Consider the following 288,358-nt stretch of genomic DNA (forward strand, 5'->3'; position numbering starts at 1 on the left):
GTTATCTGTGAACCAATAAGAACTGTGATCATTTTGTTGTGTTCTGTTCTGTTATTAAACAGGCATGTTCTCAGTATTGTTGTATCTGTAGCCTTGTTAATAGTGATCCACTATTGTTGTTACTTTTTGTGGTCAGAGTATATTTTGTGTATATGTTGTCCAGTAAAGTGTATTATTAAATAACACATGTATTTAATTTGTATGTTGTTTACAAAACTTGTGCTACCCTATCAGACATTTTATTTATTAAATGTTGTAATATCAAGTTATTCTGTTTTACAAAAAGGGTTATTTTTCTATCAGATCTTGAAAGAAAGTCAAGATTCACTTTAATGAATTATGAAAATCAATGAGGATATGAGGGACTACAACTTACAATAGGAGATTAAAGATACACTGTTGCTCTTACTGCTCCATAATGTCTCTATAATTCTTGTGGTCATTTTGTTTTGTGTTTTCCTAATTAGCTGTCTAAAGAATGAAATGAATTGCTTTCTCCTCATGCGCATTACTGGTTCCATTTGATTCATTGTAAGCTAGTCTACAAGGTCAGTTTTCTGATGCACTTTTTTATTATACTTCTTTCTGTCTCCAGTTTTCTCTTAGTTGTTTTGAAAGTGATTTCATTCCGACATATTACTTCTCGTTCTGTAAATGTTTTAATTTTGTAGCTATTAGAGACCTTTCCTGTTGTATATGTTCTCAATGACAGATTGTGCTTTAGTCAATGTGTTTATTTTCTATAATATCACATGTACAAAAGTTAAAAATATTATGGAATAGGAAATTGATGGAGAAACTGTTGAAATAATAGGGAAAGGAAATAGCCATCCAGTATTACCTCCAGGAGATAAAATTCCTAATACAGCCTATATAAAACAGTTAAAGCAGAAAATACTAAACCTATCTCTTTGGGCTGTAATGTGTTCCTTCCCTCGGAAAGCAGTCCCTCACAGTATGGGATCCTGAGTGAACCACCACTTCTTTCAAACTTTCTCAAACTCAAACCTCATTCCTGAAAGCTGGGTGTAGTTTTCTCTACACCTTGTAAATGGATCTGTCAGCAGTACTTGGAGTTTTGCCTCCTGAAGGTAAGTATTGTCCAGCCATTCTGGCTGCTTGTAATTTTTAATAGTTTTCCCAACTGAATTTTCCCTTTGATACAAATAAACATGAAGGTCCGAAATCAAGGACCAATCATTTCCACTTTAAGTGTTTTTGCCAGCAGTACTATGAATTTTCTCTCTCTGTGTCAATTTCTGCCTAGCTGGTGTCTCTCTGCAGTTAAAAAGTATTACTGTGTTAATAATTTAAGCACATATATGGAATTCCAGTTACAAGAACAGTTCAAATGAATGTTTTTAAAATGATACATGTGGACCTTACTGATTATTTTGGATTTAGTTGTGTCTGTGAACAAAGAAAGATTTCAGGTTAGAAGTTTAATTTGGATATTTTCTAATGAGAGTGGAGTTCCTCAGATGTACAGTGAAGCTACTGTACTGTTTCCTCCATTGTGTCCTCAGGCAAAACAGACTTCATATTAGCACTTTCTCTCTGTTACCTGGTTGAAAAAACAATTAGCACACTCCCAAAACAAGGAAATGTACTTAGTTTTTTTAAAGCGTCTCCTAAGTGAATTGGTCATTCTTGTCATTCCAGTTAATAATGTCCCTCCTCCGACGGAGTATGTAATTATTGAAACACTTGCCCAATTTCACTGTTTGTTGACCTCTGTTTAAATGACAGCGAATAAATTCAAAATATCATCGCTAGAGAATAATTCTTAATGAAAATTTCACCAAAACATGCTGACTGTAAAGATAAAATCATGAAAAGGATAGATTATAACAATGAAACCAATTTTTGACAGTTTAATTTAATTGGATAGATAAAAAATATGCTCATCAAGTGGTGGCAGAACACACACGTAAGAGAAGGTGGTCATAGGCAAGCTTTTAGAGCCAGTGGCTCTTTCTTCAGGCAGAAGGGTTGAAGTGGAACAAAGAGGGGTGAAGGAAAAGGACTGCAGAGGTGTAGGAAAAGTGGTAGGTTTTGGAAAAGTCACTCGGAACCGTATGTCATGGGAGACTTACTGGATGGGATGAGGAGGAAAGACTGACTGTTGGGGACTGCAACGCAAGAGATATGTAAACCTGAGAGCTTGGAGGTGAAAGAAAGGGTGATATGAAACACAGATATTACTGCTAAAACATTGTGTGTGAGTTAATAAGAGTGAAAAGCTAATAATGTTGTATGTAACAGAGGTGGGAGGGGATGGCGAAAAATAGACAGGTAAGAAAAAAAGATGCTGAAAACTAAAACGAAGTGAGTAAAGGAGTAGTCACTGTGAAGAAATGCTGAGACGGAAGAAATCAATGTAAATTAGGCCTGGTGGGTGGTAAAAACCAAGGACACGTTGTAATGCTAGTTCCCACCTGCAGAGTTCTGAGAAACTGGTATCTGGAGGAAGAATCCAGATGGTAAACATTGGCTCTAAAGACCTTAAGAGCTGTGAGCACGTGTACTGAAAATGAGATGTGTTATACAGTGCTTGTAGCTCTTAAGGTATGCATTTTAGAGCCCATAATTTACTAGACCTTTTTGCTTTGAATGATCTGGAAGCTATGTAGAACAGATACCAAGGAACCCACTCACAATAAAAATATATTGAATCTAATGGCATCAGACAGACCTGGCCGCTTTGAGGACATCCGCATTGAAATTACTATCAGTGACCACGGTGCAATTGTGGCAATAATGATTGCCGCAGTACAAAGGACAATTAAAACAAGCAGAAAGATATATACTTTGTGTAAAGTAGATAAAAAATTGACAGTGTCATATCTCAGTGAGTAACTTGAAACTTTCAGCAAAAGGCAGGAGCGTGTAAAGGAATTATGGCTCAAGTTTAAAAGAAAAGTTGACCATGCACTGGATGGATACGTACCCAGTAGAAAAGTCCATAGTGGGAGGGAACCTCCGTAGTATACAGTCACTGTGAAGAAACGGAGATAACTGCATAACAGATGTAAAACAAAGTATAGGACTATAGTTACAGAGATGCTGAATGAAACACATTTGGCTGTCAAGAGGGCAATGTGTGATGCCTTCAATGACTACTGTAGCCGAATGTTGTCAAATGATATTTCACAAAACCCTAAAAAATCCTGCCTGCATATAAAGGCTGTTAGTGGCACCAAAGTCCCTAGTGAACGAGACACGAAATGAAACTGAGGGTAACAGAGTAAAAGCTGAAATGCTTAACTCAGTTTTCAAATATTCCTTTACAAAGCAAAACACAGTAGAATTGAGAATTGCCCCAATTTAACCCTCGAACCACTGAAAAGATGACTGAAATAAGGATTAGTGCCAGTGGTGTTGAGAAACAACCGAAATTGTTAAAACTGAAAAAGCTCCAGGGCCTGATGGAATCCCTGTCAGATTCTGTACTGAATTTGCACCTGAGTTAGCCCCACTTTGAACCATAATTTATCATAGATCCCTCACTTTTTGGAAAAAAGCACAAGTAACACCCCTCTACAAGAAGTGTAGTAGAAGTGATCCATAAAACTACTGTTCAATATCCCTGACATCAATTTGCTGTAGAACCTTAGGACGTATTCTGAGCTCCAATGTAATGAGGTATCTTGAACAGAATAACCTCCTCCTCAATACCAACCAGTATGGATTTCAAAAACATCGATCGTATGAAACTCAACTCGCACTTTTCTCGTATAACATACTGAAAGTTTTGGATCAAGTCAGTCAGGTAGATACAGTGTTTCTTGATTTCCAAAAAGCATTTGACTCAGTATCACACCTATGCTTACTGCCAAAAGTATGAACATATGGGTTGTCAAGTGAAATTGGTGACTGGATTGAGGACTTTTTGTTAGGGAGGGCACAGTATGTCATCTTGGACGGAGGGTCATCATCAGATGTAGAAGTAACTTCAGGCATGCCCCAGGGAAGTGTGATGGGACACTTTTTGTGTATTATGACCTTGCAGACAATATTAAAAGTAAAGTCAATTTTTTTGCAGATGATGCAGTAATCTTTGATGGAGCACTGTCTGAAAGGAGCTGCATAAATATTAAGTCAGATTGTGATAATATTTGAAAGTTGTGCGAAGACTGACAACTTGCTTTAAATGTTCAGAAATATAAAATTGCGCACTTCACAAAACTAAAAAAAAATGTAGAATCCTGTGACTGTAATATCAGTGTGTCACTGGGCAGCTTATACAAATACCTGGATGTAACACTTTGCAGGTATGTGAAATGGAATGATCACATAGGTTTAGTCGTGAGTAAAGCAGGTGTTAGACTTCAGTTTGTTGATAGAATACTGGGGAAGTGCAATCGGTCTACAGAGGAGATTGCTTACAAATCAATCATGTGACCTGTTCTAGAGTGTGCTCAGGTGTGTGGGACGCGTACCAAATAGGACTAACAGGGGACATTGAAAGTACACAGAGAAGAGCAGCACAAATGGTCACAAGTTTGTTTAATCTGTGGGACAGTGTCACAGAGATACTGAACTGGAAGACTCTTGAAGGTAGACTTAATCAATATTGAGTAAGTCTATCAACAATGTTTCAAAAACCGGCTTTAAATGATTACTATAGGAATACACTATGACCCTTTACGTATCACTCAAATAGGGATTTTGAGGATAACGTTAGAATAATTATTGCATTGAAATGGTCATTCTTCCCCTGCCCCATACGTGAACGGAACAGGGAAAAACTCTTAATAAATGGTACAATGGTATGTAGCCTGTACCATGCCTTTCATGGTGGTTTGCAGACTGTAGATGTAGAGCCTTCTAGTCATGTGTCTGAACACTGACCATATCTCCTGGGACTCCCTTTGTACCCTGTCTAATCAAAAGTATCCAAACTCCACCATGTAATGTGGGATTGAGCCGACCAGTAGGGAGGCTTGGAGGCGGTCAGGTGGAGGTGGAACCGCAGCCAGCTGCTGGGAGCAGAGACGTGTTCGCTCTCTTCTGCTGGCAGCTTCTAAACTAATCAGAACCCTCCTCTCTTTCGCCTCCCTTTCGTGGTAGCCCATTCAGTCTCGGTGGCTTCTGTAAACCTGCCTTTCCCTTTTATGGCATTGAAACATCATACAGTTAAAACTATGTTTGATTTTTCATCTCAACGGGTGCCTACTGCTTTCCCCTCCTGGCTTTAACAGCTTACTTGCTGTCTGCATAGGTTCCAGGACCATATGTCTCTCGCATCCTGTTATTCTCACGCTCCGAGACCATCTGTCATGTGAAATTACACATATACTTCTTGCTACTGCACAGCGACTTGTACTGAATGTTACAATATAGCAATAAAATTGTAATGAAATGTCGACAGAATTATGGCATGAACACCACATATCCCCTCAGCAAAAATGTTTACAATTTTTGAACTTTGTTAAAATTTATAAAAATGACACAAACACAAACCTTACTAAGGTCTTAACTGCACTGTTACAAGATATTTTTCCCACTATTCTGCTTTCAGCATCTCAAAATTACCTTAAATCTTAAGGTGCTTCCCCCTACTGTCAAAATACACTAATGTATGCACATAATTAATTATGTGAAAAATCTGGCTCCAATAAAATATTGTTACAATTGATTAAGAATTCTCCTTGTTCTTTCATTGCTTTTAAATGCATCTAAATAACAAATTTCATAGTCAACACTAATGACACCTCCACAACATCTGCATTTGCTTATTTTGTGTAGCTACTTGCTGAGTCATTTGTTGATTCACACATTGCTCATGTTGTCGGCATCCATTCTCCACTCCTCTCGATCCTGTTGGTACGTGCAACATACGTTCAATAATACAAACGTTAGAAACATACAATCTCACCATCCTCCTGAAAGAAAGACAAAAGTACAATAATATTAATTACATAAATCATTAATAATTTCAACATAATCCATTCTACAGGCCCGCTAGATGCCTGGTTTGTTTGTAAACATTAAATGACCTCTTACAACTTGTCACATGCCACATAATGGTGTGTCACCTGCATTCTGCTCTGTCGAGTGCCCTTGCAGCAGCCTTGTTGCGTCAGCTTGTGGCTGGTAGTTTGTTACCCCATACATCATTGGCCACGTCTCCAGAACTGCTACTGTCTGCTCAACTGAATTTAGCAGTCCACGTGGTGTGCAGTCATTGTATGAAACCTCTGTCTTACTTTAAACATACCATACACACACAGTTTGCGGTCAATGCCACACCATATTAGTAATATATTATAATGAACTTAACGTTACATCACACTAATATTTACACAAGATTTTTCTTTTTAGTTCTGTCTTGAATCATAAAGTAATTAATCTCTCAGTGTGATAATAACAATTGATGATTTATTTACAAAAGTGTTTCATATCTACCACACTGTAAACAATTTTTGACACATTTGCTACAGGTGTTGCTAGTTCCATTGCATTGGCATGAACTGCACAAATAATCATGTGTGGACCCTCATATCTCTTGTAGAACTTCATTATTTCATTGTCTACCTTCGAATATTTTGCCCTTGCCCCAACAACACAATATTTCCCACCATAAATATTCTGGCCATTTTTCCTAGGTTATGTCTTTCCTGTCTCCGCTGCTTTCTCTTGTGATCCATCCAGCGTTAGTTTCCTGATCTTATCCAATGACATCCTCATCGTAGGTGGAAATATGTGTCAGATGTTACTTCATCAGGTGACAGTTCAGTGGTTGAATGTGGCAGTTCATTCATTATCTGCTGGAAATTTTTTACATACTTTCCCCAGGTTGAATGTCGTTTAAGCCCTAAATAACTTAGCTATCTACCTCTCCGACATATTTGATGGTGGGTGGTATTTTTAAAAATATATAGACTGAGGCCCATTACTGTAAAAGATGTTTTGTGGCTTTCCAACATTTTTAAAGTAATTCTTTCTCTTGACACTTGCTATGTCCTTTACCATACTTTTCCGTAAGGAGAAGAATTTTTTTTCATCGGTAGCACATCCAAAGCTACCAACACATAAGTATATATTATGTAAATTGAAGGTGGAGGTGGGAGAAAGGGAAGGGAAGGGATTATTGTCATCAGCTGCATCAGGACTTTCTGCGGCGTCAGTGGCAGCAAGTGAAAATGTTTGCTGGACCAGGGTTTGAACCTGGGATCTCCTGCTTACTAGTCAGTTGCATTAACCACTGCACCTCCTGGACACAGTTGTTTATTGAAACTGTGCAGACTGTGTTGAAACACCTCTCGGCCGACCCACATTCTCACCTAGCACCACCTGTTCGCAGTCTTATGTCCGTGTCCTTCATGCTTGCTACTTAGAGATTTCTGCAGGAGGCTGGACGTCATTGTGCATCCGCACTGATATGGTGGATCTATTAGCCATAGAGGTGAATCAATTATATGAAATTGTGGTGTTTGTTCTTTTGGACATCACAGATTCACGTAAGCATATCCTCTCACAGTTGATAGAAGACACTATATTGTGTTAGGTAATAATATAATGATGTGACTGAGATCAGAAAATTATACATATGTTTAAAAAATCATTACCGTTAATCCCTAAGTCAATTTTGGAATCTACATTTTTCATTAAAGGTCTTTTGAAGTTTCTTGTATAATTTTTTTTTTTACCAAGCTCTTGTGCCGTGATACTACTCTCTTGCACGAGGAAAATTCTTCTGAAGTCTTTTTATAGCCACAATGGTGTACCCCCTTCTTTATTGACAATGTCACTTAGATTTTAAAATAATGAACTTTCCCTCCTAGCGCTGCTTAGCGAGAAGGACCAAACTTAATTTTCCTTCATTTGCAACTGTATTCTTGCTATAAGTACAGCTGTGTTACATTACAGTTGACGTGTTTATCACCTCCATGATGTAATAACTTTTGTTTATTATTCAGAAATGACTTTTGGTGTAGGAACATCCTGTTGTTCTGGGAAAAAGCTGAAGCAATGCAATGTAGAGTTTATGAGACTTAATGTAAGAAGATGTCTTTAATGTACAACAGTGTATGTGATGTGTGTTCTCTCACAATAATTATTCCTTGACATGGAATGTTTATGCTCAATGCACTTGCAGCATACTTTATAAAATATTCTTATTTGGTTTTCTTTCTCATTTGACAGCACTTTTAGCACTTACTAGGATGAATTCCATGATTTTAAACATCAGCCTACAGCAAGATTTGAACACTTAAGCAATACATTATATTTGCCCCCTGTCTACTGTAAAAAATATTAGTGTTCTTATTAATAATGGCATACAGCAGGTATGTCTGGTACATATGTATATTTCACAAAGATTTTAAACAATTGCATTTTTTGCTTTATTGTACATAATTTACTTATATCTAAAATTTTCTTTTATCATTTGGTCCAGGGATAGGGACCATTTCTTTGAAGGTTCGTGTCTGTTAAAAAAAAAAAAAGGCAAATTAACTGACATACTAGAAACAAAGTAAAAAGTAAAAGAAAAAAGTAGGAAAAAACAAACTAAAAGAAAAATGTAGGAAAATGCAGGTATAAAGAATGGTAAATTCAGACATATGATACTGTTCACTGAAATTTTTGGGCATTTCAAAGTTTAAATATCCATGTCATACAGTTTACAGTGTTTCTAATACAATGTTTGTTTCTTGCAAGTCTCTGTATTTTCATTCTCAAAAGCACTTTTTGGATTATTGTTGTTTGCACTGCTTTCGCAGCTCTCATTGTCGAGTGCAGTCTCTCCGCTCTCGGTGTCAGTTGCCTCAGCAATGCAAATGGCCACTAACAGTGAACAGTTTATACAGATAGGTGCCTTGTCAGCATCAGGTGGAAATATTCCATCCTAAGACATATGGTGACTTGCGTGGAGTTATATCGTCGGAGAGTACCCATCCCACAATGAACCAGCCGCGAGATTCTATGTTGTAAGTATCCATATCACCCTCTTCTTTTTTAATCATTGTCTTCTGTGTTCAGGAAACTCCATAGAATGTGCGTTCATTTGCTGTGTACACTGAACAGTACTGTGACAGAACCACAGGTACTTGTTTTGTATTACATTTTAATCAACCCCATGAAATGTAAAGCAATTGAGGAAATCGTTCACAATGTGTATACAAGCTGTATTGCCTTGTGCCGCTGTGATTTTAGGGAATATTCAGCTTCCCACATCAACGGGCACAACAGCAGTGATTAAATTTAAAATGTGATGTGATGCGATGCCATTCCAGTTCTCACACATGGCAACACTCAACAGTGCTGTCCCAGGAAGTACGGGACCTTATCTCAATGAGAAACTGTCTCGGCAGATAATGGCAGTGCACAAGGAAACCATTGTATAAACTGCACTTTAACAGGCCCCAGGGTATCATATGGCCAAAAATACGAACTTTGAAAAATACTCAATGGGGCCAAAAACTTGCTGAGCTGGACACCACACGGCCAGGAGTGTGGAATCTAGCTCAACATTTAACCAGTGTGTGGCACTAGACATCCCCTCTACATAGACCGGACAGGCCAGCTTACTCTGCAGAGGAGAAGGCAGAAGCAATGCCAGAACTCTAGCAACATCTTTGACACTGGTTTCCTCAGACCCATTATTAACACTACAAATGTTCCACAAGGTTATGCGACTTATAGCCTAGTCCACGCGCAATGAAACTGAACGTGCTAGCTCTGTAAAGTACTCCTGAGCTAGGAAAGCTCCTGGTACCAACGGCTTTCAAAACTGTTTCCTCAAGGAGTTTACAGATAAAGCCATAGAATGCTTAACACAAATGATTAACGGCAACCTACAACACCAACACTTCCCCACCTTTTGGAAGGCAGTCAAGGTGCTGATGTTCAGGAAGCCAGGAAGAGACCACTCCTTCACATCAGCTTGTTGAGCTCACTCACTAAGTGTTGAAAAGATGATTCTAAAATGACTTCATATGCACTGATGCTGGATATTTTTCCGTGGTTAGGTATTTCTTGTCTCTTTTCCACTTTCTTTTTTGATCTGTCTAGTGCTACATTCCTGATCACATCCCGTGACACCTGTGTCTTGGGTGGAAATGTGATATATTTGAAGAAATTATTTGACAGTTTCTCGCCAGATGTTACCTCGCGAGGTAATGGTTGAATGTGGCAGTTCATTCATTATGTGCTTGAAATATTTTATATACTTGGCCCAGCCAGTGTGTTCCTTAGCACAATAAGCCCTATATGACCTGGCCATCACCCTCTCAGCCATATTTGATGATGGGTGGTTGTTGTTGTAGTCTTCGGTCCAGAAACTGGTTTGATGCAGCCCTCCATGCTACTCTATGCTGCACTAGCTTCATCTTTGACTAGGTACTGCAACCTACAACCTCCACGATTTTTATCCTCCATGCTTTTCTGCAATACTAAATTGGTGATCCCTTGATACCTCAGAATACGGCCTACCAACTGATCCCTTCTTCTAGTCAAGTTGTGCCACAAATTGCTCGTCTCCCCAATTCTACTCAGTACCACCTCATTAGTTATACGATCTACCCATCTAATCTTCAGCATTCTCCTGTAGCACCATATTTTGAAAGCTTCTGTTCTCGTCTCCTCTAAACTGTTTATCGTCCATGTTTCACTTCCATATGTGGCTAACTCCGTACAAATACTTTCAGAAAAGAATTCCAGACACTTAAATCTATACTCGATGTTAACAAATTTCTCTTCTTCAGAAACACTTTCCTTGCCATAGCCAGTGTACATTTTATATCCTCTTTAATTCGACCATCATCAGTTATTTTGCTTCCCAAATAGCAAAACTCATCTACTGCTTTAAGTGTCTCATTTCCTAATCTAATTCTCTCAGGATCACGTGATTTAATTTCACTACATTCCATTATCCTCATGGTGGTATTATGAAATATATATACACAGTTGTTTTCTATTCTTCCCTAAACATATCCTGCCAAACTGAGGCCCATTCTCACTGAGGATGTTTTATGGCTTTCCAACATTTTTAAATTAATGCTTTCTAATGACAGTTGCTGTGGTCTTTCCTATACTTCCTCTTAAAGGAGGGGGTTTTTATGTACTTTAATACCACATCCAAAGCCACTGACCCATAAGTATGCTCTCCCTTAGTTGATGGGAGGGACATATCCAAGTCAGCAGCAACTATTTCTAGTAAGAGGTCATAATAATAATATATACAAGCCCTTTTATCTGTTGATTAAGTGCTTTGGTTTTCTGGCACAATTCACACTTTGCTGACACTTCCCATGGCCTCTCTTCTACATAGTTAAAGGTGCATGTTTCTTTGTTTGTGCACTTTTTGTCACTATAGTGACCGTGTGCAAAGTGTACGTACTTGTATGAAATTCTCCTTTACCTGTTCTGGTAGACAAATCTTCCAGACTAGCCTTACAGAACAAAACTCCATCTCTAACTACATCACATTTGTGTAGCTTAACTTTGTTTTTATTGCCCCATTTTTCTTTAAATCATTTTTAAAATATCGTCATTCTGTTCTCTTCTCGTATCTTTTAATACTCATTCCACGTAACTTTCAGATGGGACATTTTTCATTAGCAGTATTTTGACATCTTTACCACTGTTATCTTTGAAGCGACACTATTCACACCAGTTGGTAACTGAGATAGAGCATCTGCCAAAATGTTTTTCTTTTCTTGTTGATATCTTATTTCAAAATTATAAAGAGTGGCACAGTTAAAAGTAGCTCACCTCCCCCTTCAATGCGAATGCAAGATTTTGACATCCAAAATAGAGTAAACAGGTACAGCAGTGGACAGTTTTATACAATAATTGATTGTTAGCATTCTTCTGTCAGCATTTCAGTTTATTTAATCAGTGAAGTTAGATGTTTCTCTCTCTGGTATGCAAAAAAACATTCTAAATGGAAGAAAGAATTGGAACTATGGAAGCATTTGATTGAGGAAACTTGCTAAATTTTTGGGGTCAAGTATCCAGATAGAGGACTACCAGCAAAGAGAGCAGTACAGAGTCTGAATAAAAATTGGCACACCTACGGATCTGTGTAGAAGGTAAAATGACAAGGAATCCCTTCAATTCGCACACCGTAAATTATTGCAGACATTCGATGAAGAATTATTCAAAACGCGAAAAAGTGTACATGTAAATTGGCCCAATAGGTGCACGTAAGTAGACGGAGTTGCCAGCGAATATTGAAAAGTCTTAATCTGAAGCCATATCATGTGACACTTGTGAAGTGATTATGGGAGGATTGTTGTTGTTGTTGTGGTCTTCAGTCCTGAGACTGGTTTGATGCAGCTCTCCATGCTACTCTATCCTGTGCAAGCTTCTTCATCTCCCAGTACTTACTGCAACCTACATCTTTCTGAATCTGCTTAGTGTATTCATCTCTTGGTCTCCCCCTACGATTTTTACCCTCCACGCTGCCCTCCAATACTAAATTGGTGATCCCTTGATGCCTCAGAACATGTCCTACCAACCGATCCCTTCTTCTGGTCAAGTTGTGCCACAAACTTCTCTTCTCCCCAATCCTATTCAATACTTCCTCATTAGTTATGTGATCTACCCATCTAATCTTCAACATTCTTCTGTAGCACCACATTTCGAAAGCTTCTATTCTCTTCTTGTCCAAACTATTTACCGTCCATGTTTCACTTCCATACATGGCTACACTCCATACAAATACTTTCAGAAATGACTTCCTGACACTTAAATCTATACTCGATGTTAACAAATTTCTCTTCTTCAGAAACGTTTTCCTTGCCATTGCCAGTCTGCATTTTATATCCTCTCTACTTCGACCATCATCAGTTATTTTGCTCCCCAAATAGCAAAACTCCTTTACTACTTTAAGTGTCTCATTTCCTAATCTAATACCCTCAACATCACCCGACTTAATTCGACTACATTCCATTATCCCTGTTTTGCTTTTGTTGATGTTCATCTTATATCCTCCCTTCAAGACACTATCCATTCCGTTCAACTGCCCTTCCAAGTCCTTTGCCGTCTCTGACAGAATTACAATGTCATCTGCGAACCTCAACGTTTTTATTTCTTCTCCATGGATTTTAATACCTACTCCGAATTTTTCTTTTGTTTCCTTTACTGCTTGCTCAATATACAGATTGAATAGCATCGGGGAGAGGCTACAACCCTGTCTTACTCCCTTCCCAACCACTGCTTCTCTTTCTTGCCCCTCGACTCTTATAACTGCCATCTGGTTTCTATACAAATTGTAAATAGCCTTTTGCTCCCAGTATTTTACCCCTGCCACCTTTAGAATTTGAAAGAGAGTATTCCAGTCAACATTGTCAAAAGCTTTCTCTAAGTCTACAAATGCTAGGAACGTAGGTTTGCCTTTCCTTAATCTTTCTTCTAAAATAAGTCGTAAGGTCAGTATTGCCTCACGTGTTCCAACATTTCTACGGAATCCAAACTGATCTTCCCCGAGGTCGGCTTCTACTAGTTTTTCCATTCGTCTGTAAAGAATTCGTGTTAGTATTTTGCAGCTGTGGCTTATTAAACTGATTGTTCGGTAATTTTCACATCTGTCCACACCTGCTTTCTTTGGGATTGGAATTATTATATTCTTCTTGAAGTCTGAGGGTATTTCGCCTGTTTCATACATCTTGCTCACCAGATGGTAGAGTTTTGTCAGGACTGGCTCTCCCAAGGCCGTCAGTAGTTCCAATGGAATGTTGTCTACTCCGGGGGCCTTGTTTCAACTCAGGTCTTTCAGTGCTCTGTCAAACTCTTCACGCAGTATCGTATCTCCCATTTCATCTTCGTCTACATCCTCTTCCATTTCCATAATATTGTCCTCAAGTGCATCGCTCTTGTATAGACCCTCTATATACTCCTTCCACCTTTCTGCTTTCAATTCTTTGCTTAGAACTGGGTTTCCATCTGATCTCTTGATGTTCATACAAGTGGTTCTCTTATCTCCAAAGGTCTCTTTAATTTTCCTGTAGGCAGTATCTATCTTACCCCTAGTGAGATAAGCCTCCACATCCTTACATTTGTCCTCTAGCCATGCCTGCTTAGCCATTTTGCACTTCCTGTCGATCTCATTTTTGAGACGTTTGTATTCCTTTTTGCCTGCTTCACTTACTGCATTTTTATATTTTCTCCTTTCATCAATTAAATTCAATATTTCTTCTGTTACCCAAGGATTTCTACCAGCCCTCTTCTTTTTACCTACTTGATCCTCTGCTGCCTTCACTACTTCATCCCTCAAAGCTACCCATTCTTCTTCTACTGTATTTCTTTCCCCCATTCCTGTCAATTGTTCCCTTATGCTCTCCCTGAAACTCTGTACAACCTCTGGTTCTTTCAGTTTATCCAGGTCCCATCTCCTTAAATTCCCACCTTTTTGCAGTTTCTTCAGTTTTAATCTACACTTCATAACCAATAGATTGTGGTCAGAGTCCACATCTGCCCCTGGAAATGTCTTACAATTTAAAACCTGGTTCCTAAATCTCTGTCTTACCATTATATAATCTATCTGAGACCTTTTAGTATCTCCAGGGTTCTTCCATGTATACAACCTTCTATCATGATTCTTAAACCAAGTGTTAGCTATGTTTAAGTTGTGCTCTGTGCAAAATTCTACCAGGCGGCTTCCTCTTTCATTTCTTAGCCCCAATCCATATTCAACTACTACGTTTCCTTCTCTCCCTTTTCCTACACTCGAATTCCAGTCACCGATGACTATTAAATTTTCGTCTCCCTTCACTATCTGAATAATTTCTTTTATTTCATCATACATTTCTTCAATTTCTTCGTCATCTGCAGAGCTAGTTGGCATATAAACTTGTACTACTGTAGTAGGTGTGGGCTTCGTATCTATCTTGGCCACAATAATGCGTTCACTATGCTGTTTGTAGTAGCTTACCCGCATTCCTATTTTCCTATTCATTATTAAACCTACTCCTGCATTACCCCTATTTGACTTTGTGTTTATAACCCTGTAGTCACCTGACCAGAAGTCTTGTTCCTCCTGCCACCGAGCTTCACTAACTCCCACTATATCTAACTTTAACCTATCCATTTCCCTTTTTAAATTTTCTAACCTACCTGCCCGATTAAGGGATCTGACATTCCACGCTCCGATCCGTAGAACGCCAGTTTTCTTTCTCCTGAAAACGACATCCTCTTGAGTAGTCCCCGCCCGGAGATCCGAATGGGGGACTATTTTACCTCCGGAATATTTTACCCAAGAGGACGCCATCATCATTTAATCATACAGTAAAGCTGCATGCCCTCGGGAAAAATTACGGCCATAGTTTCCCCTTGCTTTCAGCCGTTCGCAGTACCAGCACAGCAAGGCCGTTTTGGTTAATGTTACAAGGCCAGATCAGTCAATCATCCAGACTGTTGCCCTTGCAACTACTGAAAAGGCTGCTGCCCCTGTTCAGGAACCACACGTTTGTCTGGCCTCTCAACAGATACCCCTCCGTTGTGGTTGTACCTACGGTACGGCTATCTGTATCGCTGAGGCACACAAGCCTCCCCACCAACGGCAAGGTCCATGGTTCATGGGGGGGGTATGGGAGGATGACAGTCAAAAATCTGAAGATTACTGCACGTGGCTTTGTGGCTTTTGAATAACATCCATGATTAGTGAAGCATTGTTTCATCCTTCTTGTATGAATTCACAGAACACAAGGTACTGGGCAGTGGAGAACCCTAACATTGTGTGTCAACAACCATTCTGTGACGAAAAAGTTGGTGTTTGGCACAGTATAATGGAAACGTGTGTCATTGGACCGATATTTTTTTACACTAGCCTCAACTCAGTTGTGTATATGGAAATTTTTGATAAATTTTGTGCTCAACTCGCTTAATATGAGAGACAATACAGCTTCTTGCAGCAAGTTGGGTCATCGTGCCACACATGTAAGGTATCCGTGGAACGAGTCCATGATTTCTTCACTGAGGAATGAACTGTCAGCAGACATTAATGGCCACCATGTGATTTTTTTTTTCCTGTGGGGACCCTTGAAGAAACAAATCCACACACAATACAGGACATTAAAGACATCAGCCATGAAGCTGCCCCGATTGATATCCAAACTGTACACCGGGTGTATCAGAATATGCTTAGACATGTGCAGCTGTTTATCAAAGTTGCAGGGTGTCAGTTTCAGCATCTTCTATAAATGTGTTTTTCACCTTTTTTTCTTTGAAAATAAGTGGCAAGTCCATTTCAGCTCTTCATTTCTGTAATTTCACTGCATTTCCTTTATACTTGCATGGGTTACTTTTATCTGTGCCACCCGTTCTCCTGTACTGATAAAGCCCATCTGGTGAGCCTACCATGAGTCAATCTACAGCCCTGTAACAATGATAAAGCTTTATGTCCATGAAAACTATAACCTTTCTATCAAGCAAATAGTTTTTAAACTTGCCAAAACCCCACACAGTGGCTAGAGCCTCTTTTTGTATCATGGGGTACTCCGTTCCCATTTGTTCAACATTCAATTTGAAAAACTAGTTGTCTTTCATTCACTTCCTTCTTGGGTTCTCATTATTTGGAATATTTTTGCTTTGAACTGCCCTTGGCAACAGAAATCTGGGTGATGTAGGTTTAGTGTTTCACAAAAGTCTCCTTTATTTTCTGAAATTCTTGTATACATTGTTCAGACCAAATCCATGGGGTATTTTTTTTCTAGTTCATTCCAGTAGTGCTGGAGCATTCATGGCCTGATTATTCTCAAATTTTCTATAAAAAGGATAACCAGAGAAAGCTCTTAATTCATTTTTTATTTCTGGGTTCCAGTGCTTCCTGTACTGTCCACACCTGTTCTGGATTTGGCCTAATGCCATGTGCCGAAATAACACATTCCAAAAATTTAATCGCTTTTCATCCAAATTCCGATTTCATATTAACTTTGACAGCATTATCAGACAAAGAACTGAATATTTTGTGTAAGACTTCATTATGTTCTTTCCAATGATTGGCCAGAATCAGTGCATCATTTACAGAAAACATCACACACCGCTTTTGACAGCAATTTCTCTCACAGCACACCATCCAACATTCAAATAAATGCTGACATGGAAATATTTAGTCCAAATGGCAGTACATCAAAATAAGAACATCGACCCATGTAAACAAATGCTGTGTACCTACTATATTCCTTTGATAGTAGAATCTGCCTGTAATTGGCCATCAAATCAATAGTAGTCATAATCTGAGTATTATTGAATTTTTGAATCAGTTCTACTAATATTTCTGGTCTATCCATTTTTGGAATTATTATTTCATTTATTGCTCTCACATTCAGGTCTATTCTGACAGATTCCTCTTTCCTTAAGACCAGTACAAACTGACGCAATACTGACACTGTGACCTCTCAATGATATTCGATTCTAACATATGTTGAATCTTTTTGTCGGTGAATTCCTGTTTTTCCATCGGGATAACAAACAGCCACTACTTAAATAGTCTGTGCTCTTTCTCCTCTAAACAGTAGATAAAGTCCTTCCTTATGTCATGTATATCCGAAAACACTTTTACATGTTTCCTCAAGAACCTCTTTACTGATTTCTTTTTGTCATATAAGATAGCTTCCACTTGACCTACTTTATCACCAACATTTTCTCAAGATGCAATTAATTTTAACACGAATCAGCATATTTCAAGCTCAGTCGCCTTCTACATTTTTCTGTAACATATCTTCCTTGCCATACATACTTGTATTATAAGTCATCTCATCTCTACACTCTGTGTTTGTGCTACTTGTAATTCCCATTAATCCACTGCAACTTTCATCAGACACGGTAATCATTAATTTTATCCTTTAATATGCACTTCATTCTGTTTCTTCTTTGGGATTGCACCTCCCGTAAACAACAGCTCAGCTTTGTATTCACCCATACTTATCTGAACATCTCTTGCAAAATCCACATCACAACTTACTATTAACAATCTGATTCCAATAACTAATTCCACACACAATACAGGAGTTATTACATTTACATTAAATCTCCAACCTTGAATCTCAGTTTACGACATTGCTCGGTTCAGTATTAACTTACTCAGCATGGCTCCAGTAATTCTTGCCTCTTCCACTGGCAATTCTGGAATATCATTTCACTCTTTTTATTTAATTTGGATATATAAAAAAATCTACTCACCAAGAGGCAGCAGAACACAAACATAAAAGGCTGTTGCAAAAGGCAACTTCTGGAGCCAGTGGCTCTCCTTCAGGCAGAAGGGTTGAAGGGTGAAGGAAAAGGACCGGAGAGCTCTAGGAAAAGGACTGGATTCTGGGAAAGTCACCCAGAACTGCAGGTCAGGGGAGACGTGCTGTACAGGATGAGAAGGAAAGACTGATTGCTGGGTACTGCATCGGATGAGTTTTGAAAACCTGAGTGCTTGCAGATGGAAGACAGGATAATATGCAAGATAGAGATTACTACATAAACATCACTCTCATTAACTCGTGCGCAATGTTTTAGTAGTAATTTTTGTCTTGCATATTACCCTGTCTTCCACCTTTAAGCTCTCAGGTTTTCAAATCTTGTCTGATGCAGTCCCCAACAATCAGTCTTTCCTTCTCAACCTGTACAGTAAGTCTCCTCTGACCCGCAGTTCAGGGTGACTTTCCCAGAATGTACCCCTTTTCCCAGATCTCTGCAGTCCTTTTCCTTTGCTCTTCAACCCTTCTGCCTGAAGGAGGAGTCACTGGCTCCAAAAGCTTGTGTATCACAACAATCCTTTATGTGTGTGTTCTGTTGCCACTTGTTAAGTAGATTTTTTTTTTATCTACCCAATTAACATAATTTTATCAATAATCGATTGATTTCACTTTTTCAGCTTGTCATGAAGCTCGTCATTAATGGCACAAATACCACTTCTTGAATCTAGAACAGCTAATACTTGTGTACCACATAATCACCTTCAATGTGGACTGATTGCTTTTATTAATTTCCTTTTCCTTCTCAGATACAAAGTATTCCTTAATAGCATCCCTCTCACCATATCCTAAATAATTAACACTGACTGGTCCTTGTTAAGATTCACTTCTCAACTGGACCTCATCAGAGCTCCTAATTATGAGGAACATTCAAAAGAAAAGGTACAAAAAAACACTGTTGATATAATTGAAGTGTTTACTTTTGTATAATCACCAAAGGCCTGGAGCACAACTATCCCACTGTTTCATGAGCCAAAGGATTCACTATTCCCAGAATTCCTGTGGCTGTGACAAGAGCCAGTCCTCCACTGTGTCCTTCAATCCACTGTCCAAGTTGAGGCACTTCCCTTAGAGATATTTCTTTAGCAGAAAAAACACGTGGTGGTGGCAGGGTAACATGTCCAAGCTGTAGGGCGTATGCTTAAGCTTCTCCCACCTGAACTTGGCCATTACACTTTTTGTGGTCTTGGAGACTTTGGATGTGTTATTGTGGAGCAGAATCAATCACTCTGTGAGCAGCAAAAGCTGTTTGCTCTTGATGGACTTGGGTAGGCTGTAGAGAGTCTGTGATTAACATGTTTGCCTGGCCTGGTCTCAGGTCATCACTCAGACACTCCTGGCCTTCATGGAAATGGGCACCCCAGTTGGTCACTGACTTGTTGGACACACAGGCAGTCTCCCCCAACATAAGGCCAGCAATCAGTGATGAATACCAGCCGGTTTAACCTCTTCCACAGTCATAAATCTGATGTCATCTCGCTGCTACGTAGTTGTCCAATTTTGCAATGTGAACATCATGATGTCTTCACATGCACTGCCACATCAAACTGACAGAACATACAACTGCCTGCTTCTCTCTTTAATCGTGTGCCCGTGCCTCTGCATACTACGTGACTCTCTCTTTTTTCATTTTGTAATAGTTCTTGCAACCTGTGTCCTCAGTTATTTGCTTGATGTATTCCAATATCTGTCCTGTCTACAGTTCTTACCCTCTACAGCTCCATCTAGTGCCATCGAAGTTATTCCCTGATATAGATGTCCTATCATCCAGTCCCTTCTTTTTGTCAGTGTTTTCCATCTATTCCTTTCCTTGTCAATTCTGCAGAGAATCCCTTCATTTCTTACCTTATCAGTCCACCTTATTTTCAATGTTCTTTTGTAGCACCACATCTCAAACTCCTCAATTCTCTTCTGTTCTGGTTTTCCCCCATCCATGTCTCACAACCATACAATGCTGTGCTCCAGCCATACATTGTCAAAAATTTCATCTTCAAGTTAAGACCTACGGTATGTTTGATACTAGTCCTCTTCTCTTGGCCAGTAATACCATTTTTGTCAGTGCCAGTCTGCTTTATATGTCCTCCTTCCTTCCTCCATCCATCATCAGTTATTTTGCTGCCTAGGTAGCAGATTTTCATAACGTTGTGTACTTTGTGATCCCCAATTCTGATGTAGTTTCTCGCTGTTCTTGTTTTAGCTATTTCTCATTGCTTTCACCTTTCTTCGGTTTACTCTGTATCTGTATTCAGTAATCATTGGATTGTTCATTCCATTCAACAGGTTCTGTAATCCTTCATCACTTTCAGTGAGGCTAGCAATCTCATTTGTCATTGATATCCTTTCATCTTGAATTTTAATCCCACTGTTGAACCTCAGTAAGTTATCCCAAAGTGGCATTTGCAAATCTCAACCAGGATGGTTGTTACAATGTTTTGTACTTTTTTATAATTTTCTGCTGCAGTCAGTCCATTTCCCTCATCTTATTTATTTCATCTGGTCTCATTCTTTCCTCCTCATCTCTCACCTCTCTTTGCTTATGTCCATAGTTACTATGAAAACCTCCACAATTCACTTCACTTCTACCTATAGTAGGTGGTCCCCAAAATATCCTTACAATTATCTCTTCATCTCTCCCTCATCCCTGTTACCTTGTCTCCACCCTTCTCTATGTTGATGTATGCCAGGCAATGAATCCAGCTGTGCAGGAATGTGCAAAATGCTGTCAACACTGTGTTCAAAATTCCCAGTAATTTTATTTTTTCTTGCACACTTAAAGGTAATTTTAATACTACAATTGAAATTTGATGCCTTCCTTTTAAAGGACTGTTTAAGTAAAAATTTCGTTCCCAGTAATTTTGAAAGAATCCTTTGTAACAGTGACACTCACCGTCAACAAAATTTCTCTCCGTGAAAATGTCACTACGCACACTGTTTTATCCAGTGTTTGACCAATTCTGACTGACAAAAACATTAACAAATTTGTCATGTTTTAAAAGAAGAACCCATTCTCAAACCCCATGACAGTGTTTCACCTTCCAATCTACTTATGGCAAACCCAATTTTCTTCCTATCATACCACGATTTAGGTAATGCATTCTCAAATTGTTTCACAGATGTGACAGGGTGGACTGAACTTACTGTAAAAAATTAATGGAACTTCAGCACATACAAAAAGCTGTGATCAATTGTGTCACAATTACCTGCAAGATTCAAATTCTTTCCTGTAAATACAAATCTTCTGGCCTTTCTTTAATGCTATTTCAAACTTAAGCATTATAGTCAATCAATTTCTGCTTACTAACGTCAATATTTTAAGCTGTAGATTATTCAGTTTATTTTATTTTTACAAATATTTTACTTGTCTTATTATGAGAATGACTTTTGGCATTACCTACTTTTTGGATTGCTTAAGTAATTTTGGAATAAAATTTTGTGATTATAGCATAACCCAGAAGTTTTATCTGATTTAGTTACTACTTTCTCAACATTAGATTTTAGTTCAGTAATTTGGTCATCGTTTTCCTGGATTTTATTTTCATTAGTGCTAATTCCCCTTCCATTTTCTCCAGCAATTTATTCAGCTGATCAGTCTCTCTCTATTTTCTTTTTCAAACATGTTCTTTACACCTGTCATTTCAGACTGTTACAACCTGGAGTTTCCAACATTTGATTCAAAACTTACATTTAGACAAATTGAGTATAAATTCATCATAATATTTGATCAGCTTGCTCATTAGCTTTATCAATATTATTGTTAGTTTGCTTTCATCCTTTATTAATTTGTCTTAACTCATTACTGCAGTATCATGTCAGGAAGTAGCTAACATCATACGATCCCTAAAAAATCTTAAACCTGTGGGCTGGGATGAAATTCCAACAAATATCATAAAGGTAGGAAGTGACAGCATTGCACCTCAACTCTTTAAAACAATAAACCAATCATTTGATGAGGGCTGCTTTCCAGACAGACTGAAATCTGTCCAATCTACAAAAGGGGAAAACAAGATGATTTAGTAAATTTCCACCCAGTGTCTATACTCCCAGTTTTCTCTAAAATAGTTGAACGAATAGAATAGAATTAGAAAAGTACAATAAAGAAGGTAATATTATTCTCAATAACCAGTATGGGTTTAGGAAGGGACAAAAAACTTTACAAGCTGTAAATGAACTAATCTCTAAAGTAAATAAATGCCTTGACAACAAACAAAGTTTATCTGGTATTTTTTGTGGCCTCTCAAAGGCGTTTGACACAGTAAACCATAAGCTACTGTACCAAAAATTGGGTACCTGTGGCTTCCATGGAAAATCTATAACAACTTAGGTTAAAGACTGACAAGTCACCAGTGTTCTCAATCGAATGATTTTTATGCGACAATAAAGTATTGTATCTTATCTTTATTAGGCTGTTCACTGGTTGCTTTCAGTTCCTTATGAAATTCTTTTGACAACTCATTTTTATTTAGATTGGTCATTCTACAGAAATTCTCTGATATTTGTCTCATTTCATGTAATAATACCCTAAAATCACAGTCTTTGGAGTTCCAACAGTAAGCTCATCATCACTTCTCGATAATTCTGTCGATTCAGCATGACTTACAGTATCATTAAGATCTTTTTCCCCATCTACATTAACATTTTCCACATTATTATCCCGTTTGACTGGTGATGTAATCACCATTAATATAACTCATCCTGCCTTACTTGTTATGGCAGTAATTCACAGAACACAAAATTTTAAGTCCTAAAATGGCAAGATTAGTTTTCTAAATATATGAAAAACATTATTTTCTGTATTCAGAATGTAAGCACAACTTACATAATCACTGCAAAGTCAGGCACTGCCTCTACACTGTCACAAAGTTGGAGCCATATGCATTGAGCTGCTGACTCAGCCAGACCCCCGTCGACTGTCGGTGGTGTACCCGTACTGACTTCTGCACTTAAAGCCTCGCTCGCACCCCCGCCACACACTGGTGATTTTGCCAAGTCAAAGCTGTTTCTGGCTGCCTGCCTCCACCTGCTGGTACCGCATCTCCACTGTTGCAACACTCTAAATTGCTCATGTCATCAGCTGACTGCATAACCTTCTCTCATCCAACTCCACTTGCAGTTTACATCCACCATCAGATTAATCTTGTGGCAATAAACATCCATGCAAAGTATCTTACAACTGCAATATTCCACAACAAATGTCATAATATGTTCTTTTGTGAAATCACAGCTCAAAAATAATGTTATCTGCTAATGTCCAATGTGTATAACAGATAATATCACGCATTTACTCTGATTAAAATTACTTTGTGATTGACAGATTGTGCATGCAGCTAGCCACACTACAAGAGGAACTGCATGTTCCCATGGAACTGCACACACATTGAGCATTGTCTTTCGAAGTTCATGCACCGTTTCCACTTCACAGTGTACATCATTCAAGATAACTTCTTGCCACGTTTATTACACACAATGCACTGCTAACGGTCGTGAGGGTAATGCTAAGTGCAATAATTAATGCCTCAATGTTCTTCCTATCAGCAGACTAACGTTAAACTCAGATTTTAACCTTCATATACTCCACAATGGGTTCCTGAATATAACAATTCCCACAAAAAGGATGTGTGCCAGGATCAATAAACATGGTAGACTTAAATAATTAATGTCTGTGCTCACTTCCCTACCTTCCGTACCTACTGCCTTGTAATGATGTCTCAATGTCATAGTCGTGATTTGTTTCTTCTCTGCAGCCACATGCTTCAACATTCTGGCAAATGAGAAAGAATTCAAAGCTGTTAAAAAATTAAATGACAGAATATTGGGATGCTACTTGATGTGTATATCTGTTTACAGAACCATAAAATCAAGAAAATGAGACTTCTTTAATAATTTTACTAGTAATCACACTCGACAAATTTAAGTATGTGTTGCCTCTCTGGGGACTGATTGTAGGCTCCTATTGAGTTGTTGTAACATTTTGGTGCGTGCTTGCCGAGTGCAAGCATGTGATTGTTCCATAGTTTTCACCAATTGATATCAACAATAATTATGATTTGTATTTAAACAATGGAAAATCCAGGATGGAATAGTGATGATAGCATGAAAATGATAGATTGCTACTCTCCAGATAGTAGAGATGTTGAATTACAGATGGGCAGAACAAAAAGACTACTAAACAAGCCTCGGCAGCCAAAGACAGTGGTTACGTGTGTGTGTGTGGGGGGGGGGGGGGGGGGCGGCGTGCGTGCTTACTTACGTTAATGCGCATATGTATGTAGTCAAAGATGTCGATAGACACACAAACATACACACAAAATTCTAGCTTTCACAACCAACGGTTGGTTCGTCAGGAAAGAGGGAAGGAGAGGGAAAGATGAAAGGATTTGGGTTTTAAGGGAGAGGGTATGGAGTCATTCCAATCCCGGGAGCGGAAAGACTTACCTTAGGGGGAAGAAAGGACGGGTATACACTCGCACACATACACATATCCATCCACACATATACAGACACAAGCCGACATATACAGAGGCAAAGAGTTTGGGCAGAGATGTCAGTCGAGGCGGAAGTACAGAGGCAAAGATGTTGTTGAAAGACAGGTGAGGTATGAGCGGTGGCAAATTGAAATTAGAAATTAGCGAAGATTGAGGCCTGGCGGATAGCGAGAAGAGAGGATATGCTGAAGGGCAAGTTCCCATCTCCGGAGTTCTGACAGGTTGGTGTTAGTGGGAAGTATCCAGATAACCCGGACGGTGTAACACTGTGCCAAGATGTGCTGGCCGTGCACCAAGGCATGTTTAGCCACAGGGTGATCCTCATTATCAACAAACACTGTCTGCCTGTGTCCATTCATTCGAATGGACAGTTTGTTGCTGGTCATTCCCACATAGAAAGCTTCACAGTGTAGGCAGGTCAGTTGGTAAATCACGTGGATGCTTTCACACGTGGCTCTGCCTTTCATCGTGTACGCCTTCCGGGTCACAGGACTGGAGTAGGTGGTGGTGGGAGGGTGCATGGGACAGGTTTTACACCGGGGGCGGTTACAAGGGAAGGTGGTTTGGGGATTTCATAGGGATGAACTAAGAGGTTACGAAGGTTAGGTGGACGGCGGAAAGACACTCTTGGTGGAGTGGGGAGGATTTCATGAAGTGTCTTTCCGCCGTCCACCTAACCTTCGTAACCTCTTAATTCATCCCTATGAAATCCCCAAACCACCTTCCCTACCCTCTGGCTCCTACCCTTGTAACCGCCCCCGGTGTAAACCCTGTCCCATGCACCCTCCCACCACCACCTACTCCAGTCCTGTAACCTGGAAGGTGTACACGATCAAAGGCAGAGCCATGTGTGAAAGCACCCACGCGATCTACCAACTGACCTGCCTACACTGTGACGCATTCTATGTGGGAATGACCAGCAACAAACTGTCCATTCGCATGAATGGACACAGGCAGACAGTGTTTGTTGGTAATGAGGATCACCCTGTGGCTAAACATGCCTTGGTGCACGGCCAGCACATCTTGGCACAGTGTTACACCGTCCGGGTTATCTGGATACTCCCACTAACACCAACCTATCCGAACTCCGGAGATGGGAACTTGCTCTTCAATATATCCTCTCTTCCCGTTATCCACCAGGCCTCAATCTCTGCTAATTTCAAGTTGCCACCACTCATACCTCACCTGTCATTCAACAACATCTTTGCCTCTGCACTTCCACCTCGACTGACATCTCTGCCCAAACTCTTTGCCTCTGTATATGTCTGCTTGTGTCTGTATATGTGTATGTGTGCACGAGTGTATACCCGTCCTCTTTTCCCCCTAAGGTAAGTCTTTCCGCTCCTGGAATTGGAATGACTCCTTACCCTCTCCCTTAAAACGCAAATCCTTTCTGTGACTACGTAGGCTTTCCCGGCGTAATAAGTCTTGAAAGTCTCTTCGGGTTTGCTGCCGGACCCTAAAATCAACTTGACTCGATATTTCGGCGATCCAACTGTTCGCTATCTTCAGGAAATGGTGCTTCTGCTGATGAGTCCCGCTGAGAACTGGCGCAAGATTGCAATTCGACGTCCTATATACGCCACCGTTCAGTACACGGCGCATGTGCCGCCCGTCACGGTTTCTGGCTTCCAAAACAGAGAGGTGGCGCCGCCCTTAGTGAAACACTGCTGGCAACGATATATCGCAATCAAGGCCGCATCGAAGAACGTTCAGTTTTGATGCGAGATAATACAGGATTCCACGTTTTGCTACGAGGAAACCCATTGTCCCTGTTGATTAAATTATCAGCCAACCTAATTTCAATCGCCTCTTTATACACACTATTCCAAAAACCGGAAATGTTGGCAATTACAACAGTTTCCTCAAATTTCATTTTGTGTCCCTCATTTAGGCAGTGTTCTGCTACGGCCGATTTTTCCGGCTGTTGTAGCCTCGTGTGACGGCGATGTTCCACACACCTGTCATTCACTGTGCGAATAGAACGGCCAACGTAAGCTTTCCCACATTGACACGGGATTTTGTACACTCCGGGTTTCCTAAGTCCCAAATCATCCTTCACAGAGCCGAGCAGAGCCCTAATCTTAGAGGGTGGACGGAACACACTCTTGACGTTAAAACTCCTTAAAATTCGTCCAATCTTAAACGATAAGCCTCCAGCATAAGGAAGAAAGGCCACAGATCTATGTTCCTCTTCGAACACCTCCGGAGACGGTCCAAATTCCATAGCCCGACGAATCTGTTTCTCGGTGTATCCATTTTCCTTAAAAACAGTCATCAAATGCTCAAGTTCTTGGGTTAAGCTGTCTGTGTCGGAAATGGCGTATGCTCTCCGTACCAAGGTCCTAAGGACGCCACTACGTTGGTGTGGTGGATGACAACTCTGAGGGTGCAGGTACAAATCTGTGTGTGTCGGCTTTCGGTGAACACTGTGTCCCAAAGTTCCATCTGGTTTTTTATAAACCATTACGTCTAAAAATGGAAGCATCCCATCATTTTCAACCTCCATAGTAAATTTGATACGGGGATGAAGACAGTTGAAGTGGTCCAAAAACCTGTTAAGAGCATCACGTCCATGCGGCCATACGAAGAAGGTATCGTCCACGTATCTCCAGAAGCACGTTGGTTGCAAAGCTGAAGTCCTCAGTGCCGTAGCCTCGAAGTCCTCCATAAATAAATTGGCGACTATGGGTGACAAAGGACTACCCATAGCCACTCCGTCATTCTGTTCAAAAATGTTACCGTTTTTTTTTTTCTTTTTTTTTTTTTATTATTATTTAACGTTGAAAATGATGGGATGCTTCCAGTTGGATCGCCGAAATATCGAGTCAAGTTGATTTTAGGATCCGGCAGCAAACCCGAAGAGACTTTCAAGGCAAATCCTTTCGTCTTTCCCTCTCCTTCCCTCTTTCCTGACGAGGCCACCGTTGGTTGCGAAAGCTAGAATTTTGTGTGTGTATCGACGTGCCGGCGCTTTCGTTTGGTAAGTCACATCATCTTTGTTTTTAGATATATTTTTCCCACGTGGAATGTTTCCCTCTATCATATTCATATGTATGTAGTCAGGTATTTTAGAAGGCATTCTGGCTGAAAATGTAAGTGTTCAGTAGTCTTTTTGTTGTGCTGTCTGAGTCTCAACATCTCTGCTGTATGGTGACTAGCAATCTATCCTTTTCATAATATTGAGGTTTGTATTTAGTTTTTCTGTGTGGATCAAAAGTTATTGAAATTATTATCAAGAAGTTATCAGTGCAAGTAAAGCATGGTTGGAGATGAATATTAATATTTAAAAAGTAAATTTAAATGATGGAAGTCACGCTCCTTCGCGTCAAGCGTCACAGGAGAATTCCTGGTGTCTGTACAGATTCCAGCACCACACAGCTCTGCGACCATCTGTCATGTGGTGTGACTTATACACTTCTCACCACCCTACAGGGACATGAATCTTCCTGTGATGAACGTTAAAATGTAGCACTAAAATGGTGCTGAAATGTAGATGGAGATGTGGCATAAAGCATAAATGCCAGAATGAGAACTGAAACTGAAAAAAAAAAACCCACATATTTTAGCTCTACTTAAAAACTTTGTTCAGACACTTTTGCACACCCGGTGAGCACTCACCTTGAAGAGCCATGAATCAGTAAACTAGTATGCTTATTTTCACTGAGTACTGTCATGTGGAATTGTATTCTTCTGTAACTCATCCTTAAGAAAGGAAGCCTTTGTTGCACACGAGCATGCCAGGACAATAGTTTGTAAATACGCGTAGATCTGTAGGTCACCTGGCTAGGATGCATAAAATGTTGTACAGTGGATGAATAATGACTTTAGTGATCAGAAAGTGTGCGTGACGTGTTTTGGATTTATTTCCAGATCTCCCATGCCATTCCCCCTCACACCCCCAAGAACCAGCCACAAAGGAGTGTCTCTTCATCTTCCAGTACCACCCCAGACTGAAACAACTGAACCACATCCTTCGCCAGGGTTTCGATTACCTATCATTGTCCCCTGAAATGAGGGACATGCTACTTAAAATAAATCCATCCCCTCGTAAAGTGGGGTTCTGTTGTCCAACCTCTACAATGTCCTAATCCACCCCTGTGCCACTTCCAATCCCAACCTCTTGCCACAGGGATCATACCCCTGTTGAGGATGCAGGTGCAAAACCTTCCCAATCCACCACCCAGAACTTCCTATTCCAGTCCTGTCCCGGTCTGTCCTACCTCACCAGGAGCCAGGCCACCTTTGAAAGCAGCCACGTCATTTACTGGCTCTGCTGCAATCATTGCACAACTTTTTATATTGGTGTGACTAGCAACCAGCTGTCCAACAGAATGAATGGCCACAACCAAACTGTGGCCAAAAGAAAAGTAGACCACTTTGTACCACAACATGCAGCTGAACATAACACACTTTATTTTAATGGCTGCTTCACTATCCAAGCCATCTGGATCCTTCCCTCCACAACCAGCTTTTTTGAATTGCACAGTAGGGAGTTATCTTCACTACATATTCTGTGCTCCCGTAATTATCCCAGCCTCAACTTATGATAACATACTGTCCCCACATCCTCGACCCAACAGTTTTCAACCCCTCTATCCTATCTTTTCCTCCCCGTTCTTTGTCTCGCACCCACACATCTTTCTCCGCTCCTCTCATTTTTTCCCCACAACCTTCTGACACTGCACCTGAAGGCATTCTAGTCCCTGCACACTTCACCAGACAATGTTTGTCTCCCTCCCCACCCATACACTACAATCCCTTCCCCTTTCCCAGCCACTCCAGATTGCTGTTTGCATCCCACATGATAGTTTCATTCCAGTCTGAGATGCTGTAGTTGGCAGTCAAATGTTCATGAAGCTTGCTCGCTTGTGTGTGGCCGAAAGCTTTATGTAAGGGTCTTTTAATTGTGCCAGTCTGCAACTTTACTTGTTTTTCTGACTGTAAGTAGCAATCTGTCTTTTCCTACATTGTTGATTTTTCTTCCTGGGCTTCAGTTGTTCAACTACAATTATTGTCTGCTGTCTGAGTTACCAGAGAGAACCTGGATAACATAGGCTGCTGGGAGAAAAAAAAATTATGGCTACTCACAGTGGAGGGTTTACTGTTATGAAGATGCAATTTTGTCTGTAGAAAAACACCTGTGTAAGTTTTTTATTTTGTGTAGGAAGTCTGCATCTGACTTCATTGAGGTATTGCATCTATCTATGTTAATATGCAAGAAAATATTAAAAGGAAGTGTATTTTCTTACTTCCCATGTTAGACATTGTATTTGAGTTCTATTGATAGATCATTGGATAGTATCGCATTGGGAGATGTTATATCACAGATATGAGAGGAAGGATAAATTCAGTTTCTTTTTTTGGTGCAGAAACTGAGGGTGCCACATATAACTAGATATTATCTTAATTTTATGAGTAAGCTTAGTTGGGTACAGGAAAGCAGTAGTGTCATTTAGCAACGCACATTCCGGTGTAAAAGTTTTGATAAAATAAATGTACTCATAGTTCAAGAAAATGGATTCCTATTTACACATAGAAAAAGTATTGAATCTTGCCGAAGCAGCAATTTTTTTTTTAAGTCTATGAACATAATTATATAATTAAAGAACATAAAGAAAATTTTTAGATAATGCTTTTTCCAAATGTTTTTCTGGTACAGGTGGCTGCACTGTAACATCGTGGTATTGAAGATAATACTCCTTTTGGTTAGCTAGGTGCACAATAAACAAAAATAAGATGTTCAGAAAAAAAAGTTCTAACAAAAAAAAAAGTTATTCATCATTTCATATTAAATCAGAGCTGTTAAAAATGTTAATGAGTATGTATTGTACTTTGGATACACTGCAATAACAGGTAAATAATAACATAAAACTAGAAATATGTAAGGATTCCTTTAAAACAGTCATAGTGACACACACACACACACACACACACACACACACACACACACACACACACAGAGAGAGAGAGAGAGAGAGAGAGAGAGAGAGAGACTAAACTTCACAGTCTCTTTATGCTAGCAGCTATTAAGATAATTAGGTCTATCATTCTTCACTTCCTAAAACTTGATAATCTATGTTACTTAATGTAGGTAAACAGCAAATTTTCTGATGCTTTGTGTTTTCATTTCATCACATCTCATTTGAAAGACAAATTAGTGTTGTAAAGTGTAGTGTTTGCTGCTGTAGTTGGTAGTGGTGATAGTACAAATGGTGGTGGTGGTGGTGGTGGTGGTGGTGGTGGTGGTGGTTGGGTGTGTGCATGTTCCATGGACGAGAACGCAAGATCAGAATAGAATAAAATAAGAATAGTGGATTGGAGAAGAGTCGGTTGAGTGAATGTAGTGTAGAGATATTGAGAAGTGATAAAAGTAGGAGAGATGAGTGCGAGAAAGAGACAAAAACAGGGTGGTCAACAGAAGTTTAAAGGTAGTATGGAAGAGAAGCAGTTTAAAGGTTAGAGATGTTTTAGAAAATGGATTAGAGTTTTGGAAGGAGTCAAGAAAACATGGCAGGGTGAAAAGGAGAAGGAAAAAATATGGAGAACGGTAGGGTGGGATTGACAAGTTGGGTGCAAAGGGAAGAAGGGAGGAGAGATGTAGGGACCAGGTCAGTACTGTAGGTTCATAAATTTTACCTGTGCCTGAATATCCTATTACATGAATTAGAGTTGATTTATTTTTCTACTTTGATAAAACTGTTAAGTAGAACATGACTGTCTGTTGAACAATTAAACATGGTATCACATCCTGCAGCCCCTTTTTTGATGAAGCCTTTGGAAGAGGTAGGGATGATTGCTTCTTCCAGACAGGGTAGTAAAAAGATACCCTCTTGTCCCACACAAACATATGTCACTGTTTCATTACACTGATATCCATAATAGTTTCAGTTGACAGCCTTTTGGAGGCTGATAAACAAAATTCCCCATTGTTAGATAAAAAGCCCCCCCAATTCTGCAAATGAAACAACATGCTCTTTCACTGGAATGTTTTTACAGCAAATTGCTTGTAGTGTTGTAAGAAACCTACTCTTAGAGGTAGTATGAAAATAATAGTAATTCACTTAGTTTTCTGTAAATGTACATTTATTTGAAGTATAATAAAATGAATGATAGTGAACGGACACAAATTACATCAAAAGTACAGCATATAAATAAATTGGTTTATAATATTAAAAAAATTCTTTTCAGGCCAATGTCAGCTTTATGTTCTCCAGTAGAATCAAATTAATTTTATGGCTAAGCACAACACTGGATAGCTGTGACCCTTCTATCATTGACAATTATATAGCTTTGACCTGCAAGTAAAGCTAAAATTTATGAAGAAATTAACATCATAAAATGTTCTGTTTCTGAAAATTATGGCAAATAAATATGCATCAATTTTTAATCAAATAATATCTAAGACATAAAGAAAAGTTAAAAATTTATGCACTAAAGTGCTTAATGACTGCTATAGCAAACAGGAAATGGTAACCAAAGAGTCATAAACATGTTTTTTTTTTTTTTTACCCTCTATTTTCTGATAAGTATACAGGTGAGAAAATTCTGTTTGTGATGGCAGTGTTGTCATCCTGATGCTTCTCAAACAATTTTTTTATGCCAATATCTGGAGTGTTTCATGACAGCATTATTTTAGCTAAGTGTTTCAGTGTTTTCCTTAGTTTAAACTGAAATTTAGTTTCTGAGTAATAAATTATTGGAAGTTAACATGCAGAAAAATAATACTTCAGATTCACAATGCACTGCTCCTTTACTACTTAGTTATTTTTAATGTTAAAGCTTTCATTTTTTTTAAATTACCAGTACATTTTTAATGGTAGTTAAACCACTGAATGAATTGCTGCCATTGTGTAAATGTTACACACACTGAAAGAATAGTACTTCTGCCATGACATGAATTTCTCATTCTCTACTACATTGTTTGTCCAGTATGGACATAAGGGAATGTTTTGGAACCAAGTTTGTGAGTGAAGTCAGTTTTTATATGATGCTGGAAATCTGTTTAATGCTGAATATTAGCAAATCAAATTAAACACACTACAAGTTTATTGGTAACATGATGACTACATCTAATAAATAATTCTCTGGGCCTTTGGTTACATTGCTTGATCTTAAACTACACCCCCATATCCTTGTATCCATTATTTATATACATATTTGGAAAACAGTTTTTGGAACTCTACGACATATAAAATTATCATACTCAGACAAAGATGAATTTAAGATAATTCTTCCATTTCTCTTTCAAACTCTTATACCACAGTGATGTTCGGTAGTGTTATTTCTGAGTTGCATCCAACAATGTAGACAAAAAAAAAACCTTTGTATTTCACAACTGATGGTGAAGAAAAATAGCTTAAACATTCATAAACAGTGCTACATTATAACTAGAGATATAAACTGAAGATCCTCATTTATCCTGTTTGGAAAGTACTTTCAGAAATACAAGCCAATCACAGTCATCCTGTTACATAGGGAGAAGGCATACGATTATGTCCATGTATCACCTTCAACATTTCACACAAAAAGAAATATCAGATGGAGAGAAGGTAACAGCTACTAAGAAATTTATAGGATGTTAATACTGCATGAATGTAAAAATTGAGTACAACAGGAAAGATGATTTTCTCTTCCTTCTATGGACCATATTACAAATATCATACCTTAGATAAATGATGATAACGGTCATGGGATGGCAAGTATCAGAAACGGAATCCAATAACAAGCCAGATGTCTGGTAAACGATTGCATAGAAAGATTACTGATCATCAGTAGAAGATAAACGGATGGCTTAATAATGAGTGGAAATTATGAAACATTCCATTCAACTGGTGGAAAAAAAAAGGTATACTGGCATACTGAAACGTGTAAGAAGTCTGTTTCTTCAGACAGTAACAAAATACACTACTGACTCAAAGTTAAGGGTGGCCCTCCTGCTTAGTGCCCAGATTATATCATTTTGTAAATGAGGTTAGCCTGTGTCCAGGGCTGTTTGTTTGTTGTAATTATCTGTTACATGTTTTGCGGTTCCAATCTAAAAAAAACTAATCATTTCTTTTAACTGTTTTCAGTGATAATATAGTTGCAAAACAACACAACCAGCAATTGCTGACAAACAAAATGGATCACAAGCATAAAGGTCAGTTGGTCATAGATCTTTGGTAATTGGCTTCTATAAATCATAATATACCCATTTACAATGACTTGAAATATATCTGTATAAAAAAAACAATAATGACTAGAAAATTAGTATATGAGCATTAATACAATTTGTGATATTTCATTTTCACTAACTGATACTGGGAAATTGCTTCCTGTCATGAACTGACCACTTTACTGTATATTTTTATTGCCAATACAAAATTCATTTTCCTATAGACTAATGCAGTGTTTTAATCCACAAGCTTTTGCCAAAGGATTTTTCAGTCTCTTTCCAGTGCTTCCTCTCCATAACATCAAATAAAAAAATATTACTTTCAGCATTTCATTTTTTGATGCCAAGTTGGTGTACATTATTTACCACCTGAAAATAATGAAATTACTACTTTAGTCACAGATTTCTATGGAATTAAATATTTTTGAATCGTACCATCGAAGACTTATTATCACTTTACTAATGTAACTTACTGTTTTTATGAAAAACAATTATATTATTTCTTTTATATACCTGCGTAGTTCAGTACATTTATATTCACACTTATTATGTTTAGTGTTTCCTAAATAGCTAGTTAACTTAAAAAGCTACAAGAGTATTCATAATAGTTGATATAAAACAGTAAATATTCAGAAAATAGCAAAACTGTTTATAACTATGTGAAATCACACAGTTCCCAACTCTTAATAACATACATATTAATGGTGCACCTTCCAAATTGCATGGCACTATCCTGTAAATAAATTTACAGTCTATAGTTACATTCATATTTACAGTGACTTACTAACTGTAACACTGATTAATGTCAATCCTTACACCTATGGAACATCATACATGCAGACTTTTTGTGTCAAATATTTGCAAAACAAACTGCTTTATTACCAGAAACTCTAGAAAAACAAACTGACAAACAAAATATATAAATACAAAATATTAATGACATGTCTTTTTATATGTTTATCTTGAGAAACAGTTGTACATCATCACTGATAAAACTGACTTTGCTTTATACTGTGCTCACATCCTTAGAACAGCATTTTGCAATCTTGCAGTTATATAAAATATGTTACACATTTCTGAGGCAAGTAGGACTTAAAATACATAGTTTAAAAAAGCTAAATGACAATTATTTCAGTTCTTTACAAATGTAATGATGCCAGATTTTGCCTTGTCCTTTGATAGCATTTTCAATTTTCTTTACTTATAAGTAATCATTGGTCTTCTTGGGTAACCCAGTCCACACTTAATATAAAAATAAGAGATTTTACCCTGTTCTAACTACCTTATGCACCTCTGCATACATTTTCCCCAAATTGCACATAATTTTCTTCCGACCATACATTTAGTAATTTTCAAGCAAAGAGATGAGAGCAGGGCAATTCCATAAAGAAACAGAAACCTAAAAATCTAGAGCCTGCACCTGATGATTCAGAACAGCTAACTTTTATGACTGAATACACATCGAGCTACACACTAAGACATTTGTATGAAGAGATATCAACCACAAAATAAGTCATTGATGAAATCATTAATTTCATTGAGATTAAATACTTACTGTAATTATTCTTGGAATGCACCTATGTGGTATGCAGTAATACATGCACATCTTTATTAGTCTGTAAATATTTACCCTTTGAACTTTCACTACAAAATATTAAGAGTGGACATTGGTGATGTTTAATGACGTAGGATGTGATTCACATGCATGTAAAACAGTTGCAGTTTTCACAAAGAAATTTTTACAGATAAAGAACTGTAAAACGCTTATTATAGTCTCAAAAGACACCAGTGATCATGCTGCACTTACACAATGAAACATCTTTATTCATCCACATTAGATATAAACGATGCATTTCAGTGGACAGTCACCATCGCATTCTATGGTAGAAATAGAACAAACTAACACAATTCTTTCTGTACTTGCTTAAACAGCGTATTCACACTTCATTACAGATTATTAGAAAAGAAAGCTGCACAATCTACTAAGAAAAAATAACCAATAAAGAACATGTTGTCAAGTTTTATTGACATATATCATATCCTAATTTTTGCATAGCAATCAAACCAATTTCCTTGTACATTATAATTTGTATATTTTGTCTCCCTGAACATCTGTTCTCTCAGTTAGGAGAGATAAAAGGACCCTAAATGTTTAACGTTTCATTGAGGAGAAGGCCATTAGAGATGAAACACAAGTTGAGACTGGAGAAGGGAATCAGATGTGTCCTTCAAAGGAGCAGTCTCTGCATTCGTCTTAGGACATTTATGGAAATCAAAGAAAAACTTACATGGGGAATCTGTACAATCATTGTCCTCAATGCTGCGCCAATTTATTCAGTCTTTCAAGTACACTTCCATGAGACTGAAACTACAGGTGAACTATTTGGTTTGAAAACATATTTGATCAAATGCTTAAGCTCACTCCAGCTAAGCTTTTTCTCATGTTTTAAAAACAAAATGTTTATTCCAGAATACAGTGATGGTTATATGTGTATTATAGTAATACCAATCTACTGTTGATGAGAGGACACTGAGCATAATTCTGAAAAATGGAAGTGCAATAAAGCGATTTTTTTCATACTGAGATAAAACTACAACAGATAATTCAAACACACTTAAATATCAATTATCTGTATCAGTAAGGGAAATAAACCAATGTGAACACAAAAGCAGTCATCACATCATGACAAAAACTTAAGCACCAACAAATCCTTCCATGTGGTTGTGTATGTTCAGGGAAGTGACTACATTCCAGGTCTGGAAATTGGGTGAACAGTCCACATTTCTTCAATGTGAAACTGCATTTGGCCATTGTCACTTCTGCACGATAAATTTCAGCACAAAATCTAACAGTATTACCTCATTTGGTTATTCTTGGTATGCATTGTTACTTTGCATTCTAATAATATGTGGTGAGCTGTTGGTTCCCTGTTCATGAGAAACTTAATTCTCTTTTGTCGTACATTTCTCACAGAAGCTGATGACAGAGGTTTACTGAATCGCATATACACCACCAGAAAGCTGATACAAATTTCTGCGGCAATTAGGTAGGTTCACCTATTTCGTTACTATCTGGCACACAGTAAAGTTTATTTTGTCATCTAGTCGTGAACAGAGAATTGTGTTGATAAACACAGCCACACCTGATTCCGATTGTCAGACACAGAATTATCTTTTTATATTCTGAAATTAACGATCTGAAGTACCTGGTCTGAAAGAAACAAAAATGTGATAATTTTTGAACAATCGTGTGACGATCTACTTATTGTGCTCCTTCTGTCTTGCGGTGTTATATCCAGCCAAACTGGTAGGGTCCTTGGAATATGAGACATAAAAACTATTTTATGATGATTTCAGTAGATAAATGAGATGATGCACACATGGTTTCACAGTCCCTGCTACATACATGACTGATTGATACACTCACAATCAGTCCATCTCTACCATTTGTGACTGCTGTGCAGAGTATCAACAGTGCAGTAAAACTTGGGAAACGACCAGGTGCTGAGCACAGCGTGACAAATACTGTTCAGTGAAACTGTCTTGTCCATTGCTTACTCATAATGGGATTCTGTCATTAAAAAGGCAGTAGAAATTACAATGTGCCACTACTACTTCAGCTGGGTTAGCAGCTATATACTCTTAGTAGTACATTACAGGGAGCCCTTGATGCGAAGAAACTGGGCAATTTATTTACGCCACTACACGGGTAGTGGCACCACCAGTGCAGGCCTCTACACACAAACTTTGACAGAATGAAAGAATGATGACGTCCACTAACCGATCAGAAGCTGTATACGCGGTATAAGAGGGCACCACAGTAGTCAGCTGCTCCTGTCAAAAGTCATGGAGGTGACGTTCAAAAGCTTGAGTTTCTGCAAGAAAATAAACAACATCGTGTACAAAGACACTGAAGTGAGAGTCGTCATTCCCAACTTTTTGCTGGTGTTACAGTTGATTTACACAAACAAAACTGGATCTGGACAGCTCTTTCATTGTATAACTTGAAAGTGTCCAAGTTACAAAATATGGACAACCGAACATGAAAGCAGAGGTGTTTCTGTCACAGTTTATCACAAAATTTAAGTCCCACAACAGCTCACTGCCCTCAGCTCTCACGGTAGGTTGAGGCATACGACTGAAGAGAAAACTGTACAACACTAACACGAGTGACATGTTCACTGATGACCATTTCTGCTGTTTGGCAGTACATGGAGACCTGTGAGGCGGTCGACACTTGGCACTCCCTCACCCATCACAGAGGACTGACACATCCGCAGTGCCGGCGTCCGAGTTTTGTGTCCGTCGGCCCGTCCCTCACCCACTGCAGGGAGGCCACGCCGACTAAGTCTTGCGCCCACTGCCGCTGCCCGCAGCCGACGCGAGCTCCCTGTGGGGATGGGGGTGGCGCCCCCGTCGCCACCACGGCCTCCGGCGTCACCGTCATGCTCGCTGTGACCCGCAGCGGCCGGCTGTCCCTGCCGCCGCCAGCTCCATCAGGTTGTTGTCCTGCCGCTGCGGCTGCTGTCCTGCCCCCGCCCCAGAACCGCCTCCGCCGGGTGTCGCTCCACCTTCAAAAATGGCGGGCTAATATTTATGAGAGTGGAGGCAGACAGCAGATTTACTGAGGGTTACACTACAAAGCACTTGATAAAACCAAATGGAGGGGAAAGGAATCCCTGTTTTACTGATTCTCTCACTTCTATTTTAAGCTGCACTATCTGTTTCAGTGGTCATTCCATCTCGAAAGAAAAGGATCAAGCTAGGAATGGCACCATAGCTCTTCATTAGAGAACAACAGTGTAGGCCCTATGGACAAGAAAATAGTCACTTTTTACAGGTCTGAAGTTGGGATCATTGCCTCTAACAAAGCTGTAGTTTACATGAGGATGCTTCAAATGAAAACCTTAAAAGTGCAATAAAATTCCTAGAAGCTTTACCATTGATTTTTCTGGGAGTTATCCTCGTAATTCGAAAAATGGCCGACAGGTGGCAACCTGTCGTTGCTTCACAGAATGGGATGCTGTGTCAGTGCAGAGATGGCTGCCCCACTGTCAACTTGTACCGCACTCGAGTTTGACTCATCTTTGAGAATAGTGAAGGTGTTAAACCTGTGGAAGTGCATTGCAGGTTAAAATAACAGTATGGTGATTCATGTGTGTGTCCTTGCAGCAAGTATAGGAGTGGTGCAGAAAGTCTACAAGAGGTATAACTTCCTTTGAAGATGCTCTGCACCTGGGTCAGCAAAGAAAACATTGCTCTGTGCCAAAAAGAAAAATAAGCATTCGACTATTGGCAGTCATGCTAACTCTCTTTGGGAATACAAAAGTGGTAATTGTCACCCATGCATCACCCACATATTTTGTTTACGTTATATTGCTGCTCATACGGTCTGTCCAAAGATGTGACTTTACATTGCATCGATTTCCATTTTAACAGTCAGTATTTCACCATTCTTGTTTGAAGTTGACTGTTGTTGAAAAATAGAAAAATAAGTTTCTTTACATTGTGTTGAAGTGAAACAAACACTGTATTGTGTGTGAGATAAGAGGAGAGCGAGTGTGTCGGGACTAACCCCATTTCACTGCTAGTAGTGCTCTGTCACCTTAATGTGTCTGCACGTAGCATGTAAGTATTGCACCACAATTAACTATAAAATTAAAAGTTAAATTTTATGTTTAAAACTTTATGTTAACATAGTTTACTGTAATAATGTTTCAAATATCAAGTCTTTATGTACATAGACTTGTCAATTTCCGTAAAAATGCAGTTTTCAGAAAAAAAAATAATAAAGTGGCACTAAATAATAAAGCTAGAAAGCCAAAATTTGGTCAGAAGGTGCCTGTGGAGTTCATAAGTAAGTGGTGTAAATTACTAGCAGAATCCACATTTTTAAGAAAAATGGAAGGCATTAAAAACTGGACTTAGAATTGTAAAAATTTGTTTTATGCTTCAGTTCACCTTAAAAATCATAACTTATGAGACCGTGTTAAGCTATCTCTTACAGTTTTTGACTAATTAAGTGAAAACCAATTTTGTAACTGAAATATACCCAATGGTGGTAGATTAAGTGTCTGTAATTTTAACGATAAAAATTTTTTGGTTAAAGCAGATGATAAAACCTACCAAATTTTACAGTTGTAGTATTAATAACAGCTACTGCAAGTTCTAGTAAATGTATGGTTCAGAGGTTCCACTATAAAAATTCTAGAAGGCAAAGTTTTTATTCAGGCAAGCTCAAACTTTTTCCGTGCTTTCAAACAACTTACCTAAATACATGTAAAAATTAAGAAGATTCTGAATTAATTCATGACTATGTTATTGAAGATTATGTGTCTGAGAAAGCAGTCGTTCTGAGGCTGCTGCCATTTGTTAAGACAGTAAACAGATGTTCCCTCAGGCATCTGCTGCGGCACCTATACAAATACAGCCTAAGAGGCAGTAGTAAGGTGCACTTCACACTCAGCGATTGTAAGATCCACATTTGTTAAACATCGGATCGCGCTCTGCCTCGGATGATGTCAGAGACGACTGGACTCGCAAGGTGAAAGAATCTGGTAGGAACGTACTGCAGAGTTCACCTCTGAACTGAAAATATTGTTGTTCCCATTAGAAAATTTACTGTCAATTGAACATAGTGACTTTCAAAGTGTTGTGTGTGAGAGACTTTACTCAATATATGTATGAACTAGAACTTTCATTTTAAATGAAAGTTTGTAGTCCTGATCCCACTAAGTAGGAGGAGAACAGAACATTTATTTCAGTGGACTGGACCAGAATGTGACCATGCAGACTGGAAACTAAGGTCAGTATGTTCTCCATCACTTTGTGGCTGACCACAAAATTAGTCCCACGAGAAAGACGGCAAACTATATAGAACAACCAACCAACCAACATCATACGAAACCGGCCGCCCCACAGTGTTCTCTAGTTGGCAACTGTCACCTTCATATGACTGCTGGTGTTAGCATTTCTGTTTTTACTTTGACAGATAAGTAGAGATATGAAAGTTCCAGTTTGAAAATGCTGTAAAAAATGATCACTGCTTGGAATGATGTCAAATTTGAATACAATATTGTCGAAGAAGGGGAAAATGTTCTGGAAACAAAAATTGTGGCAGAATATGCAAAAATAAAAGATGCGGGATACCTGGCTGCTCCTGAGTTTGTGTGTACATGGCTCATCATGACTCTCAATGCAGGATCACACACTGCTGGTACAGCTCTTGTACAAGAATGGTGTCCCCCGGGAATGTCACGAGCGTAACACCAATGTTTGCGAGGTAGAATGATTATGTGTGTACATGTACATAGTGTTTGCTCAGCAATCTCCGACGTTGTGTAACTGATGTGGAATGAGGGGAGCCAGCCCACATTCACCGAGGCAGATGGAAAACCATCTACAGGCTGGCCGGCACACTGGAGCTCGACACTAATCTGCCGGGCGGATTCGTGCCAGGGACCGGCACGCCTTCCCGCTTGAGAAGCAGTGCGTTAGACCGTACAGCGAGCTGGGCAGGCTGCCTGTGAGCAAGCTGCATAAACTTTCATGAAACATCTGGCATTGCTATCTGCTTTCAGGAGTTACTCCATGCTGATGAGACAGTAAGACACACATTTGCTCTAGAATTTCTTGATCACATGGAAATGGACAGTGAATGGTCATGGAACAGATGAAGCCCATGTACATCTCCAAGGACATATCAACATACTGAATTGTAGAATATGGGCAACAAAAAATTCACACACACACACATCAACCAGTGCCACTTCTTTCTGCAAACATGACTGTACGATGTGGGTTGACGGCATCTTTTTACTGTAGGACCATGCAGATGAATCCTACAAGTTTTGTTACATGTACCATCAGTGCTAAATTCTATGAGAGTCTTCTGCACACAATCATTCCAACCCTTCAACAGCATGGATATGTGGGTAGGATAATTTTTATGCAAGATAGTGCTCCTCCCCACATTGTACAGCCAGTGAAACGGCTGATGCAGAGGCATTTTGGAAATGCTATAATTACCAGCAGCCATTTCCTTATAGCCTGAATCACCTGGTCTTAATCCACGTGACTTCTGGCTTTATGATTACCTGAAAAAGCTGTGTTCAGTGCTCCGATTACAAACACAGCTGAGCTGAAGACGCACATTGCACAATGCATTCTGAAAATGACCCCAATCTGTCGTGGAATATGCTGTTTCTCGATTTCAAATTGTACTAGAAAATGGTTGATAGGATACTGAATATGTCTTTTGCCAGACTCACAGTCATGCCCATTCCATGGTATGCCTAGTTGAATGAACAATTCACATAATAACCACCATATTGCAATTCATCTGTCATTTGCAGCTAAATCCATTTACATTGTGACACTTCACTGCACCATCTTGCGGGAAAATTTTCACTTTCCTCCCCCCCCCTCCCCCCCCCCCCCCGCCTCCCCCCCCCCCCTTCTCCTTGACCATAGCCTGCTCAAATTTGACCTTACTCTGCGCAGCAGTCTCTTCATTTTTTACAATGTTTTGAAGCTGGAACTTTTAATTTTAATCATCCTGTATTATAAACTGTTGATGATGAGAGCTCTATATTGGCCCGTGTTGTTTTGCACAGGACAGCTGCAGCATCAAAATTGCAGTTGATGTTTTCTAACAATGTGCTGACTGAACATTTAAATGATACATATTACATCTGTTCAAGGTGCGCAAAGTCCGAAACATGTTGTTGTGCATGATGCCAATATGTTCCAAAAAACCACACATGAAAATAAAATTTTTTCAGAGGTTCATATCTTGGGCTCTATTTAGCACAGAGATAAGGGGTAATGTGTTTTTGGATGGAATTTGGCTTAGCCATCATTTGTATATATCCATCAGAAGAACGAGCATACTGTAGCTATTGTACAGTACAGCGTCAAAAATTTATAATTAAAAATTACACACTTCCTCCAGCCCAGGCAAACTGATTGGTTCTATCGGTTAGGTGTGGTCTGGGGTGGCCCGTAGATTGCTTATAAAAAAATCTTGAAACCCTGTGATTTTTGGATGGAAAAGCACCAATTGTGGAGATGGCCACTTCTATAATTTTTGTACATGGCAGTTCATCAAAATATCATTATCCATTACCAAGGTCCAGAGGTTCAAAGTTAATGTACTGATGCAGGTAATATCAGGTCTGAGGTGTTAATGTAGTTTTAACTGAGGTAGTGAACAAATGGCAAGGGTTCTGAAGTCACGAAACTAGGTTGTGGTCAGCATTTTTTCACCAATAAAACTTTATGACACAGTCTCTAGGTAACACTTCATGTCTATACAAATATGCTGTACTGCAATGACAAAAGAAAGAGTCTTAACATATTTGAAAAGAAAAGAACTTAATAATTAATAGTCATTTTATCTGAAACTGATAATTCAGTAAAATATTTCTAATACCATATTTACTCTTTCAAGATACAAATCATAAGTTGAGCATTTTCATTTTTAATGAACTGAAATTGATGAGCAAAGTATTTTTAAAAAATGTAAACAAAACACTTTTATTTTAACCTTCTCTTATACGTACTTCTTTATGGTTTGTATGTGTCAAAGTATATAAATGCACTGTCAAAACTAATATCCTACATTATTCAATAATGACAATATTATGAAAAGGGTAGATCACTATTCACCTTATAGCAGAACTGATGAGTCACAGACATGCACAACAGAAAGACTGTAAAATAAGTAGGCTTTCAGCTAGAAGGCCCTCATCAGAATGAGACAAAACACACACACACACACACACACACACACACACACACACACACACACACAGACTGCACAGTGGTTGCAGCGTAGCTGGATCACACTTGGATGGAGGAGCAAACTGACTCAGGCAGAGTGCAACAATGGTCTTTGGTAGAGTTTGTGGTGAAAGGTGAAAAAATGTTTCCACAGTAGGGACCGGGAGAAGGTGAGAACATCTTTAACAAATCCTATATGACTGAATTTGGAAGTGGGGAAAAAGGTGAGGCCTTTGGAAAGGTCTGATACTTCTGTAGGGCTAAGGCTTTTGGAGGAAAGTTTCATGACTGTGTTTTGGGTCTCTATAGGTTCTTGATTATGTATAGTGCTGTTTGTGGCTTTTGAGGGTGGAGTAGGTCTGCAAGGGAGGATTTGTCAGCGATGGGGTAGTGTGTAGGAGATTGTTATAGAGGTGGTGGGTATTGGTAGCCCAAGGTAGGAGTAGGAAGTGAACAGGTTCGAGTGTTTTTTGAGGTGGCATTGTGCATGCTGCTCTAGTTCCTGGAGGGCAAGAGTTGTTTGTGATATGGGATTCAGGAATTTTGGATTGCACAATAGGAGAATTTTATGGATGGAGGGGAGGTACTGCGCCGTGCGGTTTGAGGCGCCGTGTCACTGGCTGCGCAGCCCGTGTGTTTTGTTCTCCTTAGCATAAGTCGTGTGTAAGTCTAGGGACCGATGACCTCAGCACTTTGTTCCGTTGGGAATTCACACACATTTAAACATTTTTGGGAGGTGCTGCAAGGAGGTTTGGGCCTGATTGACATGTTTTGTCTAATTCTGATGAAGGTCTTTTTGGCCAAAAGCTTACTTGTTCAACAGCCTTTTTATTGTACGTATCTGCAACTTGGCATCTCCGCTATATGGTGAGTAGTAATCTGTCATTATCCCATCCTGATTTAACCTATAGTATGCACTTTATATAAGCAGTACACCCAGCTGCAGCAGAGAAAAGAAGGGAAGCAGCTGAAAATTGCCAAGGCACAGAAAGGTGAATAAGCTCCTGTTGCAAAGATGCTGACAAAAAAAGTGGGGAACCAGCTGCCTGAATCCTCATTCTGCTCTGTTGCTTGTGAACATATTCATGCTTTTTTTGTGCTGTAAGAGAGTAGCACAGAACAGTGTCAGTGAAAGAGGAAGGAGACTATGTCAGAGACAAACAGAGAGAGGAAGTGGCACTGAAAGAGAAAATGAGAGGGATGAAGGGAGTAACAGTGGGAATCACAGTGAGAGGAAATCTTGATGGACAGTGGCAGTAAAAGAAAAAGAGAGAGATGGATGGAGAGAGGAGACAGTGGAAGTGAAAAAGAGAAATGAGTTGAGACAATACACAGGCTTTGGTGGGGGACAGCGGAATCTGGCAAACTTCGACACATGGGGTCAAAAAAGTTTCTAGCCTAACAAATAAAGAATGACAGAAATTTCATAATACCAATTTATTTTTCAATATAATACCTGTGTACACTAATACAGTTGCAAGCATGCTCACATAACTTCTGCAAGCCTTTCAAATGAAAGCTCTTCAATTCTGAGTCCAACCAAGCGTTCCCTGCATCATCATTGTCAAATTGTCGTCCTTTGAGCTCTTTTTTTTTTTTTTTCTTTTCCCAAACCTAAAAAAAGTCTGATGGAGTCAGATTTGAAGAACATGGCAGATGATGTAACAATTCCAACCTGTCAAGCAGTGTCCAGTGCTGCAGGCGATTTGGGTGCCGGTGTGTGGTCCTGATGCAAAAGAACTCCACACCTTTTTGTCTTTCTCTCTTCTCCGAAACAGTGAAATAGTATGATGCCTTTATAGTTACACCCTTTTGCAAGAATCCACCATAATTACCCCTTTTGCATCCAGAAGACCAATGCCATCACCTTACTGGCTGATTTTTGCACCCCAAATTTTGTTGGGGTATGGGATGAAGGATGTTGCCATTGTCGTGACTGTTGTTTTGTCTCAGGATCAAAGTGGTGAACCCATGTTTCATCCATTGTCCCATACCTTGCAAAAAGCCATCTTCAGATTGGCAGACGATTTCTTCACAACACTGCCCACACTCCCATCTCTGATGTGCATTCAAGCCTTTTGGGACCCACTGAGATGAAATGTTCTACATTCCCACAATATCCACAACAAAGTCATTTGCGCACCCAGAGGAGATTCTAGATGTGGTTTTGTGTTGTTCAATGATCCTGCAAAATCGTGCTGTGAATTGCAGTCACTGTTTCGTCAGCGGCAACAGTGACAGGTATTCCACTTCTTGGCACACATTCTTCCATATTTGAAGTCAGACACCCAGTTTTTCACTGTTGCATAAGACTGAGTGTTTGTGCGAGACGTTATGGGAACTATCTGGAGTCAGAAACTTTTTGACTGCCCTTCATATAGGGAAGGGTGTATTTTAGACCGACATTTCAAACACGCAAGTATAGGGGAAAGAATAAGTTGGTCCCCCCCCCCCCCCCCCCCCCTCCAGAATTTTTGAGTTGCTGAGGTATTGTGTAGATTGGGGGCAGTGAGAAAGGAGGGGGAGACAGTGGCAGTGAGATATATACTGTAAATCAGTGGGAGAAAAAGGATGCAGTGGTAGTGAGAGGGAGATGTTGAGTGTGAAGGCTATACTACAAAGAGAGACTGGGTAAAAGGATTTTGTTTGAATGTTTGGTGTTAAATGAGCATGAATATGTTTGCATGCTACCAGATTTTTAACGAGGAAGGTGACACAAGGTTTCAAGAAGTTGGTTTCCCCTCTTTCATGTAAAAGTCTTGAAAAGAGATGCTTATTTGCCTTTTTTTTACACTCCAAAAGGATAATTTTTCAGCTGGTTGGGTTCACTCAAAATACTCATTTTTACATGTTATTTGACTCCTTTACAGTCACAGTAACTGGTAATATTCGAAAAGTTTGTACCAAATAAAACCAGGAAAGTTGACAACTAGAGAGTCAACAACAGCTCAGTGACAATTATTCAGGTACGGGTATCAGAGGAATGATGGAGGGGGAGGGGAATGGTGGGGCAGGTATATTTGCTAAAGAGGATACAAGATTCACAAAAACTGGTATTAGCACACAATGTTCTGAAGTGGATTAATAATGAAAAATTGGTTAAAATCTAAAACAAAAATTACTATCTGTCGGGACTTAGATATCAGAATGGGAAATGAGAGTCAGCAAGTCATTTTTCTACCTCCTCATAATGTTCAATCTATATTGTAGCAATACAAAGGCCATACGTGACAAAGCATGTGTAGCTAACATCATTATTAGCTTTGAAAGGAATTTCTACACTATCAGTATTGCTGGTGGGAGATTTACACATTTTAGGCTAAACCAAAACAAAATTGAAGGACTCCCCTCAAAAGTAGGGGTAGAGGGGCCGTATTTACATTTGTGGCATACTTGTTCTGCTCTTATAAAAATCAGCTATAGAAGCAAACCTATACAGAAGGACATTTAAGTGGTACAAAGATGAACTTACCAATGCTATAGACAAAATATCTTATATTTGCACCATATGTAGAAAACTACTTCTGAAAATGGAACTAAGCAGAAAGACAAATTTTTTTACAATTCATATTGAAAGTAAGATGTCCTTGAGAACTAAGCTTAGAATGGCAAAAAGAACAGCATACAAAAGGTAAATTGAAGGTGTTCAGCTGCACAAGGGCATAGCATGTATCATGAGCACAACATATGTACAGGTTAAGACAAGTACTAATGCAGCTGATCTACTTAAGCAACACCAACATGGGGACAATCACACCCATTGAGATTACAACATTAGTGGCAACACTCTCAAACTCCAAAAGCGTGGACTACTCTCGGTTGTTAGAGTTGAATCCCGGATACATGATAACATAGTTGATCCTTTAATCTGCAAGTAAGTTGGCTGTTGGGCTGCATTGAGATGAGGGTATCTAACTCAGTCACTGTTTCTTTCTTTTCCCACTCTCATTTCATGATTTTACTTCAGCACCACTCTTGAAAAAGTAAGAGGGAAAATTAGAGGACCCATTGAATGGAACAAACAGTCTAATGAAAACTGAAAATCATTCCACAACCGCAATACTAGATCGGATACATCTAGCATCTTGGCTGTACCTTTACATAACACAAAATCTTTCTCTGTGTCATTCTCCATCTCAGCCATACGACTATGGAACGCGCTCCCCTGTGATCTGCGTCTTATCCAGAACCACTTAACATTCAAGAGGGAACTCAAGACTTACATATTAGGGACGGTATAGCCACCATTGTCGTGCCCCTCTCATCTTTTTCTTTCTCCTCTCCATCATAGCTTCGAATTTTACCATTCTATTTCTCCTCCTCTAACTTATCTACCTTTTCTATATCTCTTTCATCCCATTCTATCGTCTTATGTCTCTGCTTGATGAGAATAACTCACAAGCTGCAAGAATATAACGAGAAAATTCCCAACTAGCAATAGGACTGACATTCATAAAAGAAAAAATATGTTCACTTTCCTATACATAGTCATTACTATTATTATTATTCTTGATTATTATAATTACTTTTTGATTGTTATAATTATCATTGTAGTACTTTTATAATCTCTAATTTTTTCTGTAACATTAATACTGTATAACATGTTATATGTCCTTAATGTTCTGTAGAAACTGAAATTTGTTGAATCTGAGTATGCCTGGTTAGGTGTAAGAGAGGGCCTGAAGGCCCTAATCTTGCCAGGTAAAATAAATGCATAAATAAATAAATAAAATGACTTACCGTAATCAAGAGGAGCAGAAATGTGATTATCGATAAACTTAAAATTGGAGGCCCCTTAGTAGATGAAGAGAAGTAACTCTACTGCCTCAGGAGAAAAATAACATACAGAGGATGAGGCAAGAACGACATGGAAAGCAGAGAAGCGCAGGAAAAGAGGGCATTCCGGGCCAAAAGAAGTCTATTAGTATCAAACACGGGCTTTATTTGGAGAAATAAATTTCTGAGAAAGTACATCTATAGCACAGAATTGAATCACAGACTGCAGTAAAACCAAAAAGAGAATAGAATCAAAGCATATGAGATGTGGAACTATAAAGGGAAACTGAAAATTGAGTGCACTGATAAGACAAGAACCTTCTCCAGTGAATCAAAGAGAAAATAATATGTCAGAAACACTAAATGCAAAATGTGGCTGTTCACTTTGTTAAGGGTAATGGAGCTCAAAGCCTTGCTCCAATAGGAGCAGAGACATGGGAAAACGTGTTTCTTCTCCAACGCCTGGTGTCTAGGCTGCCCTGCCTGACCAACAGACATGTTGGGTGGGAACAGTTTTTTTGGGTCATCGGTCTTCTGAATGGTTTGACGTGCCCACCACAAATTCCTCTCCTGTGCCAATCCCTTCATCTCACAGAAGCACTTGCAACTTACATCCTCAATTATTTGATGGATGTATTCCAGTCTCTGTCTTCCTCTAAAATTTTTGCCTCTACAGCTCCTTCTAGTACCATGGAAGTTATTCCCTGGTGTCTTGCCATCCTGTTCCTTCTTCTTGTCAGTGTTTTCCATATATTCCTTAAATCACTGATTCTGCATCATTCCTTACCATATCAGTCCACCTAATTTTTAAAATTCTTCTGTAGGACCACATCTCAGTCTTTCTTTCCTGGTTTTCCCACAGTCCATGTTGCAATACTGTGCTCTAAATATATATTCTCTGAAATTTCTTCCTCAAATTACGATCTACATTTCATACAAGCAGACTTCTCTCGGCCAGGAATGCCCTTTTTGCTTCTTGCTGTGTCGGCCATGGGTTATGTTGCTGTCTAGATAAGAGAAATCCTTAATTTTATCCATGTTGTGACCAACAACCCTGTTTTCATTTCTATTACTTTCATCAATTCACTCTCCATCCATATTCTGTTCATTACATTCAGCAGATCCTGTAATTCTTCTTCACTTTCACTGAGGATAGCAATGTCATCAGTGAATCTTATCATTGATATCCTTTCACCTTGAATTTTAATTCCTCTCCTGAACCTTTCTTTTATTTCCATCATAGCTTCTCTGATGTATACAGTCAACGGTATGGGCGAAAGAATATGTCCCTGCCTTAGATCCTTTTTTAATCCGACCACTTCGTTCTTGGTCTTCCCCCTCTTGACTCTTGTATATGTTGTACATTACCCATCTCTCCGTATAACTTACTCCTGTTTTCCTCAGAATTCTGAACATCTTGCACCATTTGACACTGTTGAACAGCTTTCCCAAGTCAACAGATCCTATGAACATGTCCTGAGTTTTCTTTGGTCTTGCTTCTATTATCAACTGTGATGTCACAATTGCCGCTCTGGTGCCTTTATTTCTCCTCAAGCTGAACTGATCGTCTACCGTAACATCAATTCTCTTTCCCATTATTTTGTACACTACTGATGTCAGCAACTTGGATACATGAGCTTCAAACTGATTGCGCAACAATTCTCGCACTTCTCAGTTCTTGCAGTCTTTGGAATTGTGTGGACAATAGTTTTCCGAAAGTCAGATGGTATATCGCCACAGTCATACACTCTACACCCCAATGTGAATAGTCATTTTGTTGCCACTGCCCCCAATGATTTTAGGAATTCTGATAGTATGTTATCTATTCCTTCTGCCTTATTTGATCTTTAGTCCTCCAAAGCTATTTGAAATTCTGATTCAGGTACTGGATCCCCTATCTTTTCTAAATCGACTCTTGTTTCATCTTCTATCATGTCGTCAGACAAGTCTTCTCCCTCATAGAGGCCTTCAATGTATTATTTCCACCTATTCACTCTCTCCTCTGCATTTTTATCAGTGGAATTTCCGTTGCACTGTTAATGTTATTGCGCTTGCTTTTAGTTTCAGCAAAGGTTGTTTTGACTTTCCTACATGCTGAGTCCGTTCTGACAATCATTTCGTTTTTGATTTCCTCACATTTTTCATGTAGCCATTTCGCCTTAGCTTCCCTGCAATTCCTATTTATTTCATTCTTAACTGACTTGTATGTTTATATTCCTGAATTTTCTTTGAACATTTTTGTACTTCCTTCTTTCATCCATCAACTGAAGTATTTCTTCTGTTAGCCCTCGTTACTTTGTATTTATCTTTTCTTTCTAGCTTCCATGATTGCACTTTTTAGAGGTGAATGGACATCTTCAGCTGAACTGCCTACAGCCTCAGAGAACTTCAAGTATACCTCCTCATTCCTTAGTAGTTCTTTGCATATTGATTCTTCCTGACTAATCTCTCAAACTTCAGCCTACTCTTCATCACTACTACATTGTGATCTGAGTCCACGTCCACTCCTGGCTATGTCTTAAGATCCAATATCTGATTTTGGAATTACTGTCTGACCATGGTGTAATCTAACGGATATCTTCCTGTGTCTCCCGGCCGTTTCCAAGTATACCATTTCCTCTTGTGGTTTCTTATCAATGTATTTGCCATTACTAACTAAAATTTATTACAGAGTTCAATTAGTCTTTCTCCTCTCTCATTCCTTGTCCCAAGCCCATATTCTCCTGTAACCTTTTCTTCTACAACTGCTTTCCAGTCCCCACATGACTTTTAGATTTTCATTACCCATTCAATATCCTCACATACTTTCTCTGTCTCTCTATTGTCAGACTGTGACGTCGCATGTTTACCTGAACTATCGTTGTTGGTGTTGGTTTGCTGTAAATTCTGGTTAGAACAACTATATCTCTGAACTGTTCACAGTAATATATTTTTTGTCCTACCTTCCTATTTGTAACAAATCCTACTCCCATTATACCATTTTCTGCTGCTGTCCATACATCCTATACTCGTGCGACAAGAAATCTTTGTCTTCTTTCCATGTCACTTCACTGACCCACTATATGTAGATTGAGACTTTGCATTTCCCTTTTCAGATTTCATAGGTTCCCTACCATGTTCAGCCTTCTGACATTCCACACTCCAACTTGTACAATCTTACCCTTTTGTTGTTTATTCAACATTCTTCTCATGGTCACCTCCTCTTGGCAGTCCCCTCCTGGGCATCTGAATGGGGGACTACCGCAGAATATTTTGACAATGGAGAGATCATCATGACACTTTTTCAATTACAGGCCTTGTCTTGTGAATACACGTCATATGTGGTTTCCATTGCCTTCTACATCCTCATGCTGTTGATTGTTGCTAATTCTTCCACCTTTTGGGGCAATTTTCCACTCCAAAGGCAAGAGAGTGTACTGAACCTCTGTCTGCCCATCCAGCCTCTTCCACAAGGCCACTGACTGAATGAGGGGCAACGTCTTACACTGGAAGTCTGCAGCTGCCAATACTAATGATTTTGACTCTAAATTTAAACAGTGTTGGGGTTCAAACCCAGGACCAAGGATGTTTTGATTACTAATCAAAGACAATACCTCCTAGGCAATTGGTTTATGGGGAATGGTATCAACCTGTTTTGTGGGGCAAAAAACAGTTCTCTGGGCCCTAACAAGTAGGCTCCCCTGATGAAAGGCATGTTTTGCCTACTGTATTGCGGGGGATACACTTGCCAATGAGTAAGGTGTGGGGATACTGAGACTGATATAGGAGGGGAGGGCGAGGAGATGGATGAGGCAGATGGAAGAGAATGATATGGACAAAGAGAGGGGAGGTGAAGATACAGATAGAGGTGAGAGGTTGAGTTTGACAGGCACAGGGAAGAAGAGATGCCACAGAGAGGGTGAAATGGACATGTGTACAGTACATGTGCTGAAAGCACACACAAGCAAAGTCTCCAATAATAAGGGTTGCCACAAGTTTCCCCATCTGAAATTTCCTGATTTTTCAGACAAGTTTTAGCAATTTTCCTGACAAATTTTGAGATCTCAAGGGTAAATAAAGACAGAACTTGTCAAGAAATTCTGTATTTCTAAATGTGTGAGCAAAAAATCTTAAGTACTGACATCTTTTGCAATTGTGAATGTGTGCTTTCCTGCCATATACAGCTGGTGAAGAGTTCTTGGGCTTCTAGCCAGGTAACAGAGTCTTCAAACTGTGACATTTCAACGAGTGACATGCTCATAATCTTCTGGCGAAGTGCTGAGACTCTGCAGATGGTGGTCCCTTTATACCTGCGGTGTGCCCCCCCCCCCCCCCCCCCCCCCACCACCTGGCCGCGAGAGGCTGAATAATCCAGAGGAGCCGGTGGACAGGGATGCGGGTGTGCCGTTCGTGTCTCCGTCAGAGCATTCCGGTCACGTCTCGTGAGCTGGACAGTTCTTGGTGCATTCACAGCGTATTGCAGCAGCTAATGCTGGATTCCAGACTGCACTATGTCGACAACCTTAAACCCTGTTCACAAGATTCTCATGGACCCATATTTATATCGATTCTTTGATGATGCTGTCCTAATAGCTCCCGGCTCAGCACAGCACCCTGGTGTTCTTGAAATAAAAGGTGTGGTTTTCTTTGATAATATGTTCAGCTGTAGCAGATTTCTCTGTTTGTCCAAGTCGGACATCTCTGATGTGTCCCTCGCACCTTTTTGAGATGCAGTGCTGTGTTTGTCCAATGTACTGTACACCACATTCACAGGCAGTGCTATATTTGCCAGGTGTGTTGAGTTTGAGTGGGTCTTCAGCTGACGCCAGCAGCTCTGTCATCTTCGGTGGTGGTCGGAAGAAGGTATGTATGTTTGATTTTCTCAGTAGCTTCCCGATTTTGGCTGACAGGGGCCCCAAATATGGCAGAAAGGCGAGTCTCTTGTTATCTTCCTCTTCCAGAAATTTGTCAGTCTGTCTCCCCTTCAAGGCTCTACCAATCTGTGTTTCACTGTAACCCCAAAATACCTCTCTTACGTAGTGTAATTAATCTGAGAGGCTGTCTTTGTCACAAATGATGCACACCCTATGTACCAAGGTGGTCGGTACTGACTGACATTGTGCTGGATGGTGGCAGCTGGTTGTGTGGAGGTACAGGTCTGTATGCGTCTTCTTTCTAAACACTGAATGACCCAGCATGCCATCCACCTTCTTCCTTATCAGTATGTCCAGGAATGGAATACAGCCATTCTCCTCTAATTCCATCGTGAAGATGATATTCTCATGTATGCTGTTTAGGTGGTCCGTAAACTCCTCCAGTGCCTTACTGCCAGAGCACGAAAGTACCGTCGACATAGCGGAAGAAGTGCCTGGGTTTATGGTGAGCAGTTTGTAGAACCACCTCCTCGAAGTGTTCCAAATAAAGAATTGCGATCCCTGGAGCAAGGGGAAATCCCATGGCCACTGCATCCGCTTGAAGTAGGTGGTCATAAGTGCATATTCAAACAGCTTCACTGTTTCAGGCTCAAAGTGCTGATTAAGGAGTGCCGAGACGTCACCTCCTTGTTCACTAAAGTACCTCTGCAAGATGCCTTGGCACTCCTTAAACAGCATGACCACCTCGGTACATAGGGTGCGCGTGACAAAGAAAGCCTCTCAGACAAATTACATCACCTAAGAGAGGTATTTCGGAAAAATGGGTACAGTGAAACAGAGATTGGTGGGGGCCTTCAGTAGGAGACAGGCCGACAAATTTCGGGAAGAGGAAGAAGAAGATAACAACAGACTTGCCTTTCTGCCATATTTGGGGCCCGTGTCAGCCAAAGTCGGGAGGCTACTAAGAAAATCGAATATAAATACCTTCTTCCCACCACTGCCGAAGACTAAAGAGCTGCTGGACTCAGCTTAAGACCCACTCAAACTCAACGTACCTGGCATATACAGCATTGCCTGTGGATGTGGTGTACAGTACATTGGACAAATGCAGCGCTGAATCTCAAAAAGGTGCAAGGAACACATCACACATGACCGACTTAGACAGACAGAGAAATCTGCTATAGCTGAACATAGTATGAAAGAAAACCACACCTTTTATTTCGAGAACACCAGGGTGCTGTTGGGACAGTGTCACTAAAGAATCTATAGAAATACGGGTCCACGAGAATCTCGTGGACAGGGATGAAGGTTATCAACTTAGCATGGCCTGGAATCCAGCGTTAGCTGCAAAATGCCATGAATGCACCAAGAACTGACCAGCTCACGAGACATGACTGGAATGCTCCGACGGAGACACGAACGGTGCACCCGCTTCACCCTCCACCCCGCCCTCCAGCTCCTCTGCATCCAGCCTCCTGCAGGCAGGTGGTGGTGGTGGGGGGGGGGGGGGGGGGGGGGGGGGGCACGCTGCAGATATGAAGGGACTGGCATCCGCAAAGTATCGGCACTTCGCCAGAAGTTGATGAGTATGTCACTCGTCACATTTTGAAGACACCGCCACCCGGCTGGAAGCGCACACTATAGGTGTCTGCCAATAAAATGTTTGTTTCACTATGTTCATTATTGTCGGTTATTACCGACTGTGTTATATCTATTATTTTACAGGTATTATGTGATTTTCCTTTCAAGAAATATATGGGTACATAGCGTACAAACCATCAGCGACTGCCACAATTTTCATCTTCCTCTTATCGTCCATACTTTCTAATATTAGGTCTACAACTTTGCTTCCACAGTTTTGCAATAGACGGCAGTAGCGGCAAGTGGGGTTCAGGTGGTTGGTCATAGGTGTAATACAATAAGCGTACGCATCTGTAAACATAATGCCATAAAAATATTAGTCAATTTGTGATTGCATCATAAGGTTATTCTCGAGTAAGTACGTCAACTTACACACCCATTTCTCGCCATTTTCTGCTTTAACATGAATAAACCTGTGACTCTTAAAATGCTGGGTAAGACCAATGATGAGGGGACTATTAGCGGGATAACATGCAGCGAATGTTTTCAAAGTCTTAACAACGGTGATTTTGATGTCAAAGACCAGCATGCCGATGGAAGACAGAACGTTTTTGTAGCTACTGAAACAGATGAAGACAGTCACAGGATGTCATTATAGAGAGCAACTGATGCCTTTGAGCCCAGCACTAAAACACAAACGGCCACAATAAAGCGATAGATGCATAAAGATAATATTGTAGCAGGTCAGTGCTTGACCCATGTCGCAAAACCTGTTAAATTATACACAGAAATGTTGAAATGATAAATCCTATCCTTCCCACTCTCTTCTCCATAGGTTGCTCTCTCTGACTACCGCCTTTTTTTGATCAGTGGCATACAGACTGGCTGACCAGCACTTCCGATCATAAGAACAAGTGCAAAAAATTGAATTGACTCACGGATCCCCACAAAAGACGCCAAGTTCTTCCACCACGGGATTGGTATACTATCCAAAAGATGGGAGAATGTATTGGCCAGCAACGGGCAGTACTATGAATTTTAAGTTTTTTCTATAAAGCCCCGAACTTCGAGAAAAAATGGCAGAAGCAAAGTTGTAGATCAAATATATAAACTACTTTCGAAGTGCCAAAATCTACTACAAGAAATAATATGCCACACTGTACTTACAGTGAGACAGTCGCAATTCCTGAAATAGGTTGCATGTGACCTCGACCTCTGACCTACCAAGGAGCACCGCAGTCCTCAGCCCACGAAAATCCATTGCATAATGCCACACACAAACGGACCTGGCCTGCAGGCAGATCGGCGAGACTAGACCCGACAGGCAGGGCCTGCACATTAGTGGGAAACGAATGGCTTCAGATCGGCAGCCCCACTCCGTTACAGAAATGGCCTGCGGTTTCGGCCCGTCACGAAAATCTACCAGTGTGGCCAGCTATTCAAGAGTCAGACACCATGTCGATGAAAAGAGACCGTGGCGATCAATCTGTGCAACAAATAACTTATTCAAATAATCTGAGAATCAATAATAATAAGGATAGGTAGTAATTCACCGTAAAAGATGATTGCTGGGCCACAGACAATCGCACTCTCTCAACCAATTTTTTTTGTCAGAAAACGACAACGGACACACACATTCATAATATCACTCATGCACACATTACCACTGCATCAACAGTCTCTGAGAATCACATCCAAACAAACCACTCATCATGCCTCCCTGCCTCTCATCAGATTCAGCATCTGCTAGGCTAGAGGCAAGAAGTACTGACTAGAGATAGAAACAGGAGAAGCGGTAAGAATGAGGGAGCAGGGAAATGGCGCACGTACTCAGCTGCTGCCAGCCATTGATGATGCCTGACATCTCATTAAACAAACAATTACATCTACTGAGACAAAACGAGATTTTTCCAGATTTCCAGAACTTGTGGCAACCCTGATAAAGAAGAGAGGACATGTATTGCTAGTGGCCTACTACAGTTTTCTTTTTTAACTCGAGACATGACCCATTGCACAATAAGGCCAGTAATAAATATGATGTCAGGTAACGAATCTGAACAGTTGCGCGAGTGCCCACAGTAGTAGCAATACTTACCTCCAGACGAGGCACGGCACATGAGCAGGTTTTTGTAGGCCTGGCGGTACTCTGAGCTCATGACGACGTAGATGATGGGGTTTATGCATGTGGACAGGTAGATGAGGATGTAGCCGGCGATGTTGAGCCCGTGCAGGTTGGTGACCGAGTGGAACGTCTTGCTGACTGTGATGGGCAGGTAGCACACCACAAACGATGCAAAGATCACCAGGATCATTTTCAGCAGCTTCTTGTCCTTTGTCGTCATCTTCCCTGTTGGCAACATAAATGTTTGCTCGCCAATGTACAAATCGTCATGCTGCACTGTTAAAGGAACTGTTACTATGTCAAACGCATTTTTAACAACCACTTTACATTTATAATACTGCTTTGAATCTGACCATACCAATTATACAAGTGTTTTTTTTAATATGTAAAACTTGACAGAGCAGGTGTCATATTACTGCTACACTGACAGACATAATTACCCTGTTGTTTAGTTGCACTGTTCGTGCAAGCTTTGTTTGTAGCTTACGTGGTTTTCCAAATATTGTCTGCTAAGTTGAGTAGTTCTATCCCTGCTGCTACCTCCATTTCAATCCTCATCAAAAGACAAAGAAGACAACAAATGGGAAGCAAATAGCACAGTTATCAGTTAGCATCCATACTTAAGAGGAAGGTAGACACCTTTGCTGACATTCAGCATAATTTATGCAAAGTATGTTTCCTTACAAGGATTTATTCAAAGTATTTAACTTTATGCTACACCACAATATTTGACCTGTCTAAATTGTTGTAACTGCCTCATGCAAATGAAGTCTTGTTGGTATCTAAACACAGAGACCAAGGAAATAACAAATGAAGGGTCAGCAGGAATGGGAGAGAACATTTAATAAATACAACATAATGTTCTGCTTGTGCAATTCATTATGGATTTAGGCTAAAAAAAGAGTGCCAACATATATTGCAGTGGATTTATGTAATTCTGAATACAAGGGAAGAGTTATCTGTTCCTTCAAGTCTGGGGAGTACAGGTTTCATTACCACTCTGCAGTCAGCATGAAATTTCATGACTAGGGCCTGGATTTTAATGATGTGAAAAAAGAGCAAAATGTGGAAGCATTTATGACCTAAAACATACATAAATAAGACCATAAAAATATGGCTTCATGTAAGTTTTTCAATAAGCATTCCTGTTGATTGTATTGAAAAAAAATGTAATACAAAATTCATTTCTGAACAGCCTGAAAGGGTAGTACTTCCTTTTTGTATTGTTTGAAACTAATAGCTTATTTTGGGAGAGGGGGGGCGGGGTGGCAGTGAGGTGAGGCCGAGGCTCCAGAAGGGGCAGGGGCACGTTCTTTTTAGGTAAGCAAGTCAAATCAAGCTTATTTTCAGGTAAGCAAAACAATCTATGTCTTTTAAGGTAAGCAACTCAAGTTTATTTTTAGGTAAACATGTCAAGTCAAGCTAAGCTTTTTTCAGGTAAGTTAGTCAAGTTAAGTTTTCTTCAAGTAATCAAGTCAAGTTTTATTTTTAGGTAAGGCAATGTAATGTTGGTCAAGTTGAGTTTTTGAGATGGGGTAAGTTAATTTTTCTCAGTAAGGAAGTTTTTTTATGTGGGGTAACGTAAGTTAACAGAACCCTGCATGTAAAGTGAAAACAGTAAAACTGCATTTTTCACTGCCACACACCAAAAGCAGTGTTCCACATTAGTTTGACAGAACTTTTTATCTTCAGTTTCTGCACATGGCAATGAGGCTAGACCCAACTCACTCTGCACAATGTCCAGCACAGTTGAATACCACCAATTTCAAACCATGTGAAGGTTTTTGATACCACTGAAAAGTTGGCACTGCTGTGTGCAAATTTTCCAGACAAGGTATCTGTAAAGACCTCTCACAATTTTTACCATGCTTCATTCATTGCTGTCAAGTTCACAAAAATTGAAAGTTGTCTTTATTTTGGTAGAGTAATTCTCAGCAGCCTGAAGCTGAGGGGAGGGGGGGGGGGGGCGGTGAAGATGCTTGTTCCTTGAATTTCTGGACCCATAGCAGAGCTTTCACATGGATTTTCTTCCCACAGTCAATTACTTTGTACACATCAGAGTAATTTTTGTCACACCTCTTCTGTAATGCAAGGACAAGGCAGCTGCAGATTCTGAAGCCCTTTGATTGCTTTACCCTTTTTACTAAATACCGCCTGTCTCTAGCAACAAAACATTGCCTCTGCTTACACCATCCAGCCATTGTAAATTCATAAACTTGTCAAACAAAATAACAAGTTGTTTACAGTCTTGAAAGTTTCAGATGTTAGGAGGAACATTTCTCCACGCTTCTCAACTTTTGCAACATAATGCCCAGCCACATCACTGTTTTCTCCCAGACCTTTTTGTCAGCAACACTAATCCACATTTTGTTGAGCAACTTCTCGTAGTGCACACACAAACATTTCTTTCTCGATGTAGATTCATCTGGAATTGGATGTGTTGTGGATTCTTCAGCTACTTCAATGAGATGTTGCAAGACACTGTCATCTCACACAAATGATTGTATGGCTGAAGATGGACTTGTCTTCTCAAAGAACAGTATTTATCTGCTTTAATTTTCAGCACTTCTCTTCACACAGCTGCTGTATTGAGCAGTATTACACTGTTGTTGCATGTTAAAACACTTTTGCACACTAACTTCACACAGTTACAAAATAATATTTCCCTATCAATGGTGAAGAACTTCTCTCCAAATTCAGGAACAGAACCTTGCGCCTTTGTGCTGTTGGAGCACTTTTTGGCATGTTGAACCACACTGAGCTAGTATTCAAACTCAATAATGCGATCAAGTGTGCAATGTATATTATCTCAAGATATGCCTTGATTAGCTTTTTGAGTGTCTTATGTCAACCAGCTGACTAGTGTGTTACGCTGCTTCTCTATTACAGTCCTGATAAATAAAGCTTTGTAGTAAGAGTCACAGTGATTTGTGGCATTATCACCTCGAACATTGTTGACTGTGCAACTATTTCATGTTTTATATTTGTGTCCTTCAAAATATGACAAATACAGGATACACATTTTTGTCTGAAATATTACCTATTACTCCTAAAGTTGGCCGAATTATAACCTCTTAGTAAAAAAAAGGTGTAGATTCGCCTTCATATGCACAGTAAAAGTAAACTGTTATACACTAAAATATCTGGATACATGCATAAATTGCTGTAAAATTCACACTGTCACAAAACAATGGTGTATGTGATGAGCTGTAGAAGCCCTCACAATTTTTATCTTTAACATTAAAGTTGACTACTGCTGTGTTTTCAGCATATCACCATGTTGTAATCTTTGAGATCATTTAAAAAAATTCTCTGACACTGCAAGTCAAAAAAAAGTACAATGATGTGAACTTTTGTCTGCTTTACTCATGGAATTTCACTTAAAAACTAGCTTTGGGTGGTTTTGTTCCTTTTTCAATTACAGATTAACTGTTTTTAAATAAAGGTGGCCATAGGAATGGTCACAATAGCCTAGAAGGAATTATTTCGGGTTAAAATTAAATCTTGCTTTAATACCTATGACACATTTTATGTTGTTGGAAAAAAGATGAAAAATTTTTGTGAAGGAATACTGAAAACATTTCTGAGGCAGAGAAAATTTTTTCCTCCTAGTACAGAAGACATGGGTATAACTGTTGTCAAATTGTGATGGATTATTCGATTGTGTTGTCTAAGTCATTTATCCTCAATATTCTTTCTTCTGCGAATGCTCATCCTGGAAGATACGTGGTAGGTAGGAGAAGAGGTACTGACAGAAGGAAAGCTGTGGGTTTGGTTGTTAAGGAAGAAAGGGAGATGCGCTTCAAATGTCTCGTCAACAACAAGGTCATCAGACATGCAGAACAAGCTCGGTTCGGCGACGGAAATCGGCCGTGCTCTTTCAAAGGAACCACCCCAGCATTTGTCTGGAGTGATTTTAGAGAAATCGTGGAAAACCAAAATCTGGATGGCCAGATGCGGGTTCAAACCATTGTCCTCCTGAATGCGAGTCCAGTGTGCTAACTACTACACCTCCACACATGTCTAAGGGGGATGGTTGTGAAGCATGCTCTAGTAGCTCTGGCAGTAAGAGCCCTTGTCCACAAAAGGCACAAGTTTGGGTTCAGGTCGGATACATAGTTTTAGTCAGCTGGAAAGCAGCTTGCTCTTGCAGCCTGTGCACCATTCCCAGAAATAGCCTGAACAGCTGACGATGGCACTGTACAGTTGGTTAGTTACCTGGGACGGGAGGGCTGGTGGGCAGTGCAGCGGCCAGGTTGTTGTTGCTGTATCTGCGGACGGAGCAGGGGCTGCCGCTGGGTGCGCGCCCTCTGCCAAACACTGCTGCCACCTGCAAACAGCAAACAAACTGTAGGCCAGGGCAGTCAATGGGTCCAACGGTATCCATAATGAGGGAATACTCACAACTTATCTTAGAAGATAGGTTAAGGAAAGGCAAACCTACATTTCTAGCATTTGTAGACTTACAGAAAGCTTTTGACAATGTTGACTGGAATATCCTCTTTCAAATTCGGAAGGTGGCAAGGGTCAAACACAGGCAGCAAAAGGCTATTTACAATCTGTACAGAAACCAGATGGCACTTATAAGAGTCGAAGGACATGAAAGGGAAGCAGTGGTTCGGAAGGGAGTGAGACAGGGTTGTAGCCTATCCATGACGTTATTCATTGAGCAAGCAGTAAAGGAAACAAAAGAAAAATTTGGAGCAGGAATTAAAATCCAGGGAGAAAAAAATAAAAACTTTGAGGTTTGCCAATGGCATTGTAATTCTGTCTTGAACAGAATGGATAGTGTCTTGAAAAGAGTATATAATAACATGAACATCAACAAAAGCAAAACGATGATAATGGAATGTAGTTGAATTAAGTCAGGTGATGTTGAGGGAATTAGATAAGGAAATGAGACACTTAAAGTAGTAATCGAGTTTTGCTATTTGGGGAGCAAAATAACTGATGATGGTCGAAGTAGAGAGGATATAAAATGTAGACTGGCAATGGCAAGGAAAGTGTTTCTGAAGAAGAGAAATTTGTTAGCATCGAGTAGAGATTTAAGTGTCAGGAAGTCGTTTCTGAAAGTATTTGTATGGAGTGTAGCCACGTATGGAAGTGAAACGTGGACGATAAATAGTTTAGACAAGAAGAGAATAGAAGCTTTGGAAATGTGGTGCTACATAAGAATGCTGAAGATTAGGTGGGTAGATCACATAACTAATGAGGAGGTATTGAATAGGATTGGGGAGAAGAGAAGTTTGTGGCACAACTTGACTAGAAGAAGGGATTGGTTGGTAGGACATGTTCTGAGCCATCAAGGGATCATGAATTTAGTATTGGTGGGCAAAAATCGTAGAGGGAGACCAAGAGATGAATACACTAAGCAGATTCAGAAGGATGTAGGCTGCAGTAGGTACTGGGAGATGAAGAAGCTTACACAGGGTAGGGTAGCATGGAGAGGTGCATCAAACCATTCTCTGGGCTGAAGACCACAATAACTCTCCCAAAAGGACAAAGACAAAAACTAGCTGAGCCTTTCCTCCTCCTCTGGGGAGTTAGAGAGAGAGAGAGAGAGAGAGAGAGAGAGAGAGAGAGAGAGAGAGAGAGTGAATGTGTGTGTGTGTGTGTGTGTGTGTGTTGAGTAAAATGTCTATGCCAACCAATAGTGTTCAATATGGCAGCCAGTGCAAAAGAATGTCGTGCATCTCCTCAGAAAAAATGTTAATATTGCCAGTAAAAAGAACTTGTGTGCAAATTGTAAGGACGAAATATCAAAACTACATGAACAAGTATCCAGTCTACAGTTTAGTATCAGTACACTAAAAATGGAAATTACTGAACTTCAAACACCAAAATGTGAACCGTCGATAAAGAAAAGTGCGTCGAAAATTCTGCCAGAAACAACGGCATTTTCTGACGAGTGGTGTCAAGTGATCAAGAACGAAGTTAAAGTGTTGCGAGAAGAAAACAGTGCTATGAAGATTAAAATCAAGGATTCAGAAGCACAAATACCTCATAATAAGCAAAATGCAGGGGAAACCCGTAACCATGTTTCATGTGAAAACTCACGATCTGTTAGACCTCAAACAACTGCTCCGAAAGGAAATAAAGTTCTTGTTTTAAGCGACAGTCATGGCAGAAACTGTGGGAGTATACTACAAGATGAATAAGGCAAAAAAATTAAGTGTGCAAAGTATTATAAAACCTGGGGAGCCAATTAAAGAAGTTGTGAAAAACGCAGACAAATTAACTGATTACTTCTCCATGAATGGTACATTCATCATTATTAGTGGCACAAATGACACTGATAAACCTCTAGAAGAAATGCAGAGGAACATGAAAGATTCTTTGGAATACATACTTAAACTCACGCAAAAAAACATATGTAATAATTCATCCAGTACCGCTTAGACATGACGCATAAGGTCTACATGGAAAAATCAAAGCTGCAAGCCTCATTATGTTAGAAAACATCAACAATGCCATGGGCGTGTGTAGGAAGAGATTATCTGCGAATTTAGAAATCAAATGCCTGAAAAGAAATGAATATGCAAATCATGGTTTACATCCAAACAAACAAGGAAAGATTCACATTTGTAATAGGGTTGCTTCTTTCGTACATATGGTGAAAACTGAAAAACCAAGTACCGGTACAGGAAAAATGGATACGCAAACGGATAATCAAATAGAAAGTGCCAGTCTCGAAGTAAATGTGCCACTCATGAAAAAACAGTTATGGACCATTTTATAACCAAAGATAAGCCCAATGAAAGTCATAACAACACACTTACTAGGTCAAATTTCAAGCCATCAAATGCAGCAACAAGGCAGTCGTTTATGGACAGACGGGTGGGAAAAATGACAGAAAAAAGTGAAAATTGGGAACATTTCGACAGAAGAAAGGCAGGAACCCACAAATGGTGAACCAGCAAACACCATGAATACCATCCCTGGAAAATATGAGGGTTTTTTTTATCACTAAGTACACTAGCACAAATAGTGAGAAGTGGTCAAGGAAGAAATGATTCCCTCTCTGTCCCTAATTTTAAACTACTCCATCAAAATGTTCAGTCCCTCCTCAATAAACTAAATGAAATAGAAATAATATTTCTGTACTATGCATTACAGAACAATGGCTCAAACAAGATAGGTTAGAGCAAACATAACTTCCTCAGATCAAACTTGCAAGCCTGTTTTGTAGCAAAATATTGAGTCATGGGGGTACTTGTATATATGTTAAAGAAAATATTGAATTCAATAGTGTAACTATATTCCATAAACTGCCCTGTGAAAAAGATATAGAAAACTCTATTGCTGAACTACCAAGGCAAAATACAGCTATTATTTGTGTATACAGATCGCCAGGTGGAGACAGAAAAAGTGTTTTAGAATCATATGGAGGAACTCTGGGAAGAAATTCATTCTGCCAAGAAAAACATAATTATATGAGGTGACTAATATTGATTTCTCGAAATCCAATAAATTCAGAGATGACATTATAAATTTACTACAATTATTCAAACATCGGTCCAACAGTAACTGAACCAACTCGAGAAACACCTACCTGTGCATCTATTATTGATCAGATCTTGATAAATACGTGCAAATATGCCTACAACACTCAAGTTGTAAACATGGATTTTAACGATCACTATGCTCAAATTCTTGCACTGAATGGACACCAAATTCCCAGTTAAATACAACACACTGTAAGGAATTTCAGTATAAAAAATGTAGAATATTTTTGTTCTCTCCTGGAGGATGAAAGTTGGAAAGATGTGTATGACTGTAATGAGACCAAATATGATAAGTTTATTACTACATTCAAACTTTTTTTTGAAATGGCTTTTCCTAAGAAAATAACTATGTTGAACTCTACTCAAAGAACAGACAAGTGGATTACAAAAGGGATAAGGATATCATGTGCAAAATAAAAGGAAATTGTATGAGTACTCCACGCACAATACCAGTTGTGACTTTACTGCATACTTCAAAAGATATGACAAAATATTGTGTGATTCCAAGAATAAAACTAAAGTAACCTGGCAAATTATAAGGAAAGAAATGGGTACCAGGCCAGTTAATCAATCACAGTAATACAGAGCTGATTATGAATAAAAATAAACTAACTGGTACCCCAAAAATGTTGCTAGTGCTTTCAACAATTATGTCTCAAATATAGCACAGCAGTTAATTAATACACACCATGAAAAACAGCCACCCAGTCACTCAGATCAAAAAATTCATTCAAACACATTATTCCTGTATCCGGCAACACCTGAGGACCTGTCAATAATCCTAAAAGAATTACCTAATAAATATTCAGAAGGTGTTGAGATACCGGATGCTATTATCAAAGCTCGTGTAACATTTATTGTGGAACCACTAACAGACAAAATAAATTCATCTTTTAAGAGTGGTGTATTGCCAAATTATAAGAAAACCATAAAAGTAACACCTTTGCATAAGAAGGGTGCAAAAAGTGATACTGCTAATTATGGACCAGTTTTACTTTTGTCAGGATTCAGCAAAATTATGGAAAAAATGTTCCTTACAAAATTAACAGTTTTCTTAAATAAAGAGAGGCTGATAAGTGACTCCCAACATGGGTTCAGAATTGGAAAGTGACCTGAGTCAGCAATTTTTTGCCTTCTTAAATGATGTAATTTATCATGGCATTCTCTTGCGTAATTATGGAATTAGAGGCCAGTCTGAAAAGTGGATCTAATCGTCAGCAGATTGCAGAAATAAAACACAAAGATAGTGAAACACAAAACATTTTTAGTTTTTACAGTGATGAGCAGAAAATCAAGAGGGGTCCCACAAGGGTCAGTTCTAGGACCTGTCCTATTTCTGCTGTATGTAAATGACTTGGCTAGTAAAATACATGATGCAACCACTGTACTGTTTGCAGACGACACTGTGGTAGTTAACTTTTATACCACACAAAACCTCCATCCTGCAAACCCTGTTTTCACTATCGAAGGAAAAAATGTGTTGAAGGTCAGTCATACAAAATTTCTAGGTGTGCATGTTCAGGCAGATCTGAAGTGGGACGTACACCTAAATAATTTAAATAAGAGTCTGAGTTCACTACCATATGCTGTTAGGATCCTCGCTCAAAATACAAGCTGCTCATCAGTGCTGACAATGTATGACTGCAGTATACATTCGCTACTTATGTACGAGGTGCATTCAAGTTTTAAGGCCTCCGATTTTTTTTCTAATTAACTACTCATCCGAAATCGATGAAACTGGCGTTACTTCTCGACGTAATCGCCCTGCAGACGTACACATTTTTCACAATGCTGACGCCATGATTCCATGGCAGCGGCGAAGGCTTCTTTAGGAGTCTGTTTTGACCACTGGAAAATCGCTGAGGCAATAGCAGCATGGATGGTGAATGTGCGGCCACAGAGAGTGTCTTTCATTGTTGGAAAAAGCCAAAAGTCACTAGGAGTCAGGTCAGGTGAGTAGGGAGCATGAGGAATCACTTCAAAGTTGTTATCACGAAGAAACTGTTGCGTAACGTTAGCTCGATGTGCGGGTGCGTTGAATTGGTGAAACAGCACACGCGCAGCCCTTCCTGGACGTTTTTGTTGCAGTGGAGGAAGGTATTTGTTCTTCAAAACATTTTCGTAGGATGCACCTGTTACCGTAGTGCCCTTTGGAACGCAATGGGTAAGGATTATGCCCTCGCTGTCCCAGAACATGGACACCATTTTTTTCAGCACTGGCGGTTACCCGAAATTTTTCTGGTGGCGGTGAATCTGTGTGCTTCCATTGAGCTGACTAGCGCTTTGTTTCTGGATTGAAAAATGGCATCCACGTCTCATCCATTGTCACAACCGACGAAAAGAAAGTCCCATTCATGCTGTCATTGCGCGCCAACATTGCTCGGCAACATGCTACACGGGCAGCAGTGTGGTCGTCCGTCAGCATTCGTGGCACCCACCTGGATGACACTTTTCGCATTTTCAGGTCGTCATGCAGGATTGTGTGCACAGAACCCACAGAAATGCCACCTCTGGAGGCGATCCCCCAAAACAATTCTCTCCACTCTCTCGATCATGTCGTCAGACCAGCTTGTGCGAGCCCAAGGTTGTTTCGGTTTGTTGTCACACGATGTTCTGCCTTCATTAAACTGTCGCACCCACGAACGCACTTTCGACACATCCATAACTCCATCACCACATGTCTCCTTCAACTGTCGATGAATTTCAATTGGTTTCACACCACGCAAATTCAGAAAACGAATGATTGCACGCTGTTCAAGTAAGGAAAACGTGGCCATTTTAAGTATTTAAAACAGTTCTCATTCTCGCCGCTGGCGGTAAAATTCCATCTGCCGTACAGTGCTGCCATCTCTGGGACGTACTGACAATGAACGCGGCCTCATTTTAAAACAATGCGCATGTTTCTATCTCTTTCCAGTCCGGAGAAAAAAAATCGGAGGCCTTAGAACTTGAATGCACCTCGTATAGAATAATTTGGGGGGGGGGGGGGGGGGGAGAATTCCACAAAAACATTTAAAATACAGAGAAAGATTATCAGAGTGATGAAAAAGGCTAAATGTAAGGATTCCTGTAGAGCCCTTTTTAAAACACGGAAAATATTGCCACTGCCTTGCTTGTATACATAGGAAATACTAATTTTCACAAAGGGGAGCATCTTAAAAAAGGAAAATCTCTTCGAAAAAAAAAGTCTCAAATAGCTCTGAACACTATGGGACTTAACAGCTGTGGTCATCAGTCCCCTAGAACTGAGAACTACTTGAACCTAACTAACCTAAGGACATCACACACATCCATGCCTGAGGCAGGATTCGAACCTGCGACCGTAGCAGTCACGCGGTTCTGGACTTAGTGCCTAGAACCGCTAGACCACCACAGCCGGCTTTTCATGAATTTGCTGACAATTCTGTCTCACAGTGGCACAAATATATTAACAGTTATGGTGATTACTTTTCAAATAATGAACCGTTTACTCCATCTGTCTTGTTTTCGTTTGAGTGATCCTTACAACATAGTTCAACATGAATAAATGTTTTTAATGATACAGGCTTATTCTTTTCTCTGTTTTGTTGGTGTTATGAACAGAATAAGGCCATACCACCAATCAGTTTTATGCAATTAATACTCGATATTTATTGCCAATAGCTGCACTACCAGAAACACTCTACTTACCTGATGCACAATTTTGGTTATATCTGATATCGCAGAGAGAGAAAAAATATAACCTAAAATTCTTATGAAAGTTTATGGTATATGGATTAAGGGAGCAACCGAAAAATTATACGAACACACAAACCTGATCAAAAAATGCAGAGTAATACACAATGAACATCTACATGGTTCTCTGAAATTCACACTTAAGTGCCTGACAGAGGGTTCATCGAACCATTTTGATACTACTTCTCTACCATTCCACTCTCGAATGGCGCGTGGGAAAAAGGAACACCTAAATCTTTCCGTTCTAGCTCTGATTTCTCTTATTTTATTATGATGATCATTTCTCCCTAAGTAGGTGGGTGTCAACAAAATATTTCCGCATTCGGAGGAGAAAGCTGGTGATTGGAATTTCGTAAATAGATCTCGCTGGAAAGAAAGCCCCTTTGTTTCAGTGACTGCCACCCCAACTCGCGTATCATATCAGTGACACTCTCACCCCTATTGCACGATAACACGAAACGGGCTGCCCTTCTTTGCACTTTTTCAATGTCTTCGGTCAATCCTATCTAGTAAGGATCCCACACTGCACAACAATATTCCAGCAGAGGACGGACAAGTGTAATGTAGGCTGTCTCTTTAGTGAGTTTGTCGCATCTTCCAAGTGTTCTGCCAACAAAGCGCAGTCTTTGTTACGCCATGCCCACAATATTATCTATGTGGTCTTTCCAATTTAAGTTGCTCGTAATTGTAATTTCTAGGTGTTTAGTCGAATTGACAGCCCTTAGATTTGTGCGATTTATCGGATTTCTTTTAGCACCCATGTGGATGACCTCACACTTCTTTGTTTAGTACCAATTGCCACTTTTCGCACCATACAGATATTCTCTCTAGATCATTTCGTAATTGGAAATGATCATCAGATGATTTTACTACACGGTACATTACAGCGTCATCTGCAAACAAACTAAGGGGGTTGCTCAGATTATCACCTAGATCATTTATCTAAATCAGGAACAGCAGAGGGCCTATGTCACTACCTTGCGGAACGCCAGTTAGCACTTCTGGTTTGCTCGATGATTTTCCGTCTATCACTACAAACTGTAACCTCCCTGAGAGGAAATCACGAATCCAGCCACACAACTGAGACGAAACTTCATATGCACACAATTTGATTAATAGTCACTTGTGAGGAAAGGTATCAAAAGCCTTCTGGGAATCTGGGATTATGGAATCGATCTGAGATCCCTTGTCGACAGCACTCATTACTTCATGGGAATAAAGAGCTAGCTGCGTTGCACAACAACGATATTTTCTGAATCCACGTTGGTTATGTACCAATACATCATTTTCTTCAAGGTGATTCATGATGTTCGAGTACAGTGCATGCTCCAAAACCCTACTGCAAATTGAAGTCAGTGATATGGGTCTATAATACAATGGGTTACTCCTATTTCCTTTCTTGAATATTGGTGGGACTTGTGCTACTTTCCAGTCTTTAGGAACAGCCTGCTGTCAAGTGAGCGGTTGTATATGATTGCTAAGAAAGTCGCTATTGTGTCTGCATACTCTGAGAGGAACTTGATTGGTATACCATCTGGACCCGAAGACTTGCCTTTCTTAGGTGATTTGAGTTGTTTCGCAACACCTAAGATATCTATTTGTATGTTACTCATGCTAACAGCTGTTCTGGTTTAGAATTCTGGAATATTTACTTCATCTTCTTTCGTGAAGGAATTATGGAAAACTGAATTTAGTGGCACCATCATCAGTAACATTTCCATCGCAATCGCGCAGTGACGGTATTGTCTCTTTTTGCCACTGGTGTACTTTACACACAACCAGAATCTCTTTGGATTTTCTACTATATTTTGAGACAGTATTTGAACGTGGAAACTATCAAAAGCATCTCGCATTGACGTCCCCACTAAATTTCTTCTGAATTTGTCACGATTTTTTTGTTGCTTCTGCAACAATGCTTTGACGTGATTCATGTAACATAGTGGATCAGTCCCATTTCTTATTAACTTATGCAGTATGAATCTATCTATTGCTGTCGGTACTGTGTCTTAGAAATGGAGCCATATCTTACGTAGTTAGCTAGGAAGGAATGGAGACTCTCTCTTAGGAAGGCATCAAGCGAATTTTTATCTGCTGTTTTAAATAGATATGTTTTGCGTTTATTTTTAGTGGTTTTGGTTGATATGGTTTTCAGCCTCGCAACAGTGACCTTGTGTTCACTAATCCCTGTATCCGTCATGATGCTCTTTATTAGATCAGGATTACTTGTGGCTAAGAGGTCTAATTGTTCAAAGTAATTCTCAGAGAAAGCATTTAGTACATTTTCGGAAGATGTTTTCTGTCTACCACCGACGGTCGCAGAACCGTCTGAACCTCTGATTCAGACCCTCCACTGGGCTCTGTACCAAAGGTCCGCAGTTGGTCCTGTCTACGATGGTGAGCTCTGCCTTCATCTTGCCAGCAAGACTGGCAGTCTTCATTAACTCAGATAGCCACTGGAAACCAGAGAGAATCTCTTCCGATCCACAGCGACACACGTCATTAGTGCCGACATGAGCCACCACCTGCAGTTGGCTGCACCCTGTACCCTTTATGGCATTTGGAAGGACCCTTTCCACATATTGGGTGGTTCCAATGGCTCTTGGCTCTCAGCACTATGGTACTTAACATCTGAGGTCACCAGTCCCCCATCTTTGATGATTCCCCCAATATGCACATTGGCTTTCCTTAGCTGTCGTATCCCTAAGGGGCTCCATCACCCGCCTAACACTGGAGCTCCCAATGACAAGCAATCCCACCCTCTGCGCTTGTCCGGACCTCTCAGGAAGACCGACCACTGCCGCAACAGGCGAGGCCGCCCGTGCTGGCTCAGAAGTACTTTCAGCAGTGGGCAGTACCTCAAACCTGTTACGGAGGCGTAAGGGTACAGCCTTGCGGCCAGCACCAACTTTCGCCTTCCGCCCAGGGATTCGCGACCCCACCACGGTTCGCCAATCACCGGCAGGGACATCCGAGAGCACAATGGTATCAGAGATCCCAGGCAATGCTACAGGTTCCAAAGCTCTTGCCTCAGGTATCCCAATGTCACCACAGCCCATGGCAACAGCCTGAAGCCTGTCGACACGTCCAACACAGCTTCCAGCTGTTTACGGATGGTGGCCGATTCCCCCTGAATCCGTACATAACAGACGCAGTCCCTATCCATCCCTAACAATTTTTTCTCTCTCTTTTATGTCACAAGCCGTTCAAAACAAACAGATGACTGACGACTATGCGAATTTACACTATATTGGTAGCTACTAAAACGCAATGCTACAACTCTCGAAATTTGTGAATTAAACTATGCAAATAGCCCAAAAACACGCAAAGAAATTGAGGATTAAACTATGAAACAAACAAGTGAGCTAAGAGTACGACTTGCTGCTGGCTGTATGTTGCGTGAACAAGAACTGACTAAAAAGAGATGCTTTTCGATGAAGTAAACAAATGGAAAACAAACTGGCTTTGAGAAACAGAATAAGACCTAAAAGAGGTAGGAATGAATAGGAGATTGATAAATGAAAGAGGCAAATTCAGAAACAAAATTATGAATATGAAATTTGAATTAAAGAAAGGAAGAAAACAAGGAAAATATGGGCGGAACAAAGGATACAGGAACACAGCCAAAGAATGGAGAGATTTTGGGAAGATGAAAACATTGGGTACTCATGTAACATTCAAATTCTAACACTGTCTTAAAAAAATTTGTAAAATATTTAAAAAGCTGCAACACAGGGCAATCAAAAGGGTTGTAAATTACATCCATAAAAGATAGGAAAAGAGAATTGTATGGTACAGTTATATGAATGAAAGAATTATAGTTTTGACAGTTATAACTTTACTACTATTGCATCTATGCTCCTGATGAAGGGAAAGAAAGAGATTTCTATGACAAATTGTAACTGGTTTTGGACAAGTATGACAATAAGCATCAAACAATACTGACAGAAGATTTGAACACAAGTATGGGGAATAAACCTATCACAGAGATCGTGGGAACGATGGGAGACAGTCATTTATGACAGTGGAAGATTCATTACAGATTTTGTTTCTTTTAACAAACTAAATATAACCAATACATTCTTTCACAAAAGATCTCCATAAATATACATGATCAGCTTGAAGATTTAATGCTGGCAATAAATATTTATCATCAATGAGAAATTAGAAGGCAAAGTATTAGAGACAATAGTGTACAGGGGATATGAGATATGTTCTGATGATTTCTTCGTGATATCTCAAATCGATGTGTACATAAAATGGAGAAAGGGGAAAAACTTGGCAGAAGAAAATATGAAGGTAGAAATCTATGAAGTGAACAAAGGATATGAGGTCTGTACCAGAAGAGACTTACGATTAGGTTAGATTACATTTTTACTTGTTCCAGAGATCACGATACGACACTTCGTAATGATGTGGAACATGTCAGGTTAATTAAAGGCGTCTATACAATATACTACATTACACGACACTTAATATTTTTTTAATAATTATTTTTATGTGGGGGTTGGGGAAATTACCCACTTCCTATATCCAAAAATTCATCTAATGAGTAGAAGGAGTTGCCATTAAGAAATTCTTTTAATTCCCTTTTAAGTGCTATATGGCTATCTGTCAGACGTTTCATGCTATTGGGTAGGTGACCAAAGACTTTTGTGGCAGCATACTTTACCCCTTTCTGAGCCAAAGTTAGATTTAACCTTGAGTAGTGAGGATCATCCTTTCTCCTAGTGTTGTAGCCATATACACTGCTATTACTTTTGAATTCGTTTGGATTGTTAATAACAAATTTCACATGTGAAGTCATAGACAATAAATTAGCAAAATTTGGGAATACATATAGTACAATGAACATATGTCTAAAAAATAAATTGAGAAAAGAAACAAGACTGAAATTTTACAAGAGAATGGCAGCACTAATGGTTGTTTACGGAAATGAATCGTGGGTTATAAGTAAATTTGAAGAAAGTCGCGCACAAGAGCTGACAGATTTCAAGGTTAGGGAAGACTTGAACATCCTCAAGAAAGTAGAAGAAACAGGAATGAACATCTTTAAGGATTATGTCTCTAGATAAGGTAATTTAAACCAGTTTGGAGAAGAAGTCAATAAAGACCATGGAAGTGATGGACAAATAAAAAGAAAAGAGAAAAACAGAGGCCGAATGCATGAAGTGAAGATGATATTTTTTCAAACAATGAATAATCCAAGATGGAATGTAACAGTATGAGAGAAGGAAAGTAGCTACTGACCATATAGCAGAGATGCTTAGGCACAGTAAAAAGATTCACACAATCATAGCTTTCGGCCATTAAGTCCTTTGTCAGCAGTAGGCACACAAGCGCAACTTGCACACACATCTGCAGTCTCATAGAGCTGAAACTACACTGCCATTTGTGTTTCATTAGGTTTGTAGTGGGTTTGTTGTTGAAAATCATCTGTGGAACAATCCTCACATAATCAGTGAAGTATAAATCTCATTGTTTTGAAATAAAAGTTGCGCTCAGTGATGTGCACCACTTAAGGTCGGCAGTGCAGATTTTGGTGAAATGAAATGGCAAAAAAGATAAGATTTGCTACTCAAATGATGTACAAAATGTCGTCTTTTTAAAATACATTCTGAGCTAGAACATAGGGAGGTATCTCCTACAGAATGACCTCCTCCTCCTCCTCCTCCTCCTCCTCCTCCTCCATGCCACAAACATCATTCATGCAAAACCAGAGTCACATTTTTTTTTCCACATCACATCCTGACAACCACAGATCTACGTAATCAGTTGGATGCAGTATATCCTGACTCCCAGAAAGTATTTGTCAATGTCACACACCCATGGTTATTAATGAAATTTGTGACAGGTGTGAGGATTTTTTGGTGGGGAAAATACAGCACATCATGTGAGATGGAGAGTTGTAGACAGCTGTAGAAGTATGTGGTCTAGTCACATTAATGAGACCACTGCCCTTGTTCAATGTCAAGGTGCAGTAATTACTCACTAATGGCAGCACTAACAGTGGAGAGTATATAAAGTGGGTCAGGAGAACACGGAAAACAGTGCACTTGTCATACAGATTACAACTGGTGCAATATCAAGCACTGCCTGCCGCACACTTCACAGCATGTTATGGTCTTAGGTGGAGATTTCAATTTACCAGATATAGACTGGGACACTCAGATGTTTAGGACGGGTGGTAGGGACAGAGCATCGAGTGACATTATACTGAGTGCACTATCCGAAAATTACCTCGAGCAATTAAACAGAGAACCGACTCGTGGAGATAACATCTTGGACCTACTGATAACAAACAGACCCGAACTTTTCGACTCTGTAAGTGCAGAACAGGGAATCAGTGATCATAAGGCCGTTGCAGCATCCCTGAATATGGAAGTTAATAGGAATATAAAAAAAGGGAGGAAGGTTTATCTGTTTAGCAAGAGTAATAGAACGCAGATTTCAGACTACCTAACAGATCAAAACGAAAATTTCTGTTCCGACACTGACAATGTTGAGTGTTTATGGAAAAAGTTCAAGGCAATCGTAAAATGCGTTTTAGACAGGTACGTGCCGAGTAAAACTGTGAGGGACGGGAAAAACCCACCGTGGTACAACAACAAAGTTAGGAAACTACTGCGAAAGCAAAGAGAGCTTCACTCCAAGTTTAAACGCAGCCAAAACCTCTCAGACAAACAGAAGCTAAACGATGTCAAAGTTAGCGTAAGGAGGACTATGCGTGAAGCGTTCAGTGAATTCGAAAGTAAAATACTAGGTACCGACTTGACAGAAAATCCTAGGAAGTTCTAGTCTTACGTTAAATCAGTAAGTGGCTCGAAACATCATGTCCAGACACTCCGGGATGATGATGGCATTGAAACAGAGGATGACAAGCGTAAAGCTGAAATACTAAACACCTTTTTCCAAAGCTGTTTCACAGAGGAAGACCGCACTGCAGTTCCTTCTCTAAATCCTCGCACCAACGAAAAAATGGCTGACATCGAAATAAGTGTCCAAGGAATAGAAAAGCAACTGGAATCACTCAACAGAGGAAAGTCCACTGGACCTGACGGGATACCAATTCGATTCTACACAGAGTACGCGAAAGATCTTGCCCCCCTTCTAACAGCCGTGTACCGCAAGTCTCTAGAGGAACAGAAGGTTCCAAATGATTGGAAAAGAGCACAGGTAGTCCCAGTCTTCAAGAAGGGTCGTCGAGCAGATGCGCAAAACTATAGACCTATATCTCTGACGTCGATCTGTTGTAGAATTTTAGAACATGTCTTTTGCTCGAGTATCATGTCGTTTTTGGAAACTCAGAATCTACTATGTAGGAATCAACATGGATTCCGGAAACAGCGATCGTGTGAGACCCAACTCGCTTTATTTGTTCATGAGACCCAGAAAATATTAGATACGGGCTCCCAGGTAGATGCTATTTTTCTTGACTTCCGGAAGGCGTTCGATGCAGCTGTACATATCAGACCACCTGTGTGGCTGGATTGAAGAGTTTTTAGCAAACAGAACACAGCATGTTGTTCTCAATGGAGAGACATCTACAGACGTTAAAGTAACCTCTGGCGTGCCACAGGGGAGTGTTATGGGACCATTGCTTTTCACAATATATATAAATGATCTAGTAGATAGTGTCGGAAGTTCCGTGCGGCTTTTAGAGGATGATGCTGTAGTATACAGAGAAGTTGCAGCATTAGAAAATTGTAGCGAAATGCAGGAAGATCTGCAGCGGATAGGCACTTGGTGCAGGGAGTGGCAACTGACCCTTAACATGGACAAATGTAATGTATTGGAATACATAGAAAGAAGGTTCCTTTATTGTATGATTATATGATAGCGAAACAAACACTGGTAGCAGTTATTTCTGTAAAATATCTGGGAGTATGCGTGCGGAACGATTTGAAGTGGAATGATCATATAAAATTAATTGTTGGTAAGGCGGGTACCAGGTTGAGATTCATTGGGAGAGCCCTTAGAAAATGTAGTCCATCAACAAAGGAGGTGGCTTACAAAACACTCGTTCGACCTATACTTGAGTATTGCTCATCAGTGTGGGATCCGTACCAGATCGGGTTGACGGAGGAGATAGAGAAGATCCAAAGAAGAGCGGCGCGCTTCGTCACAGGGTTATTTGGTAACCGTGATAGCGTTACGGAGATGTTTAACAAACTCAAGTGGCAGACTCTGCAAGAGAGGCGCTCTGCATCGCGGTGTAGCTTGCTCGCCAGGTTTCGAGAGGGTGCGTTTCTGGATGAGGTATCGAATATATTGCTTCCCCCTACTTATACCTCCCGAGGAGATCACGAATGTAAAATTAGAGAGATTAGAGCGCGCACAGAGGCTTTCAGACAGTCGTTCTTCCCGCGAACCATACGCGACTGGAACAGGAAAGGGAGATAATGACAGTGGCACGTAAAGTGCCCTCCGCCACACACCGTTGGGTGGCTTGCGGAGTATAAATGTAGATGTAGATGTGTAGATGTAGCGGTGACGTAGGAGCCGAGAGACGCTTCACCTGGCAGAGTGCGGAGCCGAGCGCGACGGCGGACGGCGACCTGCCGGAGCGCCGCCTCCGCCGGCCCCCGCAGCTCCTGCCGCCCCCGCGGCTGCTCAGGGAGGTGGGCGTGCCGCTGCGGCTGCCGCCCCCGGCCCCGGCCCCGCCCCCGGATGCGGTGTCGTCCTCGTCGCACAGGCTCCTGCCGGCACAACGGAGGAAAGCTGACGCAATTACGGGCATACATACTTTGAAAGAGGGTTATTTTGTTTGGAATCTGTGCAGTAAAGTGCGTCATCACATTCCTGAACACACGAGTGATATGTTTCTACTATCAGAGGGAGTGGGTCTGCTGCAAGAGAGAGGGGTGAGTGAGGAGTTTTGCTGATGGACCTCCTGAATAGAGAATGAATTTTATCTGAGAAGGGGAGGCCACAACGTTTGGAACGCGGATTTACTGCAAACTTGGTACACTCGCAGTACTCCACGAGGACAACAAAATGTGTAAGCAGTAGCGGCTACTTCTCAAGCGTTACTGAGAAAATCGCAAGATTATTTCGGTCGTCAAATATATATCTGTGCGTGGCCATCTTTTCCATGAAGCGCCTACAGCCGAGTGGTGCCGGCACGGTAGCTCAGCGTGTTCGGTCAGAGCGTTGGCTAACCTTTCTAACAAAGGAACTGAGCGAACGGATCAACGAACAAACTGAACAGGTGTCATCAGGCGTCCGCCCTGAACAAACTCAACGAACAATATGGAACAATATATATATATAATTGACGAACGGAACTCGAACCAGCGGCTTGAACGCCAACCACATATATATATATATATATATATATATATATATATATATATATATATATATATATACACTCCTGCAAATGGAAAAAAGAACACATTGACACTGGTGTGTCAGACCCACCATACTTGCTCCGGACACTGCGAGAGGGCTGTACAAGCAATGATCACACGCACGGCACAGCGGACACACCAGGAACCGCGGTGTTGGCCGTCGAATGGCGCTAGCTGCGCAGCATTTCTGCACCGCCGCCGTCAGTGTCAGCCAGTTTGTCGTGGCATACGGAGCTCCATCGCAGTCTTTAACACTGGTAGCATGCCGCGACAGCGTGGACGTGAACCGTATGTGCAGTTGACGGATTTTGAGCGAGGGCGTATAGTGGGCATGCGGGAGGCCGGGTGGACGTACCGCCGAATTGCTCAACACGTGGGGCGTGAGGTCTCCACAGTACATCGATGTTGTCGCCAGTGGTCGGCGGAAGGTGCACGTGCCCGTCGACCTGGGACCGGACCGCAGCGACGCACGGATGCACGCCAAGACCGTAGGATCCTACGCAGTGCCGTAGGGGACCGCACCGCCACTTCCCAGCAAATTAGGGACACTGTTGCTCCTGGGGTATCGGCGAGGACCATTCGCAACCGTCTCCATGAAACTGGGCTACGGTCCCGCACACCGTTAGGCCGTCTTCCGCTCACGCCCCAACATCGTGCAGCCCGCCTCCAGTGGTGTCGCGACAGGCGTGAATGGAGGGACGAATGGAGACGTGTCGTCTTCAGCGATGAGAGTCGCTTCTGCCTTGGTGCCAATGATGGTCGTATGCGTGTTTGCCGCCGTGCAGGTGAGCGCCACAATCAGGACTGCATACGACCGAGGCACACAGGGCCAACACCCGGCATCATGGTGTGGGGAGCGATCTCCTACACTGGCCGTACACTACTGGTGATCGTCGAGGGGACACTGAATAGTGCACGGTACATCCAAACCGTCATCGAACCCATCGTTCTGCCATTCCTAGACCGGCAAGGGAACTTGCTGTTCCAACAGGACAATGCACGTCCGCATGTATCCCGTGCCACCCAACGTGCTCTAGAAGGTGTAAGTCAACTACCCTGGCCAGCAAGATCTCCGGATCTGTCCTCCATTGAGCATGTTTGGGACTGGATGAAGCGTCGTCTCACGCGGTCTGCACGTCCAGCACGAACGCTGGTCCAACTGAGGCGCCAGGTGGAAATGGCATGGCAAGCCGTTCCACAGGACTACATCCAGCATCTCTACGATCGTCTCCATGGGGGAATAGCAGCCTGCATTGCTGCGAAAGGTGGATATACACTGTACTAGTGCCGACATTGTACATGCTCTGTTGCCTGTGTCTATGTGCCTGTGGTTCTGTCAGTGTGATCATGTGATGTATCTGACCCCAGGAATGTGTCAATAAAGTTTCCCCTTCCTGGGACAATGAATTCACGGTGTTCTTATTTCAATTTCCAGGAGTGTATATATAAATATGGTTGGCGTTCAAGCCGCTGGTTCGAGTTCCGTTCGTCAATTTTTTTTTTTTCAAGACAGTCGGTTTCTTTACTATTTATATTACAATTGATATAATGAAAAGAAAACGTGTAATCGGATGAACTTTTATTAAATTTAAAATGTTATTTGGCAGTCTACTAATTTTTATTATCACAAATAATATAATATTCATAACTATCGGCTAGTGAACGACCAAACACATAAAGTAATACTGAAAAAGTATGCTTGTCGGTGTCTTCAAAACTGTTCGAATTTAATCGAAAGAGAACGAGAACGAGTAATTGCTTTTCGGAAGACGCTATTAAAATGCACTCGATACTGCATAACCAATTATCAGCGCCGATTTTTAAGGAAATACTGCGTAATGCATGGCTTGCTTCCAAATTATCATCTGAAACAGAGGTTAACGAGATTTGTTTTTTCACGGAAAAGGTTTGTTTTTTCACGGAAAACGTCAAAAGACCTTGCGTATGTAGAAACATAGCATTTATTCAATGCAGCTGGTGCCGTTTCACTTTATGTTTTTACGAAAAATACCATCCTGCAATTTGTAATGTCGAAAGCGTCGATTAATTGTATATCTTTCGAAAGCCGTCTGTACTGGTCAAAACTTGGAGGTAACAAGTCGTTTCGGGCTCCTTCCAGGTATAAGGGATTTCTCAAATCACGGACAAGCATACATTTTCAGTATCACTTCACGCGTTTGGTCGTTTACTAGCCGATAGTTATGAATATTACATTATTTGTGATAATAAAAATGAGTAGACTCTTAAATAACATTGTAAATTTAATAAAAGTTCATCCGATTACACACATTTTTCCCCATTATATTAAAAATGACTGTGTTGAAAAAAAAAATGACAAACGGAATTAGATCCGGCGATCCACCGGCCTGAACGCCAACCACTAAAAAACAGTTGTTCTATACCGTTCGTTGTGTTTGTTCGTGGCGGACGTCCGATGACGACCGTTCAGTTTGTTCGTTGCCCAGTTCACTCAGTTTCTTTTTATTACAGAGGGCAGCTAAATCCTCTGACCGAACACGCTGAGCTACCGTGCCGGCTGCAGCCGCTTCATGGTAAAGATGGCCACGCACAGATATTTATTTGACGACCGAAATTATTTTCCGATTTTCTCAGTAACGCTTGAGAAGTACCCGCTCCTCCTTACACATTTTGTTGTCCTCGTGGAGTACTGCGAGTGTACCAAGTTTGCAGTAAATCCGCGTTCCAAACGTTGTGGCCTCCCCTTGTGAGATGCGCCCTGCTGTGACAGAGGAGAGAGACATCACTTCTGGGAAAAGGTAATAGGAATATAGTTCTCAGATTTTTCCCTCTACGAACAGAGGAAACGTATTGGTTATTTATTTTGTGAGTATCTACTAAGTTTTTCATCACGATGATGTTGGATCCTAAAATCAGAGTATTTCTTCAGGGCCTTTCTCCTGCTATCCGATGGCTCTTCCTACCTCAGCTGCCCCACTCAAAAATGTACTTGGTATGTTCTTGTGGTTGACCTAATAGCCTACACGAAAGCTTCAAATCACCGCTGATGTTCATTGTAAATTACCTTTTCGAGTAGGAGCTCAAGATTCTCCTATGTCTCCTCAAGATGGACACATTGAGCAACTGCGACAAATGCTACAATGTTGTCATTAAATAATGACACACCTTTTAAACTTATTTTATTTGAATCAATGAAGGGCCTCTAGTCATCTTTCTTGTGCTTAGCATCTGACTTGTTAATGAGGTTTGGATTGTCAGCTAAGTACTAAAGAGTCTTCCTAATCTACAGTGCTGTTCTTTCAGCCTTGAAACTAGGAGTTTTGCAGCATCCTTTGGGGGATTTAGATCTCTGGCCAAATTGTTTAGGTCGGGTTATGCCAAGGGTTGGGGCATGTCTTGCACATCTTCCCCGTCATAATCTTCAGTAAGTTCATCAGATGCAGAACTTAATTCAGAATGCAGTATCTGGAGGTTCTTAGGAGGTACAGATACAGGAACTCCAGAACTATGTGGCACAGTTCTTGCAGACTCCAAATGAGGATACATCATTTCTTTTTTTCCTATGTACAGTCATCCAGATGGTTCTTTGGTGACCACTGGGATTTATTTTACACTTTTATCATTTTCATAACTCCTCAACAAAAAAGCTGTACGCTCTGAGGCGCGTGATATATGTCCTGATCCCCTGGTTTCCCCCAAAGAATAAGCAAAATAAACACTTTTAACAAATGAGGTTATGTTCCATTTCTGAATGCCAATCATAACATCTACAAATATAACACAATATATCAGGATTGTTGAAACACTTTCTCCTTCGCATGCTTAAAGCTCAACAAATAAACCAAAACAAAATAGTGCACTGGAACACTCTTCCAGATACTCTTGCTCAGCACTAGTTCAATAACCTGTATCTAATTCCTCCCATTATAACAGTGATAATTGCTGCCATCCATTGATATGTTTTATCTAATCACACTTGTACCTGCAAAGATAGAGTAATTTAAAATTAAATGCTTCTAACTGGCTGTTTACTTTTAAATAATTATTTTAACTGCTGTTTCACTAAGTGGACATATTGCATTTTAATGATATTTTAATTAGATATACTAAAATCACAAAAGACTAAATGTGATAAGACAAAAATGGCAATATTTCTGGATTCAGGCAAACCAATATAAAGCAGGTGTCATAATGAAAAACGGAAAATGATTGTTTACCTCTTTTGTTGACTGAATTTAAAAACTTAATGTGCTGTTGTAATATACTCATTAACAAGCAAAAGTTTAATACTTGCCCTACTGTATTAAAATTAGAAAGTTGTTATGTGTCATGAGGCGAAAAAACTCACTGTGCGCAAATAACCGGACTCTACTCGTACAGTGTTTTGGAATGAGAGCACTTAGCCACTTGCAACCAGACTGAAATTTTTCTCCCTTAAATACCTAAGGTTAAATATTTAACACAGTAACTCATTTGTACTCTGTTGCTTGAAGCTGTTTTACACATGCGAGTCTAATTCTTTAAAGACTCAAAGGTTTACTGGTTCTGTCGTATACTAGGTAACACATCATCCCCAACTTGTTGCCCCAATCCTCTCTCCAGTGTACTCACCCCGCATTGCTGACATCGATGCCGGAGGAGGAGGAGGGCTCGTGGGCTGCCCTCGGCACGTCCAGCAGCAGTGGCCTGGAGCCAGCCTCCAAGCGCGTCGCCGCTCCAGCGCCGTTCTCCAGCACGGCGTGCGCCCTGGCTGCTAGAAGCATCACACCACTACATTCAGCAGAGCGCTATACTTTGCTAACAAGCGAAAGTAGTACAGTTCGACGTTCATTTGTTTACATTGCATTTTGGCCTTTTGCAACATTTACAAATGAATACTTGCGAAAGATGAGAATTGAGTGCTGTAAACAAACGAAACTTCCTGGCAGATTAAAACTGTGTGCCGGACCGCGACGTTCGAGTCTCGGTCCGGCACACAGTTTTAATCTGCCAGGAAGTTTCGCATCAGCGCACACTCCGCTACATAGTGAAAATCTTATTTTGTAAACACATGTCATTCATATATTACGACTGAAATGAATTTGTTAACTGACCAGATCTTGGTTTTGCATACAGCATCTGTAGATGTATATTCCTGTTACAGAAACTGTCTCTGGAAATCATCTCTTCCAACGCCGGCAGCAGGAATATCAGCTTGTTCACTAACAACGCTCTACTCAAAGCGAGAAGCTTCTACTGAAATGTGAACTTTCAGTGTGACTGGATTTTCCATTGTTGCTTGATGGATCATGATAACATTTGGAAAAAAAACACTAGTGTAATAGTCTACAAAATTTCATTATTTTACAAAACGGTTTGCAGCTGTTACATCATCGTGAGCTACGAAGATAAATATGTGCATCTGTGAAATTAAAGATTTTAAAATAGTGCAATAACATTAATATGAGGGTTGCCCAGGAAGTAATGTACCGCATTTTTTTTCTCAGCTGAAAACAATGCTGCCAAATGTTACGTGTGTATTATTTGAAGCCTCCTGAGTGAGCGCACCTCGTTTCCGACAGATAGCGTTGCCATAAGACAGTTCCAAAATGGTGTCTCTAGGTGACTACGTTACAAGCAATGTGCCGTCATTGAATTTCTCACTGTAGAGAAAGAAACTGTGGGGAATATTCAGAAACGCTTGTGCAAAGTCTATGGAGCATCTGCTGTCGATAGAAGTTCAGTTAGTCGCTGGTCAAGGGGGGGTCAGGTCATCAGAATGAAGTGTGGATGCAATTATCCGCACTCTTGGATATTCAGAAGTGTCTGTGTACTGACGGGCTTGTTTTGTGCTGGAGGCCATAGAACAGGATGGAGATTACGTGGAAAAATAGGGTGTGTGGATAAAACTCCATTATTTCATGTGTGCAATTCTCATTATGTCCAATAATGAATTGTCGATGAAAAAATCCGTTGCATTACTTTCTGGGTAACACTCATATTTAATCTAAATATCATACATCACATTTATTACTGAAATAATCCTTCCCATTTCAGCCAAACATTAACCTTTGTCATGTTTGGAACCTGTACCTGTACCTGTACCTCACGATAACGTAACAACAGAAAATTGATTTGTAAAATAATAAATATTGTCGAATATTACACCAATGTCACATGCTGCCTGAATGACCTGTATACACTTTTTCACAGTACCTGCATCTGCCAACGGCTGCAGTTTGTCTTTACTATTGATCAAAAGTAAAGATGCGCAGTATTATGAAATACAGGTACACGGTTGTGTGGGTCTTTTTTTTTTGCGAGATTATCTGAAATATATGAGACGAGGCACTAGTTTTTGTAACCACTGACTGGTTCCTGTTGTTAAAGGTTTCTCTACGTAAAGAAAGATTTGTTTGCGTTTTTAGTTAATGTAACTATTTCTGTGCAACAAAAACCGTAATGTTTCCCTGTGTAAACACACTACACGTCATTTCTATATCTTCCTTGTAATTCGTACGTCATTTTATCTGTACTGGTGATATTCAGTTGGTACCTGATGATGGCGTAATAAGTCTAAAGTCGGTTCGTTACCAAATCAACATAATTTTGCAGAACATTAAGAAGTGCTTCTTGTTTTATGTTGTAAACGCCAACATGAATGGCAACTCTTTTTATAAAGTTTGTATTTCTAATACATTTGTACAAACTAGAACAATATTTCATACTGTGGTCACACAATCACAACAACATTGGCGCTCCTAACCACACATCTGCAACTACCTTGCTTGTGTGAAAGTCCGCACGTCCATTTTCGCTGTTAATAATGGTACACTATGTCTCTCTCTTCTAGTTTCCAGCGATACTAAAAGCGGCTATGCGACGTCGTTTGCTACATTGTTTCGCAAAATTGGAAGCAGCAGCTATACGAGTACAGCATAAAAATGGTTCGTTATGGAATCTACAAAGAGCCTGCCAAGCGTTCAAGCCAAAACGTAGCGACTGTCACTAAAAGCTAGATGCATCTCTACGAAGCATTGCGTGTCGTCGTGATGAAGCTTTTGCTTTAAAACAAAATCATCGCGTGAATCATGCAGCTCGGAATAACATCAGAACGATGCACTTTACTCCTAATTTCCTACGAGTGCTCTAACGTGCTACAGCTGGTATAAATACAGGGTGTTTCAAAAATGACCGGTATATTTGCAACGGCAATAAAAACTAAACGAGCAGCGATAGAAATACACCGTTTGTTGCAATATGCTTGGGACAACAGTACATTTTCAGGCGGACAAACTTTCGAAATTACAGTAGTTACAATTTTCAACAACAGATGGCGCTGCAAGTGATGTGAAAGATATAGAAGACAACGCAGTCTGTGGGTGCGCCATTCTGTACGTCGTCTTTCTGCTGTAAGCGTGTGCTGTTCACAACGTGCAAGTGTGCTGTAGACAACATGGTTTATTCCTTAGAACAGAGGATTTTTCTGGTGTTTGAATTCCACCGCCTAGAACACAGTGTTGTTGCAACAAGACGAAGGTTTAATGTAACCAAAGGACCGAAAAGCGATACAATATAGGATCTGTTTGAAAAATTTCAACGGACTGGGAACGCGACGGATGAACGTGCTGGAAAGGTAGGGCGACCGCGTACGGCAACCACAGAGGGCAACGCGCAGCTAGTGCAGCAGGTGATCCGACAGCGGCCTCGGGTTTCCGTTCGCCGTGTTGCAGCTGCGGTCCAAATGACGCCAACGTCCACGTATCGCCTCATGCGCCAGAGTTTACACCTCTATCCATACAAAATTCAAACGCGGCAACCCCTCAGCGCCGCTACCATTGCTGCACGAGAGCCATTCGCTAACGATATAGTGCACAGGATTGATGACGGCGATATGCATGTGGGCAGCATTTGGTTTACTGACGAAGCTTATTTTTACCTGGACAGATTCGTCAATAAACAGAACTGGCGCATATGGGGAACCGAAAAGCCCCATGTTGCAGTCCCATCGTCCCTGCATCCTCAAAAAGTACTGGTCTGGGGCGCCATTTCTTCCAAAGGAATCATTGGCCCATTTTTCAGATCCGAAACGATTACTGCAACACGCTATCTGGACATTCTTCGTGAATTTGTGGCGGTACAAACTGCCTTAGACGACACTGCGAACACCTCGTGGTTTATGCAAGATGGTGCCCGGCCACATCGCACGGCCGACGTCTTTAATTTCCTGAATGAATATTTCGATGATCGTGTGATTGCTTTGGGCTATCCGAAACATACAGGAGGCGGCGTGGATTGGCCTCCCTATTCGCCAGACATGAACCCCTGTGACTTCTTTCTGTGGGGACACTTGAAAGACCAGGTGTACCGCCAGAATCCAGAAACAATTGAACAGCTGAAGCAGTACATCTCATCTGCATGTGAAGCCATTCCGCCAGACACGTTGTCAAAGGTTTCGGGTAATTTCATTCAGAGACTACGCCATATTATTGCTACGCATGGTGGATATGTGGAAAATATCGTACTATAGAGTTTCCCAGACCGCAGCGCCATCTGTTGTTGACAATTGTAACTACTGTAATTTCGAAAGTTTGTCTGCCTGAAAATGTACTGTTGTCCCAAGCATATTGCAACAAACGGTGTATTTCTATCGCTGCTCGTTTAGTTTTTATTGCCGTTTCAAATATACCGGTCATTTTTGAAACACCCTGTACCTTCTGTTCGTTATTTGGCGAAGAATGCATGGGCCAGGACGTATTCTATATCCAGATTCTGAGCTATGAAACTTTGTTTTCCGTTTAATAATTCAGTGGTGGAATTTATTGTATTAGCCGGCATTTGCTCTCGTTGCATACTGACCAGATGCCTGTAGTCGCCGACTGCAATGAGCGAGCTACAGATGGGCCATTGTTTCACTGTTCAGTTGCTGCTATGAGGCTTCTGCGGAGAGATACTGCATGAGACATTAACAGTTTCTGCTGCTCTCACGCGGCAAGCTGTTATTCTGGCAGTCTTCGGTATCGAAGGCGACAAACCGATCGTTGTGTTAGAATAACAGACTAAAATGAAAGAAATGGTGTACTTAGTTTCCCATAGTAAATGACAAAAACTACTCTTTTTTTTATATTGAATCAGAGATATTTTACAGTTTTCTTCTGTAATAAAGTCAGTTTTGATGCTAATGACAATGACTTTTTAAAGCTTTGTGTTTGAGAGAATGGTTTGTACTAACGACGTGCGACGTTTACGAAACAATTGTTGGCAGTATAAACATCGATGCTAATGACAAAATAAAACATCTACCACCAATTTTAAGAAAATGTATTTTTCTATAACTATAAATGTTTAAATGATAGTAACGAATCTTTTTCTGGAAATATCTCAAAGACGTCAATCCAAGAAGCCATAATATGTTGTGATCCACCCACATGCTTAATTTGGTAGCAAAAGAATACAGTGAACAAACTGGACTAGGTGGTTACACTGCTGCGAAAGGTACTGCAATGTAGTTTAAAGTAAGAAAAGAATTAAACCCAAGAAGTATCCATAAGACGGAATTCAATGTTCTACATGATTGAACGACTTTTTTTTGCAGCTGTGTCCCGGTATTAACTATATCATTAATTACCGTGACAGTGCACCAACCATGCTGACAACCACATGTGTCTGTGGCTACTCGTGAACTCTGCCTAAAAATTTACTTGTAAAGAGTAAAGTAATCCCAATAATAAGTATGTTGATCACAAAAATATACTGTGTGCAACCAGTACAGAGCATTGGAGAGGAGCTGAAAAGTAAAGTCATACCCGATACGACAAAGCAATTGCTCTGTCGTGGTAAAATATTAACCGTATCAGCGTTGTTCGAACCTAGATTCCAGAAAATACACTTTCACGATGCTTTAGCATGTTCGTAGGCGATCAAATCCATCAAAGTTTTGCTTGCTGCTATCGAAACAACTATCCTACATTACATAGAGAAACGAAATATGGTTTATGGAGTGAACATTATTTTATAATCAAGAAAAGAACAACTCGCGAACTGGAAGAGGAACGGATTTAACATCCCAGTTTGGTTATTATCTGAACACCTAAATATTTTAGTCGTGTAGTCGCATCCTCAGCTCCCGAACGACTGTTTTCTGAAGCACGATACGCTCTACGTCAATGACGCAACATACGGGATGGGGAAAATCTGACAAAAATGTTATTTTTACAGTCTCTAGCCAAAATATTGTGGAATATGTACTGTTAATTGTTGAATGTGTATGATATTAGATGTATTTACGCGTTGCCTACTACGCAAGTCTAGAAGTTCGTCATTTAATTTCGTTCTTTTTAGAGTTGATTATTATCAGCTTTAGAAGTCGATGGCGAAATCAGCATCTGTGATTGTCTTTAGTTTTTTGTGATTCTAATGTTTCCTTGCTCTTTGGTAGGGCTCAGCTTAATGTGCATCCCTTCTTCCACTCTGTACTAGCTTCATGGACATTGACCTCGACTTGCCACTAAAATAAAAGATGCGATGGCAACTATAGTAGGGTGACCAGACGAACCGTTTTTAACGGGTCTGTCCTTTTTTTTCGTTTCGTGTCCCATTGTACCGGAAAATATTCAACGGGACGCCAGATGTTCCGATTTTTGTAACCAGCAGTAACCTTATCTCTTTTTTTTTTGCTTCGTTTTGTGTTTTATTTATTTTTACGCCACTTTAGTGTCACAGACACTGGCTTTGTCTTGAACGCAAAGATGGAATAAAGAAGCATATGTTGCTCACGGGACGAGAAGAGCTGTGAACAGAAGATGTTCCGTGGACATGCTCAGAGCCATGGTTACGCACGAGCTTCGCAGTTCATATCGATTATTTGCTACTAAAGAAATGACGGACGGGTATTACAAGTTTTCGTTAAAGAACGTTTGGGGGCTATCAATGTTCAATCGTATTTTTAGTTACACAGTTAGATGACATAAATTTGCAAGCGACACGATGTCTTCGGACTGTTGCAGACAACAATGAGAAGTGGGCGTCAGTTTCAACACTGGGTTTGGCAAGCTTGCTGTAGCGCTTCCACTGACTGTTCTTTGCTTTGTGTGAAACTGAATCGTGTCCATTAATATCGGGAGAGAGAGTATTCTTTTTCGAAAACCATGAAACAAAAGCTCCCTTTCTTTAAGGAAACCACGAGAACGAAGGTAGAAGGTACATTGTGTCGTTCAGTTTTTTTTTCCATTGAACAGGATGTGTCGATATATCGCAGCACATAGAGAAAAAGATGCACCTGTTCGTAGTTTCTGCGAGAACTTGTAACAGCATCACTGCCTTTGTAAACACGAATAAACTACAAACAGAGGAAGAAAAACGTATCGCCGCAGGAGGAGGGCGGTTTGCAAAACACAGTCATTCTTTCCATTCAATGGACTGTGGGGTCGGCTCATCAGAGACCTATCTGAGAAGAAATTCACACGTTATAGGACAGAAAGTGAACGTTTTGTCGCCACACGCAGTGCATGAAGTTGTCGGAATTTAAAGATGCTAAATAAGTGTGTGATTGTTGAACCACCAAATCATGAAGGCTTAAAGCTAATGCTGTCTCTGGCTAGGAATTTCATTGCTACCAAAGGTGTTCAGTGCAAAATAATCTGTCTTCAGAACATTGGTGGAGAAAAGCAAGCTATATTCTGGATATTTTGAAAATACAAAATACACTCCTGGAAATGGAAAAAAGAACACATTGACACCGGTGTGTCAGACCCACCATACTTGCTCCGGACACTGCGAGAGGGCTGTACAAGCAATGATCACACGCACGGCACAGCGGACACACCAGGAACCGCGGTGTTGGCCGTCGAATGGCGCTAGCTGCGCAGCATTTGTGCACCGCCGCCGTCAGTGTCAGCCAGTTTGCCGTGGCATACGGAGCTCCATCGCAGTCTTTAACACTGATAGCATGCCGCGACAGCGTGGACGTGAACCGTATGTGCAGTTGACGGACTTTGAGCGAGGGCGTATAGTGGGCATGCGGGAGGCCGGGTGGACGTACCGCCGAATTGCTCAACACGTGGGGCGTGAGGTCTCCACAGTACATCGATGTTGTCGCCAGTGGTCGGCGGAAGGATCCTACGCAGTGCCGTAGGGGACCGCACCGCCACTTCCCAGCAAATTAGGGACACTGTTGTTCCTGGGGTATCGGCGAGGACCATTCGCAACCGTCTCCATGAAGCTGGGCTACGGTCCCGCACACCGTTAGGCCGTCTTCCGCTCACGCCCCAACATCGTGCAGCCCGCCTCCAGTGGTGTCGCGACAGGCGTGAATGGAGGGACGAATGGAGACGTGTCGTCTTCAGCGATGAGAGTCGCTTCTGCCTTGGTGCCAATGATGGTCGTATGCGTGTTTGGCGCCGTGCAGGTGAGCGCCACAATCAGGACTGCATACGACCGAGGCACACAGGGCCAACACCCGGCATCATGGTGTGGGGAGCGATCTCCTACACTGGCCGTACACCACTGGTGATCGTCGAGGGGACACTGAATAGTGCACGGTACATCCAAACCGTCATCGAACCCATCGTTCTACCATTCCTAGACCGGCAAGGGAACTTGCTGTTCCAACAGGACAATGTACGTCCGCATGTATCCCGTGCCACCCAACGTGCTCTAGAAGGTGTAAGTCAACTACCCTGGCCAGCAAGATCTCCGGATCTGTCCCCCATTGAGCATGTTTGGGACTGGATGAAGCGTCGTCTCACGCGGTCTGCACGTCCAGCACGAACGCTGGTCCAACTGAGGCGCCAGGTGGAAATGGCATGGCAAGCCGTTCCACAGGACTACATCCAGCACCTCTACGATCGTCTCCATGGGAGAATAGCAGCCTGCATTGCTGCGAAAGGTGGATATACACTGTACTAGTGCCGACATTGTGCATGCTCTGTTGCCTGTGTCTATGTGCCTGTGGTTCTGTCAGTGTGATCATGTGATGTATCTGACCCCAGGAATTTGTCAATAAAGTTTCCCCTTCCTGGGACAATGAATTCACGGTGTTCTTATTTCAATTTCCAGGAGTGTATATTTGACAAGATTGTCGGCATTTCATGCAGTCACTGTAATACTAACTTTGGTGGCTACAAGAGTGCAGGAATAAACAATATTTATTCCAAACTGAACATTGAAGGAGTCGGTTGCGCCACCCATGTGGTACACAGTGGAGTTCAAACTAGTGACATAGAAAAAAAGCAGTGAATAAAATATTTCAATATTCTTACATTTACACTGTGCGTGTAAGTTCTAGGTAATATTAGAACTAGGTGACTGTCACTGTTCCCAGGAATTACAAGAGTTATTGATATGTATGAAGCTTTGAATTTTTATTTTCTATGTCAGGATAAGTGTCCTACATTACTGAAACAGTTTTTTGAGAACCCGCAGTCACTTCTTTGACTTCATTTCACACAAACCCAATTGAAAATGTCTTCAAATTCAATCCAAAAGTTGGAACGAACCACGATTTCAGCTACAGAATCAGCCGAGGAGTTACAGATACTCAAAGAAAAAAAAATCCGTAACAGAAATTTACTTAATTAACTAGGAAAAGGTAGGCATTTTCACTCAGTGAAAATACAGAACGGTTACCAATTTATTTCATGACACTGTTGTGACTTCTCCATTTCAAAAAATGAAAATTCTGTTTCCTGGTCTCAAATTTCAGATAGATGAAGGTGTATTGTTCGATGGGATAGTATGCGTGAACAACATTGGTTCCAAGAAACTTGACGAATGGGATAAAATTAATTTTGAGACAGATAAGAGATGGTTGATTCATTCCATACACTTAAAAGCACAGGTACTTCTTGTAAAAATATAGAGACGCTGGCGACTTTTTCTCTTGCTGTACCAGGCACAAAAACTGCTGTGCAAAGGGTATTCTGAATTTCAATTCTCTTTGGATTGACGAGAAAAACCATTTTACCACCTGCTATTAGCCAATTCAAAGTTTCTGTAAGATATTAGGTGGTCTGATAAGTACAAAGTTAGTAGCAGTGTTCCTGATACAATAGCTAAACCGTCGACGGATTTTTGGCGTCTACATTAGTGTTCATTTTTAGAAATCATTCTATCAGTTTCTCAGTATTTTGAACTATAATCAGTTCTTGGAAAAACGATGAATTATTACTTGATGCAGTGCCGTTACAAGCATGTTTTAAAGTGTCTTGTTAAAATACATACTTTTTATGTGTATGAGGTTAAGTTTTTACTTATTTTACTAAGGTGATGCAGAATATTTTCTTTTCCTCTATTGTCGCTTTTTTTTCGCAAACGTCCCTTTTTTCACGTGGAAAATCTGGTCTCCCTAAACTATAGTGATGAATGCTACAGGATGCAAAGCTGGTGAGAGCGTGCAAGGTTTTCTAATATTTCGCTACATGTATCATCGAGCTTCGCTAGTTTCTTTTCTAACTGCCGCCTCATGCTGCAGAATTCACTCTCGCAGTAGGAACGTGCAGAGTTCTGCTGGGTTTGGGGTGGGGGGTCTTCTACAGACGTACCGGGAACAGCAGCAACGCCAGAGTCGTCGCGGGAGGCGGCCCGCCCCCGCACCGAAGGCCTGCCGCCCCCGCTGCTGCTGCTGCCGCATCCGCCGCCACCTGTTGTCGTCGTCGTTTCGTCGAAACCTGGTGGCGGACCGTTCTTCTCAGGCGCATGTTGGAGCTGAGTGCTGCACGTGTGCTCTCTTGTGCGGATTCGTTTGCACGTGTGCACTTTTGTAGAAATCTGTCTGCACGGGTGCACTTTTGAGGAAATTCGTTTGCACATTAACATACTCTTCTGCATATATTTGAGAGTGGTATCCACGCGTGCTGTTTAGTGCAAGCAAGCTTTTACATCTGCAGTTTGGTGCGAACAGCATCAGTAGTTAGGTAAACTGTCTCTGTTATCTCTCTGGCCCCCCATTTTCAACTGAATTCAGCTGTACTTCTATTGTGAGCCCTTTTTTTTGCGTCAAATGTAGGCCGACTTGGCATATGTAAAACCCATGTCACTGGATATTGTAGGAACCAAAATACACACTACTAAATCTATGTGATGATGATGATGTTTGGTTTGTGGGGCGCTCAACTGCGTGGTCATCAGCGCCCGTACAATTACCCAGTCTTTGCTCAGTCCAATTTCGCCACTTTCCTGGATGATGATGAAATGATGACAACACAAACACCCAGTCATCTCGAGGCAGGTGAAAATCCCTGACCCCGCCGGGAATCGAACCCGGGACCCCGTGCTCGGGAAGCGAGAACGCTACCGCGAGACCACGAGCGGCGGACACTAAATCTATGTGAATTTACATTCCAGTTCCCATTATTTCGAAATATCTGAACTGTAAAAGTGATTCATAGGGGAATGTACCAAGACGTCTTGTGAACAAACTTCAATCTGTAGGCAGTAGACAGTAATTTTGATAAACTATTTCGATAGCCTGCTTGTTACACAATCGAATTTTTTTGGTGCGATATATTTGCAAGACTGTGCCAACTCTTCCTATTTAGAAGCCAGTAATTGCAAACTACTACAGTTTCTGTGGCACAGGAATCGATATTTTTATGGCTACATTGGAACTCACGTTAGTAGTTTCCCGTCGTATTAGCAGCTTTCCACTACGATTTCAAATGGAACTAAGTTCTTCTGCATCAGTAGCGTAAAATACTGCCACGTTTCAGTTACTACTGCAGATGGTGTTGATCAGTGTGGCACTATCTATCGTTCAGTATCAAACACTCACGTCACGGTAACCTGCTGCTGTGGCTAAATATGGCGCCATCAAGTGGTCGCATGCGCAGAAATAACTTCAAATTGACTCAGCTAGTTGAAGGCAGTCCTTAGAGAACTGGCTGATTAATTTAAGGAGATCCGCCTCAATTGTACTAAAGTTTATTTAAACCAAGTATGGTTTGAATAATCATTAGTACAACTGAAGCGGATCTTTTTAAATTACTTAATCGTGCCTCTCAGTTGTGTGGATATCCTACATACCAAATTTGGTATCTTAATGAACTCTTCGCCCTCTTATTTTTGGTATTACATGACCGAGACAACGATTTATTCGTTTTACAACTAAATATCTTACGCCTTTTGAAAACTAGAGAATTATGAATTAAAGAACGCTTGCAGAAACGTTTGTAACGATCGACCAGGATAGGTTCGACTGGAAGTTATCAATAATACACTCCTGGAAATGGAAAAAAGAACACATTGACACCGGTGTGTCAGACCCACCATACTTGCTCCGGACACTGCGAGAGGGCTGTACAAGCAATGATCACACGCACGGCACAGCGGATACACCAGGAACCGCGGTGTTGCCCGTCGAATGGCGCTAGCTGCGCAGCATTTGTGCACCGCCGCCGTCAGTGTCAGCCAGTTTGCCGTGGCATACGGAGCTCCATCGCAGTCTTTAACACTGGTAGCATGCCGCGACAGCGTGGACGTGAACCGTATGTGCAGTTGACGGACTTTGAGCGAGGGCGTATAGTGGGCATGCGGGAGGCCGGGTGGACGTACCGCCGAATTGCTCAACACGTGGGGCGTGAGGTCTCCACAGTACATCGATGTTGTCGCCAGTGGTCGGCGGAAGGTGCACGTGCCCGTCAACCTGGGACCGGACCGCAGCGACGCACGGATGCACGCCAAGACCGTAGGATCCTACGCAGTGCCGTAGGGGACCGCACCGCCACTTCCCAGCAAATTAGGGACACTGTTGCTCCTGGGGTATCGGCGAGGACCATTCGCAACCGTCTCCGTGAAGCTGGGCTACGGTCCCGCACACCGTTAGGCCGTCTTCCGCTCACGCCCCAACATCGTGCAGCCCGCCTCCAGTGGTGTCGCGACATGCGTGAATGGAGGGACGAATGGAGACGTGTCGTCTTCAGCGATGAGAGTCGCTTCTGCCTTGGTGCCAATGATGGTCGTATGCGTGTTTGGCGCCGTGCAGGTGAGCGCCACAATCAGGACTGCATACGACCGAGGCACACAGAGCCAACACCCGGCATCATGGTGTGGGGAGCGATCTTCTACACTGGCTGTACACCACTGGTCATCGTCGAGGGGATACTGAATAGTGCACGGTACATCCAAACCGTCATCGAACCCATCGTTCTACCATTCCTAGACCGGCAAGGGAACTTGCTGTTCCAACAGGACAATGCACGTCCGCATGTACCCCGTGCCACCCAACGTGCTCTAGAAGGTGTAAGTCAACTACCCTGGCCAGCAAGATCTCCGGATCTGTCCCCCATTGAGCATGTTTGGGACTGGATGAAGCGTCGTCTCACGCGGTCTGCACGTCCAGCACGAACGCTGGTCCAACTGAGGCGCCAGGTGGAAATGGCATGGCAAGCCGTTCCACAGGACTACATCCAGCACCTCTACGATCGTCTCCATGGGAGAATAGCAGCCTGCATTGCTGCGAAAGGTGGATATACACTGTACTAGTGCCGACATTGTGCATGCTCTGTTGCCTGTGTCTATGTGCCTGTGGTTCTGTCAGTGTGATCATGTGATGTGTCTGACCCCAGGAATGTGTCAATAAAGTTTCCCCTTCCTGGGACAATGAATTCACGGTGTTCTTATTTCAATTTCCAGGAGTGTACATTACGGACACTGAAGACCAAAGAAACTGGCACACCCGCCTAGTATCGTGTAGGGCCCCCGCGAGCACGCAGAAGTGCCGCAACACGACATGTCTGAAGTAGTGCTTGAGAGAACACTGACGCCATGAATCCTGCAGGGCTGTCATAAATCCGTAAGAGCACGAGGAAGTACAGATCCATTCTGAACAGCATGTTGCAAGGCATTCCAGATATATTCATGTTTGCGGAGTCTGGTGGCCAGCGGAAGTGTTTAAACTGAGAAGAGTGTTCCTGGAGCCACTGTGTAGCAATTCTGGAGGTGTGGGGTGTCGCATTGCCCTGCTGGAATTGCTCAAGTCCGTCGGAATGCACAACGGACACGAATGGGTGCAGTTTATGCTTACGTACTTGTCACCTGTCAAAGTCGTATCAAGTGTCCAACTGCACACGTCCCACTCCATTACAGAGCCTCCACCAGCTTGAACAGTCCGCTGCTGACACGCAGGGCCCATGGATTCATGACGTTGTCTCCATACCGGCGCTCGATACAATTTGCAACGAGACTCGTCCGACCAGGCAACATGTTTCCTCCAGTCATCAACAGTCCAATGGCGGTGCTGACGGGCCCAGGCGGGGTGTAAAGCTTTGTGTCGTGCAGTCATCAAGGGTACACGAGTGGGTCTTCGGCTCCGATCGGCTATCGATGATGTTTCGTTGAATAGTTCGCACGCTGACTCTTGTTGATGGCTCAGCACTGAATTTTGCAGCCATTTGCGGGAGGGTTGCACTTTTGTCACGTTGGACGATTGTCTTCTCGTCGTCGGTCCCGTTGCAGGATCTTTTTCCGGCCACAGTGATGTTGGAGATATGATGTTTACTGGATTCCTGATATTCACGGTACACTCGTGAAATGGTCGTACGGGAAAGTCCCCACGTCATCGCTACCTCGGAGATGCTGTGTCCCATCGCTCGTGCGCCGACTGCAACACCAAAATGCCTCAAATCTTAGTAACCTGCCGTTGTAGCAGCGCTAACCGATCTAACAACTACACACCAGTCACTTGTTGTCTTACACAGGCGTTTCCGACCGCAATGCCATATTCTGCCTGTTTACATATCACTGTATTCGATTACACTTGCCTATACCAGTTTCTTTGGCGCTTCAGTGCATATTGTTGTGGTCTTCTGGCGCGATTTCTTTGCTACGGCTCTCCAAGTTGCTCCATCCTTAGTCAAACTGAGCAACAAATGTCTCCTCTCCACACTAAATTCGGTACCTCTTCATTAATTATCCGCTCTACCTCTTACCTAATCTTCAACATTATTTCTAACGCCACATATCAAGAGTTCACAGACACTTCTTTGGTCTGTCTTGTTTATCGTCGACAACATAACGCTACATCACACAAATACATTGGCGTGCAAAACTTTAGGACGATAGTAACTTTCGCATAGCTCGATGAAACTTGGACCATACGGAGGCAGAACTGCTACAGTATAGTACGGAAGGCAACAGAAGGAAATACGCAATGGGACGAACAGGAACGACACTTTGATTGAAAGTCAATAATTACAGCCTAGTTACCGTGATTTATGATGGCCTCCAGGACATGCTTCTCAGTAGCGTGTCAGATCGCCACAGGCAAACATGCCTTGCAACGCGATAGAAGACAGGTATGGGGGTTTCATTCCTCCAACAGAGTAACACTGACCGCTGAGTGTACCGTGTCAGTACGCCCACGCAATATTATGCTTCCCCACACCGTAACAGCAAGGCCGCCAAAACTATAGTGTTCGGTTTTGTGTTTCCTCCTACCGCCAGTGAGATAGCCCAGCATTATCGAACATGACCGTACCGGAGATCCCGGTATTATGGGATGGGGAGTCACAAAGTGCGTGTGCGTAGTCTGAACACGGAACACTGACAGCTCAATGTTATTGTGACACCGTATTTCCGCATGTGCGTCATTCCAGGGTTGCATTCGGCCGTGACTTCATTTTTATGGATGGGAATGAGCCACTAAGGAGATTGAGTTCTTGGAACGAGAGGATATTTCTGCACCTACATGGATACTCTGCAAATTACATTTAAATGCCTGGCAGAGGGTTCATCGAACCACCCTCAAAGTAATTCTCTCTTATTCGAATCTTGTACAATGTGCGGGAGAAAGAAACACCTATCCCGTTCCGTGCGAGCTCTGATTTTTCTTATGTCATTATGATGATCGTTTCTCGCTATGTAGGTCGGCGCCAGCAAAACATTTTCGCATTCGGAGGAGAAAATTGGTGATTGAAATTTCGTAAGAGGACTCTGCCGCAACGAAAAACGCCTTTGTTTTAGTGATGTTCACTCCAAATCCTGCATCATTTCAGTGACACTCTCTCCTCTGTCTCGCGGTAGTACAAAACGTGCTGCCCTTCTCTGAACTTCACCGAGCGGGGTGGCGCAGTGGTTAGACACTGGACTCGCATTCGGGAGGACGACGGTTCAATCCCGCGTCCGGCCATCTTGATTTAGGTTTTCCGTGATTTCCCTAAATCACTCCAGGCAAATTCCGGGATGGTTCCTCTGAAAGGGCACGGCCGACATCCTTCCCTAATCCGATGAGACCGATGACCACGCTGTCTGGTCTCCTTCCCCAAAACAACTTCTCTGAACTTCCTCGATGTACTCCGTCAGTCGTGTCTGGTAAGGATCCCACACCGCGCAGCAGTACTCCAAAAGAGGGCGGCTGAGCGTACTGTTGGCTGTCCAGTACATCTGCTACAGTATTGCTAGCCTTCCCCACAACGTTTCCCGTGTGTTCCTTCCAGTTTAAGTTGTTCGTAATTGTAATTCATAGGTATTTAGTTGAATTTGCGGCCTTTAGATTTGACCGACTTATGGTGTAACAGAAGATTAATGCACTTCCTTTAGCACTCATGTGGATGACCTCACACTTTTCATTATTTAGGATCAACTGCCAATTTTTGCACCATAGAGATGTCTTTCCTAAATCGTTTTGCAATTTGTCTTGATCTTCTGATGACTTTACTAGTCGGTAAACAACAGCGTCATCTGCAAACAACCTAAGACGGAGGCTCAGATTGTCTCACATATCGTTTATACGGATGAGGAACAGCAAAGGGCCTATAACACTACCTTGGGGAACACCAGAAATCACTTCTGTTTTACTCGACGACTTTCCGTCAATTACTACGAACTGTGACCTATCTGACAGGAAACCACGAATCCAGTCACATAAATGAGACGATATTCCATAAGCACGCTATTTCACTACGAGCCGCTTGTGTGGTACAGTGTCGAAAGCCTTCTGGAAATCTAGAAATCAACGGAATCAATTGGAAATCCCTCGTCAATAGCACTTAACACTTCATGTGAATAAACAGCTAGTTTTGTTTCACAAGAGCGCTGTTTTCTAAATCCGTGTTGACCGTGTGCCAATAGACCGTTCTCCTCGAGGTAATTCATAATGTTCGAACACAACATCCAAAATCCAGCTGCAGATCGACGTTAATGATATAGGTCTGTAATTTAGTGGATTATTCCTATTACCTTTCTGTGTAACTTTCCAGTCTTCGGCTACGGATCTTTCGTCGAGCGAATGGACTGGCCTAGCCATTACCTCGACTTAAATGTCATTGACCACGTGTGCGATGCGTGTTGAAACACGTCTACGTGTACCAACAGCACTGTTGGAGGAACGCAACTCTTACCAACCTCGTGCTCAGTATGGGAATACGTTGCAGAGCCTGCGCTGGCGTCCTCGGTGATCACAAACCCTATTAAGGACCACATCCTGCCTTCTGGAATATCCAGGAGGCCACCATAAATCGCGGCGCCTTCAGTGCGTAATACTTCTGGGCTTACAGCCACCATATTCGATTACATAAAAGCTCTTCTTAGAGCAGCTGAGAATACAGCAGTGGCAAGGTGACGTAATGTCGTGTGAGGTACCGATGACGGATGGCTTGTTCGGCACGGGTATCGTGAGAAAGACCGCCGAAATTGTGGTCCTTCTCCGCTATTGGCTGGTGCGTTCGGTAGTTGCGCTCCAAAATGGTAATCTTCTGTTATTAATATTAGACAAACTAAACAGCGTATTTACTTACATTTCAATTTAAAGCAACTCTCGCTATCATTCTATTATTTCTCAAGTATTGATAATCAGCAGAATAACAAACAACACCTAAACGAAAAGGCAGACGAAGCACTTCGGTGGTCTTCTGTTCGCGGCTAACAATATGGCGGGCAAAGTGGTTCGGCTGTAAGATCAGAGCTGTTTCGGCAGTCGGAGGACAGCCATGTTTTCTGCCGCGGCCGGCATCGGGTTAAGATTTTATTATCAATGTATGGTTATTTGGACATGTAGTTGAGGACAGTGTGATAGGAATTACGGAAATTCTGTCTCGAAATCTGGCAGAAAATCCAAAGACTTTCCGGTCATACATAAAGCACACCAGTGGCAAGACGCAATCAATAATAACAACGGTGAAGAGTTATTGAACACGGTTTTCCGAAACTGCTTCACCAAAGAAGACGAAGTAAATATTCCAGTCGACAACTACTGCCAAGGTGAGAAACATAGAAGTAGATATCCTCGGAGTAACGAAGCAGCTTAAATCACTTAATAAAGGCAAGGCCTCCGGTCCACATTCTATACCAGTCAGGTTCCTCTCAGAGTATGCTGATAAAATAGCTCCATATTTAGCAATTGTATACAACCACTCGCTCACAGAAAGATCCGTACCTAAAAACTGGAAAATTGCTCAAGTCACATTAATACGCAAACAGGGAAGTAGGAGTAATCCGCTGAATTACAGGCCTATATCACTGACGTCGATATATCACTAACGTCGATTGATCACATATTTTTAGATTTCCAGAAGGCTTTCGACACCGTTCCTCACAAGTGTCTTCTAATCATACTGCGTGCCTACGGAGTATCGCCTCAGTTGTACGACTGGATTCGTGATTTCCTGTCAGAAAGGTCACAGTTCGTAGTAATAGACGAGAAGTCATCGAGTAAAACAGAAGTAATATCCAGCGTTCCCCAAGGAAGTGTTATAGGCTCTCTGTTGTTCCTGATCTATATTAACGACATAGGACACAATCTGAGTAGCCGTCTTGGATTGTTTGCAGATGACGCTGTCATTTACCGTCTTGTTAAGTCATCAGATGATCAAAACGACTTACAAAATGATTTAGATAAGATATCTGTATGGTGCGAAAAGTGGCAACTGACCCTGAATAAGGAAAAGTGTGTGGTTATTCACGTTTAGTACTAAAAGAAATCCGCTAAATTTCGATTACGCGATAAGTCGCACAAATCTGAAGGCTGTAAATTCAACTACATACTTAGGGATTACAGTTACAAATAACATATCACATAGATAATATTGTGGGTAGAGCAAACCAAGACTGCGATTTATTGGCAGAACACTTAAAAGGTGCAACAGGCCTACTAAGGAGACTGCTCACACCACGCTTGTCCGCCCTGTTCTGGAGTACTGCTGTGCGGTGTGGGATCCGCATCAGGTGGGACTGACGAATGACATCGAAAAAGTACAAAGAAGGGCAAGCTCGTTTTGTATTATGGCGAAATAGAGGAGATAGTGCCACAGACATGATACAGGAATTGGAGTGGCAATCATTAAAACAAAGGCGTTTTTTGTTGCGACGGGATCTCCTCATGAAATTTCTATCACCAGTTTTCTCCTCCGACTGCGAAAACATTCTGTTGGCACCCACCTACATAGCGAGAAATGATCATCACGACCTCTGCCAGGCACTTTATTGTGAATAGCAGAGTAAGCACGTAGATATAGATCAAATACGCAGCTCATTATTTTGCTCAAGAATGAAAATAACTTGTGACTCTACAGTGGAATGTAATTGTGCAGTTTCTCGGGTTCGGCCCACAAAAAACGAGTGGCGTCTGATATAAACAAACTAGTCGGACACGTAATTGTTCACACCGTACCAGTTGCTCACTAAGAATTTCGTACAGCTTCAAGATAACTGATTCATGAACTTGTGTTGTTTTCTGCGCAGGGGACAACTGTAGAAGACTGCCGGTTGGCGAAAATTGGTTAGAACTTATGGCAGTGGTAGTAAATACGCGCTTCGGGTGTCCTGCTGCCTTAGTACAAGTGAGATCATTGTCACATCTGTGGTAACACAGAGGAGGAGTGAAGGGGAGAGAATTTTGAGGGAAGGGGTTTTTTATACGCACGTATATATCACTTCACTTTCTCTGCCTCCATTTTTAAACTTGCTGTAAGTGTGATCATTGTCTTAGAATAAAAGTGTGGTTTCTGATAGTCTTATTGCGTATTTCCTTGTTATCTTTCCTTCTATGCCGTAGCTGTTCTTTCTGTGTGTGGCCCAAGTTTTATCGAGCTGCGTAACTTGGGGGTGACAGATCATACGGAAGTTGCCGTTGACCTCAAGTTCTGCACATCATTGTACTTTACCCTATATTACGCCAAAAGGCAGCTTTACGTGAAGCACAGCAGTGACGACTGAGGTAATTTAAATAAGTAAAATACATTACTGACTGGAGGAAATATCTTTGTTACTGTAAGACAGGAGAGCATCACCGGCAACGGTGACCATGTGAAAAGTGGCGTCAGCAGTTCAGTGTAATATGCATTTGGAATAGAACTCGGTCTGCGAGAAATAAGAACTGAGCACTGTTATCCGGAACATTCGTAGCGTTAACCTGAAGACGAGCTGAGGCTCGAAACGTGTAGATGCGAGGCTGTGGGGGCGACTTACCGGAGGAGGAGAGGGCGGCGTCGGCCTTCCTGGAGGCGGCGGTGCCGCCCCCGCTGTTGGCGGAGGCGGCCGCCACGCTGGAGCCGCCCCCGCGGGGTCCGCGCGACTTGAGCGCCGTCTTGCGCACGATGTAGAAGATGCGCGCGTAGCACACCTGCGGGCACAGTCGAGCGAGGAAGAATGAGATGCGACTTCGTTACAGACCACTGCGACGCTGCAGGACAGGATGAGGAAGGAAACGGTTGTATCCACCCTGGCATTTGTCTTAAGCAGTTTAAGGTGCGATGCCGATTCCAACTACTACGATCTGTTGCAAGAGACAGTCAACACTCCAAATAAAAATGACTTTGTCAGAAGTGTAGGAGACCATGGGCGCCAGAGTTAGAAACGTTCCAGCTGAAAATGTACAGGATGTAACTGGAGATACCTTTGTTGGCGACTGAACAGCATTACATCAGTATTTACTTCATTCGCAGACCATCAGGAGTAGTAGCTTTTAGGTTTGGCAAGAGCAAGACGTTGACATTTATTTTCCCTGGGCAACACGTTAGGTACTGAAGTATGGGAACAATTGTCTGTTCTGAAAGGCGTGGTCCACTTAACAGTGCTGTTACGACCAGGTAGTAAATAATGTGAGTGTTGGACGCGAATAAAAACTAACGCACTGAAGGGGGTACAAAACTATTAAGAAACCAATGATCACAATATCTGCACTTATACCCCTAAGAACCTGTATGATATAGGAAACAGTGGAAAGGAAAATAGAAATAGAAAATGCATATTACCACGAGACTTCTCATTTATAATAAATAAATTTTTCCGATATATGATACACTGAATGACCTGGGCTGAAAGAGAACAACAGTCGATAAGATGACTTACTTTTTTGGCAATCAGAAAACAGCTGCACATAACATGCACAGATGTGACAGTAGACCGGGGGGGGGGGGGCGCCGAACTTAATGCAGATCATTATTTGTTAATGGCAGTGACACATGTTAAAACAAGATGGACGAAGAACAATGCTTCTAAAAACCATGAGTTCAGGAAATGGAAAACATATGCACTAAAATAAAATCCCAGAAAGGATGATTATGGGAACAGACTCAATACACTGTGTGATAAAACACAAGAAAGTCGAGATTTGGAGGACTGGGAAAACATTAAAACTGTTACAGAGCAGGCAGCTGCAGATGGTCTAGGACATCCAAGTTAAAAACAAAGATTGGAATGGCGACGTAAATAGTTTGATCAAGAGGAGAAAAAGAGGCATATTTTGAAACTGATAAGCAACAGGATAACTGAAAATAGAGAAGAATGTAAAAATTATCTCAAGAAGTATGTTGGTAAATTAATCAAGAAAGCCGGTATATCATTTAGGTAGTATAAAATGATCTCCAGGAATTTACCTGTAAATTAATGATCTTGAATAGAAGTGATAAATGGGTCACAATGGCTAGACTACTATCACAAACTTTCGCAACAGGAGACGATACAAATAAAGCTCCAGATGATGTGCGAGGAGGAGTCGAAGAGGGATAGCAGTAGATGGAATAGAAATGGACTCCAAAGACGCGAATTGTACGACAAAAAATAGAAACACATTGGACAGTGATGGAACTAGCACGGACCTGATTGAATATGCATCTCCAACAATGAAATACAGACTTCGCAACTATATTAACAGAAGCTGAACAAATAAGAAAATTTCAGAAGGCTGGAAGTTAGCTACAATATTTCCCATTTACAGGAAAGGAGCGTGAAGTAACTGCGAAAATTGTAGGGGCATCTTTCTGCCAAACATGGGGTATAAAGTTTATTCATAAACGAGGACACAGAGACAACCAGGAATTGTTGAAAATATTTTGCTAGAGAGGAAAACGGGCTTTAGGAAAGGTGGAATGCTGACATCAGAGAGGAACTCGGACAGAAAAGCCTCAGTAAGCAGATTAGGGAATATACAATCTACTGGAGGGGCCATGTCAAAAGAATGGAAGACGACAGAATACCAAAATTAATGACGAATTATTTCCCAGTGGGCAGACGATATTTAAGAAGACTGAGGAAAAGGTGGAAAGATATAGTTTAAACCGAGGAGGTGTAAAAGGCAGATGCCTAATATATGCAGAAAGAAGAAGAGGGATAGTCCAATGTTGCAGCTGTGGCGTGTTCGGAAGTACTGCGGAGAAAGGGGAGAAGGACGAAGAAGATTAGGTGTAGAAAGTAGGAAAAAAGTAGAAAAGGTGAGACTGAAGAGGAAAATGGGGAAGAAAAGGGAAAAGGGGGAGGAAAGAGTTAGGGGAGAAATATGAGAGAGGAAGAGGATAAGAGAGATGGTGATGGGAGGTTAAGAACTGTTGGAGGGAGAGGACAAAAAGTTAATTACGTAGTTCGTATTCACTGAAATTCCTTTACAGAGTAAAGACCATCTTATCCTGTGGGCTCACACCAGGCAGTAGCCAAGAATGAGTTGGCGTACTTACCACGATGACGATGCAGGGTATGACGAAGGCGACGATGAAGAGGAACTCCTTGGGCGTGCGCCCGTTGTGGTCGTGCAGGATGGTGCACGACCCCACCTTGTCGTCGAGCCCGAAGCGGCCCCAGACGCCGAGCCACGTGGGCACCAGCGCGCCGAAGCCCAGCAGCCACGTGGACGCCACCATCAGCGCCAGCCACCGCCGCCGGTACAGCCTGCACACACGGACACCGCTAGCGTTGGGGGAACGCTCTCTGCCTACAGGGGAACCTCCCCAATCGCACCCCTCTCAGATTTAGTTATCAGTTGGCACAGCGGACAGGACTTGAAAAACTGAACACAGATCAATCGAGAAAACAGGAAGAAGTTGTGTGGAACTATGAAAAAAAATCAGCAAATTTTACAAACTGAGTAGTCCATGTGCAAGATAGGCAACATCAAGGATAGTGTAAGTTCAGGAGCGCCGTGGTCCCGTGGTTAGCGTGAGAAACTGCGGAACGAGACGTCCTTGGTTCAAGTCTTCCCTCGAGTGAAAAGTTTGCTTTCTTTATTTTCGCAAAGTTATGATCTGTCTGTTCGTTCATTGACGTCTCTGTTCACTGTAATAAGTTAAATGTCTGTGTTTTGCGACCGCACTTCAAAACCGTGCGATTAGTAGACGAAAGGACGTGCCTCCCCGATGGGAACATCTCACGTATTTAATGCACTCTCGTCCAAAGTAGCGAACAGTCAACAGGGAGCCTCGTTAGCAGGAATACTCTCTCTTCCGTGCGCTGTAGTCGACTGACGTCGTGTGTTTCGAGGTTTGTTTAGGTGTAGCGTCCCCATACTACGGCGCAGTTATCTTGCATCGGAGGGACAGATAATAATTGTCTGAAAATAAAAAATTAAACTTTTCACTCGAGGGAAGACTTGAACCAAGGACCACTCGTTCCACAGCTGCTTACGCTAAACACGGGACCACGGCGCTCCTCCGTTCACATTATCCTTGATGTTGTCTGTCTTGCGCATGGACTATTCAGATTGTCTGTTTTGCTTATTTTTTTCATAGTTCCACACAACTTCTTCCTGTTTTCTCGATTGATCTGTGTTCAGTTTTTCAAGGCCTATCCGCCGTGCTAACTTATAACTAAATCTGAGGGGGGTGCGATGGGGAGGTTCCCTTGTTAGGCCAAAGTTGATGTGTCAAAGAAAATATAGGGCCTCGCCGTAGATCTGATCATAAAAGTCGTTCGTCTTCTGTTCACTGCAGTGTGAAATGTAACCGCTTGGAACGCTGGCGTCGCTACAGCTATATGATGTGTGTCTAGTGTGTCTGCAAACATGGCTTCAAAGTTGGTGTGTTCCTTCGAATCATTTTTTTAAATAAACCTGCTTCGACTAGGTTGGGGGTTAAGCAAGGGGCACAGTGCATGCTATTAACTGTGTGTTGATGGAGAGTGGAATATGCCGCAGGCGACTTCATATCCACAATCACAACTGCAACCATCCACTTCTACATGTAGAAACATCCAGGCAGCTTTTCAGCAAGCCGGAATAAAGGATGCGGTCACACTCAAAAATAAAAAAAAGGTCGAATGGAAAGCTAAGAAAGAATTTTTTAACTCTGCATGCCACAAGTTATAAAGAGCATCTGTTTCGTACTTTTTATGAATTTTGTAGTTGTTGGAACACTAATTCCATTAATTAAACTATTCAAAAATAAAAATAGTTCTTATTGCCCATCGTCACACATTCCCGCGTCACGTTTCCGGAATTACTTTGGTTAACGTGCAATGTGCTATTCCGGCGCTATGTTCTAGAGTAGCTCTCTCCCGTATCAAAAAATTGCAGAGTCACAGTTGGCCTGTCTTCTGCACACATAGCATTTCTCAAGAAAGTATTCTGTTTTGTAATATGAGAAGCCACTTGGCTGAGCAAATTCTGAAATACACTCTCATCATTTGTAAGTAATTTATATAAGACTTGACGTCCTCCATTTGCAGCTCTCGTAACAAATTTTGCTGAATGCTTCTACTATCTCGAAGTACGAGGTGCATTCAAGTTCTAAGGCCTCCGATTTCTTTTCTAATTAACTACGCACCCGAAATCGATGAAACTGGCGTTACTTCTCGACGTATCCGCCCTGCAGACGTACACATTTTTCACAACGCTGACGCCATGATTCCATGGCAGCGGCGAAGGCTTCTTTAGGAGTCTGTTTTGAGCACTGGAAAATCGCTGAGGCAATAGCAGCACGGCTGGTGAATGTGCGGCCACGGAGAGTGTCTTTCATTGTTGGAAAAAGCCAAAACTCACTAGGAGCCAGGTCAGGTTTGTAGGGAGCATGAGGAATCACTTCAAAGTTGTTATCACGAAGAAACTGTTGCGTAACGTTAGCTCGATGTGCGGGTGCGTTATCTCGGTGAAACAGCACACGCGCAGCCCTTCCCGGACGTTTTTGTTGCAGTGCAGGAAGGAATTTGTTCTTCAAAACATTTTCGTAGGATGCACCTGTTACCGTAGTGCCCTTTGGAGCGCAATGGGTAAGGATTACGCCCTCGCTGTCCCAGAACATGGACACCGTCATTTTTTCAGCACTGGCGGTTACCCGAAATTTTTTTGGTGGCGGTGAATCTGTGTGCTTTCATTGAGCTCTTTGTTTCTGGATTGAAAAATGGCATCCACGTCTCATCCATTGTCACAACCGTCGAAAAGAAAGTCCCATTCATGCTGTCGTTGCGCGTCAACATTGCTTGGCAACATGCCACACGGGCGGCCATGTGGTCGTCCGTCAGCATTCGTGGCACCCACCTGGATGACACTTTTCGCATTTTCAGGTCCTCATGCAGGATAGTGTGCACAGAACCCACAGAAATGCCAACTCTGGAGGCGATCTGTTCAACAGTCATTCGGCGATTCCCCAAAACAATTCTCTCCACTTTCTCGATCATGTCGTCAGACCGGCTTGTGCGAGCCCTAGGTTGTTTCGGTTTGTTGTCACACCATGTTCTGCCTTCATTAAACTGTCGCACCCTCGAACGCACTTTCGACACATCCATAACTCCATCACCACATGTCTCCTTCAACTGTCGATGAATTTCAATTGGTTTCATACCACGCAAATTCAGAAAACGAATGATTGCACGCTGTTCAAGTAAGGAAAACGTGGCCATTTTAAGTATTTAAAACAGTTCTCATTCTCGCCGCTGGCGGTAAAATTCCATCTGCCGTACGGTGCTGCCATCTCTGGGACGTATTGACAATGAACGCAGCCTCATTTTAAAACAATGCGCATGTTTCTATCTCTTTCCAGTCCGGAGAAAAAAAATCGGAGGCCTTAGAACTTGAAAGCACCTCGTAATACCTATGACTTCCTCCAAGTATGTTTCCTTTTTTCCCGCCGCGTTTCTTCCAAATACACACACAGTGCAGTTGTGGTAGTGGCAATTGCAGCGCGTAATAACGAGTTGTTGTCAGCCATCTTGAAATTTTACGAAACATATGACGACATTGTAATACCCCTTTTTACGAGACGTCAAAGATCTTTGTCAAAAATATTTCACTAATATTTGATCATAAATTTTTCTCAAACAAATGTGGTAGTGTAATACCGGCCTTACCGGAGCGATGGACAGGTCAGCATCTCATCTCTGACCTTTCGCCTGGAGCTCCGCCCGAACATCTTCAGAGGTCTGCTTTCTCTATGGCGGCTGGTTGTTGTTTGCTGTCATTACATGTGGTATGAAAGGAAGTCAATCAATTCATGATCACAGATTAATGACAATTCTTAGGAACTCGCTTGTGGCGGCCCTCCAATTGTATCTCGCCTTAAAAAAGCCTTGCATGTTGGGAAACATTCTGACGACTGCTAAGTAAATCTCAAGATCATTACCAGGCCACAAAACACCACCTCGGCGAAAGTATGTATCGCGATTTCGGTAACAGCCAGTTTCTCTCGACCTTAGAAATATGTGAGATCAAATATAATTCTGAAATAATTTATATATTTGAAATGTCATATACGAGCAAAATTAAAGACATGACTCACATAACTCGCAAATACAGCGAGGGAAAAACGATTAGTTTATATGCCTCTGTATGAGCTCTAATTTCTCGTATCTCATGTCCCTGGTCCTTAGGCGGAATGTATGTTTGCGGCAGTCGCATCGTTGTGCAGTCAGCTTCAAACGCAGGTTCTCTGAATTTTCTAAATAGTGTTCCTCGAAAAGATCGTCACCTTCCCTCAGTCATTCCCATTAGAGTTACCGGGACAATTGCGTGTTGTTCCAACCTACCAGTAACAAACCTTCAAGCCCCCCTCTGAATTGCTTCAATGTCCTCCTTTAATCCGACCTGGTACGGATCCCAAACACTTGAACAGTACTCAAGAATACATAGCACCAGCGTCCTATATGCGGTCTCCTTTACAGGTGAACCACATTTTCCTAAAATTCTCCGAGCAGACCGTAGTCGGCCATTCGCCTTCCCTACCAAAGTTCTCATGGTCAAACTGTAATCACCTTTTCCTTCTTGTTCTTCTTCTTCTTCTTCAAAAGTCAGAAACTGTCCAATAGCAAGATGTGTCGTCGTTTGGATGGTCTTTCTTTCAAACCGAATGATGAGTGCCACAGTGGTCATAATTTTACACACATCAATAAAAGTTTTGCATCAATAAAAGTTTTGCATCAACCCGTTATTTCTAAATTCATAGCACAGAAAGCCAAAAATTTGCTCTCAGGTATGTGTACACTACTGGCCATTAAAATTGCTACACCACGAAGATGACGTGCTACAGACGCGAAATTTGACCGACAGGAAGAAGATGCTGTGATATGCAAATGTTTAGCTTTTCAGAGCATTCACACAAGGATGGCGCCGGTGGCGACACCTACAACGTGCTGACATGAGGAAAGTTTCGAACAGATTTCTCTTACACAAACAGCAGTTGACCGGCGTTGCCTGGTGAAACGTTGTTGTGAGAAATGCGTACCATCACGTTTCCGACTTTGGTAAAGGTTGGATTGTAGCCTATAGCGATTGCGGTTTATCGTATCGCGACATTGCTGCTCGCGTTGGTCGAGATCCAATGACTGTTGGCAGAATATGGAATCGGTGGGTTCAGGAGGGTAATACGGAACGCCGTGCTGGATTCCAACGGCCTCGTACCACTAGCAGTCGAGATGACAGGCATCTTATCCGCATGACTGTAACGGATCGTGCAGCCACGTCTCGATCCCTGAGTCAACAGAATTGGACGTTTGCAAGACAACAACCATCTGCGCGAACAGTTCGACGACGTTTGCAGCAGCTCAGACTATCAGTTCGGAAACCGTGGCTGCGTTTACCCTTGACGCTGGATCACAGACAGGAGCGCCTGCGATGGTGTACTGAACGAGGAACCTGGGTGCACGAATGGCAAAACGTCATTTTTTCGGATGAATCCAGGTTCTGTTTACAGCATGGTGATGGTCGCATCCGTGTTTAGCGACATCGCGGTGCACATTGGAAGCGTGTAATCGTCATCGCCATACTGGCGTATCACATGGCGTGATGGTATGGGGTGCCATCGGTTACACGTCTCGGTCACCTCTTGTTCGCATTGACGGCACTTTGAACAGTGGACGTTACATTTCCGATGTGTTACGACCCGTGGCTCTACCCTTCATTCGATCCCTGCGAAACCCTGCATTTCAGCAGGATAATGCACGACCGCACGTTGCAGGTCCTGTACGGGCCTTTCTGGATACAGAAAATGTTCGACTGCTGCCCTGGCCAGCACATTCTCCAGATCTCTCACCAACTGAAAACATCTGGTCAATGGTGGCCAAGCAACTGGCTCGTCACAATACGCCAGTCACTACTCTTGATAAACTGTGGTATCGTGTTGAAGCTGCATGGACAGCTGTACCTGTCCACGCCATCCAAACTCTGTTTGACTCGATGCCCAGGCATATGAAAGCCATTATTACGGCCAGAGGTGGTTGTTCTGGGTACTGATTTCTCAGGATCTATGCACCCAAATTGCGTGAAAACGTAATCACATGTCAGTTCTAGTATAATATATTTGTCCAATGAATACCCGTTTATTATCTGCATTTATTCTTTGTGTAGCAATTTTAAAGGCCAGTAGTGTATAATTTACAAGTAGCGTGTCAGAATAAAATTAGTTCGAAGAACTTGTGTGACGAAAAAATCGTCTGTCTCCTACGAGACGGTAGTTGTGAGCAACGTCAATACGTGATGGAATACTCCTCCGGTCGGAAATAAGCTTGAATTAGTCGTGGCATACCATCGACGAGATCACCAGGCCAGACCTGCTCCAGATTGTCCCACTCTTCTTCAATGGCGATTCTGTATAAGCCGCGTTGTCAACGTCCAGAAACAGCTCGTTATGTTCAGTTGGCCTTCTGCCCGGAGAACAGGTGGGGCAATGCATCCTGATGAGATCCTAGCATGCTGGAGGACCGTGTTGACAATAAAAGTACGACGAGCAGAGAACCTCGGCCCTATACGGAAAGCAGTGAGACGCCCCTCGACAACAACGAGAAGTGTACGGTGGCCCCATGTGGTGCGCCACAGAGCATCACTGCGCCGCCACCTCGTTGCACGTGTGAAACACAGAGTTGGAGCCGTTCTACACTCCTGGAAATGTAAAAAAAAAACACATTGACACCGGTGTGTCAGACCCACCATACTTGCTCCGGACACTGCGAGAGGGCTGTACAAGCAATGATCACACGCACGGCACAGCGGACACACCAGGAACCGCGGTGTTGGCCGTCGAATGGCGTCAGTGTCAGCCAGTTTGCCGTGGCATACGGAGCTCCATCGCAGTCTTTAACACTGGTAGCATGCAGCGACAGCGTGGACGTGAACCGTATGTGCAGCAAGGGCGTATAGTGGGCATGCGGGAGGCCGGGTGGACGTACCGCCGAATTGCTCAACACGTGGGGCGTGAGGTCTCCACAGTACATCGATGTTGTCGCCAGTGGTCGGCGGAAGGTGCACGTGCCCGTCGACCTGGGACCGGACCGCAGCGACGCACGGATGCACGCCAAGACCGTAGGATCCTACGCAGTGCCGTAGGGGACCGCACCGCCACTTCCCAGCAAATTAGGGACACTGTTGCTCCTGGGGTATCGGCGAGGACCATTCGCAACCGTCTCCATGAAGCTGGGCTACGGTCCCGCACACCGTTAGGCCGTCTTCCGCTCACGCCCCAACATCGTGCAGCCCGCCTCCAGTGGTGTCGCGACAGGCGTGAATGGAGGGACGAATGGAGACGTGTCGTCTTCAGCGATGAGAGTCGCTTCTGCCTTGGTGCCAATGATGGTCGTATGCCGTGTTTGGCGCCGTGCAGGTGAGCGCCACAATGAGGACTGCATACGACCGAGGCACACAGGGCCAACATCCGGAATCATGGTGTGGGGAGCGATCTCCTACACTGGCCGTACACCACTGGTGATCGTCGTGCACGGTACATCCAAACCGTCATCGAACCCATCGTTCTACCATTCCTAGACCGGCAAGGGAACTTGCTGTTCCAACTGGACAAATCACGTTCGCATGTATCCCGTGCCACCCAACGTGCTCTAGAAGGTGTAAGTCAACTACCCTGGCCAGCAAGATCTCCGGATCTGTCCCCCATTGAGCATGTTTGGGACTGGATGAAGCGTCGTCTCACGCGGTCTGCACGTCCAGCACGAACGCTGGTCCAACTGAGGCGCCAGGTGGAAATGGCATGGCAAGCCGTTCCACAGGACTACATCCAGCATATCTACGATCGTCTCCATGGGAGAATAGCAGCCTGCATTGCTGCGAAAGGTGGATATACACTGTACTAGTGCCGACATTGTGCATGCTCTGTTGCCTGTGTCTATGTGCCTGTGGTTCTGTCAGTGTGATCATGTGATGTATCTGACCCCAGGAATGTGTCAATAAAGTTTCCCCTTCCTGGGACAATGAATTCACGGTGTTCTTATTTCAATTTCCAGGAGTGTATATTACTGGGCTGTCTCAGATAATTTGGGTCCAGACGGATCCAAGTTTCGTCGGTGAGAAACACTCGACGCCAATCCTGCACGATTTCTTTTCCATCTGTAACCGAGTCCGTGGACTTGCGGTGTACGGCTCGGTTCTCGCTGTGGTAGCCGGGAATGTAGACGCGCATCGTGCAATCGTCTCCCCAACACTTTGATGCGATACGTGACGTCCAACGCCGAATTCAGTCCACGGTTCGTTTGACTGAAAAGTCGTTCATATCGACGGTCCTCTGCACGTATCCCACAGGGACGGCCTGTGCGGTTACAGTCTTGAACACTACCTGTCAACTGGAACCGATTCCGTGTCCGCACCGCGTCACTTTGACTCCGATGCACACATCGAGCAACTTCCCTCGTCGATTAGCCTTCTGTGCGTGACGTGATGATGCGCACCCCGTCATCGGCCGCCGGTGTCCTGCATGGCACGACGGACGTTGGCTCTGATCCTTCCACGGACGTCTCTGTTGCGCCCCTACTGCTTTATTCGCAAGTGAAACTCTGCAATCCACTGGAGCGTGTTCCACCTGTAGGTAGCGCTCATTGGAACTGTGTGAGTATATTTACAAGCAACGTCAGGGATTACCTTCCGATCGGTACAGGAACAGTCTCAATAGCAACACACGTGTACGACGTATCGGGATTAGAGATTATATTCAGTTTTCGCTCCATATATCCAAAAATGAGCTCGTGGGTGTGGAACATGTCAGAAAGTTTAACACAAAAACATTTGAATATAATATTCACTACCCTGATCATTTGTCAGGAGATTATCAAAATAGGTGAATACATTACAGTAAATGGGAATTGCTAATATTTACATTATTAATACACTGTCAGAATGAAACGTAGTTATGAACTTTTTATAAATCCATCATACACAAAATACCTAATCTTGCCTGTTGTGACCAAGTGGTGTCAAAACTGAAATCTAAAAGACATTTTTACTTAAGCTGCTGTAACAGTCCCTGTTAGAATATTCATCTATAGAGTAGAAGGAATTGCCTATTAAAAAGTCTTTCAAACTCTGTTTAAACCGTGCCGTATCTGAAATCAACTTTTTAATGTAGCTGGCAATTGATTGAGAACGTGTGTTCCTGAATATTAGTCCAATGTAAATGATTTTAGGTCTTTATGTAGATTTTTAATGATACTATGTATTGAGCTATTGGTTGGAAACAGAGATACATGCATAACTTTTGTTACTGTGTGTATGTTTTCACGCGATGTCAGTATATGTTTTTACAGACGCTGGTTTTCCAAATTTATCTGTCCAGTGACACTCATCGCGTATGTTCAAGCTGTAATTTCCCCACACGAACTTGCCAGCTTCATTTCCCCGAACTGACAGGCATTTTTTGCTTGTTGGGAGGACTGCAACGGGGAAAGCTGAGCTTCGTGATGCCAACTGGAGTGAGAAATAGCGGCTGTAACGTCTGACAGCGTTCCGGTATGGACAAAGACATGCCCTTCCATAGCGCATCAAGTAGGGTCGTCATTGTCCACAGTGTGATGGTTAAATCTTCTGCTTCATTGGACCATAACAGTCATATGGCAAGGTGGGTACCTTGCGGTATATGGCGGAGGGTACTTCTGACACCGCTGCCGTCTAGCCCTTGAACTAATCCATCATCCAGTGTCATGTACTTAGTTTAAATGGTTCAAATGGCTCTGAGCACTATGGGACTTAACATCTGTGGTCATCAGTCCCCTAACCAACCTAAGGACATCACACACATTCATGCCCGAGGCAGGATTCGAACCTGCGACCGTAGCAGTCGCTCGGTTCCGGACTGAGCGCCTAGAACCGCTAGACCACTGCGGCCGGCCCATGTACTTAGTCTAAGCAATGATCTATACCTGTCAAAGTCAGCAGATCCCCCAAGTTATTCAGTTGATTTTTTTAAAAAATTAATTAATTAATTTCACAGTACTGTACTAACAGGTGGACCCAAGATTCCATAATATTAACATGTCTCCACAGCTTTGAAGCAAATCTTGCCATGTCACCAGACCCTTTGAAATGTAAGACTTGCAAATATTGTAACAATGTACAGCGTCTAGTGACAAGCTAGTGGAGTTCGTTAAGGCAGCATACAGCAAATGTATTCACCTAGACATCCAGAAAGTACAGATACCCCACATAAGTACAGAACAGTGCTTTAAATAACGCTAACGTTTCTGCGCCAGTGCAAGACGATACATATCTGCCTGCCACAGCGCGGTGTCTCCAACAGCCAGGACATGCGTTATGTCAGGAGCAAATGAAGCAGCATAATCCATCTGAAGATGATGGCACGACCGGGTAAGTGCGAAGTGGCGTTAAAATGTAAACAACAAATGACTGAAACAGCGTACCTATAATTATTTATATTTGTTTTCTATTTACGTTATCAAATCGTAAACGCTTCCTAACGTTCTGCGAAATTGTATTTACGTAGTAACGAACCAGCTTTCGGATTCGTAGGTCACCTTCTTATGACAATTGCATGTTGCAACCACAGATAAAATGACGTGCGACTTACACAGACATTATTTATGCAGAAGATTCGAAACTGATGACGTAAAGAGTGTTTACAAAGGAAAGCATTACACTTTGTCATTTAGAAATACTTATATTAGCTAAAAAGTATTTCTACGTGAGAAAAAAATGTAATGCTTTCCTTTGTAAACATTCTGTATGTCATCATTTTCTTATCTTCTGTGTAAATAATATCTGCATAAGTCGCACTCCATTTTATCTGTGTTTGCAATATTCAGTTGTCTCCTTAAGATGGCCTAGGAAAACGAAAGACGGTTCGTTACTTCATAAATATAATTTTGCACAACGTTCGGAAGTGTTTCCTCATTAAAAATACTATCATTTTCTGCCAGGCACCGACGGAAAAATTGAGTTAATACTATTCGTGTCGTAACTGTTTATAAATGTTGGGTTGTATATCAAGTACAAAACGTATTATAGCGTATGTGGCGTAATTAAACAATGCATAATATGACAAATACCTCGTTACAGGCGAGACAGTATCGTATTGCCAGGGGGCAAATGAAAAACCTCAATTAACGCTTAGAGCGAAGTTGGCGAGACGGCGGTGATGCTGCGACATCGCGGCAGGCGGGTAGGCAGGTCAGTAACGCAGCCCTTGGCCCTTCTGGGCTGCCTGCGGTCGTGGCCTGGCCAGACAATGGGGGATCTGAAATATGGCGAACCGCAGCTCTGCGGTCAGGGGCGTCGCCCACGGGGTCACTGACCCCAGTGTGTGTCTCCGCTTTCTGGCCCTGCAGGCGTAACTAAGGCACACAGACGCTGTAGCACATCCAAATACTCAACATACGGACAGTCAATAGCGACTGGAGAAGTTAATGTAGAGATGGGACAGTCGATTGTTTTTGCGTTCCGTCAGTTTTTTCAGTCGAACGAAAGTCTCTGCGGCCAAAACAATTAAATGGTTGTTTCCCCAACTCTTTCCGTTTACGTGTTTCGTTGAATGTGACAGAACCGACCAACAAAGGTCTGAAAGTTACGCCAGTAGTATGAATATTTTTACTGTCTCTGCGTTTCAATGATTGCACTTGCTTCCTCGGCCATTTTTTTCCCAATTATAGACACATCAAAAAACGTTTTGCATCACCTAGGTTCCGAGAGTTCCAGAATCTGTAAGAAAATTGGAATAGAGATCAACATAGACATCATTTTCGCCATTTTTATTGCTCCACCATACAGCGAGACTTTCAGGGGTGGTGGTCGAGACTGCACACCGGGTACCTCTAATGCCCAGTTGCACGTACCCTTGCACTGATGCATGCCAGTGTTCGTCGAGGCACTGTTAATCCAGATTGTCCCATTCCTCAACGGCGATTCGGCTTAGATCCCTCAGAGTGGTTGGTGCGTCACATCGTCCATAAACAGCCCTTTTCAATCCTTCCCAGGCATGTTCAAAAAAATGGCTCTGAGCACTATGGGACTTAACACCTATGGTCATCAGTCATGTAGAACTACTTATACCTAACTAATCTAAGGACATCACACAACACCCATTCATCACAAGGCAGAGAAAATCCCTGACCCCGCCGGGAATTGAACCCGGGAACCCGCGCGTGGGAATCGAGAACGCTACAGCACGACCACGAGCCCCAGGCATGTTCAATAGCGTTTATCTCTGAGGAACATGCTGGCCGCTCTAGTCGAGCGATGTCGTTCTCCTGAAGAAAGTCATTCACAAGACGTGCACGATGGGTGCGCGAATTGTCGACCATGAAGACGAATGCCTCGCCAATATGATGCCGATATGATTGCACTATCGGTCGGAGGATGGCATCCACGTATGGTACAGCCATTACATTACGGCACCTTCCATGACCACCAGCGGCGTACGTCGGCCCCACATAATGCCACCCCAAAACATCAGGGAACCTCCACCTTGCTGCACTCCCTGACCGGGTTGCCTCCAAACACGTCTCCGACGACTGTCTGGTTGAAGGCATATGGGCACACTCATCGGCGAAGAGAACGTGATGCCAGTCCCGAGCGGTCCATTCGGCATGTTGGGCCCGACTCGCCCCTTTCAGCATTTCGCGCTGTTCTTGCGGGCGTATTTCCTGCCGCCACGCTACTCAAATCCAAATGGCTCTGAGCACTATGGGACTTAACATCTGAGGTCATCAGTCCCCTAGAACTTAGAACTACTTAAACCTAACTAACCTAAGGACATCACACACATCCAAGTCCGAGGCAGGATTCGAACCTACGACCGTAGCAGTCGCGCGGTTCCGGACTGAAGCGCCTAGAACCGCTAGGCCGGCGTACTGAAATCCCTACGCCGACGTGTTATGAAAGTTACAGTGCCGTACAACTGATATTAAAGCTGCTGAGGCAATTCTTTCACGAAACGTATTTGCGACTTGCATACATTCCAGTGCTACTTGTTCCATTATTATGTAATTGTGCCCACACTTCTTTCCCTGTACAGTCACTTTCCGATACTTGATATTAGCTGATGAATCAGAACAGTCTCTCAACTTACCCCTGTCACGTGCTCCAGCCCCATGACGTGCTTCGCACTTTGTTGTTGTGGTTGTTGTTGTTGTTGACAGGTTACCTAGAAGCATGATACTGCCCTCGCTGGTATGGATATTAGTTCCCGAATTTCCCACCTACAGCGCCACTTGTCGTCGATATTAACTTACTTGACTTATCATTAGATTTTTCTTTGTTATTTACTACGCTGCTTATATCCAGTTACAATTTTGTTTACGCCTTATGGCAACTATAGTTACTTTGTTTTGTTATTTTATCGTACTCTCACCCCCGCTCTGAGACCAACTTCAAGATATGGATGTCATTGGCTCGTGATGTCTGCACTTTTTGTTTCGCTTCTTTGTACCAGTTTTATGCGAACACCATGATTTACATGTACGCATCTAAGAGTTCTTATGGCGTTAACGGATTCAGTATTATATTACTTACTTCTCCTGCATATATTTTTTAGGACCATGGCATTTTGCTGTATGCACTTTACTACAGACACTCGCAAATAATGCGACAGGCATTAATATGTACCTTTTAAAAACTTTTTATCCCCAGTTTTACTATTCTTATCTGACTTCTTATTTGTGGTGTATTTTCCTGTACAGGCTTGTGAAGAATGGCGCTAAGTGACCGGACAAATGTCTTTTACGCAGCTGGTTGCTTATTACTTCATTACACTCAACTACAGTTGCTGAAGATGGATAAAACACTTAAAGTTATAGTTACGTTGAGTGTAGATGACTACCTATAACGTACTCATGATAGGTGCATTGTTAGCTGAAATCTAGAGCTACAAGAAAAAAAGTCAAATTATATTGCGACCGACGATGACGTTTCTTTTGTTTTGGATTGAAGTAGGCAACCGACTGATCTTGTTTAAGAGTCTCACGATGTTTGAGAGCATTCTGTTCAAGTCTGCACTGGGAGTAGGTACACTGTGTGGTCAAACGGTTCCCTGAATTTTGGTTTCGGTTGAGTTTCGTGCACGGTTTATGCTTATTTGTCTAATCTTTCTTAGAGAAATATATGTATATCAGCAGGCCCCTTGCCTTTTAAAGTGCTTCTCCTTTCAATTGTTTCAAAGGTAAATATACTTCATAATTCTGCTCCAGGTTAGTGTTCTGTTGCCCTTAGAGAGAGAGAGAGAGATTTTGTGATGAATGTATTTAATGCCTGATATTTGTCCAAGCATTGGTAGAGTCTGGTTATTTATGGTAGCATTTTACCCAGTGGTGCCGCGTTACTTGGTTCTCAAATTACATTACTCCTTCCTTTAGAATGTAAAGCTCATAGTGGCTTGTTTCATTTCGAGACGTTTTGTAATTTTTTCTTACATGTGGTTTAGATTACTGAAGAGAGTGATTCCCTGTGTATCATAATTAACCAATCTGAGACAGCCCACTGCATTTTGGGAGGCCTGATAGAACTGTTATGAGCAGTTGGATTTCACAAAAGAATTGTATCTCGTTCAATGTTTATACTGAATATGTCATAAAGGAAAATAATTGTTTCCCTTGGTGGCCTTTATTGTTGTTTTCAGTTTTTTTCAAGTTGGCTACTGTAATTAGATGTGATAAAATTTTGTAAAAGACAGCACATGTATGTCTGGCGGTGTGCGCGCCTGTTTCCTTCCACTACCGAACTGACTTTTCTGTCCTGCAGTAATTTTCAAATAGATCGCTTTACTTTTTGTGTCAGGCCATGTGTATTTAGAAGCGTGGCGTGTTTTATTGGTAAGGAGATCTACGTAAGCTGAAATAGGTTTCCGGCGAGCGTATACGCAGCCCGACTGATGGGCGTCGCTTGCGGCGGAAGTAAGTGTTTCGGCGGTGTGAGGGCAGAAAAGTACATCAAAACACATAAATCAGGGCGGGCGCGCGCGCGCTCTGAGGGGATTTATCCCTCGGCGCGACAGCGGCGAATTTATTTTTATCGGCCTTTTAGTGCCGCGTCCGCTGCGAAGGAAAGAAGCCCCCAGCCGAATCTCGCAAAACGGTACCAGCAGCACCGCAAAAGGCACGCGGTCGAGATTGGGAAGGGAAGGGGGAGGCAGAAATAGACGAGAATACACCTCCCCCATTTTTCTTCGGTGTAAGTAATCTCTGCGTTTGGGAAATATTGGTTATCTTGCGAGGGAAATCCGCGAAAGAATGAAGGAAGTGACAGATTCAGAAAATGCGAAGCAATAAGAAAAGTTTGTGTGCGGGTATTTTCTGAGCACTTTCTAAACTCGTAGCTGCCAATCGGAGTAAGCGTATGTTAGCACGGAGGGGCCCGTCCATTACACATTAGACGGGGAAGCGGAAACCCAACATTCGGTAACAAACATGTGAACCACCGCTATCACTACACAAAAATAGCCGCAGTTAAGAATCAGAAGTCGGCTGGGACGAGATAGAGGATCTAGCATTAGAACCAGATTTTAAAATATCTTCGGAGGACTTAAGACCAAATAAGGCAGAAACGATAGACAGCATTCCGTCGGAATATCTAAAGTCACTGGGAGAAGTGGCAACAAAACTACTATTCACTTTGGTGTGATTCTGGCGACATATCATCTGACTTTCGGAAAGACATCATCCATATAATTCTAAAGATTGAAGAGACGAGAAGTGCGAGAATTATGACACAATCGGCTCATGCATCCATGCTACTGACAAGAATAATATACAGAAGAATGAAAAACAAAGTTAAAGACGCGTTACATGATGACCAGTTTGCTTTCATAAAAGGTCAAATGAGTTCTTTGTAGCTACTTCCTTTGTTGATGGACTACATTACCTGAGAATTCTTCCAATGAATCTCGGTTTGGCATCTGCCTGAACTGTGGTTAGTTTTATGTGGTCGTTCTATGTTAAGCCGCTCCATATGCCTACTCGCAGATACCGGGTGATCAAAAAGTCAGTATAAATTTGAAAACTGAATAAATCACTGAATAACGTAGATAGAGAGGTACAAATTGACAAATATGCTTGGAATGACATGGGGTTTTACTAGAACCAAAAAAATACACAAGTTCAAAAAATATCTGACAGATGGCACTTCATCTGATCAGAATAGCAATAATTAGCATAACAAAGTAAGACAAAGCAAAGATGATGTTCTTTACAGGAAATGCTCAATATGTCCACCATCATTCCTCAACAATAGCTGTAGTCGAGGAATAATGTTGTGAACAGCACTGTAAAGCATGTCTGGAGTTATGGTGAGGCATTAGCGTCGGATGTTGTCTTTCAGCATCCCTAGAGATATCGGTCGATCACGATACACTTGCAACTTCAGGTAACCCCAAAGCCAATAATCGCACGGACTGAGGTCTGGGGACCTGGACCTGGGAGGCCAAGCATGACGAAAGTGGCGGCTGATCACACGATCATCACTAAACGACGCGAGCAAGAGATCTTTCACTCATCTAGCAATACTTTTTTTTGTTCTAATAAAACCCCATGTCATTCGAAGCATGTGTGTCAATTTTTACCTCTCTATCTACATTGTTACGTGGTTTATTAAGTTTTCAAATTTATACTGACTTTTTGATCACCATGTACTTTATAGATTCAACTGTTTCCAACGATTATTCTGCAATCATGTAATCGTACAATAATGGGTATTTCTGCCTACTTGTGCACAACACATATTGTGTACACTGTTCAGAGTGTCAATGTGACCGAATGGTAATTTCAGGCTAAGAAGGTTGTAACGGAACTGAAATGATGGTGGGCTGACAGTAATTTGGAGCCCGCGCGTCGGAAACGGGCGCGCTTGTGTGAGACTGCCAGGGAGTGCACCCTGATGCCATCTATTGGCGAAACTGGGAATTAGCGCTGCCTGTCAGACAATGCACTAAGCTCTCAGAGTCAAATGTATTCTTTTTCTTGGTAATTATAAGTTATTACTGTATAATTTAATGTTGTAAAGCGCTAGTAGTAAATTATTATGACTGGTATGGACTCCAGGGTAGTAAATATAAACATTCTTAAATACTAAATGATTTCGGTAAAAAGGTGGTAGGGGAACGCCCCCACTCTTGGTGATACGAGCGTAGCTAGGGGTAGCTGGAGACACAGGGACTGAACAATGGAATGGCCTGGGGAGTGTTGACGTGATCGGACGTGCGTAACTGTGCTCACGCAAAAGTGATTGCGCAACAGCGAAGAGGCGAATATCGTCGCCGTTTTTGGAGTAAAACGCGACGAATGGTTGTTGAAGCCGCCTCTATGCCACTGGGGCTGATTGTAAGAGTTCCTGTGCCCAGATTTTATGGCGGACGTGCAGTAGCTTATACGAGTGCTACAGCTCATAGTTCCGGCCGCCATTAAGGGCATGAGGCGTGAAGAGCTGCGTTAGCCACATGCATCTCACCACCAGCACCGACACGTCTACCCAAGGCAAGACTGCTCGCAATTGTTAAGTCGAACTTTGTATACATGTAAAAGGAGAATACCAGTTTTCTTTTATGCAAGTGCAGAGGACAGAATATAGTAATGAGTAAAATGACGACGCATGTTGTTCATTGTAAAGTGTAGTAACCTCAAACATAGTATAGTGAAATCAGACTGAGGCCACCATCGCCTCTTTCATTTACAATTCTTTTGGTTGTAGAATACTTTAGCGTATAAGAATGTTGAAAAGAGCAATGGTCACACCAGAATGAGTCGCCTATTTATAGTTACTTAAATTTTTCTGAGCAACCTTTCAAGTAAAGTCACTTAACTAATTCTGTATCAATGGTCCAAAGAGTAATATCCAAAATCATTAAATAAGTTGAAAGATAGAATTTTGTTAACCGAAGTTGCATAACCTGTCTTGGTAGTAATTACCAAGCCAACTCACAGAAATTGAGAGAGTATTTGCTTTGTAGAATCATCTAGAATGATCAGAAATAGTAATATTCAGAATTAAGTTTAAATTCAACTCAAGCCATTTCACTTTGAAACGAGCCAAAAATTGATTTATTCTTTTGCTCCTTCAGAGCTGGCGACCGTAGTTATAAGTATTTTCAGGAGGATTCAACGGTAAGTCTGCTGCTCTCGTCGTGCTGATAGGATTATCCACTGCTGCTAGCAGTGGTGATTAGATACATAAGCTCACTACCAAGTTAAGTGGGTCAGGTAGGCAGTGTTACCGTGTGAACTGTAGGGCACTGTAGGCCGTGGATCGAACCCGTTCAATCATCACAGCTCTTAGGGAAATAGTCCGGGTAGGAGTGTACTAATCATTAGGTAAATACTGGCGAGTAACGGTCAAAAAATGTATACGCAAGTGAATTTAGCAAGGTCCACGTAGCACCTAGTTAATGTGGTGCAATGGCGAGGGTAGGAGTGGAGTAAAAGTGAGCTGAGCTTGTGGCAGCTGTGCTGGATTCAAATATTAACTACTGCCTCTTACCATTGGGACTGAGCTATTTACAGTTAAAATACGTAGCAGTAAGCGCAAAGGCGTGACAGCTACAAGTCCGTATTGGTTTTATACATACGGAATTGGGAAGTGGGTCATTCCGTCAGTGGAGGGGGTTAAAACAACCGAGTCAGGGGAGAACATACCCCATTTACTGATGGAAAGATTCAGCGGTTTGGTCGCAAGGTGCTCGCATTGGCAGTTTACTTGACGCTAGAACGGTTGTCCACCACATTCGTGTATGGCACAACAGTGCGATTCTGACTTTTATCCACTGGCGTGTGTGACGGGATGAACTGTAGCAGGGCTTGGAGCACTAGGAACGAACCATTGACATGTTCCCTCAGCAACAGCAAGACGCTTCTGCGACACTGTTGCACTTGTTAATGCCCTGGGGTCAGCCTTTGGGGAGCCACTATGGTTTGACCAACTGCTACATGACGACAGTCACTGTGGTTATTGCTTCTGTTGCAGAACGTCTCTGCGTGACACGCAAAAGCAGGCACTGCCGCAAACTCAGCCGCGGGCAGCTGTATTCAAACCCTTCCAGGCCTGAAGTCATCGTTGACCCGCCGGCCAGCAATGTAATGTCCAGTCTGTGGTGGTCAGTGTTGCACTAATGACGTACATCTCCACTGTCACCATGCGTCGTATCTCTGCTTATAATCTCGAGCATTCAGACGCTTGGGCAACCATATATCCTTGGGACTACAACACGGGTGGGATCTAGTAATTCCCACCTGTGCTCAGATACTTAGCAGCTCCGAAGTCCAATGATTATTAATAAACAGCAAAAAAATAAGTTCTTGTATCCACGAATCACCTTCTAATCCTGCATCCACATCCATCTTTGGCAGAGAATAGCCATCCACACCCATCCCAGAAACAACGTTACAAACGAGACATAAAGCACTGCAGTAGCCTGCGTCCAACAACATCATTTCCTGGCTGCAGATTACGGCCCATAAATTCGTCAGTGAGAATACAACTGTGCACCGCCTTTCTTGGAGGCAACTGCGAGTGCTGTGTCAAGAAAGACATTATGCAACCGTCCCAACACAATCGACCTGACCTTCAGGCGATCGTTGTGAAGAACAGTAGAAACCCTCCAGCACCGTCGTGTACGAGAAGTTTGCTATGTGAACACCTGAACTGGTACCTGTATCGACAGCGTCAGGTTTCCTTCACTGAAGAGTACAGGCTTTGTGCGGCATCTGGTGATTGTCACAGAAAAGTGTGGTGACAAGCCCGGCAGTGATAAACGTCTCGGCTTTAAGCAGTCGCACCGGTCTGGCAGCAAAGTGGGTCAGACACATTTTGGGCCAACTGGTGTCGTGTACGGTTGTGGGACACGTCTCGTCGCTGCCGACGGAATAGGAACAGGCGCCTACGATCACTTGACCAGCTCTGCATTCGACATTCCTGCGGTAGTTCCCTTTTCCATGATGACAATGCACCAGCACACACCGCCCAGCTGGTCAACAGGTTTCTCCAGGCTGCAGGAATGGAATTGCCTGCGGTGTGTGCTGGACACCTACATTGAGACCAGCTGAAGCTTGCAGAAATCCTACTCATACACTGATTGACGAGCCAAACAGGTTATAGGCCATACAGTGGCGTTCTAGTATCACAGATTTGCACTTACGAACGGACTGCTTTATTTTAGTTATTGTTTTGTTTTCATTTTGCACTTTCATGGGATATATTCTCTCATTGCTGGCTATCTAGGTGTAAAATCGTGTTTAAGGAGCTACAACGAAAACCGGGGGATTTTGGCATGAAAGAACTCAGTGAATGTAATATTTAAACAATTATATTGCGAAGAGGGAAAGAAACTGGCACACATTTGCAATTGAGTATAGTTTCTGAAAATGCGACATCCATAATAACACAAATTAATCCTTTAGAAGAAATAGATGATGGGACCGGCTTATGAATTTCTGCAAAGAACTTTTAAAAATGCACCGACATTTCTGAAAAGAGCAATTAGCCAAATGGGAAACATTAAAATCTAAATATCTTGGGAAAATAATCCAAGTAAATGGTTTGGAAGGAGCTGTCGTACAGGGAAGGATATACACTCCTGGAAATTGAAATAAGAACACCGTGAATTCATTGTCCCAGAAAGGGGAAACTTTATTGACACATTCCTGGGGTCAGATACATCACATGATCACACTGACAGAACCACAGGCACATAGACACAGGCAACAGAGCATGCACAATGTCGGCACTAGTACATTGTATATCCACCTTTCGCAGCAATGCAGGCTGCTATTCTCCCATGGAGACGATCGTAGAGATGCTGGATGTAGTCCTGTGGAACGGCTTGCCATGCCATTTCCACCTGGCGCCTCCGTTGGACCAGCGTTCGTGCTGGACGTGCAGACCGCGTGAGACGACGCTTCATCCAGTACCAAACATGCTCAATGGGGGACAGATCCGGAGATCTTGCTGGCTAGGGTAGTTGACTTACACCTTCTAGAGCACGTTGGGTGGCACGGGATACATGCGGACGTGCATTGTCCTATTGGAACAGCAAGTTCCCTTGCCGGTCTAGGAATGGTAGAACGATGGGTTCGATGACGGTTTGGATGTACCGTGCACTATTCAGTGTCCCCTCGACGATCACCAGTGGTGTACGGCCAGTGTAGGAGATCGCTCCCCACACCATGATGCCGCGTGTTGGCCGTGTGTGCCTCGGTCGTATGCAGTCCTGATTGTGGCGCTCACCTGCACGGCGCCAAACACGCATACGACCATCATTGGCACCAAGGCAGAAGCGACTCTCATCGCTGAAGACGACACGTCTCCATTCGTCCCTCCATTCACGCCTGTCGCGACACCACTGGAGGCGGGCTGCACGATGTTGGGGCGTGAGCGGAAGACGGCCTAACGGTGTGCGGGACCGTAGCCCAGCTTCATGGAGACGGTTGCGAATGGTCCTCGCCGATACCCCAGGAGCAACAGTGTCCCTAATTTGCTGGGAAGTGGCGGTGCGGTCCCCTACGGCACTGCGTAGGATCCTACGGTCTTGGCGTGCATCCGTGCGTCGCTGCGGTCCGGTCCCAGGTCGACGGGCACGTGCACCTTCCACCGACCACTGGCGACAACATCGATGTACTGTGGAGACCTCACGCCCCACGTGTTGAGCAATTCGGCGGTACGTCCACCCGGCCTCCCGCGTGCCCAGTATACGCCCTCGCTCAAAGTCCGTCAACTGCACATACCGTTCACGTCCACGCTGTCGCGGCATGCTACCAGTGTTAAAGACTGCGATGGAGCTCCGTATGCCACGGCGAACTGGCTTACACTGACGGCGGCGGTGCACAAATGCTGCGCAGCTAGCGCCATTCGACGGCCAACACCGCGGTTCCTGGTGTGTCCGCTGTGCCGTGCGTGTGATCATTGCTTGTACAGCCCTCTCGCAGTGTCCGGAGCAAGTATGGTGGGTCTGACACACCGGTGTCAATGTGTTCTTTTTTCCATTTCCAGGAGTGCATAAAATTAAAAGGCCATATGGTATAATTGGTTCGTTGGTTTAAAACAGGGGGAGAGACCAAACTGCTAGGTCATCAGTCTCTCGTTCCGATTAAAATAATTCCACAAGGGTGGGAGTAAAATAATCGAGACACACAAAACACAGCTGGAAGAAAGGAGAAAACCACAAGAATAACAGAAGGGCGGCAAACATTAAAATGGACAAAATCGGACAAGAAAACCACAGACAGACGCAAAAAAAAAAAAAACACACATATAGAAGAGATCAAAACAAGAGAGTAGATTACCATGGTTGGCTGACCAAAAGGAGAAGCCAGTGACTCTGCAACACATTAAAATCTCTTCCCTGAAAGCACTAGGGTGACGGACACAGAGGGACAAAGGACGTGCTCTAAAACTTAGACCAAATGATTAAAACCCACCCTCACGAATAAAACGTAAAACTAAAGCTGCTGCTGAGGTTCAAAGTGGTTCAAATGGCTCTGAGCACTGTGGGACTTAACTTTTGAGGTCATCAGTCCCCTAGAACTTAGAACTACTTAAACCTAAGGACATCACGCACAACCATGCCCGAGGCACGATTCGAACCTGCGACTGTAGCGCCTAGAACCGCTCGGCCACCCAGGCCGGCTGCTGTTGAGGCATTATCGCCCAACACCAAAGGTAGGATGCTGGGAAAGTGAACAGTCCGCCGCAGAACGGCTAAAAGTGGGCAGTCTAGCAAGAGGTGGACGACCGTCATTTGTGAGCCACACCGACACCGAGGTGGGTCCTCGCGATGGCGGAGGTAACCACGCGTCAGCCACGTGTGGCCAATGTGGAGCCGTCAGAAGACAACTGATACCCTGTGAGAGGACCGCATGGAAGACTTCCCTCCTTAATGAGATGCAGTTTGTTGTGTGTACTGTTATGCCATTCCACCTCCCGAAATCGAAAAACCCTACGGCGTAATACAGAATGAACGTCAGTTTCGGAGATGCCCATCACCAGAAGCAGTTTCCGCGTAGCCTGTTTGGTCAGCCTGTCGGCAAGTTCGTTGCCTGCGATTCCGACGTGTCGTGGAGTCCACACGAACACCACGGAACGGCGGGACTGATCCAGGACACAGATGGACTCCTGAATGGACGCTACCAGAGGGTGGCGAGTGTCCAAGGAATAGAAAAGCAACTGGAATCACTCAACAGAGGAAAGTCCACTGGACCTGACGGGATACCAGTTCGATTCTACACAGAGTACGCGAAAGAACTTGCCCCCCTTCCTGACAGCCGTGTACCGCAAGTCTCTAGAGGAACGGAAGGTTCCAAATGATCGGAAAAGAGCACAGGTAGTCCCAGTCTTCAAGAAGGGTCGTCGAGCAGATGCGCAAAACTATAGACCTATATCTCTGACGTCGATCTGTTGTAGAATTTTAGAACATGTTTCTTGCTCGAGTATCATGTCGTTTTTGGAAACTCAGAATCTACTATGTAGGAATCAACATGGATTCCGGAAACAGCGATCGTGTGAGACCCAACTCGCTTTATTTGTTCATGAGACCCAGAAAATATTAGATACAGGCTCCCAGGTAGATGCTATTTTTCTTGACTTCCGGAAGGCGTTCGATACAGTTCCGCACTGTCGCCTGATAAACAAAGTAAGAGCCTACGGAATATCAGACCAGCTGTGTGGCTGGATTGAAGAGTTTTTAGCAAACAGAACACAGCATGCTGTTATCGACGGAGAGACGTCTACAGACGTTAAAGTAACCTCTGGCGTGCCACAAGGGAGTGTTATGGGACCATTGCTTTTCACAATATATATAAATGACCTAGTAGATAGTGTCGGAAGTTCCATGCGGCTTTTCGCGGATGATGCTGTAGTATACAGAGAAGTTGCAGCATTAGAAAATTGTAGCGAAATGCAGGAAGATCTGCAGCGGATAGGCACTTGGTGCAGGGAGTGGCAACTGACCGTTAACATAGACAAATGTAATGTATTGCGAATACATAGAAAGAAGGATCCTTTATTGTATGATTATATGATAGCGGAACAAACACTGGTAGCAGTTACTTCTGTAAAATATCTGGGAGTATGCGTGCGGAACGATTTGAAGTGGAATGATCATATAAAATTAATTGTTGGTAAGGCGGGTACCAGGTTGAAATTCATTGGGAGAGTCCTTAGAAAATGTAGTCCATCAACAAAGGAGGTGGCTTACAAAACACTCGTTCGACGTATTCTTGAGTATTGCTCATCAGTGTGGGATCCGTACCAGATCGGGTTGACGGAGGAGAGAGAGAAGATCCAAAGAAGAGCGGCGCGCTTCGTCACAGGGTTATTTGGTAACCGTGATAGCGTTACCGAGATGTTTAACAAACTCAAGTGGCAGACTCTGCAAGAGAGGCGGTCTTCATCGCTGTGTAGCTTGCTCGCCAGGTTTCGAGAGGGTGAGTTTCTGGATGAGGTATCGAATATATTGCTTCCCCCTACTTATACCTCCCGAGGAGATCACGAATGTAAAATTAGAGAGATTAGAGCGCGCACAGAGGCTTTCAGACAGTCGTTCTTCCCGCGAACCATACGCGTCTGGAACAGGAAAGGGAGGTAATGACAGTGGCACGTAAAGTGCCCTCCGCCACACACCGTTGGGTGGCTTGCGGAGTATGAATGTAGATGTAGATGTAGCACTGGTCGATAGTTTGTAGGCTGCTCAATGAGTCAGTACACAGAAGAAACGACTCGCCGGGGCATGAACGGATGTGTTCGAGAGCAAAGGATATAGCCACCATCTAGGCAGTGAAAACACCGTAGCCGTCGGGCAAGGAATGCTATTCAATATGTCCTCCACGAACATACGAGGGTTGTCCGTAAAATAAGGTTCCCATGGCGCTACAGTCCTGAAAAGCGCTGCTACGGTGGATCCCGCGATTCTGTAGTGTACCTTGGTACCCCCACTCCAAATCCCCTCCCTAGCGAGCTGCGTGCGGGGCTCAGTCTTGGCTTGGCAGCCGTACGTGACGGATCTCGCCCTCTATGTGTGAGCTGCGCTCGGTGATCTGCAAAACATTGCGCCGGCAGAAATCCATTCCCTTGCTATGGAGGCAAGTGTATGAGCGTACAACACGTGCGCAAATGGTGCAGAGAGTTCAAGAACGGGCGTACTTGTAACCTCCCCCTCACTTATCGACCTTAATGACAGTGAAAAATTAAACCGCGTGTACCTAATGGAAATTTGGGAAAAGCAATCGTCACCGAAGTTAATTTGTCGGTAAAGAGGGAGGAAAGGGTTACATCTAAATGAAAGGAAAAATGCTAATGAAACTGGTGGAAATTAATTTTGAAAAGGGGTAAAGTTAATAAAGAAAGTAAATGTGCGGCCGTTACGTTAGCAATCAACTAGCGGTAATTAGATATTTGAGATTTGGGGGAAATTACGGTCGCCAGTCCTAAGGACAATTACTATAGTAACTGAAAAAGAAAGATTATTACACATATAATTAGCACTAGAAGCGTGGCAACTGAAGGTTGACAAGTGTAGTGTGAAAACTGAAAGTTTGTCAGAAGTAATAAATTTCGCTACACTCTGACTTAATTTCGCAAAAGAATTAATAAAACCGGAAAATCGAAAGTTAATTTAGTGAGTGAAGGTAATAGTGAGCTTTCTTTCTGAAGCACATCGAAATTCAGTAAAATACGGTTAGTCTTGGACTACCTCAACAATCATTTCAAAAGCTACTTGAATCTACGCAATTTAGAAACAAGAGATTTAACTTTGAACTTGAATTAAATGATTCTGAACAATTAACAATAGTAAAATTTAGTAAGTACCAAGCTGAGCTGCAGTCACAGGTAAGCTAAAATATGGTAACAAAACTAGCACTCTTAATTTGTGCTTGTGTAATCTAAGTATTGTAGCCAGCCATGAATACTTTAACTGAACTTTGAAATTAAAGTAGTGAAATGGAATGATTGTATTTTAATGCTGGCGTCTGAATTTGAACGACACTCGGGTTCATTCCGGAAAAGCAAGGGACCCTGCTTGGTAATGCAATTGGGACAATGAGCAACAAAGGTTCATGCTAAGTAGCTGTAATTTTGTGATGCAACAATTTTAAAAGTTTGAAAAGCTGAGGTCTGCCATACAGCTCTAAAACTTTACGTGCTTCCAGTCTTCCTTGTTGGTTGATTGAAGGTTTGAAGCCGTCGATCGAGGATGTGGCGACAGTCACTCATTGTCGGCCGTCGCTGTTGCAGAAGCTGGATGTTGGCGCGCCTTCTTCTCGACACGGTCACCAGGCGAAACGGGCTCTTGATGTGCGCCAGCTAATGCTTCCCGTCCGCGACACCATGTCAGAAACTATCATCGCAAGTCGAGCGCAATTACATGCTGCCAAACCCCGAAAGCGCGGCAACTCGCGGGAGCGTCACACAACACACCTGCTCCACTCGCTACTCCAGCCAGACCCTCTCTGCTCAGCCCGCGCTCCACGAGGCAGAGTTAACACTACCAAAGATCCTACACACTTTGATTCTTCACACGACCTATCGATGTAATCGTTCGATAGCAGTTTTCCCTAGGCAAGACCCAGCGTAAAAATAAAAATAATATTTACGAAACAAATCTATTATACATCGACATAAATGCATATATATATATATATATATATATATACAATTACAATATGTAAAGACACAGAAATGTCATATACTCAGGTAAGAAAAATAAGGAAAACAAATTTATAGTACAATAGATGGAAATAGGAAGATAGGCATTTCCGGCGTTACATACTGACGTCCATGATGAGGAGCGTTCCGGACGGCCGTCTGTTTCTGACGAAACAATCGCAAAAGTGGAGGCAGCGGTGTTTTCAGGTCGAAGAGTGACGGCTCGTGAGCTTTCCGAAATGATCCCTGATGTCAGCAAAACCACTGTTGACAAGATTTTGACAGAGCATCTAGCGTATTCCTAGGTTTGCGCGAGGTGGGTGCCAAGAATGTTGACCGCTGACCACAAACGTCAACGCGTTGGAGCGCCCAAGAACTTCTTCGAGATCGCGGAACTCGTGGTGAGGAATCCCTCTACTCCATCGTCACTGGAGACGAGGCTTGGGTGCACTACCGCACACCCGAAACCAAAGAACAGTCCAAACAATGGAAGCACTCAGAGTCGCCGATGTCGTGAAAATTCGAGCAAACGCAAAGTGATGGGAACAGTGTTTTGGGACCCGAAGGGGGGTATTGTTCTACGAGTTCTTGCCCACCGCTACAACAATCAACGCTGCCGGGTACTGCGAGACAAAAATTGGGCCGTGCAGTTAAAAAACAAGAGGAGGGGGTGCGTTTGCATCAGGATAACGCTTGACCGGACACCGCTAAAGCCACCAACAAGCTCACCGCAAAATTTCGAGGGCTATTGTCAAACACCCAGCCTACAGCCCAGACGTAGCCCCAACTGACCACCATCTCTGCCCTGACATGAAGAAACAAGCAAATATTAGACCGTAATAATCAACCAGTCGCATGCTGTTAACCGTAACCGGGGAATTCAAAATGGGTGCAGTTCACGTTATAGCGTTGGCTGTTTTAACTTACACGCATTAGACTCGAGAAGAAAAGAACTTACTTGTGTATCAATGGCCTCGAGCAATTTCGTAAGTAGGAGGCCACTTCGTGGCTCGCGTGTGTCTAACTTATCCCAACAGTCCTACAGTGATATGGCACCTACAGTTCATCTTGGAAACCGAACTACCATGCCGAATCCTCACACTGTTGAAGGATGAAGTCTAAGTTAAAGGTACGCTGAAATATCCCACTGTCTCACTGAGATTCCATTCCATAACCTTTCTGTTTCCAGGCCCGCACTTTACCACTGGACGAGGACCACCACGACCAACTGTTGAGGTGTTCGCACACGAGACAGACGTCGATTCCCACGGTTCAGTCACCTCATCATGAAGCTGATGCGCAACATCTGTGAAAGCTCGAGTTTTAACTCAAAAGTGAGGCTCCTGAGCTCTGGGAAAATATTGTTCACGGATACTATTGCGAAAAATTCCGAGGTTGTGAGAGACTAAACTGCTTGTTCTTCGTCTCGTTGTAGTGGAACGTGAACGGGAGGAAGCAGATTAAGGGCATCGGGCAGACGGCGAGCGAGCTGTAGCAAGAGTTGGAGGGGGCAGTCCCCCGTCACTTTATCAGAGGTGCGCTAATCTCATCACCGCGGAGACGAAAGTTTGACAGCCCTGGAATTGGCGGCGGCTTCTTGAGCCAACTTTCTCCACAGCTGCAGGTGTAACGCGGATTATCCGCCGCTTGTGTTCTGTTCCGTTCTGAAACTCTTTCCGTTTATCAATACGTTTGTAGCTGCACTCGAAATAATTGCCGGCCGAGCGGCTCTAGGCGCTTCAGTCTGTAACAGCGCGACCACTACGATCACAGGTTCGAATCCTGCCTCGGGCATGGATGTGTGTGATGTGCTTAGGTTAGTTAGGTTTAAGTAGTTATAAGTTGTAGGGGACTGATGACCTCAGATGTTAAGTCCCATACTGCTTTGAACCATTCGAAATAATTACACACGTCCCTCGCTTGGTCCTCTATGCCTCTAGGAAGGGTTACATAACCGTGGAGGCGCAAATGCATTTCATCATGAGCAGTTCCGGAATATCTTGCTTAAACAAAGCGGATAAGGAATGAGGGGCCCCTAAAATAGCGCCCCATTCGCTGCGAAACCAATCATTCTCTTTGTAAGGAATATTATTGTCACAGATGATCTTGATAATCTCCTGATGTAATGTACCGCTAGTAGCATCAGTAAGTGGAATCAGTCTTACAAAGGCATCAGTTTCTTCGTCCCCTTCCCTGAAAACGCGTACTGCCAACACAAATGTCTTATGCACACCATACCTGTTGATTCAGGTTAAGAGAAATAAATGGAAGTCTGTCAATTAGTTTCACGAAAATTGCCTTGCCTGTAACATTATTTATGATTCCAACTACTTTTGTTCAGCCACAATGAATGTGTTTTGCAACTTGTGAAAGATGACGCATTGCCTGCGTGTGTTTCGATAAACGTTCAATAACCCGAAGCGGTAAATTATGCTCGGCAACGCGAATTTCACTGGCTTTAACTGTGTCATGTAATCTTGAGTTTACACAGACTGATTACATACTGATAAGGTTAGGTTGCCTTTTCAAAATCAATTAATTACATGCTTCTGACCACTCGCGTGCTTTGCAAAATCACTTTTCCCGGACGTAATTTTTAGGTCACAACCACATGCACAGCAGTAGGCATTATAAGGACATTTCTTGCTGCATGTGGGCAAACCGCTAAACACCGTTTTTTAGCGTGTTTTACATTTTTGGGCACTGTCATTACAGATTCAGAATCCGAATCGAAATCGTATCTCCACTACTTTACACAAGCTTATGATGTCACCTGGTGAAAGTCAGGAACTGCCCAGTCCCTTGCACGCTTTTTGTTATACATCAGCTGGGCAGCGTTTGCTTTTCTGGCTCTTGCGTTCAAACAATTCCGTAGTTGCACAGATACAGTAATTGGTAACATAATGGTTCGTTTTGATATAATTTACAGGTACGTGTTATGTAGCAGCGTACACTATCGACGATGGTAGATTAACTCAAAATTTCAGGGAGTTCGGCAAATTTACTCAAGTTTTCGTATTTTCTATAATAAATCGGAAGGTCCTCCGAAAATTTGGAGGACGTAGGATTACTGCACACAGAAGATACTAATGTACGTGGCCGCTGGAGTAATGGAGTTGTTTCCGTCGACAATGGTCTGCAACTGCGCGCTTCCATCGTTAAGTGTTCGAGTATAATGACTTTTCTGGAGACTAGAAATCTACTCTGTAGGAATCAGCATGGGTTTCGAAAAAGACGGTCGTGTGAAACCCAGCTCGCACTATTCGTCCACGAGACTCAGAGGGCCATAGACACGGGTTCACAGGTAGATGCCGTGTTTCTTGACTTCCGCAAGGCGTTCGATACAGTTCCCCACAGTCGTTTATTGAACAAAGTAAGAGCATATGGACTATCAGACCAATTGTGTGATTGGATTGAGGAGTTCCTAGATAACAGGACGCAGCATGTTATTCTCAATGGAGAGAAGTCTTCCGAAGTAAGAGTAATTTCAGGTGTGCCGCAGGGGAGTGTCATAGGACCGTTGCTGTTCACGATATACATGAATGACCTGGTGGATGACATCGGAAGTTCACTGAGGCTTTTTGCAGATGATGCTGTGGTGTATCGAGAGGTTGTAACAATGGAAAATTGTACTGAAATGCAGGAGGATCTGCAGCGAATTGACGCATGGTGCAGGGAATGGCAACTGAATCTCAATGTAGACAAGTGTAATGTGCTGCGAATACACAGAAAGATAGATCCTTTATCATTTAGCTACAAAATAGCAGGTCAGCAACTGGAAGCAGTTAATACCATACATTATCTGGGAGTACGCATTAGGAGTGATTTTTTTAGGACTTATAGTCCGAGGTGATAGGTTACAATACAGCATCACCGGTCTGTTGCGGTCTAACTGTGTTGGTGAGCCAGTAAATTTCCACTGTGCAGTGACTGCGTCACTGCAATTCACTTTGGAGGTGTGGCGGTGGGACTTGTAGTCCCGTACCACCCTCTGACGGTGATAGTACTACATGAGTCAGGCAGAATTTATTGCCTAACATGGGCGGGTGCAGGTGTGGAAAATGGAATGATCATATAATGTTGATTGTCGGTAAAGCAGATGCGAGACTGAGATTCATTGGAAGAATCCTAAGGAAATGCAATCCGAAAACAAAGGAAGTAGGTTACAGTACGCTTGTTCGCCCGCTGCTTGAGTGCTGCTCATCAGTGTGGGATCCGTACCAGATAGGGTTGATAGAAGAGAGAGAGAAGATCCAACGGAGAGCAGCGCGCTTCGTTACAGAATCTTTTAGTAATCGCGAAAGCGTTACGGAGATGATAGATAAACTCCAGTGGAAGACTCTGCAGGAGAGAAGCTCAGTAGCTCGGTACGGGCTTTTGTCAAAGTTTCGAGAACATACCTTCACCGAAGAGTCAAGCAGTATATTGCTCCCTCCTACGTATATCTCGCGAAGAGACCATGAGGATAAAATCAGAGAGATTAGAGCCCACACAGAGGCACACCGACAATCCTTCTTTCCACGAACAATACGAGACTGGAATAGAAGGGAGAACCAATAGAGGTACTGAAGGTACCCTCCGCCACACACCGTCAGGTGGCTTGCGGAGTATGGATGTAGATGTAGATGTTAAGGAAAACTGTTAACATGTCAACAGTTTCAATCGTATCGCGTAACAGCCGCAGCTGTATTATAAGTTTCCCCGCATGTCTACGGATCAAGTTACTGACACGACAAGATTTGATGCCTGTACTGCACTCGTTTCATGGCACAAACACGTTTCTCTTTCGGGAAGCCGTATATAAGTATCACACAATATTTGCAGCTCACGTAACTGGCCGCTACTCTGCATTTTTCATTTAATGTAAGTGAGTTAAAACACGTGGTGCGTCTCGGTAATTTGTATGTTGCCCGGCGAACGGTAATGACAACGAAGACTATTGTGTGAGTGTATGTGAAGACAGTTAGAAGAACGTGAATGTTGTACACTGGACAAGGAGACTGAGGACAAATGTTTCGTGGCAAGGTAGGATAGAACCCCACCAAGAGTCCAGGCACAGAAGCGACCGTAACAATGACCAGTTAAAACGAATAAAGAGGCTGCCACCGTCATTTAGCCATACAGGAAAGCTGCACGACCTTTGGGGGGGGGGGGGGGGGACATTAATGTCTGTGCTTTCAGCCGTTCGCGGTAGTAGCACAGCAAGGCGATGTTGGCTGATGTTAAAAGGCCAGATCAGGCATTCATCCGTAACGCTGCGCCTGCAAATACTGTAAAGGCTGCTGTCCCTCTTCAGGGATCATAAGTCAGTCTGCACTCTCCACAGACACCCAGCTATCTGGTGTGACTGCATCTTCCGTACGACTATCCGCGTGATCGACACACACAAACCACCCCATCTCGGCAAGATCCACAGATCGTCATATTCTTGTCACACGGAAATCATTACATCCTACTTCTTTTTTTTTTTTTAAAAAAAAGGGCTAGCTTTGATTTGCACGTCGTTGTAATTCATTACTGACGAAAATGAAACAGAATTCAACAACGTAGATAACTGAACACTTATTTAAGAATGTCCTTTTTCCCTCTCTGTTAATTTCAGACTCAGTTGTACATACGTGAGGTAACGAAACGCACTTACAACTTCTGTTTTTAATTAAATATCAAGATACCCGCTGTAAACATTCTACATCTCAGCATCAACTGTAAGTCTCACGACGTTTTATATGCGCCTGCGACATTCAGTTTAAGTCAAACGCCGGCTAGCGAACAAATAAAGAACATTTTTGCACACCTGCTATAAAATAAACCATTAAGCGCTCAAATGGCTCTGGGCACTATGGGACGTAACATCTATGGTCATCAGTCCCCTAGAACTTAGAACTACTTAAACCTAACTAACCTAAGGACAGCACACAACACCCAGTCATCACGAGGCAGAGAAAATGCCTGACCCCGCCGGGAATCGAACCCGGGAACCCGGGCGTGGGAAGCGAGAACGCTACCGCACGACCACGAGCTGCGGACTTAAGCGCTCAACTGAGCAAATAGATCTCTGCTGCCGTGTCACTATCATTTGTCATCGACAAAAGACGAAAAACGAAAAAGAAAAGAACGGTATTCGCTCTCATTTGGTAACAGTTTTATCGGAAGGACTCGCATATGTACATGATTTGCTGAAAATAAACCTAATTTTATACCATAAGTTCGATACCTATTTTTTTAGAATCCTAAAATCTTACCGAAATACTTTCAAAGACAGCCGAATCAGAAGCTACTGAAAACTGAGTAAGAGCAATCCAGAACCCTTAATTATTAAAGAGCGGTTACTGCCACACAAATGACGAATTCGATCAAACGAAACTAGAGTCAGGCTAGTGAGTTGTGGACCTGGCGACTACTCGGCCGACACACGGAGGTAAACACAACCAACACGTCCGGCCATACCTCGGCCTGTGCCCGGTGTAAACACAGACACAGACACAGCAGGAAGGGGAGGACTGCCGGAGCCACACACGGCCGGGGTCCTCGGGGGTCTAGCGGTTACAGTCTGGAACGTTCCAGCGCCTCGGCTGGGGCTATTCGCCCCAGCCGGGCCGGGGTTCAATCCCCGGCCGGCGCTGGAATTTTCAGACTCCCTGGCCCCTGGCCTCCACCTCTCCCCTGGCATGTGGAGCATGCAGGGAACCTCCGTGGGGTCCGGGCTTCGGATCCCACGTGGAACACACCAGCAAACTACAAAACACAGCCAGATTATGCTGCTGCTAACAGCGATCATTTTTATACATCCTTTTTTCTTTTGGTTTTTATGTACTTTACTTCTGCAATTTATATAACTACCTACAACACACAACCTATATTTTCATCATACTTTTCCCTTGAAATGACTCACAATCAATCGTAGTATATAGAATCTCAAGGATTACAATAATGTAAGAACTTCCAAAAAATGAAAGTGGCTTATTCATATGGTCTTTTTCATGCTCAGTGTAACAACAAAAAATTAGATATTTTGTACAGTTAATATTGAATATATTAGAAAACTTTATTTTTCTTCCAATTTACTAATACTGCACTACATACATTTTCCAAAAACAAATAGAGATAAGTTTTCTTAAAATATATTGCAAAAAGAAATGCGTGATATCACACAGGCGAACAAAGAAACCAAGTTTCCATGAGAAGTAAATTAGGTTATTCTTGTTGTCTTCAGTGTGTTCAGTGCTAGCTAATAAGACAAAAATACCGTTTCATCGATTCGTTTTACGATTATCACTCAGTATTTATAAATATTCGAATTTCTAAGCAGCTTTAGTGACTGACCCATGTACTTCATATAGCTACTATTTCGTTGGCAATAGTTTACCTGTTTAGTATACGCATATCGGAACTACTATGACAAGTTCTTTGGCTTTTCTGTCATCGATATTATATATATATATATATATATATATATATATATATATATATATATATATATATATATATATAAATCTCACGCGCATACATTACATTGGGCTTAGTGAAAAAGTCTGTCGCAACCTTAACCAAATATGAAAAATGGTTCGAGTATCTCTGCGAGGCGTTTGCTAATCTACAGTAAGTGAAACGGAAAGAAATAATTGAAGTCTATTAACGTTCTACCACAGATATTGTAAGGCAAAAAGTTAAGTACTGTTGTCTTTAAAATTCTTGATCGCAAGATGCAGTGCAGTTATTTTGATAGTAATTAATGTAAAAGATACGCCTTCAAACTACTGCGCCAATTAAAATTAACAATGTACTTGGAATGAAATAAAAAATAAACAGTTGTTATCAAACACAGTGTCACACATCCATTTTAAATGCTCAAAGCTGTGTATCGAATTGTGTTAACTAATATTAATTTACGTGGAAAGAATGTTGAATATAACACCCCTTGTGCATTAAGGTCACTAGGGATAAAATTTGCATTAACTCTTGTGTGTATAACATGCGAAATACACAAAAATTTGATAACTGATAAACAGCGAAACGATGATGCAGTTGGTTTTGTAATAATCGTATAAACCAACGTTAAGTCGCTGAATTTTGGCAGCCCTGTTGCTGTTCACCACTCCGCTGGTAGAGGTCTCTACTGGTCCCTATCTGTAGTACAGGAGTTCTCTGCTAGAGGGCGCTACTTCAAGTGGCGAGGACTCTGCTAGCAGAGTTCGCTGCGTCACTCCTCAACGTCCAAGCAGGTGGCATGACCACAAAACTATCAGACTAAACGAGAATCGTAATCATCCCGGTACTGAAGAAGAAATGCACCGATAGATATGAATATAACCGAAGCATCTATTCAATGAGTCATTGTGGCAAAATAGTGAAACGAATTACCTGTAGAAGAGTGGAGCAACTGGTAGCAGTCAACCTGGCAAGTATCAATTTGCAAGGAACACTCTAATTGTTACAAGACTGGTTGAAGAAATACAAAACAACATTTTAGTATTTTTAGACGTAGTAAAGATTTGTGACAATTTTAATCTGAATGTACAGTTTGATTTTGTTATGTTAACAGGGGTTAAATAGAGGATGTGAAAGGTTACATAGAACTCGAGCAGAAACCAGGCAGCAGTTGCACATAAAAGGAAGTCCACAGTTGTGAAATTAGTACCATAGGATTGAGGTCCATCCCAGTGTTAGTCATTTTCCGTACAGAAGACGTAGAATACTAAATCCATGGGAAATCTGCGAAACGAATATATGATCACAGAGAAGGCATGCAAACTATTTCCAAAATGAATTTTCACTCTGTAGCGGAGTGTGCACTCATTTGAAACATTCATACAGACTAAAACTGCGTTTTTTGGCGGGCCCCTGCTAGAGGATTTGCACACGAAAGTCTGAAGTTCGAGTCCTAGTATGGCACACAGGAACTTAGTATGGCACAAGGAACTTTTAAAGCCGCGCACGCTCAGTTGCAGAGCGAAAGTTCATTCTGGAAACAGTCCTCTAGGCTGTGGCTAAGCTATTTCTGCGAGATATCCCATCTTGCAAGAGTGTTAGGCCCGCAAGGTGTGCGGGAGAGCTTGTGTAGCTCAGTCCGCCGAGCATTTAACAGCCAAGGTGGAGGTCCCAGGTTTGAGTCACAGCCCCCCACTCTCTCTCTCTCTCTCTCTCTCTCTCTCTCTCACACACACACACACACACACACACACACACACACACACACACACACACAGTTTTAATCTGCCAAGGAGTTTGAAAAGCTTCGTTTCCAGGTGACATTATACTGTGAGAGACGGCTACACACTTGAAAGATTGGGTGAACACAGTCTAAAACAAAGGTAACGGAGAGGGGATTACAATAGGAAATGATAGAATAGGAGACGGCATTTAGAATTTGGATAGCAAAATAAATGACGGTAGTGGAAGTAGAAAAGATATGAAATGGTAACTGTCAACAGCAAGAAGAGCATTACTGACAAGGACAAAAAAGTTAGCATAGAATACGAATTTACGTCTTAGGAAGTCATTCCCGAGATTATTTTGTCTGGAAGGAACCGTTATAAATGGAACTGACGTGACGATGAGAAACAGTAGGCTGATAATGACTGGAGGCCCTAATGAATCAAATATTAATCTCCTGACTATATAGCAGTATCACTATTGGTAGTGAGAGCTCAAATGGGATCACATGGAGAAACAAGCAAGGTGGACTTGTAGCAGAGCGAACTCGCATGTTGCTGAGGGATTCAGTATAAAACTGACAAAGCTCCTACAGTGCCGGAGCCCCCAAACACTGCACCACTACTGAAGTCTGCAGCACGTCGCCGGTAGGCACCGACTTCTGCCGTGCAGCAGCTCTGGGTCAACCCCTGGCTGCGAAGGGTGTCCGAGAATTCTAAGCTCTTCCGAAAAAGAGCGACCAAGTCGCAAGACCGTCCGACCCCGACGAAGATCAGACCCCGAAATTCGCTGCCCGCCCGATGCCAGAGCGAAGCCAATATTGCTCTACCCCCAACTCTCCTCGAAAACTGCGAATCAGCATTCAGCTCTGATTCCAAAATTCACCCACACTGTCTCAGAATATCATTCGCGCCAATAGCGACCGTTACCTCACATTTCGAGCTGGGCTTTATGACGTCAGCTAGCCTCAGTTTAAGTTGACCAATCGTGCCTCTCCTATTCAGCTGAGGGCACTGAACTTGCCGTTTGACCGGCTACGAAAACAACCTGCCTAGACCACCGGCCATCCAGTTTCAGACAGTCGCACCCAGCAGGGCACAGTCCACAACTATTCTCAGAATTACACTCCTGGAAATTGAAATAAGAACACCGTGAATTCATTGCCCCAGGAAGGGGAAACTTTATTGACACATTCCTGGGGGCAGATACATCACATGATCACACTGACAGAACCACAGGCACATAGACACAGGCAACAGAGGATACACAATGTCGGCACTAGTACAGTGTATATCCACCTTTCGCAGCAATGCAGGCTGCTATTCTCCCATGGAGACGATCGTAGAGATGCTGGATGTAGTCCTGTGGAACGGCTCTCCATGCCATTTCCACCTGGCGCCTCAGTTGGACCAGCGTTCGTGCTGGACGTGCAGACCGCGTGAGACGACGCTTCATCCAGTCCCAAACATGCTCAATGGGGGACAGATCCGGAGATCTTGCTGGCCAGGGTAGTTGACTTACACCTTCTAGAGCACGTTGGGTGGCACGGGATACATGCGGACGTGCATTGTCCTGTTGGAACAGCAAGTTCCCTTGCCGGTCTAGGAATGGTAGAACGATGGGTTCGATGACGGTTTGGATGTACGTGCACTATTCAGTGTCCCCTCGACGATCACCAGTGGTGTACGGCCAGTGTAGGAGATCGCTCCCCACACCATGATGCCGGGTGTTGGCCCTGTGTGCCTCGGTCGTATGCAGTCCTGATTGTGGCGCTCACCTGCACGGCGCCAAACACGCATACGACCATCATTGGCACCAAGGCAGAAGCGACTCTCATCGCTGAAGACGACACATCTCCATTCGTCCCTCCATTCACGCCTGTCGCGACACCACTGGAGGCGGGCTGCACGATGTTGGGGCGTGAGCGAAAGACGGCCTAACGGTGTGCGGGACCGTAGCCCAGCTTCATGGAGACGGTTGCGAATGGTCCTCGCCGATACCCCAGGAGTAACAGTGTCCCTAATTTGCTGGGAAGTGGCGGTGCGGTCCCCTACGGCACTGCGTAGGATCCTACGGTCTTGGCGTGCATCCGTGCGTCGGTTCGGTCCGGTCCCAGGTCGACGGGCACGTGCACCTTCCGCCGACCACTGGCGACAACATCGATGTACTGTGGAGACCTCACGCCCCACGTGTTGAGCAATTCGGCGGTACGTCCACCCGGCCTCACGCATGCCCACTATACGCCCTCGCTCAAAGTCCGTCAACTGCACATACGGTTCACGTCCACGCTGTCGCGGCATGCTACCAGTGTTAAAGACTGCGATGGAGCTCCGTATGCCACGGCAGACTGGCTGACACTGACGGCGGCGGTGCACAAATGCTGCGCAGCTAGCGCCATTCGACGGCCAACACCGCGGTTCCTGGTGTGTCCGCTGTGCCGTGCGTGTGATCATTGCTTGTACAGCCCTCTCGCAGTGTCCGGAGCAAGTATGGTGGGTCTGACACACCGGTGTCAATGTGTTCTGTTTTCCATTTCCAGGAGTGTATGAGGACAATGCAGTCAGTCGGCGCCAGCAGTCTTCGTTCCGGACGCGACGGAACGGTAAACACGCAAACTGCGGCGACACTCGTACGTCTCGCAGGTCGTTTCGCCCTGCACACAACAAGCGAAACTCGGCCGACGCCAGTCGTTCCGGCAGGCGCTTAAGCCTACCGTACGAACCCCTCAGAATTCAGGGAAGTGCAGCCCCCAACCGGAAACGCAGTGTGCCGCGTCCTACGATGCTCGCCTCGCCCAGGCTGCCAACCGAAGTAAAACATGTTTAGGAATTAAGTGAAAAGTACTTTTTGAGCTCTCAGTACAAATACTCTCATTACAATGACCTTATTCGGTCTGTTACTACCGTGCAATCACATACAACATTAATAAAGTTGATAAAAATGAGAGGAGACATGGAACCACTCAAGTTTTCCACAGGTGCTGGATGCGGAACGACTACGACACGGAGTAACAGTGCTCCCCGCCTCGGGCGTTCGCCGATCGCGCAGCGCAGCGAAGCGCTCTCTGCGTACTCACCTCGGGTAGAGCCTGGGGTGTCCGATCATGACGTATCGGTTGATGGTGATGGCGAGCACGGTGAAGAGAGAGACGGCCATGAGGGCGTAGCGGAAGAGCGGGAAGAGCCGGCACAGCAGGTCGCCGTGGGTCCAGGCGCGCTGCGCGAACAGCGACGCGGCCAGCGGCAGGTTGAAGCAGCAGAAGGACAGGTCCGACACCGACAGGTTGATGATGAACACCGCCGTCGCGTTCCGCACCTGCCGGCACGCGCGGAAAAAAAAAACTTAGGTCCGGACTGCGTTTCACTTCTGTGCGCGGAAACACAGAAAGGTAAACGTCAAACTGTGTCTAGAAGATAACTCTAAACTGGATTGAAAATCCTCAATTGATGATGCGGAGCTGGGTGTTCTTTCCATGCTAATGTAACTTTTACGAAAGAACTGGAACAGAACAGTGTGTTCAGTGATCGACAGTGCGAGGAGGACTTAAAAGGCAGACTGGCACTGCCACGGAGGCCGTCCCTGCTGTGACGGGACGTCCTCCTCTAGCATTACTGCTCCTCAACAGTAGTTGTCGATACCAGTATTATTTTTCGAATTTTGGACAGGTCAGTATTGTCTCAGTTGCTTTTCTGAAAACTTTCGTATAATTTTATACACAGTATGTTACATTTCAAGCTAAAATTTATGAAAAGAAATTACACTTTAGTCTATGTTATAATCGATAAGTATTAGTTCTGAATGTACAGTTAAAAGTATTTTTTAGAAACTTTTCAAATAACGAAGTACTGGCACACTTAAAATTCATATTATTAATTACGCAGTTCTATACTGTTTAGTGTGTTTATTTCTGGACTCATTTAGTATATAATAATCGAAATCGAGGATCAAAATCAGGTCTACTTTCAATACACGCTTTAAATGAAACTTCCTGGCAGATTAAAATCTGTGTGCCGGACCGAGACTCGAACTCGCGACCTTTGCCTTAGGGGGCAAGTGCTCTACTAACTTTTTTTTTTTTGTTTGAGTTTGTCACATAAACTGAAAATAAAAAATTAAACTTTTCGCCAGGGAAGATTTGAACCTAGGACCTCTTGCTCCGTAGCTGTTCTCGCTAACCATTTTTTTTTTTTTTTTTAAATTAGATAGTTCACAAACACTAAATGAAATGCATCCTCTGCAAAAACAAAAAAAATCATTGTAAAACAAATCACAAATGTAAAGGAACAGGGATACAGGGATGTCGTTTTTATTTATTTATTTATTTATTTTCCATAAAGATCACTCTGTTAATAGGAACATGTAGATCATTTCATGGTATAGTATGAGCATTATATATGGAGCGGTGAGAGAAGCGTGAGGTTCATTATCAGCTGTCAAATGTGCACACCGACTGCACCCGGCACATCCCAACTGCGTGGGGGGTCGAGGAAGACTGCCTGAAGATAGCTGGCAAAGGTTTTCCGATAGTGTGACCATCTATGAACCTCATTGTGGGCTTGCTGCAAGAAATACCAGAAGTCGAGTCGCGACTTGGCAGCGTCCCCATAGAGGTACGCGATCGTCCAACCTTTGACCCAGATGATCGAGTGTGATTTAGTCGCCGGAAAGTAGTCACTCTCCGGATGTAAGAAGGAAGCAGGTGTAATATGTTGCGGGGTCACACGGAGGTAGCAAGCCACCATCTGTCTTCCTAGGAGCCATACGTCCTCCACCGCGATACAAGTTAAGCGGTGATGGTCGTCATCCACTTGGCGACATTTCTGAGCTACCCAAGCACGACTCACGCCCCGTCCTCGCAGCTTTACTTCCGCCAGTTCGAGTCTCGGTCCGCCACACAGTTTTAACCTGCTAGGAAGTTTTAGTACAAATTCATTTTGTTAACAAAAATTGTAAGCCCTTTGGAATATTGTATTGCCGCAGACTGTGGGAGTCGTAAGATTGCGTTTGATGTGATCGGAGGTATTTTTGTGCGAACAATGTAGTTTCGGCTTTGTTAATGTCAAAAATCAAAATACTGTATGATGTACCAAAATGTGACAAAATATATTTATGTAGAAAATGCTGCAACAACAGTCTTCAAATTTATTTAGTTCAAACTAACCATCAGGACCTGATGTGAGATTGTCAGTATCAAGAGTCAGACCCCTAGACAAAAAGAACTGGAGTCGTCTCAACATGACAAGCTAAGTAAACTTGAAGGTTTATTGTAATCTTCGCTCCTCTCAAATGTTGATAAAAGACTTTGCTTATTAATTATTTGGACTGGACATTGTTTAATGTGGACGATAGACGGCAGTAGGAAGGACGGGGAGATTACTGGGCTCCATACTGCGTTTTACTTCTTACCAGGAAAACACAGAAAGGAAACCCTCAAACCGTGTCTAGAAAACAACTTTACACTGAATTGAAAATGCTAAATTGATGATGCGGAGTTGGACGTTACCTGATGGACTGACATCATGCAGTATATCTACAGTCGCTGTAGAAGGGCAAAGATTGTTGTGTCATTCATTCACTACCCTACTGCTGCACTTCGTCTGACACTCCCTCTACGAAAATATAGTGTTTTAGGTAATGTACAATTTTGAATAAATATTAATAGAGTTTTTTCTGTATAGAAAGGACCACATGACAGTCGGGAAACTTCAACATACACGAATTGGACAAAAATATGGACACACCAGAGACAACACATTGCCATGCTTAATACGGCGCAGGAAACCCGTTGCGATACGAAACAGGCTTCGGCCAGTCCAGAATGGATGAATACGGACGGCCCTGTGTGGTTTTTAAAGTAATCTTATAGCAAACTTCCTGTACAAGTTAAGGTAGGGTGGAGAGCGATCTCGCACCCTCCTCTCCAAAGCAGATCACAAAGTCTCAGTAATATTCAGATGTGGCGGGTCTGGTGGCCAAGAAAGACGCGACAACTCCTCCTCGTCCTCACAAAAGGAATCCTCGACGACGCTACCTGTGCAAACAGGGGCCTGTCGCCTTGAAACACTTAGCATCGCCACTGGGCAACAAGCACTGTACCATGCGATGGGTCTCGTCAGCTGAAATGGTCTCATAATCCCTGGCAGTAATGCCATCCTTCAGAGTACACACGGAGCCCATGGAGTACCACTATATGGCTGCCCAAACCCCCGTCATGTTTCACTCTTGGGACGTAAACTCGGTCGGAAGTTGGAAACTAGACTCATGCGACCAGATGACGTTCTTCCATTATTCCATACTCCAGATTTTATGGGTTCGGCGGCACGTTTTCCTGTTGCGGTAAAAATCTTCGATCGGCGATTCTTGAAACGCCGAACTTGGGCTACCTCAGTTAGGAAAGCACCGACCATAAGAGCACCAACAACTCGGTCACGTTCAAATGCGCTTAGCTCCGACACGATGCACCTGCAACTACACAGAACACTGTTGTGACCACGAGTGACACGAATAACGTGTTGAGAACTCTGGGCAGGCGCCATTCGAGGTCGAACACAACAGTACAACGTGCAGGCTTGGTTAGCTTCGGCAAGCATCGATTCCTCGCGGAGTTTCCGTATTTTTCTCCAACCCTGCTATCATCATTTTAGTCAGCGACTATTTTATTATCACCACCATCATCTGGTGGAACGTAATTTAGTTGCACTGAGACGTGTCACAGCAAAGGATTAATGGAATACATTGATCGTAAACCTACTGAAAAGTTATGCTCCTGCATTTCCTAAAGATTGAAAGTTGTAGTACAACAAAAGATTTATGGTAGATCATATTTCTTGTGCTTCTTCTTTCTGTCATATATCATTTGTGTGCATCAGGTGCCTAAACCTGTAATAACACAACATGCGACGTACAAGAAGTTGCCACAGTCATTCCTTTCATACGAGTCTATCGAAATAACACCGCCATTCTGTAACATGTTTACGTCACTCGCTTACATTAACTGACTAATGGATTCATTAGTGCAGGAAGCCAGAACAATAGTCGTCTTAGGCTACAACTTACTGGGTGTGTTGTGCGGTTCCTCTCCCTGTCATTTTTGTAGAGCCAGCCGGTACCCTTAGAAAGTTATAGGGGACCCCTTATTAGTTCTTTGTTAAAAACTGTTCGTTCAGGAATTAAGGATGCGAATATTCTGGGTCTTTTGATCTCCAACACTTCGCATTGGCAGATTAAATGAGACGCGGTTTCATCCCTCTCGCCAAACAGTCTACACTTAGGGGCTTCTTTCACTCTACCTGTCGTGTCTAGATGTTTCATAAAGTTTGCATGACCAGTCATTAGTCGTAACGCGAGTTTGATCTGCCTCCTGTTCGAGCCCAGGATTTCAGAACATCTCTTGAAACAAGTCTTTGGCGTCATTAGCTTGCGATGTTTTTTTTAACTTGGTCCAATATTCTACGTGCGGCTTCCTGATCCAGCTACGCAGCTCTGATTTTGCCACCGCCTGAGGGATGATTAGGCAGGTACCGGTCCAATAAATGAAGTCTTCGCGCCTGTCCTGACCAGCTTATCAGCTTGTTCATTGCTCTTAATTACTAAGTGACCACCACCTAGGCAGACTATCCTCCGCGCACACTTTGATAGCAGATACTTCCGCTGGAATACCGTGGTCAGATTCACTATGGAGACGGCCCTTTTTTTATTAGTTTTTTTATGTAGGGTAATATGAGAGTATCGGACATTTTGTTTGTTGTATTGAAGTACTTCTCTTGGCGGACGGCGCCTGCTGGGCGGCAGCCCGCCGCACACCACTGTGTCACCGACGGCCTACCTCTCAGGCGCGTCCACTCTGCACTCACTCCCACTTCAGAAGCCAATCAAACGTCTGATGACATCATCTTGCCCGGTGAACCAATTAGCGAGCAGCTCGTCGTCGCAGCCCACGGAGCGATACACACACTACGCGTAATATTAGAGCCGACGCCGACGGGCCTATGGGGCAGTCTTCAGCGAACCTACAACGGGACTTCCAGTAAGCGTCACCGTCGACCATATTCCGGATGTCTTGTGAAGGTCTGTGTCAAACGTTCTTCGTATTACATATTAAAGGGATGAGTGTTCTGATAAATGTTTCTTAACCTGACCTGCTCCTTGTGTAGCTGTTCCGTACACTACATTGGCGCCGTCGTGTTGGGGCGATTTGGCACTGGTCAGATAGCTACGCCACAACACTTCGGTACAATTTTTTTTATCACCAAGCTTCCGAACGGTTTGATGCGGCCTGTCAGGAATTCCTCTATAGTCCCAAACTTTCCATCTCAGAGTAGTACTTCCAACCGACGTTCTCAATTACTTGCTGGATGTATTAAAATTTGTCTTCTGCTACAGTTTTTATCTTCTACAGATAGATACCTGTGCTACAATGTTTTAACACATGTCCTATCGTCTTGTCCCTTCTTATCGGTGTTTATCATATATTCCTTTTCTCGCCGATTTTGTGGAGAAAGTTCTCATTCCTTACCTTACCAATCCACCTAATTTTCAACATTCTTCTGTAACATCACATCTGAAATGCTTCTCTTCTGTTCTGGATTTCCTACAATTCATGTTTCACTACCATACAATGCTGTGCTGCTAACGATCATTCTCAAACATTTCTTACTGAAATTAAGCTCTATGTTTCATACTAGTAGAACTCTCTTGGCCAGGAATGCCCTTTTAGCCAGTGTTAGTCTGCTTCTGATGTCCTCCTTGCCCCGCCCGTCATACGATATTTAGCTGCCAAGGTAGCAGAAATCCTTGACTTCATCTACGTCGTGATCACCAATCCTGTTCTCCTTGCTGCTACTTCTCATGAATTCCGTCTTGCTTCGATTTGCTCTCATTCCATATCCCTTATTCATTAGGCTGCTCATTCCGTTCAGCAGATTCTATAATTCCTTCTTCAGTTTCACTGCGGATAGCAATGTCATCAGTGAATCTTATCACTGATATTCTTTTGACCTTGAAATTTGGCCCACTCCTGAACCTTTTCTTTATTTCCGTCATTGCTTCTTCGATGTGTAGATTAAACAGTTTGGGCAAAAGAATACGTCCCTGTCTTACACCAATTTTGATCCGTGTACTTCTTTCTTGGTCTTCTGCTCTTACTGTTCACTCTTTGCTTTTGTACACACCGTATATCGCCCGTCTTTTCCTGCACCTTACCCCTATTTTTCTCGGAATTTCGGTCATCTTACACCACTTTACATTGTCGAACTCATTTTCCAGGTCGACAAATCCTATAGACGTGCCTTGATTTTTCTTCAGTCTTGCTTCCGTTATCAACTGAGACGTCAGAACTGCTTCTCTGGTACCTTTCCTGATTCCAAACTGATCGTCACCTAACGGATCCACAATTTAATTTTCTTATCAATTCTTCTGTATACTATTCTTGCCAGTAACTTGGACGCATGAACTGTTCAGGTGATTGTGCGATGGTTGTCGTACTTGTCACCTCGTGAAATCTTCGAAAACGTGTGGTGGTGTTTTTACGAGAGCCACATTGTATATCGCCAGACTCGTATATTCTACACACCAACGTGAATAGTCGTTTTGTTACCACTTCCCCCAGCGGTTTTAGAAATTCTGCTGAAATGTTGTCTATCCCTTATTCCTTATTTGATCTTAAGTCTTCCAATGCTCTTTTACTGGATCCCCTGTCTCTACCCTATCGACTCCTATTTCTTCTTCAATACATCAGACAAATCTTTCCCCTTATACAGGCCTTCAGTGTACTCTTTCTACCTATCGACTCTCTCCTTCACGTTTAACAGCGAAATACCCATTGCCCTCTTAATATTACCACCGTTGCTTTTAATTTCACCGAAGGTTGGTTCAAATGGCTCTGAGCACTATGGGACTTAACTTCTGAGGTCATCAGTCCCCTAGAACTTAGAACTACTTAAACCTAACTAAACTAAGGACATCACACACATCCATGCCCGAGGCAGGGTTCGAACCTGCGACCGTAGTGGTCCCGCGGTTCCAGACTCGATCGCCTAGAACCGCTCGGCCACCACGGCCGGCACCGAAGGTTGTTTTGACTTCTCTATATGCTGGGTCAGTGCTTCCGACATTAATTTCTCTTTCGATTTCTTCACATTTTATATGCAGCCATTGCGTCTTAGCTTCCCTGCTCCCCCTGTTTATTTTATTCCCCGGCGACTTTTATTTCTGTATTTCTGAACTTCCCTGAGCAGTTTTGTAATTCCTTCTTTCATCGATCAACTGAAATATTTCTTCTGCTAACCTTGGCTTCCTCGCAGTTTACCTTCCTTGCAGCTATGTTTTTCTCTCCAACTTTTTTGACTGCCCTTTTTATAGATGTCCATTCCTCTTCAACAGAACTGCCTACTGAGCTATTGATTGCTAACTCATAAGCATTAACTCCACGAATGTAGAAGTACGTGCAAGTGGACTTCATCGGAGGGAAGTCCCCTCTTGGTCTGTGCTCGTCTCCTCCTTTCTTCGTCCCTCATGTTTCATTTTGCTCCCAAGGTAACAGAATTCTTGCAGTTGTCTGCTTCATTGTCCCTAGCTCCGTAAGTTCGTCACTAGTCTCGTTTAGGCACAGGCATAATGAAGAAATAAACGGTACTTTTTCTTGTACCCTTAACGCGACATGTTCCAGAAAGAAGCTAATAGAAACTTTTAGGTCGTTGGATCGTGTGGAAAGCGTGCGTTCACCTCTATATTTAGTGATCGTGCTGTGTCACCTTTGATACTGTGTCATTACGTCAGATTGGAGGTCTCAGTGGGCGTAAAGTTTTGGGCTGCTGCTCATAGTGGCTTCCATAAATGATCTACGCGCGCGCATACACACACACACACACACACACACACACACACACACACACACAAACTCTAGACGCCCTCGCGTCTTGCGGGAACCCTTCTGCTGTAGTTCAGTTCCCAGACGCGGCTCTCTCAGTCTCGTCTAGGGGCGCGGCGAGTTGTAACTCTGTTAGACGTAGTTCTCCTGGCACAAACACGGAACTCACTCCCCGCCTGCCTCACTGGCCTCCAGTTCCCGCTGGAGAACACGCAGAACACGTTACCCAATTTGTTTCTCATCAGCTAGAGAGAAAAACTGAACTAGAGTGCCCCGAATTCATGCACCACACAAGCGTAGCTACTGCACGTTAAGGGAAGACCTACGAGGAAGTGAAGGCTTGAGTTAGTAACAAAAAAAATTCTCTCTAAATGTATCAAATTCTGAACGCATGTAGTAAAACGAAATCTTTTTCTTTCTCTTGTATGGCATGGACCTTACCGAGCATGCGACTGCTCCACAAGCCTCATTTCTTTCTTTCTGTCTTATGTGCTGGCTCTTCCGTGCAAACACACTCTGAAGTTTCTAGTTTATTGGTGGTATTCAAACAAAGTAATGTCAGCTTTCTATTTTCATTGGATGTGTCACATTTCATATTTGTACGCTAAACATTTTTCAAACAGTTGCTGTCGATAGTCGACTGCTAACGCCACAGAGGTTGTGGGCACGAGCACGGTGATCTTTGTCTGCCAGTAGTATTGTCGCTGCGACAGCAGAGAGGAGCTAGCGAGGGAATCGGGTGTCGACTAAGCCACTGAGCAGCACGACGTGGATTAACAGATTTTTAACGCGGAATGGTAGTTGAAAAGCTAGCCGTATGGGACATTAGATTTCGGAAATCGGTAGGGAAATCAATATTCCGCGATCCACAGTGTCAAGACTGTGCAGAGAATACTTCATTTCAGGCATTATCTCTCACCACGGGCTACCCAGTGGCCGACGGTCTTCACTTAACGATCGAGAGCAGCAGCATTTACATAGGGTTGTCGGTGCTTACAGACAAGCAACACTGCGTGAAATAACCGCAGAAATCAATGTGGGACGTGTGTTTAACGTATCCGTTAGCACAGTGGGGCCCTCAGGGTCTCAACATTCGTGTTACAATGTGGGACTTATCAAACAACGATGTCATGTCAGGGGGCTAAAGTTGTTTGCGATTGGTTCGAAGGACGTTCTGGACAGTTAGAGCAAATGATTTGGCGAGCCAGATCGCCCAACATCCAATGTTTATGGGACACAGACGTATCAGTCGGCGACACAGACAAACGAGGGCTATCCACAAAGTTCATTACGTTTTGGAATTAAAAATAAATAAAGTATTGGAAATTGTTTTTATTGTATACAGATGAAAGACACACTTAAATACTACTTTTCTACATAGTTGCCATTTCAATTAAGGCACTTATCGTAGCGGTGGACGAGCTTGCAAATTCCTTCGTCGTAAAATTCGGCCGCCTGCGCCTTCAACCACGTGGTTACCTCTTCTTGAAGCTGTGCGTCGTCATCAAAACGCTGCATAGCCAACCACTTCTTCATTGCTGGGAATAAGTGGAAGTCGCTCGGTGACAGGTCGGGACTGTACGGCGGATGAGGAAACAAATCCCACTTAAAACGTTCGAGAACTTCACGAGTGGCATTTGCCGTGTGGGCCCGGGTGTTGTCGTGAGTCAGCAAGATCTTTGAGCCCAACTTTCCCCTGCGCTTGTTTCGTATTGCTCTTCTGAGGTTGTGCAGAGTTTGGTAATATCTTTGAGAGTTTATTGTAGTGCCTCTTTCCAGGAAATTCACAAAAATCACACCTTTTCTGTCCCAAAAGAGGTAACCAAGTGGTTGAAGGCGCAGGCTGCCGAATTTTACGACGAACGAATTTCTAAGCTCGTCCATCGCTACGATAAGTGCCTTAATTTAAATGGCAACTATGTAGAAAAGTAATATTTAAATGTGGCTTTCATCTGCATATACACTCCTGGAAATGGAAAAAAGAACACATTGACACCGGTGTGTCACACCCACCATACTTGCTCCGGACACCGCGAGAGGGCTGTACAAGCAATGATCACACGCACGGCACAGCGGACACACCAGGAACCGCGGTGTTGGCCGTCGAATGGCGCTAGCTGCGCAGCATTTGTGCACCGCCGCCGTCAGTGTCAGCCAGTTTGCCGTGGCATACGGAGCTCCATCGCAGTCTTTAACACCGGTAGCATGCGGCGACAGCGTGGACGTGAACCGTATGTGCAGGTGACGGACTTTGAGCGAGGGCGTATAGCGGGCATGCGGGAGGCCGGGTGGACGTACCGCCGAATTGCTCAACACGTGGGGCGTGAGGTCTCCACAGTACATCGATGTTGTCGCCAGTGGTCGGCGGAAGGTGCACGTGCCCGTCGACCTGGGACCGGACCGCAGCGACGCACGGATGCACGCCAAGACCGTAGGATCCTACGCAGTGCCGTAGGGGACCGCACCGCCACTTCCCAGCAAATTAGGGACACTGTTGCTCCTGGGGTATCGGCGAGGACCATTCGCAACCGTCTCCATGAAGCTGGGCTACGGTCCCGCACACCGTTAGGCCGTCTTCCGCTCACGCCCCAACATCGTGCAGCCCGCCTCCAGTGGTGTCGCGACAGGCGTGAATGGAGGGACGAATGGAGACGTGTCGTCTTTAGCGATGAGAGTCGCTTCTGCCTTGGTGCCAATGATGGTCGTATGCGTGTTTGGCGCCGTGCAGGTGAGCGCCACAATCAGGACTGCACACGACCGAGGCACACAGGGCCAACACCCGGCATCATGGTGTGGGGAGCGATCTCCTACACTGGCCGTACACCACTGGTGATCGTCGAGGGGACACTGAATAGTGCACGGTACATCCAAACCGTCATCGAACCCATCGTTCTACCATTCCTAGACCGGCAAGGGAACTTGCTGTTCCAACAGGACAATGCACGTCCGCATGTATCCCGTGCCACCCAACGTGCTCTAGAAGGTGTAAGTCAACTACCCTGGCCAGCAAGATCTCCGGATCTGTCCCCCATTGAGCATGTTTGGGACTGGATGAAGCGTCGTCTCACGCGGTCTGCACGTCCAGCACGAACGCTGGTCCAACTGAGGCGCCAGGTGGAAATGGCATGGCAAGCCGTTCCACAGGACTACATCCAGCATCTCTACGATCGTCTCCATGGCAGAATAGCAGCTTGCATTGCTGCGAAAGGTGGATATACACTGTACTAGTGCCGACATTGTGCATGCTCTGTTGGCTGTGTCTATGTGCCTGTGGTTCTGTCAGTGTGATCATGTGATGTATCTGACCCCAGGAATGTGTAAATAAAGTTTCCCCTTCCTGGGACAATGAATTCACGGTGTTCTTATTTCAATTTCCAGGAGTGTAATAAAAAAATTTCCAATACTCACTTTATTTTTAATTCCAAAACGTAATGTACTTTGTGGACAGCCCTCGCGTCAGTCGGTGGCACAGACACATCAGTTGGTGCAGAACAGCCTGCACCGGCAACACTTTCGCAATTATGGGCGGCTATAGAGGCAGCGTGGCTAAGAGTCTCTGCAGGGGACTCCCAACGACTTGTTGAGCGCATAGTCACGTCGAGTCGCTGCACTACGATGGGCAAAAGAAGGTCCGACACGACGTTGAGGTGTCCCATGACTTTTGTCACCTCAGTGGATGTAGATCAAGAAAATTCACAGCCACTGCCATAGCCTATTAACGCCAAATTTCGCCGCACCGTGGTCTGCTATCATACGAAATCGCACCCCACACCACGATTCCAGGTGTAAGTACAGCACACAGACACTTTCGTTGCTGGCGCTCAACTGGCCGCCTCCTAACGAACTCGTGGCCACCACTGGCACCGAACCACAACCAGCTTTTGTCAGAAAACACGACAGACCTCCAACCTGCCGTCCTATGAGCTCCCGCTTGACATCACTGAAGTGGCAAGTGGCGGTGGTTTGGGTAAGTGGAACGCACGCTACAGGCCGTTTAGCTCGGAGCTGTTATTGAAGTACCCGATTTGTAACAGTTCCGTGCGTCACTATAGTGCCAACTGCTGCTCGAATCGCTGCTGCAGATACAGTACGATAGGCCAGAGACATACGTCGAACACGATGGTCTTTTCTACCGGCAGTGGCACGTGGCCGTCCGGGGGCCGGTCTACTCCCGACCGTACATTCTCGTGATCATTGCTACCAGCAGTCATGCACAGAGCATGACTGTCAAGCTTTTCCCCAATATCGGAGAAAGAACATCCAGCTTCTCGTAGCCTTATTAGAGAGGTACTGATAACGGCGTCTTTGTTGCCTTACACGCATTCGCGACTAACATCAGCTCATCATGTCCAGTCTCACAGGTAATTAATGCTCACGACCGTTACAGCGCGTATTTAACGCAAACCTGACCTGCACATCCTCAAGGAGGCGCTACTGGCGCCACTCTTATGTGACTGGCGCAAAGTATGACTGGACATCGTCTTCCAGATGTAGAAATACACCTACCAACTCTCATTCATGTCGCACAACTCCTCCCTGGTGTTGTGATTTCTTTGCCACCAGTGTACTCTGGTCTCTATGTTCCCCTACAGTTGTTACCCTCCACAGCTCTCTCCAGAATGATGAGAGTCTTCCAGTATGCCCCCTTACAACTGTTTCTTCCAGTCAGTGTTTTGGAGTCACTCGTTTCCTTGGCGTTTCTGCAGAGGTCCTCGTCATTTGCCACCAGTCACCTTGTGATTACGAAGACTTTCCCGGCGTAATAATTGATAATATTCTTCTCGGGTGTGCAGCCGGATCATAACGTCATCTTGACACAATATTTGCGCGGTCCAACTGGCCGCCATCTTCAGGTGAGAGTGCTGGTACACGATCTCGCAGGAACTGACTTCTCAGCGCAAGCGGCGGCCCCTATATAGGCCTCGGTGGCTTTTCTGCCTTTTGCATGGAGTATTTCCTCGAAGATAGGAACAATTCTAAAAAGATATCATATCAAAAGTATTTTTCGTCCACCAGCCAAGATTAGAGCGCTTCTTGGCTCTGTTAAGGATGACTTGGGTCTCAGGAAGCCCGGTGTGTACAAGGTCTCTTGCCACTGTGGGAAGGCTTGTATTGTTCAGACAATCCGGACCATTCAGGACCGATGTGTTGAGCACCAGCGGCACACACGGCTGCTTCAACCTGAGAAATCTGCAGTGGCGGAGCACTGTCTCCCCGACGGACATACAATGCTGTATGATGAGACACAAATGGTTGCCCCTGCATCTCGCTACTGGGACTGTGTTTTAAAAGAATCCATAGAGATTAGTTTATATGATATTCTTATTAATAGAGACAAGGGTTATCTTTTAAGTAGGACTTGGAACTAGGTGTTATCAGACATTAAAAAACAGCGGTCTGTATTTCGATCGTCGGAATAAATTTTTAATAGCGATATCTCGATTTCGCCTGTTTCCACCACTGGCGGCGCGGTATGTTTACTTCCGCTAGAGGGCAGTTACGGCACCTTCTCGCGCACGCGTTGTGGGCTTTCTGCGGCCTATACAGGGTGTTACAAAAAGGTACGGCCAAACTTTCAGGGAACATTCCTCTCACACAAAGAAAGAAAATATGTTATGTGGACATGTGTCCGGAAACGCTTACTTTCCATGTTAGAGCTCATTTTATTACTTCTCTTCAAATCACATTAGTCATGGAATGGAAACACACAGCAACAGAACGTACCTGCGTGACTTCAAACACTTTGTTACAGGAAATGTTCAAAATGTCCTCCGTTAGCGAGGATACATGCATCCACCCTCCGTCGCATGGAATCGCTGATGCGCTGATGCAGCCCTGGAGAATGGCGTATTGTATCACAGCCGTCCACAATACGAGCACAAGAGTCTCTACATTTGGTACCGGGGTTGCGTAGGCAAGAGCTTTCAAATGCCCCCATAAATGAGGGTCAAGAGGGTTGAGGTCAGGAGAGCGTGGAGGCCATGGAATTGCTCCGCCTCTACCAATCCATCGGTCACTGAATCTGTTGTTGAGAAGCGTACGAACACTTCGACTGAAATGTGCAGGAGCTCCATCGTGCATGAACCACACGTTGTGTCGTACTTGTAAAGGCACATGTTCTAGCAGCACAGGTAGAGTATCCCGTATGAAATCATGATAACGTGCTCCATTGAGCGTAGGTGGACGAAACTAAAATGAGCTCTAACACGGAAATTAAGCGTTTCCGGACACATGTCCACATAACATCTTTTCTTTATTTGTGTATGAGGAATGATTCCTGAAAGTTTGGCCGTACCTTTTTGTAACACTCTGTATAGGAGGCGCCGCTTGCGCTTAGAAATCAGTTCCGGCGAGATCGTGTACCAGCTCTCTCACCTGAAGATGTCGGCCAGTTGGACCGCGGAAATATTGTGTCAAGATGACGTTATGATCCGCCTGCACAGCCGAGAAGAATATTATCCATCAGTCATTTCCCACCATTCTTCAATAACGGCATATTCCATACGTTAACATTCCCTTTATTATCTTCCCCACTCACTTCCTTTTAGTATTCACGATACACCACCGCAAATTTTTACAGTAACAGAGCAGAAGTTTATGCGAAATGGGAAGGGAGAGGCGTCATCTGAATGCTGACGTCACAGTAAGTAGCACTTGCAGGTTTACGAGCGCGGGCAGACAAGTGGAACTGCGGCAGTTAAACCGGGGAAACAAGTTCCGCGTGCTCTGTGTTCCGACCGGCCACATCTCGGCTTTTTACTGCCGGACGATGTGCGCGCCCGCGCCGAACAACAGCAAAGGCAGGCGGCCGGCGGCCGTGGACGAATCCCCCGCCGTGCTGGACTGCGGTGGGTGTCAGCCTTCCAGCGCAGGAGCGGCTGCGTCCCGCCGCCCCGCGCTTTGCTGCCGCGAGTCTCCGGCGAGAGCACAGTGCCGGCGGTGGGACCTGGGCGACCTTCCACCTCCACGCAGCAATGAGCCCGATAAACGCCGCTCTGCCGCTGCTGTCTTTCCTTTCACAATTCCAACCTCGGTTCACAACGACTAGGGCTGGAACACACACTCCAGAGCGCTAGATGCCCCTTATGTTCGTATACCGTTCACACACAAGTGTTTCCAGATTATTAGCTTGCTTGTAATCGCTGGGCCAATGCACGCGTGAAGGCGGTGTAGCAGTATGTGCTACTTTCTGTACGTGGTGCCGATTTGCTGCTGCTCAGTCTCTTACAATGGTTCAAATGGCTCTAACATCTGAGGTCATCAGTCCCCTAGACTTAGAACTACTTAAACCACCTACCATCACACACATCCATGTCCGAGGCAGGATTCGAACCTGCGACAGCAGCAGCAGCAGCGCCGTTGCGTACTGAAGCGCCTAGAACCGCTCGATCACAGCGGCCGGCTCAGTGCCCTTAAATGGAAAAGATAGGGAAGGGAAATCACCCGTTTCTAATACACATGGGAATTAGATGTACGTCCTAATTTCCTCCTCTCCCGTGCCTCCGCCCATCTCCTTGTCCCCCCCCCCCCCCCTTCCCTCTCTCTCTCTCTCTCTCTGTCCATTACCTTCTCCCCCATTTCTATGTCCATTTTCTCCCTTCTTCACCTCTATTTCCATCTCCTCCTGCCACCCCTCCTCTCACTGTCCATATCCTCCTTCACGTTCCGTACGTCATTTCCTCCCACACCTCCGTCTCTATCGTCTTCACCCCTCTCTCCGACCTAGAGCCTTGTTTATTGTTATTGCAAATTCAGATTCTGTACTGGTAGTCTAATCACAACTTCCCTATTTGTTAACAACTTTTCACTAGTGTCTATATATATATATATATATATATATATATATATATATATGCTTAAATCAAACAATGGAAAATCCAGGATGGAATGTAACAATACCAGAGAAGGAAAGTTGCTAGTTACCGTATAGCGGAGATGCTGAGTCGCGATAGGCACACCAAAAGATTGACACAATTCAATATTCTGACAAAGACCTTAATGGCCGAAAGCTCTAATTGTGTGAATCTTGTTGTTGTGCCTGTCCCAGCTATACGTCGAGTAGCAACTTTCCTTCTCTGGTATTGTTATATAAAAACTTAAATGTTGGTTTTTTCAAACTCATGTGTCTTCGAAAGTTCTTGAGCGATCGCTTTGAAACTTGTGTGTGTGGCAAAGTTTCAAAGCGATCGGTCAAGAACTTCCGAAGACACATGAGTTTGAAAAGTGTGTACTGCACTCTCTGAATTGCGTTGTAAATATGTTGCTGGTATTTTGATTACTTTCTGCTCGAATATATATATATATATATATATATATATATATGGGGGGTCATTTCCTCCCACATCTCTCTCTCCTCTTCACCCCTCCCTCCGACCTAGAGCCCTGTTTATTGTTATTGCACATTCAGATTCTGTAGTGGTATTCTAATCATAACCAAAGACTCGTCAACATAACTTTGCTATTTGTTAACAACTTTCACTATATATATATATATACTCCTGGAAATTGAAATAAGAACACCGTGAATTCATTGTCCCAGGAAGGGGAAACTTTATTGACACATTCCTGGGGTCAGATACATCACATGATCACACTGACAGAACCACAGGCACATAGACACAGGCAACAGAGCATGCACAATGTCGGCACTAGTACAGTGTATATCCACATTTCGCAGCAATGCAGGCTGCTATTCTCCCATGGAGACGATCGTAGAGATGCTGGATGTAGTCCTGTGGAACGGCTTGCCATGCCATTTCCACCTGGCGCCTCAGTTGGACCAGCGTTCGTGCTGGACGTGCAGACCGCGTGAGACGATGCTTCATCCAGTCCCAAACATGCTCAATGGGGGACAGATCCGGAGATCTTGCTGGCCAGGGTAGTTGACTTACACCTTCTAGAGCACGTTGGGTGGCACGGGATACATGCGGACGTGCATTGTCCTGTTGGAACAGCAAGTTCCCTTGCCGGTCTAGGAATGGTAGAACGATGGGTTCGATGACGGTTTGGATGTACCGTGCACTATTCAGTGTCCCCTCGACGATCACCAGTGGTGTACGGCCAGTGTAGGAGATCGCTCCCCACACCATGATGCCGGGTGTTGGCCCTGTGTGCCTCGGTCGTATGCAGTCCTGATTGTGGCGCTCACCTGCACGGCGCCAAACACGCATACGACCATCATTGGCACCAAGGCAGAAGCGACTCTCATCGCTGAAGACGACACGTCTCCATTCGTCCCTCCATTCACGCCTGTCGCGACACCACTGGAGGCGGGCTGCACGATGTTGGGGCGTGAGCGGAAGACGGCCTAACGGTGTGCGGGGCCGTAGCCCAGCTTCATGGAGACGGTTGCGAATGGTCCTCGCCGATACCCCAGGAGCAACAGTGTCCCTAATTTGCTGGGAAGTGGCGGTGCGGTCCCCTACGGCACTACGTAGGATCCTACGGTCTTGGCGTGCATCCGTGCGTCGCTGCGGTCCGGTCCCAGGTCGACGGGCACGTGCACCTTCCGCCGACCACTGGCGACAACATCGATGTACTGTGGAGACCTCACGCCCCACGTGTTGAGCAATTCGGCGGTACGTCCACCCGGCCTCCCGGATGCCCACTATACGCCCTCGCTCAAAGTCCGTCAATTGCACATACGGTTCACGTCCACGCTGTCGCGGCATGCTACCAGTGTTAAAGACTGCGATGGAGCTCCGTATGCCACGGCAAACTGGCTGACACTGACGGCGGCGGTGCACAAATGCTGCGCAGCTAGCGCCATTCGACGGCCAACACCGCGGTTGCTGGTGTGTCCGCTGTGCCGTGCGTGTGATCATTGCTTGTACAGCCCTCTCGCAGTGTCCGGAGCAAGTATGGTGGGTCTGACACGCCGGTGTCAATGTGTTCTTTTTTCCATTTCCAGGAGTGTATATATATATATATATATATATATATATATATATATATATATATATATATATGCGAGTGCTGAAGTACGTGTCTGTTACATAACTGAAAAAATCGTATTTTGTCTCTTCCTACGTGAAACGTGAACGTGGGGAGAGAGGGGCTGGTAGCTAGCTGGCGTGTGCCGAAGGCTATCATCGCTCATCAGTTACGTTCGTTCAGGCGCTGTTCCCGTTTACTCCATGTAAACTGTTCATGGAAAAATGTATCTTGCAGCGAGCTCTGTACTAAACTGGAGAGATTACTCTTCGGATAGAAAACAGTGACGGTGTTGGCATAGGGGGGGTGGGGGGGAGGCAGTGTAACTGATATAAGGACTACGGCAACACGACCTTGGTTCGCCGCCAGGCCCCTTGGAGCACTGCAAGTTTACCAGTGCATTACCTCGCTTTCTTATTGACTGATACTTAGTGTTTCATGTTCGTTTTCGCTACGCAGTTGTGACAGAAGCTAGTTTCATCAGACCATGCTTCTGATTACCACCCCGCGTGTGTACTGCACTCTCTGAATTGCGTTGTAAATATGTTGCTGGTATTTTGATTACTTTCTGCTCGAATCCGCAATATTGGGTGGCGTAAATGAATTCGTATTCGTTTTTATTTCATATAAATCAGAAGCTGCTTTCGTTGCATGGTATTCTGTGGAACCGTGTGTATTTCTTATTGCTTACGAATCTGTGTGTGAACTGCTCGATTTAAATGCGTTGTAAGCGTATTGCTTTTCTTCTGCTTTATTTTTGTTTGCATCCGTTTTCCGTTCTTTCTCGCCGCATTTAATGGAGAATTGTATGTTAGCAGGTTTTAACAGCGTTGTTATTCAACTTCATTTCGCCCTGTCGCGGCATCAGTAGTCTATGTAATTCTGCTTTGAATTGTGTTGTTTCTTGCGCTGGGTGCCACGTATATTTCGCAGTGACTTGCAAGAGTGTGGATGTAGATGTAGATGAGTATGCTTCGTAGACTTGGTGGCTAGTGGATTCTTCCTTGCAATAGCTAACAATGCGACAGTAGTTACGCAAATGATTTCACGCGTTATTTACAGGTAGTACGAACAGTACATTTTAGCAAAGTCACTGAAAATTTCGTTAACCTCCATTAAATACGAGAGTACGAAAGGCGGACGGGAACAAAAATAACGCAGAATACGTGGAATTAAATCGAGCAGTTCACAAACTTACTCGTAAGCAGTAACAAATAGACATGAGTCCAGAAAATTACATGCGACGAAACCAGCTTCTGTTTCATGTGAAACAAAAATAAGGAATCAATTACCCTACCCAATATTATGGATGAGACCAAAACTTAAGCAGAATACGTGCAACATATTTACGGTGCAACTCAAAGAGTGCTGTGAACAGAGGGAGGTCGTAATCAGGCATGTAATTTCCACAGCCACATGGTGGAAATCGCAAAATTGGGTTTCAAAAATAAATAGACTTTACCAACAGACTGCTAGACCCACCCATAAAGTAAAAATGAAAAATATCATCTGGTACTAGTATTTCGCAAAGCAAGAATTCGAATTATCGCGCCAAATTTTCTGAAATTTGAAGTTCACCGCCAGTCCACTCGGAGTGCTGCTGTGGGTCTCTGTTCCTGTATTGCAACATGGCCCTCGCACATCTGATGTTTTGGTGTTGTGTCGGTGTTGGCGCGTACGCCATATTGGCGAGGGGTATCCGGGGTTGTTAGGACATACTGATTACGCTAGCGACTTGCTAGCGGTTCTTTCATTGGGCTACCAGCTAAACATAGCGTCACGTGCTATCAACGAACAGTAATTTCATTTCCCCTGTTTAGTAGAGTGATCTGACACCTAGACCCGATCTGCTATTATGGCGCCCGTGAGATATTGCGTCGCAACTTGACGTCATAGAGTTGTGTCCATAGCTTAGTATCTGGTATGTTGATACCAGCAACAGAGTATCTGATGATGATCCGATATTCTGGAGCTGTGATAACGTTTCAATTGCATTTCGCGTAATTAATGCCCGAATTTAAAAATTTTAAGATGCTTTCATAATCTACTCATTGAGAGTTATAATCTTGTGGTAAAAGTTTGACAGAGCAAGGCGAGCATTGTATTAGGAACTGTGTGGATTGTCTTGAGACATTGCATCTCGCCGCGCGAATATTACCCAGACCATATTCGTCCAGTATTTCGACATGAAAGCACATAGTGACTTCCGATGAACGTTAAGCATACTCTCAAACCTTCTCGCTTACATGCTTAATGTCAAATGTTAATCATTTGTAATCAAACGTCTCAAGTTCTTTTATACACGGGAGTTCGATCCCTGAAGGAATAGAGGATTTACAGGGTAACTGCTACAAAAGGACGTCTGGAGCCACCGAAAATCGCCCGCTAACACTTTGTCTGTAACAAGAGTTGCTATCCACGTCGCTGTCTATCACCCGCAAACATCCAATGCAGAAACTTTCAAACACCGTGTACATTGTCGCCTCTTTGCCTGGGACACCAAACGCCCATTAAATGGCGATGTACTTTACGCCTTGTGAGCACTGAATGAGTCAGCAGTAATAATTAGGACAGGGGTAACGAGGGGGGGGGGAGCGGGGGGGGGGGAAGGGTGGATAAAAAGGCCTAGCGAACGAAATGAGAAGCGATGAGAAGTTTCTACGAAGTACGTACGACACTGCGAGTGATAAAATTTGCCTCGCCGCTAACTGCGGCTATTAAACAGAGACATTAATAAGGTCGGAGAGGCGCTTTAAGAGTGTTTTGTTGCCGGACGTTAATGCCGTTATAGTTCCATAAACGGGGATAGTCTACGGAGCGCAGCGCTGGACGAGATAAATCTCGCAATAAGCGTTCACAATCCACAGCCCGCCGCGGGATGGCAGCCGTAACTGTGTTAAATGCTTCGCGTCATCCTCAAACGGCGAAAATGATTGCCGCACTATATATTCCTTTTACTGGGGTAAGTGCCCTCTTTTTTAAGTGTTGAAGATTGTCCGCGCAATTACACCAGTCACGGCGTGAGTTACCCGCACTCAGCTGCTGTGTGCTCATGCGTTAGTGACTACACTTTGTTCGTACTGGGGCGTTACCACTTAACAGAGGAGTGACAAAAGTATGTTCGTGCTGGTATGGGGAAATGGAATGTACCTACACCAGTTTGCTAAAGAACATCTGCAGCGTTGCATTGCATTGCATCAAGAGTTGGGAAGTTCAGAAGTGGGATAGGATTCAGAAGAACGTCATAAAACGATGGATCAACTGAATTATATAAACGATGTGGGAGAAGGCTGTTTCAGATGGTTTGCAAATGATCGTTTACCGTCTAGTAAAGACATCAGAAGATCAAAACATACTGCATAATGATTTAGACAAGATATCAGTACGATGCGAAAAGCGGCAATCGACTGCAAATAACGAGAAGTGTGAGGCCAACCACACGCCTACTTAAAGGAATCCGTCAGATTTCGGTTACATCACAAATCTAAAGGCTGTCAGTTTAGTTACAAGGACAAACAACTTAAACTGTATCCATCACAATGAAACTGTGGAAGAAGGCGAACCAGAGATTGCGTTTTATTGTCAGAACGTTTAGAACATGCAACAGATCTGCTAAGGAGAATGCCTACAGTACGATTTTTCATTCTCAGGTAGAGTGCTGCAGTGCGGCGTGGGATCCTTACCATATATGAAGGCGGAGAACATCATAAACTAAAAGGAGAGCAGTCCGTTTCGAATTATCGCGAAATACGAAAAAGCGTATCCCGTATATGATAACCGTGTTGGGTAGGCAGGCATTACTATAAAAGCGCAGCGCGGGATTAGCCGAGCGGTCTCAGGGGCTGTAGTCATGGACTGTGCGGCTGGTCCCGGGGGAGGTTGGAGTCCTCCCTCGGGCATGGGTGTGTGTGTTTGTCCTTAGGATAATTTAGGTTAAGTAGTGTGTAAGCTTAGGGACTGATGACCTTAGCAGTTAAGTCCCATAAGATATCACACACATTTGAACATTTTTGAACTATAAAGCGTTATCCGTTGTTGCAAGATTTTTTCACGAAATTTCTATCGGCAAGTTTCTCCTCCGAATGTAAAAATGTTCTGTTGGCCCCTGCCAACATAGAGATCAACGGTAATAGTAATAAAATAAGAGAAATCATAGCTCACACGAAATGATTCCAGTGTTCGTTTTCCCCACGTGCTATTCTGGAGTGAAGCGGTGCAGAAAATTGTATAATGGCGGTTCGATGACGCCTATGTGAGGCACGTAAGTGATAACTGCAGAATAGTGACGCGTGTAGACGTGAGCAAGTGTGACAGTAGGCCTGAAGGCTGATTATTGTACAACAAAAATAATGTACGGTTAGTATTCCGATAGAATAATGGAGACTAATGAGGAAAGTTGTAGAAACAGTTCTCAGCAGTTAGTGCCTTCAGTAGTTAGAATCTTTTATTCAGCTGGCAGTATTGGCGCACACTGTATTGCAGTAGTTTGAGTAACAAAGATTTTTGTGAGGTAAGTGATTCGTGAAAGGTATAGGTTAATGTTAGTCAGGGCCATTATTTTGTAGGGATTATTGAAAATCAGACTGCGTTGCGCTAAAAATATTGTGTGTCAGTTTAGTGTTGATCAAAATACACTCCTGGAAATGGAAAAAAGAACACATTGACACCGGTGTGTCAGACCCACCATACTTGCTCCGGACACTGCGAGAGGGCTGTACAAGCAATGATCACACGCACGGCACAGCGGACACACCAGGAACCGCGGTGTTGGCCGTCGAATGGCGCTAGCTGCGCAGCATTTGTGCACCGCCGCCGTCAGTGTCAGCCAGTTTGCCGTGGCATACGGAGCTCCATCGCAGTCTATAACACTGGTAGCATGCCGCGACAGCGTGGACGTGAACCGTATGTGCAGTTGACGGACTTTGAGCGAGGGCGTATAGTGGGCATGCGAGAGGCCGGGTGGACGTACCGCCGAATTGCTCAACACGTGGGGCGTGAGGTCTCCACAGTACATCGATGTTGTCACCAGTGGTCGGCGGAAGGTGCACGTGCACGTCGACCTGGGACCGGACCGCAGCGACGCACGGATGCACGCCAAGACCGTAGGATCCTACGCAGTGCCGTAGGGGACCGCACCGCCACTTCCCAGCAAATTAGGGACACTGTTGCTCCTGGGGTATCGGCGAGGACCATTCGCAACCGTCTCCATGAAGCTGGGCTACGGTCCCGCACACCGTTAGGCCGTCTTCCGCTCACGCCCCAACATCGTGCAGCCCGCCTCCAGTGGTGTCGCGACAGGCGTGAATGGAGGGACGAATGGAGACGTGTCGTCTTCAGCGATGAGAGTCGCTTCTGCCTTGGTGCCAATGATGGTCGTATGCGTGTTTGGCGCCGTGCAGGTGAGCGCCACAATCAGGACTGCATACGACCGAGGCACACAGGGCCAACACCCGGCATCATGGTGTGGGGAGCGATCTCCTACACTGGCCGTACACCACTGGTGATCGTCGAGGGGACACTGAATAGTGCACGGTACATCCAAACCGTCATCGAACCCATCGTTCTACCATTCCTAGACCGGCAAGGGAACTTGCTGTTCCAACAGGACAATGTACGTCCGCATGTATCCCGTGCCACCCAACGTGCTCTAGAAGGTGTAAGTCAACTACCCTGGCCAGCAAGATCTCCGGATCTGTCCCCCATTGAGCATGTTTGGGACTGGATGAAGCGTCGTCTCACGCGGTCTGCACGTCCAGCACGAACGCTGGTCCAACTGAGGCGCCAGGTGGAAATGGCATGGCAAGCCGTTCCACAGGACTACATCCAGCATCTCTACGATCGTCTCCATGGGAGAATAGCAGCCTGCATTGCTGCGAAATGTGGATATACACTGTACTAGTGCCGACATTGTGCATGCTCTGTTGCCTGTGTCTATGTGCCTGTGGTTCTGTCAGTGTGATCATGTGATGTATCTGACCCCAGGAATGTGTCAATAAAGTTTCCCCTTCCCGGGACAATGAATTCACGGTGTTCTTATTTCAATTTCCAGGAGTGTAGGTAAAGAGAGTAATGTCTGAGTACGTTCAGCTTTGCTCAGCTGTTTGAAGATCAAATAATATAAGAGGTTTTCCAGCAGAGTAATTCACAAATTTTTCTAAGGGAACGTTTCACAGTTGACGAATTAGTATACTTAGGACAACTGAAAACAATCGGATGTATACTTAAAAAAATGAACAAGAGGGCAAACATGGCTTGGAGTTCATTTGGGAACAATGTGATAATGAACGATAAGAAACTGAAGATGGAATGGAAAGACGGATAAACAAAATATAAGGAGATGAAAGGAGGAGAGACTGTTTGCATTACTCGATATAGTGAGCTAATGGAAGATAGTCTGACGAGACACAAACACCAACTTGGGAATCTGCAAGAGTTCTTTATCCAAAAGTGCACGATAAATAGATGATGCTGTTGCTGCTGATGATGATCATCATGGGGCAATGTTATTATGACTAGTTGTAACCGCCGCCAGCATCATACAGAGCAGATAAATAAGCTAAGAGTGATTCAATTAGGAGCTAACGTGTGAACACTTGGTGTGTACATTAATACTACGAATGTTGGACAATGAGTGGTCTAAGAACAAGACTGCATTATGATCTAGCTGGCGCATAAATTTCAGATCCACAGAAATCAGCATATTTTCCAAAAACATGTCATGCGAAACTCAACTCGCGCGTCTTCAGGCATAATATCCTCTGTACCGTAGACGTAGGAAATGTGGCTCATTCGGTGGCCATTACAGCAAGCAGTCAGCACTGGAACGCAATGGCACCCATTTTTGAATATAAGTAACCAAAATATCTTTACTAGAATAATTTGTTTACATCATTTAAAATAGTTGCGAGACACAAAGTTAAAAAGACATTGCCTCTCATCTTGTTTTGGTTGTACGACACCACTACTCAGAGCAATTTCATCATTTAGAAAAAAAAAGAGTGGAAGCTAATGTAAAATGTATCTCAACGTGAACTAGCCGTCCGAAGATGACCCTTTCGGTTCGCAACCGGTAACGGAGTTAGTTACATAAATAAATGGCATTGCAAAAAGTGGCTAGTTGCTGTTGTCTTCTCTGTAAGAGTCAACCTATTTGCTTAAAGCAGACTGTGTGTTTGATAAATGTTTCTCGATTGGCAGTTTAATCGTGCGGACGTTAAATCGTTTCGATGTTGTTTACTATTTCGCATTGTGGTGTTAGAAGAGCGAAACTTGATTAAAATCTGTAGGTCAATGCCATTTACTTTTTGGGCAGATACTTGGAAAACCGATTACAGTAGGAGTAATCCATTAAATTGCAGGCCCATGTCGTTAACGTCGATATGCAGCAGGATTTTAGAACATACGAGAGCTGTCTAGAAAGTAAGTTACGATCGGTCGCGAAATGGAAACGACTATGAAAATCCGATAAAGCTTTGCAAAGATTTGTTGGACAGTGTCTCTAGTATGACTCTAGGTAGAATTATGTCGCTCTTTTCATTCCTGAGCTTTTAGTGAGCGCGTAAAGATGTTATAGAAAATAGTGTCTCCCGCCAAGTACGAGGGCCTGGTGAGAATTGTCCCCTGAAGCTATGCAACCAACATTACATAACTGTCGTGCGGTTTCTTCTTCAAGACAATTCTCAGCCTCATTCTGCAGGGGCAATGAAGATGTTCCTGCATCGTTTCCATTGGAAATGTTCGGTTACCCACAATACAGCCCGTAATTGTCTCCCGCTGAGTTTCATCTGTGCTCAAACGGAACGCTGGCTATGTAGGCAACATTTTGGCACAGACAACGAGCTTTAGGCCAGCGTAGAGAACTGGCGGAAAGCACTGGCGGCTGCCTTCTATGATGAGGGTATTGGAAAGTTGGTACAACGCTACGACGAATGTCTGAGTCAGAACGGCGACTACGTAGAGAAGTAGCTGAAAGGTGTAGCTAACTGTTACAAATGAAACATTTATGATTTTCACTGTGATTTTCATTTCGCGATCAATCGTAACTTACTTTCTGGACAGCCCTCGTATATTGTGTTCGAACGTAATGAATTACCTCGAAGAAAACGGTCTATTGACACACGGTCAACATGGATTTAGAAAACATCGTTCCTGTGAAACACAACTAGCTCATTATTCTCATGAAGTGCTGAGTGCTACTGACAACGGATTTCAGATCGCTTTTGACTTCTGGCGTTCCCCATGGTAGTGTTACAGGCCCTTTGCTGTTCCTTATCTATATAAACGATTTGGGAGACAATCTGAGCAGCCGTCTTCGGTTGTTTGCACATGACGCTGTCGTTTATTGACTAATAAGTCATCGGAAGATCAAAACAAACTGTAAAATGATTTAGAAAAGATATCTGAATTGTGCAAAAATTGGCGTTTGATTCTGAATAACGAAAAGTGTGAGGTCATCCACGAGAGTGCTAAAATGAATCCTACAAACTTCGGTTACACGATAAATCAGTCTAATCTAAAAGCCGTAAATTTAACTAAATACCTAGGAATTACAATTACGAACAACTTAAATTGGAAGGAACACACATAAAATGTTGTGGGGAAGGCTAACTAAACACTGCGTTTTATTGGCAGGACACTTAGAAAATGTAAGAGACCTAAGGAGACTGCCTACACTACGCTTGTCCGTCCTCTTTTAGAATAGTGTTGCGCGGTGTGTGGCATCCTTATCAGACAGGACTGACGGAGTACATCGAAAAAGTTCAAAGAAAGGCAACACGTTTTGTGTTATCGCGAAATATGACACGGAAATGATTCAGGATTTGGGATGGACATCATTAAAAGAAAGGCGATTTTCGTTGCGACAGAATCTTCTCACGAAATTCCAATCACCAACTTTCTCCTCCGAATGCGAAAATATTTTGTTGACACTGACCTACATAGGGAGAAACGATCAGCACGATAAAATAAGGGAAATCAGAGCTCGTACGGAAAGATATGTGTGTTCATTCTTCCCGCCCGCTATACGAGATTGTAGTAATAGAAAATTGTGAAGGTGGTTCGATGAAACCTCTGCCAGGCAGTTAAATGTGATTTGCGGAGTATCCATGTAGATGTGCGGGACCGCTATCAGGTTGGACCAACGGAGAGCGAGCGAATCACTGCAGGTTGTTTGGACCGTCGAGAGAGTGCGAAGGAAACATGGAAAATTTCGGCCGGCAGGCACCCGAAGAAAGACGCCTCACATCTGGAAAGAGTCTGTCCCTTTCGAAAATCGTCTCTCTGGACGTAGGAAGTGAACGTTCTCGTTTTTGGGACCGCCCGTAACGCAATAAGATCGGCGTGCACCTCGTCTGGGTTTGTGGTTTCTTTTGTCGGAAGACTTGCACTCGTACGGACGGCCTAGCGGTAGCCGAGTCAGAAGGTGGGGGAGGAGGGGGGGGGAGGAGGGGGGCAGCTCACACACAGTAGCGCCAGTGAGCTGTCGAAGGCGCCGGCAATGGATGCTCCGGCGGGCGGCGCGAAACAATTCAGGGAATCCGGCGAGCGCCGCCCGGGGCCGATAAATCCTGGTCTCTGGGGACCGGCACGCATCGGCACCGCCGCGCCTCTAGCGGCTGAGTCCGGAAGCTGCGCCGCACAGTGGACGGGGAAACAGCCGGGGAGACACACTGAGTGCCCGGTGCGACGCGACAGACTGCACCTTCCAGTGTAACACCAATGTGGATTATCCTTCCTGACCATAAACTGCACCCAAAAACGAAGGGCGACGCCGTGACCTGGCTACTGGGACACACTTCCTACGTCATTTTTGAGTTGCAACTCAGTGACCCTGTGCAGTACATGGCCTACCTGTGGGAATGTCACCAAAGATTGCAAAGTTCACCGCAGTACAGTGAACATTTTACCAACACTTTATCGGTCGCGTTATTATACGGATATCAGAGGACGCTCAACGTACAGTGAATAATTTCGCTAGAAGTGTCCCCTTTGTTTCTCTCCATTCTGATTTTTTTTTAGTATTGTTACCAAAGAGCTCTGTGAATAACTTGTCACACATTTCAGTTGTTTTTAATTTAGTCCTGTTTTTAAAGATTTTCGGTTACGTGAAATATTGACCAGCTATTCACAATATCATTTTTCTCTTCATGTATTATTGTAGCGATGTTATGTTCACAAATAAATTTAAAAAAAATCTGCGTTCCTCTGGCGCATAATTTTTGGAAGTCGGGATTGCGTTCGCGCTAGAAACACCCCATATTGCTAGGCGCTTGAAAGATCTCCTGCGCGCGTCGTTTGGTGATGATCGTGTGCTCAGCCGCCACTTTCGTCACGCTTGGCCTCCCAGGTCGCCAGACCTCAGTCCGTGCGATTATTGGCTTTGGGGTTACCTGAAGTCGCAACTGTATCGTGATCGACCGACATCTCTAGGGACGCTGAAAGACAACATCTGACGCCAATGCCTCACCATAACTTCGGACATGCTTTACTGTGCTGTTCACAACATTATTCCTCGACTACAGCTATTGTTGAGGAATGATGGTGGACATGTTGAGCATTTCCTATAAAGATCATCATCTTTGCTTTGTCTTACTTTGTTATTGCTATTCCGATCAGATGAAGCGCCATTGTCGGATATTTTTTGAACGTTTGTATTTTTCTGGTGCTATTAAAACCCCATGTCATTACAAGAATGTGTGTCAGTTTGTACCTCTCTATCTACATTATTCCGTGATTTATTCAGTTTTCAAATTTATACTGACTTTTTGATCACCCGGTATACATAAAAACCTGCACTACACTGTGTAGTATTAACACACACAGAACTCCGCCTGCCTGTAGCGCCTGTTTTCTACGCGGGGTTGGTGGGCTCGTTCTTCTTGAGGAATCTCCACATTTGTGGCGGAATGCGCCAGGCGTCGATAGCTGCGATCTTCACTGCGTGAGTGGAAAAAATTGCACCACGCAGCAACCGTTCAAAACGCTCAGCTGTTTCTTTTTCGTAATTCACAACTTGTGTGGACTTACAAGGGCAATGCGCCAACTCGTCATTACCGATTTGCTTGAAATTTATGCTTTTGTGTAAGGTCTGGCCAGAAATGGTTGTAACAGAAGTGGGAGCTCCAGATGTCCAACAGTTCTGATAACACAGCATTTTTGGCGTTGGTCGAACTCGACTCGAGCTATTTGCAGTGAGGTCGTGTGACTAGGGCCCCCTGTCGTGTAGACCGTTCGCCGGATGCAAGTCTTTCGATTTGACGCCACTTCGCCGACTTGGACGTCGATGGGGATGAAATGATGATGATTATGACAACACAACACCCAGTCCGTGAGCGGAGAAAATCTCCGACCCAGCCGGGAATCGAACCCGGGCCCTTGGGATTAACATTCTGTCGCGCTGACCACTCAGCTACGGGGGGCGGACTCTTGCAGTGAGGTGATGAAAGATGTTGGATGTCTCCTAATATCATGTCGGGCCTCCTTTTGCCCGGCACAGTGCACCAACTCTTCCTGTAATGGACCTAAGTTCCCTGAATAAATACTGAGCCATCGTTGTCTCTGAAGCTGTCCGTAACTGCGAAAGTGTTGCTGGTGCAGAAGTGTATGCACGAACTGACCTCTCCACTACGTCCCGTAAATATTGCATGGGATTCGTGCTGGGCGATCCGGGTTGCCGAATCAGTCCGTTCGAATTGTCCAGAATGTTGTTCAAACCTATTGCGAACAATTGTGGTCCGGTGACATGAAGTCGTTGTTTGGTAACGAGGTCCACGAATATCTGCAAATGGTCTCCGAGTAGCCGACAATGATCGGTTCAGTTGCACCAGAGGACCCAGTCTGTCCCACGTAAACACACCCCACACCATTATGGAGTCACCATCAGTTTGTACAGTCGCTTGTTGACAACTTGGGTCCACGGGTCCGTGGGGTCTGCGCCTTTTTGGAACGCTACCATCAGCTTTCACCAACTGAAATCGGGTCTCACCTGACCAGGACACGCATTTTCTGTCGTCTAGAGTCCAACCGATACGGTCACAAGCCCGGGAGAGGCACTGCAGGCGGTGTCGTGCTGTTAGCAAAGGCACGTACGTCGGTCGTCTGCTGCCACACTCCATTAACGCCAAATTTCGTCCCCCCTTTTCTTATGGATGCTTTCATCGTACGTTCCACATAGATTTCTGCGGTTATTTCATACGCTGTTGCTTGTCTGTTAGCACTGACGACGCTACGCAAACGCCGCTGCTCCCGATCGTTACTGGAAGGCCACTCTTGACACTGTGGATTTCGCAATATCGAATTCCCTAACGGTTTCCGAAATGGAATGTCCAACGCTTCCAGCTCCAACTAACCATTCCGCTTTGAAAGTCTGTTAATTCCGGTTCAGCGGCCGTAATCAGGCCGAAAGTCTTTTCATATGACAATCTGAGTACAAATGACAGCCTCACCAATGCATTGGAATTTTACATCGTGTCTCCGCTATATTGCCGTCATCTTTATATCTGCATATCGCTATCCCACGACTTTTTGTCACCTCAGAGTGCGTCAGTAGAGTTTTCTGGGATCGGTTAGCAGATCTGAAAGCGCACAGAATGGTAAGCCGTGGGTCGTTGGTTCGAGGCCTGTGCGGAAATTTTTTCAGTTTTCAATTTTCATTTTGTTTACACTGCAAATAAACCGAAGTAATGCCTCCATCGATGTTCCAAGGAAATCAGCATTTTCCCTCGTGCTGTCAGACATTTTGGGTCCACCCGGTAGTTTTTACAACATCATCTGTCTCTTCTCACAGTATTCCCGAAAACATCGCGTTATTCGGTCGTACGCCAGCAAGCGAATGAGCTCCGTAGCTGTAACTAGCTTTGTCCAATCGAAGGTCGATGGGCCGATTTTACTTGCACCGGGAATCTGCTGTTGGCGCGGACCTACCAACGATTGCTCGAAGGTCAATTTCGAAAGTTATTTGCAGAGTCCTTGTGTACGCTGTACGCACTATCCTTTCGTGGATACTGAATGCACCACAGAGTTTTAAGTAGTTGTCTTCCCGCACTGAATACGCGATTGGGACGGGGGATGGTCGTAACATATGGTAACATGCACGCGTTTGACAGTGGTTTTCAGAACATGTACACTGTTCGTCCAAAATATTCTGTGACCGATTTCATTCCCGGCGTAGAAGCGACGCCGACGCAGTGACTAGGGTTGTAGCTTGAACTGACAGCTGACAATAATAGGCGAGCGTTCGATTGGTCAGTTGTGGGCAGGCAGTGGACGAGCGGCCACAGTGTCTCAACAGTGTTACGTCACTAATCGCAGTGGAGCAACGTCTCTAAATCGGGTGTTCGAGACATTCTCCAGAATGTTTTGAAGGAGATAAAAGTGTGAAGTGTATCCTGCACAACTTGACTCCCGAAGCAAAACCAAGATCTGGACGCCTGCCCTGGTATGATCGAAATGGAAAACTCTGACGTCTCTTTTCTCGAAGCGAAGCAAATAATTGTGATCGATATGAACATACCACAAAAAGACAAAATGCAAATATTCACATGAAGAGTCTAATGCCTGGACGTCGTAATTGACATGTAGGTTAAATGTGACGCGCGAGTTGAAAAATATCCCAAATGAGGTTGTTTGAGCGTTCTTTGCGTTGTAGTCAAGCGGGGGCGACTATACGCAAAACACATGAAGCTTTAAAAACCACCATCATAGCGTTTATATATTTTTTTTATTATACCAGTCCCGAAGATTTCTACGATTGAAGCGGTATGTAGATATAGTTTATACTACAGTTCAGCTATACTTTGAAACGGTATTTTCTCCTCAGGGTCATCAAATACGGCGCAATACTGTTGGAGGGCACCACCATGTACGCCCGAGTCTTTCATCCATCAAAGACAGACATACTGGGGCAAGCATTAATACCATGACAGAAGAAGCCTTCATTTCCTGAAAACGCGAGGGGCAGAGTCAAAGAGACTTATGTTATTATGTAAGCTCTTTTACTGTTGGGCTAGTGCCTAAGTTCATAGCGTTTTCCGTTAAGTTCAATAAACACAACACACACACACACATAACAGACTTTAGCCGTCAATAATATACTCTCCTTCACTATTTACAACAGCCTGTGGGGCAACTTTTCGAGTCTGCGACTGTAGAAATCACACGGTTTTGAGGCGAAGGACACGTATAGCCATGTTCGGAGCACATTTTCATCCGGAAAGGAAGTTCCTTGAAGCTTGCTCGATAGAGAGCAGAAAGGTGAAAATCTGATGATGCAAGATCAGGTTGGTAGGGTGGATGAAGAATGACTTCCTAATTCAAGCGCTGTATGGTGGTTTTTGTCAGTCTAGAGTCTAGCAGAATGCGGGCGGGCGTTGTCTTGGAATAGCAGTCTTCCTAGTCATTGTTCTGCAGTACGTCTCAGTTGTTGACAATACATGTCAGCAGTGGTGGTCACACCTCGGGAAAGCGATTCGTAGCACACCAAACGCACAATGTTCCACCACAAGCGTTAACATTATCTTCTGTGGATGCGCGCAGGTCTTTGCACGGTGAGTTGTTGATTTGTTTGGCTCAACCATTCCTTCCTTTCCTTCGTCACCACTAACTACACAGGATAGGAATGGTCGGTGTTGCTCACGAGCCTATTAATGACGAGCAAGCAGAGATGCACGTATAGTCATTCGCTGATTTCTATGAGTTTGGCTTAGAGCATTGGGTACCCATACATCCGATTTTTGAACCTTATTTTTCGTCGCTCGATGGTGGAATGATCACAGGTCATCACATTTGCCAGTTCTCCAATACACTGACGTGGATCGTTATGGAGTACTAGGTTTAAACGATCTTCGTCAAACCCTGAAGGTCTTCCTGGAGAATCACTAACGTCATAGCGATTCTCCTTAAAACAAGAAAACCATTTTCTTGTCGTGCTCTGTTCAGTGAAGTTACGCCCATACGCGGCGTAAATGTTTTTGCCTGCCTCCGCTGCTGCCACCCCTCAACTGGAGAACCACTTCTCGTAGCACCTCAGCAGATTCGTCTCCACAGCTACAGTCCGATCCACGAACGACGGCGGTTCGCGCATGCAGAGGCACGGACGCATTGGATGGCATCGTTGGCTGTTACCAAGCGACAGTTGCGGTACGTGCCTTCCGCTTGAAGGAAGCGTATATCCTGAGAATTATGCCTCTCTCGCGCTTAGGCAGAATTTATCACTTACCACCACCATCAGCGATGACAGCTCGCAACCAATGGAATACAGATTCACGAAACAATTGGCTACGATCTAGTTTAACGCACGCACTAGCTACGGCATTCAGAGCAGAGTGCTCACAAAGGTGCGATTCCGAACACGACAGCAGACCGCAGACTGCACTGACCGGCTGCAGGCGGCAGCACTGGTGGCCACTGTTTGCAATGTGAGGCGTGCTGGGCGAGGCGGCAGCGTCGCCTGACGCCGTATGCCTGCATCGGCGGCACACACACCCCGCACATCCGGTCAGGGACCAGTACTGCCGCTGCCGCCGGACCGCATAGCGACCGGGGACTGCTTTCACTGGCCGAACATACCCACATTTGTGCCTGGCAAACATTGTGGTGGAGGTACACTCCTGGAAATGGAAAACAGAACACATTGACACCGGTGTGTCAGACCCACCATACTTGCTCCGGACACTGCGAGAGGGCTGTACAAGCAATGATCACACGCACGGCACAGCGGACACACCAGGAACCGCGGTGTTGGCCGTCGAATGGCGCTAGCTGCGCAGCATTTGTGCACCGCCGCCGTCAGTGTCAGCCAGTTTGCCGTGGCATACGGAGCTCCATCGCAGTCTTTAACACTGGTAGCATGCCGCGACAGCGTGGACGTGAACCGTATGTGCAGTTGACGGACTTTGAGCGAGGGCGTATAGTGGGCATGCGGGTGGCCGGGTGGACGTACCGCCGAATTGCTCAACACGTGGGGCGTGACGTCTCCACAGTACATCGATGTTGTCGCCAGTGGTCGGCGGAAGGTGCACGTGCCCATCGACCTGGGACCGGACCGCAGCGACGCACGGATGCACGCTAAGACCGTAGGATCCTACGCAGTGCCGTAGGGGACCGCACCGCCACTTCCCAGCAAATTAGGGACACTGTTGCTCCTGGGGTATCGGCGAGGACCATTCGCAACCGTCTCCATGAAGCTGGGCTACGGTCCCGCACACCGTTAGGCCGTCTTCCGCTCACGCCCCAACATCGTGCAGCCCGCCTCCAGTGGTGTCGCGACAGGCGTGAATGGAGGGACGAATGGAGACGTGTCGTCTTCAGCGATGAGAGTCGCTTCTGCCTTGGTGACAATGATGGTCGTATGCGTGTTTGGCGCCGGGCAGGTGAGCGCCACAATCAGGACTGCATACGACCGAGGCACACAGTGCCAACACCCGGCATCATGGTGTGGGGAGCGATCTCCTACACTGGCCGTACACCACTGGTGATCGTCGAGGGGACACTGAATAGTGCACGGTACATCCAAACCGTCATCGAACCCATCGTTCTACCATTCCTAGACCGGCAAGGGAACTTGCTGTTCCAACAGGACAATGCACGTCCGCATGTATCCCGTGCCACCCAATATGCTCTAGAAGGTGTAAGTCAACTACCCTGGCCAGCAAGATCTCCGGATCTGTCCCCCATTGAGCATGTTTGGGACTGGATGAAGCGTCGTCTCACGCGGTCTGCACGTCCAGCACGAACGCTGGTCCAACTGAGGCGCCAGGTGGAAATGGCATGGCAAGCCGTTCCACAGGACTACATCCAGCATCTCTACGATAGTCTCCATGGGAGAATAGCAGCCTGCATTGCTGCGAAAGGTGGATATACACTGTACTAGTGCCGACATTGTGCATGCTCTGTTGCCTGTGTCTATGTGCCTGTGGTTCTGTCAGTGTGATCATGTGATGTATCTGACCCCAGGAATGTGTCAATAAAGTTTCCCCTTCCTGGGACAATGAATTCACGGTGTTCTTATTTCAATTTCCAGGAGTGTATACCGTTATGAGAGACTTTTTCCGTAAGCGCCGACATCAACGCTAATGAATTTACAATTTGCGTCCACAATAGCCAGCAGAACAATTGAAAAAAAATCTTTGTAATTAAAAAGCAGACATCCACTTTTCTCTGGTGGCCTTATGCGAACATGTTTTCCATCTTTAGCGCCTATACAATTAGGTACATTGCATATAAGTCAAAATTGTTCTTCAATACGTCTGAAATCTGATTCTGTAGAAGGTGGCATCAACATGGGCAGCAGCCTTGTTCTTAATATCTTCAAAACATTTTTAACAATTCTTGATATGTAAGATGGTGATATACGATAGGCAAATGATAAAGACCGGTAACTTTCGTCTGTGGCCAAGAATCTGAAACAAACGAAAACATACAGCTAATATAACTTACATTTACAGGTGATGACTGTAAGAAGAAGTGGAAATTTTTAAGGGAGGGTTACCACAGGTTCAAGAAGAAAAGCAAATTAGGAACGGGCTCTGCTGCCTCGAAAAATTCAAAAACAAAAAGACACGAACAGCTATCGTTCCTTGGCAGTGTTGCACAACACAGATCTGGAGGAACGAATATTACATTGACATCATCACAGACAACAATATAAGAAAGCCAAGAAGACAGTGGAGATCGAACTCGTCAACTGGACCTTTCGGCATCACAGGAAGAAGATACGGCAGAAGCACACGCAGCAGGAAATAGTGGTGGAACATCAGTGGTAACAAACGATGAACGTTATGTGCCAGCACGGAAAAGAAAACGCAGCAAAGTTCGTAATAATGATGATACAATATTACAAATGTGGAAAGAAAGGGACGAAATTAGGCAAAATTTACTAAAAACGTTTTTGGAACACAAAGATGATGATATTGACTGATTTTTCCGTCACATCAGCACAGTTGTAAATAGTTTACCTCCAGTTTATAAGGCAGAAGCCAAAAGAAAAAAAATAGTATGATCGTTTCTGATTATGAAATAATGGCTGCACAGTGCAACACACATCAGCCAAGCGATAACAGCAGCCCTTCAACCTCCACAACTCTCTCAGAAGGCTTGGAAGTGCAGCACAATCTCATAATGTAAAACATTTTGTGGACTTACCTGAGCGTCAAATATAATTTTTCTTCTGCACTTATTGCGTTTCTTAGGCACTGTGGCACTATGTCATCTTTAATAAAACTGAGCCTGAAATTAAACTGTCTTTTATTTAAACGACAGTAGCTCCTGAAGATATTTTCATCACCTAACAAATTCTTTTTATCAGTGCTGTGTAACTACCTTCTGCAGTTCTACTTTTATATAAAGGCATTACCAGCTTTCATCTTTTCCTGGAATGCAACAATAAAATGTCATCGTCTTCCAACAACAGCGCAATAACAGCGGTGGTGTTACCAGACATCTCGGAATCCCACCTTAACACCACTGAACGCTCATTGGCCGCCACAGAACGCGCGACGTAGGTGCGCAGAACAAGCGTAAACTCGCCAGCCACCCCACCGTTCGTGACTCCAGCTACAGTGGTCAGTGAATCGAGACAGCTTCAGCGCGTGCGGCGCGCTGCCGCCAGTGACGGACAGCCCCTGTGCAGCCACCCGCCACCCGCGTCGCCTTCCGCCCACCGCCGCACCTCCAGCCTCCGCCACCAGCGCGTCCCGGAAGGCGGCGATTGGAACAAAGATTGGCGCTGATTGGCCGCCTCCTGGGGGCGGCCGGCACACCGGATGGGGGCCCCAGGCGGCGGGAACGCCGCCCCCACGGCGGCTGCCGCACCCACGCACATACGCGCTCGCGCACGTGGCAGGAAGGGCCAATCGCGGCCGACAGGTAGCCCGGGAAACAGCTGGGGAGCTGCGCGCAGAGGCCCAGCGTACACTCGACAGGCGGTGGCGCGCCAGTCGCTCAGGCTCTGGTCGGAAGACTCGAGGACAGCAGGACGCACCTGCTCCACAACAGCGATGTCTCCACCTGTGCTCTCGTCGGACGCATCATTATCATCGTTTATTTAGCTTCGCCGCCAGCGCATGGGTTCACAGATTGAGCCTATCAACAAATCGGACCCTCGTCAAAGGAGCGGCTTGCTCTAAGCACTATGGGACTGCTGGGATCCATATGTTTGGATTTTAGTCTCTCTCTTACATCGGGAAACAACTGGTGTAGCCAGCGGCCGGTATGACTTGTGTCCCGCTCACCTTGCCAGGTATCTATCCTCCAGTTTTTTAGTTGGCGTCTCGTGTCAATTGGTACTCCAGTGATCTTTCGAACCTGGTCGTGCCTTCCCACCTTAAGCCATTACAGATCCGCTCTATATCTTATCGTAATCTGTGTATTGGGTCATCAGTTCCCTAGACTTACAACTACTTAAACCTAACTAACCTAAGGACATCACCCACATCCATGCTCGAGGCAGGATTCGAACCTGCGACCGCAGCAGCAGCGCGGACCCGGACTGAAGCGCCTAGAACCGCTCGGCTACAACGGCCGGCAGGCTATCAGGAGCTTTCGGCACCACCTGAGTTGTATCACTCTGTGTGGCGCTAATAATCTACCCAATACACACATTACGATAAGATATAGAGCAGCTCTGCACTGGCCTAAGGTGGGAAGGCGCGACCACGTTCGAAAGATCACTGGAGTACCAATTGACACGAGGCGCCAACTAAAAAACTGGAGGATGGATACCTGGCAAGGTGAGCGGGACACAAGTCATACCGGCCGCTGGCTACACCAGTTGTTTCCCGATGTAAGAGAGAGACTAAAATCGAAACATATGTCTCCCAGCCGCGGTGGTGTCCACTTCTTAAGAGGACACGGCCCTTACCCCACGCATTTGAACTGGGTGGGTCTGAGGCAGACACCGACGTGCACATGTGGGGAAGGAAGCTCTCCAGAACGCATCGTCTTTTTCTGCGGACGACGTACCAACATCAGACACACAATATGAGCCGCGGCTGGCTCAAGTTATGCATGTCTTGGGTTAAACCTCGGTTGTGCTTTCGTATCTCCTGCGGTTATCGCGCTAATGCTGCTGTCCTCTGCGTGAGTGGCAGCAGCAGCTTGTATTGATACTAGTACTTCTGTACTATCTTTGGTGTGGCCGATATAGTTTCCGACTGGGCGGTGTGGGACCAGTCGGTCGGTTGGTGTGGAGCAGCAAGGAAGTCTCCGTCGCGCGTACTCTGGTTGAAGTGGCTCTGAGCACTGTGGGACTTAACATCTGTGGTCATAAGTCCCCTATAGCTTAGAACTACTTAAACCTAACTAACCTAAGGACATCACACACACCCGTGCCCGAGGCAGGATTCGAACCCGCGACCGTAGCGGTCGCGCGGTTCCAGACTGTAGCGCCTAGAACCGCTCGGCCACCCCAGCGTGCTCTCGCCGGAGCTGCTGGCAGTGTGCACGCGGGGTTGGAGTGTGAGGTGCTGCTTCCTAGTGCTACGAAGTTCGTCGCCCACCGAAGGTTGAGTCCTCACTTGACCTACTATAGAGCCTCAACTGTTTACATTTCTTCGTTTGATCCTGGTTGTCGCTTTTGGGACATTCGCGCGAGCAACAACGTGTGGTGTATTTAAGTCGGCTAAGATTCCAGCCGTCTTCCTGCGGAGTTTAACTTAATTTATTCCCTGCTGTTGAAGTTGACCAGCGGTATATTCTGCCTTGTGGCCGTTGACGTTCCGGTTACCTGCCCTGGCCGTTGACGTAATTATCGGCAGCGTATTTTCCTCGTCGTGTTGTTGCTGTCCAGCGCGGCGCGTAGTGCAACAGCTGACGTGTTGTCGGTAGTTGTGGGCGCTAATATTCTGTGTGTCCTTGTATTGAAATCTTGTGGTCTCTTTCCTGGTTGCGTGGAGCGGAACTGATTTTGCTGATTGGTCGGTAGGCTGTCTGTCGGTTCGGTCGCTTTCAGTTTAAGAAGTCGTTGGACAGGAAGCCTGTCACACCTAAATGGTTGTTAGTGTTACAATCCCAGACCGACACTTGGGAACTTCTGAGCGCCGTTCCTTGTGTGTTACATAGTAATTTCACTGTTTGGGTTTCAGTTACTTGGTTGATGTCTGGCCTTCAGCCGAGTATCAATATCTCTTAAATTAATGTTCTTGTCTTGCCCTTAAGGCATCAGATTGTTATTCTTTTATATCGGGCCTTCAGCCTAATTTTACATGAGATGTTTTAAGATAAGGCCTTCTGCCTTTCAAATTGAAACTCTTCTTTCTAGGGCTTAAGCCGCTAAATTATTTACTGATGTACGGCCTTCAGCCGAGTTTTAATATCTCTTAAATTAATGTTGTGGTCTTGCCCTTAAGACATAAGATTTTTATGCTTTTGTATGAGATCTTCAGCCGAATTTTGCTTGAAATGTTTTAAGGTAAGACCTTTTGCCTTTTGATTGAAACTATTCTCATTGCTTAATATGCGGCCTCCAGCCAAGTTCCTTAAAATTAAATTGCTAAGGCCTTCAGCCTGTTTATATTGGATATTTAGAAGATATTCTTGGGTGAAACCTCCAGATGAACCTTGTATTTCAATTTCTTGCTTTATGTCTTGGGTTTTGAGTGTGGCCTTCAGCCGATCTAAACTTAACCAAAGGAGGTCGATTAAAGTTTTGAATGTTTTGCATACTTTTTGTAATATTGTGTGTTGATAAATAAAGTTTGTATGTTGAGTGCAATGACGGCAACTTATTTTGGCCCCTTTCTACAACCTAACCCGCTCTGTCGTGCTAGTCCAGGCATTTCACAATACACTTAAACTCAACATTATTCAAGGCACCATACAGCAATGCTCAGAGACCAAGACCAATAGGCCATGTTAAACACACTCACTGACGATATATCCCAAGCGATCTATAGAGAGTATGTCCGAGGCAGACAACGTGCCTATATGAAAAGACGGGAAGGAATCCAGAACGTGGAAAATAAGCGACACAACAGCCTTTAAAAAAAGTTAGCTTAAGGTTTAGTTACTAGTAGATTTAGAGTAGATGTTAGATTTAGATGAAGAACTGTGATTGGCGGTCGGTGCCTTGATGGACAATTCCAAGACACTCGCTGTCTTTCACACGTGGTGAAGGGACATTCTTCCACTATCATCTTTCTTATCTCCTGTTTTTATTCTTACTAAGAATATGGTTATGGTTTACAATTTGATTTTCCAAAATTCTGTTAATTTCATAAATGTTTAGTATATTTTATCTATCCATCTTAAATGTAAGAATTTTGTTTACTTCATAAAAATTGTTCCAAATCCATAATATGTCTGACAGTTATGTCATAAATTCTTCTCTGTCTTCATAAATTCCTATCTTGCATTCATAAAACGCTAAGTTTACGATTTTTGTTTCTTAATTTCTTCTAAGTTTATAACTATTTAAAGCTGCACTATTATTAATCCTCTTTAAAAATAACAAATAAATATCACTCTGTACACGTAAAATTTCATATTGTGAAAGTACGACCTGTTTTAATAACACGGTGGCAGGTCATCTGTAAATGGCGACAAAATAAATAATCTTCTTCTTCGAATCGTATCTTCTTCCTGAAACGTCTCTGCTTATCCAGGCCGTTCACTGAGCGTCTTCGCGTCAACCTCACACATCAAAAACATTTACGTAAGAACGGCGTAGTGCAAAGAGAAAGCACACCTGAAAACGGGAATCGTTTCACGAAACGCGACGTGTGAATTGTGAATAAAAGAAAATCGTGACCCGTAGCAGAAAAGTTATTTACAAACAAACCCATCGTTTTCACAGTCGCAGTCTTTCAAAAAACGATTCACAATGGACGAAATGATCTCTCTCCTCTCATAGTCTGTTGTTCAGCACTTCTTCCCACTGTTGCCGTCCTCGGTTCACATCAAACTTCACCTGCTCTCTGCGTCTTGTGTGTTGTTGCCTCCCAATGGTCTCCTTCCAGATTCTGTTCGCTCCAGGACTGGTCTTTCTTTTCCCATTCTTTTATCGTGGGCAAAGTTTGGACCTCACCGTGAAGCGCGCCCAGACAGCTGAAGTGGTTAAAGCGGCCGCTCCCGACTGGCAGCAAATCCGGGTTCGAGTCTTGTCAGTGTCGTCACTCCGTTATACAGCTGAAGGTGGTCTACTTCCACAACTGTGAACACATCTCACTCACGCATGCCGTTTCAGCGTATTCCTCCCCCCCCCCCTCATCCGTAGTTGCTTTTAGGGGACTGATATCAGAAGTGTTTTTATGTTGTTTCATTCCGTTTCCTGTCCCTTCTGGAGTAATCCAGTATCCCTCGTAGAGAGCCCATCTCTCTCTACTCAGATCTTCCTTTGATCAGGACATACATTCTGATTTATAGGTCAGAACTGGTAGATAATACGGATTGTATATAATGATCTTGGCTGTGGAAGGTGTTTTACAATTGCTAACTATGACTCGTATAGAATAATAAAATTTTTAGCAATTCCCTAGCCTCTCCGAAATTTACTCCTTGACGTTTGTTTTCCTTGTTACCTTACTTCCTAAACATTTGAAAGCAGCTTATATCCTTGATCTTTTCATCGTCAACGCCGTATTTTCACCCACTGCCCTGTGCTGGTTCGCCGGTCGATGTGACCGAGCGGTTCTAGGCGCTTCAGTCCGGAACCGCGCGCCTGCTACTGTCGCAGGTTCGAATCCTGCCTCGGGCATGGATGTGTGTGATGTCCTTATGTTCGTTAGGTTTAAGTAGTTCTAAGTTCTAGTGGACTGATGACCTCAGCAGTTAAGTCCCATAGTGCTCAGAGCCATCTGAACCATTTGTTCTGGTTCAACAGCCGTCCTCTTTCTGTAATGTCACTCACCGCGTATTCCTGATGGCATCCTTAATTTCGATAATAATTGATTTTGGCTCCGGTAAGAAACGCGATGCTGACTCCCATCAAACGCTTCCTTAATTCCACCCAAGTACCAGGGACAGGTTTGCACGGAGCTTGTATGCCCCATTAACCACATGCTTTGCTAGAATACAATCCGTGACGCATTTATCTTGTATTTTACTTAGATACAACCGTGTCAGCATGCCTGCCCTCTCGAGTCTTTGCTTAAACTACATCCACATCCACAGCTGTCTCCTGGAAGCCAGTGTACGTCGTGTGGCGACGGGTACTTCATGCGTCTCTCTCCCACTCTACCGCCTCCTTGTTCCATTCATGGGTTACACGCTGCAAGAGTCAGAGTTCATGTCAGTCTGTATGAGGCCGAATTTCTATCGTTTTTGGTTTATTGGTCACTATAAGAGACCCAGGAAGCAACGCATTCGTCGATTCGAAACGTGAGAGGTCTCGGAATTTTGAGTCCGAGATGCTGAAGGCCCCTTCCCCCCTCCCCTCCCCCCTCCCTCCCCACCCCTCTCTCTCTCTCTCTCTGATATCATATCTCTCCCAGTAGAGCCTGTTTTATGTTTCACTGAAAAAAAGCGTTACGAATCCTGAACCTCTGCTTTGTATCTTTTTCTGTATCTACCTGTAACACAAGAAGGTAACAATCCCAGAGTGGTGGACAGCACTCATTAACTGTTCGTAGTAAAAAAGCAGTTAACCTATCAACATGTGCGACAGAATGGAATGAAATAGCTATGAACAGACCACCATCTCCACAGAAAGGAAACCTACAACTTCATCTCGTATGTTCTAAAAATTTGTCTCTTCCCTATAAGTTTCGTGGTTCTCTCTGAAGGAGTTTGGCTTGTTAGCTTCTCGTCATACGAGGTATGGGTATAAAACAACGGGACTGATGCTGTCACAGAGTAAGTGCGCACGCACCAAAGATGGACGGCCAGTAGCTGTGAAGCCTTCTCAGTCGAATACGGCATCTCTGGTGCCTGCGGACAAATAAAAAAAAAAAAAAAATGGTTCAAATGGTTCTGAGCACTATGGGACTTAACATCTATGGTCATCAGTCCCCTAGAACTTAGAACTACTTAAACCAAACTAACCTAAGGACATCATACACATCCATGCCCGAGGCAGGATTCGAACCTGCGACCGTAGCAGTCGCGCGGTTCCGGACTGCGCGCCTAGAACCGCGAGACCACCGCGGCCGGCAGGTCATACACAAGAGTACAAAAAGGAACTCAAACTTCGGTCACACGGTAAATCAGTCTAATCTAAAAGCCGTAAATTCAACTAAATACCCAGGTATTACAATTGCGAACAACGCACACAAAATGTTGTGGGGAAGGCTAACCAAAGGCAGCGTTTTATTGGCAGGACACTTAGAAAATGTAACAGACCTACTAAGCAGACTGCCTACACTACGCTTGTCCGTCCTCTTTTAGAATACTGCTGCCCGGTGTGGGATCCTTAGGAGGTAGGACTGACGGAGTACATCGAAAAAGTTCAAAGAAAGGCAGCACGTTTTGTATGATCGCGAAGTGCGGGAGATAGTGTCACTGAAATGATACAGGATTTGAGCTGGAAATCATTAAAAGAATGGCGTTTTTCGTTGCGACGGAATCTTCTCACGAAATTCCTATGACCAACTTTCTCCTCCGAATGCGAAAAAACAATCACCACGATAAAATTAGGGAAATCAAAGCTCGTACGGAAAGATATAGGTGTTCATTCTTTCCCCGCGCTATACGGGATTGGAATAACAGAGAATTGTGAAGGTGCTTCGATGAAGCCTCTGCCAGGCACTTAAATGCGATTTGCAGAGTATCCAAGTAGATGTGGACAATTATTCCTGTTAAAAGATGAAAATCTGTGGTATAATGTTTTAGGAAACACCGAACCAACTGGAGACACACTGGAAACGACAAAGAACTATACTTTTCCTTCTCCGACTGAATGAACTGCTCTGTTGATATAAATTCCATTTCAATAACGCAAGGATAACAATGTTCTGACAAAGAGAGCTTCAGCTCCAGCGAAAAATTACCAGTCGCGAATGAATGAGCGCAATAAAGAATAAATTTCCCTTATTGCACGGCCTACGGCTGTGGAATAATTGGAAGTGGAAAACACTGTATTTCAAAAATAACCACTGCGAGAGCGCGATGTTCCTTCCGCTCTGGTGGACCGGAAAGACGAGTGCGCGGCTGTTACGTTGGCGCGCCTGCGCGGCGGCGGACAAACAGGATCCTCGTACGTCAGGGCGCGGCGCGAGCCGTGAGCTGCTGCCCGCTCTTTCTTGGTTTCCCTCCGCCCTCGTATGTAAGCCAAGCCGGTGGAGCTTCGCTACCAATTTCCGGTCGGCGGGCACTCACGACCGGCGAGTGAGAAGTAACTGGCCCACGCGGCGCAGGAATTGGGGCTGCAAATACCAGCCTCCGCTCTCGGGAGAGAGGTTTTTGATTCTACTTTTACGGCGCGCGACCGCATATTTTGGCTGGAATTTCCTCCCACTCCGGAATAAGGGGATCAGGCGGAAGAAGCTATGCTCCTTCAAGAAATAAGCTTACTTTGCACTGAGGCGTGAGAAAAACTATGTTATACGAACCTGCTTCTGGCGAGCGCTTTGTCCCCCATCGTTTTATAGGTCACTGTAACATTTCTGGCTGTGGGAGCCACAAGCTTTGTTCCCGTGTTCCACATCTCAGCCGAGAGAAGGTACAGCAGTAGCTGACGAATGGCGTCACAAACTGCAGTGAGCTATAAACAACAGACGGCACTAGAAGCGCGCATATCGTCTCTACCTGCACCAACTGCAGTAACGTGACTGGATGCTGTGACAACGCGGGGAGATATTCATGCTGCCTGCACGCCAAAACCCATACTTTCGTTTGTTTATTATTACCGAACAGTAATAGAGATCTGGGAATAAAAAATGCATCTACACTCCTGGAAATTGAAATAAGAACACCGTGAATTCATTGTCCCAGGGAAACTTTATTGACACATTCCTGGGGTCAGATACATCACATGATCACACTGACAGAACCACAGGCACATAGACACAGGCAACAGAGCATGCACAATGTCGGCACTAGTACAGTGTATATCCACCTTTCGCAGCAATGCAGGCTGCTATTCTCCCATGGAGACGATCGCAGAGATGCTGGATGTAGTCCTGTGGAACGGCTTCCCATGCCATTTCCACCTGGCGCCTCAGTTGGACCAGCGTTCGTGCTGGACGTGCAGACCGCGTGAGACGACGCTTCATCCAGTCCCAAACATGCTCAATGGGGGACAGATCCGGAGATCTTGCTGGCCAGGGTAGTTGACTTACACCTTCTAGAGCACGTTGGGTGGCACGGGATACATGCGGACGTGCATTGTCCTGTTGGAACAGCAAGTTCCCTTGCCGGTCTAGGAATGGTAGAACGATGGGTTCGATGACGGTTTGGATGTACCGTGCACTATTCAGTGTCCTCTCGACGATCACCAGTGGTGTACGGCCAGTGTAAGAGATCGCTCCCCACACCATGATGCCGGGTATTGGCCCTGTGTGCCTCGGTCGTATGCAGTCCTGATTGTGGCGCTCACCTGCACGGCGCCAAACACGCATACGACCATCATTGGCACCAAGGCAGAAGCGACTCTCATCGCTGAAGACGACACGTCTCCATTCGTCCCTCCATTCACGCCTGTCGCGACACCACTGGAGGCGGGCTGCACAATGTTGGGGCGTGAGCGGAAGACGGCCTAACGGTGTGCGGGACCGTGGCCCAGCTTCATGGAGACGGTTGCGAATGGTCCTCGCCGATACCCCAGGAGCAACAGTGTCCCTAATTTGCTGGGAAGTGGCGGTGCGGTCCCCTACGGCACTGCGTAGGATCCTACGGTCTTGGCGTGCATCCGTGCGTCGCTGCGGTCCGGTCCCAGGTCGACGGGCACGTGCACCTTCCGCCGACCACTGGCGACAACATCGATGTACTGTGGAGACCTCACGCCCCACGTGTTGAGCAATTCGGCGGTACGTCCACCCGGCCTCCCGCATGCCCACAATACGCCCTCGCTCAAAGTCCGTCAACTGCACATACGGTTCACGTCCACGCTGTCGCGGCATGCTACCAGTGTTAAAGACTGCGATGGAGCTCCGTATGCCACGGCAAACTGGCTGACACTGACGGCGGCGGTGCACAAATGCTGCGCAGCTAGCGCCATTCGACGGCCAACACCGCGGTTCCTGGTGTGTCCGCTGTGCCGTGCGTGTGACCATTGCTTGTGCAGCCCTCTCGCAGTGTCCGGAGCAAGTATGGTGGGTCTGACACACCGGTGTCAATGTGTTCTTTTTTCCATTTCCAGGAGTGTATAATCCGTTCGCCATAATAATAAACCAGATGTAAACATTACACTTTGTATTCTTCCGCGTTTGCTGGAACCTCATTGGACTACCGTTTCCCGTGGGACTGCTGCCATGCTGTCTCGAGTACTGTCAAGTACAATAATAAGGGTACGTTTTGTGCTGTGCGTTACGCGCACATCTACTTAGCGATAACGCGGGATTTACCGGCGCATTTAACTTGGACAGAACTGGAGAGCTAGTACAGCCAGCCTGCAGTGACGTGGCTAGCTGCAGCCACACGTAAAAAGAGACGACCAGAAGAGCAATAAAGCTTCGAATGTCATTTTTAAGCAGAATGAAATAATATACTGCAAATCTCCCACAATACGCTCCTTTGACGACTAGACGAAACCCGCAACTCTTTATCGTTTTTAGCTAACGTACTATTGTAATTAAAAACAAGAATGATGCAAATTCCTGACTTAACCACAGGGTATTGTTTCTCCATAAGCTATGTGTAACGTTAACAGAGTATTGAACGATATCACCGTACAGTTAAGTATTGAAGCCACTGAAGGTATTAGCTACAGTCAGTAGTCTGGTAATCTCTCAGCTCCTTCCCTATCCGAATCCGAGAAATACATTTCACTTCTGGAAGTGCCACCTGCTACGTTGATAACGAGCCTATCAACAACAGAATCTACGAAGCCAATCAGGCGCAGCATTTTCTCTTCTTTTATGAGGAGCCGTTCTATATCCCGCCAGCGTTCGGCAGTGACGTGTGTAGAAGCTGCATGCGTTACATCTACATACATACTCCGCAATCCACCATACGGTGCGTGGCGGAGGGTACTTCGTTCCACAACTAGCATCTTCTCTCCCTGTTCCACTCCCAAACAGAACGAGGGAAAAATGACTGCCTATATGCCTCTGTACGAGCCCTAATCTCTCTGATCTTATCTTTGTGGTCTTTCCGCGAAATATAAGTTGGCGGCAGTAAAACTGTACTGCAGTCAGCATCAAATGCTGGTTCTCTAAATTTCCTCAGTAGCGATTCACGAAAAGAACGCCTCGTTTCCTCTAGAGACTCCCACCCGAGTTCCCGAAGCATTTCCGTAACACTCGCGTGATGATCAAACCTACCAGTAACAAATCTAGCAGCCCACCTCTGAATTGCTTCTATGTCCTCCCTCAATCCGACCTGATAGGGATCCCAAACGCTCAATCAGTACTCCATAATAGGTCGTATTAGTGTTTTATAAGCGGTATCCTTTACAAATGAACTACATCTTCCCAAAATTCTGCCAATGAACCGAAGACGACTATCCGCCTTCCCCACAACTGTCATTACATGCTTGTCCAACTTCATATCGCTCTGCAATGTTACGCCCAGATATTTAATCGACGTGACTGTCAAGCGCTACACTACTAGTGGAGTATTCAAATATACGGGTCATTTTGGATAATGGGGATGAAATCATCTTCCAAAACCTTCACGTATCGTCCGGCAGTCACCGTGCCATCAAGGAATATCGTACGGATTATTCCGTGAGTGGACATTGCACAGCAAGTCGGCTTCGTCGGCAAACTAAACCATGCATGCGCATACTAATCCCCTTCATGCCCCGCGACCAACCGTGCAGTTTGAACATCCTAACGCAATCCGTCCAGAACTTACGACGATTTTATTTCATATAGTTCAAAATTGTCACCCTGTATAAGAAGTGATTTGCTGTAGATATCACGTTGCAGTGCACTGTAAGTACCGAAAATGTAACTGTCTTTCCGTTTCGTCACCGATACCTAAATTTCCGCCATTTTCGCCAGCATCACCACTACAGCCTGTAGCTGCAGTTGGCCCACGATATATAATGTTCCTGTAGCACCTCCACCAGACGATGACTCTGCAGTGGCACGAAAACCGGTTAATGGTTCGATAAATCGCATAAAAAATAGTAAAAACCGACTGGTTGCACATTTATCCCCAAATAAATTACCAGTTTGAATCACAGTTACTGCTCGTCATTCATTACGAATATAATGAAAGATAAAGGTTTTGTTTAAAATAATAGGGGAGGACCTCTTAATATTCAGCTATCGCTTTACAGCCAAAACATCGGTCTAGTATAAATTTTCAGACAATTTTGGGCAACGAGAAGGAGCCGGATCTCACTGTGTGCCATCCATCGGCTTCCCACCGAACGGCCATCTGGCAAAACGGTTCAAGCTGGACTCTCTCATGGTTCAGTAGAGAGGCCGAACAGTGCGGTCGAATTGATCTCCGTACGCGTTTGTAATCGCCACTCTGCGAGCAATGCATATTGCAAATGAGCTTACGAAAAATAACTTGATGTGTGAAACGTTTTCAATAATTTCTGAGATGCTTAGTGGTACACAAGGATTGTATTTGCAAAAAATTATGGGTGATTAGTTGCTTATCGTGTGATTCCTGCAGGCGTCCGTTTTACAACACGATATCTGTGACCAGTTCTCTGTTGTGTCCGACGCGATACTCAGAATAAAAAGATTGTATCCCAATAAACTTCAGAACTTATTATTTCAGTACGTGTGAACTTTAGCCAGTCTGTTTTAGTTCCACTGCCGTCTCACAGCAAGAACTGGCTCATCATCCACAGCCTACCTCTTTGTTGAGGCGACACTGCGAAGACGACGCTACGCTGGTGGACTTGTGTATTTTGCTTTGATGGAGCAGCGACCCGTTTCACGTCCTGCTACTCCAATGCAGACAGCTACGTGTCACATGTGCTAAATCTGAGAACAGACTAGCAATCGAATTCGCACTGATGACCGACTTCCGCCACACGAGGTGTGGCTGATGCTGTCACAGAGTAAATACGCAAGCACCAAAGATGAACGACCAACAGATATGAAGCGTGAACTCAGTCGAATGCGGCATCTCTGGTGTCTTTCTTTTTTGTTATAGTTTTAGGGCGCAAAACTGCTAAGGTCATTAGCGCCCGGTCTATCACTTAGGAAACAGTAAAAAAAAACGAAAACGGAAACTAGCAGCAATGGGAACGAAAGTCATAAAATTGGAGAAACTAAAGGCAGAAGGAAGGCTTAAAAATTCACTACAGAAGGGGGTTGGTTGTCCCAAAAAAAAAACTTCAAATGACTGACGACATTTCACTGGCACGAATGAACTCTAGAACGCGATCGGCCGATCGCGTGTCATCTGCTAAAATTGACGATATATCAGGCGACAGCTGTAGACGGGCGCGTAACGGAGTAAAATAGGGGCACTCAATTAAAAGGTGTCTTACCGTCCACAACTGAGAGCAGTGGGGACAGAGTGGGGGAGGATCGCCGCTTAAAAGATGTCTATGGCTAAAAAGACAGTGCCCTATCCGGAGTCTAGTTAAAATTACCTCCTCCAGACGACGCGTTCGGGAGGAAGAGGTCCAAGTACAAGGAAGAGTTTTCACGTCCCGCAATTTATTTTGGGGAAGTGTCGACCAGTGCGCGTGCCATAAATGAACAACACGACGACATAAAACGCGCCGTAGATCGGCGACGGGAATCGATGGAATAGCTGGCCGAAGAAGAGAGACTGCAGCCTTGGCTGCAATATCGGCCGCCTCATTTCCGCAGATACCAACGTGTCCCGGGATCCAGAGGAACGCCACCGAGACGCCCCCCAGGTGGAGCAAGTGCATACAGTCCTGAATCCGGTGGACCAGAGGGTGCGCAGGGTAAAGAGCTTGGAGACTGAGGAGAGAGCTGAGAGAATCGGAGCAGATAACGTACTGTATCCGCTGATGGCGGCGGATGTAGTGGACAGCCCGGAGAACAGCGTAAAGCTCCGCAGTATAGACCGAACACTGGTCGGGAAGCCGAAAGTGAGTTGGGGTGCCGCCAACAACATAGGCACTCCCTACACCTAACGATGTTTTCGAGCCATCGGTGAAAATAAATGTGGCTTCCGTCATTTGTGCACATAGAGCAGCAAATGCCCGACGATAAACAAGTGAAGGGGTACCATCCTTGGGAAATCGACAAAGGTCACGGAGCAGGCAGATCCGGGGACGGAGCCAAGGCGGTGCTGTACCCCAAGTTGTCAAGAAGGTTGTAGGAAAGCGGAAGGAAAGAGAATGGAGCAGTCGACGGAAGCGGACTCCTGGTGGTAGTAGGGAGGAGGGGCGGCCTGCATACCCTACATCAAAGGAGGCGTCGAAAAATATGTCATGGGCTGGATTAGCAGGCATGGAAGACAGATGGCTGTCATAACGGCTCAGAAGGACTGCTCGCCGAATGGACAGCGGAGGTTCAGCAGTCTCAGCTTAAAGGCTTTCCACAGGGCTGGTGTAAAAAGCTCCAGACACTAAACGTAATCCACGGTGGTGGATAGAGTCGAGACGCCGAAGAATAGACGGCCGAGCAGAGGAGTAGACTATGCTTCCATAGTCCAATTTCGAGCGCACTAAGACGCGATAGAGGCGGAGAAGGACCACTCGGTACCATTCAGGACACGGAGGGTGTTGAGGGATCGCAGACAGCGAGCCGAAAGATACGAAATGTGGGAGGACCAGCATAGTTTTCTGTCAAACATAAGACCCAAGAATTTAGCGACGTCCGAAAACGGAAGGTTGACAGGTCCTAGATGTAAGGAGGGTGGAAGAAACTCCTTACGTCGCCAAAAATTAACACAAACGGTCTTACTGAGAGAAAAACGGAAGCCGGTTTCGATGCTCCAAGAGTGGAGGCGATCGAGACATCCTTGAAGACGTCGTTCAAGAAGGCTGGTCCGTTGAGAGCTGTAGTAGATCGCAAAATCGTCCACAAAGAGGGAGCCCGAGACATCAGGAAGGAGACAATCCATAATTGGATTGATGGCAATGGCAAACAGTACAACACTCAGCACGGAGCCCTGGGGTACCCCGTTTTCTTGGGAGTAAGTACGGGAGAGAGTAGTGTTCACCCGCACCCTATATGTGCGCTCTGCCATAAATTCGCGAAGAAAAAGGGGCAGCCGACCTCGAAAGCCCCAAAAGAACAGTGTGCGGAGGATACCTGTCCTCCAACAGGTATCGTATGCTCTCTCCAGATCAAAAAATATTGCTACTGTTTGGCGTTTCCGGAGAAAATTATTCATGATATAAGTGGATAGAGCAACAAGATGGTCAACTGCAGAACGATGCTTTCGGAATCCGCATTGGGCAGGTGTTAAAAGACTGCGGGACTCCAGCCACCACGCTAGACGGTAATTCACCATACGCTCCAAAACCTTACAGACACTACTCGTGAGAGAAGTGGGGCGATAGCTAGAGGGGAGATGTTTGTCCTTTCCAGGTTTCGGAACAGGAACGACGACAGCTTCCCGCCATCGTCGGGGAAAAGTACTGTCGGTCCAAATTCGATTATAAAGGCGAAGGAGGTAATGCAGACTATGGGTTGATAAATGCAGCAACATTTGGACGTGGATACCATCCGGTCCTGGGGCGGAGGAGCGAGAAGAAGAGACTGCATGTTGGAGTTCCCGCATGGAGAAAACAGTATTATAGCTTTCGCGATTTTGAGAGGAGAAAGCAAGAGGTCGCACTTCCGCTGCACGTTTCTTCGGGAGAAACGCTGGCGGGGAATTGGAAGAGCTAGAAATCTCAGCAAAGTGCTGACCCAACGAGTTAGAAATTGCGACGGGGTCCACGAATGTCTCATGCGCGACAGTGAGCCCAGAGACCGGGGAGAAACTAGGCGCGCCTGAGAACCGTCGAAGCCGACTCCAAACTTCCGAGGAGGGAGTGAAGGTGTTAAATGAGCTAATAAAGAATTTCCAGCTTGCCTTCTTGCTATCGCGGATGACGCGACGGCATCGCGCATGGAACTGCTTATAGCGGATACAGTTGGCCAAAGTAGGATGGTGACGGAAAATGCGAAGAGCACGTCGCCGCTCACGTATTGCGTCACGGCATGCCTCGTTCCACCAAGGAACTGGGGGGCGCCGGGGCAATTCGGAGGTGCGTGGTATTGAACGTTCCGCAGCTGTAAGAATAATGTCGGTAACGTGTGTGACCTCATCGTCAACGCTGGGAAAGTGACGGTCATCGAATGTCGCTAGAGACGAAAAAAGTGTCCAGTCGGCCTGGGCAAACTTCCAGCGTCTCGGACGCATATATGGCAGTTGAGGCTGCAGTCTAAGGACACATGGAAAGTGGTCACTCGAGTGTGTATCATCAAGGGCGAACCATTCGAAGCGCCGAGCCAGCGGAACAGTACCGACCGCAAGGTCCAAATGAGATAAATGTGTCGTGGAGGCAGACAAAAATGTAGGGACCCCAGTGTTGAGGCAAACTAAATCCGCTTGGTGGAAGACGTCTAGCAATAGTGAGCCACGTGGACAAGGATGTGGAGATCCCCAAAGCGGGTGGTGGGCATTGAAGTCCCCAACCAGCAAATAGGGGGTGGAAGCTGACCAAGAAGATGAAGGAGATCAGCTCGTGCCATTGGTGTGGACGATGGAATGTATACAGTACAAAGAGAGAACGTGTATCCGGAAAGGGAAAGACGGACGGCGACAGCTTGGAAGGAAGTGTTTAAGGGGATTGGGTGATAATGGAGAGTATCATGGAGAAGAATCATGAGTCCTCCATGGGCTGGAGTGCCTTCAACAGAGGGGAGATCATATCGGACGGACTGAAAATGAGGGAGAACAAAGTGGTCATGGGGACGCAGCTTTGTTTCCTGAAGACAGAAGATGACCGGCGAGTAGGATCGTAAGAGGATCGACAATTCATCCCTATTGGCTCGAATGCCGCGGATATTCCAGTGGATAATGGACATGGGGTGAACAGAAAATGGAGGAATGTGACCAAAGTTGCTGTCAACTCAAAGACTGCTCGGAGCTAGCGACCAACAGCATGGAATGGCATTCAGCCGAAGGCAGAAGATCCTGATCCATAGGTTGGTCAGGAGCAGCTCCTGCCACCAGCGATCGGCCGATTGACTGGCCACCAGCAGTGCGCCTCGGCGACACGGAAGACGGCCGAGGGCGATTTCCGCCAGGTGGTGCTGTAGATGGGACACGCCTTGGCGGAGAAGGAGAGGAACTGGGTTTCTTTGTAGCCTTCTTAGAAGTATGATGTTTAGATGAAGGAGGAACCGATGGTTGGGAAGTTGCGGTACGTAAAAACTCTTCACGAGTATGCTCTTTTTTGGAAGGCTTGGTGTCTGACTTTTGGGCTCGAGATTTAGCAGAACCCGATGAAGGGTGAGCCATAGAGTGGGCAGGCGAAAGTGGTGAGGTTGAACGGGCGATCTTTGCGCTGGCCGATCTGACGACCATGGCACTAAAGATGAGGTCGCAAGTCTGCGTGGCCGCCTCCTTTGTTGGCCAAGGAGAAGCAAGGACAGTGCTGGCTGTATTTTGCTGTCTGAGGCACGGTGGGCTGGCGACTGGCGAATAATTTTCGAGCAGCAAAGGTCGACACCTTTTCCTTCACTCTTATTTCCTGGATGAGCTTTTCGTCCTTAAAAACGGGGCAATCTCGAGAGGAAGCAGCGTGGTCACCCATACAGTTGATGCAGCGAGGGGATGGAGGTGGACAAGCACCCTCATGGGCATCCTTGCCACATGTAACACATTTGGCCGGGTTGGAACAGGACTGGCTGGTGTGATTGAACCGCTGACACCGATAGCAACGCGTAGGGTTTGGGACATAAGGGCGAACGGAAATTATCTCATAGCCTGCTTTGATTTTCTATGGGAGTTGAACTTTGTCAAATGTCAAGAAGACAGTGCGGGTTGGAATGATGTTCGTGTCAACCCTTTTCATAACTCTATGAACAGCCGTTACACCCTGGTCAGACAGGTAGTGCTGAATTTCTTCGTCAGACAATCCATCGAGGGAGCGTGTATAAACGACTCCACGCAAGGAATTTAAGGTACGGTGCGGTTCCACCCGGACAGGGAAGGTGTGGAGCAGAGAAGTACGCAGCAATTTTTGTGCCTGGAGGGCACTGACTGTTTCTAACAACAGGGTGCCATTCCGTAATCTGGAACAAGACTTTACAGGACCTGCAATTGCGTCGACACCTTTCTGAATAATGAAAGGGTTGACCGTGGAAAAGTCGTGACCTTCGTCAGACCGAGAAACAACAAGGAACTGTGGCAACGATGGAAGAACTGTCTGTGGCTGAGACTCAGTGAACTTACGTTTGTGAGCAGACATAGTGGAAGGTGAGGAAACCATTGCGGAAGAATCCCCCACGATTACCAGCGTCTCCGATGGCGCGCTCCTCCCTTGTGGGGGCCCTCACTGAGGGCACTCCTGCCTTAGGTGATTGTTCACACCTCAGGTCACACCTCCCGACAAACGGACGGAGGGACCAATCGGCACTTTCGGAAGGTATCAGTTCAGGTAATCACCCCTCCCTGGGCCTGGCCGTTACCAGGGGGTACGTACGTGTCCTACCTGTCTACCCGGGGCGGGGAATTACGCGTTACCCCGTCACCGGCTACGCATGGAAGTGCGTGGGTCGGCCTTCAGACACGCACAGGGAGGAAAAAAGAGAAAGGGAAAGGAAAGAAGAGGGGCCTCAAACGCCGCAGCGGAGAAAAGTGCAGAGAGAAGCGGGAAGGAAAGGAGTGGACAGAGGAAGGACGAAGACTTGCAAGTATAGAAAGCAAGGAATTTGTAACAGTTTAGAGCGTCCGTCTCCGGACGTAGGCACAAACCATACTCCCAGAGGGGAAGAAAGGGAAGGAAAGAGTCAGTGGTGAGGGGGGGGGGTTGAAGATGGGGGAGGGGGAAGGATGAGGAAAGGGAAGGTATGCAGCCCGGAAAGGAAGGAGGGCCACATTAGCTCGGGGTCCCGTGCTCGCTACGCACGTGTCCACAAAAGAGTTGTGAACCCCCTGGGGGGATCTCTGGTGTCTGTAGACAAATGAGTGTAGCAGTGCCTTCATTTCTGTAAGAGCTGTTGTTTTGTTTTGCCGCAACGAATTATTGTTAAACTCACACGGAACTTGGAAAAACTGCTTCTCAGACCCATCTTTTACTAAGTGGAGTGTATGACGAAGACTGTTTATCACTTATGTGAGTTTCTTAGCGGATCAAGGGTTTACAAGAAGGCTGAGACTAGGAAGCCCTTCAACATCGAAAGCGGATGAAAATATCGAAAAAATAGGTAACCTGATTCGAGCTGACCCTCAGTCGAGTGGTCAATCCATTGTTGAAATGTAAGAATTGACAAAGTATCCGTAAGACAAATTCTAAATTATAAATTTAACATGATAAAAGTGTGTGCGAAACTGGTGCCGAAAATTGTCAGGATCGGAAGAGCTCTTGATAATGTTTGTACTAATACTTTGAATACCACTGAAAATGATCCTAATTTCTTGGAAAGGGTGATAGCATGGGACGAATTTTGGTTTTTCATTTATCGTCTAGAAACGAAGCACAAATACACGCACTGGAAGGAGCCAACTTCACTGACAGCGAAAATAGCTCGAAAGAGCGTATCAAGGTTCAAAGCAACGATGACTGATTTTTTTTCGATATTCATGGAAATGTCTGTCTTCAGTGGGTTTCTGAAGGTGAAACCATTAAATAACGTTACAATCAGAAAAACAGACCCGAATTGTGAAAGAACATCTCATGGATTCTGTATCAAGATAGTGGTTTCCAGCGAAGTACGGTGTTCCAGTGTTAGGCTATCCACCTTATTCGCCAGACGTAGTATTATGCGTATACACACTATTCCCCCAGGGTCAAATCTGCATTAAAAGGAACAACGTTTCAGTCCACTGAAGCAGCGAAAGGGAAAGCGGTATACGTCAATAAGGAGCTCACAGAGGAAAACTTCCAGCACTGTTTCCGTCAATGGAAAATTTGCCTGGAGTGAAGTAGAGACAAAGGAGAGTACTGAGGATGAAAATATGCATGTTTTTGAAATGAGATGTTTCATAGCAATAGTCCCGGTATTTTATAGTTGCACCTCGTACTCAATAGTGACGTAGTGTATGTTCTAGATACACGTGTTTAGCGAGGTTCGCCGTACCGCCATCAGACAACATTAGGGCGAAGAGGCAGTCCACACAACACTAGAGTGAACTCCACCTGAATAACGATTTATTTCCAATGTTGCGTGACAGTTTAAGATCACGCACCCATACGGAAAACACAAAGTTGCAGCGCTTCGTGTCAAATTGACTCTTAACAGAATTGATAGCAAAACTTTTCCAGTTTGAAGTGAGTTCGATTTTACGGAGACCCAGCTTCTTCCATATCTCATTTACTACAAAGTAGGAACTATTTTTTTTTTTTTTTGCATGGTGTTGCCGTGTACAAATTTTGAGGCCTTCAAGCTGGGGAAACTTTATCGACTAATGGGATTTTGCAGGGAACGTATTATACTTACAAAGACTTGCAGCGTCTGACAGCTTAGTGACTCGTCACGTCGTGGCAACGTCATGCGGCCACTGTCAGCGTTTCAGTAGAAAATTCTAAAACCAAATACGGAAATGTTTTGGTTTTTTTAAATGCTAATGTATACGTATAAAAATGTTACTCTGATTACAGTCCCTCCAATTGGAATAAACTACAAGAATTTGTCATTGTCTATTACATCGTTATGAAGGCTACACCTGCCAGTGTATCTGTTTTCTGCACCCGTCATTGAAGACTAATGGCATTGTAGAAGCAAGAAGAGCTGTTACTGCAATGTGCTTCTTTTCTATCTCTCCTCTCATAAACTACAATAATGGAGCGCCCTAAAATTCAGACTAATAGTCATAGAAAGGGAACAGGAATTTAGAAGCAGAAGTGTAGAACGAAAAATTAATTTCATTTTTTTAAAATCTCATCAAACCATTAAATCTTAAGTCGTGTAGTGACTTTTGAAGACTTTAGTATTATAAATAGTGCCTTGTAGACATTTAATTCGACAACTGCTATTTTTTTTGCGGGTTAGTTTATCCTGGTGAGGTCCGCAACCCAGGTTGAGCCTAAGGTGCCTGGATGTAGGTCCTAAAAACGGTTGTGAATCTAAGTTGCGTCCGTTGCCTGGGTGACGGCGCTAGTTCTGCGAGAGCAGCTAGCAGGTAGCTGCAACAGGTGGTGTCGTGCTGTAGTCGAGTGGCTCTGTTTGGCTGACGTGACGTCTACCTGCTGGGCTGCGACGCAAGTGTTCGTGACGTGGAATATAACAACACTAGTTCGTCAACACTGATGGGATCGACATGTCTGTAAGTGAGAAAAGCCACACAGTACCAGAGGCCACCTTATACGCTGACATAGAAAAAACTACGGCGCCCTCAAGGACTGTATTCTGCGGCGCCAGAGTATGGTATGTACATGCTGAGGGGCTGCAGTGTTGCTCATTCACCTGTCACAGCCATCTGCGATCAAAAATTAGTCAAATGGCTCTGAGCACTATGGGACTTGACATCTGAGGTCATCAGTCCCCTAGAACTTAGAACTACTTAAACCTAACTAACCTAAGGACATCACACACATCCATGCCCGAGGCAGGATTCGAACCTGCGACCGAGCGGTCGCGCGGTTCCAGACTGAAGCGCTCGGCAACCCCGGCCGGCTCACCTGCGGCCAGATGGAGCTCAGGGGGCCTGTGTGCAGGCACTAACTGTGCTACTTTTAGAGGTGAACAGGGTTTGCACCGTTCATACTAGGGTACAACCACGCTCCATCGGTGAGTACGCGCTCCTGTTGAACAGCTTCAATCATTTGACGGGGTCGCATTGTGGGCCTGTAGGAAACTGGATGTACTTCTCAACGGATCGCGGCCCATGTCGGGCACAGTGTATCGGTGGTGTGGCGCTGCTTCTAACAGTGGTCTGTGGGACACTGCCACGCCTGTTTACCAGAATGTGGACGTCTGCAGCTCAAGATCGACGCACTGTGTGAGCAGCGGTGGCCAACCGAGCATCATTCAGGAAGGAAATCCGGGCCCATGTTGCAACTCCTGTGTCACCGAGGCCACTGGGAAATGTCTGCTTGCAGCAAAGTTGCGATCGCGTGTGCCTCTGACCACGCTACCACAGAACCCGTGACACCACCAAGAATGGCTAATCAACAAGTGGAGAGTTTTCAGTGAGGACAGACTGTACGTGAGTGATGGACGTACATGCAAATGGCGAAGATCTGGTGGCCCGCCTGTTCCAGAGTGCATTCGGCCACTACACACAGGTCCCATCCCAGGTTTCATGATGTGGGTGACCATCCACTACTGCGACGCAACGTGCTGTTCGTGGATGCAACAACTGCCCTGGCCAATGAAGTCAACAGATCTCTAACCATTTGAACACGTACTGGACGTGATGAAGAGGGAACTTACTCGCTCTCCAGAGCCTTGAAACATGATGCCTGGTTGGACGAGTCTCGTTTCAAATGGCATCGAGCAGATGGACATGTACTGGTATCAAGACAAACTCATGAATCCACGACCCTGCACGTCAGCAGGCGGCTGTTTGAGCTGGTAGAGGCTCTGTAATGGTAAGGAGCGTCTTCCGTTGTAGCGCTGCGGGATCCCCTGATACGTCTAGATACGACACGGACAGGTGACGCGTACGTAAGCATCGTGTCTGATCACCTGCATCCATTCCTGTCCACTTTGAATTTCGAAGGACTTGGGCAATTCCAGTAACACAATGCGACACCCCACACGTCCACAATTGCTACAGAGTGGTTCCAGGAACACTCATCCGAGTTTAAACGCTTCCGCTGGCACCAAACTTCCCAGACACGAACGTTATTGAGCATATCTGGGACGCCTTGCGACGTGCTGTTCAGAAGAGACCTCCATCGTACTCTTTACGGATTTATGGAAACCGTTGCAGGATCCGTGGTGTCAGCTCCCTCCAGCACTGCTTCAGACATTAGTCGAGTCGATGCCACGGTGTATCTCTGCACTTCTGCGTGCTCGCAGGGGCCCTACACCGTATTAGGCGGCTGTACCAGTTTATTTGGCTCTTCAGTGTAAAATGCCACTTTTCTAAATTTTCTCTATCGTTTCTCGACAAAAAGGGAGTCGCCATCGCTTAAGGTTCTCATTGTGTGCACATTAGGTACATGTGACGGCATTGGAGACAACACGGTGTCGAGTATGGACTCCTGATGAATGCTACCCCACATGTGCTGGTAACCAGGATCCCACAGCAAATGCGTCGAGGAAATGAAGTACTCCTTTGCGAGCAATGGGGCCTGAGGATGGCGGTAATGTGCAGCCGAAACTAGTCGTGTGACCAAATACGGACATTCAAGATACGGCTGTGGAGGTACTTTTTGTCATATAAATCATCTGCTTGTCCATGCAGTAAGATGGATATCTTTAAACTGAACTCACAGAAAATGTACTAACATAAAACCTACCTGTTGCACTTCATCAATGGTTCGGAGGATAATGCAGTGGGCTTCGGTCCGAAGACTTCATCTCTCCACGCTACTCTAATCTGGGCAAACCTCTTCATCTCCGAATAACTTACATCCTTCTGCATTTTGCTGTATTCATCTCTTCGTCTCCCTGTACGATTTTTATCCCATATACTTTCCTCTAATGCTACGGTGGTCGTCCCTTGATGACTCAGAAAGTGTACTATCAACAAATTCCTTATTCAGGTCAGGTTGTGCCATAAATTTCTTTTCTCCCCAATTCTATTCAGTAACCCAGGATTAGTTACGTGATCTACATGTCTAATCTACAGCATTCCTCTGTAGCACCTCATTTGAAAATCTTCTGTTCTCTTCTTGTCTAACCTTTTTATCGTCCATGTCTCAGTGCCATAACTGGCTACACCCCATACTAATACCTTCAGAAAAAAACTTCCTAGCACTCAAATCTATCTTCGATGTTAACAAATTTCTCTTCTTCAGAAATGATTTTCTTGCCATTGCCAGTCTACATTTTATATCCTCTCTACTTCACCATCAGTTATTTTACTACCAAAGTAATAAAACTCATCTACTATTTTAGTGTCTTCTAATCTAATTCCGTCAGCATCACCTGATTTAGTTACACTACATTACATTATATATACCTGAGGAAAGAGCAAGCTGACTGTGATTCCTTCCTAAAATTGCATTGACCAGTGGACAGAAGCATTTCTACCTCACGGAAGTTTATTTCTATTCGAACTGAAGATACGTTCGAGAATTCTGCAGTATCAAGGATATCAGTCGGTAATTTTGCGGGTCCGCTCTTTTACCCTTCTTATATCGAGATTCAACTGCGTTTTGCTTTTTTCGGTCGCTTGGGACTTCGCACTCGGGGGGAGACTTGCGATAAATCAAAGCTAAGTAAGGGGCGAATATCGCAGATTACTCTCTGCAAAACCGAACTGCGATTTCATCTCGATCTGGCGACCTATTTGTTTTCAGCACCAACTCTTTCCCCTAACTCTCTCTGCCTCCTTTCACGCAGACCGGATGACTGAATTGAAGGCAACTCACAAGGCATACGCTGCTGCCTCTCGGGGGCATAACGAATACAGGAGGACACTTAGTGGACACCACGTATCACACCTGGACGTGTGGTGCAATGACTTTGAAACGCCCTCTATGCAGAAAATTAGTTTTTAATTATGTGAAATTGTATGAAACCTTATAATACGTTAAGACAATTTTCTAAAACAGAAAAAAATAAGAATGACATGGCGTCTCCTCGGCCATTATGCTTAGCACCTCTGTCAGATTTTCCGATCGGCTACTGTGTCCTGTTAACGACCGTAGCAGATTTGCTTGGACGCCACGTGCCGAGCCAACTCTCTAAGGACTCCACAAACGGTGCGGGGGGGGGGGGGGGCCTCTCCCTAGATTTATGACCGAATGAAGTGGAGCTGTGGTTAGCACACTGGACTCGCATTTACCGCAACGTCGGTTCAAATCCCCCTCCGGGCATCTGGATTTATGTTTACGGCGGTCTCGTTAAACCACTCCCGATAAATCTAAGCCTTCGGTTGTCTCCCTGACTACTAATCGCACGCATTGGTTGCAGACGATATCGCTCTAACTGTTAAATCTGCACTTTTGAACATCTAAAAAGTATTGAAGGGAATGAGAGAAAGGCTCAGAAGTGGGATAAAATTCCAGTAGAAATGGATTAGGATCACAAGAGTTTTTCACTTTTACATCACCCTGATTGCGATGGTGCTCTGTAATGTAGGAATTGGTCAAGATCGCTCACCACGTAGTTCTGTACACTTATTTTTATACCTATACTCAACTAGTAGAATATAACCTTGCGTGGCTTCACAGTACTGGAGCTTTGGCATTACCATCAGGTCCCTGTGCTTAACTTCTTTACAGTGCAGTTTAGATTGACTGAGTGGTAGAAATGAACGCTCTACATCAGTAATTAGTCTCCCATCACTCATTTCGCTTCCTCCTGATCACCATCATCCATCATCGTCCTTATCATCACCCTTCTATACACATTTAACAGGGAAATGCGTGACGTCTAAAGCTCAGAACCACAGGAAAATGTGCGTAGAATGTGCGAGGTGAGAGAGGAAAGCAACGAGACTGACAACATTGAGCGATCTGGCAACGCTGTGTTGTTCTACTTGTGTAGACCGGTGCGTTCGTCTGTTCCAGATACTCAGTCCGAGTTTCAGCTCCTTACAACCGTTACGTAATTTTTGAGAGAGCCATCAGTAAAGTTGTGTTTTTGGAATATAAGAAGGTAGAGCAACATTATGCCATCACGTTCTGAGTTGCAGGTTGGGGAATCCACGAGCATGACTTTTGTAAAGTTCAAACAGGCCTATGGGGAATATTCATTATCAAGAGTACAAGTTTTTCGTTGGCACAAATCATTCTTTTAATGCCGATAACACGTTGAAGACGAACCTCTCTCAGTGAGCCTTCAACTTGAAGAGCCGCCGGAAACGTCAAAGTGTGGGTGCTCTTGTGAGATGTGACCGACGAATAACAGTAAGGATAATGGTTGACCTGTTAAACACTTTCACCGTACACCGAAGATGATTTTGGCCGAAGATTTGCACATATGATAGACTTGTGCCAAAATGGTGTGCCAACGCCCCATTTAGCACGGCTACTTCTATCAAGGAATTTTTTGACCTCAAAAGGCTTTCCCTGTTGCTCCAAAGCCTCCCTATTCACCTGATTTGAGTCCTCGCGACTTTTTTCTTTCCCGAAATTGAAAAATGTCTTAAAAGGACGTCATTTTGGGACTCTGGAGGGTATTCAAAAAGAATGTGACCGACATGTTAAAAGCCGTACCATTTGAGGCCTCTGAGCGCTGCTACCGAGACTGGGAACAACGACGCCCCCAGTGTGTAGCTGCAGAAGGGAACTACTTTAAAGCGGACAATACTGTTGCTTAAGAACAGTAAAACTCTTGGTAGTTAAGAAATCAGTGTCATTACTTTTCTCACACACTTCGTAAATGGCTCATTCCAAAAACAGTGGCATTGGCCGCTCGCATGCTAAACTGCTTGTTTTATGGCGAGATACGTTTCAATGATGACCTAACCAATATCTAAGAGGATCTTTGGTAGCGCGAAGTAACTAAATATTGTCGTAACAGGACGAAAAGCACACCAAAGACGACAAAATACTGTCAGTGTGTTTATGTGTAATTCTTTATGCAATGTTATTGCTCTGCATGAGAAGGATCGTTCATTTCGTAAGACTGCAGTGAAAAAATCGGGAAGTTTCGTGATGATAATTTCATCATCAGACTTCAGCCTGTGCCATACAAACGACTTTTTTGCAGCGAAATACAACACTGTGTTTACAATTTGCTTGGCATAGCACCGGTTGTGACACTGACACACCAATATGATCGTTTGAAAAGGTGAAACAGTATGGCGTTTCATATACTGGACTGCTTGGGTGTAGAAGTAATGCTGAGTGTGAAAGAGCGGCTTCAGTCAGACGTGCATACTGTCCTGTTCCTCTTTGGTCTGACCTCGTAACTGAAATACCGCAGTAGTACTTTGAATAGTTGTGCAACACTATCAGATCATTAGAAGGAGTTTGCTGTCCGATAGCGTAATTATTTTGAGCAAAGGGAAATACGACAGTAAGTCACGTAACTTAATTGTGTGCTTTTTTGTTGTTGTTGTTCTACGCGTGAATAACTGTGGTCTACGGTTATTTCAACTGTTTCTCATTCCCTTTCTTCCACATTTCTCTCATAATTTTTCAATGTATCTTTCTTTTGTTCAAGTGGCCCCAGTATCCTCCTCGATTTTTTCGTGGATAGCTTTGGAATTTTCCCATTTCTTCCTTAGGGGCAGTCGTTCTGCAGTAATTGGGAAGTTATCAATGTCCCTTCCAGGTTCTTTGCACCATGTGTTATCCATTTTTAATTTACCGGATAAAGTGAATAGTCTTTTTCCCATGGAGTTTTGCCTGTCGCCGTATCGCAAGCGTTACAGCTGCCGGATAGAGCGGATTGTCGGGCTTGTCCGGAAGGTCTGAGGTAAATACCTCTCGCGGACCAAAAACAGGTCACTTTCCAGGGCTATGATGCAGTCCTTAGCGGCAACTTCGGCGGAAACGAATACCTTTGGTACCGTGTAGTTGGCGAAGCAGACACACTCCCTTTTTAACTGAATCAACTGTGGATTCTTGGCGAAACATTGTAAGTTATCTAAACAAACCCTGTCTTTTGCCTTGTTTCACAAATTTGGTCACTGTTACTGCACAATCTAGGTTTCGGGTTATAAGCCAATTTTCAAGTATTATGATTCCCAAATATGACAATGCAAAAATAAAAATGATGACAAGGCAAAGATAGTTGGTATATTAAGAAGTTGAGATGACTATCTTTGCTTTATCATCATGTTTATCTGCACTATTACCTTATGGAATCAGAAATGTAGTTGAAAATGGGCTTATAACCTGAAACGTAGGTTGTGCAGTAACAACAATAAAATTTGTGAAACAAGGCAGTAAACAGTGTGTGTCTGATTCTTTTTTCTTTTTACGGGTAATGGCGAGATAAACCACACCCGGTAGCGAAGAGGGATTTTCAATGCCCAGCAAAAGAGTGAAAGATGCTAGTGCTTTGAGGTTGCTGCGGTCGCAGGTTCGAATCCTGCCTCGGGCATGGATTTGTGTGATGTCCTTAGGTTAGTTGGGTTTAAGTAGTTCTAAGTTCTAGGGGACTGGTGACATCAGATGTTAAGTCCTATAGTGCTCAGGGCCATTTTTTGCTTTGAGGGGTTTAGAATGAAGCGAACAGCCTTTTTGTCAGTTTTCCGTCCCATTATATCAGTACTCAGGTTCTTCGCATTACCAAAGTTCGTTTGTAAGACCTTGAACAGGTGATCACTGAAATGTGTCTCGCGGTAGGAAGCGCAGTTTTGGACGCGAATCACTAGAACCACTGTCTTTGGGATTAACGTTGTGTATTCTGAGCACAGCGTCGTGCAGTTCTGAGCGTTCCAGTTCACCCACTTCCGTTGTTACTGTTCCCTCACTCAACTCTTTAATCGACGATGTTCTGTTAATGCTATTCTTCTGGTTCGCTCTAATGAGTCGCCGTACTTAAAAGTATTAAATACTGCAAGATTAAGAGAAACAATGAAAATGCACGCAGTACCTTGTTAGGGAAGTAACGAGTCGAGCCGTCGAAACAGACCGCGTGCTGCAACCAGACGATGTCAGATTTCGGTTCCCCCCTCCCCCTCCACGTCTCCCTCTCCCGCTACTGTCTGGCAGACAAACAATAGGCATCCCCCCCCCCCTCCTCGGCTGTGTATTAGACTCCCGCTGTTTGGCTAATCCCGCGCCCTCCGTCTGATTTATTGTCTCGCGTGCTCGCTGCTAATCTCTAACTGCGCCACTTCACTGTACGCGGGCTGTACTAAGGTACAGCGGGTAGCGCACACTGCAGACACGGGGTCGCCAGCCAATGGCCGACTTACACCCTGAGCGGGATTTGCGATGTTTATCGGCGATAAATCTCCGGCCGCCGCTAAGCGGCTCACTGATTACGGCCGACTACTCCCACCACCCCCACCCCCAACCAAACACCGACCCCCGCGCCTCCAGACAGCTCGGTATTTCATTTCCAGCCTCTCGCCCTGCTGCCCCCCCGCGTCTTCTCCGGTCTGTTTGCACCGCCTCGTGTGCCCCTGCCCGAGGACGCACACTCTAGCCGCCGCGATACCTCGAGTACGGCGAGCAGTTTTCGGGTTTCCCCCGCTGTAGGAAATGTTCAGAACAAGTACGGGAATGCCGCCGGGTCACGTCTTCGGACAGGCTTCGATATTTCGACAGGTGAACACCGCGTTATTTTCAAGGCACAAATGCGCTGTCTTAGGAAATTTGAAACCTCTATACCTCTCTAAACCTCTCTACGTCGACCAATAAACGTGATATGGCATACGCAGAAAGACAACACACACCCGTAAACAACTAACGTCACAACGCGAACAAACGTGAGCAACGTCAGAAGTAATCCAGTCTGATATATTAGGGTGGTGCGTAAGTACGTAGCGCTTTTGTTTTGCTTATTGGTATTCCAACTGCTATGAGTTTATTTATCGAATGTAATTTTTTATTTGTAGTTGCTGTTTGAGTTTACATAAAGTCATTTTGGAGATAGTCAGTGGAGCTGTGGACGCCAGAAAACGAAGTGCAGAAATGCGAACGTTTGCGACATATTCTTCTCACTGAGTTCAATAGAGGGGTGACAGCAGAGGCTTCGTAGGTATAAAAGAGTCCCCATCAGTTCCGCTGCAGACTAAAAACCGAGACGAGTACGGCTCTCTCCATTCTGTAGCTTGCGTTCCCCCATGGTGTAGCGAGGGAGGGAAACGATTTGGGTCATACCTGTCGGCACTGTATTCGATCTTGCCCTTCTCAGAGACTGCTGGTGCCGTACGGTCACCAGCAAGAGATGACACAGTCCGCTTCATTGCGGTCATCTGCCCTGACGCCACCCAGTCCGATCAGGGGCTCTCCCCAGTCACAGCAAAGGCGAACTGGCATGATGGCCGTTGCTGGGAGTCCTGATGCCCCAGGAAGACAGGCATCTACTCCTTGGCATGCGTGGGGAGTTTACAGCTCAGACAGCAGTGTGATCCCTGTGTTGTCAGGGGACTACTGCCAAATGGGTACATGGCGGCCCCACCACAACGGACTGTCTACCGTGCTGGATATTGGGCGCAAAGAAACCCGATACTGTCATGGGGGCAAAATAGGACAGGAGACAGAGGAAGAATATGACATACCGTGGAAAGTGTCTTCGCCCAAATAGTTGAATCGCAGGTAGAGATGCAAAGCCATGACAAGAGATTCAGGTGATCGAATCTGAGGGCGCTGTGGATAACTCGTGCACCACGTAAGGTGTCCTTCCATATATGGCCCGCACTTCTGTAGAATTTTGAAAGTGGCAGGTCAGACCATAGAATGGAACCTGAAATTACAGTGCCGAAAAGTGTAAGACTCCGTTTAGTCGCCTCTTACGACAGGCAGGAATACCTCGACCTGTTCTAACCCCCGGACCCGCAGGGAGGGCGGGGGACGGCATTAGTAAAAATAATCACATAGTAAGCAGTATTGGTGTTACAGAGCATACAGATGTCGAACAAACTCATGTTCGTGTTAGAATCCTGCGTGATTTACACCCATTAAATATCTGTCAGCGTTTTGAAGTGAAAAGACTACAGGAAACTAAAGGCAGACGCCAAACTGACAACAACTGTGAGAATGTTGAAGGTTTGGTGTGATGAGTGGTAACTTACTCTAAGTGTACAGAAATGTTTGTCAGTGCAGTTGAACAGGAAAAACATTCCCGCAATGTTCGAATACAGTTGTAGAAGTGTGGTATTTGAGATACCAAGCAGATTAAATATGTAGGCGCAACGTTGGAAAGCGGTATGACATGCAACAACCATATAGTGACTGTAGTACGTAAGGCGAGTGGTAGACTTTGGTTTATTGGGACAATTTTAGTGTAGTTCGTCCATAAAGGAGACAGCCTAAAAGGCACTGCTGAGGCCCATTTCTTAGTACTGCTGGAGTGTTGGGGATCCCCATCAGGCCGCATTAAAGGAAGACATCGAAATTACATAGATTTGTGCTACTACATTTCTTACCGGTATATTCGACCAACACCTATATATCACGGAGATGCTTCGCCAACTCAAATTGGGATCCCTGCATGGAAGGCGACGTCCTTTTCGTGGGACACTATTGCGAAAATTTAGAGAACCGCCATTTGAAGCTGAGTGCAGATCGATTCTACTGCCGTCAACGTCCATTCGAAGAGAAGGTGCGAGAAATTAGGGCGCATACCGAGGCTTATAGACGGTTGTTATTCCTCGGTCCATTAGTAGTGGAACAGGATACTTTTCGCATGATGGGGGCTAGCTCGTACCGTTACTAGTTACTTCTCCATAAGGTGGCTTGCGGACTATGTTTGTAGAAGCATAACTTTAGTCCATGTAAGAGGTCGTAGCTTGCAAAACCCTCGTTTGACCGATACTTGTGTATTAGTTTTCAGTCTTGGACGAGCACCAGTTAAGACTGATGGAAACGCAGAAGATGGAAAGGAAAGCAATGTGAATCGTGTCTGGATCGTTTAGTAAGGACGAAGGCACCACGTTGATGCTCATTCAGCTCCAGTGGCACACGCTGTAAGAGAAGCGTCAGCGTGCTTTCCTAGGAGAGCCAAACGCTGTATTACTTCGTCTTACGTACTCTTACATCTTGCGAAAACACTAGAGAGACTGGAGTTCACCTGGAGACTGACTGACAATCGTTCTTCGCGCAAACCATTCGCGACTGGGTCAGCAAATGAGGGAAGTGGCAGTGGAGCATGAAACACCCTCTGCCACACACCATAAGATGTAATGCAGGAGGTAGGTGTGGACTGTTTTTACCTACAGATTGTTTGATAATGCCCATGGGGACGAAATTAGTTGATCGATAATAAAATAAACAAACGGAAAAAACAGCTTCACGCAAGACAATTTTTTTCAAGTAATTTCTGCAATTTATTTAAGTAGAACAACAGCGCGCTCAGAGAGTGTTAACATGTGCTAGATATTACTAAGATCAATCGCTATAGTATACCGCTTTTATAAGGTTGGACTGAGGGAAAATGGTAAAAACTTTCTAAAGCCAAGATCACTTAACTATTTCCATATTTATAAACAACCAGTTTCGTCAGAAGTCGCTGTCATCTTCAGGCGTTCAAAAATTATTTTATAAATTGTGTTCATTTTGACCTGACGTAGATACAAAGTTTTTACGTCCCCGCCTTGCTTTACCCCAAACGTGTTTCCTCTTAATTAAGGCAGGCGCGAGTTTCTCAGCAATAGCAAGTTGTCACGTACATAAATTGTAGCACGTAATATGATGTGTGAGCGCTACGTATATGGACGCGGATACATGGACAAGGTGCTTCTCGGTTTTGAAATGTTTTCTCTGTGGCAAACCTTTACATTATGTGCTACACTTTACCTGTATGACAACTTGGGGAGAGATACAACTCGAAAACCACATTTTACAAGATTAATTTTTGAAGACCTCAAGATGAGAGCAAAATCTGTTGGTAAATTATTTATGCGATCTTGGCTTTAGAAACTTTTTTACCAAGTAAAACAGACCGCTCTTTCTAATTTCTCAGCACGAGAAAATTCGATGAGGGGGAAATGGTTCACCGAAGCACACGTTTCCGCGAGCACCTCAGACGAATTGCCTTTCGCGATTACCTGCGGACCAGCTGAGGCAGCCCCGTCCCACAGGAACGCCCCGTCCCGTCTTCAGCGCAGGCTCTTGCTGAGGAACTCGCGCCCGCCTTAATTAAGAGGAAACAAGTTCGGGCTAAAGTGTGGCGGGGACGTAAAAACTTTGCTAATTAACTAATGGCTCCCCCTCCGCGTCCCAGCTAGTCTTCCGGAGCTCATCTCTTCCGTTTAACTGGAGACTCGCGCCCACATTTCTCACGCCGACTTGAGTGTTGTTTGCGTGAAAGGTCTCACCGACTTAGGTGTCTGGGCTCGAACTTTGGTCTGATGACGGTAGGCGCAGCAGGGAAACGTTCGAATCTCTCCCTAGTGTTAGGAATGCGCACACAGGTTGAAAGGATACAGGGGACTATAACTGGTGTATTTTCATCCATACTCTCCGAATCATTGTAAAGTGCAGGCAAGACGGTACTTCCCACTGTAAACTATCAACATCTTTAACTTTTGTTGTCCTGTCGCCCTCAGTTGCGCGTAACATTACGGTACGTTGATAATTTTAAACTTCTGGACCAACTAATTACAACTGGACCTACATATAAATGTACGTGATTACTCTGGTATTCACAATAAAGTGCCTGGCAGAAGGTTCAATGAACCCTCCTTCATGCTGTCTCTCTACCGTTCCAGTCTCGAACGGCACGCGGGAAAAACGAGTACTTAAATTTTTCTGTGCGACCCCTGATTTCTCTTATTTTATCGTGATGATCATTTCTTCCAATGTATGTGGGTGCCAACAGATTGTTTTCGCAATCAGTGAAGAAAACTGGTGATTGAAATTTCATGAGAAGATCCCGTCGCAACGAAAAACGCCTTTGTTCTAATGATTACCACTCCAATTCACGTATAATGTCTGCTGCACTATCTCCCCTATTTCGCGATAATACAAAACGAGCTGCCCTTCTTTGTACTTTTTCGATGTCATCCGTCAGTCCCACCTGATGCGGATCCCACAACGCACAGCAATACTCCAAAACAGGGCGGACAAGCGTGGTGTAAGCAGTCTCCTTAGTAGACCTGTAGCACCTTTTAAGGGTTCTGCCAATAAATCGCAGTCTTTGGTTTGCTATACCCACAATATTATCTATGTGATCGTTCCAATTTAGGTTATTTGTAATTGTAATCCCTAAGTATATAGTTGAATTTACAGCTCTCAGATTTGCGTGACTTATCGCGTAATCGAAATTTAGCTAATTTCTTTTAGTACTCATGTGAATAACTTCACACTTTTCTTTATTCAGGGTCAATTGCCACTTTTTGCACCATGCAAATATCTTATCTAAATCGTTTTGCAAGTCGTTTTGATCATCTGATGACTTTACAAGACGGTAAATGACAGCATCATCTGCAAACGATCCAAGACGGCTACTCAGATTGTCTGCTATGTCGTTAATATAGATCAGGAACAATAGAGGGCCTATAACACTTCCTTTGGCAAAGCCGGATATTACTTCTGTTTTACTCGATGACTTTCCGTCTGTTACTACGAACTGTGACCTTTCTGACAGGAAATCACGAATCCAGTCGCACAACTGAGGCGATGCTCCGTAGGCACGCAGTTTGATTAGGAGACGCATGTGAGGAACGGTGTCGAAAGCCTTCTGGAAATCTAAAGCACAATTGCGTTTCTATCATTCGTAACTGTACGATCGAAAAGTAAAACTTACCAACATACCATAACAGTCATACTATGCTTTCATTCTGTTACATTGGGGTACGGAGCGCGGGAAGTATCACGTTTTAATTCCCTATGTGAACGCGATAGTGACTTAATTTTGTCTTCGTCGTCCCTACGGCTGCCATTCCTTGTGGCAAGCTCCCGACCGACCTGTAGTGTGAGTGGTCCACTTGTACGTGGAGCCCGATGTTGTAATATAATTCATGAAAAAGACTTGAGACGATTGTCATATGTAGAAGACATTTTATTTTTGACGCCACTGAACCAAAGATGTTGCCTGAGAGGCAGAATCGATCGTAAGTAGGCGCAGTAGCAGTATCCGTTGCACTCTGCTATAGGTAGATCGCAAGAAAGTGGACAATGTATTTGTTGGTCTATGGACGAATCATATTGTTTATACTCACTCAGAGCCAGTAAATATTAGGTCGTAGTTATTTCTATAGAAGTGTGAAGTGTGTTATTAATCTGCGAGAATGTAGGAATATCAGGAAATGAAGTGAAGTGATCCCAATCATTAACAAATATTGACCATTGCTCATGGCAATTGTAGAAGAGTAATGAATTGATACTGTAACTCAAAGGGAAAGCAACTGGAACAAATTTGTAAGATAATGAAATTTTGTATATTTCGTTTTAAGTCTGCAGCAACGGAATGTGGATTTCGCTACTTTCTACAGTGCTGACCTTGAATGTAGGAACCAAGTATCTTCCATCAGATTTAATGTGTAGGTTAATTAGGTATAGCCGATTTGTAATATATTGTGTGTTTTGTAATCCTGATAGAGAGAAGTTAAATTTTGGAATCTGTTTTGTCAGACGATGTCAGACCTTTTGTCATGTAACAATCCAAGTGTTTTCAATTACCTCAGTAAGTGAGAATTGTAGAACAGTTGAGAGGTTCACACATTTTGCACTTAATGTAAAATGTTTCAGATCAGTTTTTATGAAGGAGAAACTTTATTATGAATACCATTTTCAAACTGAAGCATCTGGTCTTAGGATATCCCCTGATCAGTACCTCATCCTCTTCCATGTCCTGTTTATTTTAACGCAATGGAAATATATTTTTTTAAATAAATCATTTTTCAATCAGAGTCAGAAAAGTATTAATGTGCTAGAATCAGAAAAGTATTAATGTTTGCAAAAGCTTCATTGGGGGCGGCATTGCACAACGCTGAGCCAATATCCAGTATTTTACAGGATCATTTAGTAATCGCGAAAGCGTTACGGAGATGATAAACAAACTCCAGTGGAAGACTCTGCAGGAGAGACGCCCAGTAGCTCGGTACGGGCTTTTGTGAAAGTTTCGAGAACATACCTTCACCGAAGAATCAAGCAGTACGTTGCTCTCTCCTACGTATATCTCGCGAAGAGACCATGAGGATAAAATCAGAGAGATTAGAGCCCACACAGAGGCATACCGACAATCCTTCTTTCCACGAACAATACGAGACTGGAATAGAAGGGCGAACCGATAGAGGTACTCAAGGTACCCTCCGCCACACACCGTCAGGTGGCTTGCGGAGTATGGATGTAGATGTAGATTTTCAGTGAACATTTGCACGCTACGGTCGGGTGTGTGTGATGTCCTTAGGTTAGTTAGGTTTAAGTAGTTCTAAGTTCTAGGGGACTGATGACCTCAGAAGTTAAGTCCCATAGTGCTCAGAGCCATTTGAACATTTGCAAGGTTATTCATTTATCAGCTAATCTACTGATATGATTTGCACGAAGAAATTTTACGGCCACCATTGCACTTCGCTGTGCCAAGACTGAATATTTTCTATACCTACTGTGGAGAGAACAGAGTACCAAGATTACATCCGTTGCGACTATACAGCTAAGGAAAATTTATTTCATTGTTGATATGCACACGGAATTTCATCAGTTTACTGCACAGGGCCATAGAACTCGGTGCTCATGAGACTAAGCAAATTTCAGGGGGGATTGATTTCATTATGAAAATTCCGTATTGGTTTTGCAGATTAAGTCATTTGCTCAACAACGTCACACAGCAAATTTGCACGACACAAACATTATGCATTGCACATTTATTTACAAAAAACACAAAACTTTTATAACAGAACGTTACAATAGTTGCAATTCTATACAATGCTTTCGTACGCTGACCTGATATATGCTAGCTGAAAAGAAGTGTCCAGACCCGTCTATATAATTCGGAACTTAGCACTGGATGTCACGAGAAGCGAACCCTTCGTTATAGAACGAGCTGTGCAGTAGTCTGTTGTCGGCAGAGAACCAGGTTAGCAGCAGAATGCGTCAGCCACGAGAGCTCAGTGGACCAATCACAGGATGTCACCTGAGTAACAAGTCGATTAGGGGCATTACGACCCTTACAAAACTGCTGAAGTCCAGTGTCGCTGATGTGTTTGTAGAGCGGAAAGACGAAGGAACAACCACACGTAAACGAGACCAGTCACAACTCACGCAGGTCCTACAGGGGGACACGAAACGTCGAGTATAGCGGAGGATGGTTGTCAAAAATGACACGAAATCAGCGGAAGGAACCACTCGTACATACTGAAGTGCCACTTGCGATTCAGCTAGCATAATGAATAAGCATGGGGGGTTCAAAGGGGGGCGGGCAGTCGAACGAAAACGAGAAAGATCGAAAAAATGTAAGCAAACTCTCTATTATTTCAGAAGTAATCGCCACAACTGTTAATATGTTTATACTACTGAGAAACAAAACTGTCAAATGGCTTCATGGAGAAGTATACGGAATATAGAATACAAAAATACACTTCACTTAGCAATAAAATAAATAGGAAGTGGAAGAAAGCCAGGGCGAGAAGGCTGAATGAAAACTGTGAAGAAATCGAAAAAGGAAATTACTGTCGGAAGGAGTGACTGAGCAGCATATAGAAAAGTGAAGAAACCATCGGTTAAATTCAGAAAAAGGGCGGTAACATTGGGAGTGCAATGGGGATTCTACAGTTAAATGCAGAAGAGAAAGCGGATAGGCGGGAAGCCTACGTTGAAGGCCTTTAGGAGGGGGAGGATAGAAGAAGAAACAGGAGTCGACATGAAGGACGGAGGGGACCCAGTATTACCAAGAGAATTTAAAAGAGCTTTGGACGATTTAACACCAAATACTGCAGAAGAGATTGAGAGCATCCCATCTGAATTTATTAAATCATTGGGAGGGGGGGGGGGGAGAAGTAACGAAAGGACTATTAACTTTCGGAGAAACATCATTCACAGAATTCTGAGGAGAGCAAGAGCCGACAAGTACGAGAATTGTCCCACAATCAGATTAACAGCTCATGCATTCAAGTTGCTGACGAAAATACTACACAAAAGAATGGAAAAGAAAATTGAGCATATGTTAGATTATGATCAGTTTGGCTTTAGGAAAGGCAACGGCCCCAGAGAAGCAATTCTGACGTTGCGGTTGGTAAGGGAAGCAAGGCTAAAGAAAAATCAAGACAAGTTCATAGGATTTGTGGACTAGGAAATAGCGTTCAACAATGTAAAATGGTGCAAGATATTCGAAATTCTGAGTAAAATAGGGGTAAGCTAGAAGGATAGATGGAGTAATGTGCAATATGTGCAAGAACCAAGAACAAACAATAAGAGTGGAAGATCAAGAAGGAAGTGATCGGATTAAAAAGGGTGTTCGACAGGAATGTAGTCTTTCGCCCCTACTGTTCAATCTGTGTATCCAAGAAGCAATGACAGAGCAAAAACAGCGGGATTCAAATTCAGGGTGAAAGGATAACAATGACGATATTTGTTGGTGACATTGCTATCCTTATGAAAGAGAAAAAAGTGTTACATGATCTATTGAATTAGCAGTGTAATGAGTACAGAATATGGATTGACAGTAAACCATAAAAACACAAACCTAATGAGAAGTAGCAGAACGGGGAGGAGCGAGGAAGACACCGAAACCGGTGTTCGCGAAGTAAAGGAGGTAAGGAATTCTGCTACTTCGGAAGTCAATTAACCCATGACGGAAGGAATAAGGAGGACAAAAAAGCAGGCAAACGGGCAATTCCTGGCCAAGTGAAGTCTGCTGGTATCAAACACGGTCCTGAATTTGAGGAAGGAATTCCTGAGAACGTACGTTTGGAAGTTTGGAGCGCAGCGTTGTATGGTAGTGAAACGTGGTCTGTATGAAAACCAGAACACAAGAGAACTGAAGTGTCTGTGACGTGCTGCTACCAGCCCCGAATCCACGATATTTCCGAACCGGGGCAAAAACTTGACAGGACAGTTGCGACACCCCCCCCCCCCCCCCGGCCCCCTCCGAGTGTTTGAGACAGGATGTCAAACATTTTTAAAAAATCGATTTCTCAAAAATATGTCCATTTTGAAGCACACGTCTTTCTTAAGTGTTTGATAATATATAATATACACTCCTGGAAATGGAAAAAAGAACACATTGACACCGGTGTGTCAGACCCACCATACTTGCTCCGGATACTGCGAGAGGGCTGTACAAGCAATGATCACACGCACGGCACAGCGGACACACCAGGAACCGCGGTGTTGGCCGTCGAATGGCGCTAGCTGCGCAGCATTTGTGCACCGCCGCCGTCAGTGTCAGCCAGTTTGCCGTGGCATACGGAGCTCCATCGCAGTCTTTAACACTGGTAGCATGCCGCGACAGCGTGGACGTGAACCGTATCTGTAGTTGACGGACTTTGAGCGAGGGCGTATAGTGGGCATGCGGGAGGCTGGGTGGACGTACCGCCGAATTGCTCAACACGTGGGGCGTGAGGTCTCCACAGTACATCGATGTTGTCGCCAGTGGTCGGCGGAAGGTGCACGTGCCCGTCGACTTGGGACCGGACCGCAGCGACGCACGGATGCACGCCAAGACCGTAGGATCCTACGCAGTGCCGTAGGGGACCGCACCGCCACTTCCCAGCAAATTAGGGACACTGTTGCTCCTGGGGTATCGGCGAGGACCATTCGCAACCGTCTCCATGAAGCTGGGCTACGGTCCCGCACACCGTTAGGCCGTCTTCCGCTCACGCCCCAACATCGTGCAGCCCGCCTCCAGTGGTGTCGCGACAGGCGTGAATGGAGGGACGAATGGAGACGTGTCGTCTTCAGCGATGAGAGTCGCTTCTGCCTTGGTGCCAATGATGGTCGTATGCGTGTTTGGCGCCGTGCAGGTGAGCGCCACAATCAGGACTGCATACGACCGAGGCACACAGGGCCAACACCCGGCATCATGGTGTGGGGAGCGATCTCCTACACTGGCTGTACACCACTGGTGATCGTCGAGGGGACACTGAATAGTGCACGGTACATCCAAACCGTCATCGAACCCATCGTTCTACCATTCCTAGACCGGCAAGGGAACTTGCTGTTCCAACAGGACAATGCACGTCCGCATGTATCCCGTGCCACCCAACGTGCTCTAGAAGGTGTAAGTCAACTACCCTGGCCAGCAAGATCTCCGGATCTGTCCCCCATTGAGCATGTTTGGGACTGGATGAAGCGTCGTCTCACGCGGTCTGCACGTCCAGCACGAACGCTGGTCCAACTGAGGCGCCAGGTGGAAATGGCATGGCAAGCCGTTCCACAGGACTACATCCAGCATCTCTACGATCGTCTCCATGGGAGAATAGCAGCCTGCATTGCTGCGAAAGGTGGATATACACTGTACTAGTGCCGACATTGTGCATGCTCTGTTGCCTGTGTCTATGTGCCTGTGGTTCTGTGATTGTGATCATGTGATGTATCTGACCCCAGGAATGTGTCAATAAAGTTTCCCCTTCCTGGGACAATGAATTCACGGTGTTCTTATCTCAATTTCCAGGAGTGTATGTTCGAGGAAACGTAAGGCACGTTATTTCGTCGTAAGTGTGCCTAAGTGCAGTGCCATGCCCTTTCACACAGCATTCTTCTATCGCGCATCAGTGTTTCGCTCCGTGCAATTCGAAAGTCATGTCACCTCTTGTAACGCCGGAAATGCATATCCTCCTATTTCCATCTATTGTACCATAAATTTGTTTTCCTTATTTTTGTTACCTGAATATATGACATTTCTGTGTCTTTACATATTGTAATTGTTTTATTATTTGTATATATATATTTATGCATTTATGTCGATATATAATTGGTTTGTTTCGTAAATATTATTTGTATTTTTACGCTGGGTCTTGCCTAGGGAAAACTGCTATCGAACGATTACATCGGTAGGTCGTGAGAAGAATCAAAGTGTGTAGGATCTTTGGTAGTGTTAACTCTGCCGCGTGGAGCGCGGGCTGAGCAGAGGGAGTCTGGGGGAGTAGCGAGTGGAGCAGGTGTGTTGTGTGAAGCTCCCGCGAGTTGCCGCGCTTTCGGGGTTTGGCAGCATGTAATTGCGCTCGACTTGCGATGATAGTTTCTGACATGGTGTCGCGGACGGGAAGCATTAGCTGGCGCACATCAAGAGCCCGTTTCGCCTGGTGACCGTGTCGAGAAGAAGGCGCGCCAACATCCAGCTTCTGCAACAGCGACGGCCGACAATGAGTGACTGTCGCCACATCCTCGATCGACGGCTTCAAACCTTCAATCAACCAACAAGGAAGACTGGAAGCACGTAAAGTTTTAGAACTGTATGGCAGACCTCAGCTTTTAAAATTGTTCCATTTGCCTCGCAAAATTACAGCAACTTATCATGAACCTTTGTTGCTCATTGTCCCAATTGCATTACCAAGCAGGGTCCCTTCCTTTTCCGGAATGAACCCGAGTGTCGTTCAAATTCAGACGCCAGCATTAAAATACAATCATTCCATTTCACTACTTTAATTTCAAAGTTCAGTTAAAGCATTCATGGCTGGCTACAATACTTAGATTACACAAGCACAAATTAAGAGTGCTAGTTTTGTTACCATATTTTAGCTTACCTGTGACTGCAGCTCAGCTTGGTACGTACTAAATTTTACTATTGTTAATTGTTCAGAATCATTTAATTCAAGTTCAAAGTTAAATCTCTTATTTCTAAATTGCGTAGATTCAAGTAGCTTTTGAAATGATTGTTGAGGTAGTCGAAGACTAACCGTATTTTACTGAATGTCGAATGTGCTTCAGAAAGAAAGCTCACTATTAACTTCAGTCACTAAATTAACTTTCAATTTTCCGGTTTTATTAATTCTTTTGCTAAATTAAGTCAGAGTGTAGCGAAATTTATTACTTCTGACAAACTTTCAGTTTTCACACTACACGTGTCAACCTTCAGTTGCCACGCTTCTAGTGCTAATTATATGTGTAATAACCTTTCTTTTTCAGTTACTATAGTAATTGTCCTTAGGACTGGCGACCGTAATTTTCCCCAAATCTCAAATACTTAATTACCGCTAATTAATTGTTAACGTAACGTCCGCACATTTACTTTCTTTATTAACTTTACCCCTATTTCAAAATTAATTTCCACCAGTTTCATTAGCATTTTTCCTTTCATTTAGATGTAACCCTTTCCTCCCACTTTACCGACAAATTAACCTCGGTGACGATTGCTTTTCCCAAATTTCCATTAGGTACACGCGGTTTAATTTTTCACTGTCATTAAGGTCGATAAGTGAGGGGGAGGTTACACCCTATATTCAGGACAGTGGAAATTAAAATGTCCTGTGGTGCCTCTCCTGCTCCCCGTAGGCCGGTTTGACGTCATACACCGCCTCCCCCTTTGTTTTTTTTTAAAAAAAATAATATGAAGTCAGTTAATACTGGGTGGGATTATTTGTACGGGAGAATAAGAACTCTTCATAAAGTTTGTACTCCTCATTGCATATTAGCTAATAACTTTCTCTTTTGCATGACATAAAATTAAATACAGGAAACATAAAATCTGTAAAGACAAGAGACAAGCAAGACAGTACACATTTCTTTAGTCCCTTGGGCCCAGCATTTTTTCCCTGTAATCCTGCTACAGCTTCACACGGCCTGCTTCCCTTTCTGCGAAAGAATCTACCTCATCAAAGTTCCTCTCATAGGCAATTTCATTTTCAATGGCTAGGATCGCGAAGCCACGCAGACGTCCGTGGCTCACTGTTGAACGCAAAGAGCTTCTAATTATTTTGAGTTTGCTGGAGCTTCGCTCACAGCTTGCAGCTGTCGTCAGCAGTGTGCAGTATATCCTCAAAGCTGAACTACTATCACGAAAAGCTTCTCGCAAGTAATGCATGGACAGATGTTTCGGTTATTGACTTTCTGAATGCGGCGAGTTCCGGGCAAAAATCAGCTGCATTCAAGTCTCTCGAATAGTGCTAGATCGTCTCCTTTTTTCTCCAGAAACATTTAAAAATGCGTGGCCACTGACGAAGGCGAAATGTTCATGTAGACTCTTTGCGCTCTCTTCTCTTGTTTCAATCTCTGTTGAAATCTTGTCAATTCGTACTATTATTTTTTTGGAAAACAGTTTAGTCTAGACTGGTGTTCTTCATTCGGTCTCGCCAATTTCGTCGAGCTGTCTTATCTTTCTGGAAGTTTGTTTGCTTTTGAGAACAAGCTCGATTTCCAACTTTTCTGAAACAGGTATCGCTTCTTCGATCCACTGTTCTATTGGTTTCTCTCTCATATCTTGCAAGGTCCTAACAAGGGATTGCATTAGCACTACAGAGCGCGAAATGATGTCATCGACGTTCACTCTACTAGTGTCCAGAAGAATAACAGCCGAAATTGTTGGGCATAAATTTAAAATCCATCGCCGCATGTAGTAGATGAGAGGATTCTTCAATTTCTTCCAGTGCTTTGGCAACTTCCGTTAAATTATTACTAGAGATGTAACAGCTAGGTGTTTAGCCGACCATCGTGTTTGACTACTTCCTTTTAAGTCGGTTTTTGTACAATTTTGCTTTATTTTACTCCACGTGGTGGATCCAACAAAAAAGCTATAGAGTTTCTGTTCAATCCCAAATAGGCTAACTGCTTCTGGACACGTCAACGCAGAATGCACGTCCAAAAGACAAAGAGCGCGATAGACATGGTTGAAACTCTGCTAGCTAGTTCATTTCCATAACTCTGGATTGGACTTCTCTATATTTCCCGGCCATATCGGATATGTTGTCGCAAGATTGTCCACGACATTTTCGCACATCCAAATCATCCGCTTTTCGTTTTTCTAGTATTCGCTGCGTGATATATTCTCCTGTCTTTCCGTCAATTTCTATAAAATCAATAAAGCTTTCCTTCACATCCAGTTTGTTATTTTTATATAACGGATCATTTGACTCATTAGTTATGTGTGAGATACATGTGGAGTGCAGTCAAACATGATGGTGAAATAATTGGTCCCTAGATATAATTCATAATGGTATTTCAAACTTCATTTGCCACTATATCGATGATTTCATTTTGCACTGTCTTTCGACAAATACGATACCTGTCCCTTTTTTACGTGGTACTTGAGAGTAGGACTGCATCTGGCGAGCAGAATTATCAAATTATGAAAATTGTCTTGATTAGATTGACAACTTTTGAGTGAGATCACTTGGTGTTTCTTCAGAACCTCTGAAAGCAAGACTGTTTGTGGCAAGATACATGACAGCGTCCGTTACTATAAGCAGAATATGTTTCCATTTTCCTTTCTCAGAGTGAATTAATCTCTCAATATTGCTACCGATGCCCTGACACGATTTCATTTGCTGAAGACGGGTTTTCCATTTGAGCAAACATTCTTTCTGTGGTTTTATGCTTCACGCTCAGGTAATCTTGCTGTAACTTTTTGCCAATTAATGACATCCTCCCTATACAAGAGCTGCCGTTTAGCTCGCAGGCAGTACAGTAAATTACATTTATTGCTTTCGAATAAACAAGCCAGGATCATTTAATATTTTCCCGATTTGCCATTGTTCCGAACCACATGTGATGTCAAATGTCTACCGTTGCATTCAGTGGACCTAAACTGTGTTATACGGATCTTTACCATTTAGTAATACAGCTTGTCTGCTGAAGACTGACCTTTGTTGATTTGTAATTTCTCCGTGATCCGACCATGCGCCTGGGTCCATTAGATCAAAAAATTTGTCTTTGCTACCCGCCTGCAGTAAGTCAGCGGATGCTACCTCAACGTCATCTTCCTGCTGTTTACCATCATCTGAGACTTGAACCTTCGACTGTTCAGGCGAATTATCTTGAATGTCCAAATTACAAGAATTGTTCGAAATGCCTGAAATCAGAAGTAACAGTGGAGGTTAATGTTGCGCTTGCTTCTGAAGCCATTTTCTCATCTTAGAAACCTGTTTATTAATTTCTTTAATTTTACCCTCAGTTCCTTTTCTGTTTTGAGCCCCAGGAAGCTATCTTCTTGGTGCGCTCATCACTTGCTCTTATATAACAAACACGCGCATTTTATTTTAGGCAATTTAGGGTCAGTTATACGTTCTGGGGATAAATCCAGGGATAGAAATCGGTGGAATATGCTCAGCACGGTGTAACTTGTGGCTCACGTTGCACGTCGTCGTTTTATTCTCCTGTTAGTTATCGCTGGAATAGCGAACTCGTCCAGTTAGGTCGACAACATCAATAGGGCGCGGTGTGTAATTCGCTGTACGTCACTCGTATTTATAGCGTCACCTATTACACGGTACACCTATGGAATACAAATCTGCAGCAGCGCACCTAGCGTAAGTGTCTGGAACTGCATACTGGTTGACCTCTACCGATTACACGATACACGCGGTAAATTTTGCATTCATATCGACAGATAAACAGTACTCATGGCGACACAATAAAGCGTGTTCCGTCTTCTTGTCACAGAGCCAGCACACAGCATTATGCTAGAAAAAGTGATGTAACTTCCAGAACACCATGTGAAGATGAAGTTGAAAAGTTTCAAAAACCGGTTGATGGAGTAATAAACAACTATCCAAAAAAGGGACTGGTTGCAGTTTTATGTATTTACATTCAATTAACGGCCAAGGGATCTAAAATATCCGTAACTTATATGCTTAATCAATTACATAAATAATTTTGGCTTGTGCAATCATCTCTAGCTGCTTACTGCAGTGTGGGAGGGAGGAGGAAGTAACTGGAGACGTAAGACTTCCACTGTATTCCGCTCTTTTTTTTTTTTGTACAATCCTCTCCTTAAAACAGTCAATTTTATTTTCAGGATGAAAGTACCTGTTCTCAGACGTGAAAGAACTGCCAGAGTTGCACAAGGTGGTGTTTCTAAAGTAACACGATGAGAACCAATGGGGGAAGAATTATCAGTTAAAAATGGCATTGTGTTCAAAATAAAAGTTATAAAAGAGAAATCAAAACAAAAGATCTTAGGTAAAAAATAAAATAATCCATATACATTTGTTTATTTTATTTTCACTTAATTACAACAGAGAACTGAAATAATTAACAAAACTGTCTCTTGTGCATCTTTTATATTGTCATACACACCCTCCTACTAATCCTACTGGCTATCTAGTTATCAATGAAGTCTCCAATAGAAAGAAAAAAGTCATGAGAGTCAAAGTATTTGACCATTTTAAGAGGTCCGAGCAGATGTCGTTTCGATGTATTGCTCATGCGCTGCCTGCGATATGCAAGGTATAAGAGAATCGCTGACCAGAGAGCAGTGTTGACTGAGTAGGAATTTTGTAGCTGTAGCAGTAAGTTGTTGCTAGTCTGCGCTAGTCTGGAGTCTGCTCTGCTGTATCGTGTTGGCTGGTCGGTCGCGGTGCAGCGATGCCGGAGTCTGAGTGTTATTGTATAAGGTAAAAAGCAGCCTCGCGCATATCTAGTAATGTTATCTGAACTCCCATGTAAATCTTTTAAAAATGTCCTAATAATAATTTCTGTCATATAAAGTAATTTTTTTACAAGCATTCATTTCAATTTAAAGAATTTACTAATTTCTCCAATCCATGATCATTCTGATTGTTGCAAAAGAAAAATCAGTTGCTTCCTTTCATAAATGGCAAATCTATCGGCCAGCATTGCACAGAGCTGTGCCGGAAAAAGTTGTTGTAAGAGCAGATATATTCGACAATTTTATTGAGGTAAGAATTTTCCTTTTTTATTCAGAATGATCTTACAGGGCCATGACGCAGCACTGCTGTAGTCCAAAATTTACCAGGTTACTGAATTTATTTTTTATTACGAGGTTTTTCTGTTTCGAGCTTACATTAGATGAGAAAAGAATTTTGTGGGTACATTAAATGGGAAACAAATTTTGTGTGGAGGTTAAATGTGAATGAATTTCTCTAGGGAGGTTATAAATGGGAACCAATTTTGTTCCGAGGTTACACTAGAAAAAATTAGAATCATTAACCAAATAATATTTATTTTATTTTGTGGGGAGGTTACACCATCGACAGCAGCTGATTAGTTGCTGGAACAGAGTTACTTCTGACAGAAACGAAAGAATTACATATGACAATTCCGAGCGTAAGAGATAAACTATCGTTGAGTGACTTTTCGCTAGCTGTGCAGAGAAGCTGCTGCGGCCAGGACTTTGCCACCTGTAAAATAACCCAAATAGAACAGCCGTATCTTTTGTATGCCTTTCCACTAATCTCTATGTGCTCTCTGTCTTATTGTGATCACGTACCAGTGATTACCGCTAGGTTCTGCTTGCACGTATGATACAATCATCTTTTCTGTGAATCATATACGTACGATAGTTTACCACCTAACAACGTACGACTTAAACAAGCCACAAGCGATAAAAACGTTGTGCGACAGTTCAAGAGAAATTTAAGAACACTGTCTGCCAGTCACCACCTTTACATGTTACGATTATGTATCTTCAGTAACTAAAAATTCCTGTTGGCTGATTGCCAAGTATCAATGCTCTTGTAACAACGAATTTTTGTTTTATGACAGTTGTGGATGTTCCTATGTGCGTGAAACTAATAATTAAGAAACATTTATATTCCGTATCTGAGGATGTATCATCTTTTATTGTTTCCTTTCTTTATAAATAAAAGTAACTAAGGACGTAAGGAACCTGATGACGGAAGGAGGATGGATCCTGTAGAAGCCAAATTAAGAACCATACTAGATGAGGTACACAGACAGCTACACAATTGGATCGAGTGTTACGGAGCACATACAGTATATTAGACCAGGAATGAAGATCGCGACATTTACAACTATTGTAGAGAGCATAGTAACGTATTGAGCAGAAATATGGGGAATCGCTGAAAGAATTAAAAGGAACTTAGTATCTATGGAAATGGGACTTGGGAAGTACTGCGGTAATTTCACGTTACGGCACAAAATTAAAAGCGATGACATTCTAGGAGAATGAACCTTGACACCATTGTAATGGGTACAATGGAAGCTAAACGACGGATATGGTATGGGCATGGTGCGCCGTTTGGCGTAAGATAGTAATGGAATGGATGCGAACTAATCGCAGAAGAGGACGCCGCACGAAAACATGGGAAAAGGGGATGGAAAGAGCTGTATGAGAGAAGAATTTGTAAGTGGGCAGTGACAGCTCATACTGTGGTGTACGCTACAGTTTCACAGTCCTCACAGTAGTAGTAGTAGTAGTAGTAGTAGTAGCAGCAGCAGCGTCGGGACTCTACTGGTGGCCCCCACTGCGGCTGCCTCTGTGGTCCGGGAGCGCTGCTTCTCGCTGGTGGCTTACCGCCGCTTGCGGACCCGCCGTTTACAAACAAGTCGTGGAAACGGAGTGCAGATGTTCCGGCGTGTAAACACCTCTTCGGTGGACTGGAAGCAGCTCCCGGCGGCTCCACGGGGGGCCTCCTGGCTGCCTCCGGCGGCTGGAACTGGAGAATCCGGCCACCTCCAGTGTTCTGCCGCCACGCTGTCCATTCTGCACGCTCGACAGTCGAGACCACTGCAGCGCCTCTAACGGACTCGTCGGGAACCAGGTAACTACCTCAAACATTGCTTGAAGTGGTCACTGCGTGCATAGAAGCTACAATACTTATGCGGTAAACCCTGTTGAACGATACCTTGCAGACAGAGGCAGACTCAGCCTATGTCCAGGATCATCATCTTTTTTTTTTTTTATCCGTCATCTACTATTCTACACTATGCGGCGCACGTCTCTGTCTTTAGGTTATCGTAGGTTCCTAAAACAGTCCAAGCATTCCTGAAGGGAAGCGAGTTTCTCCCAGTGTCAAGACTGATTCAGTGGAACTCACTCGTGTCACACACAGTCTGCTTTGGTTGAAATGGCTCTGAGCACTATGGGACTTAACATCTGAGGTCATCAGTCCCCTAGAACTTACAACTACTTAAACCTAACTAACCTAAGGACATCACACACATCCATGCCCGAGGCAGGATTCGAACCTGCGACTGTAGCGGTCGCGCGGTTGCAGACTGAAGCGCCTAGAACCGTTCGGCCACACCGGTCGGCTTAGGACGGGCCTTACACGGCTTGTGGTTGGTTGGTTGGTTGGTTGGGGAAGGAGACCAGACAGCGTGGTCATCGGTCTCATCGTATTAGGGAAGGATGGGGAAGGAAGTCGGCCGTGCCCTTTCAGAGGAACCATCCCGGCATTTGCCTGGAGTGATTTAGGGAAATCACGGAAAACCTAAATCAGGATGGCCGGACGCGGGATTGAACCGTCGTCCTCCCGAATGCGAGTCCAGTGTCTAACCACTGCGCCACCTCGCTCGGCACACGGCTTGTGAAAGCATACTGTTTGTATGGGCGGTTCCTGAGCAAAAGCTGAAAAACGTATATTTTTTTCAGGATAAGTACCAGTTGTGGGGGGTGGCCACTTCTGTAATTTATATTCATGGCAGGCCGTCGAAATATTTACCATTTTTCTCTAAGCCGCTGTTCTCGAGGAAGCTCGAAACCGAGATACGAAGGTTAACACAATATACCATACTGACGCACATAAAATATTCTCGTATTATCCGATTTTAACTGACGAAGTGAACACATGGCAAGGTTTCTGAGGCCACTGAACTATGTTTATAGTCAGCATTTTTTTTTACCGATAAAAATTACTGACGCGTTGTCTTTACATAGTCGGCACTAAATGCCAATATAAATACGCCCAAAGCGGCAGTGCTGTCGCTAAAAATGGGAAAATTAGAGAGACTGCAAATTTTTTCTAACAACATATTTAATTTTTAAATTACAATTCATAAGTCGGACGTTTTCGATTAACTGCGATCAATACGCAAAGGATTCAGAAAAAAAAAGTGAAGCAAACGATTTTGTGTTAACCTTCTGCTGTGTGTACTTATTTGTTGCTTATACTTATTAAAGTGTGTAAATAAAATGTCAAAGTCTACTGACTTAGAGAATTCGTTTTATACAAGGTTCCCATCCAGGTACGGGAGGGAAAGGAAGAGATCCAACGAAGAAAACATCTTACCGGAGAGCAAAAAAGGCGAATGTTTTACTGTTGAAAAGAGACTGGCAATCTTCGTTCTTCAGAGAAACAGTAATGGTGGAAGAGAAGGTGTGGCAGTGGGCGAGAAAGAGTGATTAGACAATGATGGTGGGAGAGAAAAAGTGGGAGCCGAAGAGAAAGAGTGACGGCTGAAGACAGTCGCGGTGGGAACCAGAGAGATATTGATGGTCAGTCCGAGATAGTGGCAGTAAATGAGAAAGAGAGATGGATGAAGCATTGGATGCAAGAGGGAGAAGAGACAGTGGCAATGAAAAAACATGCATGAGTGGAGGCCTTACACAGGCTAGGCGGAGGGGGGGGGGGTGTCAGGCCCTTCCAGGCTGGCCAACTGTAACACGTGGGTATAGGGGAAACGCGTGGGTACAACGGAAAAACTAAGTTGGACCGCAGCCAAGAATTCAGCCTACGTGAGAGAGGAAGTAATGGCTGTGGGATACACTGTAAATTAATGGGAGAAAAAAAGAGGCAGTGGCGAAAGAGGCGATTCACAACGAAATGCAAATATTTTAGTATGTTATTCTGCAAATAAAATTAAAGAAAATAGTTCATATAAACATAGGTCCGCAAATGTTTAGTAATGGAGTTACGGCTAATAAAAGATTTTGCATGAAATTTAGCAACTTCGCTAACATGAAGCCATAGAAAAGCTGTAGGAGGTTAAAGTAAAGCACGATTTCCATTTATTTTGTTGTTATTGATCTGGTGAATCTAATAAAACATGTCCCAGATGTGTATCTGCAATAGTTTTCCAGAACATCCAGAGAAGCAAAGAGTTAATTTCCTAAATTTTTTAATTTATTAATTACTTGGCCCAATTTGTTTTTTAAATTCCAGGCAACTGCACAAAGTTTTCAACACGAGTTGTACAGAATTTAATTTTGGAAAAATTATGGTAATATCGTTAACTGAAACTGTATTAATGTGTAAGATAATCTGGTTGCATTAATACCATGGCACACGTGAATTCATGTTAAACCGAAAAAAAACAAAGCTCAGTGTATGAAACGTCCCCTTAGAAAAATTTATAAATGATTGTGCTGGTAAACCCCTTACGTTATTTGATTTTCAAACAGCTGAGCAAAACTGAACGTACTCAGGCATTTCTCTCTTTACTTATTCTGATCATCACTAAACTGACACACAATATTTTTAGCGCAACGCAGTCTGACTTTTCATAATTCCTACAAGAGAATGGCCCTGACTAACAATAACCTATACCTTTCATGAATCACTTACCTCACAAAAATCTTCGTTAATACTGCCAGCTGAATGAAAGATTCTAACTACTGAAGGCACTAACTACTGATAGGCATACTTAGAAAATGAAAGATGTGTTTACCTTAATTGTGTTCAAAAGTCATAATATATATATAGCAGTTCATGACATCCAGTCTTAGAAATGTACTGTTTCTGATGGACACACGTCCAGATCATCCGGTCTCAAAACTCCGCCATCTCTCTCCCCACATCCACCACTGCTGGCGGCTCGCCTCCAACTGCGCAACGCTACGCGCTCTTCACATCCAACTGCCCAACACTACAATAGAGAATATTTCAACAATGCCAGCCAGCCACAGACTGCACACAGCACAGTCAGTGATTTTCATACAGAGCGCTAGGTGACGTTACCAACATAAAAACAGCCTACTTACAAGCGTTAAGGAAGTTGTGCAGTGTACATACAATTTCACAATACTTTGACAAATGTTCAGAAACGTCCCCACTGCCGATTAGTATTTAACCAGTTGCACAACTCGCAAATGAAGGGGAGGATCTCCAGGATGCAAATGACGCACGTTTTGTTTGTGGTAAGGATACAGGTTCTTGTACTTCAGTGTACGCCATACTTTAGATTGTGAAATCGTTGAGAGATACGTCGTGTATTGGTAAGCCGGGCTGATTTGAACAGCATCCATAATATCCTCATCATCGTCTTCATCGAGCGCTCGTACTGATTATGAACGCTAGGTAGACAACCTGTCTCCCGTAAAATTCGAAATACTCCACCATTGGTTCGTGCATTCGGAATTCTCAGAGCTGGGTAACGTACGCGATATTCGTCAACTGCAGCCGTTGTTTACCATCACATTTTCCATAAATAAACACCATGTCGGCGTACTCCTCTGTCGTAAACTTGAAAGGCATGCCTATTTCATAAATAAAACACAAACTACGAGGGTTGCATGAAAAGTAATGCCTCCACCTTCGTTAATTGGGTTTGGAAGGGGATATTTCAATAAATCAAACGCAGAAATAATCTTTAGAATGTGATCTTTAATTACCAATATTCACTTTTCCACATAATCACCAGCCAGTTGGATGATGATGATGATGATGATGATGTTTGGTTTGTGGGGCGCTCAACTGCGTGGTTATCAGCGCCCGTACAATTTCCCAACCTTTGCTCAGTCCAATTTCGCCACTTTCCTGGATGATGATGAAATGATGAGGACAACACAAACACCCAGTCATCTCGAGGCAGGTGAAAATCCCTGACCCCGCCGGGAATCGAACCCGGGACCCCGTGTTCGGGAAGCGAGAACGCTACCGCGAGACCACGAGCGGCGGACGCCAGTTGGATACATGTCTGCCAACGATGAGCAAGTTTTCTGAAGTCGTCACGGAAGAAGTACACACTCTGTTTCCGCAACCACAGCCTCACAGTTCTCTCAACGTCTTCACCACAAGTATAATGATGTCCCCACAGATCGTCTTTTATTATCGGAAACAGATGGAAGTCAGACGGTGCTAAACATGGGCTGTATCGACAATGCCGTACGGCAGTGAGAGTCAGTCTCTGAGGTTCTGCTGTGGTGGAACCCATCTGCTGTGGGAACCCATCGTGCACAGATCTTCCGATAGCCAAGCAAAACAATAATCTGACCCACAAGTTCTTGTGAAGTGCCGATTGTACTCGCAATTTCTCTCTGAGTGATACGACGATCATCCTGAGTCAATCTGTCAACATTTTGCTTGTGAAAGTCGGTGGTTGCTGTCACAGGATGTCCAACTCTGTTTGTCACGCAGGTCAGATTTTCCCGCTCAACATCTTTAAACATACTCGCCTAACGACGCACAGTACTCACATCAACACAACCACCATAAACTGCTTTCTTTCTCTGATAAATCTCCTTTCGGGTGACACCTTCTACTGTGAAAAATTCAATGACTGCACATTGCTTAAATCGCAGGGTTCCTTACTTTACACTGTGACAACACAGCCCTTCAATGCTGAGGCTTCCCGCCAACTGGGGCTGTACAGGAGAGGCTACGGAACAAGCCAGTACCTGCCGCATATGCACCAATGTTGCCAACTGTTGAAGAGTTACGAAGGTGGAGGCATTACTTTTCACTCAATCCTCGTACAACAGTTACTATGTGGTTTCACTTAATTGCACTGTTATTATGTTCTTTCACTGAACAATACAGAAAACTGTCGCGTTTGAAGGTTAGGAAACGACTGAAACAACTCACTAACGGTTCCCGACAATGACATAAACGTTTCTACATTCTTAATGAAAAGTAAACAAATTAACTTCTATGATAAGCTTTGCTGCTCTGGATGTTCTGGAAAACTACTGCGGATACACGTCTGGGACATGTTTTATTAGATTCACCAGATCAATAACAACAAAATAATTGGGAATCGTGCTTTACTTTAAGCTCGTACAGTTTTGCGATGGCTTCATATTAACAAAGTCGCTGAATTTCAGGCAAAATGTTTTATTTGCCGTAACTCCGTAACTAAACATTTGCGGGCATATGTTTATATGAACTTCTTTCTTTAGTGTTACTTGTAGATCAACGTATTAAAATATTTGCGTATCTTCGTGAATGACCGTGTACAGACAATGGCAGAGAGAGAGAGAGAGAGAGAGAGAGAGAGAGAGAGAGAGATGCCGAGTACGAAGGCTTAACTACAGAAGATTTAGAATGTTCTGTGTTAAAAGCGCTCAAATATGTTCGCATGACGAAATTTTTGTTGAGCAAAGAGGAATGAAGTTTAAAGCAGCTGGCCCCCAAATTTTCTGTCATAATCTTTTAATGAGGAGTGTATTCGCAATCTTTGCGCTACGACAGGAGCACTTTTCCGTTGGTCCCACTATGACTGATTGTGAGACTCATTTCGAACCTTCACCTATTCCGCCCGTCGAAGTTGATCTGCACTAGATGCAAGACGGAAGGTACGGAGAAGACATAAAAAAAAGAGAATCTGAGAAGCAAAAGCGACGATCACGAAAAAAAATATTTTGTTCAAACAATGTTGATAGTGAAGTGAGGAAACAGGTGGTTAAGAACTGGATTTGGAGCATAGCACGTTATGGCTGTGAAACATGAACAACAGTGAAAAATGAAATGAAGTTTCTTGATTAGGAGAAGTAAAGAAGACAGGAATCTAATGGCCACATAACAGGACAGAACCATTTCCTCGTAAATGTCCATTCGTACAAGGAACATTCCAAGGGAAGGCACCCCGAAGAGAACCTTCGGAGGGATTTTTTAATACAAGCTACACATAATGCCGAAGTCTCTAAGTATGCAGACACGAGTAAATTAGCTTCTGGTAGATACACATGGAAAGCTGCCAACTAGTCGAAACATTGATGAGCAGGAAAAGAAGAAGAGGCAAATAGTATAATGTCAACAAGAAGATGGTGTTACGATTGTTTTCTACTACCATCTATCCCTTCTCCATTTTCTTAGTTCAAGCAGCCTTATGGTCTGCTGCTGATGTGGAATCTCATTGCCCAACTCCTCTTTAAATTCTGAATGTCTCCTGTCGCATGTTCAATCAGCACCTAATTCCTCATGGGATGTCAGTACAGACGTTGCTCAAATTCACAGTCAAAAGCTCTCTCAACGCAGTCAAAAGCTCTCTCATCATCCCTGAATGGTTCAAATGGCTCTAAGCACTATGAGACTTATAATCTGAGGTCATCAGCCCCCTAGACTTAGAACTACTTAAACCTAACTAACCTAAGGACATCATACACATGCATGCCCGAGGCAGGATTCGAATCTGCGACCGTAGCAGCCGCGTGGTTCCGGACTGAAGAGCCTACAACCGCGGCCGGCCATCTCTGAATCCTGGACTGAGTTTTGATTATACTTTGTTGCATCATTATTGAAACTACGGGATTAGGACCCATAATTCGTACTCACTGGTCCGTTCTTTAACTTCGTTCACGCCTTGCAATTGTGCTGTAACCGCTACTGAAATCAGCGTGTAGATTTAGTATCAGATGTGTGTCTTATTTTCCACATTATTGTTTTCCCCGTTTACAGTAAAGGAAGCCCTTTCGGCTACAGACTTATGCTTGATCGTAGCCAACTATCTGAAGTATTTTATTTCAGAATTAAGTGCTGAGAAGAACAATAAGCAGGTCACTCTCGTGACAGAAACCGTGCACGCGTATCGCGTGCCACGTATGAAACACTACTACGGGCTGCACACGCCGGTGGAGGACCCCTCCCTCCCTGCTGAGACGAGATCTCAGCAGATTGGGCTGCTCCGGCTCGTATTCTGCGGTCGGCCCGCTATTCGCCTCCGAGGAAAAACCTCGAGAGCTGTGCCAACTTTTCTTTAGTCGGGTCGTAACTGCCAGAAACTTGCGGCAGTTCCCCGAGAAACAAGGTCCCCCTGGCCGGCCGACTTAGCTCCCCGAGGAATTCCCCCGAGATGGTTTGTTGTTCCCTCCACCGGTACAGCAACCGATTCCCAAAGCGCCGGAGCCACTGCAGGTGCCCCCACTCTTCCGCGGAACATTCAGTTTCGGCAGTCTTGTAGCGGCAATACTATGAAGGGCACAAACGTTCCTGTGACTAACTGTATATGAGGGGGACAGAAATGTTCTTCGCAAGGCAGCAGACGCGCTCGGCAGCGTACAAAGCAGAGTTAGTTCTGTTTGAAGGAAGAAGAGCACACAGTCTACGTACTGTTCCAGTGTTTAGAGTATTTATCAGTTAGATGCGGTAGCAGGCAGCGAACAGGACGGGATGCTAGGATGGTACCAAGACAAGATGGAAGTGTGAACATAGGCTCGTGGAACTCAAATGAGAAATGCAAGAAAGACGACGTAACCTAATTCTGTAGATTTCAACAAGTAGTACTGGAAGACTCACTCACGTACGTATTGGGAGATTATGAAGACAAACATTAGAGCGCGCTCAGAGGCTTGTATGCATCCATTCCATTACATCTAGGCAACTACCTTATTGCCGTCCCTATGTTGTTCGAAGCACGCATGTTCGAAGGAACACGCACTGCAGCAACTACAGCCGTTACGAAATAAGTGTATTCGCTGTTCCGAATATGGACTCATTCGGCTGTACAATGGAATGACTCAATGACAAAATTTGCAAAATTTGTGCCGACCGGGAATCGAACCCAGGTTTCGCGCTTATCTCGAGCAGTCGCCTTACCATTAGGCTAGCCGAGCAAGACTCACGGCCAGACCCAAACTTCCGTACGCCCTCAGCCGTGTGTCCACACCCTGCACTCGTGGATCCAGTATGTACAGGGCTATTACAAATGATTGAGGCGATTTCATAAATTCACTGTAGCTCCATTCATTGACATATGGTCACGACACACTACAGATACGTAGAAAAACTCATGAAGTTTTGTTCGGCTGAAGCCGCACTTCAGGTTTCTGCCGCCAGAGCGCTCGAGAGCGCAGTGAGACAAAATGGCGACAGGAGCCGAGAAAGCGTATGTCGTGCTTGAAATGCACTCACATCAGTCAGTCATAACAGTGCAACGACACTTCAGGACGAAGTTCAACAAAGATCCACCAACTGCTAACTCCAGCAATTCGCAATTCACCAAAAGTTAACGTGTTTTGTGCAATCTCTCGGTTTAAAGTTTACGGCCCCTTTTTCTTCTGCGAAAAAAAACGTTACAGGACACGTGTATCTGGACATGCTGGAAAATTGGCTCATGCCACAACTGGAGACCGACAGCGCCGACTTCATCTTTCAACAGGATGGTGCTCCACCGCACTTCCATCATGATGTTCGGCATTTCTTAAACAGGAGATTGGAAAACCGATAGATCGGTCGTGGCGGAGATCATGATCAGCAATTCATGTCATGGCCTCCACACTCTCCCGACTTAACCCCATGCGATTTCTTTCTGTGGGGTTATGTGAAAGATTCAGTGTTTAAACCTCCTCTACCAAGAAACGTGCCAGAACTGCGAGCTCGCATCAACGATGCTTTCGAACTCATTGATGGGGACATGCTGCGCCGAGTGAGGGAGGAACTTGATTATCGGCTTGATGTCTGCCGAGTCACTAAAGGGGCACATATCGAACATTTGTGAATGCCGAAAAAAACTGAGTTTTTGTGTGTGTGTGCAAAGCATTTTGAAAATATCTCAAATAATAAAGTTATTGTAGAGCTGTGAAATCGCTTCAATCGTTTGTAATAACCCTGTATATTCCGATACATGGGAGGCATTTTAATTGGAGCGCCCCTGCCGGATGGCGGTGAATATGGAAAGTGGAAGTTTGGGTCTGGCTGTGAGCCGTGCTCGGATAGCCTAATGGTAAGGCGACTGCTCGAGATAAGCACAAAATCTGGGTTCGATTTCCGGTCGGCACAAATTTTGCCATTCAGTAATTCAGCTGATGGTTTGCACATTCGCAACTGGTTTAATGGACCACTTTATTGACGATCATATTGTTCCCTAATCTTCTCGGCCAATCTTTCCAGCAACTGTTCCCAGTTCCATGGTGTTGTTTGCAAGCACTTTCTGCGAGGACAGTCCAGGAAAACTGAGCGAATTTAGGAATTCTGTTGGGAAGTTTATCCACTCGTCTTGCGATATCACTGTATCATTGCACTGAAATGTACACTCCTGGAAATGGAAAAAAGAACACATTGACACCGGTGTGTCAGACCCACCATACTTGCTCCGGACACTGCGAGAGGGCTGTACAAGCAATGAGCACACGCACGGCACAGCGGACACACCAGGAACCGCGGTGTTGGCCATCGAATGGCGCTAGCTGCGCAGCATTTGTGCACCGCCGCCGTCAGTGTCAGCCAGTTTGCGGTGGCATACGGAGCTCCATCGCAGTCTTTAACACTGGTAGCATGCCGCGACAGCGTGGACGTGAACCGTATGTGCAGTTGACGGACTTTGAGCGAGGGCGTATAGTGGGCATGCGGGAGGCCGGGTGGACCTACCGCCGAATTGCTCAACACGTGGGGCGTGAGGTCTCCACAGTACATCGATGTTGTCGCCAGTGGTCGGCGGAAGGTGCACGTGCCCGTCGACCTGGGACCGGACCGCAGCGACGCACGGATGCACGCCAAGACCGTAGGATCCTACGCAGTGCCGTAGGGGACCGCACCGCCACTTCCCAGCAAATTAGGGACACTGTTGCTCCTGGGGTATCGGCGAGGACCATTCGCAACCGTCTCCATGAAGCTGGGCTACGGTCCCGCACACCGTTAGGCCGTCTTCCGCTCACGCCCCAACATCGTGCAGCCCGCCTCCAGTGGTGTCGCGACAGGCGTGAATGGAGGGACGAATGGAGACGTGTCGTCTTCAGCGATGAGAGTCGCTTCTGCCTTGGTGCCAATGATGGTCGTATGCGTGTTTGGCGCCGTGCAGGTGAGCGCCACAATCAGGACTGCATACGACCGAGGCACACAGGGCCAACACCCGGCATCATGGTGTGGGGAGCGATCTCCTACACTGGCCGTACACCACTGGTGATCGTCGAGGGGACACTGAATAGTGCACGGTACATCCAAACCGTCATCGAATCCATCGTTCTACCATTCCTAGACCGGCAAGGGAACTTGCTGTTCCAACAGGACAATGCACGTCCGCATGTATCCCGTGCCACCCAACGTGCTCTAGAAGGTGTAAGTGAACTACCCTGGCCAGCAAGATCTCCGGATCTGTCCCCCATTGAGCATGTTTGGGACTGGATGAAGCGTCGTCTCACGCGGTCTGCACGTCCAGCACGAACGCTGGTCCAACTGAGGCGCCAGGTGGAAATGGCATGGCAAGCCGTTCCACAGGACTACATCCAGCATCTCTACGATCGTCTCCATGGGAGAATAGCAGCCTGCATTGCTGCGAAAGGTGGATATACACTGTACTAGTGCCGATATTGTGCACGCTCTGTTGCCTGTGTCTATGTGCCTGTGGTTCTGTCAGTGTGATCATGTGATGTATCTGACCCCAGGAATGTGTCAATAAAGTTTCCCCTTCCTGGGACAATGAATTCACGGTGTTCTTATTTCAATTTCCAGGAGTGTATTATTTTCTTCCATTCTCTGGTATCGTATTTCATATTCGCTGATTTTATTTATTGAGCTACATCAGTTTTTGTTGCTTAAACTGTTTGCTCACACAACCATTCTACATTTACGTAGTTTTTCTCAATAAGTAGATATACTTCCTCGAGGAGTTGTGTCTACTACGTTGCGCAACTCTTAATTTAAGGAGATTTTGCTGGCGTGCGTAACAATGCGACTGTGTATCGTTTCCAAGCTGTTTTGTAGAACATTAGAGAAAATTATAGAACATCCGAAACTATTCCTGAAAGCTCGGTAACACTATAAAGAAAGCTCGATTTATAAATGCACTGCTGCGAAAGATACTGGAGACGTCTGGTGAAAACTACGATGTGATGCTGGCCACTTCACTCACGTCTCCACAACCACTGTAGTGTGCAACAAGGGAACCAAAAGTAGCAACACACACAAAATATAAACAGTGTGTGTGTGTGTGTGTGTGTGTGTGTGTGCGCGCGTGTGTGTGTGTACACAAAATGTGGTCATGCGCGTTAAGACAGTGGGATGCTATACAAGAGACTAAAACATGAGTAAAACGAGAGAGGAGCTACGCCACAGGAAAATGTCACTTGCCGGCCACTTACGCAAAATATGGGCTAGCCAGTTACTCTGTGAACAAATTAAACCCTTCGTCATAAAATCTTGGTAAAAACGTTGGACAATTCTCGAAACTTTAAAACTCTAACCAAATTCTTTTGGTTATTACCTAAAACAGATTGCAGCTCCATCGGCAAAATAAAACGCAGTAAAACAAAATTTATTGGTGGCGGGTTGTGTTGGAGGTACTGTCAACTTCGCCCACAAACATTTTAATTTATACATAGATTAGGCAGTGTGATATTTCCTCTGGTAAACGTTCCGGGATGTAAGGTCGTGGTCGATGAAACTCTTCAGCTCCTGACGTTTCGTCCAGAGATGCGCTGGTCATCTTCAGAGGGGTGAGTCTTGCCGGCAAGACTCACCGGAGGAGAAACACCCCTCTGAAGATGACCAGCGCAGCTCTGGACGAAACGTTAGGAGCTGAAGAGTTTCATCGACCACGACCTTACATCCCGGAACGTTTACCAGAAGATATGTCATCCGGTCGTGAAAGCCTTCATAGTGCGATATTTCTTCGACTTACGTTTTGTGTGCTACATAAACTCAGGTGACAAAAGTCATGGGATACTACCTGACATCCTTTTACCCGGCATAGCGCTCAGCTACAATCGGCATGGAATCAACAAGTCGTTGGAAGTCTCCTGCAGAAATACTGGGCCATGCTGTGTCTACAGCCGTCCGTAATTGCGAAAGTGGCTAGTGCAGGATTTTGTGTACGAAATGACCTGTCGATTACGTCCCCAAAGGTTCGATGGGATTGGTGTCGTGTGACCTGGGTGGCCAAATCACCCACTCGCATTGTCCAGAATGTTCTTCAAACGAATCACTAACAACTGCGGCCCGTTTACATGGCGCATTTGCCATCCACAACAATTCCATCGTGAAGTCCACGAGTCGCTGCAAATGGTTCACAAGTAGCCGAACATAACCATTGGAAAGCCACGGATCAGTTCAGTTGCACAAGAGACCGTCCATTGCATGTAAATACAGCCGACACGTTTCTGGAGCCAAACCAGCTTGCACAGTGCCCGTTTGGCAACTTGGGTCCGTCGCTTCGTGGCGTCTGGGCCACACTCGAACCCTTCCATCAGCTCTTACCGACTGACATCGGGACTCATCTGAGCAGGCCACGGTTTTTCAGTCGCTGTTAGCAAAGGCACTCGCTGCCAGACGCCTGTAACTCCACATTTCGCCACACTGTCTTTGCGCATACGTCGCACAGTGATTTCCGCGGTTATTTCACGTAATGTTGCCTGTCTGTTAGCACTGACAACTCTACGCAAACGCCGCTGCTCTCGGTCGTTAAGAGTCTGTCGGCCACTGTGTTGTCCGTGGTGAGAGGCAAAGCCTCCAATGTGGTGTTCTCGGCACACTATTGACACTGTGGATCTCGGAATATTGAATTTCCTAACGATTTCCAAAACGGAATGTCTCATGCGTCCAGCCCCGCGTTCAGCGTCTTAACTCCTGGTGTGCGGCCATAATCAGGTCCGAAACCTTTCCGCACCTCACTACAAGCGACAGCTCCGCCACTGCACTGTCCTTTGAATAAAATATGGCATTTCAGTCTTCGATCGCTATTCTTTATTTTCAATTACCGGTTTCGGACTAGCTGCCCATCTTCAGATCATATATTCCAGTTACAGAGTAACTTGTCCGTACAGAACACCCGGTTCGCTGTCATAACATGGAGATGGGCAGCTAGCCCGAAACCGGTAACTGAAAATAAAGAATAACGATCGAAGACTGAAACGCCATATTTTATTTAATGAACGATCGCGGAATTCCCATTGAGACAATCATGTCTAGTTTTGATGCATTGTCCTTTTATGCCATGTGTACGCTATACTATCGCCACATTGTGTGTGTGTGTGTGTGTGTGTGTGTGTGTGTGCGTGTATGTGTGTGTGTGTGTGTGTGCGTGCGTGCGCGCGCGCTTCACTATCCCATGACTAGGTACGTGTGTGTGTGTGTGTGTGTGTGTGTGTGTGTGTGTGTGTGTCACTACCCCATGACTTTTGCCACCTCAGCAAACTAGTGATACTTTCCAGATACTGGTGTCGATAAATGAAGTTTTGATTCCTGTCAGGATGTGAGATCGACGTTTTTCGCGAAGACAAGCTGGTATTCTCGGTTTCCTTGATGTGTCATGTCTGTTTCACACTCTCAGGAGTCTCTCTACGTCACATAATTTGTGTACATATAAGAAACTCGCAGGTAAAATCGGTATGTAGTCTCGTATATCAAGCACTAATACTTTTTATGACGAAAATAATGAGAAGTAAATTCGTCAGTCTGACCTTTTTTCTGCTTCTAGAATCAGCCGTCGCTGCAGGTGCGTATGCGGTTTCTGCTATCCATTACCTGCACGAAATACAGAAGGGTCATTACTGCGTGGTAGAGTGGGAGTAACAACGCAATAAACAACGTTCTATGTACACTAGGAATGACAACCTCAAGCAATGATGATACTGTCACGGCCTAGGACTCGTAAAAATTGAAATATGGATTTACATTACGTGGCAGAGAATCTTCACACGATAAAAGTCGAGTTGTCAAATCTGAAATGAGTCTGCGAAGAGGATCTCCATATGTCATTTACAGTATTGTAAACACAAGAACTGCTTATCGTTGTGTCTTTACTGAGTATTAAGCACCGACGATTTTGACCTCTTCCTTCATGTATATTAGCTAGTGTTAGTTTTGGAGCTCCATCTTCCGGTGCATAGACAGGACGCGTAGACAGGACGCATAGACCAGCCGGGTGCTCCCCACTTGTGCTGTCTGATACAAACCCGGGGTGCCGTACACTCCCCATTCCCGTCTAGCAACTTTATGTCAAAACTGCAAAACTATAAAACTGACCGGTTAACCCTCATAAAAATGGTCAATAACGAGGCAACGTGACAGAAACACAGATACTTTACGTGTGCAGCAACTGTTATAGGTGCTCAGTACTGTGACATTTAATTTGATATCACTCGCAGACAAAAAATTGAACGTCTGACTACGAGTAGTATCTACAATGTAGCTTCGATTTTCTTAATAGTCCACGTACCGCAGATTTTGTGCCTGAATTATACGATGTTGTTGATATCTCTTAGGTAGTTACTCACAGCCTATGAAAATTTATGATTATAAATTTTATGACGATCAGATCCTCTGACTTAGTTCAGTTGAAACCACTGGAGATGAAATGAGACAGAGAGAGAGAGAGAGAGAGAGAGAGAGAGAGAGAGAGAGAGATAGAGAGAAAGAGAGAGAGAGATTAGGGGTGGTGGGGACTGAAGGCCAACTTGAGATTGGCCACACTTCTATACAGAAATAAGACAATGTATAAATAAACGGTTCTGCCGTCACATCTAACCCATTTCTCGCGTTAAACATCTCATTTTAGCTGATTGCCTCATCGCCAGTGAAGCGTTCACGTCGCTGACTACACACAACACAATGTCTGAAAACGTAAGGAAACGAATCATACCACCGGAAAACGTGACAGATTTTCGTACGTAAAATCGAATTAGGCCTTTCAACATGTTACAGTATAAGATAAAAATATGAAATCCTTAGGACAGATAAAAATTGCGGTAAGTTTCAACATTTTTGCCTTTTTTATTGACAAACTGAGGTCACTTAACAAATTCCACGCCTCTTTTTCTTCGTTGTTTCCAGTGCTTACCTCCTCCCCATGTTCTCGTTTTCATTATTCAGTCCTTATTCGTCCCAATTTATTATTTTTTCGAACGCTTTCTAAATTTCGAATTATATTCTTAAAATAGCTTCTTCCAGTTATTTAAGTTTCCTTGATATCTATCTATGACAGTTTTTTTTTGTGTAGTCAACGGCGTGATTTCTGTTTCCAGAAATACAGGAGTATTGCTTTCCTTAGCCTTTTCTCATTCATTCGGTCGAGGTATTTCAATTTTGTATGTACAGAAAGACATTTCTTGCGGTAGATAGCCAGTTAAAACTACGGTGTCATTCCGTCTTCGTAACTGTACTGCAAATACAAACCATTCAGTCAGCAGTAGTTTTGAATATACGCGGATTCTTTACACTCGTCTACTCGAATACTGGTCTCGTTGAACATCCAAAGAATATTCAAAAATGATAATTTTTTTGGGATAAAATATTTACGGACAGAGCCAGTATATGCTTAACAAAGCAAGTGATGAAGTCATCGAAAAATTAAAAAAGGGTATCCCGTATGTTTTCTGTTCACACCACCTCTGCATTTACCAAAAGAGAATTATCGTTTGACGGATGCAAAGCAGCAAGAAGAGAGAGACAAAGCTTCAATAAATTTAAATGACGAAAGTAATATAGCACTTATGTAAAAATAAATTTACAATGTAGTACCAGTTATTAAAATTTTAAAACAAGCATAAAATTGATATGCACTGCTAGAAATAGGAAACTTCGTATTTTAAAAAGTCTATACATAAAGGTTGAAAATACTTCATTTATGGAAATATATTTTTCATTTTCCTGTCACTGAAACAAAAGACATCGTTTATCTCTAAGAAAGAGGCATGCCTAGACACGGCTGACATGTAACCGAAAAGAGTGAACAAGCGTATTAAGGGAAACACTCCTGCCGGAGGCAGTGGAAACTTTCGACTAACTGACATAAACCATCAGAGGACTACCAAACCCGCCGAATGACACAGAAACATTCATATAGCTAACGTTTTTGCAGAGAGTAGTTTCTTTCGGTCGTTTCATTCCACTGGGGAAAAAAGCTATTAACTGGCCAAAGGTTGTTAAAACTTTTCGGGTGTCCCGTCACTACCTCTGCTGGAAGAGCAGCTCGTATTGGAGACTAGTTTCGCAGTGTGTCTTTTCAAATGGGTCTGAGCACTATGGGACTTAACATCTGAGGTCATGAGTCCCCTAGAACTAAGAACTACTTAAACCTAACTAACCTAAGGACATCACACATAGCTATGGCCGAGGCAGGATTCGAACCTGCGACCGTAGCGGTCACGCGGTTCCAGACTGTAGCGCCTAGAACCGCTCGGCCACTCTGGCCGGCTACAGAAATATAAATGGTGAAAAAAATGTTGAAATGTATGTGAAATCTTATGGGACTTAACTACTAAGATCATCAGTCCCTAAGCTTACACACTACTTAACCTAAATTATCCTAAGGACAAACACACCCACGCCCGAGGGAGGACTCGAACCTCCGCCGGGACCAGCCGCACAGTCTATGACTGCAGCGCCTCAGACCGCTCGGCTAATCCAGCGCGCCTATAAATGGTGACATAAGTTTTGTCTGAAGTTCAAATAATCTGTTGAAATTATTTATAAATTCTGTAGTCCAGTTCAAATAGAATTTTCTGTCGGATTTTTGTAAACACATATTCAAATTGCATCGTTAAATTAAGTGAATATATCCATGCATAACCAAAATAAATAAATAAACAAATAAATACATTTATGACAACATTTATGCTCTACTGTTGGAAACGTTGGTAAACACCCACAGTAATGGATTACGTACTTTACAAACGGAAACAAGACCAAACTGGGCGGAATTTAAGCGGTTCAAATGGTTCAAATTGTAAGTAGGCTGTTTATGTTTTCTTATCGGCAACGTTACGTAGCGCTCGGTATGAAAATCACTGGCTGTGCTGTGTGCAGTCTGTGGCTAGTTTGCATTGTTGTCTGCCATTGTAGTGTTGGGCAGCGGCAGCTGGATGTGAAAAGCGCGTAGCGTTGCGCAGTTGGAGGTGAGCCGCCAGCAGTGGTGGATGTGGGGAGAGAGATGGCGGAGTTTTGAAATTTGTAATACTGGATGGCATGAACTGCTATGTATATTATGATTATTAATGTAAATACATTGTTTGTTCTCTATTAAAACCTTTCATTTGCTAACTATGCCTATCAGTAGTTAGTGCCCTCCGTAGTTTGAATCTTTTATTTAGCTGGCAGTAGTGGCGCTCGCTGTATTGCAGTAGTTCGAGTAACGAAGATTTTTGTGACGTAAGTGATTTGTGAAAGGTATAGGTTAATGTTAGTCAGGGCCATTCTTTTGTAGGGATTTTTGAAAGTCAGATTGCGTTGCGCTAAAAATATTGTGTGTTAGTTTAAGCTCAGTCCTGTACAATTTTTCAAAGGGGACGTTTCAAAATGGCTCTGAGCACTGTGAGACTTAACAGCTGCGGCCATCAGGCCCCTAGAACTTAGAACTACTTAAACCTAACTAACCTAAGGACATCACACACATCCATGCCCGAGGCAGGATTCGAACCTGCGACCGTAGCAGTCGTGCAATTTAAGCGGTATCGGATACTTCACTAGTAGGGAAAAAGTTTCAGTCAGACCCTGTTTTATTACTCGGTGCAGTATTTTATTGTTCACGTCTTACCGTTAATGTCCAACGACTGTACCAATGAGCAGGGCGGTGTAATTGTCGAGGCGGCAATGTAGTCCTCTCGCTCTCGGAGAGAGAGTGCTGCTTCGAACGGGCAGGAAGCAAACAGTTCTGCTGTGGGCGGCCACTTCAAAGAGCAGCGGGGTTCCCCGGCGAGATCTGAAGGCGGCGCAGTGAAACCCGACGCCAGGGCGGGGAGCGAAACCCCCACTTAACCCCCCCCCCCCCCCACACACACAGTGCCTGTTCCGCGACTTTTTGTTTACAAATAGTTGGCCTCTGAACACTACACAACCAACAGCTTCCGCCAGCCAGCACTGTGGGTGCCCTTCTACTGTGCCACGGAGAACAGCGTGCGCCTGCAAGCCGCGTCTCTTGCTATACGTGAGTACGTGACAGCTCAACACTTCGCGGTGTGACCCCGAGGGCTGCGGTGGGAGAGTACGGGACGCGGTGCAGCACCAGCGTAGAGCAGAGCACGCAGTAGCGTACAGTTGAGGAGGAAGCAAACTGGAAAACCAGGGTGGCACAAGTACTGCAGTGTGCCCCAGTGCGGGGACAACTAGCCCGGCCGTTCACAATCTCAGTAAGTGATTTACATGAGAACAAAAAAATGTCGCAAACAAGTCGCATGGTAGGGTTAAGAGTGTATTATGAGAGGTAAAGGAACATACCGAACATGGGCAGTACAGAACTGTACCGATACTCCCAACTGAAACCCGGTGACTTAAAGCTTATGCGTAAATCGTGAAACACAGTAGAATTCCTTTTTGCCTTTCCAGGAGCGGCAGGCGCTCGTTTGTGGAACACTGCGTCCTATGCTTGTCCACGAATTCACAGCACGAAGTCTAAGTGCCCTCGCGTTCATACCACACTTTTTCACCCAGGCGTGGAATGGCTGTGTATTTTACCGCATCTATTCAGGCCGCAGTTTTCTAAGTATGTTATATGATACTTTCTTGTTTTCTCATGTGTAATACTGTGTGTAAAAAATCATCATTAGCTTCGGTCTCTTTGTTTATTTTCACTATCACACCTGATGATGGGCATGTAATAGCGCGAAATCGGACGTGGTGCAAGCATTGAAAAACGTTAAAATCGAAGTGGTAATTTACTGGCTTTTGGTATCTACCGGTGTTTACATACAATATTTAAACTTTCGTACTTACTTCTTACAGTTTCCTGTCATGTTTTAAGCAGGAAAAATACCACATGTTTACTTCAGTACACGCTGAGATGTAACATTTTAGAACGAAGGTCCAGAACTAGGCAGTAAATGGTATTGCGTTACGCGAGTCACAACAAAATAGAATGTGAAATAAACACAAAATCATAATGGCAGGAATACAACAAGACTAATTAATTAAGAAATTTTCATTACTGACAGAAATACTACCAAAGAGTCAATTAGAGTCAGATGTACTAATCTCTGTAAATTAACAGACGAATTGTCCGCCCCGCCCGGCGTTGGCCGCGTCACGGAGAAAGAATCAGTTTGGTGGTCGCATATGGGGAAAAAAACCTTTAAAAATGGTTCAAATGGCTCTTAGCACTAAGGGACTTAACAGCTATGGTCATCGGTCCCCTAGAACTTAGAACTACTTAAACCTAACCAACCTAAGGACACCACACAACACCCAGTTATCACGAGGCAGAGAAAATCTCTGACCCCGCCGGGAATTGAACCCGGGAACCCGGGCGCGGGAAGCGAGAACGCTACCGCATGACCACGAGCTGCGGAAAAAAAAACTTTACTTCCTCCCGCACTGACTACGTGTCGCTTCTCAGAAAAATACGGTTTTTAGTTCACCGAGTACCGCATTTTCATTAAAACTGCACAAAATTGCACTGTGTTTACTAACATGGCCAACAATCTCTAAACAAATGTTGATATATGTTACTTAACAGAATACTGTTATTAGCATGGTACCTATTTATGATTTAAACTTCGCTGCAAAGAGAGGTGCGAATAATGGGGTTAGATTTTCAGAACTGGTGGACCACGCAATTATTACACACACAACACTTTATGTGGCCTTACTTGGATTTGGCCTCACCTGCACCCATGCAGCAAACAGCTTGCAACTATCACTACGTTTACGTGCGATATATCATCCGGTAGCCAAAACTGAATTTCGGAAACCGTTTTCCGCTGTTACGTTTATATGTCAAGGCCTGAAGTGCATTTGCTAGCCCAGTTAAATATGGATCCTGGAAAAGAACAGCTGTTACAATTTGTGGTTTAGTCAGCACACTCGCTATTTACCTTCAATTAGAGAAGGTGTAAACAACTTCAGTATAATATTTCTACGTGGGTCAACTATTATCCACAATGTAGTAGTATTTTTGTTTATTTTGGTAGTACTATCGTTCTACGTTGATGATGCATGCTTTGTTTATTTGTTGTTATATCTTTGCAATTTTCAAGTTGCTTGGTTAGTTTCGTTATCGCTGACGTGCTGTTAATCATGGCGGCTCCGTTGTCTGTTTGCACCAAAGAAGAGCAACGTTCAATGATCCGTTTTTTGTTGTCAGGCGTATCAGGGACCGAAATTCATCGAAGACTTTCGGTAGATTACGGGAACAGTGTTTTGCCACAACGGAGTGTCTACGAATGGATTGAAAAATTCCGAAATGTTCACACAAGTGTTACGTACGATGAAGGAGCCGGACGACCGTTGACCGCCACAAATGAAGAAAGCATTGAGCGTTCACGTGAAATGATTCTCTTAGACAGACGATTAACTACTGACGAAGTGGCACATCGTCCGCAAATTAGTCACGGTTCTGCCTAAGAAATCATCCACAACAGACTTGGGTTTCATAAAGTTCGTACAAGATGGGTTCCAAAACAACTCACACAGTTGCATAAACAAACGCGCTTGGACATCTGCAAAAACATTTGGATTGCCAAGGTAACGAAGGGGACAACTTCTTAGACAGGATCATTACTAGTGACGATACATGGATCCATCATTACGAGCCGGAGAGTAAACGGCAGAGAATGGAATGGAAACATCGAAATTCGCCGCGCAAGAAAAAGTGCAACACCCAACCGTCCGCAGGAAAACTGATGCTTACGGTTTTCTGGGACGCACAAGGTCCAGTACTGGAACATTATGGGGAAAGGAGCACAACAATAAACAGTGTACGTTACAGTGAGATGCTTACTGCCAGGCTAAAGGCTGCAGTTCGAAGCATACGCCGATGATTGTTGTCAGAGGGTGTTGTGCTGTTGCACGACAATGCCCGTCCGCATACTGCTGCCCACACTGCTGAAACGCTCCAGAAACTCAAATTTGAAGTACTGGATCATCCTCCGTATAGTCCCGATCTTGCCCCTTCTGACTATCACTCGTTTGGTCGAGTAAAACAGGCGTTAAGGCGCCGTCCATTTGCCTCGGGCGAAGCAGTGAAAGAAGCGGTGCATTCCTGGATCGCAGGTCAACCGAGAACCTTCTTTTATGAGGGCATAAGGAAGCTTGTACAACGATGTTCCAAGGGAGTTGAAACGCAAGGAGACTGTGTCGAAAAATGATGTTCCTGTAAGTTTCCTATCTGATTACAATAAAATTTTATAACTGCTTTTCGGATAATAATTGACTTACCCTCGTATTTATCCTTCACTGTAGAAAAAGTCATTCCGTCCGTAATAGCCGAAAATTCGTAAGAACAACCGCTTGCGTTTAAATGTGAGCGAAAATCGATTGCGAAATTAGAAAACCCGCAACTACATGTGGATTTTCAGAACCGACTTTTAGGTGTATACATGACCACCCAGAAGCGGTATTGGGAAATCGCTTTACGAAATCCAGCTTTGGCAGCCCCATGTAAACGGGGTGTACGTACCTTTACCTTACGACAGATCTATTGAAATAAAACTGTATCTGCTAAAACTGTTTTGGTCGCTAGGTCTGAAGGAGCAATTTCAATACTTTGTGTCTTTAAATGTAGCAGATGCAAATTTACATTGATGACTCCTGTCGGAACAAATTTACTTGGAAACAAGATGGATGCAGACATTCTTTTGCGGGTTAATGGCTGCCATCTTTACGTTGCATAATTGCGCACATTTAATATTTTGATAAAGCGAATTTAGAGGTAAGAAATCTTATAAAATTGAACTTTACAGTGACATATGAAACGGACCACATGTTTTGTCCCTTCAGAATGAACGTAAACAATTATTGTTGGAAGTTACTTTTAAACGACACTGGAAAGATTGTCGTAACATCAAAATTAATTAAGATCTTTTGACCATATAGAATGACTGAAAATTTACATTCAACAAAATTTACGGGCAACTTTGGATCGGTATATGACTCTGGGACAATGATTCTAACAAATACTTCTAACAAAACTATGTTAAAACTTTGACGAACTATGGGGTTGGCTGTAACATCCTAATACACTGCTAGATACGGTTATTACGAAAATGTCTTGCCTTGTTGGCTGTAGTCGTGTCGGTGTTGAAGTTGCTGCGTGCTATGTGACAATTTGGATAGTCCCTTCACGTCTCCAGTGATGGAACTACACTCCTGGAAATGGAAAAAAGAACACATTGATACCGGTGTGTCAGACCCACCATACTTGCTCCGGACACTGCGAGAGGGCTGTACAAGCAATGATAACACGCACGGCACAGCGGACACACCAGGAACCGCGGTGTTGGCCGTCGAATGGCGCTAGCTGCGCAGCATTTGTGCACCGCCGCCGTCAGTGTCAGCCAGTTTGCCGTGACATACGGAGCTCCATCGCAGTCTTTAACACTGGTAGCATGCCGCGACAGCGTGGACGTGAACCGTATGTGCAGTTGACGGACTTTGAGCGAGGGCGTATAGTTGGCATGCGGGAGGCCGGGTGACGTACCGCCGAATTGCTCAACACGTGGGGCGTGAGGTCTCCACAGTACATCGATGTTGTCGCCAGTGGTCGGCGGAAGGTGCACGTGCCCGTCGACCTGGGACCGGACCGCAGCGACGCACGGATGCACGCCAAGACCATAGGATCCTACGCAGTGCCGTAGGGGACCGCACCACCACTTCCCAGCAAATTAGGGACACTGTTGCTCCTGGGGTATCGGCGAGGACCATTCGCAACCGTCTCCATGAAGCTGGGCTACGGTCCCGCACACCGTTAGGCCGTCTTCCGCTCACGCCCCAACATAGTGCAGCCCGCCTCCAGTGGTGTCGCGACAGGCGTGGATGGAGAGACGAATGGAGACGTGTCGTCTTCAGCGATGAGAGTCGCTTCTGCCTTGGTGCCAATGATGGTCGTACGCGTGTTTGGCGCCGTGCAGGTGAGCGCCACAATCAGGACTGCATACGACCGAGGCACACAGGGCCAACACCCGGCATCATGGTGTGGGGAGCGATCTCCTACACTGGCCGTACACCACTGGTGATCGTCGAGGGGACACTGAATAGTGCACGGTACATCCAAACCGTCATCGAACCCATCGTTCTACCATTCCTAGACCGGCAAGGGAACTTGCTGTTCCAACAGGACAGTGCACGTCCGCATGTATCCCGTGCCACCCAACGTGCTCTAGAAGGTGTAAGTCAACTACCCTGGCCAGCAAGATCTCCGGATCTGTCCCCCATTGAGCATGTTTGGGACTGCATGAAGCGTCGTCTCACGCTGTCTGCACGTCCAGCACGAACGCTGGTCCAACTGAGGCGCCAGGTGGAAATGGCATGGCAAGTCGTTCCACAGGACTACATCCAGCATCTCTACGATCGTCTCCATGGGAGAATAGCAGCCTGCATTGCTGCGAAAGGTCGATATACACTGTACTAGTGCCGACATTGTGCATGCTCTGTTGCCTGTGTCTAGGTGCCTGTGGTTCTGTCAGTGTGATCATGTGATGTATCTAACCCCAGGAATGTGTCAATAAAGTTTCCCCTTCCTGAGACAATAAATTCACGGTGTTCTTATTTCAATTTCCAGGAGTGTAATTTATAACTACCACAAGCAGGGGGTAGCCACGTTAACTTGCTGTATCATCGGCTCCTTACTCCATCATATAAAAGCAGGTGTTCTTGCTTTCCGACACAAAGTAAACTGGAGACGAGTTCAGGCACTGTAAGCCACTGCCACAGCAAATTTGTTTCCTGTTGAAGCCTCACATCGGCAGACATGGCACGCCACGATACGCACGCTGCCCGCAACTGCCTCTGGTTTTCCGTTTTTTCCTCCCACGCAGTGCTCGCGCCCAGCCCATCCAAGACACTGGCGGTCGAAAACCTGTAGTGGATCCCATACTTTTAAGATTTCAGTTTGTTTAAATGAATTACATGTTCTAATATCCTTCGAATGTTACAGTCAGTACATTTACAACCGACATTCATTTCCGCATTTTATTTTCCATAAAATTTTTGTTTTCACAAAACAACCTTTTCTTCAAACGAACGTTTATCACAGAAACAACACTTTTACATCTTGACGGATCTACAGAGGTTTCCGTAACACTAATTGTTAGTAAAAATGGTTCAAATGGCTCTGAGTACTATGGGACTAAACATCTGAGGTCATCAGTCCCCTACACTTAAAACTACTTAAGGACATCACACACATCCATGCCCGAAGCAGGATTCGAACCTGCGACCGTAGCAGCAGCCCGGTTCCGGACTGAAGTGCCTATAACCGCTCGGCCACAGAGGCCGGCAATTTTTAGTATAACATGGATAATTTTACTGAGTCGGTTTGCATTCGCTAACGTTTAAATAAATAAAAAAATTTTAATCATTTCTCATTTTAACTGTATCATCACGCGTAAAATGTAATGAATACGGAGAAGGGGAGCACGAATCGTCACGTAATTGTTTCATGCCTGGTAGACCGTTACGGAAACGCTGAAAATGGGAATTGGCTGACGTCTACAGACAGACGCCAACTATCCCATGAAAGCTGAAAGCCTACTTACAATGTTTCAAGAAACAGCATTAAGTCACGAATCAAGGAATACACTGCACCTTCCTGCATATCCGGCAGACATGATCAGAATAACTACGATGCGTACAGAGGCTTTCAAGCAATCATTCTTCCATTCTCTCCGTCTGTGAAAGGGACGGGAATAAATCTCAACTTCTTGTATAAAAGTAACCTCTGTCATGCACTTTGCAGTGATTTGAAGAGTACGGGTGTAGAAATAGAGCCATCCTACTCATCCTATTCTTTGTACAAGTCACACTATGACTTTTGAATATGTTACAAATTTTGCATGGTGGCCATGTTCTGGGACAACGATGGCGTAATCCTTACCCATTGAGTTCCAAAGGCGCTACGGTAACATTTGCATCCTACGAAAATGTTTTGAAGAACAAATACCTTCCTCCACTGCAACAAAAACGTCCGGGAAGGGCTGCGCGTGTGCTGTTTCACCAAGACAACGCACCCGCACATCGAGCTAACGTTACGCAACAGTTTCTTCGTGATAACAACTTTGAAGTGATTCCTCATGCTCCCTACTCACCTGACCTGGCTCCTAGTGACTTTTAGCTTTTTCCAGCAATGAAAGACTCTCTCCGTGGCCGCACATTCACCAGCCGTGCTGCTATTGCCTCAGCGATTTTCCAGTGGTCAAAACAGACTCCTAAAGAAGCCTCCTCCGCTGCCATGGAATCACGGCGTCAGCGTTGTGAAAAATGTGTACGTCTGCAGGGCAATTACGTCGAGAAGTAACGCCAGTTTCATCGATTTCGGGTGAGTAGTTAATTAGAAAAAAAATCGGAGGCCTTAGAACTTGACTGCACCTCGTACTTTAAGTATGAGACTGTATGAAACGAAAAAAAGGAAGGCCAAGTCCAAGTAGGACACACACAATTGAGGGTTCCTTGCAAACTTGCATATATTCACGGAGGTGTGTGAAAGGTAGTTTGCTTTTTGCCATACGTATTTTGCTTCTTTTATTGATGAAATATACGCAGTGGACTGTAATACTTGTTTCTTAATACACATATAATAAATGTATTATGTAGTAGTTACAATATGTTACTACATTACATTTTGTCATATTTTGTTTTTCGCATTAGAAACAACTTCCGTAGCACAAATTTCGTGGGAATCGAGATCTCAACGATTTTTGCCTATTTTCGGCAGAGATAATGGGAGCTATCGTACCTGGGAATTCCAAGACCATAGGAAACTCTGTCTAGTAATGTCTCAGACTGTACGGGGCACACACAGAGAAGCGAGCACGGGGCTTGAGTTTGTAGAACATTTACTAAAATATGTGTCACTTAATTACTAAAACATGACTACAACATTCATTTTATATTTCCATGCAGTAATGTTCGTCTGTTACACTACTGACGGATGATGAATGCAATGTATGTTCTAATGGTAAAAAGACATTTTTTATGAGATACAGTTGCAATTCAACGATTTTCAGATTTTTTTGCTTTAGTTGTACTGTGAAAAATTGCTTATTGCCAAATTTTATGATTGCAGGTGAACGTGAAATACGCTGTAGGTTCTGAAGAGTGGTTTTGCGAGTTTCAAAATATATGACATAAATGGCCGAATCTTTCGTACTGAAGGATCTTAGAAGTTTAAACGTTTTACACCGCTAAAGGGTCACAGACTTTAGTATGTTACATACATCTGAGCTTCATATGCCAGCATGTTCCAGAAAAGAAGGGGCTCTTCACAGATCAACAGACACACAGATTAAAATTTAAAAAAAATGATTATTTTAATATAATGACAAATTGAGAACTTGCAGATTTTTCCCTTTACTTGTACTGTGAAGCATTGCTTCTTGCCAAATTTCTTGTTTCTAACAAGGGAATGGTCAGACTTGTCATGCCGAAACATGTATTGCTTTCTTTAGCACTGTTATTTAACTGTGCAAAAAGGTCCGTATGCAAAATTGTAGCTGCTGACATGAACTGGAAGTCACCTAAAAAAATCACGAACATGGATGTGTTTCCTGCTTGGCGCTTGCAGTGACGGCTGGCCACCCCTGGAAATGGCGAGTCGCGAGCGTTGTGCGCATGGTCGACAAGTGCGGCCGTCTTATCGCGGCGTTCACTAAAGAGGAATATCGCTGCAAGGTTTTGGTGGGAAGGGGAAACGAATATTCGTTTCTGTGGCATACACGTCCTTTTAATTTCTGGTACGTATTTCGAAACATACCATCCTAAAACTGATTAGAGACGTGAAAGATGTTCTGTACATGTTCATCTATACTCCGCAAGCCACTTTAAGGTGACCATTCAATCTCTCCTCATAGGTGTAAATGGTTTGCTGCTTGCCATGGAGATATACCACAGACGCCAAATGAAGCAGTCAACAGAAAACACGCGTGAAGACTATGTGTTGTGCGACATGGTTGTTAAACTTCTAGACGAGCATGTAAATGGCGCAGACATGTGGCTAGAAACAACTGAAAAACTCGATATTGCAGACTGTGAATCTACAGACGGCGAAGACACCGACGAAAGTTGCACTCATGAAGACTCTTCTAGTGATAGTGCCACGTACCATAATCAATTATCTCCGAAATTAACACCAGCAACTACAATTACCTTATCAGACAAAGAAAAAGCGGTGACGTACTGATTGAACAAAAGTGGTAAGAAACGCCTACGTGTCAGTACTGTTCAAAATAAGTGTCGCTTTGTCCGTTCAGAACGTGAATTGTATAGATGGAAACAGGAAGCCGCTGGACGACGTAAGAGTCGACTGGAAATTGCGACGAAGATAAATGCGCGACTTTTGGAGCTATTTACCGATGCCAAACAACAGTCATTTAGTGTCAGCAATACAACTTTGCGTAATTCGGCGTTAGAGATTGCCAACGCGATAGGCGCTAAAGAATTTACAGCTTCTCAAAGTTGGATTAGTCGCTTCAAAAGATCACATAAAATTGTGGCACGAAAAATAACAAAATTTGTATCGAGAAACAGGTCGGAAAATGGAGTGACACAAATCGAAATGATAGAAGCTTTTCTTACGAATGCAAAAAAGTAAGATCGCTAGTTTTAGTGGATCGTACGTGTACAATGCAGATCAATCAGGTTTTCAAAAAGAAATGCGTAAGAAAAGAAAACTGTCATTCAAACGGGGAAAAACATATTGAGGCGATTGCGCAGTCCACGACTTCACTCACCCATTCATACACTATAATGTCCATAATTAGTCTGGATGGTTCATTGCTGCCTAAACTATATGTGTGTCTTCAAGAAGCAACTGGACGTTTTGGACCACGTGTCACGCAAACAATCTTGCGGTAGACGCATCGAAGTCTGGAAAAATTGGAAATGAAAACGTTACACTTTTCATGCGTCATGCTTTTATTCCGATCTGCGGGAACAAATCTCTTCTCCTAGATTCGTAGTCAGGTCATAAAAGGTCTGATTCATTAAAGCTGTATTTCGAGCGCACCCTGACAAAGAAGTAGAGATACTTCAGATTCCACCCGGCACGAAGAACGTAATCCAACCTTTAGACAGAGAATTTTTCCGTCAGTGGAAGGCATTTTAAAGAAAACTAACAGGAAAATTACTGTGTGCAGATTACTGCAATTTCCTGTCTATCACCGTGACAATATTCTCAAGCTGCAATCAGTAGTACATTATCATTCCCCCCCCCCCCCCTTCCCCCACGGTTTCAGAATTTGATTAAATATGCGTGGCACTCCTCGAAATATACTGATACTAGGCCTGATTCATTCCTAACACCAGCCCAGTTTTGTCTGCGGACATCTAACAACGTCTGTGATTCGCAGGGTCGTCTTTGCTTGTATATTCTTGGTGCACAAAAAACCTAGGTTTTGAACATTGTATCAATATTTCGCATTTTTGCGGTAATTACAAGAAATAAAATTTGGACGTGTTCTAAACCGTATATTTATTTGTGTCTATTTCATTGCTATTTGGAAAGAATATTGTAGATAACATATCAGCCATATTTGTCAACGAATGTTTAATTATCATACGATCGCTTTCACTGGGGAAACAGCTCTCTCACTGCTGTGGCAAGAGAGCGGCGCGTAGCTAACGCCACCTTGTCCCTAGATGGCGTTGGTATAACGTAGCGAGAGAGGTCAGGGTTGTACAAGAGGCAGTTATAAGCGCGGAAACCATGCGACAATAATGTATTACTTCATAAAATTGTTTACAGACTTCCAGGTCATGTCAGCAGCTAAAATTCTGCATACAGACTTCTTGCAATGTTAACTCACAGTGGTAAAAAAAGCAACACAGGTTTCGACATGACAAGTCTGACCATTCCCTTGTAAGTGAACTCGAAGTTCACTATAAGTTTTAATGGGTTTTCGAGTATCAAACCATGTGACATAAACGGCCTTTTTTTGGATGAACTGATTTAGAGTTTAAAATTTTTACAGTGCCAAGGGACCAGAGACCTCAATAGGTGACAAGTTTCAACTTGATACGTCTAACTGTTCTTGAGAAAAAGGGTTCTTAATGCAGAGAGTACTCTACTGCATTGGCTCCTCACTTAGCTTCCATTCATTGCGAATCTCTTGCCCAACGTAAAGTCCCGAGCGACTGGAAAAAAGCGCAGGTGACGCCTGTATATAAGAAGGGTAGAAGGACGGATCCTCAAAATTACAGACCAATATCCTTAACATCGGTTTGTTGCAGGATTCTCGAACATATTCTCAGTTCGAATATAATGAATTTCCTTGAGACAGAGAAGTTTGCTGTCCCTGCATCAGCACGGCTTTAGAGAGCATCGCTACTGCGAAACGCAACTCGCCTTTCTTTCACACGAATCTTGCGAACCATGGATGAAGGGTATCAAATGGATGCCATATCCCTTGACTTCCGGAAAGCGTTTGACTTTGTGCCCCACTGCAGACCCCTAACTAAGGTACGAGCATATGGGATTGGTTCCCAAGTATGTGAGTGGCTCGAAGACTTCTTAAGTAATAGAACTCAGTACGTTGTCCTCGATCGTGAGTGTTCATCGGAGGTGAGGGTATCATCTGGAGTGCCCCATGGAAGTGTGGTAGGTCCGCTGTTGTTTTCTATCTACATAAATGATCTTTTGGATCGGGTGGATAACAATGTCCGACTGTTTGCTGATGATGCTGTGGTGTACGGGAAGGTGTCGTCGTTGAGCGACTGTAGGAGGATACAAGATGACTTGGACAGGATTTGTGATTGGTGTAATGAATGGCAGCTAACTCTAAATATAGATAAATGTAAATTAATGCAGAGGAATAGGAGAAAGAATCCTGTAATGTTTCAGTACTGCATTAGTAGTGTAGCGCTTGAACCGTCACGTCGATTAAATGTTTGGGCGTAACACTGCAGAGCGATATGAAATGGGACAAGCACGTAATGGCAGTTGTGGGGAAGGCGGATAGTCGTCTTCGGTTCATCTCTTATAAAACACTAATACGACCTATTATTGAGTACTGTTCGAGCGTTTGGGATCCTTATCAGGTCGGATTGAGGGAGGACATAGAAGCAATTCAGAGGCGGGCTGCTAGATTTGTTACTGGTAGGTTTGATCATCACGCGAGTGTTACGGAAATGCTTCAGGAACTCGGGTGGGAGTCTCTAGAGGAAAGGAGGCGTTCTTTTCGTGAATCGCTACTGAGGAAATTTAGAGAACCAGCATTTGAGGCTGACTGCAGTACAATTTTACTGCCGCCAACTTATATGTCGCGGAAAGACCACAAAGATAAGACAAGAGGGATTAGGGCTCGTACAGAGGCATATAGCAATCTTTTTTCCCTCGTTCTGTTTGGGAGAGGAACTGGGAGAGAAGGTGCTAGTTGTGGTACTGTAACGTCTACGCTCGGGCGTACGTTAACTCTTTAAAGCCTGTACTATGGTAAGTTGACGGGATTCACCTTGTAAGAAAGGATTTTAGTAAATATGTTGACCGCGTGTACCTGAATGGAGGCAAAATCAGACTTACACCCACTCAGTAACAACAATGATACGTCAAGCAAGTCTGAAGTGCAACTACACGTCAGGACGGACAAGAAACATACACAGCAGATGCAACCAATTGTTAATAATACGGTCGCCAGCCTAATTAGGCATTAACTGAGTTTTTTTTTTCCAGTACAAGTGGATGTACGCGCAAGCATAACCACACGTAGTAATACTGCATTATATGGTAAATTTTAGAACCAGAAAAAATCTACTGAACTAATATTTTCACTTTCTGTACTAATTTGGACAAGCTATAAATACACAACATTACACTATAATGATTACTACAAACTGCGTTTTGTCTATTGATCCGACTGAAATCGGGCATAGGTTACCCTAGAAATGGCACTTTTGAAACACACATACAATGTCAATTTTAAGAAGGGTATAACACTGATAAATTTAGGTTTTGTATTGACTTTAACTTTGCTGGTCAAATCAGCTCAGTACACTTCAGAATTCAAATGAATAGAAAAGAAAAAAAGGGGGGGCCCTGAAACTATTATGATCACTGTAGTGAAAGTTTGATTATTGAGAGAATTAAGCATTCAAGATTTCCAAAATATGATTTATCACTCTTTTTGTCTTAATTCCTGCTCATTTAACTACCGTTATTTTTGTCTCAATTTAAATAAACTTCATTACTAAACCAATTTCAACCTTATCTTCCAACTTTGTCATACCTATATTATTCGTCCAGTATTCATTAACAACAAAGTTCTTTAAACATCATTCTAACATAGATAGGCCTGCAGGTAATTATTATTAACATAAACTTTAAATCTTCATCTTGGGACACTTGATTGCACAACATGTGGAAAGGATCCTGTCTAGGTTAGTTGTGAGGATAATTAATTGATAGGACAGTTCTGGTAAAATTTAAGTTATTATTGAACAGTATGTAGCAAAAGTAACACTGGTCCACACGAATACAGTACTAAAAGTTTCAACCTGTTCGTATCGATGAGGCGGTCGGCAGGCGGCGAGATGGCGAGGCACAAAGCACACGTGCAATTACAGCAATGGCTCATGAAATATCGGCACTTTACTTCTTCATAGGGTCGCAATACTTTTCCATTTAGTGCCTATGGGATATTGCCATGCTGTATAGACGTCGGAAACAGCGCATCCGAGGCTCAACGAAACCACTTTTTCCAGGAGAGCCTCCTCGATCCAGCACTTGTTTCTCAGACCAATGCCCAACTCCGACTACTACTACTGCTGAGCCCGTTGTGCCGTACCGCGCCCGTGTGCATTTTCCCGCGCTCGCCTGCCTCCACCTTTTACCGCTCCCCTACAGACAGGGTATTCACCAAAGGTTTTACATTCTACTTATCCTAATACATTACCTACGTATGGACCAGGCATACAAATACAACTTTCACATCTTACAATAGTTTCAACATTAGGGACACTTCCCTTTTATTACAACATTACTTGAAATTTGACATAAATATTAAAATTTACATCGGAAATTGTTTATAGCTTCTTCAACATAATGTCATGAAACAAAAAAGAAATGAAACCAGAATATCGATTATACTAATTTATCGAAATTCAGAAGAAAAAATTTATTATAAGTACAATAGTATAGTATTATTGTTGTTACAGTACGAGGTACCCTCCGCCACGCACCGTATGGTGGATTGCGGAGTATATATATAGATGAACAGTCGGACGGGCAGACTGACAGAAAGACGGACAGCAAAGCGATCCTCGTAAGGGTTCCGTCCTTAGAGACAGAGTCACGCAGCCCTAAAAAGTCCTGTCTCCTGAACTGGGAGCCAGTATCGTACCAGTTCAAGCACGAGGAGTTGCAGCGGCCAGGATCCCAGCGACCTACATTCTCGTTCCCCGTTCTGCTACGGGACTGAAGGCGAGATCGCCCTCCCCCCCCCCCCCCTTCCCCGTGCTACACAGCTGTATCGCTGGCTAACGAGCCAAACGTACCTCCCCCCCCCCCCCCCGCCCCACCAATGCTGCTACGCCAGAGCTCGCAAACTCCACCCACTTTCTTTTCAGCCGCGCTGGAAATTGCAGGCCGGAGCACACAGAGGCGCATGTTCCGCTCGCCAATCAGAGACAATGCAGAAAAATTGCATCTGCAGTCGGCTGCACCTCACACCGCCCCGAGCTAGGCAGCTGCCTGCCTGGCTGCAACCCCCGTCTGTCTGCTGTTCATCACCAGCTCACTAGGCGTAGCGTGCACCACACGTCAGCACCGCAGCTCTCTTTGCACGAACCATTTGGAGAAGAGAGAGAGAGAGAGAGAGAGAGAGAGAGAGAGAGAGAGAGAACCCTAATTCTGCTATTACGTCGAGACAAAATTGCCGGAACCCCTTTCTTCTATTCGTGAACGTCAGCGTAAGATTACGAGACATCTGGCGGCAAACTCCATGGCAGACCAAAATATGTGCACACCCTACGAACTGCTAACACGTAAGTAGCGAAACGAAGAGAGGTTTTTTTCGAGATGGACCGGCATCACTAGTGGTCAGCGTAATTAGTTATTTCGGGTACGCCTACGAGGGGGTACCCAAAAATAACGGAATATTTTTTAAAAGCTGTTTATTTTCTAATCGTTTACAAAACAACGTTTATCCCATTCAAAATACTCTCCATTACAATTCATACATTTGTCCCACCGGTGATTCCACTGTTCGGAACAATTTTTGTCATCCTTTCTAGTTTTTTTTCCCCTTGACTTCTTGAATGTTGTAAAATCCGTGTTCTTTGATGCTCCTTCTCGTTGGTAGAAATACGAAAAAGTCGCACGGAGCCAGGTCAGGTGAGTAAGGTGCGTGGGGCAGCGGATCTATGCCATTTTTAGCCCAAAACTGTCTTAAGAGACATGGCCGTGTGTGCAGGTGCGTTGTCGGAGTGGAAGAACTAGTCTCCTGTCTGTCACAAATCGGGTCTTTTATGACCAACACAGTTCGTCCAAGGTAACCCACTAATCTCTGACACACCCGCGGGGTCGCCGCGCGGTCTTAGACGCCTTGTACGGTTCGCGCGTCTCCCCCAGTCGGAGGTCCGAGTCCTCCCTCGGGCACGTGTGTGTGTGTGTGTGTGTGTGTCGAATTTTTTCAGTATTTTCGGCGATTCGGACAGCAGATGATTGTCCGCAACGAGGTTTGTCAGCAATCGACATGTCGCCATTTTTAAATGGAGCAAACCACTCGCAAACTTGAGTTTTTCCCATAGCGTCATTTTGGTAAGCTGTTTTCAATATTAAAACAGTTTCAGCAGCATTTTTATCGAGCAGAAAACAAAATTTCACAGCTGCAAGTTGTTCACTTAAATTTACCATCACAAAAAACTAACAACTAATAGAAGGATGCAGTAGGGAAAGTTTCAGATCAGTCTAAAAAATCCACTACAATAAGACTAGAATGATGTACAATCCACACAAGAGAAAGAAAAGTGTACGGGTTTACAATGACAGAATTAGCTTCACTGGGAGATCAGTTAGGTTTGATTCGGATTACCAGTATCAGCTTGTAATAGAAACTGACACAAATTATGTTTCCTAGAGTGAGATGAATGCTACTAACTCTACAGGACATCTCCATTGCTTAACTAAATCATTTGAAGTGTGTACCAGCCGGAGACGAAGCTCTAGGCGATTCGAAACCGGTCTTGGTATAATAGAAGTTGTACCATCACAAAAGGCTACTACTTCTTCGCTTCATGTACTACGCAATTTGCCAGCTTCGGTTCTCCACCTCTCGTATGGTTTTCCTACATTTCTTTTGAAAATCTTTTTTCATCGCAGTCGCATTATTACACGTTCTAAATGAAAAAAAAAGAAACATTGCAATCTCTTTTGAACTGCTTATCTCCCTCGTTTCATATCAGTACACAGCTACACTACAATCAATAACCTGAAAGAAAGACGTCGTAACACTTAAATTTATGTTTCACGTTAACAAATTCCTTCTTTTCAGACATAATTTTCGTGCTGTAGTTGATCTGCATATCACACCCTCTCTACGTCGACCAGTACCAGTTATTTCGCTGCGCAAATATTAACCTCGTCTACTGTTCCATTGTCGCTTTTCCTGCTCTAATTCCTTGAGCGTCGCCTGATTTAATTCAACTACGAAGGTAGTCCCAAAAGTAAGGTCTCCTGTTTTATTTTAAGTACACAGACCTGCCGGCCGTTGTGGCCGAGCGGTTCCAGGCGCTTCAGTCTGGAACCGCGCGACCGCTACGGGCATGGATGTATGAGACGTCCTTAGCTTAGTTAGGTTTAAGTTCTAGGGGACTGATGACCTCAGATGTTAAGTCCCATAGTGCTCAGAGCCATTTGAACCATTTACATAGACCTGTTTATTTCTACAATGGTTTACATCAGTTTACAGCTTGAACATTTAGCTATTTTTCGACATAATCACCATTTCTGTCGATGCATTTTTGTAGATGCTGCGGCAGTTTTTATATGCCCATGTCATACCAGCTCGCCGCCATGCTGTTCAGAAAGTTATGAGCCTCTTCTTTCACCTCGTCTTCGGAGCTGAATCGCTTTCGGGTCAAATGTTCTTTTAACCTAGGAAACAGGTGATAGTCACTGGGCGCCAAGTCAGGACTATAGGGTGGGTGGGTGATTATGTTCCACCGAAACTGTTGCAGGAGAGCACAACACAGAATGTGTGCAATTAACGCTGACAGTACCATCACTCTGAAAAAACTCAAACGGGCAATTCAGGACCGGAGAAGGGGAATGTTGAGCAAGGGCGTACACATTCTCCTTGACAACGCTCGCCCACACATCACTCGGCAAACCGTTGCTCTCCTGCAACAGTTTCAGTATATACTCTTGACTTGGCGCCCAGTGACTTATCACCTGTTCCCTAGGTTAAAAGAAAATTTGACCGGAAAGCGATTCAGCTCCGACGACGAGATAAAAGAAGAGGTTCATAACTTTCTGAACAGCATGGCGGCGAGCTGCTATGACATGGGCATACACAGCGTCTACAAAAATGCATCGACAGAAATTGTGATTATGTCGAAAAATAGCTAAATGTTTAAGCTGTAAACTGATGTAAACTACTGTAAAAAGAAACAGGTCTATGTATTTATAAAAAAATAGGAGACCTTACTTTTGGGATTACCCTCGTACATTCCATTATCATATTTGTTGTTTATGTTCATGTAACAATGTCTTTCCGAGACACTACGCATTCCGTTCACCTGCTCTTGCCAGTGCTTTGCTGTCTCTGGAAGCGTTGCAATGTCATCAGCAAATCTCAAAGTTTTCATTTCTTCCCCTTGAACCTCAACTGCTTCTCCAGATTTGGTTTCCTTCACTTTTTGCTCAATTTACAGACTGAATTACATCTGGCAAAGACTAGAATCCTGTCTCACTTCCTTCTCAACTGCCAACTTTTCTCTCACGTACTTCGACTGTTGCTAACACCAGTCTGGTTTCTTTACAACATGCAAAAAATCTTTGCCTGCTTTAAAAGGGTATTTCAGTCAACGTTGTCGAAAGCTTTCTCTGAATCTACTAATGCTACAAATGTCGGTTTTATTTTTTTTTCAGTTTGTCTTCTAACTTAAGTCATAGGGTCAGTATTGCCTCGTGTGTTCCTAAACTTTCGCCGGACCTCGAACTGACCTTCCTCGAGACCGGCTTCAATAAGTTTTTTCGTTGCTCTTAATTTGTCTCAGAATTTTCCTCTTGGCTTTTTCTAAGTCGCCTCGTACCATATTCGCAGACAGGTGTGTCTCACAGGAAACAATAGCGAAACGCTGAGCGACATCAGTGATAGGTACGGCACTTGACACCCCAAATTCAGAAAGTCTGTGCAAGAATTCAGGAAATATTCATCTGTTGCTCCCCCTGTAGCGTCGGCAACACGAGACAGAAGTATTAAATACCTAAACTCGGGGCGCACGCCTCCTCCCTCTCAAATTACTCGCATTTCACACTCCCCATACACTCTCGTAAGCGCTGCAGAGGTGAGAAGACTACGCGCGTGCCCCTGGCGGCAGAAGATAAAACTGCCAGGACTGGACGGGCTGGAACGCCATACACGTGCGTGGGAGAGGGTGGAGGGGAGAGGAAAAAAAAGGAAAATTAATCCGCGTGGGGAGGCCAGGACGACGGCACGCGGCGAGATTGCGAGGATTCCTGCGCTGATTAACTCTCTCCACGTGAAAGAGGGGGTGGGGGGGGTGGGGTGGGGAAGAGGGCATTCCCGTGTGGTGACATGCGAGCAACGCGCGGATGAGGGACGACAAGCAGGGCCGAGTCACAACAGGGGACGAGCTACAGTGTGTGTTACTGCGAGTGGTGCAACCAGTCATCAAAGGGGAAATTTATACGTGTTGCATACCAGAGGAGGCCGGCAAATTAATTAAATGTACTCATGTATGTACTTTGCACTTGCTTGCAGCAGGAGCTCGTAGATCACTCTTGTCCATTAAGTTGCTGCTGGTGAGGGATATCCCAGAAATACAGAGGATGAAGGAAGAGATGGAGATGGAGGAGGAGGAGGAGGAGGAGGAGAGAATAGAAGGAGATAGAGGAGAAGGAGGAGAAAGAGAAGGAGAAAGAGGAGGAGAAAGAGAAGGAAAAGGAGAAAGAGGAGGAGAAAGAGAAGGAGAAAGAGGAGGAGGAGAAGAAAGGAGGAGAAGAAAGGAGGAGGAGGAGGAGAAAGGAGGAGGAGGAGGAGGAGGAGGAAATGTATTATGATGATGATGATGAGGAGGAGGAGGAGGAGGAGGAGGAGGAGGAAACAACTGAGTTGTTTTACCCACTGCATCAGTTAGTTCTATCACACACATAGTGAATCACATCGATGCACTGTGAATCATGACAGTTTCCTTCGGTAACCTTTCCGTTATCGTGTTTGTCATAGTGTTTAGCAGACACGTATTTCAGTTTCTTGATTAGGTGGCTCCTTAGACGTGATCAATCATAAGCTGAGAAATTAAAAAAGCACATGATCTGAAAAGTTTCACTTTTAGCTCTTAGTGGCAGCAGGAGTTTACATAATGAGGTTCCAGTAGTAATGGTGTAACACTACCGCTAAGCGCCTAGCATGTGAGGGTTTTGTTTTATACAGAAAATTGTAATTTTGTTAATATTTTGGACGTCACGCGGAAAAGTAAAGCTTCAATAGCATCTGGGCAACCACTCTGCCAACGAGGTTACGCTGCGAGGGGCTGTCAGTGCAACCTTTGCTTGTGAGTGGAACGCAGTCTTTGTGAGAGGGAGAGGGAGTGTGAGTGTGGAGTTGTATCTTGTGAGGGGGGTAAGATGTCTTTAGGCTGTGCTGTACACCGGCGATAATTTTCTTATATTTCATTTATGGACAGATATTTTGTAAATTAATTCAGAAGACTTCAAAAGTTACTGTAATAGCCCATTTGCCGAGACATTCAAGCGTAGTAGTTAATTTGGTCAGGGATTTAGAATTGGAGATTTTTATGATAGCAGAGTGTGATTTATTGATTTTTCTTCGAACATGGATAGCACAAGTGTTGGTATGAAAGTAAAGAGAATTTGTTCACGTTTTTCAACTATTAATGTCAAGTGAATTTTTAATATACCAAGTGTTAAAATATTTTGTCTTAGTGATGTAAACCTTTGTCAATACAGTTAGTTACTTTGATTACTTTGTTTTTCCATCAATCAGCATTCGTCTCTTTATTTCAAGTGTCACATACGTAATTTTGTTTTCCCTAGTTTCTCAGGAACAGAACATTAATTGGTTGGTCGGTTTGGGGAGTAAAGGGACCGAACTACGGGGTCATCAGTGCCTCAACTTTAATTGACAATGATCATTACAGTAATGAGATTTATTTGCAGATAATTTTTGTATATGTTCCATAGTTTAAAGTATTCATTGCACATCGCATTGCTAGTAGTCTGAATTTTTATTTTCAATTAGCATGGCAGCATTAGCCACAGCGGATTGAAGACAACAGCAGTATGGCGTTTATTCATTGCGCAAACAGGTAGGCCATTTATAATTAACATGTGATACACTTTAACATTTCAGTAGTGACGTACCTTCCAGACAGGGCATTGTTGGTAGTTATTTATGTTTCATATTTTTCTGGAAGTCAGATTGCTTGTATTATTGCTAAAAGGACAGTTTTCTCAAATTTAACAGAAGAGACTGTACTCTGCCCACAAGCGTTGCAGTACACACATTTTAATGTTTCATTTCTGATTAACTTTAGCATTGCTGATCGCTTTTCGAGAATCACTAAATTGCTGACGAACTTAAATACGAGCTTAACTATTTCTCTAATCACGAGTTCAATTTCACATTACCACACAGAGAAAATACCATAAATATAACTATAAATTACCATACAACAGAAACAAATTAGCCACTTTCGAGCGAAATATCAGAAGCTTCAGGGTTTGATCTCGGATGGGTTCTAAGACTGTTTCCGTCATTTATGGACACATTACTAACAATGAAAATGTGAAATAATCTACATTTGAGCTCCGGAAACCACACTACGGAGTGTGACACAGGGAGCTTTTTATACAGCTGACACATTCGCCGTTCCTGTTCCGTTAGCGAACGGTGCTTGTGAAAAATGACAGTCGGTTAGTCTTCATGCGATCCTTAATTACTTCGATTTCTCATCACAGACTTTTGGAAGAAGGGTCTAGAGAGAATAAATACGTAAACTTTTCTTTATTTTACTACACCGCCACAATTATCTTTACAGATGACGGGTTGCAATTGTTTTCAACGGACATCTTCAGGTTTAAAATTAAAAGGAGCTAGACATATAAACGGCAAACAGGAAGGACCCGATTATTTAAAACTGAATGATCGAAATGAATTAATTCTTCTTCTTCTTCTTCTTCTTCTTCTTCTTCTTCAGTCCCGGGACTGGTTGATGCAGCTCTCCACGCTACTCTATCCTGTGCAAGCTGCTTCATCTCCCAGTACCTACTGCAACCTACATCCTTCTGAAACTGTTGAGTGAATTCATCTCTTTGTCTCCCTCCAATACTAAATTGGTGAACCCTTGATGCCTCAGAACGTGTCCAACCAACCGATCCCTTCTTCTAGTCAAGTTGTGCCACAAATCTCTATTCTTTCCAATTCTTTTCAATACCTCCTCATTAGTTATATGATCTACCCATCTAATCTTCAGCATTCTTCTGTAGCACCACATTTCGAAAGCTTCTATTCTCTTCTTGTCTAAACTACTTATCGTTCATGTTTCACTTGCAAATACTTTCAGAAAAAAACTTCCTGACACTTAAGTCTATAATCGATGTTAACAAATTTCTCTACTTCAGAAACGCTTTCCTTGCCATTGCCAGTCTACATTTTATATCCTCTCTACTACGACCATCATCAGTTATTTTGCTCCCCAAATAGCAAAACCCTTTTACTACTTTAAGTGACTCATTTCCTAATCTAATTCCGGCAGCATCACCCGATTTAATTCGACTATATTCCATTATCCTCGTTTTGCTTTTGTTGATGTTCATCTTATATCCTCCTTTCAAGACACTGTCCATTCCGTTCAGAAGTCCTTTGCTGTCTCTGACAGAATTACAATGTCATCGGCAAATCTGAAAGATTTTATTTCTTCTCCGTGGACTTTAATTTCTTTCAAAAATTGTTCTTTAGTTTCCTTTACTGTTTACTCAATACGCAGACTGAATAACATCGGGGATACACTACAACTCTGTCTCACACCCTTCCCAACTACTGCTTCCCTTTCATGTCCCTCAACTCTTGTAACTGCCATCTGGTTACTGTACAAATTGTAAATAGGCCTTCGCTGCCCGTATTTTACCCCTGCCACCTTCAGAATTTCAAAGAGAGTATTCCAGTCAACATTGTCAAAAGCTTTCTCTAAATCTACAAATTCTAGAAACGTAGGTTTGCCTTTCCTTAATCTTTCGTAGGGTCAGTATTGCCTCACGTGTTCCAACATTTCTACGGAATCCAAACTGATCTTCCCCGAGGTCGACTTCCACCAGTTTTTCCATTCGTCTGTAAAGAATTGGTGTTAGTATTTTGCAGCCGTGACTTATTGAACTGCCCAATAAGTAACCCATAACTGTCCCACTTGTGCGGCCGTCTTGCTCTAAGTCTACGAGAACCGACTGACTCCGAGGCAGAAAAACCACCCGTCTTAGGGGCAGTGTCCGCTAGCGGAGCTGGCCAGCTCTGCGTCAGTATTTTCCAAAATTTTGTAATATTTACATTGTAAAAACAAATAAGGACGAAATTTCAAACAACAAATTAATGAAATTTTAGATAGGATGTTTTTGCTCCTCATGTTATAGAAACGCTTTTATATACATGGTGTAGTTTGTCTAGATGTCCATATTGGATGGATTTTTTTTTTCTGTTTTACTATGCATAAATGTAGTGTAACACACGTACTTCAGTGACAACACTGTCTGCCTGTGCAGTAAGATGGCATGACAACTGTATCACGTTAGTACTTGATAATACTACAAGGGCGTCGTGAAAAATAACGCCCGCGAATTTTTTATGTGAATACTCTAAGCTTTTTAAATCACATTTATTAACACACTACGTCTTTATTCTTCATGTCTACATACTGTATTTCTTAACATAGTCACCTTGCCGACGAGCACATTTCTCCCAACGAGGTACCTGTTTGTTGGTGCCATCACTGTAAAATGTTACACTCTGTTAACGGAGCCACAATTACGTCTCTGCCTGCTCCGCTTTATCACTGTCAAAGTGAAGTCCTTGAAGTTCTGTAAGTCTTGCAGACAGATGAAAATCAGATGGAATCAACTCAGGACTCTTTCAGATGTCGCCGCACTCGTTGTGTGGTCCGGCATTGTCATGCTGAAGGACAGGCTGCTACACGTGCGGGCGAACTCTTCGGCTAAGTGCTTTCACTTTTCTGAGGGTCTCGCAGTACCTTGCACAGTTTATGGTAGTGCCTTTGGGCTTGAATTACAAATGGACCGCGCCTTCAACATCCCAGCACGCTGTGAACATGATTTTGCATGCCGATACATCCTCTTTATCTTCTTTGGCGTCAGAGATTCCCTGAGGCTCTCGTGTTTTTGGAGCCAAAATGGCGAACCGAGATTTCATCACCAGTCGCAATGCCGTTTAGGAGCACCGTACACAGCTTCCATTCTTTTACGGATTTCAGTCGGAGGTTACATTACACACTGGTGTGTTACACGTTACAATTCGGAGCGCCCTAGCGGCAGTGGGTTTCAGCTCGCGTCAGTGAAGCGGGAAACTCGGCCGAGTAATGTGAGTGACATGTAACATCTCAACCGATACTGAGAACAGAAAATTCGGAGACATTACTTTACAGCATGCTCTCGTGTACTGCCTGAGAAGACACCAACGACAAAAGGAAGCCAAACGCACCGCATCCGTATTACACTTATACTTTGCGAACTACTTGCGCGGGAGAAGGTAGTTCTTACTGAATCACGTATTAAGAGTCTCTCTCCGTTGGCTTTTGGGATGGAGCGTGGAAGATAAGACACATTCTGCGTCTCTGCGCGGTCTGAGCTATTGTCGCTGTATGATTTTTTTTTTTTTTCGCCGTCTCTACGGCATAAATACGCTTGAAGAGGAAGCATATTCCTAATTTCCGCTCTGAAAGACGGTTTTCTGAATTTTATGATAGTTTCTCCCATTATACGAGTTTATGGTGTCGTGTATCTAGTGTCCTCATTCCTGGAGAGTGTAAGAGGCATCCTTGGCAACGTAGCAAAGTGGCGTCAGCTAAACAACAAAAGTGGTACAGATGCCGCGTTGGTTAAAATTTCAACAGCGACATGCCTTGTGTTTTCTGCGCGCATTATCTTTTCCATCGTCGTCTACATGTACGTAGCTGTTACAGTAAGGTACAGGTAAATGTTCAGCAGAGGGTGCGTAGAACCACTGTCGCACTATTTCCAGGCGGTTCCAACCTTGAACAGCTATTCGGAGATACGAACACCTTCGCCATTCCGTGCAAACTCTGATTACCGTTATCTTATCGTGATCGTCATTTCTCCCTACTTACACTATGTGATCAATAGTATCCGGCCACCTGGCTGAAAAAGACAGAAGTTCGTGGCGACCTCGGTAATGCTGGAATTCAATATGGTGTTGCCCCCCCCCCCCCCCTAGCCTTGATGGCAGCTTCCACTCACGCAGGCATACGTTCAGTGAGGTGCTGAGAGGTTTCTTGGGGAACAGCAGTCCATTTTTCACGCTGCACTGAGGAGAGGTATCGACGTCGGTCGGTGAGGACTGGCACGAAGTCGGCGTTCCAAAACATCCCAAAGGTGTTCTGTAGAATTCAGGTCAGGACTCTGTGCAGGCCAGGCCGTTACACGGATGTTCTCGTCGTGTGATCACTCCGCCACAGACCGTGCATTATGAACAGTTGCTTGATCGTGTTGAAAGATGCAATCGCCATTCATCAACTTTGGTGCTTAAAACATCAACGTAGGCCTGTGCTGTGATAGTGCCACGCAAAACAACAGGGGGTGCAAACCCACTCCATGAAGAACACGACCACACTGTAACACCACCGCCTCCGAATTTCACTGTTGGCATTACACACGCTGGCAGATGACGTTCACCGAGCATTCGCCATACCCACACCCTGCAATCAGATCGCCACGTTGTGTACCGTGATTCGTCACTCCACACAGCGTTTTCCCACTGTTCAATCGTCCAATGTTTACGCTCCCTGCACCAAGTGAGGCGTCGTTAGGCATTTGTCGGCCTGATGTGTGGCTTATGAGTAGCCGCTCGACCATGAAAACCAAGTTTTCTCACCTTCGGCCTAACTGTCATAGTACTTGCAGTGGAACCTGATCCAGTTTGGAATTCCTGTGTGATGGTCTGGATAGATGTCTGCCTATTATACATTACGACCCTCTTCAACTGTCTGCGGTCTCTGTCAGTCAACAGACGAGGTCAGCCTGTAAGCTTTTGTGCTGTACGTGTCCGTTCACGTTTCCACTTCACTATCACAACGCAAACAGTGACTTAGGGATGTTTAGGAGTGTGGAAATTTCGCGTACAGGCGTATGACAAGTGACACCCAATCACCTGACCGCGTTCTAGGTCCGTGAGTTCCACTGAGTGCCCCATTGTAATCTCTCACGATGTCTAATGACTATTGACATTGCTCATCAGTGTGGGATCCGTACCAGATCGGGTTGACGGAGGAGATAGAGGAGATCCAAAGAAGAGCGGCGCGTTTCGTCACAGGGTTATTTGGTAACCGTGATAGCGTTATGGAGATGTTTAACAAACTCAAGTGGCAGACTCTGCAAGAGAGGCGCTCTGCATCGCGGTGTAGCTTGCTCGCCAGGTTTCGAGAGGGTGCGTTTCTGGATGAGGTATCGAATATATTGCTTCCCCCTAATTATACCTCCCGAGGAGATCACGAATGTAAAATTAGAGAGATTAGAGCGCGCACAGAGGCTTTCAGACAGTCGTTCTTCGCGCGAACCATACGCGACTGGAACAGGAAAGGGAGGTAATGACAGTGGCACGTAAAGTGCCCTCCGCCACACACCTTTGGGTGGCTTGCGGAGTATAAATGTAGATGTAGATTGAGATCGCTAGTATGGAGTACCTGGCAGTAGGTGGCAGCACAATGCACCTAATATGAAAAAAAAAAGTTTTTGGTGGTGTCCGGATACTTTTGATCACATAGTGTAGGTGCGAGACAAACAAATATTTTCGCATTCGGAGGGAAAAGTTTGTGACTGAAGTTTCGTGAAAAGATATCGTCTCAGCGAAAAACGCCTTTGTCTTAAAGACTGTCATCTAAACATTCGTATCATATCCGCGAAACTCTCCCCTCTATATCTGAACCAGAACGAAAAATTCTCCTGTCATAGCACAATAAAGGGGAATATGTCCTGGGCAGAGTTAGGGATGTAAAATAGGGCAACTAACTTTTCGACTTACCTGACAGCTTCGAAGATATTTAAATCGAAACATCTTGGCACATTCGCGACTTTTTTGATTTTTGCTTGTTAGTATTAGTACCCATGGCATGTAATATAACCCATCGTGCCAAGTGAAGTGGTATGATACATGTCGGTTGTGCGGAACGGTGCCAAAAGCTTTTTGTAAATCTACAAATATGGAATCAATTTGACATGACTTGTCAATGGTATTCAATAATTCGTGTCAATAAAGGGCCAGTTATGTTTCATAAGAGAGTCATTTTCTGAATCTATGCTGGTTGTGTGTGAATAGAGCGTTTGGTGGAGATATTTCATAACGTTAGAAAAGAGTATATCTTCAAATATCATACTCCGAATCGATCCCAATAATGCGGGTCTGTTTTTAGCAGGTTACGTCTACCTTTCTCGTGTATTAGGGTGACCTGGCCAGTTATTCGAAAGGAGAGGGCATCAAATCTTCTACAAGGCATCTAGATTGGCGATTTTGCTGCTTCCCGGCATCGCTTATGGGAAATGCCGCGATTATTTTGTAGAAAAGAATACTCCTTAATTATTTCCCAATTTTTCGTTCCAATCCGAGCTTATCCTCTGTCTGTAATGACCTAAATGTCGACGGTTGCTGATATCCTATTAGTTTCTTTTTCTCCCTTTTTTTCAAACAATGTTATCAGTATACTCAAACCCGAGCATTCCTGATTCTTTGCAAAGGCAACAATTCGTACGGAACAACATGGTTGTTCCCCTTAGTAAAACACGATGGAGAATGTTTTGCGGTTTGTAAAATGCGGCTTTTGGGAGTCAGTGAACGTTCTGTCAGGGAAATGTTCAACATGACACAGCGGACGTCAAACAGCGGAAATTACACCGTGTTCCGTTTGACCTTTTGACATCAGCGTGTGTGTTGACACGCTCTTTTGTCGGGTGCAGTTTGTGCTTACTTACAGGATTACAGGGAGGCTAACATGGAACATTACCAGCGATGACTTGTCAGTTTGGAAAACTTTTTCCCGGAATGTGAAACCCGAACAGTCCGTAGGAGTTGACATGCTACAGAAATTACGACAGCAGAGAAATAATTTTCTACGATTCGGAGTACAAAATATCGTTTATGTGAGAAATAACGCGCGACTTTAAAAAAGAAAACAAATGTAATGATGCTTGCTACTTCACTCACTTAATGAAAGACAGTAGGCCCTAATTCTTGTGTGTGTGTGTGTGTGTGTGTGTGTGTGTGTTTTTCAACATTTCCTCAAACCTCAAACGACTGGACAAATTTCAACTAAACTTGGTACACTTGTACCTAACTGTCAGGGGACAGTCGTTGTGGCAGTAAGAACCACCTAAATATCAAACCACCTAAATATGAAACGACCTTAACATCAAAGGGGTGCGTGAATTCCCAGACTCCATTTATCCAGTGTTCGAGAACGAGAACAATAGGGACGTGTAACAAACGTTACATATAAATTCCAAACCTTACGAAATTTTTTCTCGCTGATAACACCCACAAAACGATCAAAGGAAAAACATTTATCGCTTACTACTTTTCCTCTGCTAATGCTGTAAAGGACGGGCACGAGGCACGACGTTATAATTTATTATTTCTTTACTGCTAACTGTATTCGTGATGCATTTTACAAAGAGTATGCATATACAGGGTGTTACAAAAAGGTACGGCCAAACTTTCAGGAAACATTCCTCACACATATAAAGAAAAGATGTCATGTGGACATATGTCCGGAAACGCTTAATTTCCATGTTAGAGCTCATTTTAGTTTCGTCAGTATGTACTATGCTCCCTCGATTCACCGCCAGTTGGCCCAATTGAAGGAAGGTAATGTTGACTTCGGTGCTTCTGTTGACATGCGACTCACTGCTCTACGGTACTAGCATCAAGCACATCAGTACGTAGCATCAACAGGTTAGTGTTCATCACGAACGTGGTTTTGCAGTCAGTGCAATGTTTACAAATGCGGAGTTGGCAGATGCCCATTTGATGTATGGATTAGCACGGGGCAATAGCCGTGGCGCGGTGCGTTTGTATCGAGACAGATTTCCAGAACGAAGGTGTCCCGACAGGAAGACGTTCGAAGCAATTGATCGGCGTCTTAGGGAGCACGGAACATTCCAGCCTATGACTCGCGACTGCGGAAGACCTAGAACGACGAGGACACCTGCAATGGACGAGACAATTCTTCGTGCAGTTGTCGATAACCTTAATGTCAGCGTCAGAGAAGTTGCTGCTGCACAAGGTAACGTTGACCACGTCACTGTATGGAGAGTGCTACGGGAGAACCAGTTGTTTCCGTACCATGTACAGCGTGTGCAGCCACTATCAGCAGCTGATTGGCATCCACGGGTACACATCTGCGAATGGTTCATCCAGCAATGTGTCAATCCTCATTTCAGTGCAAATGTTCTCTTTACGGATTAGGTTTGATCGAATTGTAAATTTTCACAATCAACATGTGTGGGCTGACGAGAATCCGCACGTAATTGTGCAATCATGTCATCAACACAGATTTTCTGTGAACGTTCGGGCAGGCATTGTTGGTGATGTCTTGATTGGGCCCCATGTTCTTCCGCCTACGCTCAATGGAGCACGTTATCATGATTTCATACGGGATATTCTACCTGTGCTGCTAGAACATGTGCCTTTTCAAGTACGACACAACATGTGGTTCGTGCACATTTCAGTCGAAGTGGTCGTACGTTTCTCAACAACAGATTCGGTGACCGATGGATTGGTAGAGGCGGACCAATTCCGTGGCCTCCACGCTCTCCTGACCTCAACCCTCTTAACTTTCATTTATAGGGCATTTGAAAGCTCTTGTCTACGCAACCCCAGTACCAAATGTAGACACTCTTCATGCTCGTATTGTGGACGGCTGTGAAACAATACGCTATTCTCCAGGGCTGCATCAGCGCATCAGGGATTGCATGCGACGGAGGGTGGATGCATGCTTCCTCGCTAACGGAGGACATTTTGAACATTTCCTGTAACAAAATATTTGAAGTCACGCTGGTACGTTCTGTTGCTGTGTGTTTCCATTCCATGATTAATGTGATTTGAAGAGAAGTAATAAAATGAGCTCTAACATGGAAAGTAAGCGTTTCCGGACACATGTCCACATAACATATTTTCTTTCTTTGTGTGTGAGGAATGTTTCCTGAAAGTTTGGCCGAACCTTTTTGTAACACCCTGTATATCACTGAATGTAAGGGCAAAATTATGTCATTGTGCAACACAAAGTTCAGGAGATATGACGTCATAAACACTGAGCACCAGGCCACACGCTGTACAGTACGGGTGTGGACGCCTGGTGATTTTTTTTTTTTTGAGTAATTAATAAAACATGCCCCAAAAGTTTATTTAATACTAAGAAACATTAAGAATCAATATTCTCTGTGTAAATAAATCTGTAAAGTAAGCACAAGAGGTCATAATTTAATATAAAAATGTATTTTTATACTGCTCGTATACACAATGTTCCAGAGAAATGTTTACATATCGAAACTTGGTGAAAGACGCTCTGTAAAGCAAGTTGAAGGCAGTAGTCGTAATTAGTTTTGAATGCTTAAAGGCAGGAGTTGTGATCCCCCCTCTCCTCTCTCCTTCCCCTCCCCCCCGCCATCTCTCTCTCTCTCCCTTTTTCTATATCTATTTCCTCCCATCCCTTTGTCCAACTATAGTTTTATTCTAATTGTAAACTAATAAGCTATACATATAACTTTTCTGTTTGCTAACAAAGTTTCACTATTACATATTTTACATATATATTTATATACAAAAAGGTATAAAATCTGTTTGTTTGAACGTTTATTACAGAAATGCGTGAAAATCTGAAGGGTTCAACGCTGTGTCTAAATCGCAAAGCAAGCGGTCGAGAACATCTGGAGATTAACGATTTTGAGCAAACCGACATTTAGATTGTTATAACGTTTCCCCTTTTATTACATATTCGAAGACAATGTTATTTCAAAATTTCAGAGCAATCCGTGAAGAACTTCCGGATATTTGAGACTTGAAGAAACGGACATCTTCGTTTGTACTTATATTGAACTATAAATGTTCTTAACTGCAAATCTTCGGAAGTTTTTGGCAGAATACTACGAAATTTTTGACAACGTTGTATTGGAATATGAGTGTTTTATATGTGTAACATATATTTTTTATAAATTTAGTAATAGAGAAATCTTATTACAAGAAACCTCAAAGTTACACACACACACACATACACACACACACACACACACACACACACACACACACACTCCTTTTCCATTGTTTATACGTTTGTACAGTTTTGTCCGTAATTGGAAACTGATTAGAGCTATGCTAATTCTTACTACGGCATTGGAAAGAGCAGGCAAATTATTCGTAGAAGACAGGGTTGCCATACATGCCCATACTCTACATAATGAAGCCGCAGAGATAAAGAACTAATTTAGCCGGCCGCTATGGCCGAGCGGTTCTAGGCGCTTCAGTCCGGAACCGCGCGTCCGCTACGGTCGCAGGTTCGAATCGTGCTTCGGGCATGGATGTGTGTGATGTCCTTAGGTTAGTTAGGTTTAAGTAGTTCTAAGTTCTAGTGGAGTGATTACCTCAGATGTTAAGTCACAAAGTGCTCAGAGCCATTTGAACCATTTAAAATTAAATTGAGCGCAAACTATTGCGTGTAGAAGTACAAGGCATCAGTTTTGTTCAAATTTTTAGCACGCATTTAACGGTGCATTCAGATTTTGAATTGCATTTGTACACAAAAAGTTGAAAGAGTGGGTGGTGACGGTCTGAAGTCGTTAAATGAGGTCAATGCTTGGATTTTCAGGGGAAAAGCATGCTGAGGGCTTGAAAGGGCGGCGAGCTTGTGACTCTTTCACAGAGTTCGAAGTGGGTTGGTAGAAGAAGTTCTAAGCTAGTCTGTGTGGTGATTTGGGCACATATTTTTACACGAAAGAAGTTTTCGCATCGTCGGTTGTGACGCACTGAAATTTTTCGCGTCAGTTCAGTCGGAACTCGGCGAGACTGTGCAGTGGTGATGACTCTGTGCTGTGTCTGCCAATTGTTCAGCGGAAGTTGTGTTTTTGGAAGTGAAGGCAATTTGGAATTCCAGTCTCGTTTTCAACTCAGTTCAACAGTGAGAACTTTTAATATTTTCGTCGCTGATCGGCATTCAAAATTATTGCATCGCGTGTCGATTTATTTATACCAGTGTCAAGTCTGACTTGGATTACTTTTAGCTGTGAGTACTGCTTGTGTTTTCTAGCTATTTTATTTGTGTACTGTGCTACCCAAACACTATATCTGGGGTACAGGCTAACTTTCAGTCCACTTAATTGTAGAGTTTATCACCATTCTACAGAAGTTTGTGTGAAATTAAGAACAATAAACCCTAACTGATAAAGTTAACCACCTACAGTTGGGTTATATCAAATGCGCCTGCGATAAATTTGTTATTTTATTGCTTATTAGTACACCAGAGACGATTTTATTAGTTTTATTCTTATTTAAAGCAACAACAGCTGGAGTCCTCCCGTAAGATGAAGTATTACGAGCTGTCACTTTCACTTGCAACGCATTTCGGGCCATATCTTGATACGAGCTTTTTTGCTTTTTATCCTCTCAGGAATGGTTTTCTCCATATTGTATCTATGTACAAAAATGACCCAATAGCTCGGTAGATGAGCGGTACAGCACCGGTAACTGATAGTCTCAGTACCAAGTCTTCCCCACACTATACTGCACAGAGGCTTGCAGCGTACATACACTCCTGGAAATTGAAATAAGAACACCGTGAATTCATTGTCCCACGAAGGGGAAACTTTATTGACACATTCCTGGGGTCAGATACATCACATGATCACACTCACAGAACCACAGGCACATAGACACAGGCAACAGAGCATGCACAATGTCGGCACTAGTACAGTGTATATCCACCTTTCGCAGCAATGCAGGCTACTATTCTCCCATGGAGACGATCGTAGAGATGCTGGATGTAGTCCTGTGGAACGGCTTGCCATGCCATTTCCACCTGGCGCCTCAGTTGGACCAGCGTTCGTGCTGGACGTGCAGACCGCGTGAGACGACGCTTCATCCAGTCCCAAACATGCTCAATGGGGGACAGATCCGGAGATCTTGCTGGCCAGGGTAGTTGACTTACACCTTCTAGAGCACGTTGGCTGGCACGGGATACATGCGGACGTGCATTGTCCTGTTGGAACAGCAAGTTCCCTTGCCGGTCTAGGAATGGTAGAACGATGGGTTCGATGACGGTTTGGATGTACCGTGCACTATTCAGTGTCCCCTCGACCATCACCAGTGGTGTACGGCCAGTGTAGGAGATCGCTCCCCACACCATGATGCCGGGTGTTGGCCCTGTGTGCCTCGGTCGTATGCAGTCCTGATTGTGGCGCTCACCTGCACGGCGCCAAACACGCATACGACCATCATTGGCACCAAGGCAGAAGCGACTCTCATCGCTGAAGACGACACGTCTCCATTCGTCCCTCCATTCACGCCTGTCGCGACACCACTGGAGGCGGGCTGCACGATGTTGGGGCGTGAGCGGAAGACGGCCTAACGGTGTGCGGGACCGTAGCCCAGCTTCATGGAGACAGTTGCGAATGGTCCTCGCCGATACCCCAGGAGCAACAGTGTCCCTAATTTGCTGGGAAGTGGCGGTGCGGTCCCCTACGGCACTGCGTAGGATCCTACGGTCTTGGCGTGCATCCGTGCGTCGCTGCGGTCCGGTCCCAGGTCGACGGGCACGTGCACCTTCCGCCGACCACTGGGGACAACATCGATGTACTGTGGAGACCTCACGCCCCACGTGTTGAGCAATTCGGCGGTACGTCCACCCGGCCCCCCGCATGCCCACTATACGCCCTCGCTCAAAGTCCGTCAACTGCACATACGGTTCACGTCCACGCTGTCGCGGCATGCTACCAGTGTTAAAGACTGCGATGGAGCTCCGTATGGCACGGCAAACTGGCTGACACTGACGGCGGCGGTGCACAAATGCTGCGCAGCTAGCGCCATTCGACGGCCAACACCGCGGTTCCTGGTGTGTCCGCTGTGCCGTGCGTGTGATCATTGCTTGTACAGCCCTCTCGCAGTGTCTGGAGCAAGTATGGTGGGTCTGACACACCGGTGTCAATGTGTTCTTTTTTTCCATTTCCAGGAGTGTATGTGGATGTACAAGCGTCCAGAGCCAGCATATGGGTAGGAGCATCGTATGGTTTTCTGTATTCCCCTACCGTGACTTCAAAACGACTGCGTAACAAGCATATCCTGCGCACCATTAACACATGCGACTCCAGTGGTCTCCTACAACAGACTCTTCCAGTTACTTTATTATTACTTCTCCCACCCTATCATCCGTTTCTGACACTCGTATCTGCATCCCCAGACCACTGTGTCTGTGTTCAGTTTTTGCCAGATCTGGGGCCGTTTGAAGATATCAGCGTGGGAAGTATTTGAATCTCAGTCATACAAACTGAACATGAGAAACAAATGACTGAGGATGTGTGTTTGGAGCAGTGAATAATGGACTGTTGGAGAAACAGAAAAGTAGTAAAGAGAATAGTTTGAGTTGTGGTATATGTATATAATATATATGACACGAATTTTCGCTCTAGTTACTGTATGATGGTGCCACGCGAATACTTCCTGTAGGTGATTATACAGGGTGTTAAAAAAAGGTACCGCCAAACTTTCAGGAAACATTCCTCACACACAAATAAAGAAAAGATGTTATCTGGACATGTGTCCGGAAACGCTTAATTTCCATGTTAGAGCTCATTTTAGTTTCTTCCACCTAAGCTCAATGGAGCACGCAATCACGATTTCATACGGGATACTCTACCTGTGCTGCTAGAACATGTGCCTTTACAAGTTCGACACAACATGTGGTTCATACACGATGGAGCTCCTGCACATTTCAGTCGAAGTGTTCGTACGCTTCTCAACAACAGATTCGGTGACCGATGGATTGGTAGAGGCGGAGCAATTCCACGGCCTCCACGCTCTCCTGACCTCAACCCTCTTGACTTTCATTTATGGGGGGCATTTGAAAGCTCTTGTCAACGCAACCCCGGTACCAAATGTAGAGACTCTTCGTGCTCTTATTGTGGACGGCTGTGATACAATACGCCATTCTCCAAGGGCTGCATCAGCGCATCAGCGATTCCATGCGACGGAGGGTGGATGCATGTATCCTCGCTAACGGAGGACATTTTGAACATTTGCTGCAGCAAAGTGTTTGAAGTCACGCTGGTACGTTGTGTTGCTGTGTGTTTCCATTCCATGATTAATGTGATTTGAAGGGAAGTAATAAAATGAGCTCTAACATGGACAGTAAGCGTTTCCGGACACATGTCCACATAACATTTTCTTTCTCTGTGTGTGAGGAATGTTTCCTGAAAGTTTGGCCGTACCTTTTTGTAACACGCTGTATACGTATCTAATCTCAGGATTATTCAAGTACTATCTGAGAGTACCACACTGTCCGAGAGCAGAAAACCTCTCACACGTGTGTGCCGGCGCTAACCTAGGGAACAAGTGCGCCATTGGTCTCGTTAGTTGCCGATCACCGGCGTGTGCGAGTGTGTGTGTGACAAGGTAGGAGCCATGTGCGCGCCGCGAGAATCCCGTCTCGTCCGGGCCTCATCAATCAGAGCCGGCTTGGCCGGATGATTTAGGGGAATCCCCCAGCTACCTACTCGGCGCGTCCAATGGCGGCGCTGCCACCGGCGACACTCATTTGTCAGCGGCGGTAGGCGCCCCGCCGTCTGATGGGTCCGGCGCACTCCCTCCCGGTGGGCCGACGCCATTAGTCACGGCCGCCGAGAGGACGCGTAATCGATGACCGCGTCGCCATGGACCTCACCCGCCCCGAAGGTGCACCTGCATTCCACGCGGTAGCGTTCCTACTGAGCGGCGACATCCTGTGTACAGCTGTGGTAATGTACGCTTATTAGGAGCTTTTTTGGATAGAGATCAAACTACTGTCTGGAAATAGATAATGGACGGAGATAGCTGAGCAGTATGAAGGCCACTAGGCCGGGTAAGTGACGCACAGAAAAGCAGCGACTCATCTTCAAGAAAGAATAGCAGTTCATTGCCGAATACTTGGTGGTAAGACACTGGAGGAAGTGAGCGAGCTGGACTGTCGAACGTACAGGACAGACCCACTAATAAGGGCCAGTATCAGAGTTTTGCCAAAATATTCCGACGAAGGGGCAGTGTGCTTAATGAGGAACGTTCTGGACGACCACCAAAATCTGACGGAGCAAACCGGAACATTGAGGCGGTCACCAGAAGCAGCCCACGCGCTTTCCTCCGTCAGCTGACCCGTGGGACGGGCATTCCACTACCAGCTATGCGGTGTGCTCTTCGTTTTACGTTGAAAAAGGCAGGGTGTTGCATTCAGGCAATGCGTCACCTTGGGAAGCAAGATAACGCTGCCCACAAGCCTGTTTGAGGCTTCCACCCTTGGTCTTCTTCGCTTGAAGTTGCATCCAGTTCCGTCTGAACAGGGACAGCGTCAGTATCTTGAGCGAGTTCCTTGATCGCATTGTGTAGGCGGGTAACAGCTTCCCAGTTGATCTTCCGCGACACATGTTTCAGATTACTGTTGAAAGGTAGTCTGTTGATGTGCAGGGTGGCCACGTTGAAGTTTAATGATTTTTAAGGCCTCATACGTGCTCTTGTCGTATAGATGAATGTTTTCTACACTCCTGGAAATTGAAATAAGAACACCGTGAATTCATTGTCCCAGGAAGGGGAAACTTTATTGACACATTCCTGAGGTCAGATAAATCACATGATCACACTGACAGAACCACAGGCACATAGACACAGGCAACAGAGCATGCACAATGTCGGCACTGGTACAGTGTATATGCACCTTTCGCAGCAATGCAGGCTGCTATTCTCCCATGGAGACGATCGTAGAGATGCTGGATGTAGTCCTGTGGAACGGCTTGCCATGCCATTTCCACCTGGCGCCTCAGTTGGACCAGCGTTCGTGCTGGACGTGCAGACCGCGTGAGACGACGCTTCATCCAGTCCCAAACATGCTCAATGGGGGACAGATCCGGAGATCTTGCTGGCCAGGGTAGTTGACTTACACCTTCTAGAGCACGTTGGGTGGCACGGGATACATGCGGACGTGCATTTTCCTGTTGGAACAGCAAGTTCCCTTGCCGGTCTAGGAATGGTAGAACGATGGGTTCGATGACGGTTTGGATGTACCGTGCACTATTCAGTGTCCCCTCGACGATCACCAGTGGCGTACGGCCAGTGTAGGAGATCGCTCCCCACACCATGATGCCGGGTGTTGGCCCTGTGTGCCTCGGTCGTATGCAGTCCTGATTGTGGCGCTCACCTGCACGGTGCCAAACACGCATACGACCATCATTGGCACCAAGGCAGAAGCGACTCTCATCGCTGAAGACGACACGTCTCCATTCGTCCCTCCATTCACGCCTGTCGCGACACCACTGGAGGCGGGCTGCACGATGTTGGGGCGTGAGCGGAAGACGGCCTAACGGTGTGCGGGACCGTAGCCCAGCCTCATGGAGACGGTTGCGAATGGTCCTCGCCGATACCCCAGGAGCAACAGTGTCCCTAATTTGCTGGGAAGTGGCGGTGCGGTCCCCTACGGCACTGCGTAGGATCCTACGGTCTTGGCGTGCATCCGTGCGTCGCTGCGGTCCGGTCCCAGGTCGACGGGCACGTGCACCTTCCGCCGACCACTGGCGACAACATCTATGTACTGTGGAGACCTCATGCCCCACGTGTTGAGCAATTCGGCGGTACGTCCACCCGGCCTCCCGCATGCCCACTATACGCCCTCGCTCAAAGTCCGTCAACTGCACACACGGTTCACGTCCACGCTGTCGCGGCATGCTACCAGTGTTAAAGACTGCGATGGAGCTCCGTATGCCACGGCAAACTGGCTGACACTGACGGCGGCGGTGCACAAATGCTGCGCAGCTAGCGCCATTCGACGGCCAACACCGCGGTTGCTGGTGTGTCCGCTGTGCCGTGCGTGTGATCATTGCTTGTACAGCCCTCTCGCAGTGTCCGGAGCAAGTATGGTGGGTCTGACACACCGGTGTCAATGTGTTCTTTTTTCCATTTCCAGGAGTGTATGTTACACTTGAAAGATTTCCTCACACACTCCCCCCGGCCTCCCCAGATGAGTGCATCTTTGAATCTTAAATATTGAGTGTGAGGGGAGCAATCGTTATTAATGTTCTCACAGATTATAAAATTAAAAAAATAATAAGTGAAATAAAATAAAAATACGTCTTGAAGCTGTTAACTATGCCTTGAGAAATAAGAAATTGTCATTAGCAATTACCGAAGTATCTCACCACTGATGCAAAGAGATACCGAGTATTCCCGAGGTTTTGCAACACCACAAGTTGGACAGTGATAAAGAGGAGGAGAATCCTTTTAGTGCTGAATGATGTCGAAATTAAACTACAAGCAAAGTAACTAAACGCGATGTGCGCTTCTACAAGTCACTTTCCAACACCTGTTTGCTGAAAGGTTTTTATTACGTTGCACGACATCACATTTTTTATTGGGCCATGTTTCAGTGGTTTCATCCTGATCACTGAAGCAACAAGTGAAGAAGCTGACTTGAGAGAAGAAAGCCAAAGCAAAGAGAGACGGTTGAGAACATCATTTTAGAGATCTTCTGCGCCGGCCGAAGTGGCCGTGCGGTTAAAGGCGCTGCAGTCTGGAACCGTAAGACAGCTACGGTCGCAGGTTCGAATCCTGCCTCGGGGATGGATGTTTGTGATGTCCTTAGGTTAGTTAGGTTTAACTAGTTCTAAGTTCTAGGGGACTAATGACCTCAGAAGTTGAGTCCCATAGTGCTCAGAGCCATTTGAACAATTTAGAGATCTTCTGCCAAGTATTGAACAGACAAGGATAGGCAACTTTCTCTATGACCAGATGTTTCCTCATGGCCCATTAACCTCGTTTCAAGGAATGTAAAAATTTTTTTCGATATACACTCCTGGAAATGGAAAAAAGAACACATTGACACCGGTGTGCCAGACCCACCATACTTGCTCCGGACACTGCGAGAGGGCTGTACAAGCAATGATCACACGCACGGCACAGCGGACACACCAGGAACCGCGGTGTTGGCCGTCGAATGGCGCTAGCTGCGCAGCATTTGTGCACCGCCGCCGTCAGTGTCAGCCAGTTTGCCGTGGCATACGGAGCTCCATCGCAGTCTTTAACACTGGTAGCATGCCGCGACAGCGTGGACGTGAACCGTATGTGCAGTTGACGGACTTTGAGCGAGGGCGTATAGTGGGCATGCGGGAGGCCGGGTGGACGTACCGCCGAATTGCTCAACACGTGGGGCGTGAGGTCTCCACAGTACATCGATGTTGTCCCCAGTGGTCGGCGGAAGGTGCACGTGCCCGTCGACCTGGGACCGGACCGCAGCGACGCACGGATGCACGCCAAGACCGTAGGATCCTACGCAGTGCCGTAGGGGACCGCACCGCCACTTCCCAGCAAATTAGGGACACTGTTGCTCCTGGGGTATCGGCGAGGACCATTCGCAACCGTCTCCATGAAGCTGGGCTACGGTCCCGCACACCGTTAGGCCGTCTTCCGCTCACACCCCAACATCGTGCAGCCCGCCTCCAGTGGTGTCGCGACAGGCGTGAATGGAGGGACGAATGGAGACGTGTCGTCTTCAGCGATGAGAGTCGCTTCTGCCTTGGTGCCAATGATGGTCGTATGCGTGTTTGGCGCCGTGCAGGTGAGCGCCACAATCAGGACTGCATACGACCGAGGCACACAGGGCCAACACCCGGCATCATGGTGTGGGGAGCGATCTCCTACACTGGCCGTACACCACTGGTGATCGTCGAGGGGACACTGAATAGTGGACGGTACATCCAAACCGTCATCGAACCCATCGTTCTACCATTCCTAGATCGGCAAGGGAACTTGCTGTTCCAAAAGGACAATGCACGTCTGCATGTATCCCGTGCCACCCAACGTGCTCTAGAAGGTGTAAGTCAACTACCCTGGCCAGCAAGATCTCCGGATCTGTCCCCCATTGAGCATGTTTGGGACTGGATGAAGCGTCGTCTCACGCGGTCTGCACGTCCAGCACGAACGCTGGTCCAAGTGAGGCGCCAGGTGGAAATGGCATGGCAAGCCGTTCCACAGGACTACATCCAGCATCTCTACGATCGTCTCCATGGGAGAATAGCAGCCTGCATTGCTGCGAAAGGTGGATATACACTGTACTAGTGCCGACATTGTGCATGCTCTGTTGCCTGTGTCTATGTGCCTGTGGTTCTGTCAGTGTGATCATGTGATGTATCTGACCCCAGGAATGTGTCAATAAAGTTTCCCCTTCCTGGGACAATGAATTCACGGTGTTCTTATTTCAATTTCCAGGAGTGTATTATGCGACAACATACTGGTCACGGTTTGTCCATTGGTAAAGACAGAACTCCAACTTTGGGGAAAAAACAAACTAGAATATACAGGATTACGTGTAAGTGTGGCAAATTGTACGTAGGTAGGTCCGGCAGGATATTGTGCATCCACTGAAGAAAGACCGTTTGAATTTGGAAACTTATAAAAAGAGACTACTTTCGCAAACTACGGCATTCAGGACGGCGATATTTACAAGGTGCAACAAAGTCTTTCGTAAAGGCAGGAAGATGAACTGCCTTGAAATAATGAACTTCATACTCGCCCCTTCTGGCTGGTATTTCTGCCCACAGCGCCATCCACCCGACCGCGTTGCAAATTACGCCTAGCCATGCACTCCACTTTTTTTTCCCTTCTACCAGTCACCGTAGTTCCACTTGCCCTGTTAAAATGCTTTACTTACTACAGTCACACGTGTTCCACTTGTCTGCATCTGTACATCTTGCCAGCTTTTAATACTGAATCTGTTAAAGATAAGACTTTTTGTCAGCCACACTTTTGGAACATGTCACTAAAGTTCACTCAGAACTGTAATTTGTTGTACAACTCACTATTTAAAGCGTCAGATTTTACCCAAGTTTAGCAGTTTTACATAAAATTTTCTCTGAAATAATTTCTCTCGCATTAGTTCTAAACCAAAAATTAACAACTGTCATTTTTGGAAACAGAGAGAATCTGTAATGCCCTAATTTGATCGTACAAGGTTTCACAGCCACACGTATTTATCTTCTTACACGAAGATAGCGCAAGAGCGAAAACCGGTTTGTAAAATAACTAATACTGAAGATTACACCAGTGTCGTGTGTTCTATTCGTCGCAGTTGGTATATATATATTCCTTGGTGGCATGGAAAGCCACAGCGGCCCGCCGAGTCCGTTCGCCCAGTCCTCGTATCCTGTTCTATTCCTAGACAGGAGAAACTCTGCTACAAGTATTGGCAAACCTTAGAATAAAAAAAGGAGTGACGGTAGAAGTTTTAGTCTTATGACAGGACGCATACTGAGTAAGGAAGCTGTTCCACGAAATACCGGCCTGCAAAGATTTCCCGTTGTGACGATACATTCAAAACGCCTAATCGTCAAAACCACCCCCATCAGCCATGTTCGCAATGTGGATTATCAGTGACTCAGAAGTAGTTGAAATGCACCGTGAAGGAACAAATTTGGAACACCAAAAAATAATTAATGTAGAGTAATGAAATTCAGGGAATTTATTAGTCTAGGTAACATATTTAAGGAATTAACACCGTGAGACCACAAGTTAATGTAGGTAGGAAGTAAGCCATTGCAAGTGTGAAATGTTGGTACCTTAATAACCGGTGCTACCGTCAGTAGGTTGAATGCAATCATTCATGAACTGTGTTGTACAGGTGTGAAGTGTCAGTGTGTGGGATGGAATTCCAAGCTTGTTCCATTTGGTCGCTCGACGCAGGGGCGGATGATGCTGTCTGTGGATGAAGCTGAGTTGTCGTCCTATGGTGTCCCGTATGTGCTCGACTGGGGACAGACCTGATGACCGAGCAGGTCAAGGCAACATGTCGACGCTCTGCAGAACTTGCTGGGTTACAACAGTGCTATGTGGACGAGTATTATCCTGTTCGAAAAAAAAATCCTGGAATGCTATTCACGAATGGCAGCACATGTGAAAACACCAGACTGACGTACACATTTTCAGTCAGGCAACGTGGGATGACCACGAGCTTGCTCACGCTGTCGTGAGTAGTCGCACCGCAGACTGTAACTCCAAGTATAGGGTCCCGTGTGTGTAGGACGCAGACGCGTTGGGTGCAGGTACTCACATGGCCGCCTCCTAAACAACGCGCAGCCCTCACTGGCAGCAAGTAACCGCTTTGTAACAGGTCTTTGCGTCACTGTACTGTGCTGCCAACTGCTGCTCAGATTGCTGCGTGGATGCGGTATGAGGCCATACGCCGAACACGACGGTCTTCTCTGTCAGTAGTGCCACACGGCCGTTCGGTCTTCTTGCGGCCGTACGTTCTCGTGACCACGGCTGCCAGCAGTCACGTACAGTGGATACATTCCTGCCAAGTCTCTCTGCAATATCGTAGAAGGAACATCCAGCTTCTCTCAAATAACTTCCGGGATTCAGGCAGGTAACACTTTCAGCGGCCGCCGATATTTCGGCGGGAGAACACCCCGTCATTTTCAAGGCAAACTGCAACGGACAGGCGGCATACGTGCAAATTTAAAACCTCGGTTCTCGGACTCATGCAGGAAAGATAACACACACACACTGAACACTGGTGCCACCAAAGATGACCAAAGTGAGACTACGAACTCGCAGGTGAGGTAGCATTGACTCTGTCCCTTTGACAAGGGAGAGAGCCGCATTCCAAACAAACAGAAACCTTCATCCCTGTTAACGAGGTTGCTTGCTAATTTAATAACTGTCTCCCTAATAACACTGTCCCAATAGCTGGACGTGCATGCCAATATCTCGGTGTTATTATATAACATGGGGTGACCAGTATCCAAGCAATGTTCGGCAATAGCAGATCTGTTTGGCTGCTGTAATCGTGTGTGCCGTTTATGCTCAGTACATCGGTCCTCCACCGTCCTGATGGTTTGACCAATATATGCCATGCCGTAGCTACAAGGAATACTTACGCAGTCCAAGATCATCCTTAACGGAACTCGAAAGTGCTATAATTTTAGATGGAGGTCGGAAAACACATTTCACATCGTATTTCCGTAAAATACGACCGATCTTGTTGGACGTGTTTCCTACGTGCAGCACACGATTACAGCAGCCAAATAGATCTGCTATTGCCGAACATTGCTTGCATACTGGTCAACCCATGTTATATAATAACACCGAGATATTGGCATACACGTCCAGCTATTGGGACAGTGTTATTAGCGAGGCAGTTGAGATTAAATTAGCGAGCAACCTCGTTAACAGGGATGGAGGTTTCTGTTTGAA

At 44.1% G+C, this 288,358-nt stretch overlaps 2 protein-coding genes across 2 annotated transcripts in view; one reads left to right on the forward strand and one right to left on the reverse strand.

Annotated features, from left to right (window-relative positions):
- The window catches only part of LOC126106616 (acid phosphatase type 7), a 93,471-nt gene extending 93,288 nt beyond the window's left edge, over positions 1 to 183 (forward strand). Inside the window, exon 9 of the mRNA XM_049912966.1 lies at positions 1 to 183. This exon is cut by the window's left edge and continues 693 nt beyond it. The gene's annotated coding sequence lies outside the window, so the exon portion shown is untranslated.
- A 37,971-nt stretch (positions 184 to 38,154) lies between these two features.
- LOC126106698 (G-protein coupled receptor moody) lies at positions 38,155 to 143,416 on the reverse strand. Its single transcript, XM_049913078.1, has 8 exons — positions 143,169 to 143,416; positions 104,355 to 104,565; positions 101,872 to 102,025; positions 82,108 to 82,249; positions 76,683 to 76,863; positions 61,167 to 61,278; positions 56,922 to 57,173; positions 38,155 to 38,404 (listed from the first exon to the last, which is right to left on the reverse strand). Exons 1-8 carry the CDS (start codon positions 143,246 to 143,248, stop codon positions 38,277 to 38,279), a joined length of 1,260 nt encoding a protein of 419 aa, XP_049769035.1. The 5' UTR covers positions 143,249 to 143,416; the 3' UTR covers positions 38,155 to 38,276.
- Between the last annotated feature and the right edge of the window lie 144,942 nt (positions 143,417 to 288,358).

Source organism: Schistocerca cancellata, chromosome 10 (genome assembly GCF_023864275.1).
Source record: "Schistocerca cancellata isolate TAMUIC-IGC-003103 chromosome 10, iqSchCanc2.1, whole genome shotgun sequence".
Lineage (NCBI taxonomy): Eukaryota > Metazoa > Arthropoda > Insecta > Orthoptera > Acrididae > Schistocerca > Schistocerca cancellata.

Bases quoted from the DNA above. Each gene is read 5' to 3' on its own strand.
- LOC126106698 (XM_049913078.1), bottom strand. From the start codon at position 143,248: ATGGCCGTCTCTCTCTTCACCGTGCTCGCCATCACCATCAACCGATAC. The intron at 61,279-76,682 runs GTGAAGCGTCTC...TGCTGTTTGCAG, and splicing joins TCGGCTCCGCACTCTGCCAG to GTGGCAGCAGTGTTTGGCAG. The intron at 57,174-61,166 runs GTAACTAACCAA...TGTTGCCAACAG, and splicing joins CACCAGCCCTCCCGTCCCAG to GGAAGATGACGACAAAGGAC.